Source organism: Papio anubis, chromosome 2, assembly GCF_008728515.1.
Source record: "Papio anubis isolate 15944 chromosome 2, Panubis1.0, whole genome shotgun sequence".
NCBI classification, from domain to species: Eukaryota; Metazoa; Chordata; class Mammalia; order Primates; family Cercopithecidae; genus Papio; species Papio anubis.
The window spans coordinates 182,527,736-182,816,093 of record NC_044977.1 but is presented as its reverse complement, the minus strand read 5'-3'; the positions used below and the strand labels follow the sequence as shown (position 1 = coordinate 182,816,093).

Below are 288,358 nucleotides of genomic sequence, written 5' to 3'. Positions count from 1 at the left end.
CGGTTGCCGTGCATTCTCCAGTGGCCTAAAAAGAAAAGAAAGAGATCATTTATCCTAATCTTTCAGATGGGAAAGTCTACCTAGTACTGTTGCTAAATGTGGCTTTCCTTAAAAAAACAAAACAAAACAGAACTTGTGAAGATTTTATCCAAAAGAGTTTTGAGACATGAGAATAAATGTTTTTTTTAATAACCTAATGATTACATAAGCCACTGATATTCATAAGATGTTGGAGGAAAGACAGTGTAAAAAGGTTTTAAAGGTTGAGTCTTTGTTTTGAGCCTTGGAGGTATTTCTTTTTTCTTTTTCTTTTCTTTTTTTTTTTTTTTTTTTGAGACAGAGTGTCACTCTTGTTACCCAGACTGGAGTGCAATAGTGCGATCTCGGCTCACTGCAACCTCTGCCTCCCAGATTCAAGCGATTCTTCTGCCTCAGCCTCCCAAGTAGCTGAGATTACATGTGCGTGCCACCACGCCCAGCTAATTTTGTATTTTTAGTAGAGACGGGGTTTCACCACGTTGGTCAGGCTGGTCTCGAACCCCTGACCTCAAATGATCCAATAACCTCGGCCTCCCAAAGTGTTAGGATTGCAGGCGTGAACCACTGTGCCTGGCTGAGCCCTGGAGCTATTTCTTTCTAACCAAGATGGGTGCAGAGGTCTAGTACCAGCCTGGTAAACACTCCTGTTATCTACCTCTCAACTTCAGTGAGTTAATACTGTTCATATAAACTTCATTTTAGCTTAATAGAAAGAGCAAGGACCTTGGCATCAAAATGTTTTTCAGTTCCAGCCTTGTCACTTGCTAGCTGTTACCTATGTCATGTCCCGTTGACTCTTGGAGTCTCAGTTTACCCATCTTGTAGGAGATAGGACACATCTATCTCTTAGAGTTGTTGTGAACAGTATGTGTGCAAACACACGCTGTGTTTGCCTACTAGAGGCCCACCACAGAGCAGGCACTTAACAATAGGCAGTTGTTTAATTGTTATTGTTGAACACTGTTTTTGTTTTGTTTTGTCTTGTCATTCTTCAGTCATATCCATTGGATTCTAAGTGACAGATATTATTCCATCAGGACAGAGCACACCTCCCTTTATCCACACAGCTCCTAGAAGCAGGCAGCACAGGGCACAGCAGCTACTTATCCCCACCTTGCAGATGAGACGATTGAGAAGGGAGAACCAGCACTGCAAACTCCTAGACTCCTGACTTGGAGTTCAGTGCTGTTCGGTAACCGCAGATGACTGACAGTCATCTTTTACGTTCTGACATGAAAGAAGGGAATCAATCCATGAAAAACGGGGCTTGCTTCCGAGGCAGATACTGTCTGAAGTCTTCCTTAATTAAAGCAAAACAACCGGCTATGGTGTGCCAGGCCTATATGTTAGGCATTTGGTTAAGATAGGCATTGTTATCAAAGTTATTTGCATAATTCATCTAATTTCATCCTCCGACAACCTGATGAGGTCAGTATTATCTCCCATATACAGCGGAGAGTGCCAGTTCTGAGAGGTCACAGCTCACCCGCTATCACACAGCTAATGGAAGGCAGAGTCAAGATTTGCACTCAAGGTTGTGCAATGGAAGCACCCAGGCCCTCCCCTCGCCAGCCCTTTGGCTTGGCCCAAATGTCCCTCTGTTGTCTCTCTGGAGTCTGAGCCACATGTTCTGACTGGACACTAGAGCTCCCTTCTCATGGAAAGGCTTTCTCCATGTTTAACTGCTGGCTTCTCCATAATTTTTCTGTCTATACAAGAACACAGATACAAAGCATCTGACTTTTCTACACGTTGGAATGTTTGTTTGCATTTCTCATAAACAGGCTCACCAGTAGTCATCATTTCTGCAGGAGTAAAAAAATCTGGCAGAGTCAACGGAGAAAACAGAAGGCCCAAGAATGGCCAATACACTTACCGCTTCTGCAGCATCCTTGTAGTCACAGTCCTGCCAGGTTTTGCCACTTTGAACAGGACAATCCCCCTCCTTGATTTCGTACTTGAAGGAATAAAATGTGTCAGAGCGAACCTGAAAAGCAGCCAAAGATACTTAGGGTTCATCCAACTGACCCGATAGCAAATAATTCTAGTGGGTTCCAGTAAAGTTAGGAATATTGATCTTTGACTTGAGAGCAAAGCATTCACTTAAAATATATTTATATTTGTATCATAAACATTTATGTGAAAGAATGTTTATAACATACTCACAATGTCGTTTTAAAGGTTACAAAGCAGTATGCATAGTATTAGCCCATTTTTGTAAAAACTGGTTTATATATAAATCTATGTTTTTTGAAAGTCTGGAAAGATGCACAGCAAGCTGTTAAAATGTTTGTCTGTCAGTGGTGAGATTATAATTATCTTTCACATTCTTCTTCAAGCAAACATTTCTAAGTGACCTTTTTCCCCTAATGAACATATGTGACTTTTACGAATTAGAAAAAGCAAACAAGAAAACCTTAAACAAATGTTAACAGTTATCTCTGTATGGTGGCATTAATTATGGGTGATTTTAGTACTTTTATTTGGTTTGTTTTGTTTCCTACTTTTTCTTTTTTAAACAGCTTTATTGAGATATAATTTACGTGCCATAAAATTTACCCTCTAAAGGTATACAGTTTAATGTTTTTTGTATATTTACCACCGTACCCACCACAATCTATTGGGTACCACACCACAGATAAACTGTTGCTTGAGATTACCATGAAGCAGAATTTCTCACATGACTGTACTAGATTGTGAAACAAAATGGCTCAATTTTATTTTCAGAAAAAATAACATATCCACTGTGTTTATTTTCCTTTATCCCCATGTTGTCACATGGTTAGTTTTTTTTTTTTTTCTGCTAAAGTAACCAATTGCTTAGCTGTCCCAGAGATGTCGTCTTTTATAGTGAAATTTGTTTAAACATACTCTTGAAAGATTGGTATTTCTTTGAACCATGCATCCTGCAAGGATTTATCTCCTACTGGAGTACATCATTGCAATAATATCAAAAACAAACATTGCTGTTAAACCTGGTACATTCAGCCATACAGACTTCTGTCTAATTCCGTAGAATTGCACTAAACTCATTCCTGACTCCTCTTAGACATGACCCATTAAGTATCCCCTCCCATTTAAGGTTTGGAGGTCTATATTTTTTAGCCTAGGGCCAGAGACCCAGTGAATTCTTTTGCTGCAGTCTAACTAAATTCCTAAATTCTCCCACTCTAGTTGGTCCCGTTCAGATTTCTCCATTTACTTTTGTTTCATTTCACCCTAGATTCTACTTCTCTGATCAGGAAGCCAATCTGCCTGAGGATGAGTCATACTCTGCCCTCCCACCCCAGGCCAGAGACTGGTATCGGTCTTTCCACAAGTTGTAAACTTCTGCCTTTGATGATCACATCTTTGGTGGTGGTGGTGGTGGGTGGTGGTGGTGTGGGGTGGTGGTGGTGGTGGTGGTGTGGGGTGGTGGTGGTGGTGGGTGGTGGGTGGTGGTGGTGGTGTGGTGGTGGTGGTGGTGGGGAGTGGTGGGTGGTGGTGATGTTGGGGGATGGTGGTGATGGGTGGTAGTGGTGGGTGGTGGTGGTGGGGGTGTGGTGGTGATGGTGCGGGTTGGTGATGGTGGTGGTGGGTGGTGGTGGTGGTGGTGGTGGGTGTGTGTGTGTGTGAGGCCTGGGCTCCTAGTGACAGTACAAATCCCAAGTGACTTCAAGGTTAAACACAGTTCACTCACCATCTTAGTGGCTTCAGTTATGCGGTACAGTACGAACTGGTTGTTACTTTGGTTCTGACTGTTATATTTCTTCAGAGCAGCATCCACAGCTTTAAATAAATCCTTATCATTGCAGTCAATTTCCTCGGACTGTGATTCCTGGGTTAAACTTAGTAGCAGCCTGGAGCAGAGGAAAAGGATGATAATTAGTTTCATGATCTAACAGTCTCCCTCTAGGAGCTGAGGGATGGTTTCACCAAGAATCAAGAGCCAACTGGGATACTGAATTTGACAATCTCCAGCCTCTCGTTTTCTGTCCTCCTCTCTGCCTCAGCACTCAGGGCACTGGTTGGATTCCTGCTGCCATACGCTAGTTGCCCTGTTCCCAAAGGTTAAATGGCTCTGCTGGGTTATCCAAACATATTTACGGCTAGAACATTGCAACACTGGGGTTGTTAACCTGCTCATTTGCATTTGAAAATCACGAGGGAGCACAGTGCATATTTCCAGGTGATTATACAACTTTATGGCAAATCAGAGCAGAATCTGATGAAGGAGGGGAATAAAGTACTTACTAACTCGGTTATTCCCCTGTGACTTTCACAAAGCCATTTGTGAAGGTCACTACATGGGTAAACAATGCAAGAATGAGTACAATGTGCAGACATGTTTCCTGCAGAATCTCTTTGCAGGATACCTACCTGCATAGAAGCAGACTGCTATTAATTCTATTACATGCCTAAGAAGCTCATGCACAGGGGCAGCCAGTGAGTTCCGGGAGTCTCATGCAGGATGTTGACACAACTGAAAATAAAACATGGGTGTCCTATCTGGTCTCTGGACAGGCAAGCTTTTTTCTGCTCAATTGCATTAGTTCTGTAAAAGAAAATTGCTCCCAGGGTGGAGGCGATAGAGGAGAAGCATAGGAAGAGACGGGTTGGGTGAAGCCCTGGATTCCCTAATGCTTGCTTCTTTCTGGTTTGGTGGTGTTGGTTTGGCGCAGAAAAAGATAGCCCCAAATATGGCTCTTTGGCATGCCGAGTACTTCGAACTGAAGGACGTTAAAAAGGCTGCAAAAACAAAGCCTCTTTCTTGCTTTCTCCTGCCTGTCTTTCTCCTGCTCCACTTCTTCCCTCAAGGCAGGCCACGGAAGCTAGAATTTCTCTTCCCCAAGGCGGGTCATAGAACCCTTCTCCCTCAAAATCAGCAATAAAACTTTATTATTCTTATTTTCCTCACATCAACACAGAGTGGGGAAACTATATTACAGAATGGCCCCCATCTGTAGGCCAACATTGGAAAACTACAGTTGATCATCTCAACAGACGTGTGAGGCTTGATGGTATCAACATCCTTACTCCTAAAGGATAAAAACTGGCCAGGTGCGGTGGCTCACGCCTGTAATCCCAGCACTTTGGGAGGCCGAGGCGGGTGGATCACCTGAGGTTGGGAGTTCGAGGCCAGCCTGACCAACATGGAGAAAGTCCATCTCCACTAAAAATACAAAATTAGCTGGGCGTAGTGGCACATGCCTGTAATCCCAGCTGCTTGGGAAGCTGAGGCAGGAGAATTGCTGGAACCTGGGAGGTGGAGATTGCAGTGAGCTGAGATGACACCATTGCACTCCAGCCTGGGCAAAAAGAGCAAAACTCCATCCAAAAAAAAAAAAAAAAAAATCGGCCTATTCACTCTGCTCCTTGTTCAGACTTTAATTTTTTAAAAAATCTGTAGAGCCATGTTCATGATGACAAACCTACTTTTTCTTTCTTTTTTCCTTTTTCCTTTTTTTTTTTTTTTTTGACATAGGACGTAGATGTTTGGACTATTTTCAATCTTTTTTTTTCTGATAAAAAAATTCTGTAAAGAAAATCTTTATGCTCACCTATAAAATAGAACAAAGATTTCTTGGAGAGATGTAAAACATGGCTGTGCATCTTATTTTATATACACTTATATAATAAATTTCAGGTTAATTTATTCTTAGATTCTATGCCTAATTTTTTTTTTTTCTTGAGACAGAGTCTTGCTCTGTGGCCCAGGCTGGGGTGCAGTGGTGCAATCTCAGCTCATTGCACCTCCCAGGCTCAAGCAATTCTTCGGCCTCAGCCTCCCAAGTAGCCGGGATTACAGGGACCTGCCACCACACCCAGCTAATTTTTGTATTTTTAGTAGAGACGGGGTTTCACCATGTTGGCAGGCTGGTCTGGAACTCCTGACCTCCAGTGATCTCCCTGCCTTGGCCTCCCAAAGTGCTGGAATTACAGGTGTGAGCCACTGCACCCAGATGCTGTGCCTAATATTAAAAGCTAGCAACGACTAAGCCTCGGCCCTGGAGTCCTAACTACAAGGAGCATCTTTAAATTCATTCAAGGTTGATTGAACTGGATATGACTTTACTTTTCTGCCAAATCGTATTACTCCCTAATTCTTGGAAAAGTTTTCATACTTTTTGTGTGATACTAGCAATTGCACTCTTTTCCCCAGGAGTGTTGTATCTCTTCCCCTGCTCCTTCCTCTCTCACACACACACACACACACACACCCAGAGCCATAAGAATGAAATACACTATGTGTGTGCAAATACCACTTAGTCTGGTACTGCTCATAACAAAGTGTACTAGAAAACCCACCTGAGGGTTGAAGACTTCACAGTTTATGACCTCGTAGGATAAATCTGCTCTGCAGAATCCAAAGACTTTTCAAAGAAGAGAGAAGCCTGTGTGTGTGTGTGTGTGTGTGCACATGGGGAACTGAAGATGCCCAGCCAGAGTTGTGAGCTTCCAGTCATTCAGCAAAGGAAGAGGAGCTGTAGAAAAATCAGAGTAATATGATCAGATAGCCCCACCAGCGGGTCACCAGTCTCCCCTCATGTACACGTTGATGAAAGCCCAGGTGGTGAAGGGTGTCATTTAAGTTGTTGTGGTTTTCTTCCACGGAGGAAAGTGTTGAACAAAAGGGAACCTGTATAGCATAAAGATGGATTTTCATGGACCCTGCCAAGATAAGTGTCTGCTGGCTCTACCCTGTGTACAAGGGCTACAATTGGCTGGCACGCCTGTGCTCCAGAGGCCCCTAAAGCCAGCTGTGAAAGATAAACTGAGACAGGAGGATGGCTGCCTGCTAGACATGAGCAGGCATCAACACTGGGCATCCCCGTGAGTGGTGGTGAGGAAAACCACATCAACCCTTCTGCACTGGAGACCTCAGTTGCCTGTGCTTCAACACTATTCTTCATTCTGCCTTTCACAAAATGTACCACCTAAGTGATAAGGTGAATACTATTTCACTGAAAAGGTTCAAATGATATGAACATAAGCAGAGTGTGAAAAATCACCCATCCCGCACCTCAGCTTCTTCTCAGAGGTACCACTGTCATTCATTTTATATGCTTCTCCTAGCCTTCTATTCACTTCACGGCTTGTATACACTGCAGTCTATTTAACTTTGCATTTTCTTTTCTTTCTTTTTTTTTTTTTTTGAGATGGAGTCTCACTCTGCCGCCCAAGCTGGAGTGCAGTGGCGCGATCTCGACTAACTGCAACTTTCACCCCTGAGGGTCAAGCGATTCTTCTGCCTCAGCCTCCCAAGTAGCTGGGTGTACAGGTGCACACCACTACACTTGGTTAATTTTATTTTGTATTTTTAGTAGAAACGGGGTTTCACCATGTTGCCCTGGGTGGTCTTGAACTCCTGACCTCAGGCAACATTGGCCTCCCAAAGTGCTGGCCTGACTTTGCATTTTCTAAATGCATGACAAACATCAACCAACTGGCAACATCTCTCATGTCTATTCCTCATTCTCATTGCCCTAATTCCCACTGCTCGGGTCTGGCCCTCATTCCTGCATACATAAGATAACTTCCAAGTTCATGTCCCTGTCTCCTGCCTCAGTTTCCTCAGGCACACTGGGGCCTCTCCCGCTCACCCACTCTGTGTGCTAGCTCTCAGAGGTAGCTCTGTGCTGACGCAGGCTGTGCTATAACCTGGAGCAGAGCCTGGGATGGGAGTAAGGGTCACTGAATGGAATCGTAAATTCCAGCACTCCTGTTCTCTGCAACTTGCAGCGCTCCCTCTGTGATACATTAAGAAGGGTACATTGCTTTGCAGTACTCCTGCAGTACTCTGTAGTACTCCTGGTCTGTCCTGATTTCAGTTGTTTCACCAAAGAGGGAGTAGTTTATTTTGGGAGAGAGGACGGAGGCTTCATGTCTTTCCATAGTGTCTATCAGCCACTCAGTCCACTCCAGGTAAGCAAATAATCGAAGTGAAAACAGTAGCCTTGCTTTGCCTTAAGATGAGCCCAGAGGCTCATCTCCCAAATAATGACAGCTCCAGAGCCCACTAAGAACTTCTGAAACCCCCCCTGCTTATATTCACTTGTTCCCCAACACCCTTCTTTCTGATTCTCTACTCACCTAGAAGTAGTGGTGCCAGGAATTCACCAGGAGTGCCTTTACCCAGACCCTCTTCCTATGCAAATCCTACCCATGTATGGCTACCAAGCTGAAGCCTCCCCACATGCAATCCTTTTTTTTTTTTTTGAGAACAGAGTCTCGCTCTCTCGTCCAGCCTGGAGTGCAGTGGCACAATCTTGGCTCACTGCAAGCTGCGCCTCCCAGGTTCACGCCATTCTCCTGCCTCAGCCTCCCAAGTAGCTGGGACTACAGGCGCCCGCCACCGCGCCCAGCTAATTTTTTTTGTATTTTTGGTAGAGACGGGGTTTCACCATGTTTGGCAGGATGGTCTCAAATTCCTGACCTTGTGATCCGCCCGCCTCGGCCTCCCAAAGTGCTGGGATTACAGGCGTGAGGCCCCGCGCCCGGCCGTATCTTCGTTTTACAAACATAAAGGTTGAAGTTTCGTTGTGTTAGGATCTCTAACTTGTCAGTTGATTCTCCCTGGAGTCCCTGGAGAGGGGTCAGTGGGAGCAAATGGGACTATTGTAGGGGTGGGGCAGGAACATCAGCTTGCAGTCAGTCCAACCTGGATTCCAGTCTAGCTCTGCTACTTACCTATGTGACCGCAAGCAAGACAGGGTCACATAACCTTTCTGACCTTAAGTTTCTCACCTGTAAATGGTAGAAAATCATAATATTTTACCAGGGTGTTTTTGAGAAGTGATGAGGTAATATTAATATATGTGCAGGGCGTGGTGATTAGTTCTTATATTAGTTCTCCAATGCTAGGGAAAGGTGTCTAAGAATCCTTGCCTGACTGAAATAGGTTCAAGTGCATTGTCATGGGAGAAGGCAGATTTCAACGGGGACTTGTGTGGAAAATATGAAAAATGGAAGCGATTTTGCGAAGTTCCGAGGCAGAGAGGAAGGAGGAGAAGTAGAGATACAGAAGCTGGAGACTGGGAGGATGGGGAAATGCATGAGGAGCTCTGTCCAGGGGGAAGTGGACAGGAGTGGTCGAGGCTGACCAGCAAGTGTGTTTCCAGTGAAGGCTCACGAACAGGCCGGGCGTGGTGGCTCACACCTGTAATCCCAGCACTTTGGGAGACAGAGGTGGGCGAATCACTTGGGGTCAGGAGTGTGAGACAACATGGCCTGGCCAACATGTCTACTAAAAATACAAAAATTAGCTGGGCTTGGTGGCGAGTGCCTGAAATTGCAGCTACTTGGGAAGCTGAGGCAGGAGAATCTCTTGAACCCAGGAAGGGGGAGGTTGCAGTGAGCCAAGATCACACCACTGCACTCCAGCCTGGGTGACAAGGGGGAAACTCCATCTCAAAACAACAACAACAACAGCAACAAAAGAAACAGGCCTGGGCAGCGTCTGCCGGCAGTGTCAGCAAGAAGACAGCGTGTGGCCGTGGTGGAGGCCAGTCAAGGTTCTAATCCCAGTCCCACTTTTCTGGCTGTAAGCCTAAGCGAGTCATTCAACCTCTTTGGTTCTCCTCTTTCTTCCCTAAGAAATGGTGATCATGCAGCCCATTTTCCCACCTATGTCCCTTTCCTCCTTGAAGTACAGGTAGACTTCATTTCCCCATCTCCCTTGCGTTAGGTGTGGCCATATGACTGAGTTCTATGCAGTGAAATGTGAGCATGAATCATGCATGTGCCTTCCAGGCCTGGCCCACAGAAACCACCTTTCTGATCCTCCAGTCTCTCCCGATGTGGGCTGGATGCAGAGGATCCAAGAGACAATTCTGAGGCCAAGGGGAAGGCAGAGCCACAGACAAAAGGGGCCTGGCACCCCAAATCACCATGTAGATGACCGCCTGCTGATAACCCATATTGACCTGTAACATGAGAGAGAAATCAAATTCTCCATCCTTAGGCCACTGAGTTTGTTTGTTCCAGCAACTGACCTATTTTGATACAATGATATTTTCTGTATAAGGGACTTGTTGGTAAAGATGAAATTACAAAACAAAAAAATATTCAGAATCATAATAAATTTTTACTGTACCAGGTCATTAAATAAACATTTCTTGAACCCTTAGTGTTTGGGAGGTGCTTTAGTGAACAAACCAGACAATGTCTGTGCTGTTATAGCGATGAAGAAGAAGAGAGAATCAAGAAGTATTTCTCTGCTATAGGACGTAAAGAATAGTTGTGCCACTGACAGCAAGAGTGATGGTAGGAAGTGGGAGAAATTTTCTAGAGAAGAGTGAGGCGATTGGGCTTTAGACATTTGAGGAGGCAGTTATATTCCCTCTATGAACATCACCTGTGAAAGTTTACAGAATATTTGCAAAGATTCATAGCCTTGTTAGCCATGATGACATATAAAGTCTAGAAAGGCAAGGATACATGGTGTATTGTCTAAAGCCTCTAGTAGAACGTATGCTCTCAGGGTGGGAATGGTTTCTTATCCCGTTATTCCCCTGCAGTATTGGGTGTGCATGTGAAGAATGCATTTAATTGAAATGAATTGAGAACTTCAACTCCTCTGTATTCAAGGTAATATTGTCATTAATTCAAGCAATGTTTATGAAAGTACTTTGTAAATTATTGAACCCTACTAGTGCTTCTGCAGGAGGATACATTCTGAGTTATTAACTTCTGTATCTTTTGTCCTCCCTGGTTCTCACCTTTCTCTTCTCCCCATTCAAGCAGCTGACCTGGTGTCCATGCCTCTAGGAGGAATGTGATTTTACAGGGCCACATTCAGCTGCATCTGTCAGAGTGGCCACACTGGTTGTTTATGGATGGCAGCTATTCTGATTCGTTGTTTTGTCTGGTCTGATTGGTCAGTGCTTGTTTCATATTGGTTATGCAATACTTTGAGTATCACCGTTGTACTTGGAAGGCATAGAGAATCTGAATTCTTTTAGTTTGTTTCAAATGATTGAGCCCTGATTTGAGAAGAAAATGAATATTTCATCATGGAAAAAGAGTCTTCTGGCCCTAAAAATAAATAAAGTGAAGTTACCTGAGACTAGAAAGAGAGCTCTTAGCCGAGGAAGAAGATATAAGAAGAGCAGCGAGGTCTGGGGTCTTTGAAGCAGAGAACACCTCTGCCCTGCTTTCTGGGCCTGTAGCCAGGAAGGCAGCAAGAAGCCAGGAGAGAATAGTAACATGCCTTACCTTAGCAGTCACGTCCATTGCTAGTTACAGATGCTCCTGTATCCACACTTTGCTACAAAAGTAGCAGATAAACAAGACTCAGATAGTCACCACTCAGGGTGGTGGAGTGGTGACTATCCCTCAACAGGGGCAACTGTTGGGCTCATGATCAAGGATCAGACCTCCTTCTGGTGGTCACTACCCAGACAGCTTGGCACTGTGTGAGATTCTAGAACTGTGGCCCAACTTTGTGCGGAAAATAGCAGGGCAGGGCAAGGAGAATCCAAGAAGGCCTGGGGTTAAATTTCCCACTAGGCTAGTAGGATGGCAACCTGAAATTGAAATAAATTTGTTCTGAACATAAAGTGATATTTCTTGTGAACATGAATTTATGATCATGATTTATGCCAGCAAACTTCTTTGGAATTTATAGCCAGAGGTTTGTTTGCTTCATGATTGAGTTCAGAACTTATTTTTCCAAGAGGAAATTTATATAACTAGAAATAATCACTAGGAGAGAATTTGCATCACTTTTATAATAATAATAATCATCATCATCACTATCATCTTCCATCCTTTAAGTACCATCCTTTCTTGGTATGCCCACATGTAGCCCAAGCAGTAATAGAGACTGTAGAATTAGAGTTAAGTCCAAAAGAGAAAGAAATTTGAAAGGTCATAGATTTGCCTCAAGTGATGTAGTGGAGAGTGACAGAATTAACTACTAATTGGCAGCACTGAGCTCTTTCCTTTTCATTTGATATCTCACTCATGTGATCTCCTTTCCCATCCATATTTTGCTGCATCTTGAGTAAGCATGTAAGGTGAGAGGAACTGAGATTTTCATTATTACTGGTCATTTCATTTGTGGTTCTAGTTCAAAATATTTTAATATTTTTCCCATCTAAGGAATCACATTTTATTTTGGAAATCTACATGCAAAAACTTGGAAACTTGTGGAAACTCACTCTTGAACTTCCCTGGACATGATTCAGAGGCAGATTGAGGGAGGGCTGAAAGTTTGGCTTTAGAGGGTTTTTGTTGTGCAGCTATGGGAAGCTGGGAAAATTGACTTCAGGAAGACTCAGCACCTCTCCTTCCTTTAGAAGGGAGTGGGAACGCAGATACGACAGTTTGTCTGCAATGGAAGGGAAAGTGTCCTTTACCTGGATCTCATCCTTCTGAGTGCCCAGGTGGTGGGCCATGGCTATGGCGATGGTGACCTTGGGAACCTTGGCTATGGGGTGGTGGGTCATAGGGTCCATCCTCATGGAAGTGATGGCCATGGTGATGATGTGCATAGGGATGGTGTCCATGCAGATGGTGTCCTTGGGGATGACGGTCATGAAGATGGACCTCTCTGTAATTATGATTATGAGGGTGATTTTGGGTCCTGTTTGTGCCAGAAGGGGTGTGATGACCTGTTGACCAAGAAGAGGGCAATTGTGAAGGAGTCCTTTTGTTAAAGTAGAGGTCTGTCCAAGTGATCTTTTTCATCTAGGAGAGGTGGGAATCCAAGTTCTTGTAGCTTGTGGGGATGATGATGATCTCTGGACCCATGGGGCTTAAATGGAAGTTTAGCAGTAGGAGAATGCTCATGCCCACCAGAGTGAAAGGGATAGCCCAAATGGGGGTTACATCATTGATGATTCTATATTCCTGGTATGGAACACAGAAAAGTGAATATCATCATGTAACATGCAATGAGAAGTTAGACGTTTAACTACATTTAGACCAATGGTGCCCAGATCTTGGGTTCCACAAATGAATTTGAAAAGTAGAATTTAAAAAGGTGTTCTGAAATTGTCATTTAACCCAGTTGATATTTAAAATATAAACCACAACTGTTATCTTCCATCATCATTTCACAAAAGAGTCAGAAATACAACTTTGGAGTAAAAGATAGTCCTACAGATGGATAATTGTTAGATACGAAAAACATTGTTATCAGCCAGATATGGTGGCTCATGCCTGTAATCCCGGCACTTTGGGAGGTCCAGGTGGGCAGATCACTTGAGCTCAGGAGTTCAAGACCAGCCTGGGCAACACAGCAAGACCTCACTCTATGAAAACAAAAACAAAAACAAAAAACATTATTATCCTCATTTTTCTCGTTTTAACAGACAGTGGTGAAACTATATTATGGCCTGGAAACCATGTGTGGACCAACACTGGGGAGCTAGTGCCTTATAATTGATATTCTTGATAGAGGTCTGAGGCTTAATGGTATCGATATCCCTTACTCCCCAAGGCTGAACACTTAACCTGTTCCCCCTCTTTCTTGTTTAGAGTTTAATTTTTAAAAATATCTACAGAGTTATGTTCATGGTGACAACCCTGCCCTTTGTTTCTCTTTCTTTCTTTTTTTAATTTGGGATATGGATGTTTGGAATATTTTCAGTTTTGTTTCTGATATAAAAATTTCCATGAAGCAAATCTTTGTACTCATGTAAAAAATAGAACTAAGATTTCTGGGACAGAAGTAAAATATAGTTTTGCATCTTATTTTATGTACATTTATATAATAAATTTGAGGCTAATTTATTCCCCTTGGATTCTGTGCCTAATAATAAAAGCTAGGAATGACTAAGTCTCAGTACTGGAGTCCTGACTGCAAGGAGCATTTTCAAATTCATTCAAGGTTGAGTGAATTGGACATGATTTTACTTTTCTTCCAAATCTTGTTCCTCCCCAATTCTTGGAAAAGTATTTGTACTTTTTGTGTGATAATAGCCATTGCACTCCTTTCCCCAGTATGGGGCACTCTCTGTAACTCTTTTCTTGTATTTCTCTCTCTCTCACACACACGTGCACGCACAATCTCTGTTACAGAGCCATAAGAACCAATTACACTATGTATGTGCAAATGTCACTTAGTCTGGCACTGCTCATGACAAAGTCTGCTTAGACAACTCACCTGAGGGTTGAATACTTTGCACATTATGACAAGGTCTTTCGCGCTTTTCAAGTCCAAGGCTCCTGCATTATAGGACAAATATACTCTGCAGACTCCATAGACTTTCAAAGGAGAGATAAACCCGTTAGTGTGTGTGTGTATGCGTTGTGTATATGTGCGCACATGGGGAAGTGAAGATGCCCAGCCAGAGGTGTGAACTTCCAGATATTCAGGAAAGGAAGAAGAGCTTTAGAGAAAATACGAGTAATGGGATCAGATAGCCCCACCAGTTGTTCAGCAGTCTTTCCTTGTTAACACTTTGAGGAAAGTGCAGGTGGCAAAGGGTATCGCTTAAGTTGCTGTGGTTTTTTTCATGAGCAGGCACCAGCACTGGGCTTCCCCATGGGTGGTGGTGAGGAAAACCACATCATTGCTGCCTTGCCTTTAGGCCAACCCTTCTGCCCTGGAGACCTGAGTTGCCCGTGCCTAGAAACAATGAAGAATGGTATTGAAGAGGGATTTTTGCAACTGCAGCTAGTCCCTTGGAGGAAAGTGTTGGACAGGAGGGAAGCTGCGTAGCATAAAGATGGGTTTTCATGGACACTGTCAAGGCAAGTGTCTGCTGGTTCCACAATAGGTACAAGGGCTACAACTGGGTGGCACTCCTGGGCTCCAGAGGTCCCTAACCCCAGCTGTGAAAGATTGCCTAGGACAAGAGGATGGCTGTCTGCTAGAAGAAACTGTTAAGCATTGAGGTTCCGAGTACAGTTTGGGAATCAGAGAGACCTACATTAATCCTGGCTTCTCCATTTCCTAGTTGTGAGTTTGGGAAAGTTACACAAAATTTCTGAAAGCCAGCCATTGTAAAATGGGTATAATAACATATACTCACAGGTGTAGGAAGGCTCTATTATTATTATTATTATTATTGAGACAGAATCTCACTCTGTCACCCAGGCTGGAGTGCAGTGGTGAGATCTCAGTTTACTGCAAACTCCGCCTCCTGGGTTCAAGCGATTATCTCACGTCAGCCTCCCAAGTACTTGGGACTACAGGAGCCTGTCACCACACCCTGCTAATTTTTGTATTTTTTGGTAGAGACAGGGTTTCACCATGTTGGCCAGGCTGGTCTCGAACTCCTGACCTCAAGTGATCTGCCTGCCTCTGCCTCCCAAAGTGCTGGGATTACAGGCGTCACGCCCAGCACAGGAGGGCTCAGTTAAATGAGAGTATGCTATAAAACACTTAGCCCCGAGCCTCTTCTCCGGCTTGTATGGTTCGCCACTGGGCTTACGTTACCCACACCAAACTCATGAAGAGTTAGTTGGGGATGGGGATGGGAGAAGGAGGTGTCTTTTCTGGTGGCCACTAAGCAGAATGCTACAATTGGTTCAGGTTGAAAATTTCCACAGACTGAAAAGGAACTAATATATGATTCCTTCCTTCCAGCTATGAATGATATGTTGTCAAACCTTAGAAAAATCCTCAATGTGAAATCAGAATTAAAATTCTGTGTCCTAAAACTTTCTAGATAATTGCCTGTTGGTAGGTGTTTAAAACTCTAGGCCACCTTTTCCCAAGAAAGAGGAGGCAGACACTTGCTTTTCCTTGTCAGTGGCATTATCGTGAGGTTCTGAAATGGCAGTAATATATGTGACAGTGTTTTGTAAACTGCAGGTCACCATGCAAATGCCAGTTATTATTAGCAACATTTTCCCACAGGTACATGGGTATCAATTTGTAAATAATCAGGGGAAAAATCCCACAGGACTATGCATGAAAAGAAATGGATTTTAACCTCAGTTTAGTTGTGAATATTGGCAAGACCCTTCATTAGTTGAGCATCAGTTACCTCCTCATTTATCAAATGGGATCTTTGTGGGTGTCAATCAGTTGGAATTAATAAAAATACTTGCTGTGTAGGGTCTTATAAAAGTTGGTTATAAACATAGGGAAAAAGCTCAATATCACGAATCATTAGAGAAATGCAAATCAAAACCACAATGAGATACCGTCTCATGCCAGTCAGAATGCCAATTATTAAAAAGTCAAGAAGTAACAGATGCTGGCAAAGTTGTGAAGAAATAGGAACACTTTTACACTGTTGGTGGGAATGTAAATTAGTTCAACCGTTGTGGAAGACAGTGTGGTGGTTCCTCAAAGACCTGGAACCAGAAATACCATTTGACCCAGCCATCCCATTACTGGGTATATATTCAAAGGAATATAAATCTTCTTTTATAAAGATACATGCATGCATATATTCATTGGAGCACTATTCACAATAGCAAATACATGGAATCGACCCAAATGCCCATCAGTGATAGACTGGATAAAGAAAATACGGTACATATACACCATGGAATACTATGCAGCCATAGAAAGGAACAAGATTATGTCCTTGCAGGGACATGGATGGAGCTGGAAGCCATTATCCTCAGCAAACTAACACAGGAACAGAAAACCAAACACCACGTGTTCTCACTTATAAGTGGGAGCTGAACAATAAGAACACATGGACACAGGGAGGGGGACAACACACACTGGGGCCTCTGGGGAGTGTGGGGGAAGGGAGAGCGTCAGGAAAAATAGCTAATGCATGCCGGACTTAATACTTAGGTGATGGGTTGATAGGTAAAACAAATCACCATGGCACACATGTACCTGTGTAACCTGCACATTCTGCACATGTACCCAGAACTTAAAATTTAAAAAAATTTTAAAAAAGTTGGTTGTTAGTTTTAGCTAAGCCTTTAATCTGATTTATGTGATATATGACATTATATGAAAATTATATGATTTAAAAATATATATAATATATACCTAAACTTAAAACTTAGTTTTTTTTTTTTTTTTTTCTTTCCTTAGAAGGGAGGAAGGATGATTCACAACTTCTCTGGCCCCAGGTTTCCCATCTGCAAACGGGATAAAAATAGTACCTATCTCAGTATCTTGGCTGATCACGGTGGCTCACGCCTGTAATACCAGCACTTTGGGAGGCTGAGGTGGGTGGATCAAAAGGTTAGGAGTTCAAGACCATCCTGGCCAACATGGTGAAACCTCATGTCTACTAAAAATACAAAAAAAAAAAAAAAAAGCCGGGCTCAGTGGCTCATGCCTGTAATCCCAGCACTTTGGGAGGCTGAGGTGGGCGGATCACCTGAGGTCAGGAGTTCAAGACCAGCCTGACCAACATGGAGAAACCCCGTCTCTACTAAAAGTACAAAATTAGGCGGGTGTGGTGGTGGGGATCTGTAATCCCAGCTACTAGGGAGGCCGAGGCAGGAGAATCGCTTGTACCTCAGAGGCGGAGGTTGCGGTGAGCCGAGATCGCGCCATTGCACTCCAGCCTGGGCAACAAGAGCGAAACTCCATCTCAAAAAAAAAAAAAAAAAAAAAATTAGCTGGGCATGGTGGCACACGCCTGTAATCCCAGCTACTCAGGAGGCGGAGGCAGGAGAATTGCTTGAACCCGAGTGGCGGAGGTTGCAGTGAGCTGAGATCACACCATTGCATCCAGCCTGGGTGACAGAGAGAGACTCTATCTCAAAAAAAAAAAAAAAAAGTATCTATCTCATAGGGTGGTGGGAGGGCTAATAATTTACCATACGTGTAAAGCACTCATAAGAATGCCTGGCAGATAATAAGTGCTCTCACGATAATTTTTTGGCCGAGACATTTTTACACTCACATTGGGGTGTCTGGGAAAATGGTGCCTGGAGCAGTTCCTCACAGAGAAGTCCACATAGTAATTGGCTCGTTTCCCTCCTCTCTAGAACAGGTGGGAACAAAACAGTTTCAGGAACAAAACAGTTTTCAGTGAGAAGGAAAAAATAAAGCAGCAGATACCTACCATCCAACATATTGTAAAGCACTAGGAGGATTCAAAACCACCAATAAATGTGCCATTTTTCTTATGGATTCTGCCTTCTAAAAATATATCACCTAAGTGACAAGGTGAACACCTGAACACCATTTCAGTGAAAAGGTTCAAATAATATGAACACAGTGAAGCAGGATGTGAAAAAAAAAAACCCTTCCTGCACCCCAACTTCTGCTTTTCAGAGATTTCACTCATTCGGTTCATGTGTTTTTCCTTCTAGACTTTTCCTAGATATGTAGCACACATACAGGTAAACCGAAGTAATTACTATAAATGGGTTAATTTTCTTTTTTTTTTTTTTTTTTTTGAGACGGAGTCTCGCTCTGTCACGCAGGCTGGAGTGCAGTGGCCGGATCTCAGCTCACTGCAAGCTCCTCCTCTCGGGTTCACGCCATTCTCCTGCCTCAGCCTCCCGAGTAGCTGGGACTACAGGCATCTGCCACTTCGCCCGGCTAGTTTTTTTTTTGTATTTTTTAGTAGAGACGGGGTTTCACTGTGTTAGCCAGGATGGTCTCGATCTCCTGACCTCGTGATCCGCCCGTCTCGGCCTCCCAAAGTGCTGGGATTACAGGCTTGAGCCACCGCGCCCGGCCAAATGGGTTAATTTTCTAAATATTGTTCTGTAACCCTTTCCCATAACAATATGTCTTGAAACTCTTTCAAATGCACATGAGTTCAAACATTCTTGGAGCAACTTCACTTGAGCATGTTATTTAATTCTAACAAGAATTCAAAAAGCTAATGTTGTTGCTGTCCTGATTTTACAAGTGAGAAAAGGTTAAAAAGTTTAAGTCACTTCTGCCTTGTGTGATTTTATGTAACTCCTAAGTGATGAGGTTCAGATTCAAACTAAAGCAAGTCTGGCTCCGGAGCCTATGTCTCTGTGGCACTATCCTACCTCTCATACATCTCTATTTTTATGTCTTGAATGTCTTTAGAGGACGATGTACCAGTACCAGGGGAATCTGTCTCCCTTCTATTCTCTGGAGGGTGAGTAATGAAGTCCACAAGGGCAGGGACCCTTTCTTTCATGTACCTCATGGCATTATGAGATGATACCACTGTATGATTGAATTTATATTAATCAAGAATTAATTAGCAATTTAACAGATTACCATACCACAACTTGTGGTGCAGTCAAAGTCAATCACTCTGAGATCCTGAGATTGATGGGAATGTCTTGTAGCTATTACCTTACATTGTCTGATCACCTGTAAGAAAGAGACTCTTGAGTCTGGGCATGGTGGCTCACGCCTGTAATTCCAGCACTTTGGGAGGCCAAGGCAGGCAGATCACCTGAGGTCAGGAGTTTGAGACCAGCTGGGCCAACACGGTGAAACCCCATCTCTACTAAAAATACAAAAATTTGCCAGGCATGGTGGCATGGCCTGTAATCCCAGTTACTCTGGGGGCTGAGGCAGGAGAATTGATTGAGCCTGGAAGGTGGAGGTTGCAGTGAGCTGACATCAGGTCACTGCACTCCAGCCGGGGTGACATAGCAAGACTCCATCTCCAAAAAATCTAAAATTAAAACAAGAAAGAAAAAATAAAGAGGCTCTTGCGGCTTTGCTGAGTCACTGTGTCCTGCCTTCCTCAGGTCAAATATGAGAGAGCAAAAAGAAGCAACATCCTCCTACTGTCCATTGAAAATGCATTTGGGGTTTTCTTCATCAAAGCTTGTCTCAAAACCTGCATTTTCTTAGTCAGTTTCTGTGTGCTGCATCTTGTTGGCACCAAAAATGCTCAGGAGAACCAGTGAGAAACTATTTAAAGCATCATGACCATATCCCAAACATTTTCAAGGGAAAAAGTGATGAAACTCCCAGCAGTGCGAACCTCTCATTTTCTGGAAATGAAGTCTTGAATCTGAGCTTATTCGTCTTCATGTTCTCCACCTGTGTCAGAGAGCCTGGCATTTGAGTACCCACCTCCCACTTGCACAATGAAACCCTCTTCCTCAGTGTATGTGCAAGGCACAGAAGCAGACCCGAGAACTCATGTGTCCCCTCGTAATTCGCAACTTACTCATTTGGCCATTCCTCAAAACAGGACCAGTGTTCAAAGGACACAATTACAAGTTCATAGACTTTTTGTTTTTTTTTGATTTAAAAGATATCATCAATCATTTATTTAACTAACCACTGGCCTTCATTTTGAATGATAAATTCAAGTTGGAACTTCCTACTCAAGAATTAAATTCCAAACCCAACACTGCAGGGATCTTTTGCTGAAGATTGGGTTTTACTACCACAAAATGCTCTTGATTTTTAACTCAATCGGCTCCTTGATTAGAGAGATCACAGTCCTTTAGCCTCCAGTTGTGATCAGTGCCTAAGAAAACCAAGGCCCAGATGGACAAACAGTATTAAGACACCGCAGCCATGCTCCTCTCAATTTCCATTCGGTAATGAACAGGAGTTAGGAGCCTGTGGCAAGAGACAACATGTCACATGGGACACTCTGCCTCCAGATGGGAGGTGCTAGAAGTGGACATGATGAACAATGCTGTGTTCTTGCTGAAAACACTTAGCTGAGTTTTATCAGGAGGCAATCATCACACATGTGAGGAATTGAGAACATTGAACAGGACAACTGATCTGTCTCCTTCAAATGGTCAATGTCACCAGGCATAAGAAAACGAAAAGGAGAAGAGACATTTTGGATTCAAAGAGAGTAAAAAGATTATGTAACTATACTCCTTTAGTCATTTTTGAACCCGAAATATCTCCTTCTCTTTTTGTTGTTGTCATTGATTTTGGTGACATTGACTTGTTTGTGAAGGAAAGTTCAGGTGTCTGGCTCAATGGTCTACATTCTGAAGTTGTTTGATAATTTCCTCATAATTAAATTCAGCCTGAACATCTTGCCAAGAACATTACATAGTTAATGTTGTGAGCTTCCTACCTCAGCCCATCTTCAGGCAAGGAATGCCCTGTTTGCCCATCACCATTATCGTGATACTAGGGCTGGTTACTTGGTTAAGGAGGTGTCTAGGAGAGCTGTCCATTGTAAAGATATCTTATTCATAATTGTGAAGTAGCTTGGGAAGTGCTACTTTGAAAATGTATAAATATCTTGTATTCTAACACTCTTCCTCTAAAAATTTTATCATCCATTAATCATCCCTGCCTGTGACAAGTATTATATTAGCACTTGTACATTGGTAATTTTATTTCCAATCCTTTGTATGTACTTGTTTTTGCTGGCATTCTGCTACCATAAATTTCCTCCCCAAATTTTAATTTTAATGCAAATTTTATTTTAATCTGTACAATTATATTGCATATCACTCTGCACTAGTGAAATAAAATTCAATGTTGTAATCTTTTATTATGATGATTTTTTGGTAAATAGCAATAAGATTAACATAACATTCTATTTTTTATGTTCTAAACTCTTCTATAGTTTTAGGCTATGTTTACCATATGCAATAAATTGTACATACTGTGTTTCCTTGTCTATGTTATTTGTTTTTTGTGTGTGCATGCGTGTGTGTGTTTTTGTGTGTCTGTCTTTTGAATGGTATTCAGGAAGGGTCGTATGGCTCATGTAAAGTTTAACATTGCACTAAAACCCTTTCTGAGATCACTAGTCCCCTTTTACTTGCCACATTTCTAATATTTGGTTTCTACATTTTAAATTATATTTTTCAACTTTAAATTTGCCACCGTGACAATCAATCACATGATTTTCCTGTTTTCTACTTTCTTCACCTGCCACTTCTTATAGTGTTATTTCAACCCAGACATATACCAGTGACACACTGTTTTCCCATCTTGCTTCTAATTGTTTTAGATTTACAATGAAATGTTCTTTGATGATCTTGACAGGAACAACTTTATGGGAGACTTGGAGTGAGTTGAAAAAGCAAGAATGACTCTTGCGAATGTTTGCTACACAGAAGTTTTACCTCTCTGTCTGCTAATTACTTCTCCATCTTGGCATTTGATTCCCTTGGACTTACCACAACAGAACCCAGGATGCTTGTCTTTGGCTGTGAGGGCTAAAAATGGGGACAACGTATGCAAGCTTCTCAGTTCAAAAAGTCAACCTCTTGGCTTTATTTTTAATAACAGAAATGGCTGGTGGTGAGACGCCTTGGACTGTCCTGGCAGGGTGTGAGTTATAACGTTATAGTTATGAATAGATAAGTGCATTATGGGTGTGTTTGACCTTAAGAGGAAAGCTACACAGGTGAAACACGAGAAGATTGTACATCCCACAATGAAGTCATTTCCCCCACACTTTTAGCTGTTGTTTAGCATAGTGTCTCTCAATCTTTTATTCATATTTGTCCCATTAAAGGACTGTTTAGATGTATTTTCTTCACTACCACTCTAATCATGACATTTCAAATCACAGATATACTGTATATCTGTTTGTGTATTATATGTGTATCTTTGCTTTATAAATGAAATGATTAATTTTTTAAATTCCCCTAAAAATCCTTTTTTTTTTTTTTTTGTGATATCACCTCTTTTGAGAATGCGTGGTCTAGCATAATAACGTTTTACCATTTGTAATAGGGGTTCGCAAAGCTTTTCTGTAAAGGACTAGATTGTATTTTATGCTTTGCAGGTCCACGCAGTCTCTGGTCTCTGTGACATATTCTTTCATTTTTTAAGTAACTCTTTTAAAATACAAATCTATTTCTAGCTTGCTGGGTACAAAAACAGATTGTGGGCTGGATTTGACCCATATACCATATTTGTCAACTCCCTGATTTGTAACTATAAATAGACCAAATTTAAGAGTTAAAAATTTTTTTTTGTAGGCATATTGCTTGGCTCTTTGAAATGCAGATACTCTTCTGCTTATGCTGGTGATACATCCCAATAAACACATCATAAGCAAAAATATTATAAGTTGAAAATGCATTTACTATACCTAACCTACCAAACATCATAACTTAGCCCAGACCACCTTACACAGGCTCAGAACACTACATTAGCCTATAGTTGAGTAAAATCACCTAACACAAAGTCTATTTTATAATATAGTGTTGAATATCTCTTGCAGTTTATTGAGTGCGGTCCATTATGTCAAAATTGTGATGATTTCTCACCATCGTAAAATGCAAAATTGTAAGTCAAACCATCGTAAGTGAGGGAATGTTTGTATATGATTTAGTTATAGATTCAAAAGGTACACTTAATTCATTTATTTAATTGCCAAATAACGATTGAGAACTTCTTGTGTGCACGATGTATGTGTAATGTCTATATTATGGCAAAACAAAGAACTAAGAAACTAAGTGTGAGAATGAGTAAAAACAGGCAGGGATGAGCAGAGCAGAATGACGATGGGGGAAAGCTAGAGTGGTGTAGAAGGACTGACTTGGGGACCGGGCTCAGATTGACTTGGGTTTGTATCTACACCCACCTCAGTCCAGCCTCATGACCTTGAATAAGGCATTTAGCCTATCAGAGCCTTAGTCTCTTTAGCTTGACAATGCAGGTGGCAATAAAATCACCACTACAGGGTTTCTAGGAGGATTAACTGCAGCTAAGTATGTAAGATGCTGGGTCATTTACAGCCGTTCCATCTTGTTAACTTCCTTTTTCTTTGCTTTGCTCTTAACATGACTGAGCTAAGTTTTTATGCGTATTGTTATAAATTATGTCAGAAAATCAATTATATAGCCATTCAGAGATGGAGACAACTGGAGACATGATGTCTGTAAGACGAGGAAGCTCGTGGATTCAGGAACCACCTGGAAAGTCTGGTTTGGGAGGTCTCAGAGGCATCTGGGAATTTTCAGTTTTAAAGCAGCCCAGGTGATTTTGATGCAGGTAGTACAAAGGCTGCCCTTTGGGAAACATTCCGCTATTTTTAATCAGAAAGGATTGGTTGAGGTTCCCAAATCCCAGAAATATGTAGTTTTTCCACCAGGTTTCCAGAGACCTCATCAGCTGCACAAGGGTGAAAGTGCCAGGACTGGGTCCAGGGGTGTAACCTGGATATCTAAGTGGACTCTCCACTGGGGTGGCCAGTCTTAACAGCCTACAAAAGGAAATAAAGTCTAGCTTGATCCAGGCCCAGGTTGACATCCTAGGGTGCTTAGTCAGGTGATTAGGCCTAGTAGGCAACAGAAACACCAGCCTGACTATCTAGATAGTATGACTGGTTTGGAGAAGGACTTTCGACAGTTGAGGTTTCAGGAGATAGGATTGAAGTCAGGAAGAGGAAGATGACAAGAATAAGACGGGATTCTTAGGTCTCGGCTATAGTCCGACTTTGTACATGGGGGATGAGACAACCAGCTTTATTATTTATTAATTGTGTAATAACTTCTCAGGTCCTCATTTTTCATATCTATAAAATGGGATAATAATTCTTACTTTACAGTGATACTGTGAGGATGATATAAGGTATTTAAAGCACCCAGTATGGTATCTGGTACACTGTAGGTTCTTAACATACAGGGGTGGTTGTTATAATCATTATAGGGTAGAGTTCTGGTTCTAGCTCAACTCGAGAGAGCTAATCAGAAAATCAGACTCAGGCCAGCTTAGTAAGAATGGGAGAATGTATGAAGATAAATATATGGAAGATTAATATAGGAAGATAAATGAGAATAGTGGTATTCTCACCTTTTAGCGTTTTTAGTACCCTTTTGAATGTTTGGAAACACACTGTAAAGGATCACAGGAATCAACCTGGCACTGGCAAGCAAGCAACCACTCCAGTGTAATCCCCACCACCATGCAACAATGTCTCATGCTGCTTTTAAAAGCCTCCCATCACTCCACCAGTCTCTGGTTTGCCTCTCAGAATCATGCTTATATTTGAGCTAAACTGTCACTACTCTGACCACACTCTTGACTATACACAGGGAGTAAACTTCTTGCATTCTTCCTTTGAGTCCTGTTTGAGTTTCTGCTGTGCTGCCTACCTCTCATTCCCAGCACGTTGTGCTTCTCTCTATATTGAGCCACGTGTCATATGCAACTCAAAGTGTCAACTGCTGGACTGGATCTTAACAGCGTGTATCCCCTGTTGTAGCAAGTGCAATGTTCAACAGTTAATTATAGTGGTCAACAGTTGGGGGCACATTTGTGTGGCAGTTTTCTGGAGCATGAGGCTTACAGCCATTGGCATAGACAGATGGGAGAGGGAGGGATATGCAGAGCACCAAAGTGGGAGTTGAACTGGACAGAGACAGAGGGGACATCATTTGGTAGTGGTGAAAGAGCAAAAATATTTCCATGAAAATTGTAAACCAAAAATAAAGTTCTAAGCTCCTCAACTGACTGAATGGACTCCCCTCTTGGCTAAGGGGAGGATTCTAAAGAAACCTGAAAAACTAGTTCAGACCATGACGGAAGAGGGGAGTCAAGACATGCCTCATTACTCCCTCTCCCTCTTGGAGTTTAGACACAACAGACCAGCATTTACATAAAAATGCAGATCCTAAGACTGATAGCACAGCCCCTTTGTAGAAATAAGATACTAACTCCAACCTGCCTCTGGTGTAATATCACCTGACAGATAACAGGCCCTAAAGGAAATCAAAGAATTTTTCCCCAAAATATATTTATTTAACATACTTTGGAATGGCCCTTGACATAGTTTGGATATGTGTTCCCCTTGACATTTCACGTTGAAATGTAATCCCCAGAATTGGAGGTGGGGTCTGGTGGAAGGTGACTGGGTCATGGAGGCCGATGTCCCATGGCTTGGTGCTGTCGTCATGATAGTGAGTTCTCCAAAATCTGGTTGTTTAAGTGTGTGGCACCTCCCCCTCCCCACTCTCTGTCTCTTGCTCCTGCTTTTGCCATGTGATGCGCCCACTCCTGTTTCTCCTTCTGCAGTGAGTAAAAGCTCCCTGAGATCGCCCCAGAAACCAAGCTGATGCCAGCACCATGCTTCCTGTGCAGCCTGCAGAACCACGAGCCAATTAAACCTCTTTTCTTTATAAATTACACAGTCTCAGATATTTCTTTATAGCAATGCAAGAATGACCTAATAGAACTCTGCAAAGCCGTCTATTGGGGAAATAATTTACATTCTGTAGAGAATCCACTTCCCTTTCCAGGCCTTTTTCCAAACCTGGAGAAATTTACCTGAATCTGATACCTTTTAAGGTATGATAAGAAGCAGTCACCCATTCACCATATATTCTCTCTGAAGTTAGCTACCTGGAGGCTTCATCTATATAACAGGAACTTTGACTTCCACAACCCCCTTATGTTAACCCCAAGCATTTCTTTCTGCTGACTTCAACTCTTTAGGATGTCCTACCTTTCAAGGCCAAACCAATGTATACCTTATATGCGTTGATTTACGTCTTTGCCTGTAACTTGAGTCTCCCTAAAATGTATAAAGTCAAGATGTAACCCGATCACCTTGGGCACATGTTCTCAGGACTTCTGAGGATGTGTCATGGGTTATTGTCCTCACATTTGTCTCAGAATAAACCACTGTATCTGTATTTTACAGAGTTTGGCTTTTTTTTTTTTTTTTTTTTTGGTCCACAAAATCTTCTTTTTTTTACAGAAGTAAGAGGTTGGGAACAATTCCCAAGTCAAGGTGAGAACCCAGTCTCTCACTTCACTGACATCATGGAGGTAATAACATGTGCCCTATGTATGGACTCTATACATCCCTTTATTAGCTGGCTTGTCCACAGTGCTGGAGATTCTTAGCCAGTGAGCATGGATTCAGTAATTAGAGTATGAATTGAAATAACTTTTTAGAATTCACTGCCATTTCTCCTCTGGGGGACCCTAGGGTTTATTCTTGAAGTTCTCTCTCTTTTGTTTGCTGGTGAAAGTCAATATGTTCATGTTAATTGGATTTGTCTGATTGAAACTGTTTTCTGCTATCATAATGAATGTAAAATGACAACCATTATTTACAAGAACTTCAAACAGAAACGCGCTTTTTATAAGTGAATGTAATGTTAATGTGTGGAAACAGCATAATTTTAAAACTAAAGACACAAATGTCTGTCAGCACTTTTGCCATCTGCATGAGTTTGGAGGCATAAGCGATCTAATGCATTGCCCCAAATATGCTAACTTTTCACAGATCTCTGAGCGACTCTCTGGTAAAAAGGCTGTGTCTCTTTACCTTGAGTTTTGCAGAATGAAAGTACTGACAGACCAATTTTTCAGGTCCTATGGGTCAGTGCTATTCAAAGTGTGGTGTAAAGACTGTGCCAGGCTGTCAGCTGTTTGTGAGTGGCCCAGGAGGATATGAGTACAGAAATGGAGAGGACTTTGCTAGCAATTTGCCATTCCTGCTGCGTCTAAGCAACGATCGGTGACTTTGTCTTTGAATGGAATAGAGGATCAGTTCTGGCGGTGAACTTGCATGGTGAGTCACATGTGGCATGAGCTGCAAACTAGTAATGGCCAGTAGGGCCACGTTACTAATAAAAGTTAATAATGAATATCTCGGATTTGTTGAAATTGCTTTAAACTCTGTTCCTCCATTTCTGTCAACATATCTCTGTGGGACTGATTTATCTACTATTAGTGCTATTAAAACAAAAATATAGAAATAATTTAGATATATAGTATTCCCTGTGAATAGTATCAATCTAATTTAAGTTAGCAAATTGTTTGTTACATCAAAACTGTTCGATGTTGACATACTGGTGTTTACTTAATATGTGCACAAAAGTGCTTAATGTGGAAAATTGCTAACTTGTAATTTTTAGTTTAGTTCTAAGTGTAAAATGACAAAAAGTTATGACTATACTAAAGATTTTCTATGTTTACGTTTGCTATGCACACTTTCAAGGTATACGATGCATGAATTTTATTCTTTTTCTGTGTCATGCTTGCTCTGATTATGTTTGATTATTTGATATATGTATTGATATGTAATCTTGTTTAATTTTAAATTTTTGTGGGTATATAGTAGGTGTATATAATTATGGGGAACATGAGATGTTTTGATACAGGCATGCAATGTGAAATAATCACATCATGAGGAAGGAGGTATCCGTCCCCTCACGCATTTATCATTCCTGTTAGAAACAATCCAATTATACCCTTTCAGTTATTTAAAAATGTACAATCAAGTTATTGGTGACTATAGTCACCCTGTTGTGCTATCAAATAGTAGGTCTTATTCATTCTTTCTATTTGTTTATACCCTTTAAGCGTCTTCACCTCCACCCATACCACCCACACTACCTTTCCCAGCATCTGATAACCATGCTTCTACTCTCTAGGTCCATGAATTCAATTGTTTTGATTTTTAGATCAATGAGAAATGTGATGTTTGTCTTTCTGTGCCTGGTTTATTTCACTTAATGTACTCCAGTTCTATCCATGTTGTTGCAAATAACTGAATCTCATTCTTTTTTATGACTGAATATTACTCCATTGTGTATATGTATCACATTTCTTTTATTTTAAATTATTATTATTTTTATCATACTTTAAGTTCTAGGGTACATATGCACAACATGCAGATTTGTTATATCGGTATACACGTGCCATGTTGGTTTGCTGCATCCATCAACTCGTCATTTGCGTGAGGTATTTCTCCTAATGCTATGCCTCCCCCAGCCCCCCAGCCCCCGACAGGCCCGAGGGTGTGATGTTCCCTGCCCTGTGTTCAAGTGATCGCACTGTTCAATTCCCACCTATAAGTGAGAACATGTGGTGTTTGATTTTCTGTCCTTGTGATTGTTTGCTCAGAATGATGGTTTCCAGCTGCATCCATGTCCCTGCAAAGAACATGAAGTCATTCTTTTTTATGGCTGCATAGTATTCCATGGTGTATATGTGCCACATTTTCTTAATGTAGTCTATCGTTGATGGACATTTGGGTTGATTCCAAGTCTTTGCTATTGTGAATAGTGCCACAATAAACATAAGTGTGCATGTGTGTTTATAGTAGCATGATTTATAATCCTTTGGGTATATGCCCAGTAATGGGATCACTGGGTCAAATGGTATTTCTAGTTCTAGATCCTTGAGGAATCGCCACACTATCTTCCACAATTGTTGAACTAGTTTACACTCCTACCAACAGTGTAAATGCGTTTCTATTCACCACATCCTTTCCAGCATCTATTGTTTCCTGACTTTTTAATGATCGTCATTCTAACTGGTGTGAGATACTATCTCATTGTGGTTTTGATTTGCATTTCTCTGATGAAAAGTGATGATGAGTATTTTTTCATGTGTCTGTTGGCTGCATAAATGTCTTCTTTTAAGAACTGTCTGTTGGTATCCTTCCCCCACTTTTTGTTGGGGTTGTTTGATTTTTTCTTGTAAATTTGTTTAAGTTCTTTGTAGATTCTGGATATTAGCCCTTTGTCAGATGGGGAGATTGCAAAAATTTTCTCCCATTCTGTAGGTTGCCTGTTCACTCTGATGGTAGTTTCCTTTGCTGTGCAGAAGCTCTTTAGTTTAATTAGATCCCATTTGTCTATTTTGGCTTTTGTTGCCATTGCTTTTGGTGTTTTAATCATGAAGTCCTTGCGCATGCCTGTGTCCTGAATGGTATTGCCTAGTTTTCTTCTAGGGTTTTTAGGTTTCAGTTCTAACATTTAAGTCTTTAATCCATCTTGAGCTAATTTTTGTATAAGGTGTAAGGGAGGGATCCAGTTTCAGCTTTCTACATATGGCTAGTCAGTTTTCCCAGCACCATTTACTAAATAGGGAATCCTTTCCCCATTTCTTGTTTTTGTCAGGTTTGTCAAAGATCAGATGGTTGTAGATGTGTGGTGTTGTTTCAGAGGCCTCTGTTCTGTTCCATTGGCCTATATCTCTGTTTTAGTACCAGTACCATGCTGTTTTGGTTACTGTAGCCTTGTAGTATACTTTGAAGTCAGGTAGCATGATGCCTCCACCTTTTTCTTTTTGCTTAGGCTTACCTTGGCAATGTGGGCTCTTTTTTGGTTCCATATGAACTTTAAAGTAGTTTTTTCCAATTCTGTGAAGAAAGTCATTGGGAGCTTGATGGGGATGGCATTGAATCTATAAATTACCTTTGGCAGTATGGCCATTTTTGAATATTTTGATATAGATTGCATTCGATCTATATATTGCTTTAGGTAGCATGAACATTTTAACAAAATTGATTAAATCCATGAACATGAAATGTTTTCCCATTTTTTGGTGTCCTTTTTGATTTGTTTCATCAGTATTTTATAGTTTTCATTATAGAGATCCTTCACTTTTTTGGTTAATTCCTAGACATTTAATTTTTTGTTACTCTTGTAGATGGGATTCCTTTTTTATTTCTTTTTCAGATTGTTCACTGTTGGCATGCAGAGATGCTACTGATTGTTGTATGTTGATTTTGTATCCTGCAACTTGACTGAATTTGTTTATTAGTTCTACATAGTTTTGTTGTGGAAACTATAGGTTTTTCTCAAGTATGAGATCATATCATCTGCAAACAAGGATAATGGGACTTCTTTCTTTACAACTGGGATTCCCTTTATTTCTTTATCTTGTCTGATTGCTCTAGCAAGGACTTCAAGTACTATGTGGAATAGCAGTGGTGAAAATGGCCATCCTTGTTGTGTTCCAGATCTTAGAGGAAAGGGTTTCAGTTTTTACATTCAATATGGTACTAACTGTGGGTTGGTTGTATATGGCTTTTTTCTGTTGAGGTATGTTCCTTCTACACCCAGTTTTTTGGAGGGTTTTCATCATGAAGGGATGTCAAATTTTATCAAATACCTTTTCAGCATCATATTAGTTCATTCTATTCTCACACTGCTATAAAGAACTAGCTGATACTGGGTTCTTTATGAAGAAAAGAGGTTTAATTCACTCACAGTTCCACAGGTTGCATAGGAAGCATGGTTGTGGAGCCCTCTGGAAACTTGTAATCATGGCAGAAGGGCGAAGGAGAAGCAAACACTTTCTTCACATAGCAGAGCAGGAGAGAGGGTGAAGGGGGAAGTGCTACACACTTTTAAAGAACCAGATCTCGTGAAAACTCACTCATTATCACAAGAAGAGCAAGGAGAATATCCACCCCGATGATAAAATCATCTCCCACTAGGTCCCTCCCCCAACATTGGGAATCATGATTTGACATGAGATTTGGGTGGGAACATAGAGCCAAACCATATCAAGCATCAGTTGAAATGATCAGATGGTTTTTGTCCTTCCTTCTGTTGATATGATGTATCACGTTGATTGATTTGCTTATGTTGAAACATCCTTGCATCCCAGGGATAAATCCCTCTTGTTCATGATGAATGATCTTTCTAATGTATTGCTGAATTCGGTTTGCAAGGATTTTGTTAATGATTTTTGCATCAATATTCATCAGAGATATTGGCCTACAGTTTTCTTTTTTTTGTGTGTGTGTATCTTTGTCTGATTTTGGTATCAGGGTAATATTGGCCTTGTAAAATTAGTTTGGAAATATTCCCTCCTTCACTAGTTTTCAGAGTAGTTTTAGTAGGATTGTTATTAGTTCTTCTTTAAATGTTTGGTAGAATTCAGCAGTAAAGCCAGTGGGTCCCAGGCTTTTGTCCTGGGAGGCTATTTGTTATGGCTTTGATCTTGTTATTGTTATTGGTCTGTTCTGGATTTCTTCCTGGCTCAGTAATGGCAGGTTGTAATGTGTCTAGGTATTTGTCCATTTCTTCTGTATTTTCCAATTTATTGGCAGATTGTTGCTCATCGTATCCACTAATTATCCTTTGAATTTCTGCAGTATCACTTGTAATGTCTCTTCCTCATCTCTGATTATATTTATTTGTATCTTCTTTTTTCTTAATTAGTTTGGCTTAAGGTTTGCCAATTTTGTTTAACTTTTCAAAAAACCAACTTTTAGTTTCATTGATCTTTTATATTGTTTTCTTCATTTCAATTTCATTTATTTCAGCTCTGATCTTTATTACTTCTTCTACCAATTTTGTGTTTGGGTTGCTCTTGCTTTTCTAGTTCTTTAAGATGCATCATTAGATTGTTTATTTGAAGTTTATCCTCCTTTTTGACATAGGACTTATAGCTGTAAAGTTTTCTCATTGTACTACTTTTGCTATACTTCATAGGTTTTGGTATGTTGTAGTTTCATTGCCATTTGTTTCAAGAACTTTTTGAATTTTTTCTCAATTTCTTCATTGACCCACTGGTCATTCAGGAGCATATTGCTTGATTTCCATGTATTTGTATATTTTCTAAACTTTCTTTTGTTATGATTTCTAGTTTTATTCCACTGTGGTCAGAGAAGATGCTTGGTATTATTTCAAATTTTTTTGAATGTCTTAAGATTTGTTTTGTGACCTAACATATGGTCTAGCCTTAAGAATGATTCATATGCTGAGAAAAAGAATGTGTATTCCACAGATTTTGGATGAAATGTTCTATAAATATCTACTAGATCCATTTGGTCTATAGTGCAGATTAAGTCTGACCTTTCCTTCTTGATTTACTGTCTGGAAGATCTGTCCAATGCTGAAAGGGGGGTGTTGAAATCTCTGACTATTATGGTATTGTGACCTCTCTCTCTCTTTAGCTCTAATAATATTTGTTTTATATATCTGGGTGCTCCAATGTTGGCTGCATATATATTAAAAAGTTTTATATTCTCTTGCTGAATTGACCCTTTTTTCATTATATAATGACCTTCTTTGTTTCTTCTTATAGGTTTTGTCTTGAAATTTATTTTTGTCTGATGTAAGTATAGCTAATCTTGCTCTTTTTTTTTTTGTTCTAATTTGCATGGAGTATCTTTTTCCATTCCTTTGTTTTCAGTTTTTGTGTGTCTTTATAGGTGAAGTGTGTTTATTGTAGGCAGCAGATAAATGGTTCTTGTTCTTTCATTCATTCAGCTGCTCTGTATCTTTTGGTTGGAGAGTTTAGTTCATTGACATTCAATGTTATCATTGATTAGTAAGGACTTAGTCTTACCATTTTGATATTTGTTTTCTGGCTGTTTCGTGGTCTTCTTTCTTTCTTTTCTTCTTGTCTTCTTTTAGTGAAGGTGATTTTCTCTAGTGATATGAGTTCGTTTCTTGGTTTTTATTTTTTGTGTATCCACTGTATGTGTTTTGGCTTGATGTTATCATGCAGCATGCAAATACTATCTTATGACACATTATTTTAACCTGATAACAACTTAACACTGTTTCCATAAATGAACAAAGAAGCAAAAACCAAAACCAAAAACAAATTAATAAAAACTCTATGCCTTAGCTTCATTACCCTGCTTTGTAACTTTTTGTTGTTTCTATTTATATCTTATTACACTATCTCTTGAAAAATTACTGTAGTTGTTATTTTTGATTGGTTCATCATTTACTTTTTCTACTTAGTATAAGAGAGTTTACACACTACAGTCACAGTGTTATAATAGTCTGTATTTTTCTGTAAACTTACTATTACCAGTGAGTTTTGTGCCTTCACATTACTTCTTACTGCTCATTAATGTCTTTTTTTTCTGATTGAAATACTCCCTTTAGCATTTCATATAGGACAGTTCTGATGTTGATGAAATATCTTAGCTTTTGTTTGTCTGGGAAAGTCTTTACTTCTCCTTCATGTTGGAAGGATACCTTCCCTGAATATACTATTCTAGGGTAAAAGTTTTTTTTTTTTCTTCAACACTTTAAACATGTCATGCCGCTCTCTCTCCTGTTCTGTAGTGTTTCCACTGAGAAGTCTGCTGCCAGATGTATTGCAGCTCCATTGTATGTTATTTGTTTCTTTTCTCTTATTGCTTTTAGGGTGCTTTTTTAAATCCTTGGGCCTTTGGGAGTTTGATTATTAAATGCCTTGAGGTAGCCTTCTTTGGGTTAAATCTGCTTGGTGTTGTTCTTATACTTGGATACTGATATCTTTATCTAGGTCTGGGAAGTTCTATGTTATTATATCTTTGAATAAACTTTGTATCCCTATGTCTAACACAAAGGATAAATGCTTGAAGGTATGAAAATAAACGTCGTTGCATGCCTGTATCAAAACATCTTATATACCCCATAAATATATACAATTACTATGTACCCAAAATAATTAAAAATAACAAATTTAAAATTAAAATTTATTTTAGATTCAGGGTGTACATGTGTAGTCTTTTTTTTTTTTTTTTTTTTTTTTTAAAACAAAGGTTTATTGCATGATGCTAAGTTTTGGCTTCTATTGATCTCATCACCCATGTAGTGAACTGTGAATACAGTACCCAACAGGAAGTTCTTTAGCCCTTGCCCCCTCTCTCTGCCTCTCCACTTTGGGAAACCCCAGTGTCTATTGTTATTATTTTTATGTCCATGTGTACCCAATAGCCCCCATTTATAAGTAAGAACATATAATATTTGGTTGTCTGTTTTTTGTGTTAATTCATTTTTGTGTTAATTCATTTAGGATAGTAGCCTCTAGCTGCATCCATGTTGCTGCAAAGGACATGATTTCATTCTTTTTTTATGGCTGTTTAGTACTCCATGATATATAGTACCCCAATTTCTTTATCCAGTCCATTGTTGATGGGCACCTAGGTTGTTCCATGTGTTTGCTATTGTGAATAGTGCTGTGATAAGTGCAGGTGTCTTTTTGGTAGAAGATTTTATTGTTCTTTGGGTATGTACCCAGTAAAGGAATTGCTGGGTGGAATAGTGTTCTATTTTTAGTTCTTTGAGAAATCTCCAAACTGCTTTCCACAGGGGCTAAACTAATTTACATCCCCACTGACAATGTGAAAGCATTCCCTTTTCTCTGCAATCTTACCACCATCTCTTATTTTTTGACTATCTAACAATAATTATCTGACTGATATGAGATGGTTTCTCATTGTGGATTTGATTTGCATTTTTCTGATGATTAGTGATGTGGAGCATCTTTTCATGTTTTTTGGCCACTTGTACATCTTTTTTTGAGAAGTGTCTGTTCATGTCATTTGCCCACTTTCTAATGGGGTCATTTGTTTTCTTCTTGTTGGTTTCTTTAAGTTCCTTATAGATTCTGGATATTAGACTTTTGTTGTATGCATAGTTTGCACGTATTTTCTCTCATTCTGTAGGTTGTCAGTTTTCTCTGTTGAATGTTTCTTTTGCTGCGCAGAAGCTCTTTAGTTTAATTAGGTCCCAATTGTTGATGTTTGTTTTCAATGAATTGCTTTTGCAGACTAGGTCATAAACTCTTTGCCTAAGCTGATGTTCAGAAGAGGGTTTTCTTTTAGGATTGTTATAGCTTGACGTCTTACATTTAACTTGTTAATCCATCTCCAGTTAATTTTTGTATATTATAAAGCTCTGGGGTCCAGTTTCATTCTTCTGCATAAGGTTAGCCAATTATAACAGCACCATTTATTGAATAGGAAGTCCTTTCCCCATTGCTGATTTTTGTCAGCTTTTCCAAAGATCAGTTGGTTGTAGGTATGTAGCTTTATTTCTGGGTACTCTATTCTGTTCCATTGGTCTATGTATGTATTTTTGTACCAGTACCATGCTGTTTTGGTTGCTGTAGGCTTGTAGTATAGTTTGAAGTTGAGTAATGTGATGCCTCTAGATTTGTTCTTTTTGCTTAGGACTTTTTTTTTGCAGCGGGGTGGGGGGAGTTTCATATAAATTTTTGAATAGTATTTTCTAATTATGTGAAAACTGATGTTGGCAGTTTGATAGGAGTAGTGTTGAATCTGTAAATATCTTTGGAAAATATGGACATTTTAACAATATTGATTCTTCCAATCCATGAGAATGGAATGTTTTCCCATTTGTTTGTGTTGTCTTTAATTTCTTTCAGCAGTGTCTTGTAGTTCTTCCATAGTTTTTCAGTCAACTTTTTGGTTTGGTGTATTCCCAGGTATTTTAGTTTTTTGTGACTATTGTAAATATAATTGTGTTCTTGATTTGGCTCTCAGCTTGAATGTTATAAGGATATAATGTGGCGTATAAAGATGCCACTGATTTTGTACATTGATTTTGTATCCTGAAACTTTACTAGAGTTGTTTAAAGTTTACTAAAGTTGTTTATCAGATCTAAGAGCCTTTTGGCAGAGTCTTAAGGTTTTCTAGGTCTAGAGTCATATTATCAGTGAAGAGAGATAATTTGACTTCCTCTTTTCCTATTTGGATGCCTTTTTTTTTTTTCTCTTGCCTGATTACTCTGGCTAGGACTCCTAATACTGTGTTAAACAGGAATGATAAAAGTGTGCATCTCTGTCTTGCTCTGTCTTGTTCTAGTTCTTAGGGGAAATGCTTGCAACTTTTACCCATTCAGTATGATGTTGGCTATGGGTGTGTCATAGATGGCTCTTATTATTTTGAGGTATGTTCTTTTGATGCCTAGTTTGTTGTGAGTTATTATCATGAAGGGATGTTGGATTTTATCAAATGCTTTTTCTGTGTCAATTGAGATGATCATATGATTTTTGTTTTTAATTCTGTTTATGTGGTGAATTATTGATTTGTCTATGTTGAACCAAACTTGCATCCCAGGAATAAAGCCTACTTTACTTGATCAAGGTGAATTAACTTTTTGATGTGCAGTGGATTTTGTGTGCTTGTATATCTTTTTTCTATATAAAAATTAAAATAAGTACGTATACTTCTAAAACTACCTACAGATATTGTTATAAAAATTCTGTTAAATTTACAAATTAATTCAGAGAGATTTGACATCATTATGATGTTGAATCTTCCTATACTGTAAAATGGTATACCTTTCCATTTTTTCAAATTTTCTTTTGAGTTAGTTACTAGAATTTGAAGATTTTCTTATTGTAGTTATTGAATATTGCTTGCTAAGACTATGAGTAGTTATTTTATATTATTTCTCATGTAAATGGGCTAATTTCTTTCATTATATCTTCTTACTGTTGAGTATTTATATACCTGAAAGCCATTGATTTCTATATTTTATATTTGTTCCTTGCTAAGTTAGTAAAATTCATTGTCATAATTTTTCAGTCAGTTTATGGGGGAAGACACTCCAGGTATTAAATAAAATGATTTGTACACAGTGAAAGTGTTACATCTTTCTTTCCAATTTTAATCCTGCAGTATCTTTTGTTGTTTGATCACACTGGGCAGGACCTAGAGTATGATGTAATGCATTAGTGGTTATAGTAAATGTCCTCATCTCATTCTGACTTGATGTTTCTCTATAAGCTTAAGACTGGCATGTGGGTTGAAAAGCACATCTTTAATCACGTTACAGTAGTATACATTTAGACATTTGTATGGAATATTTTTGTTATTTATTCATTTATGCACATCAAGAATGGTTGCCAAATTTTGTCAAATGCCATTTCATTGTCTACAGAGAGAATCATATGTTTTTTCTCTTTACTTATACAAGTATGGTAGAATATACTAATAGATCCTAATACTGAACCATCCTTGAACAAACCTACATGGTCAGTATGTATTGTTCCTTGTGCTGCTAGATTGTCTTTCCTAATATTTTAATAACAATTTTACACTGATACACATAAGTGAAAGTCACTTAAGGTTTTCTGTTTTGGGCCATCTTTATGATCTGTATCAAATTTTGCTATTAATATTATAATCATATAATTTTTTAAAAAATGTGAATATTTTATTTATTTTCCTTTTGTTTTTTATCTTTTTCATATTTTGAAACAATCCCTGTAAATGGCCTGTACTTAGGACTCTTTTCAGAGTTGGTAAATTAATTGTTTTTTTTTTTTCTAAATTTTCTTTCAAAATCAGTCTATATAGAATTTCTTCATTTCCTGGCATCAGTTTTTATAAATTATACTCTCTTAGGAAAATATATATTTCATTCATGTTTTCATAGAGTTAAGCAATGAAGTCTAGTGTTATCCTTTAAATTTTTTCACTTTCTTTATTTACTCTTTTCTATTTCATATTTTTTTGGTAAAACTATTTTCATAATAAAAATTTTTACAAATTTTTTATAATTTTTATAAAATGTATTCTCTATCTTCAGAATATAGAGTTAGATCTATCACAGTCATGCCTATCTTGTTAACTCTGTCAGTCAGTCCTCTTTGGCTCCATTCGTCTTTGGCCCAGAAGAATTTGGTGGGTGGTTCAGTAGGAGGGCCAGACCAGGGCCTTCCAAAGCCTATGGCCTAGAGTAGGTTATTGTTTTGCCTGGGTCTAGGATAATACTGTTATCCACACATCAGAAGAGTTAAAATTAAAGACTGACAATATGAAGTATGGGTGATAAGGCAGGGCTTCTGGAACCCCAAACACTGCTGATAGTAAATTGGTGTGTAAATTGATATAAACACTTTGGAAAACTCTTTGGCAGCATCCAATAAAGTCTGTGACAGAAATTCTACTCTAGGTATCTACCCAACAGAACTGTATACATATATGTGCTAAAAGTCAGTACAATAACATTTGTAGTGTTTTTGTTCATAGTAGTTCCAAACTGCAAATACACCAAAAGTCCATCAGCATTAGAATGAATAAATAAATTATGCAATATTCATTCATTCATTCATTCATTAAATGGAATACTATACAGAAATAAAAATGGATGAGATACATGTGACAATATGGAAAAGTCTCACAATGTTGAGCTAGAGAAATGTGACCCAAAATCATATGTTCTGTGTAATTTCATTTATATAAAACTCAAACGTAGACAAACTACTGTCTGGGGACAGAAGTAGGTTTCCTTCGAGGAGGAGGGAGAGGCTGCTAATCGGGGGCACTTGAGGGGGATTTCTGGCATGCTGGTAATGTTGTATTTCTGAATCTGAGTGGTTGATAGATGGGTGTGCTTTTCTGTGATGAGCCATCAACCTATACGTGTTAATTTTGAACTCTTCTGTACATACGCTATAGTTCAACAAAAAGATCATTTGAAAAAATCCTGGGCTCCCATATCTGCTGGATTTTCCGTGTCCTGGGAAGATCAGCCTTCTTTTGCAACTCTTTTGACTCTTACTCTCTTGTGTTTTCTTGCTTAAGGAACTGAGAAAGTGGAGGGCTCTGTGTCCACACTCTGAGATGGCTGAGTATGGATGCTGCAGCCCCATACAGATGATCTGTCACATCTTCCCTCCTGGTAGTTCTGGGAGGGCCATGTAGTTTAGGATAAGAGGACCAGACCTTGACTGGGTGGATTCATTGAAAATTAGGCAGATCTATAGAGCAGGTACAAGTTTTTGTGCAGACACAGCAACAAACTCCAAATTGGAGCGGCTGAATCAGGTATAAATAGTGAGTACTGATCTGAACACGGGAAATGAAGCCAGCAAGGCAGGAGCCAGAACAGATGGAGCTGGGGTTGAGTACCAGGGTAAAGCATGAGGGTGAGGATTGACTGAGGCACTCACTGCTGCCTCCCTGTAGGGGCACAGACTATTTAGGGAGCAGGCTGGGAGAGGATATAGGGGATGAGCACCTGACCCATGACACCTTCCATATTTTAACCTGCAAATGGTCTTGAAACAATATATGTTCTAAGCTCAGATTTCAACATTTATAAAAACAAGTGTATGCTCATGACAGCATGCACAGTATCCATTGAATGGAACACCTGGAGGTTAGCGGTCTTCTCCAGGGAATTAAAATAAACGTTTTCTGGCAAGGTGCTTATATCAATTGCTGCCCATGGTACAGTCAGAGCTTAAAATAGCAGAAGAGCCAGGAGTGGGAGTTGTATTGAACTTTGTTTGTCTTTGAATTTTGTGAGGGTTGGAGTAAAACACAAGAGAAAATGTTTTGCAAAAACCAGGAAGTCAGAAAGTATTTTTATTCCAGAACAGTTCAGTTGATGTTAAAATACCAATTAAATCAGCAGATGGTTAGCTATCCTTCTTTCTAAGGTCAATTATGTAATTTCAGAATTAAAAGGCTGACAAATCGAGCACAGGTCCATTCCATTTCTTCATCTAAATATATGAGACATGTCTTTAAGTTGATTCAATAAATATTTGCCGCTTATCTCCCCCCCTCCTCCCCCAAACCCTCCAATATACTTGGTAATGAAATAGTCATGGAGCTAGGGCATGGGAATTACTTCATTTAGTTTGTCTTGGCCTGACTGTATTATTATCTCAGCTTTTCTACCTGATGGATGATGTTTCTTTTTTAAATGGTGTTGCAAAATGGAAGAAATGAAAACAAGAAACTTGTCCAAAGTCACTCAGATAGTTATTGGCAGAACTAGAACTAGAATTCAGGCATTCTTGTTGTAGCCACTGAGGATTTATTCAATGGATGGGTTTGACATGGGGTCTTGCCCAGATATACCTGTTCACTACTTAAATTGTCAAGTCACAGAAAAGCATTTAACAGTCGCATGGAAAGTCCAATCTGGACAGGACACACTAACAGAAGCCAGCGTATCTTATTTATTGGTGTTTAGACCTAATCTGGAGATAGCAAGGAAGCAATAGAGGCTCTTATCTCTGACAGAAGCTGGGCAGGGCAGGTCAACAAATTGTGAGAGAGATAGAAAACAACAAGGGCTACTGGCCTCATCTGGTTCTCTTTTTATTTATTCTTGACAAATGTGATTTATGAATCCCAGATCTCTTGTCCCATTATAGGATGGAGCTATCTGCTTTGTGCCCTGACACTATAATTTTGTTCTAAGCCATTCTGTCTACTCTTGTGCATTTCCTGGCCACATTTGTACACCCACTTGTCAGTTCCATAAATCATTACAGATAAGCAAATCCTTCTCTTAACCTTTGGAAAGATAACATGACCAATATTTTCTGAACACATTCTTGCCAGACTTGCTTTGGGGAGATAAATGTGGCCTGTCTTGATGGTGCATCACTACACAATGCAGTGATTTATGAAGGGGGAGTGGGGCTTATTCATTGTGGCTTACCCGGAGACTTTTCAAATGTCTTTTTTTTTTTTGAAGAACGCTGGTGAGTTGTACGAAGACATAGTAAGGATATTCGACAAAGACCTTGTGATTGGGGTTTTTGCAGTTCTTTTTATGTATCAAAGTGGTGGTCGAATGTGAAAGTTTTATTACAGTCACTTGAATTATCCAGATGTTCTTTTTGAGGAATATGAATGTTAGTTGTATATTTTTTCTGTGTGTTTACACAGACACCACCAAAAGTAGCCTCTTTCCAGCTTCAAAAGCCACATATTTGCCGTCTGCCTCTAGAATGAAGAAAACTCAACTAAGATTCAGAGGAAAAAATGAAATGTATGTGGCCCATGGGAAGAGCGCTTTACTACAACATAACCGTAATATTGCACATCAATAGAAAACCACATCCAGCATAAACTTCAGAAAAGAAAATTGTGTTATGGTGGAGACACAGGCTGTGGAACCAATAGGGGTGGGGTTTCATCCCTATTTGTCAGTGGAGTGAACTTACACAAGTACCTATCTTGAGTTCACCTTTTTCGCTCCCTAATAAAATGAGGATAATGTATATCTCGGTCTTGTGAGGATTAAAAGAGATAATATCCTGGCTTTCAATGAAGAATATTTTTTCCACCTAGGTATGGAGTATTGGAATGATCATCCCCATTCCTCAGTTTGTAGTACATTATTATCCTTATTTCCTGCACAGTCTTTTATTATTTTATCTATTGTCCCTTCATCTCCAATCTTGTTTCCTGTTCCCAATGGACACTCACTCTTGTGTGTCATTCCAGAGGCTCACCCAGCTTCTGATGTAAGCTCTTATAAGCAAGGGTAAATCAGAGGCACCTGCATCATGGTCTTCAAATCATCCCACCTACTGCCCTGTGCTCAAGAGCTGGGAAGCTGAGCTTCAGCTCCAGGGCTGTCTTTAATTCAGTTCAATCCAGAGAATCTATGGAATGCCAGGTGATACACTTCAGTGTTGGCAGAATGAGGTGAGGGCTTTATTAGCTTCAAGATATAAATACACACACACATACGCACTCACACACAGAGGATAGACATATGTATGTACACACATAAACATATATTATAAATGTATATTCTGAAACAAATAAAGTATACATATATAAACACATACAAGTATACACACATGCATATACATATATATGCTTTTTTTCTTTTCCTTTTAAAAGGATATCATGTTTTTTTTTTTTTCATAGCATTCATTTAGTCTTCTCATGTAGATCTGCAGGTTTTCTTTTTGTAGTGCCCCTCCCCCCCTTTTTTCCTTTTTGCTGCTGGAATAAGGAAAGCCCTTTCTGGATATGGTCTTTACCACTTGTTGGGGTGGGAACTGATTCCCTTGGTCCTGTTCTAACTCCATGCAGGTTCTGCCGGAATTTTCTTTGGAGGTGGATGAATGCGATTAAATCCCAGCCTGGTTCATTCTGGGTCCCTTGGTAGGGGAAACATGGAATCAGGGAATATTTTTTTTTAACTTCCACTGTCTTTTTTTTCCTTAAACAAATGGGGTTCATAACAATCTTTAGTCTGTATTATCTACTGCTATTAGAGCATACAGGGCCTCCTTTTTTGGGGACCTTTTCTCTGCAGACTGTCAGCTTCCCCTTCTCTTCCTCTAGGGTTGTTTTCTTGGAGTTGCAGGTGCAATTAGGTGTAGGAATAAAGATTCGGAGGGAGGTGGGAGTTGTGAGTGGGTGGGTACAGCACCCTGATGGCCACAAAACCAGCTACAGCAATAACAGAAGTTTTGTTTTGTAAACTTTGAGGCTATTAACAGATAAAGTTTCCCAATTTGGTTTAACTTTAATTATAATTATAGAGCCTGCTTTATAAAATGACCCTTTCATGCCTTTAATCCTGTTTAATTAGATGTTTAAATTACCAACAGTTTTCTTTATTATTATTGTTTTGTCAATAGTTTAACTTTTAATCTCTTTGTGCCATTTTATTTCAGGTGTCCTTCCTTATATGTAGGATATAGTTGGGTTTACTTTTTAAAACAATCCGAGAATTTTCCCCCTTTGATAGGGGAATTTAATACTTGCAATTTATTTTTCAAAATTATTATTTATTTTTGTAGGTACTTAGTAGGTGTATATATTTATGCGGAACATAAAATATTTTGATACAGGCATACAATGACAATAATCCCATCAGGGTAAATGGGTTGTCATCACCTCAAGTATTTATTCTTTGTGTTACAAACATTCCACTTACACTCTCTTAGTTACTTTAAAATGAACAATAAATTATTGTCGACTACAGTCACCCTGTTGTACTATCAAATTCTAGATCTTACTCATTCTGTCTAACTGTATTTTTGTACCCATTAACCATTTCTACTCCCCCCACCTCAACTACCCTTCCCAGTCTCTGGTTACCATACTTCTACTCTCTATTTCCATGAGTTCAATTGTTTTAATTTCTAGCTCCCACAAGTAAGTGAGAACATGAGAAATTTATATTTCTGTGCCTGGATTATTTCTCCAGTTCCATCTATGTTGTTGCAAATGTCAGGATCTCAGTCTTTTTTATGGCTGAATAGTATTCCATTGTGTATATGTACCAAATTTTCTTTATCCGTTCGTCTATTGACAGACACTTAGGTTGCTTCCAAATCTTAGCTATTGTAAACAGTGCGGCAATAAACATGAGAGTAAAGATAGCTCTTTGAATTACTGATTTCCTTTCTTTTGGGTGTATACTCAGTAGTGAGATTGCTGGGTCATATGGTAGTTCCATTTTTAGTATTTTGAGCAACCTCCAAACTGTTCTTCATAGTGGGTGTACTAATTTACACTCCCACCAATGGTGTATGAAGAATCTCTTTTCTCTACATCCTTGACAGCACTTGTTATTGCTGGATGAAAGTCATTTTGGATAAAAGTCATTTTAATTGGGATAAGATAATATCTCATTGTAGTTTTAGTCTGCACTTCACTGATGATCAATGATGTTGCATACCTTTATATGCTTGTTTGCAATTTGTATGTGTTCTTTTGAGAAATGTCTATTCAAATTTTGTACTCATTTTAAAATCAGATGATTCTTCTTTTCCCATTGAGTTGTTTGAGCTCCTTATATATTCTGATTATTAATCACTTATCAGATGGGTAGTTTGCAAATATTTTCTCCCATTCTGTGGGTTGTCTCTTCCGTTTGTTGATTTTGCTGAACAGACACTGTTTAACTTGATATGATCCCACATATACATTTTGCTTTGGTTGCCTATGCTTGTGGGGTATTACTCAAGAAATCTTTGCCTAGACCAATGTCCTGAAGAGTTTTGCCAATGTTTTCTTTTTGTAGATTCATAGTTTGAGGTCTTAGATTTAAGTCTTTAATCAAATTTTCTTTCATTTTTGTATATGGCAAGAGATAGGGGTCTAGTTTCATTCTTCTGCATATGGATATACAGCTTTCCCAGCACCACTGATTGAAGAGACTGTCCATGCCCCAGTGCATGTTCTTGGAACTTTTGTTGAAGAAGATAGCTCAGGCCATTTTTGTTCTAATTGAAGTATTTAGTCTTTTAACAGCTTTCTTATCTGCTTGTTCGTCTACATACTTTCTTTACTTTTAATTTCCCCCATCACTTGTTATGTCAGCTTTCAGTTTTGCTTTTGTAGTTCAACTTTTCTAAGACACATTAATCTCCATTTGTTCTTTAAAATTTAAGATCAATTAAATGATCATGTCTTTCCTAAGTTATTCTTAGAATTAAAATTGCGTATATTTATCTCATTTATCATACCAGTTCCTGATTTTTGACACTCTAATTTGGGATTATAAATCAGACTATTAGTATTGTTTAATCACATTTTAATATTACACTGTCTATAGATTTGATCCTGTTCTTTATGAACATCAAAACAGAAATCAACTCTGACTTTGTGTTTTTGGTTCCTTGGCCTATTTTCTCACATGAAACAATGGCTTCTTCATTTTTCCAGTAAGCTTTTAATTCCAGCCCATATTTTAGCCTATTAATTTTCAAGTTGATTTTGCACTTTTAAAACAAAGTTGATACATTCTTATATTTTAAAGAAAGCACAAATCAGACTTATACAAATAGTTTTTTTTTTTTAATGTTTTTTATCAGCTTCTTCCAAATGTTTGCTATGCTTCTGAATCATGCAGGTAATAGAGGAAAAGATGAATGAAAGATAGCTCCTAGGTATTTGGTGGGGGGAATCTGGTGGACTCTTTTGCCATTAGAACATTCCATTTTGGACATGTTAAATTCCTGGTATCTCCTAGATAATCCTCTGGTGCCATCTAACGTTTAAAGCTCATAAGAGAGTTCAAAGCTGGAGATGTAAATGTAGTTGTCACCTATATGTAGGTCCTATTAGAAACAACAATACTTGAGTTTATTGGGGAGGGTATACAGAGAGAAGTAAGGATCTGGTCCTGAGGAAGGCCAATATTTAGATTTAGGGTAGAAGGGGAAGGGTGTGCAAAGAAGCAGAGAAGGAGCCAATAATGTACGAAGAAAATGAGGAGATGATATATTACAGAATCCAAGAAAGGATTCACCAAAGATTCAAGGAATCTGAAAAAAGATTCTATAATAGGTTTCTGTTAAAGGTTACTTTTATTCATTTAGGTGTACCATTAAATTAGCCATTTAGACAATATAGATTTGCCAGAGTAAGTCAAATTCACTGAGCCACATATAAAATTGAACATAAGCTTGCTGGAATAAAGTGAATAGCCGTCTAGTTAATGTTGGAATATCAGGAAAAAAATTAACCTGTCTTATCTCCAGAATTCGTTGTTCATTCTGTGAGAATAGGCAGCATCATGTTTTTGGACTAAAGGGTACAGCAGTTGCAATAAGGATTTAAAAGATTTTATATTGTGTCTAAACATCTTCTACTTCTTGAACAATGTATGGCTCACCCTTTTAAGCTAGTTTAGAGAAAAGAAAGTTATTGAACACGCAGAGAATCAGGCTTGGGGGATTAATAGGAAGAAAAACCAAAATGGTATTTTCTAGGACTTCTTCAGGCACATTTCTGTGATGATGGGCACATGCCCCACAGTTTTCACAGAGGACAGTGACCTACATGGCTTCGAAATCCCCCAACATTCCAGATGCTGAAAGCTTATTTTTTCTCTTCCAAGCTCCCTCTCCCTTTCCAATAAGATGGATTCAGTGCTGCATCTTTTCTTGTCTTGTTTTCTTCCTTGAAATCTGTGTCTGTTTTGCCTCCTTGTGCCCTGATTGTAAGGGAGGTGGGGGAAGCAAGTTCTCTGGTTTCTATCTTGCACAGGTGGGTCTCACAGTCTGAAGAATTACCAAAATACAGGATGGGTATTCAAAAGATTCTGGAAATCCACAAATATGACAAATACAGGAAGTAGAGTGAACCCTAATAAGGTCATCTAAAGTTTCAGCTGTGGGAAAACTGAAGATTGCTTAAGAAAATAGGTCCTGATGCAGTTTTGTAATCGTTTTGTGGTGTTTCCCATCATGAGATTTTGAAACTAGCTTCTATCTTGCTAAAAAGAAGGAAAAACATTAATTTCTAAAGTTTGATTTTTCTAGAACATGAGAATAATAAATAAGCACGAGTCTTGTTTTTTCTAACTTGCTTTATGTGTATTTGCTTCTTTTTATGTAGTTTTTAAAAATGTCACTGTCTGGAATGGACTCTGAGATGATAATTTGAATGCCAGAGGTTTTCTGGTGGTTCTCTTGGAAAGAAGAACTTTGCCACAACTTCGGGAATGGTCATTCCCTGTGGCTGAGGGCAATTCCTCTCAAGGGACGTAAATGAGCTGTCAACAGCCAACACTGCTAACAGTTGGGTTGGGAGTGGAGAATGTACCTCGGTTCTACAGGGAAGATCTTGACATGTACCACAGAATCCTCTACAGTCTATCAAAATAAATCTGCTTATACAGATTATAGAAGCAATTTATAGTGCATAGTTGAAAGTATTCCATCAAGACGGGAAGGAACGTCAAAGTTCTTGTTTAATCAGAACTAAAACAATGGAGGACTTATCTGCAGTGGTGTCATCAGCAAGTTTCTCTTCTTTTTTTCTTGCTTGCTGTCACAGCAATGACAATTGAGTAGGTCAATGTGGTAGGTAAATTTTAGCACCACCCAACAATTTAATATGTCTTACTGCTCTGTATTCAGGTGTTCGATTCATATTCTAGACTGACCAGTGGGTGGCATGAAGCTTAGAGAAACTTTTTGGGACTCTTCTTTCTTTTTATAGAATTGAGGTCATGTGATCTCCACTCACATGTCACTTTCCTACTCCATTAATAACATCATCATTAGCTCAAAAACATTCCTGATTGTTGTTGTAATGTTTGGGAAGTTTTGAAATTTTAAACTTTAGGCTGAGAAGTTAGCTTTTACTTGGACCAGAATGGCTTATGTTTTCGGAAGTCCCTGTTGTTAGTTGCAGCCAAAAGGTACTTTCAAAAACTTATTATGCTTAAAAATTTTAAATTTTTTTTAGCAGCTCAACTAGAAAACAAACTCTGAAATTAGCGTTCTTCTAACAGCAGCAGTCAGAGGTATTTGTCTCATTTCCTGTGTCCAATTAGCAGCTAGTCTTCTAGGATAGTACAATTTTAGAGAAAGAAAATAACAAAATTTATTGAGCACCAATTATATGGTAAACACAATTAACTTGATTCTCATAAGGAGCCTGTTTTGTGTTCACCTTGCAGAATCAGAATAAATTCTCACCTGGAATTTAGTTTGAATATTGAGGCTGATGACACTGAATACCGAGAAAACTTGAGAGAAAGCTTATTGTTCAAACAGAGGACTCCTAGAGGAAACTTCAAAGGCACAAGCAGGTCTGGGCAGGCTTAGGAAAAGTAGGAGTGGATTGGACCATTATAGTGGCTAGCAGGTGGGACTGGGGAAAATGTTCTGCCAATGCTATAGGACGAGTTGCATGCAGGTGCTTTCTTACCCGCTTGACCATATGTGGGGCCAAAGGAGGAGTAAGTGAAACTTAACAGGAAGTCAGTAGTCAAACACCAAAAATGGACTCAGACTCTATTACAGAGCTTGAAATACAATTAGTGGGAGCTCCCTTTTAAAAAGGAGGTTGCTTAAGGGTCACACAGTCAGTGAATACTGGAGCAAGAAAGATTCAAAATCTGTGATATTTCCAAATCCCATCATATACACACACACACACACACACACACACACACACACATGCTCTATAAGGATTATATATATATTTATATAAAAAAGACCTATGATTATATATATTAATTATATAATATATAATTTATAGATTTATAATTATATACCTGTAATTATATAGAGCATTATATATAATGTTCTATGAGAGTTTATATATATATAATACATTGCTCTGTAAGAGTTGTATGCTTGATAGAGGAATGAGTGATGAATCGAACTATCATTTCCAAAATGTGTTAGCATTTCTTGAACTGTAAATAAGTATTCATTTATTCTTTGTAAGTATAAATAAAGGAGCTTCATTTAAATAAGATTGGAAAATGCTGGGTTAAACCCATTAAACTGTTTTTTCTTTTTAAACAGAATTCATGCATTGCGAATCTTCAAGAGGAGCCTGCAGAATGTCCCAATTTATTTGACTATCAAATGCGCTTTTTCCTAGCAATACACTTTTGGGAAATGCTGGGTTACACTAATTCCACTTGCTTTTATGTACATGGAATTAAGAGCCCTCCAGAAGCAGGATCTCAATGTGTAGATAATCCTCCATCTACTTTATTATTTACAAAATAATATAGCTTTTCTTTCATGGAAAAGCAATTCATTTTTATTTTCCAATTTGCATAAATGAAAGGGTAGTCAAAAGAACCTATAACCTTACATTTGTAGACCACCATTAACACTTTGATGCATATTCTTTCAGAAATTTAAAAAACATATATATTTATAATTACCAAAATATGAGATTATACTTTATTTTGTGCCCTGGTTTTTCACTGAATAATATATGATAGACAGATTTTTATTTCAAAATCATACACCCAGTAGATTATTTTTAATTGTTGTTTAGATGTAATTTATTTAATTCATTTCATATTGTTGAATATTTATCTGCATTCTGACTATTAAAATCTTACCAGTGTTAAAAATGGTGCTGTAATAAACGTTCCTGTTGCTAGATCTTTACATACATACTTAACAACATCTTTAGGATAAATCTTCGGGAAATTAGTTAAACTTTCTCATTCTTCAGTTTTCTCAACTGTAAAACGGGACTTTTAATAGCATCTGTCTCGGAGAGCTGATATGAAGATTAAAATAAGTATTCTGTGTGTGTGTTTAGATCCCTGCCTAGCACGTATTTATCACTCAGAAGGTGTTGGTGATTATTATTTTATTGCCACACTTAGTAATTTGTAATCCTACCTGGCTGTGCTCATTATTCTCTTGATTTACCTGGTTCTTCAGCAGCAGGTCAGCTGCAGCGGCCCTCTCTCCCACAAGGCCATCTTCTGTGCCATATTTAGCCTTGTCCTGTGTAAGTCCAAGTAAGTCCAACATCTTCAGAGGCCTGAAGAGGGAGATCTGGGGAAGTTGTGACTGTTATGGGACATACCTCAGCCTCACAAGAGTCAACAGGGACTGAGCCAACAGAACTCCCCAGTCAGTTCCCTGTCATGATTTTTCCAGTTCCCAACCCAACAACCCACAGGTTTCTGAACTGATACCCTGGGAGGATAAGTATCAGGTGGGTGCCTTGCTTGCATTAGCCTCTCTTTCTTTGTAAAAGGAGAAGTACGGTGTGTTTGTGAATACTTTTTGTCACTGCTGCAGAGTTCTCTTTTTCACCACAACTGAAAAAACATAATTGGGGTGTGGAGTGAAAGGCCATTTTACCTTTAAAGCCCAGAACACTCCTGTGTTTGTTCTGGAATCTCTTCTTGTGAAACCCCAATATCAGAGTTGGGGGGTCTGGGGTTGGGGCTCAGCAATTCTAATTGTGATCAGGCTTGCTACACTGGAAACAAATGGAGGGCTGACCCCGGGCTGGCTTTAACAAGGTGCTGTTTGGGTTGAAAAGGTCTCTTACTCACCCTCCTGGGATGACTTGTCAGAACACTGATGACGTAATCCCTCCTGTAGCAGCTCAGGTCCGCCCGGTGATCTTCTTCCCAGTGCCATCGTTTGATCAGCTTTGCTACAGCCCTTTATTTATTCTTCCTTTAGATAAAACGTCACACATGGAGGAATTTGGATAGTGCCTCAAGTTTTTGATCCAGACCATGTCTGAACTTACTTTAAACCACTTTAACACTGACCTGTTCGGCCTGGATTTGTCCCTTCAAGCTGCTGCCCCCCAGCCACAATATGACTTGTGGGAAGACCCTCCTGTCTGAACAGGGGACCTCTTGCCTTTCTGTCCACTTGTGGTCATCCTGGCCCTTCCCCTCTTAGCTGGGAACTCTGACCTAGGCATAAACGTTCAGCTATAGAAATAGAACAATCTTAACCAGGGGCTCCAGTTCCCTTGGGTCCTCCCTTTCATGCCTGCTACTTTGTGTATGATCACTTCATTCTTTTTTTCCCATGGCAGACTGGGTTAGATATCCACCTATGAGCAAATAGTTGGTGGTCAGGGAAGCTGACAGTTTCAAATATGGCAATACCTGTTGGAATCACATACGCGAGAGACGGAGGAGAAGGGGAAGTTCTGTGAAGAAGGGGGATGGTCCTTGGCAGATCATCCCTTATTGATCATTATAGTGATAAACTTTTAGATGGGCAGGAAAACAGGTGCTAGGTATTAGTTATCTTTTGCTGCAGTAACAAACAACTTAATTCTCAACAGAATAAAACCAAACACTTATTTCTTTCTGACATTACATGAAATCCACAAATTGGCTGTGATTGTGGAGAGCTTTCCTGGCTTCCAGGCATCTTCTCATCCCAGCACTCAGGCTAAAGGAGTAGCCTCTATTTTTTGTACTGCTCTTGTAGAAAAAGGCAAAAATGCAATAGGCTAATCTGACTGAAAAAGCACATTTAAAGTTTCTGCTCACATGTGGCAAATCTCATGTTTGTCCACATTCCACTGTCCCACTGCAGTCATGTGGCTAACATGAGCGGAGGGGTAAGTAGTAAGTAGTACTCTACTACTGCAAGTAAAGAAGGGTATCCTGCCAACTTGGGAGCACTCAACATCACGTGGCAAAGGTTGTTGATGAGTGATCCTCATTATTCATTATAGGAGAGGGAGCAGGAGGTGTGAGTTAATGGGAGTAAGGGCAGGATAACACATGAAGACTTTAAAATAACTTGGCACTTAAGGAAATGGAGTTGTGGTAAATTGTAAGGGTGGTAGATCAAAGTGGCATATCTTTCCCCCAGTGGAGAATTTTCTGCACAGAAATGCAAGAGAAGCTACGAGAGAGAATATAATAACTTAATACTTTTAGCCTACATTCATTGAGAGATTACTCTGTGTGGCTACTTTAGATTTGTCAACAGTCTTCAAGAACTTCATGAGGCATGTCCTGTCATTATTTCTATGTTAGCAATGAGGATAATGAGGCTGATAATATATAACTTGCTTAGTCTTAGAGTGAGTGAGTGACAAAATTGGTATTTAAGTCTAGTTGATGGACTGTAAAGTCTTGATTTGTTTGTTATTTACTAGATAAAGGTGATAGAAACATCCCTTTCCCCCACTCCCATTACCCTCTGTACCTCCGATAAATCCAATAGGCATGTAGGTGGTATCTTGCATGCACTGGAGCAGAGAGTAAATGTTTGATGTCATTGATCAGTCAGCTCACAGAAACATTTGCCTCCAACCTGTGCTTTGGGTGTGCTACAAATGTTGCAATGAATACCCTGGACCTTTGGTAGGATTTTCTGCATCTTGGCTAGATGTGGCCAAAACAGCCAGAACTCCTGGCGATTGCATCCAGACGTTGCTTTTAGCTAGAAAACAAACAAAATTTACCTCGGTCTCTCTCTGGATCCAATAGAAGAAGTTTTGGGTTTCCTGTACTCCTTGGTAGATTTGCTGACACATTTCTTTTTATTTAGGGCCAAATGTTCTGAAAGCAGAGCTTGCATTGTATTTGCCAAACATGCATAAGAACACAAACAAAACTCATGTTTGCAAGCCCCAAATAAGTGACTCTTGTGCCTTAAATGCCTTTTGAAAACCATCCAGCGCCACAGTGTGTAAGCTTTTTGAACAATTCTCCATAATTGTATATGCAGAGGATGTATATTCACAATTGCATGAATGTCTTTGATTGCCCTTGATTACATGGCGCATTCTGTCCTGCCCTCTTAAAATAAGTGTTCTTTACACACCAGTGGCTTCCTAAATTTGAACTAGATTCCCGTGGAGTGGAATTTTGTTACAACAAAATTTCTAATTGGAGCTGGGGTGAAAGGAGAAGGAGAAAGGGAAGGGGACACCACATTCTAAACAAACAAAGAAAAATTCAAGTATAAATTGTTACATCCCACTGCTCGTCTCCTAAACAACTCTGTGGGTAGAGTAGAGTGGGCACATTGGCTAAGTTCCCTCTGGGTGGTGGACTTGTGCAGTCCTAAACAGCATCTAGTGTTTCTTGGAGTCTTGTTGTGTAAATGTAGTATTCAAATGGGCTGATCATAGGCAAGACAGAAGAACATGTGTGGGGAGTACATTTCATACCTTCCACTCATGTCGCCATGGTCCCCAATATTCATCCCTATCATCCATGATGGAGACAGGGGTGAAAAAGACTTATAAGGAACCCAGGCTATCAGATTGTGGTAGTCCACATAGAATTGTTCGGATGGGGGCTGGAGAGAATTTCCAAGATCTGACAAGTATTACTCCACACAGATGATGAAGAGTAGTGGATTGGCTGTCGGTAATTCGTGGTCCTTATCAGAAGACAATGGGAAGGATAACAACTTAGCACCATCTTGGTTTACTCAAAGCTCTTCTTTGCTGGTCATGCAAGCAATAGCTTGCTGTGGTTTGCAAATTCTCCATTTTATCCTCTCTATTCCAAAAGTTTTCTTCCTCTTCCTTTCCCCAATGCTGTGTGTCTTTTAAAACTGTCTTTTAGGCAGAGAATGTTGCCCTCTATAAGAATGCAACCCCACTTTTCTGATGTGTGCTCTGATTCATGCATTTTTTGGCTAACATGTGAGTATTTATAGTTTTTTTGGGGGGGTTCTGTAGTGCATAGGCCCAATGCAGTCGTTTGGACTTGGGGGATGAAGTTCAGTGGCTGCAAGTAGGGAGCATAGATTAATTCTTAGAAATATATGCCACTGCAATAGCATGCTATTTTTTGAGCTGTGCACATAATGAGCCAAACACTGCATTAAGGGACTCTTCAAACATTTTCTCCTCCAAAAAATACTCAAGATGCATATTATTACTCCATTTTAACCAATGAGAAGATCGTGGATCTGAATGTACCAGTAAATTCCCAGGCCTGGGAATGCGATTGGATACGTCTGACTCTGGAACATGTGATCTTTCTGATAACATCAGAAGGCTAGCCTGCCTCATTATGAAATTTCCAAGGTTTTTTTTTTTTCATGTCCTATTTTTCTTTTAGTTCATTTTCCCTTGTCCCCATTCAGTGATAGGCCCTATGTGATTCTCCATTATGTCAAACCCAGATCTGACCACATTTGTTTATAATGTGACATTGCTGCTGCTGTTTCTTTTTTAGATTGCATTTCTGAAATTGGGTTTTGGAGGTTAGTTCCATGTAGAGGAGCTATTCCCAAAGAGCCTCTCAAGGGTCTGGGGGTGCTGGAATAAGATTTTTCTAGCATTGGCTCTTACACAATTTTGCTAGACAAAAATGAGGCCAAGTAAGACAATACTCTGTGAAGAGACTGTGTAGTAGACACTGCAGAATCTCCCACAGTTCCCCTGTGTTGTGCACCCATCTTCTCAGCTTCTGTGAGTGTCAGCTGCTCATGTTTCACAGACACCCATCTTTTCTGGAAAATTATCCTGGAATGAGGGAAACTATCTGACTTGCAAAGTTATGGCGTATCAGCTTATTTTCCTTCAGAAGGATGCCTCTGAGGTGTGGATTTCTCTCCAGACCCCTCTATTTATCAGGGCTAGACCAGCCTAAGCTTGAGACCACATTCTTGCTCAGCATCTTCCTCTTGCTCTTCCTACCATCCTTCCTTCACAGGTTTCTCATGAGAGTGCTTTCCCAGAAAACCACATGTACTTTCTCATCTCAGGCTCTGCTTCTAGAGATGTTGACCTAAAATAGGCTGCTGATATCAGTCTGGTCTACTCTCAGCACAGAATCTTGAATTTGATAGCTGAGCAAGATCTGTTTTATTTCCAACAGCTATCCCTAACTATATTCAAAGGAGTTATTTGAGAACAACCGAACTCACTTATAAAATAAAAACTATATAGACTTTTCAAGAAAGTTGTCTCAAACATAAGTAATCCAACAACTATGGATACTATGTAATGGATCCATGTACTAATTTCTGATATTTTCCCCCTTGACCAGATAGATTTTCCCCAAGGACTTATTCTCTCTTGTCATCCAGTTTGCACTTTCTTTTCTTCCGTTTGTCTGTGTTCTGCTGTGAATAAATTGCTACTCTTGTTTCACACTATTTTTATTTTTTGCTGGCATGCAAGGAAAGCAGGGTTTTCATTTCAGAATGCTGGGTCTCAGTCTCTCCTTACATACTTGTTTGAGGCTTATTTTAAATATTGTTAAGTACTAAGTGCTAAATTTTTAATGTTGTGGAAATGCTTCTTTGTTTTGAGGTCTTTTGCAGTCTGCCTAGGGCCTGCATCCGTGTGCTGCAGCTCTGTTATTTTGCTCTTCATTGTACCCTGCCTTTTTCCTGAAATGATTCTGATCAGTGTCTGAGCTGAAAACAAATCCCTTTTGGGGATGAATCAGAGCGAAAACAAATCCCTTTTGGGGATGAATCAGAGCACCACGACAATTCCTCTGTAACCTCACCAAACATCCACTCTTGTTGCCGATTAGAGGCTCTAACTGTTGAGTTACTTCATGTCCAATATACTGTGAGTGAATGATTTAGTCTGACATATATTCTTTGAAGTTTATAGGTTTCGATAATGTTGCCTATAAAAGTTTTTAAGTCAGTTTTCCTTCTGAATGTATTGTTCTGAGTTTTACAAAGTGGGCCTTAAAATGCTTCAAGGAGGGGAAAAAGAGTAGATTCAGAAACTACTATTTGTTGTATCTTTTGTTTTGATATAGGAAAGCAATTACTGAGTTAGGCAATAGGTTGGGAAACTTCTTATTTGCAAGGTCTCTTCACCATGCCAAACCCACTGAACCAGTACTCACTGACATGTCTTTGCTCACACCATTCCCTCTGCTTGAATGCTTTCAGCTCTCCTTTCTACTAAGCTACATTTCATTTGTGTTTCAAGATCATGTCCCACTGTCCTTAAAAAGTCTTTTTTAACTGTACTGTCCCATTCTTACATGACCTTACTGTCTTTTGAACTCCTACAGCGTTACTTGTCATGAATGGCAAATAGATGTCATTGCATATGCATAATCTGACTCCTGGTGGCTACCAACTATATTGTGTTGAGAAGATATTAAACTCAGGCTCTATCCATGCTCACTGGGAAAGGGAAGTGCTATAAACTAAATGCTTGTGACTACCTCAAATTCGTATGTTGAAGCCTAATCCCCAGTGTGATGATGTTAGGAAGCGGGCTTTTGGGGGAGGTAATTAGACCATAAGGGATTAGAGCCCTTATAAAAAAAGAGAGGGGAGAGATGATCTCTTTCTCTCTCTTTCTTGGCCTTGTGAGGATACAGTGAGAAGGTGGATGTTTACAAGCCAGGAAGTGACCCTTCCGAGACACTGGATGTGCTGGCACTTTGATCTTGGACTTCCCAGACTCCAGAACTACAAGAAATAAATGTCTGTTGTTTAAGCTGCCCAGTCTATGGTATTTCTGATACAGCAGTCTGAACTAAGACAGAAAATATGATTCACTGGGAATGTCTCCCATAGATATCAATGGTTGGAATGGCCCTATGTTTGACATACTTGCTTTATACCATTCATATAACAATTTTTAAAGTTATTGTTTAGAAACGTAATCTATCTCTCTAGCTGGATTGCATACTCACTGATCAAGTGGACCATCTACTTCTCTACAGCCGCAGAGCTTAGCTTCTGACACAGAAGGTATTTATCATAATGAACCGTTAATGACTTGTACCACACAAATAATATCTATAGGCTCCTACAACTTCCTTGTTCTTTAGATAGATAAGAACTCCTCTCGGAGCTTCTCTTGAGTGCTTAACTTACAACCAGGCAGAAATGTACAATTCAAAGAATCACAGGCATGAAACATGGTTTCATAATTAAAATGGAAAGAAAGAAGGTGAAACTCCATTTGACTTAGAAACACTAAAAGCAAACATTCATTTGCCTGTGGGAATTTCTGTTTTTTAAAAATTTCCATTGCAAACAATGATTTTCAAAAGAAAACCGCTAATTAAAGTGGACTTAAAACTTAAGTTGGATCCTTTCATGGAAAACTGATTATGAATTATATTTTTATTAAATATATATACACAAACACGCAAAACTTTCCAGATTGGGAACATATTTCCCCACTAAAACTAAATCCTAGAAGAATTTGCATCATTAAGGAAAGAAAGCGAGCATATATTCAAAGTTCAAACTCATTGAACAACTTACAACAAGGGTCAGTATATGAACAATCTATTTGTTTAACTTTCAAAACATTTCTGAAGTTTCTGATGTGCCATATGGATGTCAGTTTCTTTGGAGGTGAATAAATGGAATAGTTATTACCAAGTTCTGGACCTCAACACTTGGTTTATTTATAATAAAAAAGTCAGAAAATTGTGTGACAGCAATAAGCATGTGATCACTAGTAGAAAGTACAGAAATTACCTGAGGGTAATTTTCAGACTCATTCAGCAGATTGAGAAGCCCAAGAAACCATAAAGACAAGTTTTTAGAATGACACCTTCCGGTGAAGGAGTTAACAATACAATTTTTATTGTAATCAAAAGCCAAAAGGTACACATATTAAGTGTCCAATAGGTGTCAGGCATTGTGTCACACATTGCATACTTACGAAAATGGATAGTTCCAAAGTAATTAGAAAGAGTATGGGTCTGACACTTCATAATTACGGATTCACATCTGGCAGTATAACTAATTGTTGAAGCCTGGGGAGGTTACTGACCTTTTCTGAGCCTCAGCTTCATTATCTATAATCTAATGATGTTGACTTCAAATGCTGTTATATGAAATAGGTGAGATGAAATAGATCTAAAGACAATTAGGAGAGAAACAGAAGCTGCTTGTGTAAGACTTAGGTGGGAATCTGCCCATTGTTGGGAGATAAAAGACTACACGATGTGGGATAGAAGCCTTTCTTGATAGAGGGAGAATATATTAGTCAGAGGTTCTCCAGAGAAACCAAACCAACAGGATCTCTCTCTCTCCCTCTCTCTCTGTCTAACCAAATATATGATAGTGGTCTCATAAGATTATAATGAAGCTGAAAAATTTTCACTGCATAGCCACATCGTAGCCCTTGTAACATCATAGAGCAACACATTACTTACATATTTGTGGTGATGCTGGTGTAAACATACCTACCATGCTAGCAGTCATATAAAGGTATGGCACACACAATTATATACAGTACATAATAACCGATAATTATAATAAATGACTATGTTACTGGTTTCTATATTTACTATACTATATATTTTATTATTATTATTGAGTGCTTTTTCTACTTACCAAAAAAAAAAAAAAAAAACAAAAAAACAAAACAAAACTATAAAACAGCCTCAGGTAGGTCCTTCAGAAGTATTCCAGAAGAAGGCATTGTTATCCAAGGGAATGATGGCTCCATGCACGTTATTGCCGCAGAAGACCATATTTCAGGGTGAAATAAGAATGGGGGTAGAAGACAATGATATTGATAATCCTGACGCTGTGTAGGCCTAGGCTAATGTATGTGTTTATGTGTAACTTTAAAAAATATATTGTTATTTTTAAATTTTTATTTTTATGGTTACACAGTAAGTGTATGTATTTATGGGGTGCATGAGATGTTTTGATACAGGCATGTAATGTATAATAATCACATCGTGGAAAATAGGATATCCATCCCTTTAAGCATTTATCCTTATGTCACAAACAATCCAATTGTATTCTCAGTTATTTTAAAATGTACAATTAAGTTATAATGACTATTGTTATGCTGCTGTTCTATCAGATACTGGACCTTACTCATCAATTCTCTTTCTTGTACCCTTTAACCATCCCCATCTGTCCACCAACACCCCCACTACCCTTCCCAGTATCTGATAATTCCCCTTCTACTCTCTAGCTCCATGAGTTCAATTGTTTTGATTTTTAGATCCCACAAATAAATAAGACCATGTGATGTTTGTCTTTCTGTGTCTGACCTATTTCACGTAACATAATGACCCCCAGTTCCACCCATGTTGTTGCAAATGACTGAATCTCATTCTTTTTAATGGCTGAATAGTAGTCCATTGTGTATATGTACCACATTTTCTTTATCCATTCATCTATTGATGGACACTCAGGTTGCTTCCAAAACTTAGTTATTGTGGACAGAGCTGCAACAAACATGGGAGTACAGATATAGCTTCGATACACTGATTTCCTTTCTTTTGGGTATATACCTAGCAGGGGAATTTCTGGGTCATCATATGGTAGCTCTATTTTTAGTTTTTTGAGACACCTCCAAACTGTTCTCCCTAGTGGTTATAATTAAATTTACATTTCCAGCAGTGTACTAGGGTTCTCTTTCCTTCACGTGCTCGTCAGCATTTGTAATCGCCTGTCTTTTGGATATAAGCCATTTTAACTGGGGCGAAATGATATCTCATTGTAGTTTTGATTTGCATTTCTGTGATGATCAATGATGTTGAGCACCTTTTCATATGTCTCTTTGCCATTGGTATGTATTCTTTTGAGAAATATCTGTTCAAATCTTTTGTCCATTGTTTAAATTGGATTGTCAGATATTTTCATATAGAGTTGTTTGAGCTCATTACAGTAGTCTCGTTATTAATCCCTTGTCAGATATGCAGTTTGTGAATATTTTCTCCCTGAATGGGAGAAATGTTTTGTCTCCTTATTCTATTTTGTTTCCTTTGCTGTGCAGGAACTTTTTAACTTGGTGTGATCACATGTGTCCATTTTTCTTTGATTGCTTGTGCTTATGGGGTATTACTCAAGAAATCTTTGCCCAGACCAATGTCCTGGTGATTTTCCCCAATGTTTTCCTGAAGTAACTTCATAGTTTGAGGTTTTATATTTAAGTCCTTAATCCATAAGGTTTGATTTTTTGTATATGGTGAGACATAGGGGTCTAGTTTCTTTCTTCTGCATATGGATATCCAGTTTTCCAAGCAACATTTATTAAAGAGACTGTCTTTTTCCCAGTGTATGTTCTTGGCACCTTTGTCAAAAATGAGTTCATTTTAGTTGTGTGGATTTGTTTCTGGGTTCTCTATTCTGTTGCATTGGTCCATGTGTCTGTTTTTATGCCAGTATCATGCTGTTTTGTTTACCATATCTTTGTAGTATAATTTGAAGTCAGGTAAAGTGATTCATCCAGTTTTATTCTTTTTGCTTGGGATAGTTTTGTCTATCCTGAGCCTTTATGGTTCTATATAAATTTCAGAATTGTATTTTTCTATTTCTGTGAAGAATGTCATTAGTATTTTGATAGGGATTTCATTGAATTTGTAGATCGCTTTGGGTAGTATGGAGATTTTAACAATATTGATTTTTCTATTCCATGATCATGGAATATTTTTCCATTTTTGGTGTCCTCTTCATTTTTTTGTCAGTGTTTTATAGTTTTCATTATAGAGATCTTTCACTCTTTTGGTTAATTCCTAGTTTGTGGCTATTGCTTATGGTATTACTTCTTGGATTTGTTTTTCAGATTGTTCACTATCAGCATATAGAAATGCTGCTGATTTTGGTATGTTGATTTTGTATCCTGCAACTTGACTGAATTTATCAGTTCTAACAGTTTTTTGTGTGGAGTCTTTAGGTTTTCCCAAATATAGGATTATATCATCTGCAAACAAGGATAATTTGACTTCTTCTTTCCCAGTTTGGATGCTCTATCTTTATCTTTTCTGATTGCTCTAGCTAGGACTTCAAGTACTATATTGAATAACAATGGTGAAAATGGGCATCCTTGTCGTGCTCCAGATCTTAGAGGAAAGGCTTTCAGCTTTTCTCCCATTTAGTATGATACTAGCTGTGAGTAGGTCATATATAGCTTTTATTGTGTTGAGGTATATTCCTTCTATACTCAGGTTTTGAGGGTTTTATCATGAAGGGATGTCGAATATTATCAAATGTTTTCTCAGCATCAATTGAGATAATCATTTCTTTTGGTCTTTCATTCTGTTGATATAATGTATCACATTAATTGATTTGTGTATGTTGAACCATCCTTGCACCCCAGGGATAAATTTTCACTTGGTCGTGATGAATGATTTTTTAAATGTATTGTTGAATTTGGTTTGTGAGTATTTTGTTGAGGATTTTTGCACCAACATTCATCAGGGGTATTGGAATGTGGTTTTCTTTTTTCAGTGGGTCTTTGTCTGGTTCTGGTAGCAGGGTAATACTGGTCTTGAAGGATAAATTTGGAAGTATTCCCTCCTCATGCTATTTTTCTGAATAGTTTGAGTAGGATTGGTTTTAGTACTTCTTTAAATGTTTTGTAGACTTCAGCAGTGAAGCCATCAGGTCCCAGGCTTTTGTTTACTGAAGGACTTTTTATTGCAGCTTTAATCTCATTATTTGTTATTGATCTGTTCGGATTTTTTATTTCTTCCTGGTTCAATCTTGTTAGGTTGTATGTTTCTAGGAGTTTGTCCATTTCCTCTAGATTTTCCAATTTATTGGCATATAGTTGCTCATTGTAGCCACTAATGATCCTTTGAATTTTTGCAGTATCAGTTGTAATGTCTCCTTTGTCATCTCTAATTTTCTTTATTTGTATCTTCTCCCTTTTTTTCTTAGTCTGGCTAAAAGTTTGTCAATTTTGTTTAACTTTTCAAAATACCAACTTTTTGTTTCATTGATCTTTTGTATTGTTTTCTTCATTTCAATTTCATTTATTTCTGCTCTGATCTTTATTATTTGTTTTCTTCAATTTTGTGTTTGGCTTGCTCTTGCTTTTCTAATTTTTTAAGATGTATTGTTAGGTTGTTTATTTGAAGTTTTCCTTCTTTTCTGATGTGGATATTTATGGCTATAAATTTGCCTCTTAGTACTGGCAAAGGAGTGTCTATCCTTGGAATAAATTTATCCCTGGGATGCAAGGATGGTTCAACATACACAAACACAGCATACCATAGGTGTTGATATGTTGTGTTTCCATTATCATTTGTTTCAAGAAATTTTTCCATTTTCTCCTTAATTTCTTTATTGACCTACTGGTCATTCAGGAGCATATTGTTAAATTTTGATTACTTGTATAGTTTCCAAAATGCATATTGTTATTTGTTTCTAGGTTTATTTCTTTGTGGTTGGAGAAGATGTTTGGTATTTTTTTTTTTTAATACTTTAAAACTTGTTTTGCGACCTAATATATAGTCTGTCCTTGAGAATGATCCACGTGCTGAGAAAAAGAATGTGTATTCTGAAGCAGCTGAATAAGATGTTCTGTAGATAGCTATTAGATCCATTTGGTCTATAGTGCAGATTAAGTTTGAGGTTTCTTTTTTGATTTACTGTCTGGAAGATCTGTTTAATGCTGAAAGTGGGGTGTTGAAGTCTCCAGTTATTACTGTATTGGGATATCTCTCTCTCTTTAGCTCTGATAATATTGCTTTACATATCTGAGTGCCATAGTATTAAGGGCATATATATTTAAAATTGTTATATCCTCTTGCTGGATTGACTCCTTTATCATTATATAGCAACCTTCTTTGTCTCTTCTTATAGTTCTTATCTTGAAATGTATGTTGTCTGATATAAATATAGCTATTCCTGCTTTTTTTTTTTTGGTTTCAATTCCATCCCTTTATTTTCAGTCTGTGTGTATCTTTATAAATGAAGTGTGTTTTTAATAATCATTGGGTTTTGTTTATTATTTTATCCATTCAGCCACTCTATATCTTTTGATTGGTTGGAGAGTTTAGTCCATTTGACATTTAATGATACTACTGATACGAAAGGATGTCTACCATTTTGTTATTTGTTTTCTGGTTGGTTTGTGGTCTTCTCTTCCTTATTTCTTCCCTTCCTATCTTTTTTTTTGTGCCCAGGCTGGAGTTCAGTGGCGCGATCTTGGCTTACTGCAACCTCCATCTCCCAGGTTCAAGTGATTCTCCTGCCTCAGTCTCCCCAATAGCTGAGATTACAGATGCCCACCACCATGCCCAGCTAATTTTTGTATTTTTAGTAAAGACGGGGTTTCACCATATTGACCAGGCTGGTCTTGAACTCCTGACCTCAGGTAATCTCACCCGCCTCGGCCTCCCAAAGTGCTGAGATTACAGGCATGAGCCACTGTTCCTGGCCCCTGTCTTCTTTTTAGTGAAAGTGACTTTCTCTGGTGTTATGATTTAATTTTTTGTTACCATTTTTATGTATCCATTGTATGTTTTAAAATTTGAGGTTACCATGAGGCTTGCAAATACTATCATATAACCCATTTTTTTAAATTAATGAAGACTTAATACTCACTGTATAAATAAACAAGCAAAAAGATAACTGATAAAAATTCTACACTTTATCCCCCTTATTTTTAAATTTTATTTTTAAATTTATATCTCATTGTACTCTTTGTTTACTGATTTTTAAAGTTTTACTTTAAAATGTTAATCTATTTATATATTTATTTATTTGGAGATTGTGTTATGAGACTGGCTGATTTTTGTATTTTTGGTAGACAGGGAATTTAAAAAATTTTACTTTAAAATTTTAATGTATTTATTTTTATTTATTTGGAGATCACGTTATGAGACTAGCTAATTTTTGTATTTTTGGTATAGACAGGGTTTCTCCATGTTGCCCAGGTTAGTCTTGAACTTCTGGGCTCACATGATCCACCTGACTCAGCCTACCAAAGTGCCGGGATTACAGGTGTGAGCCACCATGCCTAGCCACTCATTGTACTCTCTTTGTCTTAAAAAGTTGTTATAGTCATTATTTTTCATTGGTTCATCATTTAGTCTTTCTACTTAAAATAAGAGTGGCTTATACACCACAGTCACAGTGTTATAATATTCTGTGTTTTCTGTGTACTTGCTATTACCAGTGAGTTTTGTGCCTTCACGTTATTTCTTACTACTTATTAACGTCTTTTTCTTTCCGGTTGAAGAACTCCTTCAACACTTCTTGTGTAGGATAGTTCTGGTGTTAATGAGATCCCTCAGCTTTTATTTGTCTGGGAAAGTTTTTATTTCTTCTTCATGCTTGAAGAATATTTTTGCTGGATATAGTATTCCAGTGTAAAATTTTTTTCCTTCAGCACTTTAAATATGTCATGCCACTCTCTTGGCCTGTAATGTTTCCACTGAAAGTCTGCTTCCAGATGTATTAGAGTTCCATTTTACGTTATTTGTTTTATTTCTCTTGGTGCTTTTAAGATCCCTTCTTTATCTTTAACCTTTGGGAGTTTGATCATTAAAAACCTTGAGGTAGTCTTCGTTGGGTTAAATCTGCTTGGTATTCTGTAACCTTCTTGAACTCAAATACTGATATCTGTCTCTAGGTTTAGGAAGTTCTCTTTTATTATCCCTTCGAATAAGCTTTCTACCCCTATCTCTTTCTCTGCCTCCACTTTAAGGCCAATAACTCTTAGATTTGCCCTTTTGAGGCTATTTCCCTTCAGGGGAGAACTTCCTAAACCTAGAGAAAGGCCCTATTTTTAAAGAGAAGAATTGGCATTCACACGTCCATAGGTTATGGGTTTTCCTTCTAGTTGTTGAAGTAGCAGAATAGTTGTGGGCTCTAGCGACTGAATGAGATTGTTAGTCATCAGTGGTCCTACAGTAATAGCAGAACTTACTTAATTAGAAAATCATGGACACTTATGTAGTTTGTATTTTCTTATTGAAGAAGTTTCTTCAACAGAAATAACTTACTAAAAATCGTCCAGAACAAAGCGAGGTTTCTGGTATCCCCAATTCAATCTCACTTCCTTCAATGAAGGACAACTTGGGAGCTAAAGTGGAACAGAAATATGACACAGATTTTTAATATGGTATCACAGGAAACCCTACCATTCCTTTAATTCTAGAAAACTACCAAACTTCAATAATGACTTGATTGTTTTACAACGTGAGATGAACTCACATATGAAACACAAAGTAAACATTCAGGACAATGCTTTTGGTGTTATGGTACATCATGAATAGGAATGAAATAGAATTTACCCACAATAAAAGGCTCTTGGTGTAGAAGGACTAAATGACAGGCATTATGCCTTTCAGACTGGGGTTCCCAGTATTGTAAACTCTCAAATGAAAGTAGAAATTTCTAGAAAACTGACTTACACTAAAAATGCAGTTTATGGGAAAATCACAACTTTTTTTCTTTTGTGGTCTTGATTGTTCTAAAGCATGCTGTGGCAAGGGTCTCAGTTTTGTATGAACCTCCTCAAGAAATAATTTAGAATCATAGACCATTAGAATGAGTTAAAAGCAACCCTAGTAAACCTTATTTATGTACAGATGCTCCTTGACTCACGATGGGATTATGTCCTTATAAACCCAATAAGTTTATAAGTTGAAAATATCATAAGCCAAAAATGTATTTAGTATACCTAACATACTGAATAGCATAGCTCAGTGCAGCCTACCTTAAATGTGCTCAGAACATTACATCCTTAGCATGGTTAACTAGGGTCAGTGGTGCTGCCTCACATTACCAGAGAATATTATACTACAGCCTGGGAAAATAGCAAACTTCCAAATTCAATGTTCAGGTTCTGCTGAATGTGTATCACTTTCATGTCATTGTAAAGTTGCATAGTTGAGTCATCATAAGTTGGGGACAGTCTGTATGGGTAAATGAGAGTCCATTTGTTAATGGTGGAACTGGAAAGAGAATTCCACCTTTTTGCCTTTTCTCCTCAGTTACCTCCTTCTTTTTCACAGCCCAGAGTGTTTTCTCTTCTAGCATGGATGTTTTATCACTTTAGTTCAAAGTTGAAGCAAAGTTAAACATGATACTAAATTTCTGTTTATAGAAATATAGAAATAGAAGTAACTTCTATTTCAAGAAGTCAGTTTGAAGGCAAATAGATATAAATGGGAACATAAGAGTGATTTCACATCTATAGAAACAGCCTTTTTGAAAGGCAAGAAGACAGAAATCATCATTTATGACATATGAAATGTTCTTAAATTGTGTATTACAACTTTTAGGAAAGAAAACAGAAATGTGATCTGTTTACTGGGTCTCAATTTCCATATAGCTTGAAACTGTTCTGGAAAAATAAACTTCTAAAAACCAATGTTAAGTTGAAAATGTCATAAATCAAAAATATGTTGAGAAGGCAGACCTTTCTCTGCATTTGCTACTCAGGTTATCATATAATTATGCATTTTGGAACAAATATATTGTACTATAAGTGTGGGTGAACTCTATCTGAATTGCTGAAAATTGTCATAAAGTTTTATTTGAAAAATATCCTGTAAAGATAAAGACTTAAAAGTTTACTTATTCTGAATATTTGCAATTTTGTGTATTAATTCCTGTTAAAATGCTTATAGAAGACTCATTTTTAAAGAGTAATAATTGTAATAGTTTATAATTATTGAGCTTGTGCTATATCTTTCATGTTTTAGAGGCTTTCTTGGGAGATTCCAAATAGTTAGGTTTTATTGTAAATGTTCTTTCTCATTTTACAAATTCACTTTTCTTTCACTAGCTACATTAGTTATGAAATAAAGGAAATCATCCTGGTTTTCTAAGCGTCTAGTTTATATTATTACTCATCAAAGGAGTAGGTAATCAGTTGTTTCCAAGAATAGTTAAGAATATTTCAGAAATGTAGAGAGGAAAGAAAAGAATAATTCCAAGCCTCTTGAATTTTCATCTTCATTACTGAGCAAGCAAACCTTCATACTTCCATTATGCTATAAAATCATTCATGGTACAAATGTAAACTGATGTATTCCTTTAGACCAGAGGATGAGTTATAAAACCCCTGTTTTTATTATACATTAATTTTTCAGGAAGATGATTAATTTTTAATGAAATTGTGGGTTGATCAGACAGAGAAGTGAGGACCCGACTATGGACAAAAATAACCCCTAAACTGTGGTGACTCAGTATTGGGAGATCAGTGAGGAGTCTTCACGACCCTTGAATACTAGGATGCTCTGATGGATTAGAGTAAATCTAAAGGGCATGAATGAAATGAACTCTCTATAAAAATCAGCTTAAACATTGGCCTGTCTTCTAGTATTAACACATCTAAAGAGGCAATCAGAAATCTAGAAAGCATCTGCAAGGTCTGAAAAGGGGGTTCTGAGAGGAAGCTTTGTCTAAGCACAAGTGTTCTAGTCTGCTTGGCTGCCCTGCTGCTCTTAGAGATGTGAGCATCAGGCATTGGGATTGGTTCCAAATTTCTATTTTCCCTGCTTTTTTTTTGTATTATACAATCTTATTGGTTTAAATTTATATTGCCATGCAAATTTGCCTGTGTGGTAAGATGTATCTACCTGTGAATATAAATAATATTAATTTTAGCAGTCACCATTTATAGGAAGCCTGCCATTGTACTAGTATTATGTCAAGCACTTAATATATGTTATACTAGTTGTTCTAGTACATTTGTGCTGCTATGATAAAATACCATAGATTGGAGACTGAGTAATTTATAAAGAACAGAAATTTATTTTCTTACAGTTTAGGAGCTGGGAAGTCCAAGATTATGGCACCAGAAGATTCAGTGTTCGGTAAGGGCCTGATCTCTTTGCCTCCAAGGTGGTGCCTTGTTGTTACATCCTTTGGAGGGAACAAATGCTGTGTCCTTACATGGCAGAAGGCAGAAGGCAAGAGGACCAATACTAATTCCCTTCAGCCATTTTATAAGGTCATTAATCCCATTAATGGGGGCTCTATCCTCATGGCTTATTCAGCTCTCAAAGGCCTATTCGTTAATATTATCACATTGACACTTAAGTTTCAACATATAAATCTTGGGGGACACATTCATATCATAGCCCTAATTTATCCCATATCAACCTTATAAGAAAGGTATTTTTGATGTCCCCATTTCACCTTGGAGTCATTAAATGTGTGAATGAGAACAAAGAGCTTCTTCCCGTTGCATCAATATTCCCTTCTTGGTTCTGATCTGATTTTTTATATTTAAGAACGCAGCATCCAAAAGGCTTATTTCTGGGGTTTTCATTGCCAGGATCAGAAATGGTGCTGGCAGAGCCCTAGCCTCCTGGCAGTCCTCCCTTCTGGAAAAAGCTGTATGAGGCTAATGGTGTTGGGTGGTGGGTAAGGACTTCTGCCAACACTTGTAAGCGTTGCCTAGTCCTCCTGAGCAACATCCAGCGGGCCTGCCCTGGAGCTTTTTCTCTCATTAGCCATAGCCCCTTCACAGTCACTCCTTCATGCTGACACCATTCTTCAGAGGATGTCTAACACGGCATAAAAGAGATGAGTTCCTCAGCCCGACCTTCAGCCTTGTAATTACCGAGCTATCTGTGCCTATGAATAGATTGGAAACTCAAGGCTACGGTCTGAATGTTTGTATCTTCTCCGAATTCATATGTTGATACCTAATCCACAATGCACTAGTATTAACAGGTGAGGCCTTTAGGAGGCAATTAGGTCATGAGGGATCTTCCTTATGAATGGAATTAGTGCCCTTATAAAAGAGACTTGAGGGAGACTGTTTACCCTTTCCACCATATAAGGACACAGCAAAAAGGTGCTATCTGTGAGGAATGGGCCCATTACCAGACACTGAGTCTAGTGGTGCTTTGGTTTTAGGCTGCACAGCCTCTAGAACTATGAGCAACAAATTCCATTGTTTATAAATTATCCAGTCTAAGGCATTTTGTTATAGCAGCCTGAACACTCTAATACAGAAATTGATGCTGAGGAGTTACGTGCTCCTGTAACAAATACCTAAAAATGTGGAAGCAGATTTGGAAATAGTTAATGGACAGATGCTGGAAGAGTTCTGATATGCATGCTAGAAAAAGCCTGTATTCCTGTGAATGGATCATGAAGAACCATTCTGGTGAGGGCTCAGAAGAGAGGAGAGCTGCGGAGAAAGCCTTAAGCTTCTTAGAGGTTACCTAAGATGTTGTGAACAGAGTGTTCATAGAAATATGGACACAGAGTCCATTTCAATGAAGTCTCAGATAAAAATGGGGAATGTGTTACTGGATAATGAAGGAAAGGTGAGCTTTGTCATAAAGTGGCAAAAAACTTGGCTGAACTGTACTCATGTCCTAGTGTTTTGTGGAAGGTAGTACTTTAGAGCAATAAAATAAGATATTTGGTGGAAGAAATGGCTAAACTAAGTGTGGAGGGTGTGGCATGGATTTTCTTGACTGCTTAGAGTAAAATGCAAGAAGAGAGAAACAAGTTAAAGACAGAACTTAAAATTAAGGGAAGTAGAACTTAAAGATTTAGAAATTTTTTAGCTTGGCCATGTTTTAAAGAATAAAAAACATGCTTGGGAGAGAACACCAAGGATGTGGCCAAGCCACCGTTTGCTAAAATTAGTATGAATAGAAGGAAGTCAGATATTATTCATCTATTCAATGGAATTATGGTCATGAAGACATTTCAAAGATCATCAGGCCTGTTACTCCCATCACAGGCCCAGATTACCAAAACCTGGGGGATAGAATGATGCTAAAAGAGGTATCTCAGGTGTCCAAGGCACCTCATAGCTTGTTGCCCTATGCAGCCTCAAGTCTCTGTTCCCCACATTTTGGTACAGCACTCTGACCACCCCAGATGTGGCTCAAGCAGGTCCAGATATGGCTCAGATTACCCCTCTGGAGGGCATAGGTGGCAAACCTAAGTCTACCATAGATATCTAAGCAGTGCCATCTCCATAAGTGTGCAGAGTGCATGAGCTCTGGGGTCATGGCTTCCTCCACCTAGATTTCGAAGAGTGCTCTGGACCAGGCAGAGAACTGCGGCTGGGATGGGGCCACCACACCGTTGCACCCCTGGAGCAATACCTATTGGAACATGAGGGTGGGGCAACTGAAGAAAACTCCCACTAGGGCAATGCCTTGTGGAGCTCCCAGGGTAGGGCAGCTTTCAATATCTCAGACTGTTAGAACAAGTGAAGTGTGATTCCAGCCTGGGAGAATCATGGGTACTTGATACGGTTTGGCTGTGTCCCTACCCAAATCTCACCTTGAATTCTAGTAATCCCCACATGTCAAGGGTGCGGCCAGGTGGAGATAAATAATGGAGGCAGGTTATCCCATACTGTTCTTGTGGTAGAGAATAAGTCTCGTGAAATCTGATGGTTTTATAAATGGGAGTTCCCCTGCACAAGCTCTCTTGCCTGCCACCATGTAAAATGTGACTTTGCTCCTCATTCACCTTCTGTCATGTTTGTGAGGCCTCCCCAGCCATGTGAAACTGTGAGTCAATTAAACTTCATTCCTTTATAAATTACCCAGTCTTTATTAGCAGCATGAGAACAGATAAATACAGTACTTGACTTCAACCTGTGATAGGTGTAGTGTGGATGTCACCTGGCAAAACCATGGTAGTGGGATCATGTATAGTTCACAGGAGCCCACTCCTTTCTTTATTGTGTCCTGAAGGAAGAATATGGAATTAAAGAAGATTATTGTCAAATGTTAAGATTAAATGTTTTCCCTAGTGGGTTTTAGATTTGGTCAGGTAGTGGGTAGAGTCCAAGTTCTGGCACAAGTTAACTGACACAGTTGTTGGAGCGGTAGGCCTCATTACAGGTTGAAGGGAACGCAAGTCCTACCTCCATACTTGGTATTCCACTCTTCTTTCCTGTTTCTCCATTTTGGAATGAGAATGTCTAACCTATGCCTGCCCCACTATTGTATTTTGGAAGGACATAACTTGTTTGATTTCACAGGCTCATAGCTGGAGTGGAATTTGCTTCAGGGTGAATCACACCCTTGAGTCTCACTCATATCAGATTTAGATAATATTTAAATGAGACTCGACTTTAAACTTTTGAGTTGGTGCTGGAGTGAGTTAAGACTTTTGGAACTATTAGGATGGAATAGATGTATTTTGCATGTGAAAAATACATAAATTTATGGTCTGAATGTTTGTGCCCCCCTAACAAATTTATACTTTGATACCTGATTCACAGTTCAATAGTATTAAGAGGTAGAACTGTTAAAAGGAGGAAATTAGGTCATGAGGGTGGAGTCCTCATAAATGGGATTACTGATTTCATAAAAGAGACTTGAGAGAGCCTATTTGCTTTCTCCACCATGTGAAGACACAACAAGAAACAGGCCTTCACTAGATACTGAACCTACTTGTGCGTCAATCTTGGATTTCTCAGCCTTCAGAACTGTGAGCAACAAATCCTGTTGCTTTTAAATTACGTAGTCTAAAGTATTTTGTTATGGCAGCCCAAATGGACTAAGACACTAAAAAAAATTCAAAAAAAGATTGAAATGAAGTAGGGGATCAGATACTCTCAAAGTGAAAAATGTTTTTATTGGTCTTTAAAAAAAATTGATATTATGGTAATAATACCATGAAAATCCCTCGATTTATGCTTCTAGGAAGATGAAGTAGACATACTTCTCTCTATTCCTCTCATCAAGTACAAATAAAACACTGCACATTTATATAAAATAAACATAAGGAGGTACTGGAAAATGGACAGGAGAAGGTAGAATAGCTAGAGACCTCATCACCTGAGAAACAACATTGTAGTAAGTTCTTTGGGTCTCATTTTCGCCTCACCTATCTATAACTTGGAGATGAAGAAGCTGGCAACCTGGAAGCACCAATGGGTTCATATTTACCCAGATGAATGTCTTCTCTCTATATCCAAAAGATAAGAGGCATCCCAGCAAGACAGAGCACTTTTTAGATAATAACTGTTATACTCCAGACAAATTTCACAGAAAAAACTGTGGCTCAACCTCCATTTTCACCAGCAAAGGCGGAGTGGGTAGCCTATACTTTTCCACACATGAGGCTGTAATAAAGCACTCCAGTACCCCTGTCTGGGTAGTGTCAGAGAAGACCAAGTATGGAGGTGGAACTTTCATTCCTTCCAGCCTGTAATGAGGCCCACTCCTTCAATCACAATATCAGTTAAGATTAATTGAGGATCCTGGACTTCCACCCTAACCTGACCATGATGATTTGTCTTTTCCTTTCCCTGCTGGGATGGTGTTAGAGGAAGCCTAGTGAAGAGTCAGGACTTTAACTGTCACCCATAAATAGAGACAACAAGCACTGTGGTGTCAGTGGATCAAGTGGGGAGTTGGAAATCTTAGCCTTGCCAGGAAATAACAAGGAGCCAATGGAAGCTGAGTAGGGAACCTAGCTTTCTACTTTTACTTGTCAGCAATGAGGTGATACTCTATTTTCCCCTGTCAGTGTCAGAAAAAACCGGCTAAAACAGAGGTTTAAATAAAATCTAGAGTCTCATAACACAATACGAAAATGTCCAGGTTTCAACTGAAAATCATTTGTCATACCAAGAATCAGGAATATCTCAAACTGAATAAAAAAGACAATGAATAGATGCCAACACAAAGAAAACAGATGTTAGAATTATCTGAGAAATATTTTAAAACAGCCATGATAAAATTCTTCAATGAGCAATTATGATTGGAACAAGTCAACAAATTAGACTCAGCAAAGAAGTGAAAAAACCTCAAAAATAGAAGATATCACCCAACTATATGTAGTCTACAAGAAACTCACTTCAAATATAATGATACAGGGAAGTTGAAAGTAAAAGAATGGAAAAAGATATATCATGCAAACATTATTCAAAGGAAAGTTGGGTTATATTAGTACAGGACAAAGTAGGCTGTAGAACAAAGAAAATTACCAGAAATAGAGAAGGACATTATACAATGATAAAATGATCAATCCATCAAGAAGATACAGCAATCCCAAATGCATATTAACTAAATGTATAAATTATATACATATCTCTCTTTCTACCTCTATCCATCTATCTCTATCAAATATATATAATTATAGTTGTGGACTTCAAATTTCTCTCTCAACAATTGATAGGACAAACATACAGAAACTCACCAAGAATAGAGAATAACTCAACATCATTATCAACCAAGAGAATCAAATGGGTATTTATAGAGTACTCCATCCAACGATACCAGAGTAAACATTCTTTTCAAGTGCCCATACAACATATACCAAGATAGGCTATACCTAGACTATAAAACAAACCTCAACAAATTAAAAATAATTAAAATCATGTGTTCTCTAGCTATAATGGAATCAAACTAGAAATTAATCACTGTAAGATTACAGGAAAATTTTCTATTACTTGAAAACTAAACAGCACATTTCTAAATCATCCATGGGCCAAAGAAGTCTCAAGAAAACCAAAAAAAATACATTGAACTTAATGAAAATGAAAATACAATGCAGCAACAAATGTGGGACACAGCTAAAGCAATGTCAGATGGAAATTTATGGCACTAAATACATAATTTATTTTTTAAAAAAGTGAGGGGCCAGGTGCAGTGGTTCATACCTATAATCTCAGCACTTTGAGAGGCTGAGGTGGGGGTGGATCACGAGGTCAAGAGATTGAGACCATCCTGGCCAACATGGTGAAACCCTGTCTCTACTAAAAATACAAAAATTAGTTGGGCGTGGTGGTGCTCACCTGTGGTCCCACCTACTTGCGAGGCTGAGGCAGGAGAATTGCTTGAACCTGGGAGGCAGAGGTTGCAGTGAGCAGAGATCGTGCCACTTTACTTCAGCCTGGTGACGGAGTGAGACTCCGTCCCAAAGAAAAAAAAAAAAAAGGAAATCTCAAGTCAATAATCCAATTCTCATCTCAAGAATCTAAAGAATGAAGAGAAAAATAAACCCAAATAAAAGGAAAGAAATAATAAAGATAACAGCAGAAACTCATGAAACTGAAAATAGAAACACATTAAGGAAAATCATTTCCATTCTTTTGTATTTGCTGAGGAGTGTTTTACCTCCAATTATGTGATTAATTTTTGAATAGGTGTGATGTGGTACTGAGAAGAGTGTATATTCTGTTGACTTGGGGTGGAGAGTTCTGCAGATGTCTAATAGGTCTGCTTGGTCCAGAGCTGAGTTCAAGTCGTGAATATCCTTGTTAAATTTCTGTCTTGTTGATCTGTCTAATATTGACAGATTGACAGTGGGGTGTTAAAGTCTCCCAGTATTATTGTGTGAGAGTCTAAGTCTCTTTGTAGGTCTCTAAGAACTTGCTTTATCAATCTGGGTGCTCCTGTATTGGGTGCATATATATTTAGGATAGTTAGCCCTTCTCATTGCATTGATCTGTTTACCATTATGTAATGCCATTCTTTGTCTCTTTTGATCATTGTTGGTGTAAAGTCTGTTTTATCGGAGACTAGGGTTGCAGCCCCTGCTTTTTTTTTTTTTTTTGCTTTCCATTTGCTTGGAAATAAAGATCTTCCTCCACAAAAATAAAGATCTTCCTCCATCCCTTTATTTTGAGCCTATGTGTGTCTTTGCATGTGAGATGGGTCTTCTGAATACAGCACGCTGATGGGTCTTGACTCTTTATCCAACTTTCCAGTCTGTGTCTTTTAATTAGGGCATTTAGCCCATTTACGTTTAAGGTTAATATTGTTATGTGTGAATTTGATCCTGTCATTATGATGCTAGCTGGTTATTTTGCCCGTTAGTTGATGCAGTTTCTTCATAGCATCGATGTTCTTTACAATTTGGTGCGTTTTTGCAGTGACTGGTACTGGTTGTTCCTTTCCATGTTTAGTGCTTCTTTCAGGAGCTCTTGTAAGGCAGGCCTGGTGGTGACAAAATCTCTCAGCATTTGCTTGTCTGTAAAGGATTTTATTTCTCCTTCACTTATGAAGCTTAGTTTGGCTGGATATGAAATTCTGGGTTGAAAATTCTTTTCTTTAAGAATGTTGAATATTGGCCCCCATTCTCTTCTGGCTTGTAGGGTTTCTGCAGAGAGAACTGCTATTAGTCTGATGGGCTTCCCTTCGTGGTTAACCCAACCTTTCTCTCTGGATACTCTCAATATTTTTTCCTTCATTTCAACCTTGGTGAATCTGATGATTATGTGTCTTGGGGTTGCTCTTCTCGAAGAGTATCTTTGTGGTGTTCTCTGCATTTCCTGAATTTTAATATTGGCCTGCCTTGCTAGGTTGGGGAAGTTGTCCTTGATAATATCCTGAAGAGTGTTTTCCAACTTGGTTCCATTCTCCTCATCACTTTCAGGATCGCTTCCTTACACCTTATACAAAAATTAACTCAAGATGGATTAAAAACTTATACATAAGACCTAAAACTGTAAAAACTCTAGAAGAAAACCTAGGCAATACCATTCAGGACATAGGTATGGGCAAAGACTTCAGGACTAAAACACCAAAAGCAATGGTAATGAAAACCAAAATTAACAAATGGAATCTAATTAAACTAAAGAGCTTCTGCACAGCAAAAGAAACTATCATCAGAGTGAACAGGCAACCTACAGAATGGGAGAAAATTTTTGCAATCTCCCCATCTGACAAAGGGCTAATATCCAGAATCTACAAAGAACTTAAACAAATTTACAAGAAAAAAACCAAACAAGCTCATCAAAAAGTGGGCGAACAGACAGTTCTCAAAAGAAGACATTTATGCAGCTAACAGACATATGAAAAAATGCTCATCATCACTGGTCATCAGAGAAATGCAAATCAAAACTGCAATGAGATACCATCTCATGCCAGTCAGAATGGCAATCATTAAAAAGTCAGGAAACAACAGATGCTGGAGAGGATGTGGAGAAATAGGAATGCTTTTATACTGTTGGTGGGAGTGTAAATTAGTTCAATCACTGTGGAAGACAGTGTGGCAATTCCTCAAGGATCTAGAACTAGAAATACCATTTGACCCAGCGATCCCATTACTGGGTATATACCCAAAGGATTATAAATCATGCTACTATAAACACACATGCACACTTATGTTTATTGTGGCATTGTTCACAATATCAAAGACTTGGAAGTAACCCAAATGCCCATCAATGATAGACTGGATAAAGAAAATGTGGCACATATACACCATGGAACACTATGCAGCCATAAAAAAGGATGAGTTCATGTCCTTTTCAGGGACATGGATGAAGCTGGAAACCATCATTCTGAGCAAACTAACACAAGAACAGAAAACCAAACATTGCATGTTCTTACTCATAAGTGGGAGTTGAACAATGAGAACACATGCATACAGGGAGGGGAACATCACACACTGGGGCCTGTCAGGGGCTGGCGGGCTGGGGGAGGGATAGCATTACGAGAAATACCTAATGTAGATGGTGGGTTGATGGGTGTAGCAAACCACCATGGCAGATGTATACCTATGTAACAAACCTGCACGTTCTGCACATGTACCCCAGAACTTAAAGTATAATAATAATAAAGAAAATAAATAAAATAAAGAGTTGATTTTTTGAAAAGATCAATAAAATTGACGAACTTCTGGAAAGACTGATAGAGAAAAGTTGAGTGGCAGAGTGAGATCCCATGTCTAAAATAAAGAAAATAAAATAACAAATGCAGTTTTATGAAGCCAGTCTTATCCTAATACCAAAACTAAACGAGATAGTACAAAGAAAGAAGACTATGGACCAATACACCTTGTGAATATGGATGCAAAAATCTTTACAAAAATCTTTAGATAAATCAATAGGATTCAGCAATATGTGAAATAATTATACACTATGTCCAAGTAGTGTTATCCAAAGGATACAAGGATGGTTCAATATTTAAAATACATTAAAACCAATCAATATAATCCACCATATTTACATGCTAATATCAATTGATGCAGAAAAAGCACTTGAAAAAATTCAACATCCATTCATGACAAAAACTCTCAGAATAGTAGAAATAGAGGGGAACTTGCTACATGATAAAGAAATATTCACAAAAAACACCTAACTTTATACTTAATGGTGAAAAACTGAATGCTTTCTATCTAGGCAATGATATCTACTCTCAGTACTCTTATTCAATGCAGAGCTGGAAGTTCTTGCCAGTAAAATATGGTAACAAATGAAAACCAAGGCATATAGATCATAAAGGAAAAAATAAAACTGTCCATATTTGTAAATGACATGATTTTCTACATAGAAAACCCCATGGATTCTAATATTAAACAAGTTCAACAAGGTCACAGGATTTGAGATAAACATATAAAAACCATTTGTATTTCTACATACTAGCAATAAACACAAAGACACCAAAATTAAAAAATATAATACTATTTAAAACCTCTTCAAATAAAATATTTAGTGGAAATCTCACAAAACATGTAAATTTTTTGGATCAGATACAACATTGATTAAAGAAATCAAATAAGATCTAATAAATGGAAAGCCAGACTGTGTTTATGGTTTGGAAAACTCAACATGGTAAAGGTGTCAATTCTCCCCAAATTGATATAAAGGCTGAATGCTACTCTTATCAGAACACCAGAAAGATTTTTACAAATATATATAGACAAGATTATTCTAAAATTTATATGAGATAAAGCTAAAGTATCCAAAATGATTTTGAAAAAGCAGAATAAAATGAGAGAGCTTGGTCTGCTCAATTGTAAGACTTATTATATAGTTGTAGTAATCAAGGCACTGCAGTATTGGTAGAAGTGTAGACACATAGATCAATTAACAAAATAAAGAACCCACAAAAATAATCTAAAATTATGCCCAAGTGTTTTTTTCACAAAGATATAAAAGGCACAAAATTTAATGGAAGAAAGAGAGTCTTTTCAACAAATGGTGCTGGAGCATTTAGACATCCATAAGTTAAAAAAAAGAACCTTAAAATGTAAATCTCACATCTTATACAAAAATTGACTGAAAAAGGAGCATGAACTTAAATGTAAAATGTTAAACTATAAGATGTTTAGAAAAACACAAGAGAAAATCTTTGAGATCTGAGGCTGGGCAAAGAGTTCTTGATTTGATATGATCCGGAAAAGGAAAAGTTGACAAATTGGACATTACTACAATTTAAAATCTTCTGCTCTGAGAAAGACCCTGTTAAGCGGATAAAAAGACTAGCAAATCACAGAATATTTGCAAATCACAAATCCAACAAAGGACTAGTATCTAAAATATTTAAAGAACTCTCAAAACCAAACAAACAATGAAAAAACAAACAATCCAATGAGAACATGTGCAAAAGACATGAAGAGACATTTCATCAGAGTATACACAGATGGCAAACATGGGAAACATATTCAGTATCATTAGCTATTGGGGAAACGCCAATAAAAGCCACAATGAAATGTCACATTGAGTATATAACATTTTACATTCTGTGCATGCAATGAAATTTCACATGTACTCCAAAAATATGTACAAATATAATATATCAAAAAAGGCAGATATAAAAGAAAATCACTAGACATTTATAAAAATGGGTAAAATGGAAAGCAATGCTCACACCAAACACTGACAAAAATGCAGAGAAATCCCATCACTTATTCATTACTAGTGGGAATGTAGCATGGTACCATCAGTGTGAAAAACAATTTATCAGTTGCTTAAAAAACTAAAAATACAACTACCATATGATTCCGTAATCATGCTCTTAGGCATCTATCCAAGAGAAATAAAACCTTATGGTTGCATGAAAGCTTTTACATGAATGTTTATAGAGGTGTTATTCGCAATAATAAAAAACTGGAAACAAACCAAACGTCTTTCAATGGATGAATGGTGAAACAAACTGTGGTACATCCAGACCATAAAATATCACTCAGTAATAAAAAGGAACCAACTGTTGATCCATGCCACAACCCGTATGAATCTCCAAAGGATCATGCTGAGTGAAAGAACACCAACCCTAAAAGGCTACATACTATATTACTTCTTTTATACAACATTTCCTAGATGACAAATTCTAGAAATGGATTAGTGATTGCTAGGAGTTAAGGTGGGGATTTGGGCTGAAGGGAATTGGGTGTGGCTACAAAGGGGAACAAGAGAGATGCTTGTTGTGATGGAAATGCTTTTTATTTTGACTCCATATCAACATTCTGTTGTGATATTGTGCTGCGGTTTTGCAAGACGTTACCACTGGGGGAAACTGGGTAAAGAGTATGTGTGATTTCTTTCTACGATTCCTTACAGCTGCATGTAAATCTATAATTTTCTCAAAATAAATATAGTTTTAAAAATCCCTTAAGAAAAAGCAATAATGTAATTTTCACTAGGTTAACCTAAAGTGAAAGGATACAGACCTAAATGTAATGTCTTAAAGACATCAAGGTTAATTTCTTGTTAATGTAACTATCCCAGGTAAGCGTTCAAGGGAAGCAGTGGGTTCTTCCCCATGTGATAATTCAGAGACAAAGGTGTGATTCCAACATCCACTAGCATCTTAATGATTGAGGCTCCAATGTCATATCCACGGTCCCACTGGTAGAAGGAGAAAGTACAAGAGTGAATTGGCCCTCTGTGTGTGCAAAACCTTGACCTGCACATTCTGTTGCAAATGTGGCCACATCTAGCTCCAAGGAAAACTGGGGAATGTAGTCCCTGTCAAAAAAGCAGCTTCTGAGATACAACCATGAACAGGGAGAACAGATTTTAATGGACAGGTTTCTGCTTGAAATCCAAAAAAAATTCAAGCAATTTGAAAGAATAAAAAAGAAGAAAACAAATGCCCTGGCTTTCCTGTTCCATTCTCCCTACTCCCAGAGGTCGCCACTGCTAGGGTTTGCAGTATTTCTTTTCAGACTTTTCCTAGGCATCTACACATGTAATCACAGATAAAGAACCCCCACAGGGAGACTCACGAAAATGAGTGCATGCTCTACATAACATTGAACAACTTTCTCTTTTCACTTATCAATATTTCTATTGTTCTCTGTCACTGCCTCTCTGTCTCTACACACACAGACACACACGCTTCATTTTAAAGAAATGCTTCTATTATATCCATAGTAGACATGTATTGCACAGATTATTTATGTTACTATAGAACCATTCCCTTTTGCCCCATATATAGACTGTTTCTAATTTTATGCTATTATAAGTAGCACTTAGTTAAACTTTAGGTAAAAAGCTGTTTCTCAGTTTAGCATTTTTCTAATTATGAGATTCAGAAATATAATTAATTCCTGGGCCCAAGACCACCGGGTAAAAGGCCTTCAAGTCTCATTTTTAAAACTCTTGTCTCTTTTTTTGGATTCCTTCATGTGTTTGTCAGCTAAGTTTTCCTCTGCAAAGGTTTACCAAATTTACTGAGTTCAAAATGCCAAATTTTATTTCTGGATCTGGTTTGAGTTTTATTTTACTTCTTGGTGTTCATGATTCTCATGTTAGTATGTATGTGGAAAAATAGGGACAACACACTGTCTCATTCTTGGAAAATGGTAGTTTCTCATTCTCAGGAGATTCTCTAATAAAAGGCAGATCCTTGGGTCAGTCATCCTGGACTGTGCTCTGCGAGGGGAGAAGTCAGGAGTGTAAGGTCATTCATACACACAATTCTTGCTTCTTAATTTAGAAACATTTCAAAAAACATAACAGTTCCTTCTTGGCTGGCCAATTCTCTTGAGTTTGCAGATCCTGACACTAGGTCTATCTCTTGGGCTTCTGGCTGCCCTCAGCCTCAGATCCTGGTTTCAGGAAGTATAAGGACTTCTCTCTTGGTCCTATGTCTGCTGATTAGCTTTGCATTGGAACAGTTTCTTCTGCTCAGTTGACTCCACAAATAATTCAGCTCTGGTCCTCTGGTTCCTCTTCTCTAGAAAATCCATATTTTTTTCCTCTCTTATCTCTCTATTTTATGACCAGGCCCTTTCTCTTCTCTCTGTATAAAAGTCACAAAAGCATTTTTCCCCCTGTGGGAGTTTATTTCTGCCTTATAAGCTTTCACTGGGTTCTGCCTTGCTCCTCAGTTAACCGTACTTTGGCTTGTTTCCTCAGCTTCCCTCCCTTGTCCTATTTCTTTCCCATCTGGCCTGTGTTCTTCTGTGTGCTTTACACTTGATCAGTTTGATCACTTTTATTGTACTATTAAAGGGTAGCAGGCATAGAGCCCTGGCAGCCCCCAGTGGGAGATGGCAGAGATCTGGGTTAGCAAAGGAGACTGATGATGAATCACTGTCGGGCAGACAGTGTGGTCTAAAGAATAAGCATGCAATTTGGAGCTAGAATGGCATGGTCAAACCTGTGTGTGCATGTGTGTATGTATGTGTGTACATGTATGCATGTATGTGTGCATGTGTGCATGGCAGACAATGGAAAGCAGAAAAGCTGGGAAATAAAACAGAAAAGAAACTTCAGCACAGCTAAAGGAAAGGAATAAGGAAACATATCAGGGGCTTTAGGGAGGTCTAGAAGAAGAATGGAAGAAAGTTTTCTGAGAATAATTTTTTAAAGTATTAAGAGCATTCTTTTCTTAACAAAACTGGTGAGAACAGAAGCTAGACTTCATGGAATTAAGGAAGAAATCAGCAAAAAGCCAAAACTCAGGCTCTGGAATCTGACTGCCTGGGTGTAAATCCCAGTATCACCACATACCAGCTAATTGATATAGAATAATCTTCTTGTTTCTCAAGTTCTTCACCTGTAAAACGAGGATAATGATAGTGCCTGCCTTCTAGGACTGTTGTGAGGATTAAATAAGACAGTACATGTGTATCACTTGGAGTTCCATCAGAAAAGTAAGACTACTCTAAGTAATAAAGAAAACAAAATTTATTATAAGGATGTGATTTTGTAGCGACCTGGGGGAGGAGCCTATGCCAGACTGTGTATCTCTTCATCTAGTGTTGGGCCTAAAGTAGCATGAGGGTACCCAGGCCGGCAGCTAGATAAGAAAGGTGGATGTGAGCAAAAGCAAAGACAAGCTGGACCCCATGAGGAGGAATTGGAACTCAAGTCTGTCTCTTCCCACCAGCAAACTCGATGCCATGACTAACATGCAGGAGCAGCTGCACCCCTCAGTAAGATGCTGTGTACGTGTGTGAAGAAGCTGAAGGAGAAGATAAAGCAGGAATTGGAAGAACAGCCAGTGACAATGTGAGTGAACTGCCAAAGTGCCTCGTGCCTCCTATTGACCTTCAGAGCATCAAAAACATGGCTGTGGCTTCATTTCTGCTTTTTAAATCTCATGCAGTATTTATCTTGTGACCTTCACTGACATGGAATCATTCGGGGATGGGAATTCTGGGAAAAGTGTTTTGAGCTTCGCTGTGTTGTCAAGGTGTAAAGGAGGGTGATGGTCCCCAAGACCCACTGTGTTTGTGGTGGAGGTGGTTGCCATGAGTTGGAAGTCTTTCTGCTTCTTCCTGTCACGGTTACTGCCAGTGTTTCAAGCTGGCAGGTTGGAGCTCTGTCCTCTCACAGCTGCTGATCAGAGCACTCCAGTCCTCTCCATGCACAAAGGCCCTTCTCCTTAGGCCCTGCTGGAGCTGTTCTTTCCTCCTGAGAAGAGGTTTACTGTAGCCATGGAAACTTGGTCCAAAACGGGAACTTTTTGTTTCCTATGAGAGGTATCACACTGCACGCCTTTGGAGTTCCAGCTTACCTGCTTTTCCTAACCTCACTGACTCAGACTGTTTACCCAGTTCAGACAGACCCTGCCTCAGCACCCCTTGACCCCAGTACCGTAATCCTCTCAACCACATTAGAATGGTGGGCTGCCATCTCCAAGAAACCACAGCCATGATCTCTGGGGATTCCTGCTGGCTTTCTGTGCACCCCCGTGAAACACTGGTCTTCATAGATAAACTACAAGTGTACACATAAGGAATGAAGAATCCATAACAAGTCCTCTGATTTATCTTCTCCATGCCTCAGTTTGTTTGTATGGAAGATAAGGTTGTCAGCCACCTTCCTCAAAAGGACATTCTGAGGCTTCACACTGAAGACTTGACATTTATTAACCAGGTCGTATGAAAGCCCCAGTTTAACCTCTGGAAAAATGCTTTGAGTGTTTCAGACATAGGGACCATATAAGCATAAAGAATTTTGCCCATAGCTCTTGAAGGACATGGCAGTCAGTCAGCAGAGGCATGGCTCAATCATTGGTTGACCCTGCTTTGCACTGTGCTCAGGCAAGTTAAGTGGGGGAATCGGAGTGACCAGCATGTACTATGCTGGTTTATTAACTATCAACTATTCACATACTGAACAAAAGATACTCTGAAAATATTTACCACATGAGACTAAGTCACTATTTAAAAACTACTTATTTGTGCAGTAAGAATTTTTATATTCAAAAAATTACTACAGTGCAACTGCCTCTTACTAGGATAGTACCACTCTTGGGGGACAAAAATAGTAAAACAAGAAAAAACAAGAAAAGTGACCCTTCTCTGTGCCACTGCAATATACCCTTTCACATAAATATTTCCTTTAATTCACTCAACATCTTTTCGGGTGGATATGATTATCTCTGAGGATCAGAAAAGTTAAATAATTTGTCCAAGGCCACCAGCCAGTAAGGAACTAAATTAGGTTGCTTGTATTAAAAACAAAAAACAAAAAACTATGCTCATCTCACAATCTTATCAAACGCTAATAGTTGCGTTCTAGCTTAACAGCTCTATTATTTAAGGTTTACTATTTATGTCCTTTCTTGTGATGCAGTGGTAATATAAATAAAATAAATATAAAATAATCTTGTAAAGACTATAGCCATTATATTTTAGAGCACATAATTACATTTATAATATATCTAAACTTATACAAGAGCAAATAATGTTGTTACTGTTCTTGTGCACTTAGGAAACAGATTAGGCTCCTTCAAAGAACGGTTGTGTAAGTGGGAAACAAATAACAACTCTATTCATGTGACGGGAAGGCCAAATGCATTCAGTGCTGGGAAGCTCTAGGTAACTGAAGAAGGCGAATATTTAAGAGAAAGCAGAAGTATTATTAGAAAACTACTGCAGTAAAGTCATGGCATTTTGGGTCATTCTGTTTCTGCTGTTTGGTGTGGGCTATGATTTCTATTTTTCCAAGAGTGAACCATCACTAAGAATCCCTCATTGTTTCTTGTATGTGGTATGTTGGAAAAGTGACTTTCCAAAAGAAATATGTTTGCTTTAATTATCCAAATCTCAAACCATAAGCCCAATAAAAATCATTTTGTGTTCAGCATGAAGGAAAGGCATAAATAAATAAGCACACGTTGTATTCACATGAGCAGAGAGTCAGCTCAGTTGAAATAGTGAAACTTTCAGAAGTAGGTGTCAGAAACATGACATGAATACAGAGAAAGACAATCCCAGTTGCCTTGCCATGTTGCACAGATTGATAGTGTATGAAGAAGTATAGTGAGATGCTTGGTGTGGAGATGTGTCCTCTCGGGCAGGAACCAGGGAAAGGGTCTGGAGGCGAGAAACCCTTGGAGCTCCTCTAGGTCACTGTTTTAAGTGGAGGCTTTCCTTGGTAATTAAACATGGTATTTGTATAATTTTAACTGTAATCTAAGTTCTTCTGCAGATAGTAAGTCTTGTTAAAAGGGAGATTTCTAGTCCTGTTGAGCACTTTAGTGTGTTTGGTTGTGCAAAGGGAAGGAAGGAGCTGGAGAGAAACACACTGTTTAAAAGAGTGAGAGGAATTTGGAGCTCCTGGGAGCAAGGTGGGAGGAATCAAAAGAGATCAGGAAAGAAGGGCAGGGAGATAGTGAAATACCAAGTGCCAGGACTCCTTCTGAGACTCTTTGTTGATATCATCAGGTTGAGTCTACTAAACTCAACACATGATTTACGGGAGTGGATTTCTCGTAAACAATGGTGAGGAGACTGAATTTTGCTTCCAGCTTGAGCTAGTGCAGCTCAGAAATAGCTTGCAGTTCTTCCTTCTGGGTGCTCACAAGTCCTACAGTTAATCTAAGAGACAGTTTTACTCAGTGCTCTTTACTTTTAAGATTACTTATAATTTGAGACTTAAAAATCATAACATGCAAATAATTCCTATCCTTTTCCCCCAATCCCTACCTGAGCTGAGCTGTCTCTAAGAGCACTAGAGATTGGAGGGGTGGATGCACAAGGGGACCTTGTGGAGCAGCCTGTCAGCGAGTGTTCTTTAAGTTGCTTTTGTGGAGGTGGCAATGGATCTGCAACATCACACCCACACCTTGTGACTGGGGCTGAAGCTGGAGTTTCTTGCCAAGGAATAGAATATAATCAAATCTCTAGTTCAGATCTTGGATTTAATCTCTATCTTAGTGGGCTTTGTTGACTGATCTAACCTCCTATAGACAAAAGTCATGGTCATCTAGTACCGTGACCTGGATACGTAAGAGGCGAGAGAGTGTGCTGGTAACAGTGATTTTTCTGATGATGTCAATACTCCATGGCATTCTGAAATGATCACAGAGATAGTTTCCCTTGACTACCATCTGCAAGGCAATCAAGCCTAGCATTCTGCCTTCAAAAAGTCCATTCACTGAAATCAATTTTTAAAATTATCACTAGTCAAACAGGAAGTGATAGACGCCACTTGAGAAATTCAGGGCAGGGCTATGCAGTTTCAGAAGAGCTGAGTTTGGTCTGAGGCCTCTGGAGAAACCTCCACTGCAGAGGCTGAACTTGCTTCTGTATCCCTGGGGAAGCCCTTTGAGGGTTTTTAACAGGATCAAAATGATACTTTAGGAGGATGATTCTGGCTTTAAGGTTGGCTCTGGGGAAGAACCACCACCAAAAAAGGCATTGCAATGGTGGAGGAGCTGTGAGCACACGGTGCCAGCAGGTTGCTGCCAAACAGGCTGCCTGACCTTGCTGTCCTGCCATGGGTCTCTTGTTGTTGCCCTATATGGCTGCAGACTGCCACTCAGTCACGGCCTCCCTCGTTGCTAGCCTGCTCTTCTCTTGCTCTTAACGTGTCTTCCCTTCTGTTTCAGCTCTCCCAATACCAAGTCTGTCTTCACCCCAACACCAGTTAGAACCCTTACTGAATGTCATTTTCACCTCTACTTCATGATGCCCCATAAACCTCTTCTTGGGTTCCTTCACCTGCCTGTATCACCCCAAGCATGTTATATTCTTGTTTCCCAGAATCTTCTCTTGCTTACATACCTCTTTCTCTCATGCTTTATCAGTTACTCATTGCTGGTAATGATTGATCTGTGTTGAGACATACATATAGAATGTATTTGAGAAATAAATTGCAGGCTAAGGTGGAAATGCTCATATCTCATTGTCTCCTTATCATCAGACCAGAGCTTATCTCTGATTCTGTTTTGTTTCCCAGGTCACACAAAGCCAGAGGTCACTGCGACCAAAATGTACCCTTCCCTGCTGAGAAAAATAAAAACTGGAAGGAGGAAAACAGATTTTTAACATTCTTCTCTGGAGGCTACGAAATTTACAAGATATAAGAAAGGTATCATTTCCTCAAGGAGATGGAATATTTCTGAGTGTGGTAGTCTCTGGATGGTGGTGGTAGTGGGGACAGTGGAGGAGGAAAGGGTTAAAGAGAGATGCAAGAAAAGAGAGGCCTAAGCACTGAGACTGCTTCTTGTGTAAAAAACAGGGAGAGACTGGCTTGGAAATCAATCAACTGACTCAAAGAAGAAATAACTGCTTAAATCTTTACCGGAGTGCAGTATAAATTCCATCTGAGTGTGTGTGTGTGTGTGTGTGTGTGTGTGTGTGTGTGCATGTATGCATGTGTGCATGTATGTGTGTATACACACATTCTGGAATTCCTTGCCTTCTAATTAGAACATGCACTGCAGTAGCATCCTCAATGTAGGCCCCAAGGTGGCAGGGACAGTGTGCCCTTGGATATAATCCTAGTGGCCAAACTGAGGAATCTTTCCCCACTTTTCTCATCCTCAGAGGCTAGCTTGGCAAAGGATATAATAACTTTCCTATACTGGTTACACATTAGCACCATGCTATTGGATTTTTCCCATTCTCCTTAGTTGGCTTTTTCTGAGTTTTGGGAACTCAGTATTCTTTAGGCATACCAATGGGGTTCAGTTAAATTTCTCTTGTTATCTCTCCACCTTTCCAAGTGGCAGTGCAATGCTGCATGTTTCCTATTGGTGCTGTAACAAATGACTACAAACTTAGTGGCTTAAACAATCCAAGTGTATTATCTTAGAACTATGGAGATCAGAGGTCCTTAATGAGTCTCATTGGACTAGGGGTATGGGGGCTTTCTTCAAGGGTTCAAGAAAGTTCAGCTGTGGTCCAGCTTGCAGGCTCCTCAGCAAAACCAAAGCCCTGCAGGTAACAGCAACTACCCTTTCTAGAAGTCACGTTAGCATCAATCTTCTGTTATTTCAGCTGGTGTGTTGAGGGTCTCACACTTCAAACCAAGGGCTCTTTAAGTATTTCTTCCTTCAGTAGACACAGAGCTGAGTACAACCTGCTCAGTCTTGCTACACTGTTGGTGATTCTTCATTGCCTGGTGCTGCCCCATCCCCATCCGACAGCTTGCTGTATCTGGAACCTCATCTGAGTCCTGCTACTGCCCTCTTGGCTGAGTCCATAGACCCTCATTGTCCCATTCTTTTTATTTTACTTTGGAGGCAAAGTCTCATTATGTTGTCTAGGCTGGAATGCAGTGGACCAATCGTAACTCATTGCAGCCTCAAACTCCTGGGCTCAAGTGACCCTCCTGCCTCAGCCTCCAAAGTGGCTAGGACTATAGGTGCATGCCATCATGCCCGGCCTAACCTCCTTGTTCCACTCTTTTTCTGCAGAGTATGTGATACTTCTCAGATGGCTGATTCTCTTGTGAGTGCAGTAGATGTTTCTTGGTCCTGAAAGCTCACAGATTTATTCCCAGCACTAGATCAATATGATTTGCCCTGCACTGCTTCATTGCATTGAATTTTATGTTTTTAATATCACATCTGCAAAAGATGTAAACTAATTTCTTAGTATTTAATGTTTCGACTCTCCCCCCACCCCCCAGCTGCCTGTGATTGAAAGGGAGAAAAGCAACTTTGGCAGCATTAGGGGTGAGCAGTTTCATGTTTGGGATCTCTCTATACTACGAAGGCTCTTGTGAGATCCATCATGAATGACAGGAATTTGGCCCAAATCACAAGATGCTTGTGATTTAAAAAAAAATCTGGTTCCTTTAGTTGTGAAGAAGCCTATATATTTGTTTCCATTTTGATGATGCTTTAACCCTTATTATTCTGTAAATAATTTTCTTCTGGGGTCCTAAACATCGGGACAGATGTGGGAAGGATGGGGACTTACCTGGATGGATTATTCTTTTTAGGACATTTCTCTAGAGATGAGATATGAACCTAAACCCTCTTTGGAATGATATGTTGCGTAAGTCAGCAGCCTGTTTCTCCTATGGCCACCATCATGCCTCCACCTAACCCCATCCCCTCTTCCTCACCAGCCTCTCTATCCCTCACCCAATCTTCTACTAATACTGCTAATATTGCTCAAATAGTCAACACTCCAACATGAAGGGCCCACACAATTGGAAACATTTGTGCTAAAAAGTTAAAAAAAAAAAAACCCACAAAAAAACCTTTAGTCCACAAAATCTAACTCTGCCCAATCTCCACAAAATACCCTCCCTCATCATCCGTAAGTTCTAGTGAAACTAAAGTGCTTCAGGTATTGGGAAATTATATGAGAAAGAGCGGAAAGAAGGCTGCCTTACCATACTTCCAATATAAAATTGCCTTTTTGGAAAGTGAGAACATTTTTAGCATGAGAGCTTTGAGCTTTGTAGGTCCTACGCCTAATGAAACCAGTAAAGTCCCAGCATGCTCTTATGGTTCACTGTACTTTCTCTATTGTAGCACTAATCACACATTTTTAGTATTACTTGTTTGATTACCATCTTTCCCAGTAAACTATAACAAATACCTGTTGATATACCGCAAAAAGAACAACCATTGTGTCTTAGTTCATTTTGTGTTGCTATAACAGAATATCACAGACTGGATAATTTATAATAAACAGAAATTTATTGGCTCACAATCCTGGAGGCTGGAAAGTCCAAATATTGAGGTGTTAGCATCTTGTGAAGACCTTGCTGCATCATCCCATGGTGAAAGGCAGAAGGGCAAAGAGAGGGCACAAGAGAGAATGAATCCACTTCCAAGATAAAGACATTAACCCATTCATGAAGGCAGTGACCCCATGACCCAAACACTTCCTATTAGGCCCCGCCTCCCAACACTACTGCATTGGGGATCAAGTTTCCAACATTTGAACTTTGGAAGACACATTCAAACCATAATACATTGTCATGACCAAAGAAAACTCCGTGTCTTGAAACCAGCAGCTTGTGATTCACCATACCCAAATTTAGATACTCTTAGGTATGAATATATTTAATCAGTTCATTATGTGATTGTCACCCTTATCAGTCTTGTAGGTGGCATGCCTTGGAGCTGTGATACGAACCCCATCCAAAGACTCAGTCTTTGAGAACTTGGAAATAAGGGCATACTTGCTTTTTGAAAGTTGAAATTTCAGAAAGTTAAGCACACTCTAGATAAAATTGGAGAGATTAAAACTCTTTTTGAAAACAGGCACTCCCTGGTTAGGGCAAGACTTACCTGAAAGTAAGAAATGTGCCTCTGAGAAGGGGACATATTTCTATACTATGAAAACATAGACAAAGTGAGATCACTAATGCAAAAGTGAGCACTGGCCATTTGAAGCACTGGATGAAGAGAGGAAATCTTATCCAACAACTATCCAATATGGTGGGTACCACTGTCAAGATCAATCTTATTGTGCATGTGGCTCTTTCAGGTTATGTGAGTTGGATGCTACCAAACACATCTCTAACCTCCATAGTCATTTGGTGCCCTTCCAAGTACGGGAGAGATTTAATGCAGTTGCCCTCAGGGAGACCAAGTAGGATAGATATGCCAGTAAAGTTTGTCCCTCAACATAATGACTATATTATTTTCAATGTGAGCTCATAAATTATTATTTTTGGGCTTATGTGACTTTTTGAGGTTGGTAAATGTAAGTCCTACTCTGAGAAGTGAAGTTCTCCTCCATGCACCAACACGTCAGATTCCTCAGTCTGCAAGGCTGAGGGTGTGTCTCATGGATCCTTGGAAAGTCATAAGTTCTTCTGGCACCACCTCTATATCATTGTATGCTTTTTGCTATAATCACCTATAAATCCTTAACTTGAAACTATTATTATCATCAAGGAAATAATTACAATAAACTATATAGTAAGGCATGACACCAATAATAATTATTGCCTGTGTGTTATTCTGCAAATCCAACATTTAATTTTGCAACCAAATGCTCTCACTAGCCAGCCACTTAGGAGCACTAGGTATGCTGTTTTAGGTGCAAAACCTCATTCCAACTTTTACCAGTTGTGTTACCTTGGGCAAGTGATCTAACATTTATGAGTCTCAGTTTCTCCATCTGAAAAATGGAGACAATAAGACTCAGTTGTCAGGATTATTGTCAGGAATAAATGAATTCTTACCATGCAGCAAGTATTTATATCAGGATAAGATTGATTATCCCAAACCCATGTTATGCACTCTTTATGTGCTTCTAGGAATACCACTCCAGTAGAAGATATATTTCAGTATTTCATTTCTTATACGCCTAACATGAAGGAAAGAAAAGGACTCCACTGCCTTAAAATTAGGAACTTGTAAGTTTCTTTGAGTTTATCAGAAAAACCCTTAACAGTTTTTCAACAGTGACTGTGGGTTTCATTGTAATTTACCTTTCTGTCAAGATTCCATGACCCAAATACTCTGCATTTGAAATTGAAGTTTTCTAAGAATATCTTTGGAACATCTTCATTTAAAAGTGGTTCCTTTACAGTTTGCTCCGGGGACCTAAAGAGAATGTTTACTTAGGAAATGACCTGAGTGATTCATCCTACATTTATTATAGAAAGGGAGACTGCGGCAGAAAGAACCGGCTGCTATTTCCTCCCTCCACGGCTGGCTCTAAGGCAGTGATTGGAGGTCCTTGTAGAATATCTTTTATTTCAACCACACTGTTGCTTGTCCTTGTCTTTGATGGAGCACATGAGTAAAAATAAATAAGAATATAGATATTTAGGCAGGGTGCAGTGGCTCACACCTGTAATCCCAGCACTTTGGGAGGCTGAGGCGGGTGGATCACTTGAGGTCAGGTGTTCAAGACCAGCCTGACTAACAGGGTGAGACCCTGTCTCTACTAAAAAAAGTTAGCCAGGTGTGGTGGCAGGCGTCTGTAATGCCAATTACTCAGGAGGCTGAGGCGGAGAATTGCTTGAACCCGGGAGGCAGAGGTTGCAGTGAGATGAGATCATACCATTGCACTCCAGCCTAGGTGACAGAGTGAAACTCTGTTTCAAAAGAGAAAAAAAAAAAAAAAAAAAGATGTGGATGCTTAAAGGATTTATTTAATAGATACATGTTGAACTCTGTATACTAAAGACATGACTTTTCCCCCAGCATCCACTGAACATTTATAAAGATGAATAATAGAGCACAAAACAACATGCCAATTAAGTCTTCAAAGCAGAAATCATATGTACCATATTTTCTGACTATAGTGTACAATGGTTTAATTAACACACACTAAAAATCAAATAAAAAATAAAAACTGTAACTAAAGATAATTTATAAGTGAATGAAAATAGAATCAGCTACTAATGTGGTCAAAGCTGAACTCAGAGGAAAATTTATAACCTTGGATGATTTTTATTACCCAAATAAAGAGTAAAAGTAAATAAACTAAGCACATAATTTTCAAACAGCTGATAAAAACAAAGATAGACAAAGAAAAATTTTACCATGTATAGAAAAAGATGGATTCAGGCAGTAACTTGAAAACCTGAGTAAATAATGCCAGGGGAGGAATTCGAAAGATGATCCACGATCTTGGAAACAGGTCTTGTATTTTTCCTGGTGTGTTTCCAGGACTTTAGTATGTCCTGACTTCCATGAAGACACGGAGGATGTTCAATATTTGTGTAAACTTGACAATGAGCTGATAAAAAACCCTGCCATCTTTTCATTTGCAAAAGGGGACTGTTAAAATAAATGGCTATTATCTTGTTAAAATTTCAAAGTATTGATACATTTGTATTATCCACAGGAAGATTAAAGACTATTTAAAACTTCTCATTGGAATCTAACAAAAAACATGTTCTAAGGGTCAAAATACCAGGTGTGGTATGAAACACACAACAGAGTGGCAACTTAGTAAAACCTAGGAGATGGTTACAGGATGTCATTAAACTAGTTTTAATTTTCTGTCCGAGTTTTTAATTTTTTTTGAGACGTAGTCTCGGCTCAGTCGCCCAGGCTGGAGTGCGGTGGCGCGATCTCGGCTCACTGCAAGCTCCGCCTCCCGGGTTCACGCCATTCTCCCGCTTCAGCCTCCCAAGTAGCTGGGACTACAGGCGCCCGCCGCCTGGCCCAGCTAATTTTTTGCATTTTTAGTAGAGACGGAGTTTCACCGTGTTAGCCAGGATGGTCCCAATCTCCTGACCTCGTGATCCGCCCATCTCGGCCTCCCAAAGTGCTGGAATTACAAGCCTGAGCCACCGTGCCTGGCTCTGTCCGAGTTATTTTTAAGAGTTTCTGTTTTGTGATAAATCTGTGGAGCACACCTGCTCACTCAGTTTCCTGGGGATGCTATTTTGGGCAATGATGAATTTTCTTTTATTCCCAGATTTATACAGCCTACTCCCTGCTGATATTTGCTACAGCTATCAGTGTGATAAAGCTACTTTCTCTGGAGTTTTTCACTCTTGGAGTATACAGGTTCCCACTTTAGTTTATTCTCCTACCAACTCAGATCCCAGAGTAGATCGTCTTCATTCTTATCATTATGATTGTGTGCTTTTGCTCTTTGTAAGTATTTCAGTGAGATGTAGGAAGACAGGGGATAGTAGAAGCATAGGGGCTTTTGGGTGATCTGATATGAGAATTCTTTACTGCAGAATTTCCCAAACTATGTTCCTTGGAATGTTATTTTAGGAGAGGCTAATAGGTGATCCACAGTTTTAAATTTCCTTTTTGGAGATTTACCGTGAGAATTAGCAAATTAAAAGTTCTGAGAAGTCCTGAGTAAAGAAGTCAGGTTCACTTTATTTAAATCTCAGCTTTTTTCTCCCACACACCACTTTTTCACAGCTGCACCTCTGACTGGACCTGGCTGTAGGCTGAGGCTGGCCAGTAGATTTCCTTCTTGGCTCTCTCCTCCTTGGAGTAGCCAGTTTCCTGGACAACTGGCTCTTTTGCCTTTTAACAGTACTTGACACCAAGGTGTTGTGATCTTCCCACTGGTTTTATTTTTCTCTCTTTAGCAGCAAAGAAGACTAACTCTAATAGATCCTACCATGTTCTACTCCACTACCTACTCTAAATATGCAACCCAAATGCTGGACTCTTCCTCTTAATGGGAGTGAATGAGAATGTGTGTATGGGTGGTCATGGTGGTGGTGGTGTGTGTTGTGTAGTTAGGAAGGAAAAGTGGTCTGTGAAATCAACCATCTGTGAAATCTAGCCATCTGGACTTCTAACTGTCTGTGAAATCTAGCCATCTGGATATCTACACATGGACTCTCTTTGTAGCCCTGCTGCCCACGTGAAAGGTGCTGTAGATGTCTCCTAGTGATGGGAGGTAAAGGGAGTTCTATTCTCCACTTTCTGGAGCCCTGAGGAAGGCTCACTCAGTTCTTCATTTCAAATTTACTATAATAGAAGTAAAATCTTACAGCACTGGTGATGAAGTATAGGGCATATCTTCCCTGGTGCAGCTAGGTATGTACCATCCCTTGGCTGTAGGCAAGCGCAGGAGGTAAGGGGGTACAAGGCTGTTTTCGTACACTACAAAGCATATCCCTCAGTTTCCCTTTTTATTCTTCATATGGACACTTCCCCTCCTTCCCTGTCTCCTCACCAGAGTATCTCCTGAGGTCTTCATCTCTTCTTCACTCAAAAACTGTGGTTCTTCTTTTAGCCATTTTCTGAGTCTTGCAAACCTTTAAGACTTTGGCAGGCCATAGCTATCCTTGTGCTTGTAATTTCTGCAGACAGGCAGGAGAAGAAAAGTTGTGGCTCCTAAAATCTGTGTTTATGTAAGCATTCATGAAAATCTATATTATGAGAAACATCTTGCTTTTTCCCTTATGTCTGGATGACTCCAGATCTTTAGGGAATACTAGATATCTTGTATTTGGAGGGGTAATTGCCTGCTAGCACTTGATGTTTGCAACACTTCTGGGCCTCATTGTGCAGAGAGAGCATTTTTCTCTTCTAACAAACTCAAATTTTGTAATTTGACTCAAATTACAAAACCCCTGCTTCTGTTATCTGTTTCTGTATAACAAATCACTCCAAAACTTAGTGACTTAAAAAGTCCCCACGTAGTTATCTTGCTTATAAATCTGTAACTTGGGCAGGGCTCAGCAGGGATGACTCATCTCTGCTCTGTGATGTCTGCCACCTCCGGTGATAAAATATGTAGTCTTTCCACTGGGTCTTTCCTGCATGGTGGCCTCAGGGTAGTTGAAATTCTTATGGTATCTGAAGGTTCCAACAGAGAATGTTCCAAGAGATCAAGGCTAAAGTTGCTTTTAAAAGTTAACCTCAGATGCAATCATAGTAATGGGGTCATTACTATGTTTTGAATATGGTTTGTCCCCTCCGAAACTCATGTTGAAATTTGATTGCCATTGTGGCTATATTGGGAGGTGGGGCTGAATGGGAGGTGTTTGGGTCATGGGGAGAATCCGTCATGAATAGATAATGCTATCCCACGGGTGTGAGTGAGTTCTTGCTCTCTTGGGACTGGGTTTGTTATTTCAAGAGTGAGTTGTTAAAAATCAAAGCTGCTCCTTGTGTTTGGTCTCTCTCTATATGCCTGCTTTCTATTCTGCTTCTCTGCCATACTATGATACAGCATATGGCCATCGTCAGAAGCCAAGTAAATGCCAGCACTATGCTTCTTGGACTTCCTAGCCTCTAGAATTGTCAGCTAAATAAATCTCTTTTCTTGATAAATTAACCAATCTTAGATATTCTGTTACAGAAACAGAAAATAGAGTAAGGCAGCTTTGTAGTACTACTTCTGCTGTATTCTATTGGCCACATAAGATCAGACCTGATTCAGTGTGGGAAGGGACTACACAAAGGAAAGAATATGAGGAGGTAGGATCTTTGGGAGACTACCTTGGAGGCTAGATACCACATCTTCTTTCTTTCTTTCTTTTTTTTTTTTTTTTGAGATGGAGTCTCGCTCTGTTGCCCAGGCTGGAGTGCAGTGGCCGGATCTCAGCTCACTGCAAGCTCCGCCTCCCAGGTTTACGCCATTCTCCTGCCTCACCCTCCCGAGTAGCTGGGACTACAGGTGCCCGCCACCTCGCCCGGCTAATTTTTTGTATTTTTTAGTAGAGACGGGGTTTCACCATGTCAGCCAGCATGGTCTCTATCTCCTGACCTCGTGATCCGCCCATCTCGGCCTCCCAAAGTGCTGGGATTACAGGCCTGAGCCACCGCGCCCGGCCCACATCTTCTTTCTATTCAACTGTAAAAGGCAAACAGATTTTTAAGATTCATCTTAATTAAACATGGATATGATATGACATCATTGTGCCAAAAAGTCAGTGGGTATCACAACAGAAAGAAGAGATCAAGACACATGTTTCTGATGCTCCTTTCCACTGTATTGTTTTTATTAAATGGAATACTGAATTAGAGGCAAAGAGCATTTGTACTAGGCATCCAATTTTACAGAAAGGCAGTCATATGATCTACCCTGGCTCTCAAAGAATCCATCTTGCCATTGTATACCTGGTTTTGCATGTGGCATCAGAGAGGGAGGAAATTCTGGATGCTGGCTTTAAGATAAGAGTAAGGCATCCAAACTTCTGTGAAACCAGCAGCCATCCCCTCTCAGTTCCCAACTTCACACTGAGTAGGAACAAAATAAATAAATGGAGACTAATGACGCTTTGGTTTGGGAAATAATGCTTACATGCATAGGATGCATCCACTTAAGTCTTTTAAAAACCATTGTTCTAATGATTTTATTGCTCTGTAACAAAATAAATCAAACTGACATTGATTCCAAGGTGATTGTGAATTGAAGTTTAACCATATTAATGACTAACAGGATGCAAGTTTGAGTGCTAGCAGGCTTGAGTAGGAAGGCATCACAGTATATTGCATTCTTGTAAACATTAGTACAAGTACAGAGTAATAGAGATTCCCCTAGATGATGCTAATTGGGCCCCTAGTTCCTCTACTTTCAGAAGGATGAAGCATTAGGATTATTTTCCATTTTACATCTGCTAGGGTATAACATACTGCCCTAAAGAAGAATGGATTCCAATTTGGCTACATTTTTTCTAAGATGCTGTTGTTGATTCCCCTTCATGTTCCTAGTTCCCGCAAAGTAGGTTCAACCTCCAAAGTGGAGTCCTATAGGACAGCATAAAGGAAAAATGCTGCCTCCAATAGAGAGGATGTAAAATGAAAGTGTAGACTTTTTGTTATAGTCTCTTCCCTAGGTCCATCGCCCTCAAGCTGGGATTTCATAACTCAAAGGGCTGTATAATCTTCAATAAGTAAGAACTCTCTGCCCCACCTTTCCCCACTTCTCCTCCCCACTGTATCTATGTCTTGTGTCCTGCTCTGTTATCCAGGCCAGTACCTAGAACAACAGGAAGGATGGCTTGTCATCAGTCTTTAGGCAGGTCAGGTCTTTGGAGGTGATGCCATGTCAACATAGCCCTCACATCTAATGCATACCACTAGATGTACTCAGAGGACTGAAGAGAAAGAAAGAACAAGCTGGACACTCTGGATAGCACAATCACAAAGAGAGGGAGCCTGGGGAGCACTGGAATGCTGGGGGCTGGGAAGCAGGCCTTTCTGATGCTTTGCACAGAGATTGCTTGGGGCCTGAAATGTGATGACACTGACTGACCAGTACTGGTGACATAGGTCTGAACCAGAATAATACTTGGCTACATGGATCTGAATCTTGCACTGGGCTACCCTGCAAACTGGAGCACACCCCAGTGTGTTAACTTACACCACACAGACAGGAAAGGAGTGGGATCCTGGGGGACAGCTATGGTTTATAGTCCTACTGCTGCTGCCAAGCATGGCATCTGGCTCTGCCTGCTGACTCTCTCAGCCTCGTCCCCATCTGGGGAGGCCTGGATATGCTGTGCAGTGGGCCCTCTGTTTTGTGGCTGTTACTCCACAGTCTCAGATACTTGATTCTTGTCTCACTGTTTCCTGGGGGGCTGGGTCAGTGCGGCAGCTCCTCTGGGTTGACGCAGTGTGAGATGAGGCAGAGGCATCACAGCAGAGCTTGCCTACTGCAAACGGAAGAGGAGCCAGCAATCAGATGTTTTCTAGGACATCAAGGGGGATGAGGCCTTTCTTTTTTCCACTGAGGACTCTGATAAAGCCATCTTGCTCTTCTTCAGAACTCACGCAGATCTGAATGCCAAGGAAGAAAAAAAAAAGACTTTACTGTCAGCAAGAAAGAAGTTAGAACCTGCAGCTTGAATCCCTGCTGACTGAGGTTGCAGGAGCAACAAACTGGAAAAGGGAGAGTAGTTTCAGGGTGGGAAATGAGCACAGTGAGAATTTGATAAAAAATTAGGCAAAAACCTAGCTTTGGAATGAGGCCCAGGCATTCAATGTTTTCTGAAATTTAGCTTTATGAATGAGGATCAATAAAATGAGGATTAATAGTACTGTGACCCTCTGAAGAGTCACTGTGAGGACAGAATGAGATAAGAATGTTTGTCACGGAGCCTAGCATATGGCATGCAATGAGTTCTCAAGACATTATTTAAAGGACCAAAATAATAGCTATCATGCAGCAGACTCCCGTCATGTGCTCAGAATTTTATATGCGTCTCATATAACATCAGGAAGTCAAAGGGAACTGTTTCAGTCCTGGCCTCAAGCAAATAGATGCTAACAATTCCCATATTCCAAAGTAAGGCCACCTATGCTAGACTTTTAAAAAGGAGTTGATAAACATTCATTTGGATACTCTTGCCGCTCACCACTTATTGGCCACTGAAGGGCATAGAAGGGTGGATGTGCCAGATGAAAATTAGAAGAGGTTTATGAACAGAACTATTGTTGTGTTGTGCGTTTCTCCTGCCTCACCTTGTCTTAGGTTGGATTCCCTAGAAACAGAGCCTGACACAGGGATCCTTGTGCAAGTGGCTTATTGAGAGGGTGCTCTCGGCGGGTGGGAAGTGAGGGATGCAGGATGGGGGCAGGGGAAGGAGCCCAGCAACGAGAGGTTTTCAGCTGGAAAGCAGTCTAGCTTGGTTCCCCTGGGAGCTCTGGAGCATGAATTCCATCACAGAATTGTGTCACTTTGAAGCTAGGGTTTCAGACTTTTGGACCCTATGTCAGTCAGTCATTGGCCATTGGCTGGCCTGTAGCCTGAGGGGCATAACCTTCCAGGAGAGAGGGTCCTGCTGTCTCAAAAGGCCCTCCCTGAGAAGGCAGCTGTGAGTTGTTGGTGGCCAACATAGCAACTGGGAGATGAGTGCACCCACCTGGTGAAAGGGATGTGAGCAAGGCTCCAACAGAAGCCACCACAGTGGGCTCTTCCATCATGTAGAAGAAGGGACTTGAATAGGACACTCAAAGAGCTTGATTTGTGACTCCTGGAGCTTGGGACATACAATGGACAGGTATCTGACTCATACTTCAGAAATCTACTGTGTGAGAAACTTGACTAGAAAGAGGCTCAGACAGTGAAGTGAAGAGGAGATAATCTGTAAGAGTAGAGGATGTGTTGACTGTTTCATGAAGACCAGATGTGGGCCACTGTGAGAGAAGTAGCTGATGGGTCATGTTAGGTCCCTTGACATGACTTCAAAAGGGATGGACTACTTGATTTTCAAAAGCTGAGATGTGCAGGGTTTTTTGTCATATGTTTGGTAACAAATCTGCACTTTCTGCACATGTATCCCAGAACTTAGAGTATAAAATAAATAAATAAATACATGCTCAACATAGTACCAGGTGCCCTAGGTGATACAAAAGGAGCACAAAACATAGTTTTTGCCCTCAGAATAATAGGGTCTAATCAGAATGGAAAATTGTACCTCCATAAAAAATAAATAAATAAATAAATAAATAAATAAATAAATAAATAAATAAATGCTGACACCTGGCTGGGCACAGTGGCTCATGTCTCTAATCCCAGCACTTTGGGAGGCTGAGATGGGCGGATCACTTGAAGTCAGGAGTTCATGACCAGCCTGGCCAATGTCATGAAACCCTGTCTCTACTGAAAATACAAAAATTAGCTGGGCGTGGTGGTGCATGCCTGTAATCCCAGCTACTCAGGAGGCCAAGGCAGGAGAATCGCTTGAACCTTGGAGGCAGAGTTGCAGTGAGCCGAGATCACGCCACTGTACTCCAGCCTGGGTGGCAAAGCTGAGACCTGCCATTGCCCATGCCAGTAATACTGAAGGGGGGAGGCTCCAGTGATGAGCAGGCAGTATGTCTTGAAAGAACACACAAAAATGCCTTGAGAGGAGGATTTACCTTTACAATTTGCCAAAGAGTGTGTTTTCTCACCTATTTCTATGTGTCAAAACTCAACAACCCTTAATATAAGTCCTACCAGTCAGCATCGATAAAAATATAAACACCTGCCCTTTGAGTAGGCTGGTTCTAGGTGAAACATGAACCATGAAAACATGTTGAATTTAAATACTGAAATTAAAAAATCAAACTTGAAAACAATTTATTGACATATACACACAAGGATGCTGTATTGTGGTGATGTGGAAGAGTGAGAACACTGGGCAAGGAGTCAGAACATTGAAATTCTGGCCAGAGCTAAGAGCCTTACACCATTACTCCATGCCTTGGAACAAACAAAAACCGACTGACCCAAAAAATGTCTTTTGGGTCATTTTCAGAGAATTTCATCATCTCTGTGAAGAGTAAATTTCAGTTCTTGGAGCAAAAAAACCACTGAGATTCAAATGTGTGCCTGTATATAAGATAGACTTTTGCTTTTTTCTCTTCTCTTTCAAGGTTTTTATGTAGAAGGGAAACATTGCTTGATAGAGGCTGTGGAAGAGTTGTTCGGAAGTGTCTCTGAAATAGGAAGCCAAGAAGCACAACGGTTCATGCTTTGTTGAATGCACTGGCTTATTTTCAACCTTTCAGTTTGGCATCCCTAAAGTGCTTTGATTTTGGGAGACCTTTGTAAGGATGAGAAATTTTGAAGATGATGAGTAGAAACGACCGAACACAGGCTTCAGTAGCTTTGACTCTATCCAGAAATGAGGGATCCAGAGTTTAAAATTCTGATGGTAAAATACATAACCTCTCAGCCTTGAGGATCTACCATTTTAGGAAACAATGGCAGAGCCTGAAACGTTTCCATTCATTTAGAGGCAGAATGGAAATATCTTCCCAGAAGATTAGTTATGGGTGGAAGAGTGGAAAGTGAGGACAGAGGAACTCTTTTAGTTTGCAGGGCCATAAATAGAGGGTGACCAACTAGTCTTGGTTTCCTCTGGACTTTCTTAATTTTAGCACTGAAAGTCCCAAGTCCTCCAAAACCCTTCAATTCCAAACTGTAATTGAACAGTTGATCTCCCCAGCAGAAATGTTTTACTCACCAGGTCCAGTTAGAGATATTTTTGTTGCCTAAGGATCCTTAGTTCCCTACTTTTCTTATTTATTCACTCATTCAACAACTCTTTATTGAGTACCTACTACGTGTTAGATACCATTATAAATGCTGGGAACTAGTGCAATACAAGACAGACAGATCCCTGACAGAGCTTTCTGGGTACAGCTGTCCCAGCTGAAATTTATTGAGACATCAAAAACGTGGTAAGTGCAAGGGCTGTGGCTGTTTTGATGGCTGATTGTCCTGTGGGCAACATTTCGTAATCTGACTGACAACATAAAACATAATTTTTTTTTTTGCACAACCTAATGAATGAAGAAAAAAGTACTAATGGAAATACTTATGGAAACCTGATCTAGCCAATGGGGTAAGAAATACCTTCTTGAAAAAGTGACATTTAAAGAAAAAAGAAAAAGGTGTGGGAAAGAGGAAAACAAGACTAGAATAAGAACAAATTCCAGCATCAAGAGATTGTGACACTTTGAAGTAATGGAAAAAATTCAGTGGACCAGAACAGAGAGATGGAGGGAATAACGGTTGTAAGATGAAGCCACAAAATCTGTCAGAGCCTAAAGTGTGCAGGAAATGGAAGCCATGCTAAACTCTGCTAAGGCCTTTGGCTGACCTTCTGACCTATCTCATGGACTAGAATTGGGCCACAAGTAAACCAGAAGTCATCACCAACAAGGAGAATGGGATCAATTCAGTCAGCATTGCCTGAGTCATTTAAGATATAGGTGGTCAACAGAACAAAACGCAGGGCTCTGCAGCATGGGAAAAGGGCAAACATGACTGTTGGTATTAACCACAAGGGTGTTAAAAAGTTTTAATTGGAGGAATGAGGTGGTCAGATTTATTTAAAACAATTATTTCTGTTTTCCTTTCCCCTCCTCTCTCTTCCCTTCCCTTTCCCTCTTCTCCTCTCCCCTCCCCTTGACTTTCCTCCTTTCCCTTCCTATCTTCATCTGTCCTCTTTCTTTTTTTTTTCTCTTGCCACCCATTCTCTCTCCATCCTTCCTCCCTCTCTCTAACCTAAAGAGACTTCCTGAAAGCTGGACAAATTTTCTTCCCATAGTGATAAATCCTGACCTGACCAGTCAGCTTGCTGACATGAGCATCATGTATGCAGCAGTGGTAAGCTTGATGTCCCAACACCAAGGCAGGCACAGCATATACAGAGCAGAGGCACCCCACATACACAGCAATCCATCTCCAGCCAGCCTAGCACTAATACCTAACCATGTAGGCCAGGCTATGGCCAGCTCCTCAGCATCTCTCAGAAACGTTGCTTTCCTAGTATGGGACACAGGCAATTTATGGTCTTCTGGATTTGAATGACTTACTCAATTTCTTCCCAATCTCATTCTCCAGAGCCTAGACGCTTTAATGGCTTGCAGGTCCTTAATTTGGAGTTAAATGTTAACATTCAGTGTTCAATATTTGACATGTTAGACTTCTGATCACGTATCCATGTTCTCTACTTTGGTTTTTGCATGGTGGAAACTGAGCTGGACTCAGACTAATTCACTCATCGTTTCAGCTGGGCAGCCTTAGTTCTGCATCAATCACTCACTGTTCTAGGATAACTAAAACCTTGAGGCAAGCACTGATGATTGGTACTTATGGTCATTTCTGTCGTTTTTCTACGAGGCAGAGTCCTGCCTTTCATTCTATTGCCCATCCCTATCCTATGTAACTTAGGTAAATTTAATTGATCCAAGTCCTGTTGTTATCCTCCTTGTTAGTGATTCTTAGTGGTTTGCGTAGAACTTAGTTGTAGCCAATGAAGCAAGACGAAATATCTTCTAGGGAAGTTCTGGGAAAGGTCCCCCCACTCCCACCTATTAAAAGAGACGCCTTAGGAAGAAAATTTTTGTCTGGAAGGATTCCTGGAGTGGCTGCAGCCATCTGTGACCACTGGGGGACGTAGTCACCATTTCAAGGATGGCTTAGCAGAAATGTGGAAGAATTTGGTTCTCTGATCAGGGGATCAAGCCACTGAATTATCAACCCAAGAACTGACCTCTATCAGACTCTTTATTATAGGAGTAAAATAGACCCTTCGAGGTTGAGTTTGAGTTTTGTAACTTGAGATGTTTATTCATTTGCTATTACTGTTGTAACAAATCACCACAAACTTAGAGAAGCCTAAACAACATCATTTATTGTATCACAGTTCTGTAGGTCTAGTGGACTTGGCTAGTTTTCTCTGGTTTCGGTTTTATAAGGCCAAAATCAAGGAGTCAAAAGGGCTCTATTCCATTCTTTCTTTGCTTTTTCTCTAGGGGAGTATTTAATTTTAGGCTTATTTAGGTTGATGCTGAGTTCAGCTCCCTGTGGCTGGAGGACTGAGATGCCTGTTTCCAGCTTCTAGAGGCCACCCTTATCCTCTGGCTTGTGGTCCCCTTTCTCCATCTTCATATCCGATAATAGTAGGCTGAGTCTTTCTCATACTTTATCTCTCTTTGACTTACACTTTTACTTCATTTCTCATCTGTCCTCTTCTGTTGCATCTCCCTGACGCTAGCCAGATACATTTCTCTGTTCTTAAGGGCTCAAGTGATTAGATTAGGCCAACCTAGACAATCTAGGATATCTCCCCATCTCAGGGCCCATAACCTTCATCACATCTGCAAAGCCCCTTTGTGTAAAAGCTAGATTTGTTTCCTATTGCTGCTACAATAAATTACTCCAAATTTTGTGGCTTATAACAACGCATATTTATTATCTTACAATTCTAGAGTTCAGAACTCCTAAGAACAAGGTGCTGGCAGGGCTGCATTCTTTCTAGAAGCTCCAAGAGAGAATCTGTTTCCTTGTCTTTTCCAGCTCTAGAAGTCATCACCTATATTCCTTGGCTCATGGCTCCTTCCTTCACCTTCAAGGCCAGGAACATAGCATCTTCAAATCTCTCTCTCTCTGACCTCAGCTTCCATCATCACATCTCCTTCTCTGACTCTGGCCCTCTTGTCTCCCTCTTCTAAGGATCTCTGTGATTATAGCGGGCTCACCCTGTTAATCCAGATAATCTACTGGTCACAAAATCTTTGACTTAATCACATCTACAAAGTTCCTTTTGTCATGTAAAGTAACATATTCAAAGTTTTGGAGATTAGGACCTGGGCATCTTTGGGTTATCCTGCCTACCACAGGATAAAAGGACCAAGACTATTACAATAAAACATTTTAAAAATTGCAGAAAATATGCACATATGTCTCAAAGTTATCCTTTCAGACATACTGAATGCAGTATGTTGAAGGAAGACTTGGCCTCAGTGTTATAAGGAGAAAATATCTTGAGGTAAAGAGATGATGCAATGAGATGCAAAGAAAACATGCTGTATAGCAAAGACATAGATTCATCCTAAATGCCCATCAATGGTAGACTGGATAAACAAAATATATGTACCCCAAATTTGGGGTACATATACACCATGGAATACTAAGCAGCTATAAAACAACAAGATCATATTCTTTGCAGGGACGTGGATGGAGCTGGAGGCCATTATCCTTAGCAAACTAACACAGGAACAGAAAACCAAATACCGCATGTTCTCACTTGTAAGTTGGAGCTAAATGATGAGGACACATGGACACACATAGGGGAATAACACACACTGGGACCTTTTGGGGGCTGAAGGGTGGGAGGATGGAGGGGATCAGAAAAAATAACTGATGGGTGCTAGGCTTAATATCTAGGTGAGGAAATAATCTGTACAACAAATCCCCAGGACACAAGTTTACCTGTATTACAAACCTGCACTGTACCCCTGAACTTAAAAGTTAAAGAAAAGAAAAGAAAATATGCTGTAGAAGAAAGGGGCTGACTGAGAAGAAAAGTCTACGAAGAAATAAATACTAAATTAACATGTATTAGAAACAATGAAAGACTGAATTGAAACTTCAGAAAATCAAAGTGAAGTGAGAACTATCTTGAAACAGTCTCAGGAGGAATTAGAGACAGATAAAGAAGTGTAAAATAATAAAGACATTCAAACTATAAAGGAAGTATGGTAAACTAGAAATGATCCAACCAAGGAATGATTAAGCTCCTGGAGAAAGAGGCATTGAGAGCAAAGGACAGATGATAAACTAGAGAAAATATTGGTCACATGTGGTACACCAGATATAAATATTCTTCAAAGGTAGAAAACTTTTTAAATAATGTAAGAAAATGGGCAAAGTACATAAACAGATTATTAGAAAAAATAAATGCCCTATATATATGAGATAAAATGTAAGCCTCTTTAACCATCCAGAAAATGCAGATTAGCATGAAATATTGTTAATCTATCAAACCGACATAACAAAAAATAGTAATGTTCAATTCTTGCAAGCATGTGATGATCTGGATATGCTCATGAACAGCTGGCATGAGCGTAAGTTGGCAAGACCTTTCTGAATGCAATTTGGCAGTATGCATCAAGAATTGTACAAGTCTTGATCTGTTTTCCTCTAAATTCTAAAGTATACCCTAAGAAAACAATCAGAGTTAGAGACAAATATTTAGCTTCAAAGATGTTCATTGCAGTTATCAATAACAGTTTAAAAAATAAAAACTCTGAATATCCAATAATAGGAGAAACTTAAACACATTCCTGTACATCTAGACTAAGGATTGGCAAACTTTTTCTAGAAAGGGCCAAATACTAAATATTGTAGGCTTTGCAGGCCATCTGGTCTCTATTGCAATGACTCAACTCAGTTGTTCAGTTGTAGCATGAAAGCAGCTGCAGACCATATATACAGGAATAAATTTAGCTATGTTCCAATAAAACTTTCTTAAAACCTGTGTTTTGGTAAACATTTAATGACTACATTTTTTAAACGTTAGGAAACTAAAGAGGATATGATATCAAAATGTGAATTAAAAGTTTGTCAAGAAATATGCCGAAGTGTTTATGTTGGTAATAATTTATTTGTTGAATTGCTTATGGTCTCTATTTTATCTTTTATATCTCTTAAAAATATTTTCCCTCAAAATTTCTCCAAAATAAATGCCTTTTGGTTTTGTAATATAAAATTTTTTTTTCTGTTTTTTTTAAAGCTTTGATAGAACACAATACATGAAAACGGTTCTATAGGTGCAATAAAACTATGCATGAATTTAAAGATTTTTTTCAGGAGGATATTTAATGTTCAATCAACTAAAGTAAAATAGACTAAATTCCACATAAATGTTCAATTTGTGGACTTAATTAATTTTCCTAAGTATTTTAAAGTCCACTTTTTAGATCAGTATTTTTTGCTTTCTTTTTTAAAAATGTTATTTTATTTTATGTTCCAGGATATATGTGCAGGATGTGCAGGTTTGTTAGATAGGTAAACGTGTGCCATGGTGCTTTGCTGCACCTATCAACCCATCACCTAGGTATTAAGCCCATGTGCATTATTATTTTATCCTGATACTCTCCCTCTCACTACTCCATCACACCCCTGCCCCGATAGGCCCTAGTGTGTGTTGTTCCCTCCCTTTTTTCCATGTGTTCTCATTGTTCAGCTCCCATTTAGGACTGAGAATATGCAGTGTTTGGTTTTCTGTTCCTGCATTAGTTTGCTGAGGATAATGGCTTCCAGCTCCATCCGTGTCCCTGCAAAGGACATGATCTTGTTCCTTTTATGGCTGCATAGTATTCTGTGGTATATGTGTACCATATTTTCTTTATTCAGTCTTTCATTGATAGGCATTTGGGTTGATTCCATGTCTTTGTTATTGCGAATAGTGCTGCAATGAACATATGCATGCATTTATCCTTATAATAAAGTAATTCATATTCCTTTGTGTATATATCCACTAATAGGATTGCTGGGTCAAATGGTATTTCTGGTTCTAGGTTTCTGAGAAACTGCCACACTATCTTCCACAATGGTTGAACTAATTTACATTCCCACCAACAGTGTAAAAGCATTTCTATTTCTCCACAGCCTCACCAGCATCTGTTGTCTTGACTTTTTAATAATCACCATTCTGACTGGAGTGAGATGGTATCTCTTTGTGGTTTTGATTTGCATTTCTCTAATCATCAGTGATGTTGAGCTTTTCTTCATATATTTGCTGGCCACATAAATATCTTCTTTTGAGAAGTGTCTGTTCATGTCCTTTGCCCACTTTTTACTGGGGTTGTTTGGGTTTTTTTTTTTTTTTTTTTTTTTTGTAAATTTGTTTAAGTTCCTTGTAGATTTTGGATATTAGACCTTTGTCAGATGGGCAGATTGCAATAATTTTCTCCCATTCTGTAGGCTGTCTGTTCACTCTGATAGTTTCTTTTGCTTTGCAGAAGCTCTTCAGTTTAATTAGATTCCATTTGTCAATTTTTGCTTTTGTTGCAATTGCTTTTGATGTTTTAATCAGGAAATCTTTGCTTGTGCCTATGTCCTGAATGGTTGAGTTAATTTTTGTATAAGGTATAAGAAAGGGGTCCAGCTTCAATCTTCTGCATATGTCTAGCCCATTTCCACAGTACCACTTATTAAATAGGGACTCCTTTCCCCATTGCTTGTTTTTGTCAGGTTTGTCAAAGATTAGATGGTTGTAGATGTGTGATCTTATTTCTGAGATCTCTATACTGTTCCATTGGCCTATGTGTCTGTTTTTGTACCAGTACCATGCTGTTTTGGTTATTTTAGCCTTGTAGTATAGTTTGAAGCCAGGTAGCAGGATGCCTCCAACTTTGTTCTTTTTGCTTAGGGTTGCCTTGTCTATACAGTCTCCTTTTTGGTTTCATACGAATTTTAAAGTAGTTTTTTTTCTCATCCTGTGAAGAATGTCAATGGCCATACACCCTCCCAAGACTGAACTGGGAAGAAGTTGAATCCCTGAATAGACCAATCACAGGTTCTGAAATTGAGGCAGTAACAAATAGCCTACCAACCAAAAAAAGCCCAGGACCAGATGGATTTACAGCTGAATTCTACCAGAGGTACAAAGAGGAGCTGGTACCATTTCTTCTGAAACTATTCCAAACAATTGAAAAGGAGGGACCCCACCCTAATTCATTTTATGAGGCCAGCATCATCCTGATACTAAAACCTGGCAGAGAGACAACCAAAAAAGAAAATTTCAGGCCAATATCCCCGATGAACATTGATGCAAAAATCCTTGATAAACTACCGGCAAACTGAATCCAGCAGCACATCAAAAAGCTTATTCACCATGATCAAGTTGGCTTCATTCTCGGGATGCAAGGCTGGTTCAATACATGTAATTCACCCATAAACAGAACTAAAGACAAAATCACATGATTATCTCAATAGATGCAGAAAAGGCCTCCAATAAAATTCAATGTCCATTCATTTTAGAAACTCTCAATAAACTAGGTATTGAAGGAACATACCTCAGAAGAATAAGAGCCATTTATGGCAAACCCACAGCCAATATTATACTGAATGGGCAAAAGCTGGAAGCATTCTCCTTGAAAACTGGCACAACAAGTATGCCCCCTCTCACCACTCCTATTCAACATAGTATTGGAAATTCTGGCCAGGGCAATCAGGCAAGAGAAAGAAATAACAGGCGTTCAGATAGGAAGACAGGAAGTCAAACTGTCTTGTTTGCAGATATCATCATCCTATATTGAGTAGACTCCATCATCTCAGCCCAAGCTTCTTAAGCTGATTCACAGCTTTGGCAAAATCTCAGGATACAAAATCAATGTGCAATAATCACAAGCATTACTATACACCAACAACAGACAAGCAAAGAGGCAAATCATGAGTGAACTCCCATTCGCAATTAGTACAAAGAGACTAAAATACCTAGAATACAGCTAACAAGGGGAGTGAAGGACCTTTTCAAGGAGAACTATGGAACACTGCTCAAGGAAGTAAGAGAGGACACAAACAAATGGAAAAGCATTCTATGCTCATGGATAGAAAAAAAGTATCATGAAAATGGCCATCCTGCCCAAAGCAATTTATAGATTCAATGTCATTCCCATTAAAGAAATGTTTTTATGGTATTTTAAAGTTGATTTAATAAGGATACATTTTAAAATTTAAAAATGAAGAGGCCAGGTGCAGTGGCTTATGCCTGTAATCCTAGTACTTTGGGAGGCTGGGGATCACTTGAGTCTAGGACTTCGAGATCAGCCTTAGCAACATGTCAAAATCCCATCACTACATTAAATACAAAAATTATCTGGGCATGGTAGTGCACACCTGTGGTCCCAGCTGACTGGGAGGCTGAGATGAGAGGATTACCTGAGCCTAGGGAGTGAGACACTGCCTCACAAAAAGACGAAGAAGGAGGAGGATGTGGAAGAGGAGGAGGAGGAGGAGGAGGAGGAAACAGAAAATATACTTGTGTCAATGCAAACTCTCACTGTGTTCATAACAAATGAGTAACTTAACTGTATTTGGAAACAAGAGCTCTGCAAAAAAAAAAAAAAAAATGCAATAATTATGAGACAGATTAACCACAGAGGTAGAAAATGTGATTTAATCAAAGATGTGCATTGCATTTATCTTTAGAATCAAATTTCTTTTATTTTTTTGTTAATGATCATGTGTCTCTTTATATTTGTAGGGTTATAAATACCATGTTGGCTATTTTCTGGTGCTTACTGGGTAAGTGTACGTGGCATTACCCACTGCAGATGAATTCCTCATTTAGGCTTTACTCGTTAGGGATCATGGTAGCCAGGAAAATGACTTCTGCTATGCATCTGTGGTGGCCAGGCACTGTGCTAAGGCTTTACCTAGGTGAGCACATTTAACCCTCACATCAAGTTCAAGAGGGAGATGCTACTATGCTGATGAGAAGGTTGACATTCAAAGGCTACTTTGTCAAAATCACACAGGATATAGATCCATTTCTGTATGACACTAGTATCTGTGCTCTTTCTATTACATACTCCCTGCAATTAACAAGCATATTTTGAAATCTTCTACCTAAAATAACTTAGGACACTAAAGTGAAGACAAATTTTGAAGTTTGTTTCTAAACTGGATTTTTAAAAGGCATTTTTTCTTTGAAATGGCTGATGTATTTAAAAAATTGGTACTATGTTTATTACCTGAGTGGTGAAATAATCTGTATACCAAACCCCTGTGACATGCAATTTACCTATATAAGAAACCTGCACATGTTGTACCCCTGAACCTAAAATAAAAGAAGACAATAATTATGAGCAGATCCATTTGGTTCCAGGTTCAGGCTGAAATGCTCTGTTGCGTCTTGAACATGTCTAGCTGAAGAGGCTGAATTGTTTGCCTTACCTCCTCCACACCCCAACCCCTAACAGATTCAGTTTAACCATGAGGGCAGAGAACGCAGGTATGAGGCCCATTTCCAGAAAAAAAATTGTGAGGAATATGCCAAGGAATTGGTGGGAGTCACTGAACAGATGTTCTGCTTGTAGCAATTGATCAACCTGAGCAAATTTTAATTTGCCTTCTGGTTTCACTGATTGTATTTTAATAGCATAAAAACAATGTTTGACCTCAAATGGGAAAGCATAAGATTATTCTGAAAAAAAAAAATGCTAGCAAGATTATTGAACAACACTTTGCCAATAAAGATGAACATTCTTCCCAAATTTATTTTATTCAAAAGACTTCCCAAATTTTTGAATCAGGAAGGATACAGTTGGGTAAACTTGGGGAAGGTTGAAGTGTTGGCATGGAATCAAGCTGGGAAAAGTGCCCATTTGCTTTGTGAGTTGTGTATCGCATCAGAGATGGGGTGTCAGTCGGATGAGGATGCCTTTGCCTGGAATGAAGAATGACTCAATAGGGAGCCCACATGAGCAAGAACTTGTTTTCAAGGAGTCCTTTGGTCCCAAGACAGCTGCCTTTATGGCACTCTCCATCCTTAGGAACGAAGCTGCTCTTTACTGTTCAGAGTTCTTTCCACGTTGTTCAGGGCACATGGCTAGTGGAAAGCCTTGACTTGGAGTTTGCAGACCTGTGTTTATGTTCCAGCCTGGACACTCACTGGGTTTTTGCCCCTTAAGCAAGGCACATAACCTGAGTGCTTGTTTTCTCATTTATAAAATAGAAATAATGAATCCATAAAATTCACATGTATGTGTATAAACTTTATTTATACAATGTGTCTGTATGACATTAAATAATGACTAATAATTACGATTCTTATAAGAATTATTATTGTGACAATGTTTAAGACAGTATTAATTTGTTCTTTCCTTTTCTGTGAGCCAGGGACTAGAGATAAAAGGTTCTCTTTCAAAAAGCAGACCCCAAAACAGGTCATCACATCCAAAAAGGAATAGTCATGTGGGGTTTGCATATACTTTTATGGGAGACAGAGTGGTCAGTGCAGTCTTCCAGGGGTAGGGGTAGTGGGTTTCCAGGGGTATTGTCATTATGGGGAATCGTCGGATGCCACTGCTCTTCATAGGCAGATGCTGGCTTCTGCTGTTACCTCTTTGGGGAGTGTGCAGGCAAGTGATAGGTTGGCAAATAACAGCCCCAGGGGGAACAGACAACTTTCGGCAGAAAATGAAGGATCAAGTGCTCTTAAGTGAGGTATATTTCATGTCAGCACATTGATGACTTTTGATCTATTTAAACACATATTCTGTCTACAAGCAACCGGGTAAAAGAGAGCTTATGCAATTTACAAAATGCAATGTGTCCTAAAGTGTCATATAAGCAATTTTTATAAAAGGGAAGGATGTCAATTTCAAGTAAAACTGTAAAACCAGGGTGAAACCATAGAGTCCAGTGACCCAATTTCCTAATGATATTAGAGATTTTAACAACCAAAAATCGTTAGATGGCATTACACCTCTTGGGGTTATTGCATCTATACAAGCAGCAGCAGATAATGCAATTCGATATAGCAATTGTTGGATATGGTGATATGTGTGTTGTGTGTGTGCATTTGTGTACACATGTGCAAAGTTGAGGCCCAGGAAAATCACAGCAACACTGTGCACCTTTATGTTATTAGATTCAAAAGACAAGATTGAGTATTTTAAATTGTGCTACTGTTTAAATTTTATTTTTGTAAATATATACCATGAAAGTAATTTAAATGGAAGAGAAAAAAGCCGTAAAATTTTATAGTACCATTGTATCATTAATATTTATTTGTTCATGGTTTAGGAAGCCATCATTTAAGATGGTGACACAATATCTGAAGATATTTGCCCTCTCTCCTAGGTCCCTCCTCACTTCTCCAAAGACAGAAGATCTGATTGTATCACAGGTGCTGGGGGTTTCTCACTGTCTCTTAAAGCTTCCTTCTCTCTTGGTCCTTCTGGGAAGGAATTGGGCCATCTGACGCCAGTTTTGCCACAGTCCTTTCTGCTCCTTTTCTCCCATGGGGCATCTGGTACCATTAGATCCTCAGATTCAGACCAGCCCATGGCGGTGGTGGTAAGGTGGGTGGGCTGTGGTGAGGCCTCTTAGGTCTCTAGATCACATCTGGTACTCTGTCTGGTTTACTATGGTTCCATGAATGAAAACAGGGCTTCAGGCCCCATCTGCATCTCTCCCTTTGTGTTTACCTTGGGAGAACAGTGACTGGGATCTGGGTTCGGATTCCACTATTCCAATTCCATCATATTATCATAACACCATCACAATTGCTTAGGTTCCTAACATTGTCCATTAATGAAAATATTGTCATTGAATTAATCATGTCCGTCGTCTGTGCAATTGTTCCTAATTCTCACCATCATGAACATCACTCTGATGACTGTCTTTTTGCATAAAGTCTCTCCCTGTTTAGGTTATTTTCTTGGATACATTATAGAAAATGGAATTACTGTATTCATGAAGTTGAGCAATTTCATGGCTCTAAGCACATGGTACCAAATCAGTATCCAAATGAGTGGACTAATGTCTCCTAGCATTTATGAAAGTGCCAGTTTCAATGACTCCATCTCCACCTTTGTTAAAATATATAGGGAAAGTAATACTCAGAATTATCGGTCTCTTATTTTCAATGATTTTCATTTACTTGAGTATAAAGGGAGGGTGAGTTACAATTTTTAAAAAAGCTGTCCTCCATATTATCATTTTTCTTTAGATTTTTCTTTTAAAGATCCTTTTGAAAATCAGTATCCAAATGAGTGGACTAATGTCTCCTAGCATTTATGAAAGTGCCAGTTTCAATGACTCCATCCCCACCTTTGTTAAAATATATAGGGAAAGTAATACTCAGAATTATCGGTCTCTTGTTTTCAATGATTTTCACTTACTTGAATATAAAGGGAGGGTGAGTTACATTTTTTTAAAAAAGCTGTACTCCATAGTATCATTTTTCTTTAGATTTTTCTTTTAAAGGTTCTTTTGAATAGCCATAAAGAAAAGGTAAATCGGCTGGGCGTGAGTGGCTCACACCTGTAATTCCAGCACTTTGGGAGGCCAAGTAGGGTGGATCACCTAAGGTCTGGAATTCAAGACCAGCCTGACCAACATGGAGAAACCCCCATCTCTATTAAAAATAGAAAAAACATTAGCAGGGTGTGGTAGCTCATGCCTGTAATCCCAGCTACTCTGGAGGCTGAGGCAGGAGAATGCCTTGAACCCGGGAGGTGGAGGTCGCTGTGAGCCGAGATGGCACCATTGCACTCCAGCCTGGGCAACAAGCGTGAAACTCCATCTCAAAAAAAAAAAAAAAAAAAAAAAAAAGAAAAGGTAAATTATTATTCTTTGAGGATATATTTGTTAGTTTGAAAATGGTAAAGTCAGTTAAAGCTCCATGTGGAATATACAATGGCTGATTAAGTGGCGCAAAACAATTTTTAAAACGACAAATCAGCTATAATTTCAAGGTAATGACTGATTTTCTTGTGTGACTGAGAAACTGTCTTCGAGGCAATCCTAAAAAAGACATTCAAGATGTGTTTTCTGCAACTCTATTGAACAGAGATGTATGAAAATTATCAATGCCTGTTTCATTTTGAACTACCTTGGAGGGCGAGCCTTATCAATTTCAACTTCAGGCATTTATTACCTTGGGAAATAACAAAATTCTTGTACCAAGAATGCAGAAAGAAACAGAGGAAAGATTTTGACTTCCGAAGTTGAAAAGTAAAGTCCCCTGTGAGACTTTATTGGGAGAGAAAATAAATTTTTGATTCTCCAAATCCTCCACTAATATATCAAGAACAAACCAGGCTGGAGTGCAGTGGTGTGATCTCAGATCACTGCAGCCTCCGCCTCCCTGGTTCAAGCGATTCTCCTGCCTGAGCCTCCTAAGTAGCTGGGATGACAGACGTGTGCTACCACGCCCAGTTAACTTTTGTATTTTTAGTAGAGACAGGTTTTCACCATGTTGGCCAGGATGGTCTCCATCTCTTGACCTCATGATGCACCTTCCTCGGCCTCGCAAAGTGCTGGGATTACAGGTGTGAGCCACCGAGCCCGGCCATAAGTCCGAGCATTTTATTTCACTCTGTAGTGAGGACACAGGATATGACCTGAGGGAGCTGCAGTCAGAGAAGAAGGGAGGGCAGGGAGGCCTCTCTCTGCTGGAAGACAAAGAGAGGAAGAGTAGGCCAGAGAGTTAAGGTGTGAGAAGGCTGTTTGTCTCTATCAACATTCCAGCCGTGAGATGGTGGAGCTTAAAGACATAAAAATGTAGGGGTTCACATTTTACTTCTCAGGAAAATTGACAGCATCAAAGAGAACTCTACATTCAACTTGGCTCTGGAGCAAGACGGTGACAGGCACCCCTAGATTATACGTACAGAGACGTTCATTTATGAGCCTGAGATAGTATCTGGTTATGTAAGTTTAGTCTATTGTCTTTTGCAGTGATATGAAGCTGTTATGGGCTTCAGTGAACAGGTAGAGGCTTGGAGTCCAGATAAGAAAACCCAAGAGGTTCCTAACAGCAACAACTAATAGCAAAGTATTCATTAGAGAGCATTGAAGAATTAACCACACCATTGGTGGACACTAACTCAGCCTGAATGAGAGAAGCTGCCCACATCAGAAACCAGTGGTCCTCAGAGAAGAGCATGGGGGACAAGATGCCCTCACCTGCTGCTATGACGTTTCCTTTATGAACAGGTATCACCAAGTGAGATTCCTAAAATTTTAGTTTGCATGTTTTGCTCCTACAACACTGACATCATTGGAGTAAGTATATCTTTTCTCAAAGTGCATACTTTGAATGTGACCCCACTCATTCAGATTTATACATATTATTATGTTTATTAAAATGACACCCTATTTGGCTCATATCTGGAATGTGTTTGTGTGATTTACTCACCTGATTCTCTTTCAGTGTTATCTGCCCCTGTTCCTTACACCCAATGAAGGTTCTAACACATCTAAAAATCTTCTCATTTTGTTGTAGTCTCTGAACAAAGTTGGCAGGAAAGAAGCCAATTCTGTCTTGAATTTTCCCCTGAAAGGAAAAAGGAGGCATGCATCCACAATTGTAGCATGTATTGTAATTATAATTATCAAATGATTTTCTCTCTTTTTTTTTTTTTTAAAGAAAGAGGAACACTTACTTTCCACCAGTCTTCATTGGAATCCTCTAAAAGAGTAATTATGTCTCCTGGCCTAAAATGAAGAATGAATGAGTTGGGTAAAGGTAAAAAAAGAAAAATAAGATACTTTAAAGTCAGGAGTAATCATTTCTCATTTACACAAATAGTCTTAAAGAAATAGAAATAAAGTAAATATAACTTTTATCAGTTCTTCCTACCCAAGAAAATAGCTTTATTACACATTGAAGGCAAACATGATTTTATGCTGTATTTTAAAAATAACTTTTTTTTTTTGATAGAGTCTTGCTCTGTTGCCAGGCTGGAGTGCAGTGGTGCGATCTCGGCTCACAGCAACCTCTGACTCGCTGGTTCAAGCCATTCTCCTGCTTCAGCCTCCCGAGTAGCTGGGATTACAGGCACCCGCTACCATGCCCAGCTAGTTTTTGTATAGATGTGGTTTCACTATGTTGGCCAGGATGGTCTCAATCTCCTGACCTTGTAATCCGTCTGCCTCGGCTTCCCAAAGGATTGGGATTACAGGCATGAGTCATCGTGCCTGGCCAAAAATAACTGTTACCTGTTGTTTGATACATAAATGATCATGAAGCTCCAAAATTTAGAAGTTGATACATTTCAAGATACAAATCTCCCTTCTTCTCAGCCCCATGATCTACCTCCCATTCCCTGTGTGTCTTTCTAGACTCCTTCCCACGCACTTACATTTATACATAGATATGTACATGTAGAATTGGTCATTATCTTTATCATTATCTACACCTTCCCAATACCTTCTCAAAACCTAGCACACTTTTGCTTAGCTCCATTTTTCCCGCCTGCCACCTTTTATGCTGGTGTAATTGGAGTTTTGTACTAGACTTGTGTATGTGTGCATGTGGGTGTGTGTGTCTACATCATTCATCAATAATTACTTGGGTTTGGCTGAAGACTAACGTGTTTTTGTTGTTGTTTCTATTCAACACAGCTGTAACAATCGGAAGACTGTTATTTTTCACACTGGGAAAATTTTCTCTACTATTTCTTTCATGTTTTTCTCCCGTCTATGATGTTCTCTCTTCTTTCCTTCTGGAACTTCTAGTCAACACATGCTGGACCTTCTGAATCCATCCCCACATTTTTTGTCTTTCTTACACACCTACAGTCTTATTTTCCTCTATGTTCTTAAATTTTTTTCTCAATTATATTTTCCTGATCATTTATTTTGTATTTGGGCTTTTCTATTATTTATCATAATACTGAGAATTGTTTCAGAAAAAGCTTTCGGAAAACATTTTTAGAAAAAAATAGTTTCTAAGGGTTCTTTATTATTTCTGAAAGTTTTCTTTCTTTCTAATTTCTCATTATTTCCTTATTCTTCTCTGAAAGAGTTCTGAAAGTGGCTTTCTATCATGGATGCAATGTTATAATGGATTGTACAGAGATTATTATATTTTCAAAACAATATTTCTTTTTTTTTTGAGATGCAGTCTCGCTCTGTTGCCCAGGCTGGAGTGCAGTGGCGCAATTTCGGCTCACTGCAAACTCTGCCTGCTGGGTTCACGCCATTCTCCTGCCTCAGCCTCCCGAGTAGCTGGGACTACAGGCGCCTGCCATCACGCCTGGCTAATTTTTGTATTTTTAGTAGAGACAGGGTTTCACCTTGCTAGCCAGAATGGTCTTGATCTCCTGACCTTGTGATCCACCCACCTCGGCCTCCCAAAGTGCTGGGATTACAGGCATGAGCCACCATGCCCGGCTTCTTTCTTTTACTGAACATTTGTTTCCTCTGAATTTAGTTGGCCTATCCTTTATCTTATTACTTCTTTTTCATATCAAGTATTTTTTCTAAAATCTAATGTTTCTTGGTCGTCTCTTTTTATGAAAGACTGAAAATTGAGGTAGGTGGATGTGGACAGGCTTCTCCACTATTCGATATCTGTGGTCTGCCATGGGTCTCTCTCTCAAGTGCAAGGGCTATTTACAGGCTCTGTTTAAAGGAGCAGCGTGTGCCAATTGGTGCATCTCCCTTTTGCATACTTGAATGTATAGCAGGTAAGCAGTATGGTGCCGCCTCCTCCTCCTATCCTAATAGCTGTAGCAAGGAGGATTTTCTTACCCTTGGGGAGAGAATGGGTCAGTTTATTTTTCTCCTAAGTAGAGCTGCCTTTTCCTTTTTCCCATGCCCTCTAGAAGGTCTGAAGGTCCAGAGTTATCTCAACACAGTTCTTCTTTCCCAGGCTTCTGTGCTCACATTAGAGCCCCCTTAGGCATGGGTTCTTTTTCTTTAGAGTACAGGTGTTGGCTTAATTCTGGAGTCCAACATCATTGCTGCCAATTGTTCATTATAAGTAGTAATGTGGTGCTATGAATACAGTTGAGACTGTATCAATTATGTATTGTCACAGTAATGCTGTGTGATAAACAGCCACAAAACCCCCATGGCTCCCTCACAGGCTTGGGTGTTGGCTTTTGCTGAGGCGACTGGGGTGATTTTGCCCTAGTCCACATTTCCCATTCCTTGGAAGGTCAGTTTCATAGCAATGGTCAAGGTTCAGGAGCAGCGCATGGAGACATGCAAAGCACATGAAGTCTCTAGGGCTTAGATCCAGAACTGACACATTGTCACTTTGCTTCATTTCATTGGCCAAAGCAAGTCTCAAGGCCAGTTCAGACTCAAGGGACAGGGTAACAGGCTCCACCTCTGTTTTGAGACGAACTGCAAAGTCCCATGACACGGGCATGAATATAGGGAGGGATGAATAATTAGGGCCATTAATGCAATCAATCCACTGCAGACTCTTCACACTCTTCAGTGAAGTCCGGAGCATTCTGTGTCTCTTTAAATGTGCTCCCCCTTCTATAGCTGTTTTGTCCCGAGTATTCTTTGGTCTCTGGTCATCTTCATTGTTCACAACTCAACTGCATTTGCTGTAGTCTGCGAGGAAATTCCCAAGATTTCTGGTTCTCTCTTAGCATGCATTCTTGTTTTCTAGTACTGTTACAGATGTGTTAAAAAAAAAAAAAGTATTTTCTGACACGTTTAGGAATTGGAGCAAAAGTAGATTTGCGTATTCATTTTGCTATTCTGATTCAATCTCCTTCGCTGTCATTTTCAATTCTCAGTTAATATCTATCTTCATCAGGGATTCCAAATATAACAGGCTTGTCACCCCTGGAGCATTAAGCACAACTGGCATTTTGGTATTTCAACAGTCACAGTTTCATGCTGATGCCACAGAAAGCGAGGTGGCTGAAAATCACTCTTTCTCAGGTCAGAGATTTAATTAAGTGGCAAGGATGAAAGTCAATGTAGAAAAATCTTCTAAGCCCCAGCAGATTTTATTTAAACTAGTAACCTAAGAAACCATGAGTTAGTATCAAATACAATGACTTTGCTGCTGCTCTGGCAGAAGCTGTAAATAGGGAATAAAGTTGGGGGAGATACCTTTCCCTAAGAGTGAAAGAGGGAGACTGGGAGGTACCTTTCCCTAAGGGTGAAAGAGGATGCTGCCTGAATCCGACCTCTATTTTATAGTCCACTCAGAGACTCACTCTTGACTGTGCTTACAGGTGGACAGTCCCCAGCACTTGACCCTCGTTAACTAAATTACATATTAGAATAAGGCACTCACTGGGATAACAGGCTATAATCTTATGAGAAATACCAGACATACTTCTTGAAGTGTGATGAGGGTTCTGTCTTTTCCTAAAAAAGAGCTCCACCAGGATCAGAAAATTGCTTGGTGAGTGATTTATTTATCCATTTATTATTTCCTTTGTTTTTGTTTACCCACTCATTCAACAAATATTTATAGAATGTGGGCTCTGAAAGAGTGTCATCTTACTAGGCACTGGGTTTACTTTGCTGAATAAAATCCTCACTAGAACTAATAGCCTAGTGAGAAAGATAGATAATAAACAAGTAAATAGATAATAAAACATTTAATAAATAGATAAATAATAAATATATCATATATGTATAATTAATAAGTATATAGTTGTAAATTGGCTTAAGGACTATGAGGGAAATTAGAAGGTGTAGCCAAAAAGGACCAGTAGACTCCTCTTGAGATTAGTCAAATACTCTAAGCACCTGGCAGAGATAGCTAATGCCTCTTTTTCAATATAGAGAAGATCTTGCTCTAGGGGAGCCCTTGAACCCAAGATAGTAACTCTGTAATATCTAGGCCAGCAAATCTGTGGCTTGTGGGATTTTTTACTGCCTCCTTACCCTTCCAGGCATTACCCGACAATCTCAGCACTCTTTCCCACACAGCCTGCACTCTGATTTAGAATCCTTTTCAACACTGGGCTCTAGGTGGTGGATCTAGTGGGATGCAAGATACCACTCTGTGTTACATAGCTTCTTCTTATTATTATTATTTTATTTTATTTTTTTTGAGACAGAGCTTTACTCTGTCACCCACGCTGGAGTACAGTGGCGCTATCTGGACTCACTGCAACATCTGCCTCCCAGGTTCAAGCAATTCTCTTGCCTCAGCCTCCTGAGTAGCTGGGATTACAGGTGCCCGCCATCAGGCCTGGCTGATTTTTTGTATTTTTGGTAGAGACAGGGTTTCACCATATTGGCCAGACTGGTCTCGAACTCCTGACCTCATGATCCGCCTGCCTCAGCCTCCCAAAGTGCTGGGATTTCAGGCATGAGCCACTGCACCTGGCCCATTTATTATTACTTTTTAAAAATGAGTGTTGATGCAGTTTTGAGGCTCTAGTTAGAGGCTGGTCAGTTCCCCTTCTTAAGCAGCTGATTAAGTCCCCACCACAACAACTCCCTGATGAGGGCTCTTATACTCTGGGCCACTCTGTACCACCCCTAATGTCCCACTCTAGAGCCAGGTACTAGATAATGAGGGGCATCCTCTATGCCCCAGAAAATTAATCAATATACAGGGAGCCCCTGGAAACCTAGACTACCCCGCTGCCTGCCATACATACATAATCCGCCTACTGTAGCTCCAGCTTGCTGTTACCCTGACTTCCAGGGCAACCTTCTGTGTTGCCCTTAGTGGCAGCCCTTCACTCTCAACTGTGAGTTTTCTTCTGAACCCTTTCTTAGTTCAGTTCTCTTCTCTTGCCATGGTGTTGGCGTGTTGTGCGATGCCATCAAAGAAACAAATGAAAACATTCCTCCAACTGGCTCAATTTAGGGAGAGCCTTGCCATTGGTCCCAGAGGAATGGTGGCCTAATGCTTAAATTTCTCCTTTCCCCAGGTTAGACATTGGCTAATCCATGACTCTGCCCTCAGTTGTTTCATGTTTCTGTGGCTGTCAGGTCCTTTTCATGGAATAATTTCTTTCTTCATTCGGGTTATCACACTACAGGCACATTTGAGAAAAGTCCTTCTCTGGCCTAATAGTTATTCTCTTGCTTTTAGGAGACTTTATGTTCTTGATCCATTACATCTAGATTTTACAATTTAACTCTTTATTTCCAAATTCTTGGGACCAATTTGATGGGCCCCCAATTACTTAAAAGGTTCCTTTGCTTAATTCAGTCAGAGCATTGTACATTCAGGTACAGGTTTTGCTTACATTGTAATCCACAATTGTATACCACGATGTAAAGTATAATGCAATTCATAAACAATTGAAGCATCAGTTTCCTTTAGTGAAAAGAGGTCAGAGCACCACAGCTGGCCTTTTGCTTTTGTTTGCTCAGTAAAATTTGCCATAGGCCCAGAGGAAGATTTTCAAGTTGGTTATATAATGATTTATAGTAACTCTTGAAATGGTGAAAGGGCTGCAGGCTTGCAAGAATTAGAATAAAATAACAAAAGTAACTACAGAATTGCAGTGAGCAGGACAGGGTTTAATTTCAAGTGTGTGTGTACTTGCATGCATGTGTGTGAGAACTAATGGTTGCTTTCTGGGTTCATTCTCAGCAGTCCTTCTGTCTCTCTTATTTCTCGATTTTTCATGTGGGCATTGGAACCATCTTTTCCACCACCAGGTAAACTGTCTGCAGGGACTCAGTGTACACAGAGGGTATGAATGATAAAAACTGAGCTTGGCCAGCTACGTGGAACTATTCTGCAAGATCTTCCAGGGTGGGCTCTTGGAGGGAGGAGTGTGAGGTGTCCTGAGGTACCCCCTGCCCAGCCCAGCCTCTCTCCAATCCCCAAGTAGAGCACAAATTCCTACGAGAGGAGACATAACACCCTCCAGATGAGGATGCTGCTTCCGAGAGCAACACTTTCTCCACTATCTGAGACAACCTGAGAGCTCAGATTGGTCTTACTGTGGGAAGCACATGGTCAAAGCAGAACGGCCTAGGGCCTTTGTTTTCTGAATGTTTTAAAATTCAAAGAAAATGAGTCTTGTCTCACTCCTCCATTTCTGCGCATTTATCCTAGGAAAACTATATGACTTTCAAGTATTTTCTAAATGTTTATAAAATTTCAGTTATTGGGTGTGCATAGGGGGATACAAAAATGAAAAAAAATTATCTAAGCCGGGGTTTTCTTATCTGTAAGGTTAGGATAATAGCACTTACTCCATCAATATTTTTTGAGGACTAAATGACATAATGCTTGTAATGCATATTTAGATAAGCCCCCATTAGATGGTGGCTATCATTGTAAAATAGTTACTGCCCTCAAGATGTCGGTAATTTCAAAGGATAAAGACAGTAAACTGTTTAAGGTAAGGGTCGTTCCTGAGGGAGAAGCAGATGCTAGGGTGGTGGGGAGATGACAAATAAGCATAGAATTGATCCCAAACAAAAATCCCAAACACATGTCTCCTTGAGGATTGGCTATCTCAATTATATTTATTTACTTATATATTATGCATGATAAATTATTGTGAGCTATATTTACTTTGCAAAGTTAAATCTTTTTTTTCTTTTTTTGAGACAGTCTCACTCTGTTGTCCAGGTTGGAGTGCAATGGTGCAATCATGGGTCACTGCAGCTCTACCTCCTGGGCTTGAGCAATCCTCCTGCCTCAGCCTCCCAAGTCTCTGGGACTACAGGTACATGACACCACTCCCAGCTAACTTTTAAAATTTTTTATAGGGTCTTACGATGTTGCCCAGGCTGGTGTCTAACTCTCGGCCTCAAATGATCCTCCTGCCTCAGCATCCCAAAATGTTGGGCTTACAGACATGAGCCACCATGCCTGGCCTCAAAGTTAAGTCTTTATCACTGTGGTTGATATACAGTAAGGCTTAAAATTGCTAATTTTCATGTAAACCTGTATTTTTTCACTTGTAAATTAGAAGATTTATTCTAATCATTGCGTTTTACGTTTATATCTCATTAGGTTTTTGGCAGAGGTGGTTGGTTAATGAAATAGCCTTTGACTTCAGTAGCTTCAGACACTTAACATTTGGTGTGATTCGGAGCTATGGAAAACCTTCTCCCTCTTTTCATACTGTCCCTCTTCCCCTTCCTTGTCTACTCCACGAAGTGACCACAAAGGTGTATCAGGGCCCAGGGGCTGGATCTAGTATTCTATTACCCAGGTGGCTGATTGTAATGGAGATGTTGGCAGGGTTGAGCCTAGAGGGCGATGGCAATGTTCACTAACTGTTGTCATGAACAGTTGCATTTTCATACAAGTAGGCAGGCTAAGAGAGATTTCACCATTTACAGGCAGGGTTTGAATCTATGACTAACTCCACTAAATCAAGCAGTCTCTTGCACCACCCATGCCATGTCAAAACTCATCAGAACTGCTCACTTTACTATATAGTTATTTTGAGCCTCTTTAATATTTCCTACCCTTTCTCATTCATTAGGGAAAAAGAATCTTAAATCAAGTTTATAGCAACCAGTCACTCAGCAAAACTAGATACCCTTGAAAAACCAAGCTGAAGGGGGCAGAAAAAGGAGCCAGCCAAATGGCTCCATTAATCTGAGATCTATGACTTAATTTTTCACCAGACTTATTTCCCAATTTACATTATCTTGGTGCAGAATCTTTTACAGTCTTGGCACATGGGTATGTAATAAGTAACTCCTGAATTTGCATTTTGATTTTGTCTTAAGCCTGATATTCACAAGACTGCCTGTACTTTCCCAAGTCCATAGACCAGCTCAGAGAAAAGCATTCAACTAAAGGGCAATTTGGAAGGAATTTGGTAAATGTTCTTGAACTGTCATGGATCACACTCTCCAGAACCTAATTGAGAGAGGCATTTGAGTGAGAGGGAGGCTGCTAAACACATTAGTGACATTTGGGAATATCTGGGTTTCTTGACATAGTGCAGCATCAGAGCATAATATGCATCAGAGACTTTCCTCAAATAGCTTTAATTGCATTTTGATGTCCTGGTGACTGTGAAGATTATTTTTAAATCAAATTGGTGCATTAGAATTACATTTAGTTTTAATTAAGTTGATGCATTTGCCAAGCAGTAATGTACTTAGAGAATAGAAACGAGACACCAAGGGAGTCTTATTCTGTCTTACTCGGTCTTGAAACCTTGCAGGGTGAAGGACATTAGAACGTACACAAGTCACAGGTCAGAAAGCCAATGCAGATCTGTGTACGGAGCATTGACAGAATCGGGAAACCTCTGTTCTGGTTTTTGAGTCTGCTACTGGCCCACTGCATATCTTTGGATAAGTCACAGTTGTTCTCAGATACTGCAGATAATCAGAATCCAGGAGGACATTTACCCATACAGATTTCCAAGTAGGATTTGACTCTCTAGGCTAAGGTGAAGCCCAGGAATCTCTATTTTAATACTACTTTTTAGGAGATTCTTATGGCTTATAATAAATAACTTAACCATTCTAACTCAAGTTTTCTCCTTTTGTGAAATACTACTTGCTTGGGTAACCTCTGAGATTTATTAAAAGAACTCAAGAGGATGCTAGGAAAAATTATGAAAGACTTTGAAATGGGCAAAAAACATGACTGATCTGGGAGTCCTGTCTGGCACATCCTTTCAGATTACCTCCCCTTTGTCGATGCCTTTGAGCTATTTTACATCTCAAGCAAGTTGTAGAAAACTGACATTCATACAAGTTATTTTTGTCCACAGAAATGCAAGTGAATTTTGCCTGGTGGAATATAGTCAGTTATTACCCTTTATCCTGTGAATACTGAATGGTTTTGCACCTATTTATAAATTCCCGTCAGCATTCCTCATTGCCTATGTACATGTGATGTATTGAGTTCTCCTTTCAATCAGGTGGAACATCTTACTGGTTCTCTCATTAATTAATGAGCCATGTAAAAATTCTGACATGTGTTCAATTTATATTGCATGAGAGTCATGTTTTTATCTCAAATGAAAAAAAAATCTTTTAACAGAAGTGACTTCTCAGTAACATGCTCTATGGATCACAAACTTCCTGGTCTTAGCAACCATACTTAACAAACCTAATGCACTAGAAAGAATTGATGTGAGTGGCCAAAAAGGGATAAAGTAAAATGTTGTCTACCCTTGCTGATTAAAATAGAATTGTCAGCTTTATCAGAGAGAAAACTTAGAACAATGAACCTAGGATGGAAAGTGTGGTGGAGGAGAAAGATCAGTGGACTGGGTGTCAACCTCCAAGGGTTCTAATCCTAAGCTCCCATTTTCTACTTGTGAATTATTGTGCCTGGTTCTCCTACCTCACCTCCAGAAAGAGAAAAAAGAACCATACATTGTCTCACTGGAGTATGAACTAAACAGCCAAGTGTCCATTCACTAAGCATTACCAAGTTTTAAGGCAGTCTTTCAGAATCAAGACTGGAATTAATGTAGTTATCTAAATATGCTCCTGCCTCTGCCATGAATTTCCACCACCTCTTTTTGCAATGGGGCTTGCCTGTGCCCCTGATTTGGCACCTCTTAAAATAATTACCTGGTTCTGAAGTTTAACCCCATTATTCCCTTATGCTTTCCTCACTGGAGAGAGAGTGACTGCTCACTAACCAGGCTTCCCAGCCACCCATGACCCCTCTTCCTTCTGGAAGCCCAGCTTCTTTCATATCCTTTTGAGGCTGCTGTAAGTCACCTGGACTACCTCACACCCACAGCCCTGCACACTGGATTGTAACTTATGGTCTACTCTTCTGTTGGCCCCCTGGCCCATGACTGTCTGAGCTCTTTGAGAACGGGGCCTGTGAATAGTTCTCCCAGAAAAGAGCAGATGCTTGCTTACCGTGTGATGAGACATGAATAGATGAAGTAAATCCTGGAAATAGCATGCAAGAGTTAAAATCACTTTTAACTCTTTTTAAAGTAGTGCTTTGAAAATACTCCAAAGAGATGAATTCAGGCCATCCCATCTCCAGAGATCCTGGCAAATACTAACTAATGAGAGAAATGGTTGCTTGCTTTCATTTAGACTTGCCCATGGAGAATCTGAGACTTGCTGCTTCCAGGAGTGGCCATTCATGAATCTAAATTTGCACTTGGAGTTACAAAAGGAGATAGGTTTTTCTTTGAAGCCCCTCAAATTTAGGTGTTCTAACATACATTGAAGTAGTAATTAATTTGCATTTCTTTTAGGATTTAACAATATTGAAAGAGCAGTTCCCTCTTTTCCTCTCTTGGCTTGTAGTCTTTTTTTTTTTTCCTTCTTTTTCCCACTCTTATGAAAAATGGCCATTATCATATAAATCTGTTTGAGGAGAACTAATAAAAATGAAAATGACATAGATGTGGGAAGTCAAAACGAATTCTTTGGAACAGGCATTGTATGATTGCCAAAATATGCATTTAAACCTTTAAATCTTTTATTTACTCTCAATCCTTTGTTTATGTGTCCCTACGATGTTTTAGGAGTTTATGTTTACTTGAAGTCATTTATATCTGCTGATTATTTACATAAAATATCAACTCAGCAAAGTCATGAAAGTCATTGTTGACTGAAAAGTTTTTATGAGCTTAAAAAAGGTGCCTTGGTGTGAATACTAAGTGATGACTCCAAGACTCTTGCAGATTGCTGAGCCCAATAGCAGTGAGGATGATGGGACTGGTTACATTGTAAGTGTTGATGGTAGGATTTAATTTCATCAAAACTAAGTGTGGGTTATCAAGCTTTGGCTAACAATGTGTGCATGCTTGCGTGTGTGTGAATGAATGTGTACTTGAATGTGTATAAGTGTGTGTGTATGTGCATGTGTGTGTGTGTGTGACTGTGAGTGTGTGTGGGAGGTTATTTGCATGTATAAGTGTATCACACACACATACATAGCCACTTGGCCAGAAGGACGATGTGACACATGGTCTATGTTAATTCACAGAGCAGTATACGATAATTATGACAACAGTGCTGATTATAATAGGGTTCTCCAGTTTACATTCTATTTTCATTAATTAATTTAGATAGATAGAAAGGGTCTAGCTCTGTCATTCAGGCTGGAGCGCAGTGGTGTGTTTATAGCTCACTACAGCTTCAACCTCTCGGGCTCAAGTGATTCTTCTGTTTCAGCTTCCTGAAGAGCTAGGGCTACAGGTGTGCACCACCATGCTTGGTTAATTTTTTATTTCTATTTTTGTAGAGATGGTGTCTTGCTTTGTTGCCCAGGCTGGTTTTGAACTCCTGGACTCAAGCAATCGTCCTGCCTTGGCCTCCCAAAATGCCGAGATTACAGGCATAAGCCACTGCACTTGGTCATGTATTTTTAGCAGCGTTTAAGAGCTTTGTTCATGAATTAAACTGGCAGTCCATAAAGTGTAATTTTCAGGACTCTTCAAAAAACTTGATAATAAGGGTAATTGGTGGAATCTGTCCAAGACTCTTAATTTCAGGAGATTATCTACTGTACCACCCTGCTATACCCTGATAGAAGAACCTGGGTAGCTCTTTAATGTTATCAGGCCTCAAATTGTCAGCAATGTTTGAGACCCCATGCATGATGGCATCACATCTTGGGTATCAGTGATAAAATTTCATATTATAGCTCATCATGTCAGCAACTGAAAAACCTGCTCCCAAGATAAGTATTGGATATCACAGCTCCTTTTTGCTGGACCAGTTGGACAAGGTCTTACTGGGTCCGCTCAAAGGGAGAGCCTTTAACTGTGTTTTCTCTACTGTATATCCTTAGGGTGGTGTTAATGAGGTTGTTCTGAAGACTAGGAGAGAAAATACACTGTGAAAAGATGTAATTACGAAGAGAAGGTATCTAAAATCTACTGTGACCTCACTTTGTACTGGGCATGAAATTCCACATTTTATTTATATTACTTTGTTTAATATTCAGTCTTCCTAGGAAGGAGAAAACTGAGTCTCTAAAAAATTAAACTGTTTGCTAAAATTGACACAGATAGTGTCAGAGTTGGAAACCAGACCTAGGCCTCTCTGACTGCCAGAAATTTCTCTTTTGTGCCTTGCCAGCTTGCTGTCCTGCTCTCTGCCCTTGATGGTGGAAAGGTAGAGAATTATCATGGTCTACATTACCTCCAGAGGTTTAGGTGGGAAACAGCAAATTAATTTATAAAGGAAGTTTATTTCTACTTTTTCATGGCAGTGTGAAAAAAATAAATAAAGGAAGTTTATTTTGCACTGGAACTGTAGCAAAGCAGACTGTATAAAGTCTCTGCCTTTATATGGGATTTGGAGACTAATGATGGGACCATTGCACTTCTAAGAAAAGTGTTCACTTACCTAAGAACAAGAGGGCAGCAACCAGCTCTTCCTCTTGTGAAAGGAAAATAAAATCTCAGGACTCTAAACTCACTATGTCAAAGGGAAAAAATGTTAAGCTTGGGATCTGAGTCACACAACAACTGCCTTCCTTTTTGTTCCTAAACAGATAGTTGCAAAGATGGAAGGCCACAGATCTCCCCAGGTGGGCTCCCTGAAACTGCTCACAAGGAAATTCCTTGTGGACCCCAAACTCTTTACCCTAAAACAGAGTTCTGTTGAATCTCACCCAGTCAGTATAAATTACCAGCTTTTCTTCACAGGAACAGGGCAAAGACAAGACTAGAAAGCATCCCTCCACCTACCTGAGACAAATGTGACCGCTTCCTCTACTCTGTGTTTATTGATATCTTATGTAAAATGCAGATTTACTGAACATCAGACAAATGCATAACTGACTGTTCCTCTACATCCCTTTCACTTGTAACATGCGGATTCAGTGAGCATTAATCAAAGCCTCACAAGAATGATCACGTATCTCACTACCTACCCTCCCTGCTTTTTTTCTTTCCTCCTTACCTTCCTGATGCCCTTTCCCCTTCAAATATTGAAGTCCTCAAAAACCCTTTTTGGAAAAAGCACAAACCACTTATCCTACTATAGCTTGCATCTCTTTTTCCCAGGCACATTCTCAACCTTGGCAAAATAAACCTTTAAATTGACTGAGAACTGTCTCAAACAGTTTATGGTTTATAGTCTCTGAGGTCCCCACCTCCTCTCAGCTGTGAGTGCTTCAGTAAAGGCTTAGCAGGGCTTCTTCCAAGTTGTCTTAAGCCTGTCGTTATTTGTGAATGGAACCACAGGCTACTTTTGGTCTCCCCCTTTACAATTTCTTCTTGATGAATAACATTTATCCTGGGCTCAGGCTCATCTGTTCCAGGAAACAGGTCCCTGACTAACCACTCTCAGCTTGGTTTGCTTCCTTATTTATAGTTTCCATTGGATTATTATTATTATTATTATTATTGAGACAGAGTCTTGCTCTGTTGCCCAGGCTGGAGGGCAGTGGTGTGATCTTGGCTCACTGCAGTCTCCACTTCCCTGGTTCAAGCAATTCCCCTGCCTCAGCCTCCCGAGTAGCTGGAATTACAGGCACACACCACCATGCCCGGCTAATTTTTTTGTGTTCTTAATAGAGACGAGGTGTCACCATGTGGGCCAGACTGGTCTTGAACTCCCGACTTCAGGCAATACGCCCGCCTCAGCCTCCCAAAGTGCTGGGATTACAGGCGTGAGCCACCATGCCTGGCCTGTAGTTTCCATTGTATTATCGTAGACTTGATTTGCCCACTAAGTGTATATGCCAGGCATAGCATTAGTTCAGTTAATTTCCATAATACTCATTCATTCGTCAAATAATTATTATCTACTATACATCTACTATGTTTCAAGAATGAACTCATGCTCTAGGGATATGAGGGTTAGTAATTACAGACTTGTTCTCATGGAGTTTACAGGAGAGATAGAGATTAACCAAATAATTCCAGAAATATATAAATACAAGTAGAGATAAGTATTTGAGAGAACTATGGCGTCATGAAAGAATATAATAGAAGAATGTAATCCAAAGTGGGGTAACAGGAAAGGCTGCAACAAGGAAATGAAATTTGACCTGAGATCTAGTGGATGAATCATAGTCAAATGGAAGAGTTTGCCTGTGTGTGTGTGAATGTGTGTGTTCGATGGTGGTGGGTAGGAGGATGGAGGGAGAAGCAGACTCTGCAGGGAGAAAAATCCTTTGGCAAGTGGGTGGTGTGGTCCTTTTGTGAAAAAAAGGAAGGCCAGTGTAGATGGATCAGAGAGGTCACCATGGATGAGACTGTGGGTCCTGGAGTCCCTGTAAATATTCTAGATTTTACCCCAGGGCAATGGGAGGACATTGGACAGTTTTGAGCAAATATGTGTGCTTCGAGCAGACTTGGGAAGGCAGGCAAAGTGATTATCTCCTTCTACAAGTCAGGAAGCAGAGGCTGAGATGGTTAGGGTAACTTTTTCAGGATCCATGGGGGTTACACAGCTAGATAGTGGCTTGGCTAGGACTTAAACCCAGGTCAACTGATGCCCACACTTTTTATTCTTAAACATTCAGTGAATGCTCATATATTCTTTCTCTCTCTTCTCCCCTCCCCCCTTTTTGCTCCCTCTCTCCCTCCTTAATTCTGGAAAGGAAGCACCTACTTTTGAAATATAAAAAAGAACTGACTGGAATTAATATTATTAAGGTCCTACCATATACCAGATATTGCTATCTTATTTAATCACATCGATCCTAGATCTAAGGGCAGTAAGGGCAGGCCTTATTATTCCTGTTTTCAAGATGAGAAAACAGGTTCAGAAAGTTAGTTAGTAAGCCCTATTGTTAGAAAGTAGAGAATGGATGTGAATCATTCTGTATTACTTCAAAGATGAGATGAAGCCCAGAACACTGTACTGTTACCTTAGTGCACTATCACCCATAATGGATAGGAAGGGAGAGGAAGACTGAAAACACAGAGAGCAGGAAGCTCTTTTACAACAGTCCAGGTGAGAGATGAAGGTGGGGGAGAGATACAGTTGATTTTAGGCAAAGAGAAGAGTAGGAATTGAGCGTCAAATACATTTTGGGCAAAAGTAGAGCGAGGCCTCTCCCTGGCTGACTTGAGGCCTGGGCAGAGGTTGACATCTTTCACCCTAAGAGGCAGGTTTGTGGAAGAGAGGGCAGAGCTGCCATGCTCTGTACATTGCTGGGGTAGGCAGGTGGGTAAGTGAATCTGGAGGTTCGGGGGGAGGTCTGGAGCATTGGCCTTTGGCAGAAGCTTTTCTTACTATTGAGTAGATATATAATGAATATTTCCTGATGTGATAATTCATCTGCTCTGATTGACAACTGCTGGCTTTGCCAGTTGGGTCATCTTTGTCCTCAAGCTCACACTCCTAACATTTCCTGTACCCTCACTCCCTTGTTCTCTTTCCCGAGGTCAGTACCCAGCATACTGCCCTGGATCAGAAGGTGGGTGGATAAGAATGCTATTTTGTTAAAAGGAATTTTTTTCTACCTTATGATCTGAGGAGAAAAAGATAATTCACAAAGCTCCAGTTCATTCAAGGTGTTATGCTGAATCCCCAAAGCATTCCTAAAGCATTGCCTTAAACATTCTGAATCAAGTGCCTGGCTTTTAAAATGGGAACCTATAATCTCTTGGCAAAAAAAAAAAAAAAAAAAAAAGTAAGTGTGATTTATCACTCCAATCTTGCAGTCTCTGTAATGCAGACATTTCACTCCTGGGAATGGATAGTCCTGATTGCCTCGAAGCAGACTGTAAACGTGTCATTCGTGACCAGACAACTTGACTTCTAATGGCCTGCAACCAAGTAAAATAAGCACGCAGGGTGACGACCACCACCAGGCAGCTGGACATCATTCCTCATTATCCCAGTGACATTCTGTATTCTTCTGAAATGACTTTTTTTAAAAAAAGTTATGACTTCAGAATAATCTTCTAATATAAAACTATAGGATCTCCATAATAGAAAGCTGTTAAATCTTAAATGTTACACACCCAAATGACAATCTCAAAAGGACCCAATATGGTGTACTTATTGTAAAGTAAATATATGCCACCTTTGTCTTCGTCAGCAGATAGTTAACTGTGGATCGTCTGCTGAAGGCGTGGCTTCATCCCAGCAATGAATTCTAGGCGGGCTCTGCTCTGGCTCGCAGGGCTTGTCATATCTCTAACGGAACAGGGCTTCACTTGATAAAGGCCATCTCCTCCTCTCCCACCCATTATGCCGGACTGTTCAGGTAATATTTACAATTTCAGCCAGTGAGTTCGGCATGACGATTTTACTCAGCAATAGAGAAAACTCAGATGGACAAAAGCTTAATTGTCTCTACAAATCTAAGGAGCCGGGACTCAGGCCCCAAACTTTGCTCTGGAGAGACCGGAGAGCCACCTGGCAGCAGATCTCAAACTGATTCTGAAACAAAGCTGACCTCAGGGTGTGAGCCAGGGAGAGCTGTGAGACTCCAGCAGGGTAAATAAATCTGCTGTGATGTCTTGCTGGATATTATATCCACCATGAAATTTGGCGGAGCTGCTGGAACCGATCCTGATAGCACATGAAACCTGGGAAACAGGGTCTAACTGAAGCACTTCAGTGGCTCTCACCGTTTATAGGAGTTTGGGTAGGTGAAACCGAAGGGTAATTTCACTGAGGTGGTGGACCATGGGTGGGAAATGACCCAAACCTGAAGATTTGGGAAAGCCCAGGTAGCTCCAGCGTGGAGAGGCAGGCTCTCTAGAAGCCATGTGAAGAGAGTAACTGGTGATTGGTAATTTGGCTGGCACGGCATTCAGACAAGCGGCGTCTACCTTCAGATGGTAGCTATTTTCCCAATGCTCTGGCAATTAAATAGTTTTGAGTGCTAACTTATCTCCGCAATTTTTTAGAAGAAAGAACGAATCTCCAAGGGACCATTTGACTGGAAAAGTAGCCTTTTCTATTCTGCTCTAGGATGGGAAAACACAGAGAGCCCTATCATGAGATTACTCATGTTTTGGGGTCATGAATGCATGGAAGCAGAAGTCTTTTCCTTGAGATAGGCCAGTGAACACCACATTATAAAAACTGTGATAAGCACTCGTTACTGAGTGTTTATGATTATAGGCACCGATATGTTTAATTTCCTTTCCATCATTTTAGTCTCACCAAATACCTTAAGGGGGAAGAGATCATTATTATTCTTTATACATAAGGAAATCAGAGTAATGAGATGTTTATAAATTGCTTAAGGTCACACAACAAGTAGGATGTAAACCCAGAATTGACTCTAGCTTAACAACCCCTGAAACATGAGGAACCTCAAGTAAGAGAATGGTTCAGATTTTGAGAAGGCCACAAGACTTACCTATTCTATCTAGTATTTCAGTCACCATGAAGTGGATAGCTCCTAGTTGACTCTGATAGTTTTAGTTTGATTTTTCTATCAATATTAATTTGGAGATTAAATATATATACATATATATAGTGTGTATATATACACACACATATATATAGTGTGTGTATTATATATACTATATATATTAATTATACTTTAAGTTCTGGGATACATGTGCAGAATGTGCAGGTTTGTTACATAGGTATACACGTGCCATGGTGGTTTGCTGCATCCATCAACCCATCATCTACATTAGGTATTTCTCCTAATGCTACACCTTCCTTAGCCCCGCACTCTCCAACAGGCCCCATTGTATGATGTTCCCCTCCCTGTGTCCATGTGTTCTCATTGTTCAACTCCCATTTATGAGTGAGAGCATGCGGTGTTTGATTTTCTGTTCCTGTATTGGTTTGCTGAGAATGATGGTTTCTAGCTTCATCCATGTCCCTGCAAAGGGCATGAACTCATCATTTTTTATAGCTGCATAGTATTCCATGGTGTATATGTGCCACATTTTCTTTATCCAATCTATCATTGATGGGCATTTGGGTTGGTTCCAAGTCTTTGCTATTGTGAAGAGTGCCACAATAAACATATGTGCACATGTGTCTTTATAGTAGAATGATTTATAATCCTTTGGGTATATACCCAGTAATGGGATTGCTGGGTCAAAAGGTAGTAGTTCTGATTCTAGATCCTTGAGGAATCACCACACTATTTCCCACAATGGTTGAACTAATTTACACCCCCATAAACAGTGTAAAAGTATTCCTATTTCTCCACATCCTCTCCAGCATCTGTTGTTTCCTGACTTTTTAATAATCACCATTCTAACTGGCATGCGATCGTATCTCATTGTGGTTTTGATTTGCTTTTCTTTAATGACCAGTGATGAAGATCTGTTTTTCATATGCTTGTTGGTTGCATAAATGTCTTCTTTTGAGAAGTGTCTGTTCATATCATTTGCCCACTTTTTGATGGGGTTGTTTTTTTCTTGTAAATTTGTTTAAGTTCCTTGAAGATTCTGTATATTAGCCCTTTGACAGATGGATAGATTGCAAAAATTTTCTTCCATTCTGTAGGTTGCCTGTTCACTCTGATGATAGTTTATTTTGCTGTACAGAAGCTCTTTAGTTTAATTAGATCCCACTGGTCAATTTTGACTTTTGTCACCATTACTATTGGTGTTTTAGTCATGAAGACTTTGCCCATGCCTATGTCCTGAATGGTATTGCCTAGGTTTTCTTCTAGGATTTTTACAGTTTTGAGTCTTATGTTTAAGTCTTTAATCCGTCTTGAGTTAATTTTTGTATAAGGTGTAAGGCAGGGATACAGTTTCAGTTTTCTGCATATGGCTAGCAAGTTTTCCCAATGCAATTTATTAAATAGGAAATCCTTTCCCCATTGCTTGTTTTTGTCAGTCAAGCAGAAGAAAGAATATCAGAGATTGAAGATCAACTTAATGAAATAAAGCATGAAGACAAGATTAGAGAAAAAAGAATGAAAAGGAATAAACAAAGCGTCCAAGAAATATGGGACTATGTGAAAAGACCAAACCTACATTTGATTGGTGTGCCTGAAAGTGATGGGGAGAATGGAACCAAGTTGGAAAACACTCTTCAGGATATTATCCAGGAGAACTTCCCCAAACTAGCAAGACAAGCCAAAATTCAAATTCAGGAAATGCAGAGAACACCACAAAGATACTCCTCGAGAAGAGCAACCCCAAGACACATAATTGTCAGATTCACCAAGGTTGAAATGAAGGAAAAAATGTTAAGGGCAGCTAGAGAGAAAGGTTGGATTACCTACAGAGGGAAGCACATCAGACTAACAGCAGATGTCTCTGCAGAAACCCTACAAGCCAGAAGAGAGTGGGGGACAATATTCAACATTCTTAAAGAAAAGATTTTTCAACCCAGAATTTTATATCCAGCCAAACTAAGCTTCATAAGTGAAGGAGAAATAAAATCCTTTACAGACAAGCAAATACTGAGAGATTTTGTCACCACCAGGCCTGCCTTATAAGAGCTCCTGAAGGAAGCACTAAATATGGAAAGGAACAACTGGTACTAGCCACTGCAGAAACATACCAAATTGTAAAGACCATTGACACTATGAAGAAACTCATTAACTAACAGACAAAATAGCCAGCTAGCATCGTAATGACAGGATCAAATTCACACATAAGAATATTAACCTTAAATGTAAATGGGCTAAATGCCCCAGTTAAAAGACACAGAATGGCAAATTGGATAAAGAGTCAAGACCCATCAGTATGCTTTATTCAGGAGACCCATCTCATGTGCAAAGACACACAGAGGCTCAAAATAAAAGGATGGAGGAACATTTACCAAGAAAATGGAAAGTAAAAAAAAGCAGGGTTGCAATCCTAGTTTCTGATAAAACAGACCTTAAATCAACAAAGATCAAAAAAGACAAGGAAGACCATCACATAACAGTAAAGGGGTTAATGCCACCAGAAGAGCTATCCTAAATATATACGCACCCAATACATAAAGCACCCAGATTCATAAAGCAAGTTCTTAGAGACCTAAGGAGAGACTTAGACTCCCATACAATAATAGTGGGAGACTTTAACACCCCACTGTCAATATTAGACAGATCAATGAGACAGAAAATTAACAAGGATATTCAGGACTTGAACTCAGCTCTGGACCAAGCAGACCGAATAAACATCTACAGAACTCTCCACCCCCAATCAACAGAATACACATTCTTCTCAGCATCACATCACACTTATTCTAAAATTGACCACGCAATTGGAAGTAAAACACTCCCTAGCAAATGCAAAAGAATAGAAATCATAACAATCTCAGACCACAGTGCAATCAAATTAGAACTTAGGATTACGAAACTCACTCAAAACCACACAACTACATGGAAACTGAACAACCTGCTCCTGAATGACTACTGGGTAAATAATGACATTAAGGCAGGAATAAATAAGTTCTTTGAAAGCAATGAGAACAAAGACACAATGTACCAGAATCTCTGGCACAGAGTTAAAGCAGTGTTTAGAGGGAAAATTATAGCACTAAATGCCCACAGGAGAAAGTGGGAAAGATCCAAAATCAACACCCTAACACCACAATTAAAATAACTAGAGAAGCAAGAGCAAACAAACTCAAAAGCTAGCAGAAGACCAGAAATAACTAAGATCAGAGCAGAACTGAAGGAGATAGAGACATGGAAAACCCTTCAAAAAACCAATGAATCCAGGAGCTGTTTTTTGGAAAAGATTAACAAAATAGATAGACCACTAGCCAGACTAACAAAGAAGAAAAGAGAGAAGAATCAAATAGACACAATAAAAAATGATAAAGGGGATATCACCACTGATCCCACAGAAATATAAACTACCATCAGAGAATACTATACATACCTCTATGCAAATAAACTAGAAAATCTAGAAGAAATGGATAAATTCTTCTAGAAAATCTAGAAGAAATGGACACATACACTCTCCTAAGACTAAACCAGAAAGAAGTCGAATCCCTGAAGAGACCAATAACAAGTTCTGAAATTGAGGCAGTAATTAATAGCCTATGAATCAAAAAAAGCCCAGGACCAGATGGAATCACAGCTGAATTCTACCAGAGGTAAAAAGAGTAGCTGGTACTATTCCTTTTGAAACTATTCCAAACAGGGACTCCTCCCTAACTCATTTTATGAGGCCAGCATCATCCTGATACCAAAACCTGGCAGAGATGCAACAAAAACGAAAATTTCAGGCCAATATCCCTGATGAACATTGAGGTGAAAATCCCTAATAAAATACTGGCAAACCGAATCCAGCAGCAGAACAAAAAGCCTAACCAACACGATCAAGTGGGCTTCATCTGGGGATGCAAGGCTGTTTCAATATATGCAAATCAATAAACATAATCCATCACATAAACAGAACCAATGACAACAACCATATGATTATCTCAATAGATGCAGAAAAAGCCTTCGGTAAAATTCAACACTCCTTCATGCTAAAAACTCTCAATAAACTAAGTATCGATGGAAGGTATCTCAAAATAATAAGAGCTATTTATGACAAACCCACAGCCAATATCATACCGAATGGGCAAAAACTGGAAGCATTCCCTTTGAAAACCAGCACAAGACAAGGATGCCCTCTCTCACCACTCCTATTCAACATAGTATTGGAAGTTCTGGCCAGGGTCAGGCAAGAGAAAGAAATAAAGGGTATTCAATTAGGAAGAGAGGAAGTCAAGTTGTCTCTGTTTGCAGATGACATGATTGTATATTCAGAAAACCCCATCATCTCAGCCCCAAATCTCCTTAAGCCAATATTCTACTTCAGCAAAGTCTCAAGATACAAAATCAATGTGCAAAAATCACAAGCATTCCTATATACCAATAGACAAACAGAGAGCCAAATCATGAATAAACTCCCATTCACAATTGCTACAAAGAGAATAAAATATCTAGGAATATAACTTACAAGAGATGTGAAGGACTTCTTCAAGGAGAACTACAAACCACTGCTCAAGGAAACAAGAGAGGACACAAACAAATGGAAGAACATTCCATGCTCATGGATAGGAAGAATCAGTATCGTGAAAATGGCCATACTGCCCAAAGTAATTTGTAGATTCAGTGCTATCCCCATCAAGCTATCACTGACTTTCTTTACAGAATTAGAAAAAACTACTTTAAAGTTCATATGGAACCAAAAAGAGCCTGCATAGCCAAGACAATCCTAAGCCAAAAGAACAAAGCTGGAGGCATCACACTACCTGACTTCAAACTATACTACAAGGCTACAGTAACCAAAACAGCATGGTACTGGTATCAAAACATATAGACCAATGGTACAGAACAGAAGCCTCAGAAATAATACCACACATCAGCAACCATCTGATCTTTGATTAAATATATTTTTGATTCCCTATTAGACCCCACCTGAAGCCAAGTGCATTTAATGTTCAACCTTCATGAAAACTCCAATTAGCAGTTCTGTTGAGCATGTACTAAAGTGGTGGTTCCCAAAGTGTAGACCTTGGCCAGCATCATCAGTGTCACCTGGGGACTCCTTAGGAATGCAGCTTCTTGGGCCCTGCCTCAGATCTGATGAATCCAAAACTCTGGGGACAGGGCCTGTGTGTTAACCAGCTTTGCTAGTCATTAGATACATGCTAAAGTTTGAGAATCACTGCTATAAAGCATTAGGAGGGGCATAGATGGAATTACTTTTTCACATGGAGAAACAATGACTTTAAAATTTACTCTTTTTTTTTCTTTACAGAAGGTTTTTACCTCATTTCCAAATCTTCATTCTCCTGTGGTACAAATTTGTACAAGGCAACATAGGTGTTCATCTGTAATGGGTCTTTGGAAAGAGATCCCTGAAAGAGAAAATAAAAGAAAAATGAGATAAGAAAGGTGAAAGAAATTGAGAGAGGAAAGAAACAAGAAATGGAGAAATTATTGCAATGTAATATCAGTGTATGGATCATAAGTGTTAAAATATCTAACCATTATTAAAGATTTTCTTTCAACTTTGCATTAATTTTTAATTTCTTAACCGAGGTTGGTTTCACTATAAACAATTTGAAAACAATTATTTGGAACTCTTTGTCAGAAATATTGCAATTTTCTTCAAATACATTTTCTTTGATAATATAGTTGTTCATGAAAAATGATACAAGTTAGACTTCAGAAATGGGAATATTCTCTCTAAAGAAAGAGGGACACATGAATAGTAGTGCATAACTCTCACTTCCTAAAATTAACTGTTTATCAGTTAGCTGTAAAGTTGGTATCTAGTGCATCAAAGGGAACCAGGTATATTCATCTGGCAATTAGTTCATTTATGTTGAGAAAAAAGCATAGGTTTTGGCATCAGACTGATTCAGTTTACTACCATCTATTCGCAACGAAACCTTGCAATAATGACAATATAAGCTGCTGTTTTCATAGTTTGTTGTGTGCCAGGCATTATGTTACATGCATTAGCATACTTCAACTTACCAACAACTCTGTTAGGGAGATTCTATTGTTGTCCCCAATTTACAGATGATAAAAGACTCTTGTAAGTGTCATATAAATATTAGCTATTATTACTAACCAAATAAATGTTAATGCTATAAAAACATTTATGCTTTATAATAAACAAGTTAAAATTATATATTATGTCATATATAGTTGCATCATATATCTAACTATATACTAATATAATAAATACATGCTATAAATTTATAGAAAACATACACAAAAGCTGTACACAACTATATATCTTTTTATCTATAATTCACTCTGCTCTTCAAAGCTCAGGTACGTTATATAATATTATTGTAGTCTGTCTTAATTTTACATATGTAAATGAACATATAAAATATGACATATGTGCTAGAAAATAAAGTGATAATATACTATATAATTCTATAATCTACATATTATATAACAGAAACGAAAGGTGCACAGTGCAATGCTTACTCTTTTTACCTTTTATGCAATGAGATAGTTCTGTTTATTCCATGCTATGGTACATTGTGTTATATTATTCTATTCTCGAAAGATGCTGGTCTGGACCCACTAAATTGATTTCATGAGCCACTTGAATGGCAACCTGCAGGTCTATCTAAGCACTCCTGTCTGACTTGTCTTCTGTGACATCCATAAATACCTGGTGGCTTATGTTCTTCGCCGGATCTCTGAAATCATCAGTGCCATTTTCTGGATATGTAAACACTGAAGGAGACAAGAGAAAGCAGGTGCTTTATGAATCTAGTAACCATTTAAAAAAATATGCCTGAAAGATGGCTTTATTTATTCTAAGTACCATAGCTTCTACTTTACTACTTATTGCATTTTTCTCACTCTCTGTGACCCAGTGTTCAGGTCGTCTTCCACGTGACTCTTCTCCTGCCTCCCCATGCAGTATTCTGTACCACCTTCTCTGTGCTCCCACAACTTTTGTACATGCCTGACTAGTACTTGCCTCATATAATGATTGGCAATAGTGTGTTCATATTTGATCTCATTGGATAGTGTACCTCTCAGGAGCATTTGTCCTCGTTGAATGCATCAAACTGCTTGTTAATGGGGTGGTGGGTGAGGTATATCCACTTTAGTTGTATTTGAGCTGCCTCTTCTAAGTATGATTCTTTAATCTATATTCAATATCTCGATTCTAGTTTCTTGAAGATATCTACATTGTATTTTGAAGATTAAAGCTTTAGTTTTAAACTTCAAAATATTTCCTTGATTTCTTATTGTCAACACATTGGGGCTACTATTTATTTTTTCTTTTAGTTTATTATTGGGAAGTATAATTTTCTTCCTTTTGTATTTAAGTATCCATTCTGTAGCCTTTGATAGTGGACAACCTTAACAAAATGGGCAGGAAGCCTGGGCATGGTGGCTCACACTTGTAATCCCAGCACTTTGGGAGGCCGAGGCGGGTGGATCACTTCAGGTCAGGAGTTCAAGACCAGCTTGGCCAACTTGGTGAAACCCCATCCCTACTAAAATACAAAAATTAGCTGAGCATGGTGGCACATGCCTGTACTCCCAGCTACTTGGGAGGCTGAGGCAGGAGAATCACTTAAGCCTGGTGGGAGGTGGAGATTGCAGTAAGCCCAGAGCGCACCACTGCACTCCAGCCTGGGTGACAGAGTGAGACTCCATCAAAAAAACAAAAACAAAAACAAAAAACAAAAAACAAAAAACAAAATGAGCAGGAGTTTTCATTGTTCACATACCCAGCTGTGGGATGTCCCTGATGGATAATGGGACTTCTGCCTTATCTAGTTTGGTCAGCCTCACCTACATCCATGACTAATGTCATAACTTTATCCTTCTCATCATAGGTATTTTCCTTAAACAAAAATGTGGTAAATATTTCCAAGTTTATATAATAAAGCTCTGTTGTTTAAATTACTCTACCATTTTGATGACTTGAAATTTTAAGATTATACATTGCTGCTTTATTCTTCTCTTTGATTTCCCTTCAGATTATCAAGGAAATGTCCGTAGAGGGAGGGGAACACCACAGAAAGCTCTATAACCTATTACATTAGTGCACTGACATTCTTCACTGTTCTTAAAATAGCCTCAACAACAGTGATACAGAAAAAGTGCTTCAGAACAAGAGCCTCTGTAAATGTACTGATGCTTATCAAATATCTATTCTTCTTGGCTTATAGTTCCAGAGTTTATGGAGGCAATTCCATTATCCCTAGGAAGCCAATATGCAGTCACTGGTGGGGCTTTGGTTTGTAAGTAACTAGAAAACGAAGGTCCGATTCTATGAATCTTGTCTGCCTCGATATTTGGCCACTTAACTTGATGTTTACCAGTCTAAAAAGAGTAGAGATTAGCAAAACCTTTTTCTGGTATTGTGTGACTGTCTGAAATCCTGCTGTAAACACTTGATTCCCTAAGTATAAAACCAGACACCTCTAAAAGAATATTAAATATTTGAATGGAAATGTAAAGAGAATCTTCCTAGAAAATTCTTGATTTGAACCAAAAGGGCGTCTACAATGTTCAGTGTTGATTGATTTTACAATTTTATAATTTCACATTGTTTTAATTTTTGCATTGAATCTCCCTCTGACCCTCTGGCTCAAAATGTATATCATCTTTGTAAACTTTGCTGAAAAATATTTGAAGTGACCTTATATATGTTTTCATGTATGGCTGCAAACAGAAATCGAAGGTGGCAAAAATAATTTTTAAAACCTATTCCAACCATTTCTAAGACTTTGATTTAATGGAAGGGGAGAAAAGAAAGGTAACTACCAAAAACATATCATATGCCTTTTATTTTTGGTGCTTTAAATTATTTCATGAAAAATAATTTGGTTGTTTATTTCACCCATAACAAGTATTCAAAGAATATGTCTATTATGTAGGCATAGTTTCTAATGTTACAGAAGCAAAATGAACCTTTAGTTCTTTAGTTCTTATCACATCCCCAAAGAACTTTCTTCTTCTCCTATCCTATATACTGTCTTTTGCTTTTTACCTTGCAGACCTGTGAGGCCCAAGACCACCGTGTTTTTTAGTTAGATTATTAACTTTTTAACCTGGTAAAGCTGCAAGTTACATTACTGGATTATCTGACGTGAACCAAAATTTGCATCCCTGGAATAAGTTCAGCTGGGTAATTATACAATGTCTTTTAAAAATACTTTATGGGTTCAGTTTACGGAGATTTTGCTTGAGATTTCTGCATCTGTATTCAAGAGAAAGACTGGCCAGTGATTTTCCTTTTTCGTGTCATCCTTGTTTGGGTTTAAAGTCAGTATAATCGTAGCCTCACCAACTGAGTTGGAGAATGCTGCTGTCCTTCCTCGTTGCTACTTCTTGTTTCTCTGAAAGAGCTTATGTAATCTGAAAATTTTCTCTTTGTCAGAAATATTGCAATTTTCTTCAAATACATTTTCTCTTCCTTAAATGTTTCATACATTTTCTTTGATAATATAGTTGTTCATGAAAAATGATACAAGTTAGACTTCAGAAATGGGAATATTCTCTCTAAAGAAAGAGGGACACATGAATAGTAGTGCATAACTCTCACTTCCTAAAATTAACTGTTTATCAGTTAGCTGTAAAGTTGGTATCTAGTGCATCAAAGGGAACCAGGTATATTCATCTGGCAATTAGTTCATTTATGTTGAGAAAAAAGCATAGGTTTTGGCATCAGACTGATTCAGTTTACTACCATCTATTCGCAACGAAACCTTGCAATAATGACAATATAAGCTGCTGTTTTCATAGTTTGTTGTGTGCCAGGCATTATGTTACATGCATTAGCATACTTCAACTTACCAACAACTCTGTTCATTTGTGGGAAGTTTTTGAGGTCTAGTTTAAAATTTTCTTCCTCTAGAGAGGGTTTACATTTGTTTCTGCCAAATGCCTGGTGATCTTACTGTACCTGGGCCACTTAAAACTAAATTAAACGAAAATATCATATTATTATATTATTTGCCCAGACAGGTAGTATGAATTCAGGCCCTAAAATCCAAGTAAGCAGACTGGTTCTTTCGTTCCTCCTTTCTTTCCTTTCTTCCCTCCCTCCCTTCTTTTTCTCTGCCTGTCTTTCTTTCTTTCTCTCTCCTCCCCACTTTTTTGTTTCCTTTCTTTTCCACTTGAGTTAAGGCTGATATAGCATATTCCTCTGCAGGGAATTCTCTTTGTCCAGTGATCCTAAGGGTACCTTTTGGGGTATTAATATTTTTCTAAAGGGCCTCTCATCCAACCTAATACTCTGGCCACTCCCCATTTTATTGTCTATTGTTCATAAATGGGGCCTATTATTTCCCAAGCTAAGGCTCTAGGATGTGCACAGTAAACATTGGCCTTTACCTGCTTATATCTCTGAATTCATGTTTTACTGTCATTCCTAGATGCTAAGGAATTGCCTTATTTTGCTGCCAGCTCAGCCATGCATTAACTAGATTTTTTTTAAAACAATTCTTTCTCTTAACAGTTTTAGGAGTGCTAAACTGGGAAAAATTCCTCTGAATGGCCAGTTCTCCACATTGCTGGAAAGGGAATCTTCTGTTCAAGTTTAAAAATATCTTTACCTGAACTTGAAACAAAGCATGTGTTGCAGAAACATACCACAGATATTTGCATCTGTAATTTAGAAATTATACACTGGAGTGGTACCAAACCCAGGGGCATCTGCCAATTTAACCTTGAAAATATCTGCTCTTTTTTTTTTTGACACCTTAAAATTTGAGATATTGAATTAGTACATGCTGAAGGCTAGGATTCATTTTCCAGATCTGAGCTTGCCTTTTTTTTTCAGGATAAAATTTCTTTGCTTTAGTGTAAAGTGAGGTAGTATTCGATTTTGTAATATCCTTAAGTGGCTGTGATTAACCCAGCCCTTTTTGAAGAAAATTCTAGGAATTTGTATTGCTTATGTCCTCTACTGTCTGTTTCTCTTCCAGGAAAATTATGATCACATGCAGTCATTCTGAAATGCAATTACTGAGGGCAGCCAATAACGTTATTATTTGGCATTTGGAGCTGAAATAGGCAGGCCAGATTTTACTTCAGGCGAGATTTTACTTCTCTCTTTGCTCGTTACTTTGTTGTGAGTGAAGTTTCTAGCAGTTAAGCCAAAGGTGAAGACCAACAATTTCCTCCATGTATATTTATGATGCATCCAGGAATAGCGTTCAAAACAACAACCAGAAACACTCAGACGTGCCAAGGATTGTTTATAAGAGAGAAAGCAGAGACTGTACTCTTAGCAGTAAAGAAATTAGTACGAATTGCACTTCCTTCCCAGGTGGCTTTGGAGATACTCCTCAAGGAATTTGACATAATAGCTGGTTGGAAGAAATGACACCTGAATGCACTGCATATTTTTTAAGACATAAATGAAACGTGTAATGCAGAACTGGTTGTGACTGTAATCCCAGACACTGCTTCTGAGCAGCAACACCCTCCTTGCATGACTGAGAAGATCTGTGGGAACTTGGACCACATATGTAGGGTGTTTTCTCCATGTTTGAGAACAAACTGCATGGACAGGACATTAAAGTCAATCAAAGGAAAGTGTTTTGAAGCAAACTGCTGCATAATTAATCCTCCTAGCTTCTCAGGGTGCATTGTAGAGAAAGCTATTGCTGATCAAAAGAATTGTTAATACATCTCCAACACTTTTTTGGAGTTTATTGCTTGCTAAGCTCTTTCACCAGATCTCTTTGAAAAAGGCTGTGAAAATGCCCCTTAACATAGAAGAGATGGAAAATTGTCAACTTGGTGTCTTTGTGTGTACTACTCTGTGACTTAGTTTCCTTATCTATACCAGGGTACTGTGGTGTGCATGTGTGCATATTGGAGGGGAGGGAATTGGACTAAGTGACCTCTAGTCCTACCTCTTAAACTTGAATGAGACTACGAACCACAGATTCATATGCAGATCCTGATTCAGCAGGTGTGGAATGGCCTGAAACTTGGTATTTCTAACAGGCTTTCAACTGATGCTCACGTGAGTTGTCCATGGGCCACATTTAGAGTAGTGAGGCTCTACCTGCATCTCTGACACTTTATGACTGTATGATGGCTTTGTTAATAGCAGCGATGCTACAAATCAATGATTGCTAAATATAGCTCTTCCTATTGTAAAATCCTATTAAGACCACCTTTTAAGAGAAGAAACCCTCAGTGTAAATTGTGTTCTAACTCCTCGAGGAATTGGTGAGCAACAGCATAGACAGAGCCAGACCAGGATGGCTGAGGCAGAGAGTTAAGCAGTGAGCACATGCTGGGCATAATTTTGAGAAGCAGCAAATAGAGTTTGCTGATGGATTACATCTGAGGTGTGAGAGGAAGAGGTAGTCAGAGCTGATTTCAAAGACTTTGGCCTAATCAACTGGTTGAATAGAGTTCCTATTTACTGAGCAGAGAAAATTGTGGGAAGAGCCAGTCTGAATGTGTGGCTGGGTGAGGGGATCAAGAGTAAAGTTTGGGTACGTTAACTTTAAGATGACAATTCTGCATTCAGATGGCAATGTCCAATAGGTGATAGGCATCTGGAGGCAGCAAAGAATCCTAATACTGAAGATGAAGTTTGAGTCAACAATGAATGGATAGTATTTACATTCATTATCTCATCCGAAGATCATAAGAACCCTATGGATTTGGTGTTATTATCTTCATTTTAGAGATGAGGTGATGGAAGCAGAGAGAGGCTAGGTCACTGCTTCAGGATCACATGATCATTAAGTGACGTCTAGCATTCTGCCTCCAGAGCAAAGATGGGCCAAGGACCAAATGTTTCCAGTGCCGTTAGTGAGGAGGAGGCCAGCAGTGACGTTGGTGAGAAGAGCGTCAGGGGAAGGGGGAAGGCAGTAGTCAGACTCAGGACTGAGCAGCTGATCACACTTAAAGCATTAACATGCAAGTCTCTGGTGAGTCAGATCCTTAGATACTGAGAAACTCTAGGGTTGCTGTTTAAGTTCAATTGCTGGTCCTGCAATGCCAGACAGTTGGGCTGGGATGGCCCTGCTGTGATGCTGACCCACTATGAGGTTCCCCTTGAAGCCAACACCCTCTAATTTGTCTCTCTAATGGCACTGCTAAGTGCTCAGTGATTGTTTGCATTATCTAAAAGTACAGTTTTCCCGATGCGATGCCAAAGAGTCCTTACCCCAGCGGTGAGCTTTAGCAGATGTGTGTGGGCCTGGCAAGGGGGGGCATGGTGAACACTGGCACTTATTTAGGAAGGAAAATCATAGGGCAGCTGAGCACGTGGTGCCTTGTGGGAATTACAGGCACAGTCCTAACTAGAGAAGAGACATACATGAATTCCCAGAGTGAAGGAAGAAAAAGTGATACCTCATCAGACAGCTGTTGACAAAACAGCTCTGTGGTATTGAATGAGGAATTTCTGCATACAGGCTGGAAAAGGCAGGGCTGGGATTGGAGTTTGGAAGGATAACTTCTGCCATGAGAATACATTCAGCTCAAGTTAACAATGCAACTCAGGTCCTGCAGGACTTTGACTGACACACTTTTGCTAATCACAGTAAATGCTTCATAAATATTTTTTGATAAATGAGTGGAGGTTAAGTAGTTATTGATGTCAAAAAGGCCCAGCAAGAATGCATCCATAAGGGTCTGGTCACATGTCTTTAAGCTCTGGATTACGAGGCAGCTCTTTCTTAATGTCAGCAAGTGGAAGTATGAAGTTAGCATTTAATAAAGATTTTAGAAATTATTATAACAAAGGCTTAAATTATTAGATTAAATAATTTTAATATAGAATGTTTGGTTGGATTGTACATATCAATTTTTTGAGCTTCTTAGTTGTCTCTGCTGGGGAAGGAGCCAAATGTGAGGCCCACACTTCCCTCCTGGGCCCCACCACCACTTGATTTCAGGTACCTAAGGTGTAGCACAAATTAACTTCTCTGTGTATGGTTTGCTAATGGGATCTAGCTCAGTGGAGGAAATGACATATTCACAAAAAGTTCTGGAAGCGACTCTTCAACCCCAATACAGCTCATTATATACATATATATCATATATATGATATACTATATCTGCTATATAGTATATCATATATATCATATATATGCTATATAATATATGATATACATATATGATATATATGATATATAATATATATGATATACATATATGATATATAATATATGTGATATACATATATGATATATATGAGTATATATACTCTCATAAAGCATGAGAACTCAGGATATAGAACTCAGGAAGATATTAGAGCAAATCACTGAAATCCACCAGAAACAATGCTCACATTCTCTCCAGAACATTGAACACTTGCCCTGATTAAATTCCAAAGCGAGAAGAGAAAGCAAGGGGACTGGAAATCAACTTGACCTGCCCACTGACCGTGACTCATGTGATCACATTTGTGCTGTGCCAGCTCCCTCACTCACCGCTGTTGCTGCGTTTCCTTAGGTCATACCCGCCTCCTGGCCCATTGGCTTCCTCAGGAACCTCCACGAGATCTGAAGTCTTGCAGGAAAGAGGAAAGAGCATGGGATGAGCAATGTTATATCTGTGGGTCAATTGAGCAGAGATTTTGGTGTAAGAGAACTTAGGTAGAACTTGTATGTGTACACATAAGGACCCAATGATTGCTGTCTTGGCTGTTTGGCTAACTTCGGAGAAGCTCTGTCCACTAGGGGGCACTGTACCTCCCTTCAGGTGTCTATGGCAGGCTCAGGCTTGGTGATGGTAGGTACCCAGTGAGTGTTGAATGAATGTCTAGAAGCACAGGCCACAGCCAGGCTTCTTCCCAGGAATAGGCAACAGAGAGAAATCAGAATTCCTGTCCATATCCTGTCACTTAAAATTTTCAATAAAACGCTAGCTCTTTCTACAAGTGTTTTAAATATTAGTTTTAGAGAATGGGATGCACTATGGAGAGATGCACTACTTAGATACAAGTTAAATACTGTTTCCACTGCTGCAAAATTAATTGTTGTTATAATATGTATCCTGACTCTCTTTTTAAAGTAAGTCACAATCGTTCTTCCATTTAGGTTACAGAAATAACAAGAACAAAAACAACAATAATAACAATAACAGCTCTCTAAATAGCTAATGGTTCCTGATCATTTACCACGTACTGTTTTTAAGGACTTTATAGATACCATCTCATTTATTCCCCAAGTTAATCCTATGGTGGACCAATTTTTCAGAGAGGACTCTGAAGCCCAGAGAGAATCGGTAGCTCTATTTGAGGCCCCACAGTTAATACATGGTGGAGCTGGGGCTGTGGCTCACAGGTGTTGCCTCCAGAGCTCGTGCTCTTAAGCATTGTGCTTTATCCATTGGTGTGCTAAAGCATCTCCGTGGGCTGGTGAGAGTCTCATGGTTATCACACTGGCGGCATGAAATGGATCACCACAGGAGTTTTACTCCATGGAATTGGCAAATGCTACAAATCAGGGTCCAGCTCTGACCTGGTGGTTAAACGTTTATTAGCACACCACTGAGTGCCTCTTTCAAAGGGCCACGTGACCCAGTTTCTGTCTAACTGGCTCTATCCTCTTCAAAACAGGAATTTAGGGGGCCTCTGTGGACAGTCATATATATGTTTTTTTTTTTTTTTTGAGATGGAGTCTTGCTCTGTCACCCAGGCTGGCGTGCAGTGGTGTGATCTCGGCTCCATTTCCTGGGTTCAGGAGATTCTTGTGCCTCAGCCTCTCAAGTAGCTGGGATTACAGGTATGCACCCCCATGCCTGGCTAATTTTTGTATTTTTGGTAGAGATGCGATTTCACCATGTTGGCCAGGCTCATCTCGAACTCCTGACCTCAGGTGATCTGCCTGCCTCAGCCTCCCAAAGTGCTGGGATTATAGGCATGAGCCACCGTGCCTGGCCTGATTGACAGTCATATTTTTAAAAATTATTTATTTATATCTTATCGGAGAGGAAAAAGTTATCTTCTTAGCTCTCCTAGCCAGCTCTAGAGCCCTTTAGCACCACCCTCCAGAGACTGATTTTTGTTACAATTTAGCTTTAAGATTTTTTTTTCAAACACTGTTACTTTCATGACACAGCAGAAAGAAGAAAAAAAAAGTCACAGAGTCTCTAAGTCACTCATGCCCTGCTCCCTTTGAAGCTCACAATTTCTATACAGAAGTTGGTTTGTAGAGAATTTCACTTATGTTAATTTAATCTTATGAAACTGAAGATTATTCATAAACTAGCCAACTAACTCCCAGAATGTTGTTTGAATTTGGTTTCTTCTAGCCTTCCCAAAGCCATCAAGCCTTTTATATTTTAGAACATTTGAAAGTACATTGAGAAAAACATAACAATTTGGAAACAGCCAAGCAGTGACTTCTCAACAATGTAAGACAAATGCCTCTGCAACCCTGGAAGAAAATAAACCTGTGGAACAAAGCTTTGCTGTGCAGGAATATGTTAACTTTAGGACATAAAAATACTAAAAAAAATAAATAAATAAAAATAAATGCAGGATGCTGAAGTTCATTACCACTGACCTGCAGGCAGGAAACAAAATCACTTTAAAGTACCAACCAATCTATGTCTCTGTTTTCTTCCTTTGAGGATAGTTGGACTTTGGGGAAAGAGTGAAGTGACAGATCTTTAAGTACAATTTGGTTTGTCTTTGTCTCCCTGCAGCTGTCAGAACAACGCCTTCACAGAGCTAAACTCCAACAAATATCTACTGGTGGAACCAGTGCCAGTATAAGTGGACGGAAATAAATGGACATCCCTTTGACATTCAGAAAACTATGCTTTTTGCTCCTAAAACCAGTCTGTAGGGTTCAGATGTTGCTAAAGACAAAGCTATATTAGAGATGAAAGCAAACTGGACATCCCCAATTGTCCTTCTGGTGGTCTTACTACTTCTCAGCATCAGCCCCAAATGAGGAGGCTGACATGTTCATTGCCTACTATGGAATGTTTCCAAGGAGGTCTGTTTGTCATAGTCCAGCAAAGCTCAGAACCGCAGAAGCAGCCATCTACTGCTCATGCAGATAGATCAGAGCCATCTCTGGGGAGCCGTCTCTCCGCGATTGCCTCTATGTGCTGACTTTTCAGTTGCCCTTCCATCAATGCCAGCCTCACACAACCATGGAGAGGCTTGCACTGAAGTGAGATGACCTCCCGGCTCTCACCAAAGATTTGAGAAAGGCTTGTTCAGAATGCTGGTCAAAGGGGACAGAGATCTCTCTACTCTGACCAGTTGTGTTTGTGCTTTTCCTTTGACTGCTGGATGGCATCTACAAACAGTCTTGCCTTGTAGGGGGAGATGGTTACAGGCTGAGAGTGAGCTCTGTGTGGTTTTGGGGAAGCAACTCATTGACAGCAATGGCCCTCCTCACTCCCCTGAGAAAGGAGATGCGATGTGGTAGGTGGGATTAGGGAGATGAGTAGCGTTCTTGGATCTCTGTTTCAAACTTCAGATCCAGGCTTGTGGCCACTGTAAGTGTGTCACTCAAATGCTGTTCACACAGAGATGGAGTAAGAGCAAGGGTGAAGAGGAGAGAGACAGAGGGCTGGTTTATTTGGAAGCAAACTTTAGTTTTTAATTTAACTCAGCAATTCTCCAACTTCAACGTGCATCAGAATCACCTGGAGGGTTTTTAAAAATGGAAATTGTTGGGCTCCCCAAATCAGATTTTCCGATTTTGCAGCTCCTAGAGAGAAACCCAAATTTGCATTTCTAACAAGTTTCAGGTGATGCTGATGCTGTAGATCCAGAGACCACACACTGAGAACCACTGATTTAGCTCATTGCCAGCCTTCTATTATAGAAGTTTAGGCAGTTTTGACTGAGGAGGGTGCTCATTCATTCATTGATTCGTGCACTCATCACATATGTATTGACTCTATGAAGGGCCAGCAGAACCTGGGCCTTTGTATTGTTACAAAGTTCTCCAGTGGATTCTGATATGCCCCAGCATTTGAGAATCACTGGTATAAAGTAATGAAAACACAAAGCTGTGAATAAAAGAGTCCTTGCATTTAAGCAGGTTAGTCTAATTGAGGAGAGGACTGGGAAATTGAGAGAAAAATCAAACCGGAAAATGAAAATTACCAAGCAATCGATAACCAATGGATTAATGAACTGGATGCTCCGGGGGACCAGGGAAGAGGCAGGTGCCCAACCAGACCCAGAAGCTTGGAGAGATGTTGTCTGAGAGAGGTGGAGATAGTTTGAATGTCTGAACAGAGCATGACTATGCAGGAAATGGAAAACTGTGCCCGGAGCTTAGGGTGTGAGAAATGAAGTGTTGTGTGGATCCCGGAGGATTCTGAGATCAGTCTTCAAAAGTTCCTTGTTAATTCTTCCTCATTCTTCACACATTTCTTGAGTATTCACTATGTGCCAGGCACTCTGTCAGTCCCTGGTGTAATGAGATGAATAAGGAACGGGACCTAGATACTCACCAGATACTCAGCATTTATTTAGGGAATCGATACAATAGCAGATGAGTACAATGCAATCATGTATATTCCTTAAGAAAGGAATTCTTGAAGGCTTGTGGGAGGAGCAACTCACCATGCTTGGGGCAGTCTGGGAACTGTTCATTGTTGGTGTAAAAATAGAGTGGGTCTTAAAAAATTTCAGCTCAGTGGAGCAACATGTTCTGAGTCATAGATATGTTATAGGGCTTGGGGCGTGCAGGGGAAAGTGGGTTTTTAGGGTAATGACAGGACTCATATGCCATGCCTAAGAGTTTGGGCATTATTGTTCTGACATAAGCATAGAGGATTTTAATTAGGGAAGTTGTGCAAAGCCTTTCTTTAAGGGTTGATAAATCAGGGGCACTGTTAAGGGTAGGCTCAAAAGGGTAGCACAGTTATTTCTTTATAATAATCTGAGTGAGAGATTATGAGGTTCAAACCTCTAGTACTGGTGATAAATACTAAGGGTATCTTTGATATTATTTCTGAGGTGTGAATTATAGGACCTAATCCCTAATGGAATATGAGTTTAATCTGAATCTGCTGATTTTGCAATATCTGTAGGACTGGTTCGGTGCTTGGGCAAGAGGAAATATCTAAGGGAGTCATCAGTGTAGAGGTGGTGCTTGAACTAAAGGAATGTGACAGAGGTCAACCAAAAAGAAAGTAGAATAAGAAGACCAAGAAAAGCAGACCCCTGGGAACACTCCAACTTACGGAGTTACAGGAGGACACGTCGGAGAAGGAGATGGGCTGAGCAGAACAGGGAAGGTACCCTTGAGTAAGTCAGGGGTTTTTAACACTGCCCAAGCATAAGTGGCTCTGGGAAATGCCCTTCTCAGGTAACATACTTGCCTTGTTAATATACTACATCCTGTTTAGCCTCACAATAACTCAGGTTGAAAGAAAACACTGTTAAGGCCTGGATGCGTAATGAAAATGAAACAGCTGGGTTCAGTGGCATGCACCTGTAATCCCAGCTACTCAGTACACTCAGGCAGGAGGATCGTTTGACTCCAGGAGTTTGAGGCCAACCTGGGCAACACAGCAAGACTTCATCTCTAAAAAAATTTTTTGAGTGAATTAAAATAAAGAACAGTAACAATTTCCATTCATTGAGCATCAATTATGTCAGGCCCTGTGCTAAACACTTTATGTATATTATTGTTACCCAACCTAAGCAGCCTTTATTTACATATAAATCCTACCCACGGATGCTTTGTATACTTTCATCACATTAGCACTATTTTTATTCTTCTTTCAGTAAAAGAATTTGCGTTATCTTTTGGATGCCAAATGACAATGATCTCCTCCCTAAGGAGGTAATCAGGTATCTTAAAATGACACACATTATCCCCTCACTGCTTTGAGGCAATGTCTACTGAAGCAAAAACATTTTTCATCTTTGCTATGAAATGCTTCAATACTCATATGACACAGTCACTATAATATCCTTAACACATGTATGTTACGTTCTCAATCTTAATAAAATGAGATAAGACATATAAAAGTGTATTTTTTAAAAAATGGTAAACAAGGCCACCATTGTCAAATTTCTTGGCTGTTGAAATTTCTTCTTCAGAAATAAGTTGTGAATTCTAAGGGTACAAAGCTATGTCTTCCTCTTCTTTTGTGTCCCCTACAGTGCTAGTAAACTGTAGGCCATTCATGTCTGCTAGCTGAGTAGAAGAAAGAACTATCTGACGTCAATTTTACGTACAGTAAGGAAAAAGAGTAAAAATGATTTTCAGTTCTTTCCTCTCAGAAATCAGTGAATGCATGAAGAACAGGGCTTTAAACATGAGTTTAAAGATGGCTTCAAGGATAGCCACATGGCATTAGGCAGAGGACCTATAAACCTACCTACTTGCCTACCGACCTACATTCCTATTCACCTATCTACAATCTTGTGGCTTCACCTGCACCCAGTGAGGAAGCTGCTTCAACTCGGTCTCTGAGAACCCCTCCCAGGAGTGTGCCCTGCCCCTCTTCCCATAATCCACCTAATCAGTTGATGTTGAGAGGACTCAATGGGGCAGACCATTTTGAAGTCTCATCTGTGTCTTGCCTGGAAGCTTCCAGTCCAGCAGAGGCTGCAACAATGGAACTGGCAACTAGGTGCTGGCTATCCTAAGTGGCCATGTGAACTGGAAGGTCCTTGCCTCTTTGCTGGAGGAATGGTGGCTTCCAGCATGGGCTGAAGAGTTATATGGCATCTTGGAGTATTTGTAGAAATTCTGGTTGAAACAACCAGAGACAAGATGATGATAACAGGTCACAGAGATGCATGCGACAGTCAGTGTAAGTCAGATGAAACTTAGGAGAGGTGCGTGGAAGGGTGAGCGTCCCACAGAGTCATAGTTCAGGTACCGTTGAGAGGGCAGTTTTTGTGTGCAATCAAGAGGCGTGCCCTCTCTTACAGAGAAAAGACAAAAGATGTGAGAAATAGCTGTGTCTTTGAACTGGAATGTAGCTAAAAGGAAAACTGGAAATAGCCAGGACTTCCAAGTTCCTGACCATTGTTTGAGCCAAACATTTATGTGTGTTGACTCATATGTTATCTAATATTGGTGGGAAGGTAAAGGAGAGGGGGTCCATGGGAAGGGTCAAGAAGCATGAGGCCAAGGGGATGGTCTTTGGGCAGGAAAGTAAAATAATCCCTGGGTGTTGACAACAGAAAGTTAATCCTTAGTGGCTCAAAACACTTTGGGTTTCTCTTTGGCAGGTGCCTGACTCCCTGCAGACCTGCCCTCATGAGGCAGTTAGGTGGAGTCCCCCATACTGGAGTGCCTGAGGCCCGCTCTGCCCAGGACCGCCATAGACAAACTGAGGAAGGAAGAGGATAATTACAGAGGTTCTGTGAGGTGAGTCAGAGCCACTGCCGGAGCTGCCCTTCTTTGTCCTCTGGGCCAGGGAGGTGCCGAAGCGGAGGGTCTCGTAGACAGGGTCCACCTTATTGCCACAGGCTGCAACAGAAGAGAAAGTTCATCTGAGGAAGCTCATCTGAGAGGACCCAGCCAACTGCTTACCACATCTCCTGGGTGAACAGCACCTGAGAAGCAGGCTCTGTGCAGAGGACCTCAGCCTCTGGGTAGACAGGGCTTTCATGGCCAAGTGTTCCTCACAGATGCGCCCCCATGCAGCATGCTCCCGTTTGCAGGTCCTGCCATGTACCAACTAGTACTCTGCTCCCAAATTCTTCCTGATTGGATTTCCTGTTTCATTACTCCTCTCTAATTTCCAGATTCTTACAGGGACCAGCTTTATTGCCTCTACTGGGAGGCTGTGCTCACCAAGGTGCAAAGCCTTGACACACAAAGTTTGCAGTAGGAGGCAACTGTTTTAGAAATAACTTGTCACTACTGAGCCTCATTAATTTCTAATTGAAAGCTTTCTAATTTACAAATTTCTAGTTTAAAACTTGCCCCCCTAAAAAAGCAAAAATAGATGTCGAGATTTTCAGAGAGAGAAAAAAAATAATAGAAGTAAACTGAAAAATATTGTTAGAGAAGAAATCCAAGCCAAAGCTATCAATAAATATAGGGTATCTCTTGATCTTCATTAGAGAATAATATATTCACTCAGCTCCTACTAAGCATTGGTGTATAACCTATATTTATTTTTTATAGCAATTATGAAACGCAGCAATTGCTGTTCTCATTTTGTAGGAGTTGACAGGTCAAGTAACTTGTTCAAAGACACGCAGTTGTCAATAGGGAGCTGAGCTTTGAGTCTGGTCTGGGGGATGCCATGCTCTGTGTTCTTTCCACTTCACCATGCTGCTGACGGTGGGATTACTAAGCCTTTGGGACTTAGGTGTTTTCTGAGCTTCATCAGGGAAAGGATGAAAATTCCTGGACAATTTGGTCCACTTTATGTTTCCCTTCCAGCAAAACACACAGTCATACCCCAAACAGCCACCAAACAAGTACACAGAGATACCCCATGGGTTTTGCAGCCCTGGGAGGACAGTAGCCATTACTAACTTTGCTGCTTCAAACTCAACTCAACCCATCAATGTCCCGACTCACCAATGGGCATAACTTCTTTAATGCAGCCAAACTGTTCATGAATGAGCAAGGGGGAGCTGTAGTAACGCCGAAACCCCTTTGGCTGGAGAGAGAATGAGGAAGGCAAGGGGTTAATGTCAAGGGAGATGGAGAAAATCATACAAGAGCTCCCTAAATAAAACCAATTGGTTTCTCCAGGAGCACCCTCCTGTCTCCCATTAACATGCTGATTTATCCTATAATTCCACAATTTAACCCCAGCAGGGACACAGAGGCAGGGAGGAATAGTGGCAACAAGCAAGTTACACTCTATCCAGAAAACAAGGTCCTGGCCCTGACCTCCCCAGTCCTGCCTGTCCTCCTTCTGCAGGGCACTGCAGCCTCCTTTGTATCCCAGATCTTCATTGCCTCCTGGATTACAAGTGGACTGCCACATATTATTTCACCACAGTTTGTTATTGTGGTTTGTTAAAATAATATAAATAAAAGAAAGGCCTGGGCATGGGTAAGTAGACCTCAGAGGGAGGCCTAAAAGCTCTTGTATATCTGAAGAGCTTTACCCAGAATCATTTGCTCTGTGTTCTGGATTCTGTTCTCTCTTTTTCCGACCTCTCCTTCATGGTCTGTCTTGGCTTATGGGAATCACCACTGGAGAAGGAGAAGGGGAAGCAGGGGAGGCAGAAGTTTGAGAAAAGAGACATTGCAAATCAGAGTAAATAGATAAACTAAGAACCTGGACTCACTATACGCCACCACTGGATGGGAACTTGGTGGCCCAGTCCCTACGAGAATTCCAGAATCCTCCGTAATGTTCCTGGAAAGTGGTGTCCCTTGTCGGTACACTGTCAGTGATGGTAGGGGGTGAAGGAGCATTCACTAACCCTAGAGGCAAGACATTATCTTTTATCGCTAAGACTTAGTATCCACTGATGTTAGGCCTTTCCCCAGGAGCCTCAAAGGACAATAGAGTTACTCTTCTAAACTTTAGGCCTAAAATTTTTTGAAGACAGCTGTTGATGTCCTGTCTAATTATTCTCTAGGGTAGACATTCTTGGTACTTTTTACAATCCTTTGGCCATCCTAGTTTCAAATACCCTCAAATTTGTGCTCTGGATTGCTTTTTGAAAAAAAATTTTTGAGATAGGTTCTAGCTCTGTCACTCAGGCTAGAGTGCAGTTGTGCAATCTGGCTTACTGAAACCTCTGCCTTCCGGGCTCAAGCGATCCTCTAATCTCAGCCTCCTGAGTAGCTGAAACTACAGGCACACACCAACACACCCAGCTAATTTTTAAATTTTTTTTTTTTTTTTGAGACAGAGTTTCACTCTGTCGCCCAAGCTAGAGTGCAGTGGCGCGATCTTGGCTCACTGCAACCTCCACCTCCCGGGTTCATGCCATTCTCCTGCCTCAGCCTCCTGAGTAGCTGGGACTACAGGTGCCTGCCACCATGCCCGCTAATTTTTTTTTCTTTTTTTGTATTTTTAGTAGCAACAGGGTTTCACCATGTTAGCCAGGATGGTCTCCATCTCCTGACCTTGTGATCCACCCGCCTCGGCCTCCCAAAGCGCTGAGATTACAGGCATGAGCCACCGCACCCGGCCTAATTTTTAAATTTTTGTAGAGATGGGGTCTCACCATGTTGCCCAGGCTGGTCTCGAACTCCTGGGTTTAAGCGATCGACCCACCTTAGTGTCCCAAGTGCTGGGATTATAGGCGTGAGCCATTGTGCCAGGCTTGAATTGCTTCTTAATCAATATGTGGCACCAGGACTGAAGCCCATCCTCCTGAGATGGTATGATCAGCCATCTCAAGGGCCATTCAATCTCCCTTGGTTTGGCCAACATTATTCTGTTAAATTGGTGCTGATATTTATTACTCTCTCCTCTTTTGTGTGAGCTTAGCTCTTATCCTCTCTTGTTACCCACTGAGCTGACAACCAGGGAAGCACTAGGGTGACCAACCATTAGTTAGCCTGGGGCTTAGGGGGTTCCTGAGATGCATGACTTTCACTTTTAAAACCTGAACAGTCCCAGGATGTGGGACTTTCAGTATTAAAACTGAGAAAGTGCCAACCTGGGAGAAGTTGGTCACTCTATTAATGACCGTGACTCCCTTTCAAGGTAGGGCATTGTTGATTAGGTTGACAAAGCTCCTTGTCCTTGTTTTCTGATGATGCCAATTAGGAAACCAAGCTGGCAGCCAGTTCTGGGGTGCTTTGCTCAGGGTTTCAGGGAAGGACTGCAGCAGGCAAGTGCCCTAGCAGGGAGGTGTGGGCCTCACTCCTGGCACAAGCCCTTACCAGCTTGCCCATGCACCGCTGGGATGCCAGGCCATCTGTGCACTTGTGGTGGATGCTCATCTTACAGGCTTTGCAGCGCAGTCCATGCTTAGCATTTGTTCCTGTCAGGCACATGGCAAACTTTGGTTAGGATACAACCTGCCCTTTCCTGCTGATTAGTCTAAAATCACAGAAAACAAGGTTCCCTCTATAACCAGGTAATTCTTTCCTACAACTTTTTCATGAAGCTTTCAAAATGGAAAAAAATATATATATGGTAGACTCTTCTGCTTTCTCCTACATCTGGTTTCTCCCCATCTTTCCTATTCACTACTCCAGCAACTCTAAGCCTCCTCCATGTCCTTTGTTCCCTCAATTCAAGCTAGTAAATTCCATTTTCTTTGCTTTTCATGTAGATTACTCAGTTCTACTTTTCTGTGTCTTACTGAGTAGTGCAAGTCCTGAACTTTCATGTATTTTCTTCTTTCTGTCACCGGATCTGAGCTGTTGGACAAACTCTCAGGGAAATGATTGATTCGGGGGAAGGGCAGGTCTGTGTGAGAGTGGGGCTGAGAGTCTTCTAAAAAGGGGAGAGAGGACTCAATCAGATGCCAACCCCAGCCTGGGGAAAGAGGAAGAGGATGTGAATGATAATGAAATTGTGGCTGAGGTGAGTCACTTAGCTTCTTGGGACAGGGTGTTATCATGGAGTGAGAAGAAAGAAGGCGGAGAAGAAAAGGCAGAGAGCCATCCTGGTAGCTGCATGCACAAAGGCCCAAGGCAGGAGCACTGGAGAGGAACTGGGAGGCCCAGGAAGAGGGCAGGGTGTGGGAGCTTCAGGAAGATGGCAGGTGCTGCACACCGGTGTTCATTATTTCAGAAAGTGGCTGGATAAAGGTTAAGACAGGATGTTAAAATGGGTGTGTTCTCCCTTCATCTAGTCCAAGACAAGAGAATGCAAGACAAGAGGTGCCATCTGCTCTGATATCCCAAAGTAAGAGGGTAGGTTCCCAGGCAGGTCTCAAAGAGGTGCCCAAATGAATTGTTGCCACTCTTAGATGACCAAGCACCTCATGTATTAGAAAAGAGGAAGAAAGGTGAGGTAGTGGAGAGAGGATTTCTTTGCAGAGTTGTTGAGACACTATCAGTCTTATCCCTCCTCCTTTACCATGATGAGAAGGATCGGGGGTGCTCTATTTTCTCCTCAGTCCTAAGAGGGTCTCAAGCGACTATTTTAACAGCTTGACCTGTGTGAGTCTGTGAGACATACGGCTGTGGCCACACCCATTCTTGGAAAAACCTAAAAATAAGAGACATAGGTGGCCAGGGGTCCTGTCAGTCTACTGAGGAGACAGTTGTATGAACAGGGCCTGCACTCCAAAAGCTTGTTAGAAGGGTTGGTGAGTCCAACAAATATGTCATTCTCATGGATCAGATATGGATTATGTCGAATGCTATCCAAGATGACAACCTGGAGAGACAACAGGATTTCAACAAAGTAAATCTCTTTAGAGGGGAGATACAGGAATGAATACATCCATGTAGTGCGAGACATGAAGTCAAGATACCCTTCTGTACAACACAGCTGACCACAGACCCAAAGTGAGATCTGTGTGAGGGTCCCAAAGTGAAGATGTCCTAAGATTACAAAATCCACCCTCTTCTCCACAATTGCCTCACCATCTAGCCACTCTCACTGCTTCATCTGTTTTTGTCCTCCTCCAACCCAATGTGTGTGCAGTGCTGGGGTAATGTTTTAAAATGTAATCAAATCATCTCTATTTCTTGCTTAAACATCTTTCAGCAGGTTCTGTCTGCCTTTCTGATGTATTATAAGGTGCTCATCCTACTGGCAAGGCTCTGCATGCTTTGGGAGCCCACCTTTAACTTGATCTCAGGCCAATCCCTCTTGCTCACCATGCTTTAGCCATGTGGTCTTCTTATAGTTCCTTGAATACTTGAGTTGTTTAATTCCTCAGCTCTCTACACATGCTGCTTCATATGCTTGGCATGCGGTTTCCATCACTCTTCAGTTGGCTAGCAACCCCTCAGTCTGTGGATCTCTTGGCATTTCAATGAAGCTTTCTTGAAAACATTTCCCACCCCTGTCTAAATTATCCTTTTCCTCTTACTTTTTCTCCCAACACTCTGTGGTTATCTTTCACATCGTTTATCATGATTATTATTTATTTGAAAGTTTGTTTTAGTCTGCCTTTCCCTCTGGACCATGAACTCAATGAGGCTAAGGACTGTGTCTGTTAATTTGCCTCGATATTCCCAGCTCTTGAGCATGACGCCTGACAAATATACATTAAATAAATTAATGAACACATTTTTTTCATGGTCACTCATGAACTGAAGCAATGGTGGCTGGTTTGAGATAATTCGTGGAAGTTGATTAATCAACGATGCATACATAGTGTTCAAGAGCTGAGAGGGGGAACTTGAAGATCTATTTGTATTATTTCATTTCAAAGATGAGATGCCTAAGGGTCCAAGTAGTATAAGATTTGCCCCAAGTTGGAGAAGGTCCTGCCTGGTTTCACTCTTTCATTGCTTGTCCTAAATATTTCCTCCTATTATTTGGGTTGTTTAACCTACATGAAGATGAGGTTGGGGCTAACTGGATGATAATGTAAGCGTGGGTAAGAACCTGGCATGTAACCTGGAAAAGCAACAGGCAAACCCCTGAATGAGAAAAGAGTTAGAAACCCTTCAGGAGGTATATTACCTGAAAACTTTCTTCAGGGTGGCATCATTTCACGTGATGTGTGTCTGCTGTCATAGTCACTTCACAGAAAGCTGAAGTGACACATGAACACACTCTAAATTATTGGGCATGTATGCTTGTTTATAAACACTCACTGAAAAGTCCCTTTTCCTTTTGGAGAATAACTACTTAGCTGAAAGACTGCTGTGCTTTCAAAAGACTGGACTTTGAAAGCAATTACTTACTTTTCGTTTTCAAATTAGAGAATGCTATTTGTGCTCTATGTGGGAATTTAAGTAAAAGCTTCAAAGAGGAAGTTATTTCATTGTGTGCTGGACTCTGCAATAGTATCATTATATGTTAAAATATATGTATTTTATTCAGGCCCAAACACCATGATTTCAGTTTTCCATGTCTGTTCTTATACAGTACACTGTTTTGTATGAACCAGACCACCAGCAATTATTTGGTTTCTGATGTTCCAATGTCCATTCTGGGATAACAGGAATGATTGAAGAGGAAAGCTTTCATTCTTCAGCTCAGAGAATAGTTCAAAGGAATAATTCACATCACAGCAGTGGCATTAGTTTACTGTAGCAAGATATGGAGAAGCCATGGTCTGCCCTGTTTTATCACTAGTGACCACCATCACAAAGTCATTGCTGCAAGGGACCCTTATGCGTGAATAGAGTAGGAAAAACATAGTTTTAAATTTGAATCTGTCTCAGTCTGGCTCTTTAAATTTAAGAAAACTACTAGTATTTCTGGAACCTCAGCTACATCATTAAATGGGACTAGTACTATCTACTCTCAGAGTTTTTAATAGAATAGTATCACAATGTATGCAAAAGGATTGCATGGGTTTAAATATCTGGAAGCAAAGATGCCACTGAACTTTGGATAAACAATGGTGGACCAATCATATAAATTTCCCACTTAGTCCTACCAACACCCTACAAAAATTACAGTCCAGGAATTTAAAAACAAAGCATATACTACACAGAACAAGGTTATTGGAAGAAATAGCAAGAATAGATGAGAGTTTAACATATTTGGAAGATAAAAGGCAAGTGGAGATATGGTAAGCAACTTAGTAGATGATAGGGAGACTGAATGTCTCAGTAACAACTTGGAAACTAGAAGAAGATGAAATTTCAAAAGCTGTTAAAATTTTCTGAGAAAAAAAAGATTTGCAACCCAGAATTTTATGCCCAGCCAAATTATTAACATGTATGAAGGTAGAATAAAGATATTTTCCTATCTTCAGGGATTCAGAATATTTACTTTACACATACGTTTTCTTAGAAAACTGCTAGAGAATATGACTCAGAAAAATGAGGGACTAAATCAAGAAAGAGGAAAATATCAGATCCAGTACATAACAGAAGAACTGACAACCGACACCGAGGAGAGGTAAGCGGTAGCCCACTATGATAACTGCAGTACCCGGACACTGGAGGGTCAAGAAGAAGTAAGCCAGCAGACTTGGAAAAAAATAGCACTTTAAAGTTTATTGATAGCCAGATGCAGTGGTGCATGCATATAATCCCAATACTTTGGGAGGCCAAGGTGGGTGGAGGCCAGGAGTTTGAGGCCAAGAGTTTGAGACCAGCCTGGGCAACATGGTGAAACTCCATCTCTAAAACAAATTCAAAAACTAGCCGGGTGTGATGGTTCATGCCTGTAATCCCAGCACTTTGGGAAGCTGAGGTGGGCAGATCATTTGAGGTCAGAAGTTTGAAACCAGCCTGGCCAACATGGTAAAAACCCATCTCTACTAAAAATTCAAAAATTAGCCAGGCATGTTTACGCCTGCCTGTAGTCCCAGTCATTCAGGAGACTGAGGCATGAGAATTGCTTGAACCCAGGAGACAGAGGCTGGAGTGAGCCGAGACTGCACCACTGCTCTCCTGCCTAGGTGACAGAGTGAGATTCCGTCTCAATAAAAAAATAAAATAAAATAAAAAGTTTATTGATACCTTTGAGGTTTTGATACTGTAATAGATATGGCATTTGATAAATCTGTGAAGGCATTTGAAAAAAAATAATTATAGATACACGAAACGTTCAGGAAGTAAAAAAGGCAATTTTTAATTTGAGGAAAAATAAAATCTGTGTAAGATTGTAAGAAATGTACAGTACTTGAATCAGAAGTGAACAATAGCCACAATAGGGCATAAATTGGCCATATATCACAAAATTGTGATAAAACTACTTGGGAAGATGGAAGTAAGGGAGCAAAGACTGTGATATGACTCTTTGTAGAAGGTGACAGCAAGGAAGAAAGAAACAAGGGGTGTTGCTGGAGATGTGAGAGCTGAACCCTCATCTTCTGCAGCAGGAAGTCAACAAAGTCAATAAACAGCAGCAGAAGCACAGCATTTAGAAGTGCTGAAATAAATGACAGAAGAAACAATGAAAGAGGACAAAAGTGATTGCCTTTCAGACGCGAATCTGGGATGAGACAGTTTCTGTTGTAGAACTTTCAGTACCATCTGCCTTTAAACTATTCTCATGAACTACTGTAACAAAAAGCAGGTAAAAAAATGAAGTCTCTGGAAACAGGGTCAAGTCATCCCTCAGAATGATGTGGCTCTTGGGATATGGAGATGTTGGGAAAATATGGGGCTAGCTCATGACCTAAGTCATCAGTTCTTCCCTGGGCATGTGAAGTTCTGGGCTAAAGTAAGACGGTTTTATAAGTTACAGCTGAAAATTATTAAAAATGTTAGTTATGATGTTCAAATGGAGTTTGGAATGGATCACTGCAAGCCAATACAACACTGATTAGGAGATAGGCAGTGCGCTGTTTTATGAGCGTGGTATCATTTACCACTATGCTTAAGTGAGCTGTCCACAGAGAGCCAAATATTGGAGTGCAAAGACATCTGAACATAAATGTTGGAAGAAAATATTGAAAAGCTTTTCTCAATGCTGGTGGCTGAACCTACTACACTAAATGGCATGCATCTACTTTTTTAAAAAAATGAAATTAGTTACATATATCTGTAAAATAATTGACTGGACTCATTTTGGTAAGATTTTGCCATTGAGGCATTGCTTAATCCTCAATCCAATTTCATATAATGTCAGAGTTAAAGATAAAACAGGATAAAATGGTGATTTACAACTGAGATTACTTAACTACAAAAATAATTTGGAGAATGAGTACACATAAACTTGCATAAGAAAAGAAATGTAATCAGTACAGTACTTAAATCAACAATGAACAACAGTTATAATTCTTGTTAATAATTAGTCTGCTTCCAGATTGTACAAGTATAGAATTACTCCTGTAATTTATTTGATGAAATTAGTATAAATTAGACAAAAAAGACTCTTTACCATGATTTAAGAAAAATAATTTAAAAAATCTGTAACTACACATATAGAAATGTCCATAAATATTGCTTAGATTATATAAAATATCCGTAAGTGATTCTAAGGTAAATACAGGTAAGATAGTCCAAAGACTTTCTAGGCCTCTGCTTTTCCAGGTTTAGCTATTGGACTCCTCTCAACGTCCACCAGTACAGGGGCATGGCTGGGAGAGGAGCCTGTGAGGGATACCTGCATCAAGAGTTGTGCAGAGCCCAGAGAAGGTCAAATGATCATGTCACAGAAGGGTCTTAAAGCTGGAGAGAGGAGAGCAAAAGCAATGGGTAATTTTCAGTGCCAAGGCAGACAAGAGGAATTTAAGGGCTAAGGATGATGCAAACAGTAATAATGACGACAGAGTCAGTACTTTTAAACTAAAGGCTATAACAAAACTGGTGCTAGACAGTAAAAACAGGCCTAATAATGCAGCTAGCTCTATTCATCAGCAGTTTGCCCTTGAATATACACTAACACAAGGAAGAAACAGAATCACATGGAGATCACTAAAGCAGCTCTCCACCATGCAACCCCTCCCTACTTTCCTTGCTTCATTTTCAACATGACACTTTGGGTTCCTCCTTTGATTTATCAGATCATTTATGGTTCCTGGTAAGGGTGGCTGTGTCATGACTCTTGAAGGCTGCTCATGCTGCCTTCCCTGCCTTTCTTGTTTGACTGGTAAACAGTCTTACTTTCTATGAACCACCTCTAAGTACTTTCCAAAGCCTCCTGCACACACATCCTCCCTCCCTCCACAACTGCAGAACCCGCCACTCTCCTCTGTCCCCTCATGGGTCTCAGAGCACCTGTTACAACAGGGCATCTCCTCTTCTGTTATGTGGGACGTGACATGAAATGGTGGATTCTTTACCTCTGGGTCCCTGTGGTCAGTGAAGTGCTTGGTACAAAGTACATCACTGTCCATCAGGAAAGATTAGTCTACCCAGGCCTGGACAGGACAAATGTCCAGGCTAAGAGGATACTGGGGCTTCACCCCTTTAATTCTATTGAAAGAGCTGGACTTTTTTATGTGGCCCCTGACTCCTGGAGGTCTGCATGATCACCAGGTTCGAGTCTGCCTACAGATCTTTATGTATGGGCTCCCAGCTGGCTAGCCTTGCTTTTTATTCCAATGTTCTAATATGACTGCCTCCAGAACTCTCCAACCTCCCAGGTCACCTTGCAATGCAGGCCAGATACTGTTCCATCAGACTCCTACCTGACCTAGGAGGCTGGCTGAAAGCTGATTCTGGGAATCACTCTTTCTGTCTCTGCTATTGGCTCTTCCTATCCTCCTACTCTCCTCAAAGTAGATGTTGAAAACCATCTGGACAAGAACTAAGTTAGCTGTGCCTCTTGACCTTTCTAATTTTGCTTGTGGACTTCTCCCTGTTAATAGCTTGCATTGGCCTCTGCCTCCTCCTTATAGAATGAGTTTTCGCCTCCCTGGGTGACCCACGACAGCCTCTGTGAACACTTAGTTATCCTGACAGATGCTTCAGACTTCTATTACTGCTTTTACCTCACATGTGTGACCCAGAAGTGCCTGCCATCATATACCTAGACACATGTAATAATAGGAGTGTGGAAGCATAACAATTTAGCCATAGTTTTATGTAGTGATTCAATGCAAAGGCAACTGACTAAACACATAAATAATGGCCTGAATGATCACATGTTTGGAATATTGAGTTCCACAATCAAAGGAATGCATAAATTGTACATCCTTAGTACCATTATTGAAACCTGTGGCTTCAAAATCTAAGAAATCACGATGATTTGAAGAAATCAATGCTCCATAGCCGAATTAAAAAAAAAATAACGTGACGTATTTTCATTACTTTCACATGCTACTTCTCTTTGATGTGAAGTAATGATGTGGGGACAATTTCTAAGATTCTGAAGTCACATAAAGCTAGCTAAACCAAATGGAGCCACTGAGCATGATTTTTCCCCTTCTCATATAGACAAAGGGTAATTTGAAAGAAAAAAATGAATTGAGGAAAAAATCAAACTAAGTTTCAAAGAGTTTGTCAGTGAATATACAAACACACATACATACACACACACAGATACACACGAGAAAAGATATTGTATGAGAAGTCAGAAACTTGAGTTTTTATCCTGATTCTACTTTTTTACTTCTGTATTCTTACATTTGAATAGGAAGGAGAAAAGGTAGGAAGGAATTAAAAATGATTGAACTCTTATGCACCATTAGGCAATTTCCTGGATGCTTCCTCACTTTATTAATAAAAGAACATTACTTTTTATATAAAAATATTATAACAGGGGAAGTAGGGATAATAGGTAACTTCATTGGAAAGAATGAATAAATGTTGAGTTGGGATGGGTATATAATTCACTGACTGTGCAGCTCAATATTGAAACTTTTCTCTCCTCTTATGATCTCAGCAGTCTGTGTGGCATTTCCATTGCTTTAGTTTTGCAGGTTGTGTATGAAGGCCAAACAATATGCAGCTAGTGAGGACAGGAATAGGACTAGGGTCTGGGTCTACACAACTCTGAAGCCCGGCTCACTTCCCTTCTCCTCGCTGCCTCTGCCAGCCATCTGCACGCTGACAGATCTCTACTCTGATCTGGTCTAGATTTCTTCCACTGAAAGTGAAAGGGCATCTGTGGCTCTCTCAACACTGTCTGTGATAATGATAAAATTAAAATATGTATATGTAACCATGGTCAATGAGGATGAGGTTGAAAGAGAAGTAGCAAGAGTTTGCAGGTGCCAAAAGTTTTCCTTGGAAGATTCTGGGGCTGCAACTATCCTGGCCCAAAACCCTCTTTGGAAGAGACATTTGCCTCTTTGGAAGAGAAATGTTATTCTCATCACATTTGTGGTGGGTTATATATGGGCTCTCATAGTTGACAAATGTGAACAGGAATTTTCAGAGTGGCCAGCTGCTGTAGGTGTGGGTACCCATAATAGATTCCTATAAGGGTCTACAGCTCAGTATATATGCTACAGCCCAGTATAGGCCTTTGAAAATATGTAGCATGAAAGTGTGGAAATAGAGCTCCTCCCACTGCACACACTATTGCCAAGCCCTCCAAGCTGGTGATTACATACTCTATCACTAACACATTAGAAGTTAAGGGTGCAGATGCAGTAGCTCATGTAAGTGTATGCTGCTGTTTCTAGTTTTGTCACACACCTACCTATTCAGGGGCTTATTTTTGTTTTTTAAAATGATATTGATGAATAGTCCTTATTTTATAAAAGCAATGTTCTCAGCTTGTTTGATTCTTTTAAAAGCTTCAAAGAGTGAAACCAGGGTGGCGAAGTTCAAATGTAGGAATACAGAAGTAAAAAAAGTAGGATAGCAGTTTTACAAATTTTTAAAACCTCTATGTATAAATTACATTATATTTGGGTGTTCATATATGAATCTGTATGTGTATGTACATACATATATAGCTTATAAAGACACCATGGCAGAGTGGGAGAAGTCATGCCTAAGGCATCAAAAAACTTAGGTAATAGTATTCAGCTCTGAGACTTTGAAGCAGGCACTTGATCTCTGAGTCTCAGTCTGCAGATCTGAAAAAGGCTGTCATGAGCACAAAATGGGAAAATGAAGGGGCCCTCTCTTTGGAAAACATACATCTCCCTGCAAAAGTAAGTGGTGTGATGGCTAGAGGGTGTATCATCTGCAATTCCCCATAGTGATTTTCCTGAGGTCATGATTTCCAGATTCTTTAGGCTGAACTGCACATAGCTAATGCAGGTATGTCACCTGTGATCAGGTGTGACCTCAGATAAAGCACAGGTTATATGGTTTGGCTGTGCCCCCACTCAAATCTCAACTTGAATTGTATCTCCCAGAATTCCCATGTGTCGTGGGAGGGACCCAGGGGGAGGTAACTGAATCACGCGGCCGGTCTTTTCTGTGATATTCTTGTGATAGTGAAGAAGTCTCACGAGAACTGATGGGTTTATCAGGGGTTTCTGCTTTTGTTTCCTCCTCATGCTGTCTTGTTGCTGCCATGTAAGAAGTGCCTTTTGCCTCCTGCCATGATTCGGAGGCCTCCCCAGCCGTGTGGAACTGTAAGTCCAATTAAACCTCTTTTTGTTCCCAGTTCCTGGTATGTCTTTACCAGCAGCATGAAAATGGACTAATACAGCAGGTCTATATACAGCACTCTACTCTCCATTATAAACAGCTTCCAAATTCCTTCCTTATATCTTAATTTATAAGCAATTAAGTTGATCCTTGCTTTATAAAAGTTCACTTTGAACATAAAAGTAGGTAACGTGAAAATTTTTGCACCAAATCAAGAATTCTGGCCATACTTCATGAACTTCAAAATCTGGCAAGATCAGGCTCTTGGGAGAAATCATTTGTAGTCATTTTTGATAGCATTTTAAATAGGAGATTTTGAAGATGGCAGACAAGAGGCAGGACTAGCTTGCAGATCCCACTTGGGGAGACAGCAGCTTGTGGAGACTCATATCATGAACTTTTGCTCCAAGAACTACCACAGGCACATACCAGGAAGGCCGAGAGAATCCATAGACCTTTTGAAGAAACTGGATCACCGGTACAGACTCCCTGAGACATGAAAAACTGATGACAGCTGATGTGCTCTCGAAAGTGCCACCTCCTGGCTGGAGGCCAACCAACACAAAACCAGGGCAGTAAACAGAAACATAACCAAGGAATCACAGAGTCCGCTTCACTCCCCAGCTACCTCCACTGGAGCAGGTGCTGGAATTCATAGCTGAAAGACCTGAAGATGTATCACATCACAGGACTCTTTGCAGATATTCTCCAGTACCAGCTTGGAGCCCGGTAGGTCTGCTGGGAGACTAGACCCAGAAAAGCAAAAATGATTACTACTGTTTGGCTTTCAGGAAGCCCCATTCTTAGGGGAAACAGGAGAACACCACGTCAAGGGAGCACCCCATGGGGCAAAAGAATCTCACAGCAGCCCTTGAATCCCAAATCTCTCCTTTGACATAGCCTACTCAAATGAGAAAGAACCAGAAAAACTATTCTGGTAATATGACAAAACAAGGTTCTTTAACACCTCCAAAACATCATACCAGCTCACCAGTAATAAATCCAAACCAAGATAAAATCTCTGAATTGCCAGAAAAAAATATTCAGGTTAATTATTAAGCTAATCAAGGATGCACCAGAGAAAGGTAAACTCCGACTTAAAGAAATAAAAAACATGATAGAAGATATGAATGGAAAATTGTTCAGTGAAATAGATAGCATAAATGAAAAACAATCACAACTGAAAAATCAAGGACACACTTAGAGAAATGCAAAATCCACTGGAAAGTCTCAGTAATAGAATCAAACAAGCACAAGAAAGAATTTCAGAGCTTGAGGACAAGGCTTTTGAATCAACCCAATCCATCAAAGGAAAAGAAAAAAATAATTAAAAAAATGAACAAAGCTTCCAAGAAGTTTGGAACTATGTTAAACATCCAAACCTGAAAGTAATTGCGGTTCCTGGGGAAGAAGAGAAATCTAAAAGTTTGGAAAACATATTTGAGGGAATAATCGAGGAAAACTTCCCTAGCCTTGCTAGATATCTAGACATCCATTTACAAGAAGCTCAAAGAACACCTGGGAAATTCATCACAAAAAGATCATTGCCTAGGCACATAGTCGTTAGGTTATCTAGAGTCAAGACAAAGCAAAGAATCCTAAGAGCTGTGAGGCAAAAGCATCAAATAACCTATAAATGGAAACCTATCAGATTAACAGCAGATTTCTCAGCCAAACCCTTTTTTTTAAAAAAAAAAAAAACACTGATTTACTTTTTATTCAGAGCTTATGAGATGTTAGATGACGAGTCAGTTATCTCCTGAATGAGTTCAACCTTCACAAAGGACAATTATTTTGGTATAAATTATTGTTTCTTAAAATCTTCCAATAGAACATTTTCAAAATAAACTTCACTAATTTACATTAAGTAAAGCAAAAGTAACATAGACAGTCAATTATCTACCTGTGTATACACCACTACTCACACATATTAATATTAATACAAACATTTGCATTGTGCCTCTTCAGAATCACACATAAAGAAAAACAAAAGCAAAGACAAAGAGTTTAAAATATAAGGGCAGATAAGCAGATAATTACATTACAAAGACAATATTATTAGCAAATTCGTAATATCAGGTTTGAAAAGGATCTATGTTTCTTTTTCTATAGTAGCGTATTAGTTTGTTCTCACACTGCTGTGAGGAAATACCCGACTGGATAATTTTTAAAGGAAAGTGATTTAGTTGACTCATGGTTCTGCAGGGCTGAGGAGACCTCAGGAAACTTACAATCATGGCAGAAAGCAAAGGAGAAGCAGGCACCTTCTTTACAGGGTGGCAGGACAAAGTGAGTACAAGCAGGGGAAATACACATGCTTATAAAACCATCAGATCTCATGAGACTCACTCACTATCATGAGAACAGCATGGGTGAAACTATTCCCATGATCAAATTACATCCACCTGGTACCGCCCTTGACACATGGGGATTATGGAGGCTACAATTTGAGGCGGGATTTGGGTGGGGAAACAAAGCCAAACCATACCAAGTAGTGTTTTAATTTGTGTTGTCAGACTTAAACAGCTGCCAGTAATGTGTCCTGCTTTAATCAATCACTCATGACCTTATAAAAATGACCTACACTTTTGTCAAGTCACTAAGCCTGTACCAAACCTACGTATTCACAGACTCTACCAATACTTTTACCAATTGACACCTATAATCAAAGTAAAGTTTTGAAACTGCTATCTAGGATAGTTTTGTCTTTTCTATGTTTTTGAAATTAAATTATTAATCTCAGCCAAACTCTTATAAGCTAGAAGGGATTAAGGTCCAATTTGTAGCCTCCTTAAACAAAGCAATTATCAGTCAAAAATTTTGTATCCAGCAAAACTAAGCTTCATAAATGAAGGAAAGATACAGTCTTCCCCAGGCAAACGAATGCTGAGAATTTGCCACTACCAAGCCAGCACTACAAGAACTGCTAAAAGGAGCTCTAAATCCTGAAACAAACCCTTGAAATACACCAAAAATAGAACCTACTTACATTATAAACCTCACAGGACCTATATAACAATAACACAATGAATAAAGTATTCAGGCAACAAATAGCACAATGAATAGAATAGCACCTCACATCTCAATACCAACATTGAATGTAAATGACCTAAATGCTCCACTTAAAATATACAGGGAGAAAGGATTAGAATTTACCAAGCAAGTTTCTGCTGTCTTCAGGAAACTCAACTAACACATAAGGACTCACATAAACTTAAGGTAAAGGGGTGGAAAAAGAGTTTACATCCAACTGGACACTAAAAGTGAGCAGGAGTAGCTATTCTTATATCAGACAAAACAAACTTTAAAGCAAATGCAGTTAAAAAAGAAGAAGAGGAACATTATCTAATGATAAAAGAACTAGTCCAACAGGAAAATATCAATTCTAACTATATATATAATCTATAACATATGTATTCTAACTATATATATTATATATAACATATATATTCTAACTATATATATATAAAATACATATGTATATACAATGATAAAAGGACTCTAGTCCAACAGGAAAGTATCACAATCCTAAATATATATGCACCTAACACTGGAGCCCCCAAATTTATAAAACACCTAACACTGGAGCTCCCAAATTTCTAAAACAATTGCTACTAGACCTAATAAATGAGATAGACAGCAACACAATAATAATGGGAGACTTTAATACTCCACTGACAACACTAGATAGGTCATTAAGACAGAAAAAAACAAAGAAACAATGGAGTTAAACTCTATCCTATGACAAATGGACCTAACAGATATTTACAGAACATTCTACCCAACAACTACAGAATATACATTTTGTTCATCAGTACATGGAACATCCTCTAAGACAGATCATATTATAGGCCACAAAACAAGTCTCAGTAAATTTAAGAAAACTGAAAATTATATCAAGTACTCGCTCAGATCACCATGCATCACAGTTGAATTTGGAAATCAACTCCAAAAGGAACCCTTGAAACCATACAAATACAGGGAAAGTAAATAACCTGCTCCCGAATGACTGTTGGGTCAACAATGAAATCAAGATGGAAATTTAAAAATTCTTTGACTGAATGACAATAGTGACACAACCTAGCAAAACCTCTGGGATACAGCAAAAGTGGTGCTAAGAGGAAAGTTCATAGCATTTAAATGCTTACATCAAAAAGTCTGATAGATCTCAAATAGGCAATCTAAGGTAACAACTCAAGGAACTGGAGAAATGAGAATAATCTGAACCCAAACCCAGCAGAAGAAAAGAAATAACAAAGATCAGAGCAGAACTAAATGAAATTGAAACAACAACAATAATAAAACAATACAAAAACTAAATGAAACAAAAAGCTGGTTATTTGACAAAATAAATAAAATGGATAGATCATTAGCGAGATTAGCCAAGAAAAGAGAAAAGATCCAAATAAACTCAATTGCAAATGAAACAGGAGACATTACAATGGATACCACAGAAATACAAAAGATTATTCAAGGTTACTATGGACACTTTTACGTGGATAATCTAGAAAACCTAGAGGAGATGGATAAATTTCTGGAAATATACAACCCTCTTAGATTAAACCAGGAAAATATAAAACCTCTGAACAGACAAAGAACAAGCAGTGAGACTGAAATGGTTAAAAAAAAATTGCCAACAAAAAAGTCCAGAACCACATGGATTCATAGCTGAATTCTATCAGACATTCAAAGAAGAGTTAGTACCAACCCTATTGACACTATTCCAAAAGATGGAGACACAGTAAATTCTCCCTAAATCATTCTATGAATTCAGTATCACCCCACCCAACACCAAAACCAGGGAAGAACGTAGCAAATAAATAAAACTACAGACCAATATCCCTGACGACATAGATGCAAAAATCCTCAACAAAATACTAGTGAACCAGATCCAACAGCATATCAAAAAGATAATTTACCATGATGAAGTAGGCTTCATACCAGGGATGCAGGGATTGTTTAACATATGTAAGTCAATAAATGTGATAAACCACATAAACAGAATTAAAAATGAAAATTACATGATCATCTCAATAGACACAGAAAAAGCATTTGATAAAATCCAGCATCACTTTATGATTAAAACCCTCAGAAAAATCAGCATAGAAGGGACGTACCTGAGGTAATAAAAACCATCTATGACACATAGCCAACATTATACTGAACAAGGAAAAGTTGAAAGCATTCTCCCTGAGAACTGGAACAAGACAAGGATGCCCACTTTCACCACTTCTATTCAACATAGTAGTGGAAGACCTAGCCAGAGCAATCAGACAAGAGAAAGAAATAAAGTGCATCCCAATTGGTAAAAAGGAAGTCAAACTGTGCCTATTTGCTGATGATACAATCCTATACCTAGAAAACCCTACAGACTCATCCAAAAAGCTCCTAGAATTGATAAATAAATCCAGCAAGGTTTTAGGATACAAACCTAATGTACACAAATCAGTAGCTCTGCTATATACCAACAGTGACCAAGCTGAGAATGAAATAAAGAACTCAACCCATTTCAGAATAGCTGCAAAGAAAACTACAAAGCACTGTTGAAAGAAATCATGGATGATACAAACAAATGGAAACACATCTCATGTTCATAAATGGGTATAATCAAATTGGAAAAATGACTATATTGCCAAATGCATTCTACAAATTCAATGCAATTCCTATTAAAATACCAATACCATTCTTCACAGAACTAGAGAAAACAATCCTAGAATTCATATGAAACCAAAAAAGAGCCTATGTAGCCAAAGCAAGACTAAGCAAAAAGAACAAATCTGGAGGCATCACATTACCCAACTTCAAACTATACTATAAAGCCATGGTCACCAAAATAGCATGGTGCTGGTATAAAAATAGGCACATAGACCAATGAAACAGAATATAGAACCCAGAAATAAAGCCAAATACTTACAGCCAGTTGATCTCTGTGACAAAGCAAAACAAACAAACAAACAGAAAAAAAAAACAAAAACAAAAAACCATACAGTGGAGAAAGGACATCCTATTCAACAAATGGTACTGGGATAATCGGTAAGCCACATGTAGAAGAATGAAATTGGATCCTCATCTCTCACCTTATAGAAAAATCAACTTAACGTGGATCAAATATTTAAATCTAAGACCTGAAACCATAAATATTTGTGATGGTTAATACTGAGGGTGAGTGTCAACTTGATTGGCTGGAGGGATACAAAGTATTAATCCTGGGTGTGTCTGTGTGGGTGTTGCCAAAAGAGATTAACATTTGAATCACTGGGTTGGGGAAGGCAGATCCACCCTTAATCTGGTGGGTACAATCTAGTCAGCTTCCAGTGAATATAAATCAGGCAGAAAAATGTGAAAAGGAGAGATGGGCCTAGCCTCCCAGCCTACATCTTTCTCCCATGCTGGATGCTTCCTGCCCTCAAACATAGGACTCCAAGTTCTTCAGTTTTGGGACTCAAACTGGCTCTCCTTGCTCCTCAGCTTACAGACAAGGACCTTGTGATCATGTAAGTTAATACTTAATAAACTCTCCTTTAGTACTATTAGTTCTGTCCCTCTAAAAGAACCCAGACTAATACAATAACCTAGAAGATAACATTGGAAAAACCCTTCTAGATTTTGGCTTAAGCAAAGACTTCTTGACCAAGAAGTCAAAAGTAAATGCAGCAAAAACAAGGATAAATAGATAGGACCTAACTAAACTAAAAAGCTTCTTCACAGCAAAAAAAATAATCAGCAGAATGGAAGAAAATCTTCACAACGTATACCTCTGACAAAGAACTAATATCCAGAATCTATAAGGAATTAAAACAAATCAGCAAGAAAAAAAAAATCTCATCAAAAAGTGGGTTAAGGACATGAATAGACAACTCTCTAAAGAAGATAGAGAAATGGCCGACAAGCATATGAAAAAATGCTCAATGTCACTAATTATCAGGGAAATGCAAATCAAAACCACAATGAGATATCAACTCACTCCTGCAAGAATGGCCATAATAAAAAAATAATAAAAATAAATAGATGTTGGTATGGATGTGGTGAAAAGGGAACACTTTTACACTGTTGGTGGGAATGTAAATGAGTACAACCACTATGGAAAACAGTGTGGAGACTCTATAAAGAACTAAAAGTAGATGTACTGTTTGATTCAGCATCCTACTACTGGCTATTTACCCAGAGGAAAAGTCATGATATGAAAAAGATACGTGCACATGAATATTTACAGCAGCACAATTCACAACTGCAAAAATATAGAACCAGCCCAAATGCCCATCAATCAAGAAGTGGATAAAGAAAATGTGTGTGTGTGTATATATATACACACACATATATATACACACCATGGAATACTGCTCAACTATTAAAAGGAACAAATAACGCCATTCGTAGCAACCTGGATGGAATTGGAGACTGTTGTTCTAAGTGAAATAACTCAGGATTGGAAAACCAAACATCATGTGTTCTCACTAACATGTGAGAGCTAAGCTTTGAAAAGGCAAAGAAATAAGAAAGATACATTGAACTTTGGGGACTTGGGGGAAAAGGGTTGCGGGGGTGAGGGATAAAGGATGGTACACTGGTACAGTGTACACTGCTTGAGTGATAGGTACACCAAAATCTCAGTAGAGAATTTATTATGTAACCAAAGTCACCTGTTCCCCAAAAATCTATTGAAATAAAAAATAAATTAAAAAATAAAATAAAATGAGATATTTTGATACAGACACAGATGTATGCTTCTTGTGTTTCAAGATTTTGGATTGATTTTAGAGCCACACATTCCTGGATTCAAAGCCTGGCTCCAATATATTCCATCAAAAGTGTAAGGAAGACAGAGAGAAGACTTTAATAGCCTAATGACCGAGGATGAAATTGAAAGAAAAATTATTTCAGGAACCCCTGCCAAAAGATGCCTTGTCTACACAATTGTAGGAATAGCTTTTTATCAAATCATTGAGAGAATTCCCTTCTATTAAGTTGTACAATATAACAAAAAAGCTTCTCAATTAAATTTATAAGTTGCACTAAAAACGAAACCAAAATTTCTCAAAGCAAAGAAGGGAAACTACAGATCAATCTTACTTATAAGTATAAAAATTTTAAATCAAACGTTAGCAAAACAAAGTCCACCTTGTACAGAAAGAAGAGTCACAAGATCTTGTCAGGTTTTTTTTTTTTCCCAGGAATGCAAAGATCGCTTATTATGAGAAATAGTTGTCAATCTAACAATCATATAAATAGACTTCTCATTCTGACTTAAGCTATGACTAAATATGGGACAGAAGGGCACTTCCCTAATATAATAAAGAATACACATGTGAAATAAATTTCTATGATATGTAATGCAGAAACGTTAGAAGCTCTTCCTCACCATCCACAAAAATTGCTCTCATCAAGGTTACCAGACACCATGATCCATTTGGCTAAGTGTCACAGTCAAAGTCCTTCCCATAATTGAGCCATCAAAAGCATTTGACAAGGCTGATGATTATTCTCTCCTCAACCTATTTTCCTTTTTGGCTTCGAAGACAACACACTTTCTTGGCTTACACCTACTACACTGGTCACTCCTTCCCAGTCCCTTTGCTAGTTCCTCCTCTTCTATCCAACGTTTTCACATGAGAGGGCTCCAGGGCTCAGTCACTGGTCCTCTTCTCTGTCTATACTTACTCTGTGGCTCATATCAAAAGGTCTCATGCCTTTAAATACTATGTATATGATGATGATTTCAAAATTAAAACTCTAATCTAGACAAGACTCTCAAACTCCAGACCTACTGATACGCCTGACTCCTTGACATTTTTTTCTTTTGGCTTGGGTGTCAAATAAACATTTCCATTTTAACCTGACTAACACTGAATTTTCCCCCAATGCATACTCCAGAATCTATACAACCTCACATACTCCAAAACTTATAGTAGACAGTTTCCCTAAGTTGATGGCAACTTCATTTTTCAAGTTGCTTAGGCCAGAAACCTTGGAAGCATCCCCATCTCCTATTTTTCCCATACAGCCGACATGTAGAAAATCAATCCAGTTAGGGTCATTCAGAATATATGAACAATCTGACACCATCTCTATTCTTCCTGCTGTACCTTGATCTCTTATCTGAATTACTGTAATAGCCTCCTAACCCTTCTGCTTGTGTCAATCCTCGCCCCCATGCCATCAAAGTCTATTTTTCTCATAGCAGAAACACCAATCCTTTGCAAGTATAATTGGATCCATGTCCTGTAATTACTCTACAGAATAAAAGCCAACGTCCTTGCAATGGCTTACAGAGTTGCACAAGATCTCTCTGCTCCTTTACTCTGTGCTCCTTATTCGCTCTGTTTTAGCCCCACACTGGCCTCTGGCTGTTACTTAAAGACACCAAGTACGCTCTGCTTTGAGGTTTGCTCTAGCTGTTTCATTCACTTGGAATGCTTCTTCCCAGGAGTTCCTTCATTTTCTGCAAAATTTACTCATATTATCTTCTTGATGACTCTCATTCTGACCACCTCATGTGATACTGCAACCTGCCCCTGCCTCTGCACTTTTGATCTTTCTCTTCCTGTTTGTTTTACATTTTCCTTCTTTCCATATCCTTTATCACCTTAGAAAATTATCTATCTGGTATAACTCCCAATGCAATCCCTCCCCCCTCCCCCCTCCCCATGATAGGCCCCGGTGTGTGATGTTCCCCTTCCTGAGTCCAAGTGATCTCATTGTTCAGTTCCCACCTATGAGTGAGAACATGCGGTGTTTGGTTTTCTGTTCTTGTGATAGTTTGCTAAGAATGATGGTTTCCAGCTGCATCCATGTCCCTACAAAGGACACAAACTCATCCTTTCTTATGGCTGCATGTAAACGACGAGTTGATGGGTGCAGCACACCAACATGGGACAAGTATACATATGTAACAAACCTGCACGTTATGCACATGTACCCTACAACTTAAAGTATAATAATAATAAATAAATTTAAAAATTAAAAAAAAAAAAGAAAATTATCTATCTACCTATTGTCAATCACCTTCTTACCTATCTTTTCATCTTTATCCATCCATTCATCCATCATCCATCCATCATCTCCCCAATTAAAATGTCAACAATTTGAGAGCAAAGATCTTTGCCTGATTTGTTCATTGATGCATCCCAAGTGCTTAGAACAGGGCTTAGCACAAGAGGAGATACTCCATAAGTATTTGCTGAATGAATTCTTAATTAAGTTTGAAAAAATGCAAAGATGTCAGATATTAATAATACTCAGCATGCTTATTAAATAAGAAAAACATTTCTTGAAGGGATGCCAATTTTCTTCAAGTGGTTCTGCAGATTTACCAGAATTCCAGTTGAAATATCAATGGGATTTGGGTGGGGGATTTTGTAAAATGATTCTAAAATTTATATTGAAAAGTACATGCATGAAAATATCAAAACATTTTTGAAAAAGAATTTGTTGTAAACCACAATAGTACTTAAACTAGAGAGCTACTGGAACTAATAAAATAACCAATAAAGCGAATTGAGAGCCTAAGTATCTTTAAGAATTTAGTTTTTGATAAAAGTGACTTTTCAAATCAGCAGTGGAAGGAGGAATTATTCAGCAAAGATTGGTGAGTTAACCTGGCTAATTTTTTTGGGAAAACACCAGATACTTAATTCTAAAATAAAATTTGGATGGGTTGAAAAATTTGAACAAAAGTTTAAACTACTAAATTAGTTGGAGAAAACATAAGTCCTAGGTTATTCATTTTTGGGTAGAGAAATCCTTTCTAAGCATCATTTTATGAGAGAAAGCAATATACCAAAAGATTGGTACATTTTGCCACATAAAAATGAAATCATTAGTACAAAACTGAAAGGCGGATAAATTAGGAAAGTTACTGCTTTACATAATTAAGGATATTATACAGCATTCTATAGGATTTATAAGCAGTTCTTACAAATTAACAGAAAAGGATAAATAAGCCAAAAATATATTGTTCGAGGACATAAACTGACAACTTAAAAAAGAAATAAAATGGAAAGTTAAGCATCTAATAAATCACATACTTAATTAGTAATCAAATAACTAGAAATGAGAATAGCAAGCTATCTGTTTTTTTCCCCATCAAATTTGCAAGATTGAAAAAAACCCTAAAAGTTAGCATCATTGATGGGATGCAGGCTAATGGTCACTCTCACACACTGTGCTGGAAGAGGAAAATGGTACCACAGTTGTCAGATTAATCTGGGGACATGCATCAAAAGCTTTAAACATGGGCATTATTTTTTGATGCAGCAATTTTAATATTAGAACCGGGTCTTACACATTAATTAAGCATATCTGCAAATATCTTCCTACAAAGATGCTTACTTCAGCTTGGCATATACTAAAAAATGAAAAACAACAAAATATCACAAAATAGGTTATTAGTTAATGAAAATGTGGTACATCCATAAACAAAATATTTTGGCCACTGAGATAATTTTTAACTAATGTTTTAATTAACGTTCACAATATAATGTTAAAGTGTCAAAATTAGGGTAAAAACAAAAATATTTAGAAAACTCATTCAAAATATGCATATACATACATGTGAAAAAGTGTAGCAGGGCACACACCAAGATGTTAATAATATGGCTATCTGAATTGTGGAATTATAATTCCTTTTGTTTTTGTTTTTGCTTACTTGTATTTCCTCATTTTCCATAATGAGCATATTTTCTTATATTAAGAAATAAAACACTATACATTTTCAAAAGGAAATATTATTTTTGAAGAATGGGCTATTCAGGTTTTTTTGTGGTTTCACACAAATTTTAGAATTGTGTTTTATACATCTATGAGAAAGACATTTGAAAATTTTGATAGGATTGCATTGAATCTGTAAATCGCTTTGGGTAGTATGGACTTTTAACCATATTAGTTGGCTTTCATTATAGACTTCAAAGCATGTTTTTTAATCCACATTTTCTGGCCAAGGTTTTCCAGCCTCTGCACTACTGACATTGAGGCCTGACAATTCTTTGTTCTGTGTATATGTGCAGGCCTGCCCTGTGCATATTTAGCAGCATCCCTGGCCTCTACCCACTAATGCCAGCAGCATCCCTTCTCCCACAGTTGTAACAACCATCTCCAGACATTGCCAAATGTCCCTTGGGGGTAGGGTTGCCAGATAAAAAACAGAAAGCTAGATTAGATTTTAATTTCATATAATAAATTTTTTTTGTGTTAGTGTTTTCCAAATATTGCATGGGACAAGTGTATCCCAAATATTGCCAGTGACCTATTAAAAAAATTTGTTGTTTATCTGAATTTCAAATTTAACTGGGTGTTGTATCTTTTTATTTGCTAAAGTGTGAGGCAAATTGCTCCAGTTGAAAACCACCAATGTAGAGCAATAGTTATTTTCAGCTATTTTTTTTTTTTTTTTTTTTTTAAATAGCTGAGGAACCTGGCTTGGGGAGGCAAGCGCTCGGTCTAAGGCTATAGGGCAAGAATGGTGCAGAGATGAGATCTGAACCCAGGTATCCTGATTACACATTCCCTCTTCCTTCCTTTGCCTAGAAGAACTATTCATCTTTATTCCTGAAGGGTTGAAACTGAGAGATAATCAAGACCATGGCCACTTGACATGGGACTGTGCCCAGGGTTGCCAAGAAGTGGAGATGGCATACATTTTCTCTAACATGGTTCTTTGAAGGTAACTATTATTCCTCACTTAACAGATGGAAAATTGAGGATCAGAGAGTTTAAACAATGTTACTAGATTAACTAGTTAGTAAATGATAGAGCTAGAATCCTAAAGCAGGTCTGACTTAATGCATACCTGACATTGCATTTCTGGCTGGTGTCCTTTACTTATTTATTCTCCCCCTCTTTCATCAACTAGGATTACCTGAAACCTTCTAGCTAGATTTTCTGGTTGTATCAAGATACCAGTTCTTTGATCTATTTTAATTTGGAAATCAGGAATAAAAGAATAAACTGGTCCAGAACTCTTTTAAAATACCATTTCTGACTGAAACCACATCATGAAACCATTTGATTTTCCTTTTGGATATGGTGCCTCCTAAATGAGGAGTTCATCAAAAGAGAGACAATGGTTAAGCTACAGCAATCTGTAGACTATGTATTAGCTTCTGGAAAATTAAAAATTGATTCTGTTATGCTTTTATTTTAAAGAAAATATAAGACGTTTTGGTTCTTTGTACACAACAGGATATTGCTGCTAAGAACTGTAGATAGTTTAGTAGAGAGTCATTAACTCCTATTCATCCTTCAATACCCAACTCAAATACTACGTTCTTTATGGAACTTTCATTGACCTCTTCCTCCTGAGGTAGAACTATTGTTTCTACATGTGGCTTTCCCTAGTACTTTGTATATGCTTTGGTTCAGGTTTTTTTATGTGTATCCCCAATTATTTACCAGGATAATCTGTATATATTAAGCATCTGTGGGGAAAGAAAGAAAGAATAAGATGAATATATATGCAAGAAACAAAGTAAAGATATTATTAAAAAATAAAATTAGCTCTTTTCTCAACTATTTTTGTACTTCCTTTTTCTCTCCCCAGTACCTAACGCCTTTCACGTAACTCTTCAGTTACTTCCTGAGTTTTAGTTTCAGAGAATTTTGCCAGGAAGATATGTTAAAGCCTTGCAACTAAAAGTGTAGTTCCTGGACTAGCATCACCAGCATTACCTGAGACCCTGTTAGGAATGCAGATGCTCAAGGCCCAACCGGGTCCACTAGATCAGAATGTGTATTCTAATAAGACTTCTGGGTGACTTAGATACTCACTAAATTTCGGAGATGTCTTGCCTTATAGATCAGCAGCCTAGGAAAAGCGAATACACATGTACTGAAGTCCTTCATTTGGGGTACGTGGCAAACATCACTAATCCATCACCATTTTTTTCTCTAAATTGAGGTGCAGCTTTAGAAGCTTCTTTGGTGAGGCACTTTCAATCAATTAGTCTGGAAGTCGGTTTGCCCTCCCAGATCTAGCCAACCCTCTCATTTTACCGATAAAGAAACTAAGGCTCAGAAAAGCAAAGTGATTTGGTAGATATCATACTGTTCCTTCACGCAGAGCTGGAATTAAAATACTAATCTCCAGCCTCATGGTCTTATGGTCTTCTTGTCACACCACGCTGGGAAGTTAAGCAGACATGGCTCGAACCAGGGCTTACAAATGACCTCTTTCTCATCATCCCAATGGGAGACCTAGATTACTTGTCACTGTCTTCTCAGTGTGTGTTTTAGAAAGAGCTTGATATTTGGAGTTAGAGCATTACAACTTAAACTGCCCCTAAACTTTAGATATCTCTCAATAGTTACAAAATTTTCTATTTAAGGGGAAGAAAGGGAGCACATTCTCTAGTACAGCTGAACTCTAGTATGGGGCCTCCGTGAAAAATAACCCATTCCATCTCTCCCCTACTCCAAGTTCAGTTGAACAAAATAGTTTCCAAGTTTTCCAGGAAATTCAATAATATAGTAATTCACCAGTGACTTCTGAAATGCCATCAAGCAAGCAGAAAGGATCCTTTAAAAATGTGAAGACCCCAAGGCCATCTTTCCCTGCCTATGTTCCCCACTCCTTGCTCTAATACATCTTTTCCAACCCTGTCTTAGCTTTAAAAAACTAATGGCATTCATTGTTTATAAATGCCTCTGTTGATCTTTCCTATTTTGGTTCCTGACTACTAGTGGAAAAACTCTCTCTACTTCCCCCTCCCCTCACCCGCACTTGGCTTTAAAAATAGCAATTAGAGTTAGGTTGGCTGAGGGCCTTGTGGTTGGAGTCCACAGCCTTTGCCCTCTGGGTCACTGGTTCACATCCTAATACCATGGCTGGTAGACTTTTCTTCTCTTTCGTGTGTTTTGCTTAAAGTTTTGGGAGGAGGTATCCTCCTGGATGATCATTTTCTCACGACCATCTGGGAAACATCTGAACTTGATATCCCTGACCCCAGTATTAATAATATCTGCTACGCTGTCTTCTTCTCCTCTTTTCTGAAGTCTGCAGTGTTCACAATTTCATGTGCTTTCTTCAGAACTGCTCTTCTAGCTCAAGGCTGAATAATTTGTATTGATCTTCAGGTCTCCAAAGAATGGACTGGCCAATTCATGCTCAACCCCCTTTCCCTATTTCCAGACTGCTTTCCTAGGAATTTGACATATGGTTAATATCAACCTGCTTTTCACACATAAAGATAGCTTTAATAATAGTGAACAGGTTTTAAGTCTTCTAGTCCACAAAGTGCTTTCACATGTATCAATTTAGTTGTCAGTAAATTCTATGATGTAGGTATTGTTATTTCTAACTCATTTTAAAGACACTTACATTGAGAGAAGGTAAATCAGTTGTCCAAGATCACTCGATCCACCAACCCTCTGACTCCTTGGCACGATCCTGCCTCTCTCCTGTCTCTTGCTGGTCTATAATTTGAGTTTGTTTGTTTGTGATGATCCACTTGCTGATGATCACCTGTGGCACTGTTGATGACCGTTAGGGGTACTGAACAAAGTTTTACTTTCTATGAATCCAGTGAGACAAAGTTCTTACTTCACCTTTGTTAGTTACTGGAGGTTTGAGCAAGTCAAACTAGGCAGCATGACCATGATTCTTCGGGCAATGAGGTAGTGCAAGCATTCTTGAGAAAAGCAGTAATGTGATGCCGGTTTGCTTCCAGAAGAGATATGGCGGCAGTGTGTTAAGTGGATGAGGAGATGGAGAGAGAGGGAAATGACATAATTTAGGAAGTTCTTGAAAGAATTCATATGAAATGTACTAAAGCCTGAACCAGGGTGGGAGCTGTGGGGAAAAGAAGTGGGTGCCGATGAGAGAGAAGCCACAAAAGTAGCACTGACACTGTGGTCATGGAAGGGATTTCTCGATAAAGGGGTCAGGTAGCTGAGGATGAGGTGCCATCTGCCCTCAGAGGAGAGAGAACACCAGCGAAGTGGCAAGTTTTATTGAGGGAGGAGACACTTTGTCTCACTGTAGATGTATTTAAGCATTTTGGCATCAAGAAGGCATGTGGGCAGCAAACTTTTGGCAGTCGATGTAATAGACTAGACCTCCGGAGAGCAGGGAGGCCTGCAGCAGCTTCGCAAGGTCCCTATACAGCAGGAAGCAAGGCAGTAAGACAGGGAAGAAGGAAAGTGCCTTGAAAGTTACTAATAACTGAGCACGACTGCATTTGAGTACTGGCTCATTTAAACTTGACAACACACCTATTAGATAGGTGTCTTTTTTCTGTCTTTTAAAATAAGAAAATAGATACTCAGAAGGTATTCCTTGAAATATCCTTACAAACATAAATATTAGGATAATCTCAGGCACAGTGATATAGTTCTTTCAGGTCAACAGAGTCAGGTTCGTTCATCGTCCTTCATCAGTTTTAATTATATGTGATTCTTGGCACTTCTCTTTATGACACTGGAAATGGGGGGATGGTGTCTGGATCTTAGATTGCAAAGGATCTGGTACAGGCTGAAGTGGATATGAGCCCTTTAAACCACAATCTTGCTGTGACAACAGAAACATACTTCCCTGACTGGAGGCAGGAGTGTTATGCACATGCGTGTACATTGTATGTATGGGCCTTCCTATGTTTATTTATCGTAATGTTGTTGAGGCAGGGACTGCAGGGTTGCCATACGCTTCTGCATTTTCTTCCCAAGGTATGCGTAACATGTGATAGAATGATACCTGCTTTGTTTCTGTGGTTGAACAATCAGACAGTGTTTGATAAGCTACGGAGAAAACACTTTAACAGGATTTAGCCATATATTTCTCTTCACTCTATCCTTAATAATTGGGTCACAGTGTAGACACACACACACACACACACACACACACACACACACACCCCTGCCTGTTTCCCAGACATATACAAAGGACTGCCCTATTTTATACTACCGGCCCAGTTCTGTCATTTTACGATGTGGTATCCACTGTGGCTGCACAACCAAGAGGACCATTCTAAAATAGGTCAGTGGAGCATTCCCTGTTACGGCAGCTGAATGATAGTGCAGGATGCACATTTTCCAACTGGCCTCCCTCTTCTTTGTGTTTATAGCTGCAGATGTCCTATTCCTGTGGATTCCTAGCCTTTACACACAGAAGTAAGAATGAGTCAAAAGGCAGGCAGCCTCTCAACTTTGTCATGGCTTGGTCTGAACTTTAGGCAGGAAGGCAGGAAGGCAGGAATCAGCAATATCACAGGCGGGAAAAGGCTTTGCAGCTTCAAGTAAAGAAAACTCTTAAGTGCATCCAGGATTCATTGCTGTGTCTACTTTCTCTCCACCCCAAGCTTCACTCAAACTCCACCTCAGATAATTTCTCCTCCTTTCCTTCTGACCTGGGCAATACTTTTATTTCTTCCTGGATGGAGCAGAGATAAAATACGTGAAACACAACAGGTCTCAGAAGAACATGAAAATATGTATTCAGAATATATGTGCTGTGAGATTACTGAATAGTATCAATTTGGTGACCTCTAGGGAATGACTAAAAATATAACAAAAGACCACCTTAAATGATCAGACATTCTCCCTTTTCTGGTCTATTATTTAGACACTGAAAATATGTTCCTGTGTACCACTTCTTTCTGCTAAGGTATGATCTGAAAAGGCTCCTAAAACACAAGTCTCTTTTTAGGGGCAGGAAAAACATTACTGTCCTGAAAGATCATCTCTGCACAGTGGTTCGAGAAATCACCAAAGCACTTGCAAACACTATGGGCTGTAATTTGAGAGAGACAGCCTCTTTCCTTTGGCTGACTTAAAAAATATTCCCCCCTCCCTGAATTTGATCATTTAAGACTTCAGTTAGTTACTATTAATAGTAAAATAAACAGTTTACAGGAAGGAAGGTCTGTATTTTTTTTCTTACACTGATAAGATAGAGGCAGTGTCTGACAACTTGGCAAATTTTTATTTTCTGGAAAGTTGTATGCATATGAAGACGTTCTCTTGCCACTTAGTCCCTTTCTCATTCTTAATAGTCATGAGATGTTTAAGGATGGGGTGGAGAGGGGAGATAGTGTCCATGTCTTTCTAAGATTAGCATATATAGAAAAACAGACTTAGAGAAATATGTAGCAGTATTATGACCAAAGTCATTGAAATGAACTAGAATCTAACAGTTCCTTTGGCTTCCCAACTTCCACAAACTGGTACCCAAAACAGAGTTCAGACATCCTCCCATTAGCAATTTGGCTTTAGGACATTCCAGTTTGACCACCTGGATAGAGGTCTGGGTGGGATGGCCTTGGAAGGCCAGGGAGAGCACCAGGAGGCTTGTTGAGCCCACCTTGTCCACCTATAACTGAAGAGTCAGTCATGGAAGGAGGCCCCACAGGCCTTTGGCTTATAGTGGCAGGGGCTCCTCCTTTCTGCCACTTTCTAGGTAATGTCTATCCCCTTTCCTTTGTTACCTCTCAGTCTCTCACTTGAATTTATGATGATGCCACTTTCTAGGTAATGTCTATTCCCCTTTCCTTTGTTACCTCTCAGTCTCTCACTTGAATTTATGAATTGGTGTTCCCAGATATCAGTATAGGGCCCCTCACACAGTTGGTGCTTAGTCCATGTGTGATGGATAAATGATTATTGGAGTTAACTGCAATTCTACCTTCTTAATTCTCAGCATTTTGCTTTATGTATCATAAAAATGATCATAACTGTATTTCTGATGATAATATTTCTTGCTGGTTGAACACTCATTCACTCACTCAACAAATTCATGTTGGCCAACTATTAGGTGCTGGGCTTAGTACTAAGGACACTCCAGAGAACACAGCACATCATGGTGTCTGCCCTCTGGAATTTATGTTGTCACATTTGCCATGTGCCAGTTTATGTGACTGTATTACACAATCTGTCTCCTTTACCCCTTTAGACAATGCCATAAGGAAAGATATGCCTTGAAAAGTTATACTGTGTTAAACAAAAGGCAATTATAAACAGCATCTGCTTTTGGTTGGCAATAAAATACAAGAGAATCGGATAGTATGATAAAGGAATCTAAAGAAGAAATTTTAAAAATATGCTGAAATGATGTGTGGGGTATAGGGAAGCAAAAAAAAATTTCACAATCCAAATCCTTCATAGAGGCAGTGAAGGACAGACCTGATACTGCAGCTGATTTAATTGCTAACATAAAGCAGCAGTGCCCGAGTCTTTAGGTTTTATAGACTAATATAAAAGGCAAGAATGTGCTAGTAACTTCAGTGAGAGCAAAGCAGACAGGGGAACAATGCTAAAGAGCGGATCTACGTAAAGCCACCAGAAAGCCCTGAGTTGACCTCTGCTCACCAATCTGCCCCCACCTGCAAGAGACTCATTAGCTAAACTAGGGGAATCCATGGCAATTTACTCCCTTATGTATTTGCTACTCACATTTTCTTCTTGAAAAAATATTACTGAAAATAAACTTTGAGCAACTGAGAAACAAAACAAAAATAAGAGCTTAAGAGAAGGGAAGTTAAGTATAGCTAGAAGAGAAGATTTGAAATGTTCCCAACACAAAGAAATGATGAATGTTTGAAGTGATGGATAACTTAAATATCCTGATTTGATCATTAAACACTGCATGCATGCATCAAAATAACACACATAACTCCTAAATAGGTATAATTATTATGTACCAATGAAAAGGAAAGAAAAGAAGAAAAAGAACTGGGAAGTTATGTAGTAATAGAATAGAATGGTGGTGAGTATTGAAACCGGTTAAAGCTAGAAATATCTAACAAGATGTATAAATCTTGTTATAAAATTTGTATATATCTTAAGATTTATTCTCAATCAAAAGTATGAATTATAAAACACTGAAATAATAAAAACCTGGATTGATTTTTAAAATCTGGATTAATTTGCAAAAACAGGAAGTAGAAATACTGTTGCTAGGGAGGTGGGAGTTGAGATGAAAAGTTTGGTAAATTTGTCTGGAATCACAGAGGAACAAAATACTATATTTATTTTTACTTTTTAATAATTTGAGAGATGTAGAATAAATAATGTGTTTGAAAATCCCAGAGGTAATTATTAGTAGAACATATTATATATCTGCCAACAGATGAGTAGCTATTAAAAAGAAAGAACATAGAAACCACATGTGAAATACTGTACACATACACAAAATGGAAGGAAACACAAGCTAGAAAGCATGTAAATCATAAGACAGAGGGAAAGCCAAATATTTCACTCATGACGAGAAATGCAAATCTTCTTGTTTGTGAATAAAAATTCAGGTTGGGCAAAAAAGAAATCTAAAAACAAATTATGTTTATTTTCAAAAGAAGCACTTAGAGAACACGACAAAAAAGGTTGAGTGTAAATGTAGATAAAGGCCTATCAAGCAAACATAAAAAAAAAACTAAGGTGGAAATATTATTATTAAAGTGGAATTAATGACAGAAGCTTTAAATGGGATGGGATGCCACTGACCGGGTGCAGTGGTTCACACCTGTAATCCCAGAACTTTGGGAGGCCAAGGTAGGTGGATCACCTGAGTTCAGGAGCTCAAAACCAGCCTGGTCAACATAGTGAAACCCCATCTCTACTAAAAATACAAAAGTTAGCCAGCCATGGTGCAGGCACCTGTAATCCCAGCTGCTCAGGAGGCTGAGGCAGGAAGGAAGGAAACACAAGCCAGAATAGCTTGAACCTGGGAGGCGGAGGTTGCAGTGAGCCAAGATTGCGCCGAGGCACTCTAGCCTGAGCGACAGAGCGAGACTCTGGATAGGATACCATTTTATTTGGGTATGGATATAATTCACAGTGAAGATATCCCTGTTATGACCTTCATGCACCAAGTATCTTTGCATTAAAATATGCAACACAAAGGAGAAATGAAGAGAAAGATGACAGATGAGGGAAGAGGGTCTCTGTGTCAGGCTGCCTTTTGGGCAGGCTGGAGCCTTGATATACTTGGGAGTGACTTTTAGAAAAATCAGAAAATTTTTCCATGTTGTTCTATTTTTGTTTAAATTTGCTTCCATTGCTGTTGTTTTTATTTGAAGGCAAACTGTTTTTTCCCCATTTACTAACAACTGTTTTAAAGACACTCACTGTGTGCCAGGTGTATGCTGTATAGCTGCAATGGGAATAGGCACATAAATTACAGCTGGCTGTATCTTCGAGGCGCTTACCAAAGTCTACACTGTCAATAACATGGAAATTCAGAGAAAGTAAGTGATCACCATGGAATTGGATAAAGCATTTTAATTGGGTCTTGATAGATGTAGGACTGGATTGATGGAGAGAGAGAGTAGGAAGAAAGGACATTCAGGTGTTTCAGTAGGAAGAGCCAAATGCTGGGGAACTAAAAATGGGCCCAGAGAATAGTATTAGGACCTTCCATGGATACGTGAATATTTGTGGGAGAGCAATGGGAAATACGATCACAAGAGCAGACCTCCTCACTTCCTCTTGTCCTGTCTTCTCTTTCGATGGCAGCTCAAGGATTTTTTAAGATGACATGCAATGCTCCAGAGCACAACAGTATCCCCTAACGAGTATCACTTCCATTTCTGTGTGAGACTCTAGGATATGTCCTCCTTGAAGTCTACCAGCATCAATTTTTGCTCAATCTTTGCTGGAAGGATTGTGGTTTAGTGTTTCATTTAAGTAATTTTCAATGAGCGATTTCTTAAAATACACAGTACTTGGCAGCAGGCATAAAATTTCAGAAAAATAATAGCAGACGCTAACTTAAAAGTATGTTGTGCTTTTTTTAGCTGAAAGGTGCTGTGTACAAGCCGTATATCCATGTGTGCCATTTATACTTAATAATCTCTGTGAGAACACTGGATGGACCCTATATTGAAGTCTTAACAACTCTTTAATGAATCTGCCCTTGCGAGAGTTAGAAATTCTCTCTGAATTATGTATATTAAAGAGATACATGCCAAACTGTGTTCAATAGCAGCCAAATGGAATTACAGAAAAGTAGCTGTTGCTAGAGAACTCCTTAGTTACAATCCATTTGCCCCACTGCCTCCGTTCTCCACTGAGAACACCTGGATTGTTTTCAGGATGGCAGGATTTCAAAATGCTAATGTGTGCTGTGAATATCCAAAGGGGGTACACCAGACAGCATTTGCCAAGCACATAGTTTATCCTCTCCTCAAATCCACAGAGCCTACATCAATATTCTTTCTTTATTTTATTTTTTTTAAGAGATGAAGTCTCACTCTGTTACCCAGGCTGGAGTACAGTGATGTGATCATAGCTCATTGTAGCCTCAAACTCCTGGGCTCAAGTGATCCTTCTTCCTTAGCCTCCTGAGTAGCTGAGACTACAGGTGTGTGCTACTATGACTGGCCAACTTTATTCTATTTAATTTTATTCATTTTATTTTATTTTTTTAGAGACTGGGTCAGAAGTGGGGGAGTTCACTGCTTTGCCCAGGCTAGTCTTAAGCTCCTAGCCTCAAGCTATCCTCTTATCTTACCTTTCCCAGTAGCTGAGATTACAGGTGCAAGCCACTGTGCCCATTGGAGGCTACTTTTGAAACTGCTTTAAGAAACTGCTCTTTTTAGTGTCTTGAACTCTGCCTCACAGTATCATCTGTCATTTTGCAAGTGAGGCTCCAAGTGAGTTTAAACGTTCTTCCAGATGAGATCTTTTCAACTATTTTAAGATAATAGCTTTCAAAGTCTTTTCCAGGCCAAACATTGCCACCTCTTGCAAACATTCCTTATCTGCTGGGTCATCATCTCCTTAGCATGATTATGTTCCAGCTTTACTTATTTTCACTTAAAATTCTGTGACCAGGCTGGGTGCAGTGGCTCATGCCTGTAATTCAAGCACTTTGGGAGGCCGAGGTGGACAGATCACTTGAGGTCAGGAGTTCAAGACCAGCCTGGCCAACATGCGAAACCCCATCTCTACTACAAATACAAAAATTAGCTGGGGACAGTGGCACCTGCCTGTAATCCCAGTTACTTGGGAGGCTGAGGCAGGAGAATTGCTTGAACCTAGGAGATGGAGGTTGCGGTGAGCTGAGATCGTGTCATTGCACTCCAGCCTGGGCGACAGAGCAAGACTCCATCTCCAAAAAAAAAAAAAAAAAAATCTGTGACCACAATCAGTAGAATTCTCTCAAGTGGGCCGAACGTGCAAAGAGAGAAATGAACTATTTGCATCTGTTGGACCAGACATTACACCGCATTTTTTGTCCTCTAGTAGTAAAGAAGCAGCTAAGTTCTGGACACCCGAGATTAATAATTGCATTGGACAAACCACTGAGTTCTGGGTGCTGCATTTTAATATGGAAACATACTATGGCTCAAAGGAGAGTATCTATGTGAAACATTAAAAATGAAAGTTTTAGAGAGAATTTGTATTTTATTATTTACAAAGTGTACAGCTCCTAAAACAACTTCAATTAAGTGATGGACAGAACCTTAGAGATGCAATTCCATTCTAAGAATTCACAGAGTTGACATTTATTTTTTAATATTTCCCTTGATCTTTGTTTGGCCTTTCTTGCCAAGAGACAACTTCATTGATGAGCAAACATTGATTTGTCTTTTTAGTTCAATGTCTGTATGTATATGTGTGTGTGTATGTGTGTGTGTGTGTGTGTGGTGTGTATACATATATATTTTTTCCATTCAAGGTTTGGTTAATGGCTTGTGGCTTTGTCGAGCAATGGGATGAGGTCAGAATAGGTCAGAAAACAACTTAGTTGTCAAATAACAGCACAGCAGGAAGGCCTGGGACTCAGTGTAATGTAGTATTTTCTCATGTTATATTATTCATTATAATGGCAATATAATGTTTTAGGTACAGCAATTGCAAGGTTCATCTGCATTTTAAATTTGTTCCTAGTGGATTATGCTTCATCTTGTAGCATCAAAGTATGTTTATAGATATAGTGGAGCCTTGTCCTGATCTTATTTCCCATTCTAGTGCTGTGAGTGTTGGCAGCCAATGACTCACAGATGCCCCCCTTTTTCTTTCCAGGGGGCTGTCCTTGGCCAAGTGGCATGCTCCTTGCCTGGAATGCCGCACTCTCACTACTTCCTGGGGGCAGGCATGGCTAGTGACTGAGGAACAGAAATGTACAAAGCCTAGTCCTTTGTCTGAAGGTGGGACCACTCGGTGGAATTAGTCTGAAGCAGATTCCAGGTGAGACCACACCCTTGCTTAGCTACTCCCCCCGCCTCTCCTGCTTCTTTGACTCTCCTTCTGCTGAGCGCACTCCCCACAACAAATCTCTTTCGTAAGATGCCCCATCTCAGGCCCTGCTTCTAGGGATGCTTTCCTAAGCCATTACCATTATTATTTCCCTCAATGGATGCTAGTTATGAAAGTGAATGATTCTTTGTGCAGCAACTGTATAAAGAAACTTGAAATTTTAGGCAATGAAATACATTTTTCGAAATATCTGTTTAGAAAATATGACTCGGTTTAATATGCTGTGTCTTCTAAGTGAATTTGAATTAAAAACATTTAGTTAATTTAAAAATAGTTTTCAAAACAAATAGTTTATCTGGCAATAAACAGAATGGAGTCCCTCAGAAACATCTCCTTATTTGATGAAGTAGACCCATGCATTGAGTTAGTTATATTAATAGTACATGTTGACTTGTCGAAGTCTTTGAAATTTCAATGAGATGCAGATTATCACACAGATTTAATGCTTTCCTGAAATGAGTCATTGTAGACAGTTAATTCAATGTAAGATAGAATGCCATAAATGGAATACATTTAGGTGATACACAGTGAAGCTGAGTTCTCCCACCCCTAACCATCATTGTCAAGGCCTAAGAGTGGATCTGCTTGGTAGAAGAAGTGTGTTCCTCTAGCCAAGTACAAGAGACAGCTCAGAATTCTCTTAGACTAAGACTCAGTATTGAGTCCCAGTGACTCAAAGGCACGGGCATTCAGCGTTGAGGCTGACAGACACACCTAACTGCCTATTTCATGTCTTCGTGAAAAGCTGGGTTGATCATCTTTGGCTTGCTTATGTGACCAAAGTTTCAGGGAAAGGATAGCTAAAGAGGTGATCATAAAGGGTATCAATGTGTTGAAGGCAAGGTTAGGTTAGCTGGAGGGCATGCCATGGTGCCTGCTAAACACAACAAGTCTGAGAACCTGGTAAATAGCAATTTCAGGTGTCAAGTTCAAGGGCAAAGGCCTAGCTGGCAATAAGAAGCTAAGGAAATTAGAAATGGATGGGCAGTGAATGAGGCTGGGGTCTTGGTCTACTTTTATTGATCAGGGATTTTATGGCAAAGGTGAGGACTTTCCATCTTCAAGGCACAGCTGTCAGGAAGGCACAAATGTGAGTCCTTATAAACTGAACTGTGAGTGTACATGAAGGATGTCAGGTTCATTTTATTTTTAAAGAAGTATCTGTCAGTTGGAAAAAGCGCAGATGAGGTTTGATTCTTCTTGGCTATCATTATACAACCTTTGGTTCCCAGTTGAAAGGAAAAAACAAACAATTTTAATATCTTTTCTGAGATGTCATTCTAAGGTGATAACAGCAGGTGGTCTTTCCCTAAAATCTAGAATATGAGGATAACCTGTGGCTTGAAGGAAACAAATCTTTAGGTAATCCATGTGGAGACAGAAAGCTATATCTGAAGGGTCAAGAAAGAGAGAGAGGCAGATCAATTGTGCTCCATTATCAGATAATTAAAACACTCTATGTATTGTTTTAGGAAGTTACAGCATACACCAGCCCCTACTTATCTTCATTTCTCTTCCTCTTCTCACCTCCTTCCTTCTGCCTTTTCCTTCTCCCCCTTTTCCTTCTGCTCCATATCCCCTTGCTAAGCCCCTTTGTTCTTTCCTGAAGGGAGCCTAATATTGGTTTATTTTGTTTCTGTCCTTGAAAAGAGCAGTGAGACTTGTTGATTCTTTTTTCTTTCTTTATAAAGATAAAATGACAGCTGCAATGTAAATTTATTTCTGACGAGAGAAAAGTGCAGTGCAGTTCTCTTTAGCATAGGACTTTTTTTTAGTGATGTTCAAAATAGGGGCTTTCAAAATTGTTGTTGTACTTGAGGTGTACCTAGAATCCTCTTTAGGGTAACGACTATGACATTCCTCAGAGGTGAACTCATTTCCGTTACTCATTTTTAAAAACACATCCTCTGTCTTTTCACACTCATCACAATGAGATCTAAAATAGAGGCTCATCGTCACCTATTTAAGGGTTATTTATGAATAACACTGCCTTGAAAAGGCCCACTGGAAATTTGTGTGGAAATTGAAAGTGACACAGATTCAGAAGCCAGGCAGGCACAGAAACTAAGTTAGAGGCCGAAGTGTCTAAGTACTGTAAGCGTGAGACATGATGAGACCCTCCCACCACCCCCGGCCCAGCAGCCCCAAGCTGACAGTCAGATGCTAGGCATTAAGTCCATATGGAGATGTGAAGTGGAAGGGTGGGAGCTCCAAGACTTAGCAGACTCTACCAAACAAAACAAGATCAGTAATCCAGAGAGCATCCTAAATGGTAGATGAGATACTGAGCCCATTCTCCACCCCTCCCTGTATCCAAGCCCTTTGCCAGGTGGCTTGCAGTACTTGCTACTAGAGACAGCAGGTGGGGGCTAGGGGGTTGCCTCTGCCTTGACTATGGGTTTGGCCACATAACTTAATTCAGCTAATGAAATGCCAGTAGAAGTCACAGTGTGCCACCTCCGGCCCACGGCCTTAAGAGGCTTTGCATGCTCCCAATTGTCCTCGCCATGAGAAGTGCATGATGTGGCTAGCCCACTAGTTCAAGGAGAGGGCAGGAGATAAAGAGAAGAGAGAAGATGCAATAACAAAGCTGAGTCTGGATCAGCCAAACCTCAGCTGATTTGAAGATGCCTGAGTGAGGGTAAAACATGGCCATTTTTAAAGAACTTCTAAACTTTTCAGCACTTTAAAACTACTTTCTAGGGTGGCTTTTAGGCAACTTTCTGGTGGAAATCTTTGACTGATACAAGCACTGTTCCTAAGTGTCGCCATTTAAAAGGAGAAAATGAGTCAGAGTGACTAGAAAATAAGAACATGAGTACATAAAGGTTTTCTGAAAATGAGAACAAGCCTTGTGTGCGATTGTAAGAAGGATTAATATTACCTACCATTTTGAATATCCTACCCCTTAACTGAGCCTTGGTAAAGGGTGAGGAGAACTGCAGAACCCTGACTTCCAGGCCATATTGGATGTCACTGATATGACCATACACATATGACAGATATTGGCGTTTTCTTGGGAAGCAACAAGGATTCCAAGTCTCACTCGTTGCCTATATGCAGTGACGGGCTGATGCAGGTGTTCAAAGACCCAGACCTCTGGCTTCAATGCAAGAACATGCTAAAGGGCTTTAGGGATCTCCAGGGGATCAGCTGAAGTCCTGATTACAACTGTATCATAACCCAACTTCTCCCACTACCCAGTGCTGCTTCCCTTACCTTCTCACAAACACTGTTCCCCAAAGCACTCCTGAACGATCTTCCCGCATATAAATCTCTGAGGCCTAGCATCTGTCCGTAGGTACCTGGCCCCGTGGCACACCACTCTCACTCAGCTTTCCGGGCTGCTGGGATCTGGAGAAAGGGGTGGGAGAAGGCCTTACCCACTATCATGTGGTTGCAGACATCACAGAAAGTGGGCTTCTTGAAGATGTAATCCTGAAAGGCATGAGCCTTGCCGCCTGGATGCAGGCCAGCCCTGGCGGGTGTGGACGTCAGGCTTCCTGGAGCAGGGAGTGGGCTGGAGCTGGGGCTGATCTCAGCCACCATGTGTGCTTGCAGTTTCGTGTCTTCACTGTTGGTTCGCTGGAAGAAGTTGTCAGCACTTTTGCTCCGTAAACTCTTGGTCTTGAAAGAAAGTGATCGTTTTAGTTTCTGGAGCTGCAATGCAATGACAGAACAGTCTCTCTTACGATCAATGGATCAAGCAGACCGAGGCTCTGGGGGTAAGGTCTGCTGTGTGTGCTGCACAGTCCCCACGGACACCCTCAGCCTTGAGCAGGCTCATAAATGTCCCTGTGTGGGTGGGGTGATGGCAGTGCCTAGTAAAGAGGGAATTTCCCCTGCCCCTGCCACTAAGCCAGATGAGCAGAAAGAGGTCCCATTTTGCCCTTGCTTCTGCCCCTGCTCCTCCCCACCTGTCTCCTTAAAGTCCTACCAGTGTGCTGTCAAAGTGTCCCACCACATTGAGTTTTGACATAATTTGCCTTTTGAATTTGAATCATTGGAAATATTAAGTATACATACTCATGGACTCAAAGGCTACATATGTAAAGCTGGCCTTTCTCTCTTATGATCACTTAGCAGCCACCTGTCTGCACACAGCAAAGCAGAAGAGTCTATTGTCTGACTCAAAATCGATCTCGCTAAACTATCCACAGAGCACAAACCAGGAACTCTCAAGTCTGCTTGGTTCTGAAGCATATGGATAAGTAACCTGTGTGTGTGTGTAGGACATAGGACATATTGTATTATCCCTTTGACTTTCTCTGCTCTTCCTGCTGCCCTCCCTCTTGCTTTGGCCATGACAAACTAGACTATTTCTCCTTTGCCTCTGGGGCTTATGAAAAGGCACCAAAACAGGTTTGGAAAAGCACAAGATTCTGGCAGCTCTGGGTTTGAGTTTAATCTACCCCTCTATTCTGGATCCAGGAACTGGAGGATTCTGCACCCTGATGACAGCTTGTACCATGGTGCACCTTGCTCTGTCCATCCCCACAGTGGCCTTCTAAAAGTCTCTCCTGTTTACTCTGCTTTCTCATCACTAGTCCTTAGTACATAGTTTTTCTTTTCACCCAGCAACAGGTCACTTCACCTTTAAGGTGGTTTCTTTTTGTAATTGAATATCCATGGGAGTTCTTTCTGTTGCCTGGAATAAACATGTATGGCCCAAAGCTTCAGAAAAAAGATGCTCAGATATCAAACTAAAAAGCTTCTACACAGCAAAGGAAACTGGAAGAAGCTGTCAGCACTTTTGCTCCATAAACTCTTGGTCTTGAAAGAAAGTGATTGTTTTAGTTTCTGGAGCTGCAATGCAATGATGGACCAGTCTCTCTTATGATCAATGGATCATGCAGACCCAGGCTGCGGGGGTGAGATGTGCTGTGTGCACGGCACAATCCCCACTGACACAGAGTGAAGAGACAACCTATAGAATGGGAAAAAGCATTTGCACAATATGCATCAGACAGGAGATTAATATCTAGAATATACAAGAAACTTAAGCCTCTCAATGGCAAAAAAAAAAAAAAAACCCTCCAAACAATCCAATTTTAAAATGAGAAAATGATCTGAACAGACGTTTCTCAAAAGAAGACATACAAATGGCTGACAAATATATTTAAAAAGTTCAACATCACTAATCATCAGGGAAATGCAAATCAACACCACAGTGAAGCATCATCTCACCCCAGTTACAATGGCTATTATCAAAAAGACAAAAATGACAAATGCAGAGAAAAGGGAACTCATAGACACTGTTTGTGGGAATGCAAACTAGTGCAACCTCTATGAAGAACAGTATGGGGGTTCCTCAAAAAGCTACAAATGGAACTACCATGTGATTCAGCAATCCCACTGCTGGGAATTTGTCTAAATGAAAGGGAATCATTACACTGAGGAGACATCTGTCCCCCACCATGTTAATTGTAGCACTATTCACAATAGCCAAGATATGGAGTCAATCTATTGGTCCAACAACACAATGAATGGATAAAGGAAATATGGTACATGTACATGATGAAATACTATTCAGCCATAAAAAAGAATGAAACTCTGTCATTTGTGGATGACATAGATGGAACAGGAGGACATTATGTTAAATAAAATAAGCCAGGAAAATAAAGTTAAATGCTACTTGTTCTCACTCACATGTGGAAGCTAAAAAAAGTTGATCTCATAGAAGTTAAAAGTAGAACAGAGGATACTAGAGACTGGGAAGGGCAGGGCGAAAGGAGGATAGGGAAAGATTTTTTATATAAAAAAATGACAGCTAGATAGGAGGAATAAGTTCTAGTGCTCTACAGCACTGTAGGATAACTATAGTTAACAATAATATATTATATAGTTTCAAATAGTTAGAAGGAGGATACTTCTGAATGTTCCCAACATAAAAAAATGATAAATATTTGATGTTATGGATATGCTAATTACCCTGATGTGATCACTATACTTTATATGCATTGCAAAATCACTATGTACTCCATAAATAGGTACAATTATTTTATGTCATTAAAAATAAAATCATAAAAGTAATTTAAAAAGAGAAAAATAAATGGTGCTCAGTACTCTTGTCTAATGAGGGTCTCCATAAGTTGGTCAGACTCCCCCGAGACAATATATCAGACAAGTTTACATGGCCTTGCCAAGCCCAACCACCTCTGTCTTAACCCCCTAAGTTCCACTTCAGAAGTCCAGGAAGATATGGTGGTCATTAGTGTTTGGGGTAGACTACAAAAAGCCTGCAGTTCTCTCCCCTTTCCCTTATCCATGCACTTTGCAATGTGAATTTGCATCTCAGTCTATCAAAAGTGGAGTCTAGTTTCCCACTCCTTGAATCTTGTTGGTTTCTGAAATTTGACCAATAGAAGGTAGCAGAAGCAATTTTAAGGCAGTTCCAAGCCCAGGCCTTAAGAGGCCTTGCATGCTTCTGTCCACCCTCTAGATACCTACCAAACTGCCCAATGAAGCCTGAAGGATTATGAGACACATGGTCCAGTCAATTCCCTGCCACTTTAGGATAGAGTCCAGAAGCAGAGCCACCCTGCTGTCCTGCAGGAATAAGGGAGTCTAGATGAGACCAGAAGCACTATCCAGCTGAGTCCTTGTCAAATTGTCAACGCACACACTCTTCAACTAAAAAGATGACTGGTGTTCTAAGTCATTAAATTGGGTATCTATAGTGTGTACACAACAATAGATAACCGGTACAATGCTGTTCTCTCCACCCTCATGCATGTAGTGGGATTGTATTTCTTTGCCCTCCTGAGGTCAGGTGTGGTTGTGTGAAGCCAGCTCTCCACTTCAGGGAGCCATACAAAAGAGAGGCCCTGCAAAGCCCTCTGAAAAGCCCCACTAGGGCTGCTAATAGGGCATGATCAGCTAGAAAAGGCTAGCCAGAGAAGCTGTAACAACCTGCAGAAAGGTCAGAAACACTGGACCAGCTAAGACTTTTGTCCCTTTCCCTCTGCCCTACAGCTCAGACTAACAGAGGAGTCAGAGCTACCAAAGAAGGAGGAAGAGGGAGGTGTCCCTGAGTTATTGTGGAGTTGCTTATTGTTGAGGCATAAGCTAGTGTATCCTGATGGATACAGGGCAGTGAGTCCTGAGTCCTTGGAAGCATAGCATTGATTTTGAAGAGGACACTCCATCTCTGAAAAAAGCTAAGTGAGGAGGCCTATGAGAGAATCATTCATTGAGATTGAGCCACATTGATGTGAGGACCTGGATGCTGCAAAGGAGCAGTGCAGACCCTCTTCACTTCAAGTCCTTCAGGCTGATGCTGGACTGATGCTGGAGGGAGGGAGGCTTACACAGGAGGTAAGACTGAAGTTTTATTTTAGAAGCGCATTTAATACATTAAACTGAACAGGAAGGTAAGGAATCTGCCAAGGTTTTGTCATGGGATATGCAACCCAGGGAGAGGTTTATCAAAGTAGACAACATCACATAGAAAAATAAAAATCATTTTCTGTTTGCTCCCTACTGAGTTCAGATGATTCAATAAATTGACTACTCATGTCTCAAAATCAGAATAACACCCACCCTGACGTGAGAGTCACAGAGGATAATGTGTGGGAGAGCCCTCTGAGAACTCCACAGGATATAAGTGGATGGTGGATGATGGGGGGCAAAAGGGGGAAGCAAGGAGCTGGGAATACGGAGCTGAGCTAAGTGCTTTGCCAGGCAACCTATCTTAATCCTTCCAACCATTTGGTGATGATGCGATTTTACCCCTGGAGAAATGGAAGCTGAGGGTGGTTAAGCAACTTGCCTAAGGTCACACAGCTTCTGTGAATCAAGACCAGGGTTCAGACTGAATCTGCCTTCCTCTAGTCCCCATCCCCATGCTCTTTCCACTGCTGCTGAATCTTTAGAGGAGGGATGGAGCAGTGGAGGAGAGTCACCCCCCACCTCCAGGGAGACGATACTACTTCTGGCCATCAGTGAGGATGTGGAGCAGGAAAGCAAATCTGCTTTTTGGGGAACTATTTCTTTCATTTTATATATTTCAAATTTCTAAAAAAATGATAAAAGAGCATGCCCTGTTTATCAAAGGAAAGCATCAAATGTCACTGCATGGCCTCTGCTGGCAGGACAAGGAAAGTCACCGGGAGGATGCTTACACATATCCAGTCTTGTCTCCCTCCTGTGCTCACGTGCTTTACTTCTCCTTTCAAACGCTTTGTCATACGCAGTGTGGTGTTCTGTGTTCCCTGGAAGTTGATGTATGATGTTCAAGTATGATGCCAGGAGACCTGCCACATTTTTCTTGCTCTGGGGGATGTGGCGTGGAAATTGTATCAAACCATTGGACCTTGCCTGCCTCTAGAGCTGGAGAATCTGTTTTGGAAGTCAATGTGACTTATTCAAGTGGGAATCTTAAAAGAAAATCTACAAGTTAAATTAAGCCCTAGACATGAGCTTAAAGGAACATGCTTTCTCTAATTATCCCAAAAGAGCAGAGGCCGGAAGAGAACATATGAAATGCAGAAATAGAAGCAAACCCTGATCATCACAGATGTCACAAAGTGATCAGCTTCCATGTACCACTGCCATGGCCTAGCTCCATTTTATTTATAATAATAATGATAAAAGAAACAGATATTCTTCAGAACCTTACCATGTGCTTGAAACTACTCTATATCATTTACTTCATGTAATCATTCTAGCAACCTTATGGGTAGGAGATCATTCATTCAATAATTCATTCAGGCCGGGTGTGGTGGTTCACACCTGCAATCCCAGCACTTTGGGAGGCTGAAGCGGGCGCATCACCTGAGGTCAGGAGTTCGAGACCAGTCTGACCAACATGGAGAAACCCTGTCTCTACTAAAAATACAAAATTAGCCAGGTGTGGTGGTGCATGCCTGTAATCCCAGCTATTCGGGAGGCCGAGGCAGGAGAACTGCTTGAACCCGGGAGGCGGAGGTTGTGGTGAGCCAAGATCGTGCCATTGCACTCCAGCCGAGGCAACAAGAGTGAAACTCCATCTATATAATAGTAATAATAATATTAATAATAATAATTCAATGAATGTCTACCATGGGTACTGCTCTGAGCTAGGCATAGACCTTGATTTGGGGGCTACAGCAGTAACAAACAGGATTAAAACCTTCATTTTAAGGTTTTAAGATCTAGTGGGTGGAGATAGACTATAAGTAGATAACCAAAGTGGTAAATAATATAAATTTGGACAGGGAGAGGAGATACGAAGGAAAATAAGGCCAGAGCTGGGCATTAGAAGGTGACAAGGAAGTCTTCTCTGACCGCTGACAGTGGAACAGAGACATGAAGTGAGTGTTTGAGCGATGCTGGAGAAGAGCATTGTGGGCAGTGGAAAAACCTAGAGCTGAGGCCCCAACAAGAGAGCAAGGGCATGGTATTTGAAAAGCACTGGGAGCTCGGTGCGTCTGGATAAGAACGATGGGGGAGAGAAAGAGCAGATGCCAAGGCTAGTTTCTTGCTGGACCTTGTAGGTCATGGCAAGGGCTTTGGAATTTATCCTAAGGGTGATGGTTTTGAACAGGGGAGTGACAGGCTCTGACTTTTATTTAAAAGGGTCACTCTAGCAGCTGTGTGGAATACCGGCTGTAGGAGGGCAAGATGGAAACAGGGAGACAAGTTGGAAGAGGAGACTCTTGCGATAATCCTGATGAGAAGTAATTTTAGCTTGGCCTTGCATAGTTATGGTAAGATATGGCTGAATTTGGAGTTGAGTTTTGAATAAGTTTGAAATGCTTATTTGGAATTCAAGTGGGGCTGCCAGTTAGGCAGCTGGATATATGATTCTGGGATTCCAGGGAAAGGTCCAAGCTGGAGTAATACCTTGGGAGTAATTAGCATATTGATGGTATTTAAAACCATGAGACTAGATAAGATCACTACATAGGCAGTGAGTGCAGACACGGAGAAGTGATCTGAGGACAGAGCTCTGGGACATTCCAGTATTTAGAGGACAAGAAGATTGGTAAGGACAAACAAAGGAACTTGAGAAGGAGAGGCTGGTAAGGAAGGAGAAGACCCAAAGAGAGGAGTGTGTTAGAAGCTGAGGGAGGAAAATGATTCAAAGAAGAGAGAATAGCCAAAAGCATGAAATGAATCTTAAATAATAATGTCAAGTAAGGAGAGGTTTAGGAATTGGTTATTGTATTTGGTAAAGGGAATGTCTTTGGAAGACCTTAATAGTAGCAGATTCAGTGAAGTGGTGAGTGTGAAAACCTAACTGAGGAGGTTTCAGGAGAGGATGGCTGGAAGAAAAGTGAGCAGAGGGAAAAGTGAGCAGAGGGAAAAGTGAGCAGAGGTAGTGAACATGGACAGTTGGTTTGAGAAGCTTTGCTATAAAGAAGATTAGTGAAACGGGGCAATATCTGAAGGGAAATGTAGCATCCAGGGAGTTTTTCTGTCATAGTTTGTTTAAATACAGGCGCTTACTCCAGCATGTGTTAAATCTGATGATGCATAAGAGAGAAAGGGGCATGCTGGAGCCATGTCCCTGTGTAGTTGAGAAGGATTGCCTTTAGATTGGAGTGAGGCAGGCTTCTGTAAGGAGAAAGATGGAGAAGAGCTCGTGGAATTGGTATTGGCTGGATGTGGCTTTTCTTTTGATTGCTTCTATATTCTCAGTGAATAAAGAAAAAAAGTCTGTCTCCTGAGTCAGAGACAATGGGAGATGGAGGGAGGAGATGTCAGAAGCTGAAAGAGGGAGATGTGGAATAACCATTTCAGAGACAGGGGAGGGTGAATGGACTAGAGCAATGCACAGTGGTAGGATGGGAAGGTAGTTCAGAGGGTCCATTTTAGGTTATTTCCTGATTTTACAGTTGACAAAACAGAAAAATGCAACTTGCCCAAAGTTAAATGGCTAGGAAGTTGCAGAATGAAGACCCTCATACAGACCCGTCTGTCTACAAAGCTTCTAAAGCCAAATGGACTTTCATAAGGTATCCCACCCTTGATGTGCTCTTAGCAAAATTTCTCTGCTTCGTGTGTTTTATTTTCTGGTGCCTGCCGGAATTTCAGCAATAATCCATGTGGTTGCCAGGTTGAGCAATACTACTTCTATGGCAATTAGTCAGGGAATGCAAAAATTGGGAGTCATGAGAGCACTGGAACACAGAGAATTGCAGCCTGAAGGTGAATGCAATAGCAGGTGTATTGATTTACCAGCCTGTTCTGCAGTGGCACATCAAGTTAATTAACCAGTGTGCACTTGATTGTTTCTGCCAGGATCTAAAGTCCACGCTATATGGGAAAGGGGTGGTTCTGATGCAAAGAGTCTGCCCACACAGGCAGTAAATTAGGAGGCACAGTCACCATATCAACTGTTTCCTGCCCACTGACATTTAACCATAAAGTCGGTTGCCACTATACAGTCATTTCCTTGGCTATTTAACACTGTACCATTAATGCACTGACTTTTACTTCTGGGTTGAAATGAAGTCATCAGGGAACCTTTGACAAGCAAATGCTTCCTCCTTGATGCTCACATATGGTCTATATCTTTGATTTTTAAATGGACATTTTTTTTTTAACCTGTTAACTTTTCTAAAATAGTTGTGTCTTGTTCAATGAATAAAGAGCATTGAAATGCTCATTATTTCCATTTTTCTGAGAAAATATTAAACCATTAAATGATGACATCTAAGAATTGAGCACATAACTGTCATATTGTGACCCAATAGCCCTCGCGCATTGACTCGTGAAGCCAGCTCCCTTCACACTCCAGCCGCCATGCAGATTCACCTCATCTATCCCAAGTTTGGCTAATGGTGTAGTTTGTCAAAGCACTTTCCACATTCACCGCTAGCATTTTACATGTGAACTCAATGGACAGACAGTGAGCATTGGGGGTCTTTAGACATGTAGTGTTTAGTATGAGGATTAAATTTCTCACCAACAGTTTTTCCCCACTCACAGCTTGATTTCTTTTACAGCAAGTACAATGCATTCCAGGTACTGATTTGCTTTAGTTTGGATGGTGACTTCAAAGTTGAAATATTCTTCTTACATCCACCTGGCTCTGTCATAGCCAGCTCCAAAAACCAGTTATTAGTGACTGTATTGGTAAAGCAACAGTTACTAGATATGATTGACTGCATGCTCTGCCGCTGATGAAATGTGTGGTCGTGGGCAAGTCTCTCAAGCTCCTTGGCTTAGGTTCTACCAGTAAATATAGAGGATGCGCTCAGTGGCTGCAAAGTTCCCTTCCAGCTCTGAGAATTCAGCATGGTGAGAAAATACAAAAGACTTTAAATGGTCTCCACTTTTAGGAAGTCTAAGATCTAATTCTGGAGAAAAATAGCAACACATAAAACTTTCTGAGGGTGACACAGCCCTATATTTACATTAATAAGTGAAGCTGAGTGTTTTGATCACTGCCTACTCTAATATGTCAGAAACAGGAGCTATCAATGGAGGCTGAAATAGTCAGAGGCATTCTTTCAAACTTTGAAGTATGAATCAACGTTAAAACATATAATTCAACTGTTTAAGTGCTCTGAAGGCCTCCCTCAGTTCTAGGTTATACCAGGTTCCTTACTGTGGGATATGGGACCCTTCCTGCTGGATTGCAGCCATCACCTGTCCAGTATTATTTCCAAGCATTCCCTCCTGCACCCCATGCACCTAGATACACTAAGAGCACGCCCCAGTTTTCCAGTGATACATAAACCTTAAGTGCTTTGGTTTGTTCTTCCTAGGAGGTCTGTGTCTCATTCAGTGTATCTGAAGCATGCCTGGTTCACCTAACTTTCACTTCTCTGTGGAGTCTAGCCTGGCCCTCCTTGCAGGTGGTTCTGGACGCTCCCTCCTACATGACCCCAGTGCGCCGCATGTGCGATGTGTCACCACCCTTCCTACCTCCTGCTCTGGGGCTCTCCTGCAGACCATGAAACCACTTCCAACAGGAAGCACAGTGACTGGTACATAGTAATGATATACATTTACTACCAAGTAGTTATTGTACTCTTATTACACACCAGGCTCTAGCCTAAGGACTTTAGATGGGTTGTCTTTGGATTGTCAAGCTAACCCTATGAGGCAGGTACTATTACTGTCCCTATTTTATGGATAAGGAGAGGGTGGTAGAAAGAAGTTAAATAATGTGCCCAAATCTTATAGATTGAGAAAATGGGACCGAAAGATGCTAAGTGGCACGTCTGAGGTCCATAGAAGATGAGATGCTTTGAGATGCTTAGTAAAGCGACAGTTTTTTTTCTTTGTTTGTTTGTTTGGAAATGGAGTCTCACTCTGTCACCCAGGCTGGAGTGCAGTGACACAATCTTGGCTCACTGCAACCTCTGCCTTCTGGGTTCAAGCAATTATCCCTGCCTCAGCCTCCTGAGTAGCTGAGATTACAGGCACCCACTACCATACCCAGCTAATTTTTGTAGTTTTAGTAGAGGCGTGGTTTCACCATGTTGGCCAGGCTGGTCTTGAACTCCTCACCTCAGGAGATCCACCTGCCTCGGCCTCCCGAAGTGCTGAGATTACAGATGTGAGCCATCACGCTGGACCTAAAGCAAAAGTTTTAAGGCTCCCCTTGTGTGCAGAGATAGAGGAGCCTTTCATACCTGAGGAAGAGACACAGTGAAGGTTTTGGGGTCAGAATGGCTTTGTTGCTCTTCCAGCTTTGCTGGTCTCCAGCAGTGTGAGTGTAGAAAGTTATTTAACTTCTCTGAGTCCCAAATTCCCCATCCATAAAATAAGAGTAATAATAGGTTCTCTGCAGATTTGTTGTGAGGATTAAATAAAATGAAGCATCTAAAGTATCTGGCAAGGTGTCTGGCACTCGAGGGCTACTTCATAACTCTGACTTCTCAAAATCCCCACCGCACCTCTGCCATATCTGGTAAGGCATGTGGATGCCAGTGTAAAAATACAGGGCGATTGTATCACCTTCAGAGCTGATTCAGAGATTCCTCTTAGGAAACAGAACTGTATATATTCAGAAGAAATACTTTGAGAAGCTACCTAGCTGGGGAAGACGGTTCCAAGGACCAATCTCAATTTAAAAACAATAGCCCTTTGTTCTACTGAATACTGAGAAGAAGTGAAGTTTGCAGATTTAAGGTGTGAGTTATGAGATGACAAGCAGTAATAGAAAAGGAGTTGGGGGTGAAGGGAGGCTGCCATGAGGGAGTTGTGCCAGAAAGAGCAGGGAGAAAACAAATTCTGGGTTGGTATGGAGGCAGAGATTTTGAGTAAGAGAACTACTGATGGAAGTGTACTTTATAAACCTCTCTCCCTTTTTTTTTTCTCCTCAAATTCTTCAGTAAATTCAGTACATTGCTCATTGATGTTTTGGGCAAGAGGCTTCCTTTACAGGGAGAATGAAGAGGTGAGTTCAGAGAGATAGGACCTGCGTTATAATGGATTGTATGGCAAGTTTCAGAGCACGCTCCTCAGACCTGGAATCCTGTCAGAGAGAGCCCCTGCCTGCCCAGTGGCATTGAGGTTGCAACTGAGAATATGGGTTCTGAGCCATCCAGCTCCTCAGGTAGGAGTCACACCAAGCTGTCTGATGCCATGGTCATCAAACCCAACACGGGTGGCAGTGGCCACTCCCCACTCTGCATTCCGAGTTGCTGCTCCTGTTGTGATGTGACAGTGGGGAGAAAGTGTACAACCCCAGGGACCATACTGGTGTTTCCCCCCAAGAAAAAGAGAGTGCTGAGCCCTAGGAAGGTCAATGAAAGACAGAGAAGATGGAAATATGATGGCTGGTTGGCTGTCTAAAAGGTAGAAAAACTGTGTTGAGAGCAGTGAGGATTTTACAGTATGGACCTTTCCAGATTCCAATTTACACATCAAGTAGTTCTAGAGATTAAGTGATGGACAGCAGAACAAAAGGATTTACATTCAGTACTATGCTAGGTTTCATTTATCAATGCCTTGCAAATAGTGGGTATCTGCTACCGGCTGAATTGTATCCCTCCTCAAATTCTTATGTTGATGCCTTAATCCCCAGTACCTCAGAATATGACTTTATTTGGAGATAGGGCTTTTGCAGAGATAGTTTAAAATGAGGTCATTAGGGTGTACCCTAGTCCGATCTGATTGGTGTCCTTGTAAGAAGAGGAAATTTAGACACACAGAGGAAAAATCATGTGAGGACACAGTGAGAAGGTGACCATCTACAAAGCAAGGAGAAAGGCCCCAAAAGAAACCAATACCTTGATCTTGGACTTCTAGCCTCCAGAGCTGCAAGAAAATAAATTTCTGCTATTTATGCCACTCAGTCTGTTGTACTCTCTTATGGCAGGTCTAGCAAATTAATATAGTACTCCATAAAAGCTCGCTGAGGCAAATACTGTGCTCCTAAAACATCAATTGCAATAAGAAAGAGCTGCACTGAGGATATTTCTATAGTATTTCTACTGTTGCACAGGCAAATATATCTAGCATGTGCTCCACTGGTTAATAAAGATGGAAACCTGGGTAGATTATCTTGTCCATGCTGTATTGTCTGGGACATCTTCTCTCACATATGTTCCTGGAGACCTGCTGCTCATTATCTAAGTCTCAGCTCCAATATTGCTTCTAATGCTCTGCCTCAGGCTCTCCCTGACTCCTCCACATAGAGCTCAATATTCTATGCATGCAGGTGCCCTATCATTCTACCATAACCTGCAGCAGTATGTCACCACAACTGACATTCTGCATACTCTTATTCTATACACTGAGGTCAAGGACTATTCTTTTCATCTTTGGATCTCCAACATGCAGGTACAGGTTTCAGCATAGGATAGGCATTCTATGTTTAGTGAGTAATTGAATGAATGGATTGCCTGCCTTACATGTTTGAATTTCCCACATTTAGTGGGAAGAAAATGACAGATGAAGCATCTCTTCGACCTTCTGGCCTAGAACAATGCTCTGGCCTAGAAGACTCCTTGAGTCCTCCTTTGTCTCATCTTGAACCCCATTTTCTACCAGTAACCAAGGCTAATCTCCCTTTCCTTAAAAATATCTCCTGTATTCATCTCTCCTCTCCAAGACATACCAACTCCAACCCTTTTCACCTGAATTATGACTTCCAGCTTCCCTTTATAATATATTCTTACAGTCTTATCTTCCAGCAGCCTGGGTCAGGCAGGGGCCAGATTCAAGAAACCAGGTGAGTACATGAGGGTATCAAGCCAGTATAGTGTAAGGAGTTGGAGCAGAGTGAAACAGATAACAATCTTCCTATGGACCCTGTGGCCTGAAACCAAAGGCAGAGTTATACAACTCAATTCCAAGGAGGCAAGGAGAAGTGGGGGCACATACTGAAGATTGAAGAGCTACGATGGTGGCCAGGCAATATCGAAGAGTGTGTTCAACCCAGAAAACAAGTGTATAGCCTTGAGATGGCCCAAGGACATGCAAGGGGAGGATGTATCTTCCATGCCACATATGTCACCCCTTATGGACAGAGAGAGAGAGAACTGTGCAGGCTCTGAGCAGGTTCCAACCAGTTCCCCACCACTCCCAGGCCTCCTCCTGCAATGGACAAGGCCTAGAGGGGTGCAGGAATCTTGGCAGTCATAAGGAATACTCTCTGTGCTCTCGCACCCCTCATGTGTTCTCTGGGGCAGCACAAGGACCAGAGGTTCATAGTGGGACCTGGGAAGGTCAAATGAAACAGCTGGATTATTCTAGAGAAAGGCTCCTGAATTCCTGACTGGTGTGTCCTTGAAGACCTCTAGGAAGCAGTCCTCCAGCTTACTTCCTCATTTCACAGACTCTAAGTTAGTAAAGGGCATAGCATTTTATCTGGTTAATAGACCTCAAACCTTGGAATCATCCTTGACTCCAATTTCTCCCTTCCTCTTCATATTCAGTTGATTGGCCAATACATTAGTCAATGGGACTTTCAAAATATATGCAGAATCCACCCACTTCACGCTACCTCTACTATCATCATCCCAATCTGACAACTGGTCTCACCTGTACAACGCCATCCTCAAGGTCTCCCTGACTGAATATATTAACTATATTCTATTTCTGGCTCCATGCTCCATACTTCCTTCAAAGTGGCCAAGAGTGATTACTTAAGATGGAAGTCAGACCATTTTACTACTCTACTCAAAACCTTAGCATAGTTTCTCTGTAGTTACAATAAAATCTAACGTCCTTTCCGTGATCTGACCTCTGATCATTCTTACCATTCTCCTTCATCACTCACTCTGCACCAGTCCCTCTGGCCTCCTTGCTGATCACAGACACACCAGAAAAACTGCTATGTCAGGGCCTTCACCCCTGTCGTTCTGTCTTCCTGTAATCCTCTTCCCTTCCCAGGGTCTTCTTACTTCTCATTTCCTTCAGGTCTCTACTCGAAGGTCATTCACAAGAGACTACCCCTGATCCCTGTGCTCTATCCCCATTTCCTCTTCAGAGCACTTATTACTATTTGATTTTGTTTCTTAACTTTTTATTTTGAAGACTTGTAAGCTTATAGAAAATCTGCAATAATAGTTCCATGAATGCTGGTATACCCTTCACCCAGATTCAACAACTATGAACATTTTGGACTATTTGATTTTTATTGTTCTTTCTGACATCCAGATATTACTGTGATTTGTTGTTGTCATTGCTATTGTTATCATCACTGATCTGTTTGGGAATAAACTGCAAGCATCAGGATCTTTTATTCCCAAAAACTTCATTCATTCTATCTCTCTCAAGAATAACCACATTTTAATGTAAATACAACATAGTAAATTAACATTAATGTAATACATTAATGCAACTCATACCCAAATTTTGCAAAGAAGAGCTCTAGGGAGCCTCAATCCCAGCCCACTCTGGACAGGCGATGAGCAGAGCAGAACTTGAGCAGAACTAATAACACCTTTCATAGCATTAAAAACTCTGCTTCAGCATCTAATCTAGGATTATGCATTCTTTTAGTTTTCAGGTATTTTTATTCTCATTTGTTTTGAAATAGTGTCAGCTTTTCGTTGTTTTTTGTGACATTTTTAAAGAGTACAGAACAATTGTCTTGTAGAATGTTCCCCAGTGTGGGCTTGCTGATGTTTCTTCACAATTCTGTCAGGTTACACATATGTTTGGTAGAAATATCACAGAAGTGATGCTGTGTCCCTCCGGGTACATCATTATCAGGAGGTATATGATTTCTTGATATGTTCATTTTTTTGTTTCTTTGTTGAATAATTGCTTCACAAGCTAGAAAGTAGTTTCCACAAGGGTAGAGAATTTTCACTGCTCTACTAACCCCTGTCTCTCAGAATCTCCAACTGAGCCTGGCACATGTTAGATGCTCAGTAAATATTAGCTGAAAGACTGAATCTAGAATCTAGTGAATCTAGAAGTGAATCAGGTGAATCTAGAAGTGATTGACTCTAAAGCCCAGGTATCCTTAACTACTAGATGAACTGCTTACCACAGCATCTCCCAGAGAATTCCAGAAAAAAGTCCCTATCCTACATATTGTTGAGCAGTAATAGCATGCCAGGCAGCCTGTAGACACCTTGGGGAGACAGAACAAAGCACATAAATGGCTCATGCCAGGCAGCCTGTAGACACCTTGGGGAGACAGAACAAAGCACATAAATGGCTCAGAGCTCTCTGGTACTCACTTCCGAGGCTGGCCCAGAAGGGACACTGCATTAGGGGCCTGTGGCCATCCTGGTTGAAGGAGAACTGGCAAAGATTTCACATACAAGAATTCATATATGATGCATATCGGGGTGCGAACGAAGGTCAAGGTGTTTCAGAGGCTCACAGTGTTCTTCATGGAATCACATTAGCCCCACATTAGCATGAAGGTTCTGCTCTGCTCATCATTTATCCAGAGTGGGACATGATTGAGACCCCCTAGAGCTCTTGTTTGCAAAATCTCCTGTGGACTTGGAAGTGAGAAAGGTGGAGAGGAAAAGCAAGGTGGAGGCTAACTGAAAGAACAGACCACAGCTCATTTTCCCAGCACAGGTTCTCAACCCAAGGGTTAGGCCTTAGCGGGGGCGATCGTGGATGGGTCAGGAAGGAGGCTGTTGGTGGGATGAGTGGAAGGGCAATGAATTAGCTGTCACACTTACATTTTGCTTTAGATGGATTAGATTTTTAATACCTAAAAATGAGACCCTTATGACCAACAATGAAAGCTGAGACCTTCCCAAAATGTTGTCAGAGGCGATGAACAGAATTCGACCAAGCAACCATGTTAGAAGAGTGTGATGAGAGAAAAATAAAGCTAATAGCTGAGGGTAACCTTCTGAGTTCAGCCCACTTAATAAACTAGTGACCCTATCCTTATTTAAAAACTTGTTTTCGTATACGTTATATAATTTGATCTTAAACTTAGTGGTGGGGTTAGAACTTGAACCCAAGCTTCTAAGTCACATCTGGAGACCTTTCCTCTAGTCTGGTTCTGCTTTTCTATATTGTATTGGCTCAAGAAAAATCTATGGCTTGAAAAAAGTAGCCAACAGATTAAGACAACAATTTATATGCAGAATACTTTGTGTATTTCAAACAATGTGTATAATCCTTGACTTTTTATTTTCAAACCACTGCAGTATGCTGCTAAAGCTACACGTTAGATTTACAGGAACTTAGTAAATGGATTTTTATTAAATAGCTTGAAGCTTTAAAGGCTGCTTGGAGAATTACAGCAGCAAGTACAATCCCAACTCTGTTTAGAGCCTCATCTGATGCTTTCCTTGATTTTTATAATCTATCTAGCAAGAGATAAGATAAGGGCAGTTTCCTTTGCCAAATGAACAAGGGAGACTTTGCTTCCTCCTGATAATTAAGAAAAACCCTAGAGTTAGATTACATCAAGTGAGAAAAAGAAAACTATGGATGTTAAACATTAGCTATTAAGTGTCAGAGAATTATTCTGAATTTTTCAATTCAGGAGGGCTCTGGATTCCTTTTATCTATGAAAGAGCAACCCAGTAATACACTATCTGAAATACTCTTTTTTTGTTTTGTTTTGTTTTTTGTTTTTTTGAGAGAGAGGGTCTTGCTGTCACTCAGGCTGGAGTGCAGTGATACAATCTCAGCTCACTGCAACCTCTGCCCCCCTGGGCTCAAGTGATCCTCCCCCTTCAGTTTCCTGAGTGGCTGGGACCACAGGCACACATCACTATGCCTCACATTTCTTTTTTGTATTTTTGGTAGAGTCAGGGTCTCACCATGTTGCCCAGTCTATCTTCAAACTCCTGAGCTCAAGCTATCCCCCTGCCTTGGCTTCCCAAAGTGCTGGGATTACAGGGATGAGCCACCACTCCCAGCCCAGAGTATTTCTTTTTCTGACATTTTCTTTTAAAATAATATTAGTCATAAAGAAAAGTTGCAGGATAGAGTTCATACACACCTTTCATCCAGCTTCCCCTGCTTAACACCTTATATAACCATAGTAAATTGATTACAACCAGGAAATTAACACTGATATAAAACTATCAACTCATTTACAGATCTTAGTAGAATTTTGCCTTATCAGAATTACTTGTCTCACTATTGTCCTTTCTCTGGTCCAGGATCCAATCCAGGATTCCATATTGCCATGAATTGTTATTTCTTTTTTTTTTTTTTTTTTTTTTGAGACGGAGTTTCGCTCTGTTGCCCAGGCTGGAGTGCAGTGGCCAGATCTCAGCTCACTACAAGCTCCGCCTCCCGGGTTCACGCCATTCTCCTGCCTCAGCCTCCCAAGTAGCTGGGACCACAGGCGCCCGCCACCTTGCCCGGCTAGTTTTTTTGTACTTTTTTTTTTAGTAGAGACGGGGTTTCACCATATTAACCAGGATGGTCTCGATCTCCTGACCTCGTGATCCGCCCGTCTCGGCCTCCCAAAGTGCTGGGATTACAGGCTTGAGCCACCGCGCCCGGCCGTGAATTGTTATTTCTTTAGCTTCCTCCAATCTGTATCAGGTCCTCAGTCAGTCAGTCTTCCTTTGTCTTTCATAACCTTGAGCCTTTTGAAGACTACTGGCCAGTTATTCTGTAGATTGTCTTTCAAGTTGGGTTTGTCTGATGTTTTCTGATTATTATATTAAGGTTATGTATTTTCATAAGACTAGGACAAAAGCAATATGCTCTTCTTAGTTCATCATATTAGGAAACACCTGATGTCAACATCTTCCATTACTGGTGATTAATTTTTGTCGCTGGGTTAAAGTAGTATTTGCCGGGTTGCTCCACTGTAAAGTTACCCCTTTCCCCTTCATAATAAATATCATGTGACTATAAGACTTTTAAAAAAATCATCCCAGACGTCATTTCAATATGTGACTATAAGACTTTGAGATGGCAAATGTCCTGTTCGTACCATACACTTGCCCTCTAATTTCAACATCCATTAATGAATTTTGCCTGCAAACTTATTACCTGCGGTTGGCCTAATAGTGGTGTTCTATTTCTATTAGTCATTCTAGTAGAAATAGAAAAAAAAGAGGAAAAGAGCTCGATAATGTGTTAATAAGCCTGACAACATCTTGTAGCAACAGATAATTGCTGAATGTGTTAAGCAAGGGAAGAATTTGCTCATACTTACATATTTACATCCTATAATATTAATAATGATACATACATGGTAAACAAAATATAGTACAAAAAAAGAAACTTATAAAAAAGTAAGTCTTCTCACATCAGATCTCTAGTTCAACTGAGGATAAAACCTCTATGAACAGTTTCTCCTTCCAGCACTGTTCTGTCTGTATGCCTATGTATAAGTGTATAGATTGCCTCTTTTAAAAAACGCACATCTAATATACAATGTATATTTTTCTGTATCATGATTTTGCATTTCATAATATATACTGGGGATGTTTTTATTATATATATCTAGTAGCATGGGAGATTTAACTCATTTCTTTTTTTTTCTTTTCTTTTCTTTTTATTTATTTGTTTATTGTTATTACATACTTTAAGTTCTAGGGTACATGTGCATAGCATTGGGTTTGTTATATGTACCTGTGCCATGTTGCTGTACTGCACCTATCAACTCGTCCAGCACCATCAACTCATCATTTACATCAGTTATAACTCCCACTGCAATCCCTCCCGGCTCCCCCCTCCCCATGATGATAGGCCCGATTGTGTGATGTTCCCCTTCCGAGTCAAGTGATCTCATTGTTCAGTTCCACCTATGAGTGAGAACATCACCCGGTGTTTAGTTTCTGTTCTTGTGATAGTTTGCTTCTAAGAATGATGGTTTCCAGCTGCATCCATGTCTAAGACACAAACTCATCCTTTTTATGGCTGCATAGTATTCCATGGTGTATATGTACCCACATTTTCTTAATCAGTCTGTCACTTTGATGGACATTTGGGTTGATTCAAGTCTTTGCTATTGTGAATAGTGCTGTAAATACGTGTGCATGTGTCTTTATAGCAGCATGATTTATAATCCTTTGGGTATATACCCAGTAATGGGATGGCTGGGTCATATGGTACATCTAGTTCTAGATCCTTGAGGAATGTCATCCATACTGTTTCCATAATGGTTGAACTAGTTTACAATCCACCAACAATTATTAAAAGCGTTCCTATTTCTCCACATCCTCTCAGCACCTGTTGTTTTCCTGACTTTTAATGATTGCCATTTCTAACTGGTGTGAGATGGTATCTCATTGTGGTTTTGATTGCATTTCTCTGTTATTTAGATATTGAGCATTTTCTTGTGTCTATTTGGCAACTGAATACTGCTTTTGAGAAATATATTCATATCCTTTGCCCACTTTTTAGATGGGGATTAGATTGCAGACTGCTGTGCTTAATGGGGAGACTCCGTGGGCGTACAGGACCCTCCCGGCCAGGTGTGGGATATAATCTCCTGGTGTGCCCGTTTGCTTAAAGCGCCCAGTATTGGGGTGGGAGTTACCCGATTACCAGTGTTGGTGTCTCAGTTCCCTGGCTAGAAAGGGATTCCCTTCCCATGCGCTTCCCAGGTGGTGATGCCTGCCCTGCTTCCTTCTGGCTGGTCAGGCTGCAGCAGCTGACCAGCACAGTGTGGCACTCCCTAGTGAGATGAACCCAGTACCTCAGTTGAAAATGCAGAAATCACCGGTCTTCTGTGTTGCTCGCACTGGGAGTTGGAGACTGGAGCTGTTCCTATTCGGCCATCTTGCTCCGCCCCAACTCATTTCTTATTGAAGCCTAGTATTTCATTGAATGGAGGTACCAGAATAATTAATTATTCCATTTTCTTGAGGCAGAGACCTGTAGTTCTTCACCAAGATCCATTTTAATTTTCTTCCTCGGTATGTGGTTAGATCACATGTTTCTAACCTTCTGGCTGATAAAGGCAGAAACAAGACTGTGTCTTCGCTAATGAAACACAATGAAATGCTGTGTATCACTTCTGAAATTAGGCCTTAAGGCTGTGTGAATGCCTACTTCATTCTCTCTTCCTTTTTCACACTGGCTGCACTATGGATATGGTGGAGACCCCATTTAACCATGGAGATTATGAAGATGTCCCAGGGAACAGATGAATGATATCTTGGAAGGAACTGGGTCTTTAAATAACCAAAAGGAGTACAACTACCTGCTACCTAAACAGTTTGCCTTGAAACCTATGTGAGAGAGGAATAAACATCTATATTTTTTGAGACACTGAATATTCGTTTGGTTGCTTTGTTATAGCAGCCTATCCTTACCCTCACTAGTATATTTTCTATTACAAACAATACTGGAATGAACATTTTGTACCTACATATTTGCATACACAAATACCATTGACTTTTTCGATATACCTTAACTAGTGCTTGTTACAATTAATTTTTAAAATATTTGCTGATTACATAGGTAAAAATGACACAGAAACTTAAAAAAACTTTTAATTTCTTATCAGTGGGGTTAATAGCTTTTTATATGTTTATAAATCAGTTTATGTGGCCTCTATTGGCAGAGACTAGTGCTTAAAACACAATCATTTTTTATAGTAGGTTATAGATCTTTTTATATATGTAAATGTTTTATATATTTATTAAAAATGGTAATTTTGTGGCATATTTTTCTGTTTGTCATTCATCTCTGACATTATTCATTGAATATGTTTAGTGGATGAGTTTATAACAAAATTTTTATGAAGTTATATTTATTAATGGTGCTGCTAATGCTGATAATGGCCAGCATTTATTGAAGGCTTATAATTTGCTTATTCATTTGATCTCTGAGGTTGTTTCATCACCTAACTGGTGATAAGTACTTACACTGACATCTCTTCTGGCTTAAAAAATGATATAACTCCTTTGAAGTTTATTTTTTAATTTTGATTTAAATTTTTTTTACCTAGACATGGAAAGTAAGATCAAGAATAACATGATTCTTAAAACATCCATGTGAATACTGAAGTCATCATAGGAGACTTTTCTCAATGTATTTAGGAACAAATTGTAGATCTTGGGAAACTCTTTTTTCATTCAGAAATAAATTAACATAAAAAGCAATCAATGCTCTAGTGCCGGTGAAAACTTCTAAAACATAAAATGAAGTAAGGATTATAACACACAGGTAGTAAAAGAGGAACATAACTATGAAAATGCTTACTATTGGAATGGAAAGCAAATTTTATATATTCTCTACTTCTTTTCCCTCAATAAATATGAATAAACATAATCTTCAAAATAAGGTATGAAAGCTGAGATGACCAAACTAGATTAGAAAAGTAGGGGTCTTGAAGAGTTCAGGAAAGAATTTGTAGCAACCAGTAATATAATGCCACAGTAAAATTTAAAACAGTAGAAAAGGTGAAAGTGAGACCGTCTGCAGAAAGGTAAGGTGGTTTATGTGTGGGTATATTTGGGAAGCTCTCATGGAATGCAAAATAAAGGTACAATAAGTTGAAAATCGTTAAAGAAATTCAGGAAGATGTAAATAAATAATTGGATCCTGAAGAAGACTTCAGAATGACTCTGGCATAAGCACTGTTCAAAAACAAGGTAAGAGAGAGCTTTTGGGTTAAATGAAGAAGGAAGACCCAAACCTGCCGGTGGGGAGATCACCATGTGTCAGGTCAGTGTGGTGAAAAGAGACATCTCTTTTCCTGCCAGCATGTTAAAGTATCCTGTCAGAAGGTTACGGTACCAACAATTATTGAATTCTCAGAGTATGACTACAACTATTGTAATTCTTCAAAAGAGACTCTCCTAACCTTAAATAATCATAGACGATTCTTTAGGAAATAAGCATATTACATGTCAGTTATTTTAAAAGGTACAATATGTGAGAGTTACAAATATATACAATTAAATAAGTTCATATACTTCACATGAATGTAAACATATGGAAGCATATCTTGTAAACAGCTGAATGTATCTAAGTTTTCTGTATGTGAAAATAGAGTTAATGTGCTCATTGTGGAGGTGATAAGAAAACTACTTTTTAAAAATAAGTGGAACTGAATTATGATATAATTTCCAGAATCAGAGAGGAAAAAAAGGAAGGAAGGATATCAAAGCATATAGACAGGAAAATGGGTAAACCACAAAGAAAGAAATCTTAGATCACTTCAAATTTTCCTTCCACAATATGAAGCAATGTAAGACAAAGTTATAACCTAAATATTTTTAAAGCAGACAAATAACCATTTATGATCAGAGAAAACAAAAACATTGGGAAATACGGGAAATGTGAGGCACAAAAATACTTGTGCTTGGAATAATTTAAACATGGCTGAGTTAAAATGACCAATATAGATATATTTTACAAAGAAAATTAACTCATCACAAATACTTGATGAAACAGATGACACATTGTTTAGAAAGGTTTTAACAATAATACAAGTACCAAAAATTGTAGTAACAAAACACAAGTGGTATAGGGAAGCAGTCCCCAATCTTTTTGGCACCAGGGACTGGTTTCATGGAAGACAATTTTTCCATGGATTGAGGTAGATGGGGGATGGTTTGAGGATGAAAGTGTTCCACCTCAGATCATCAGGTATTAGATTTTCATAAGGAGGGCACAATTTAGCACCCTCGCATGCACAGTTCACAATAGGGTTTGTGCTCCTTTGAGAATCTAATGCCACTGCTGATCTAACAGGAGGCAGAGTTCAGGGGGTAATGCTCAATAGCCCGTCACTCACCTCTTGCATGTAGCCCAGTTCCTAACAGGCCACAGACTAGTACTGGTCCATGGCCCAGGGGTTGGGGACCCCTGGTGAAAATGCTTACTATTGGAAAAGCAAGGGACCGAAAAAGGAAGTCAGGTTATGTGAATTTCCTCATTTTATATGGAGAAAAAGTAACAATGACTACAGCAATGGTATCAGTTACACTAGCATTTGAGTCTTTCTGTGTGCCAGATACAGTTCATAGAACTTTACAGTTCTTTTAATCTTCTGATCCACACTCTCTGGTAGGTCCTATCATTATTCTCACTTAGGATAGAAGAGGAAAAGGATGTGTTATTCTATTCTCAGTGCTAACTAATACTATAGAGGTACACAGTTACAATAGTGTTAAATAGAATTTTATAAGTAGCCATCAGTATATTTTACAAATTAGATTGTCTTCAGTTTATCAAGAAAAAAGTTCATATGGCAAAGAATAATTTAAAAAGAAAACAAAAAAAAATAGCAAGGAGTATGACAATCCCCAGAAATAGAATATAAAATGACAGAGGCAAAATCAAACATATGGCAGTTGCTGGGGCCTAGAAACCTATACCCCAAATATGGTGCTTTGACAGGCTAAGCTGAAGAAGCAGCCTTATGGTGTCTCGGGCCTTCCCCTGCTCCTGTCTCTCAATCCTCTGTGTTTTCCAAAGCACAGGATGAGGTTGTTTTCTGAAGTCCTCTTATCTGCCTAAAATCTGGACCTGCCAAAGAAGAAAACAGTTACCTCTGGTCCCTTCCCTGACCTGAACAGACTTTTGTCATAAACCATTGTCTGCTCTGAGGGTCCAAAAAACGTTCTGTCAGGCCATTGTATGTTCTTCAAGCCCATTGAATTCCCCTAAAAATCATGTGCTGCCTGCTTAAATCACCTGCACTTCCTCATCTCCCTTTCTCCTAAGAAGAAGGGTATATAACCATCTTTACCCCACTGTGTGGTACAATCACTCTGTGACTCTCCTCCACACACACTAACAAATTTGTATGCCATTTTTTTCTACTAATTTGCCTTTTGTGTGTTGATTTTTCAGTGAACCTTTAGGGGGTGAAGGAGAGGTTTTCCCTTTGCCCCTGCATAGTAAATGTTAATGGGTTATGTTCTAATTAAATAAATCTACAATGTAGTTTAAAAGAGCCACACTAAAGCCAAAATAACTCCTAAAGGTCAAATAAGAGAATTAGAAAAGAGAATGACAAATGTTGACAAAGAGGAGGGCTTTGCAGTATTAATATTAGACAGAATTGAATTTAAGTTAAAAGAAGTTAGTGAGACAGAGTAAACTCAGTGGTGAATGGTACAATCCAAAATGAAGTTTAAACAGTTAGGTTATTGCGCACCAAATAACATGACTTTAGACTATTGAAGATAAGTTGTTTTTTTTTTTTTGAGACAGAGTTTCGCTCTCGTTGCCCAGGCTGGAGTGCAATGACGTGATGTGGGCTCACCACAACCTCCGCCTCTCAGGTTCAAGCGATTCTCCTGCCTCAGCCTCCCAGGTAGCTGGGATTATAGGCATGAGCTACCACGCCTGGCTAATTTTGTATTTTTAGTAGAGATGGGGTTTCTCCATGTTGGTCAGGGTGGCCTCGATCTCCTGACCTCAGGTGATCCACCTACACTGGCCTCCCAAAGTGCTGGGATTACAGGTGTGAGCCATCACACCAGGCCAAAGATAAATATTTTAAACTATAAAAAGAAATAGAAAGAAGTGAATCAGTAGTAAAATACTTTGATATCCTTCAATCCATGATAAATCTCACACTGTAAAAGAAAGTATAAAATATATGAACAATTGAACTTATAATGTTGATTTAATTGAGAGTATTAAGTTTTTTACACTTCAGTAAATAAATTCTGTTTTCAAGTGCCTATGAAACACTCACCAAAAATTACCTTGTAAGACACCACAAAGGAATTCTCAAAGAGTTCCTCAGAATAGATGGTTAAACAGTCCACATTATATTAGCACAGAACTGTGGAACAATCATTTAACAACTCAAAGGCAAACATTAAAACACCTAACCAACTGGAAATTAACCCCCACGTCTCATTAGCATGTATGCATACACACACACATCCTCTTCTGTTTCAGGGTATTAAAAAATAGTTATGAAAATAATAAGAGTAAAAACTTTAAGAGATACGATCATAGTTGTATTTAAGAGTAACTTGAAAGCCATTAAAGAGTTTATTGTTACAAAGGAAATAATGCATACTGGTGAACCAAGAAACAACTAAAAAATTAAAAAAAGAAAATCAAAGGAAGGCCGAAGAAATCAGAAGACATACCAAAAAATCATAAAATAGATAAATCAAAGAACTAGTTTATTCAACAAAATGTTAAAATAGAAAAATTTACTTAGTCTAATCAACAGGAAAAGAAAATATCCCACTAAAACAAAATTTAAAATAAGAAAGGTGATATAACCACAAACGCAAGTGATTTGAGAACCTTCACTAATATATTTGAATATTTTGCGTTAAAAAATAACCTCTCTAGGAAAATGTAAATTGCTAAAATTAATTCAAAAATGAAGGAAAAGCTGATTAGCTCAAACATCAGAGAAAATATGTAAAATGATTTCTAAATAATTATCTGCAAAGGAGTGGCTGGACTGTTTTTTTAGGGGCAAGTTTCTCCAAAACGTTAAGGAACACACAAATTCTATACTATATAATCTGTCCCATAGCATAGATTCACATTCATTTTTTTTCAAACCTGTACTATTCCCTTGCTGGAACCTGTGTGAAGAGTATAGAACAGAAATATAGAAACATCCACACTCCTGTGTAATGGACGGTCATCACAATAATTCAGTTCCAGATCCCTGGAGAACGCCACACTGCCTTCCACAACGGTCAACCAGCTTCCGACAACCCAAATCAACAGTGTAAAAGCGTTCTATTTCCACAGCCCGTCCAGCACCTGTTGTTTTCTGACTTTTAATGATCGCTTATTCTAATCCGGGTGGAGATGGTATCTCATTGTGGTTTTGATTTGCATTTCTCTGATGGCCAGTGATGATGAGCATTTTTCAAAGCGTGTCTGCTTCGGCTGCGGGCTGTATGTCTTTGAGAAATGTCTGTTCATATCTCTTGCCTATACTTTTTTGATGGCGTTTATTTTTTCCTTGTAAATTTGTTTGAGTTCTTTGTGGTTCTGGATATTAGCTCCTTTTGTCCGATGAGTAGATTGCAAAGCTTTTCCATTCTGTAGGTTGCCTGTTCACTCTGATGGTAGTTTCTTTTGCTGTAGAAGTTTTTAGTTTAATGAGATCCCATTTGTCAATTTTGCTTTGCTGCCGTTGCTTTTGGTGTTTGATGGTGTCTCTTGCCCATGCCTATGTCCTGAATGGTACCTACCTAGGTTTTCCTCTTGTAATTTTTATGGCATTAGGGTCTAACATTTTAAGTCTCTAATCCATCTTGAACTAATTTTCATATAAGGAGCAAGGAAAGATCCAGTTTCAGCTTTCTACTTATGGCCAGCCAATTTTCTCCCAGCACCATTTATCACAATAGGGAATCCTTTCCCCATTTTTGTTTCTCTTGCCTGTCAAAGATCAGATGGCTGTAGATGTGTGGTATTATTTCTGAGGACTCCTGTTCTGTTCCATTGGTCTATATCTCTGTTTTGGCACTGTGCACCATGCTGCTCTTTGGTTACCGTAGCCTCAGTATAGTTTAGTGTCAGGTACTGTATATACCTAAAGGATTATAAATCATGCTGGGCAAAGACACATGCACACGTATGTTTACGTTGCACTATTCACACAGTAAAGACTTGAATCAACCTAGATGTCCATCAGTGACAGACTGATTAAGAAAATAGGTACATATACACCATGGAATACTAAGGCAGCCATAAAAAGGGATGAGTTTGTGTCTTGTAGGGACATGGATGCAGCTGAAACCATCATTCTTAGCAAACTATCACAAGAACAGAAAACTAAACACCATGTTCTCACTCATAGGTGGAACTGAACAATGAGATCACCTGGACTCTGAAGGGGAACATCACACACCGGGCTCATCATGGGAGGGGAGGGGAAGGGATTGCATTGGGAGTTATACCCGATGTAAATGACGAAATAAGGGTGCTGACTGAAGCCGATGGGTGCAGCACAGCAACATGGCACAAGTATACATATGTAAATAAACCTGCACGCGCGACATGTACCCTAGAACTTAAAGTATAATACACAAAAATAAAACTTCAAAAAAAGAAAGAAACATCCACATTCTACAAACCAATTTCCTTTCTAAATACAAAGAGAAACTTCAAGTAAAATACTAAGAAACCAAATAAATCTGTTTTTCAATTCTATTCTGTGGTCAAATAGGGTTTATTCTAGGGACAAAGACTATTACTTACATTGTTCTGAAAACTCCAGCTGTAAACAGTAAAGCAAACAATAGAAAAATGTATATACATGTGTGTGTGTTTGTGGGAGTGTTTGTGCGTGTATAAGTACACTGGACTGAAAGAAGAATGAACATAAACTATGCTGATTCCCCTGAACCCATTCCTGGGTATGCCACATAGACGGGAAGAAGGTTGAAGGCTCCAAGGACACAGGAAAAGAGAGAAACTACTAGGCCTTTGGGTTCCATTTATATGAGAAAAACATTTTAAACTTCGAAGAGAGCTGAGCACCATGGCATAGACAGGGTATCATTTCTTTGGGGGGCCTTCCCTCTCCTACATGGCTTTAGGAAGTTTATTGCCTCCCACACGCTTGTCCATGCAGAGCATTTATGCAGCAATGCCAGTTTGGGGCACACTGGAGGCTGTGGGGTCACAGAGAATCTTGGATGCCTGGTGCCTTGGGGGGAGATATATCAGGGGTAGGCCAAAGACCTGCCCCAAAGTTTTCCCTGGCCTCCCCTCTGTATGTAGGCTATATGACAGCTCTTGGCCAAAGAAAAAGTGCGCAACGTGAAGGTGCAGGGAAGTTTCCTGAAAAGCAGCATTACTTGGTTGGGTGATGGGGGTTGTAAACAGGGAGTGGTTGAATCCAGATAACACTATCAGAGGAAGCCTGCTCTTTGGTGGATTACTCACTCCTCAAATGAGAGCAAGGGACATGCTCAATGGTTTGCGCTTTTGCTTCCCCGACCACATACAAATTACCAACCAAGGCAGCAAATACTCCCAGGGGAATATAGCCCTCAGGAAAAAATAACATGGCATAGAGAAGATAATGATTGGGCCAGAATAGAATATAAACTTAATATATGCATAATACATATCCTAAAGAATTAAGGGGCAATATCAGAGGCATGATGCAAGAATAAGCAATCTTTCACAGGGAACCAACTGGAGGTGATGGGCACAAAAAATACAAGACTTGATATAAAGAGCCCAAGAGAAGGAATGAATAGCAGCAAGGACAACTTTGTGCAGATAATTACAATGTTTTATTAAAGTATATATAAAGAGACCTGAATAACAGGAAGTTATACCATGTTTATGAGTGATATGCCAGAGTGCAGTGGCATGCTCATGGCTCGTTGGAGCCTCAAACTCATGGGCTCAAGCAATCCTCCCACCTCAGCCTCCATAGCTGGAACTACAGGCATGTGCCACCATGCTTGGCCAATTTTAAGAAAAAATTTGTAGATACCATGTCTCACTATGTTTCCCAGGCTGGTCTTGAACGCCTGGGCTCAAGTGATCCTCCCACACCAGCTTCCAGAGTAGCTAAGATTATAGGCATGAGCCACCATGCTTGGCCTGACTAACATTTTTAGTAAGTCAATTCTTTCCAAGTTACTATAAAAATTAAAAGTAATTCCCAAAGGATACTGAACAAATTAACATCTGCAGTAAAAATTATATTACAAAATAAAGGAACCAGAATAAAGAGCCAAGGTCCTATTTAGAAAGAGGAGCAAAGAAAAAAAATCCCAACTAGATTTTAAGACATACTAAAAAGCCATAAGAATGTTAAAAATACATGATACTTATTTTTTAATAAATATGTATTTATAAAATACCATATACAACCATATGTATATCAGTGGAATTGAATGTAAGCGTAGAACCCTGAAACAGGTGGTTGAGTGCATGTAGAATTTTGTGAATATCAGAATGGTTTAGGACAAATTGGATTCCTTTCTCTCCTTGTGTCACACACAAATTTACAGTTGAATTAAATATCTCAATGTGAAAGAATAAAACTAACAAGTAAAAACGTAGGAGAATATCTTTGGCACCTTGAGTAGGGAGGAATTTCTTTAATAGACTCAGTAATTGCAAGCCATGAGGTAAAACACTAGTGGATTGTACAGCATTAAAATAAGAATTTCTGGCAAATTCCTGACACTGATCAGTGACATGAGCAAGAAATAAACACTTGTGGTGATAAGCCACTGAGATTGGGGGAGGGGTGTGTTTCAGCACTTAAACAACTGATCAATACAACTAGTGTATCAAAAGGGAGAGAGGGTTAGTAGGGCTTATACCTGGTGTTAACTGAAGGGGGTCTGGCAGGAGGTTGGGGATTTCTGTTTGTACAAGAGAACTATAAATGTCTAATAGTGAAATGGTAGATCAATATTTAGGATTTTAATGAAAATGGAGTAGGTTACTCTCCTAGAAATAATAGCAAATAAAGAAAATGCACTTTGCCTCATGGCTTTAATGTCACCATACCGAAAGCCAGGTATAAACCCTGCACTCCAATTAATTAGAAATCCAGAGACAAGTTCACTTATTTTAAAAAATGCAAAGCCCTTGAGATGAGAGTCTTGTCTTTTTTGTTGATAGTCCACACTGTTTCCCAAGTGTGTGGAATATGGAGATATTCTGTATACATTGTGCTGGACAATATGGAGACATCTGCCACATGTGCTGCTGAGCACTAAGAACATGGCTAGTCTGAATGGAAATATGCTGTCAGGTAAAATACACACTTGATTTGGGAGACAATGCCAAAAAAAAAAAAGGAATTAAAATACCTGAATAATATTTTACATTGATTTTATTAAAATTATTTTCCTTAGTTTCTTTTTGCTTTTATTAATATGGTAACTAGAATTTTTAAAATTACACATGTAACTGTTATTATATTTTTATTGGACACCAAGTGTTTGTCTAGAGCAATGATTGGCACATTGTCGATCCTGAAAGATGCTGAATGAAAGAATGAATGGGTAAATTAGTTCAAATGAATCTTTTAATCAGCAAGTGGTTAGTTTTTTACATTTATTGTTCAGTCTGATGTCCTTAAATATAACTGAAAATATTTTATCAACTGAGAAAGGGATGGCCTCAGCCGGCAAACTAATTTAGCAGTTTCCAAAGGAAAAGGAACAGTGAACAGAGCACTATTATTTGAAAATGGATTTCAATTATGGAGTAGTAACCGTATGGCACATACTTCATGTGCACTCTCCCATTAAACCCACTCTACAACTTTACAAAGCATTATATTCCAATTTATAGATAATGACACTGAGGATCCGAGTGATACAGGTCACAGTGCAAGTAAATGGTGAAGCCAGGAGTCAGTCCTGGTCACTCTGACCAAGACAGACATTAGCTGCCAGCCTACTCTGATCATGTTCCTCCATCCTCACATTCAGTATTTCAGCTGCAGTTAATTAGTAGTGGCCACTTTCCTGCCTCTGAGTCTTTGTTCATGCTCTTCTTCTGTCTGGGAACACACTCTCAGAAAGCCACCTATTGTGTTAGATTTTGTCATAATTGGAACTTACTTTACTTGTCTGTTTCTTGTCTATGTCTCTCTTAAAATGTGAACTTCATGAGGGTATGCAGGTTTTCTATTTTGTTCACTATAGAGAGATTAGCACTTAGTGTTGAAATGCTTGGTATACAGGCAATGCCTAACAGATAATTGCTGCCTGGATCAATGAGGATGTCTTCATCATTCCAATCAACAAATTGCTCTTTACGTCTCCCATAATTTGCACTCCAAGTATAGTTCTTATTTCAATTTGTATCATATTATAATTCATTCTCTTTTTGTGTGCCTCACCACCCCGAATTTGTAAATTCCTTGTAGATTGGATTAGGCCTATTTAGAAAGAGGAGCAAGGATAGTGATATCCCAACCAGATTTTAAGACATACTGCAAAACTATAGGAATTTTAAAAATACATAGTACTTTATGTAAAACCATATATATCAGTGGAATTGAATCAGACACAGAGCCCTGAAACAGGTGGGTTTGTGTGCGTAGAATTTTGTGAGTGTAAGAATGGTTTAGGACAAATTGGATTCCTTTGTCTCCTCATGCCACACCAAAATTTACAGTTGAATTAAAAATCTAAATGCCAAAGAATAAAACTAACAAATGACAATGTTGAAGAATATCTTTGGCACTTTGTGTTTTTCTCAAAGCAGTTCTCAGTCTTTTTTTCCCCTGAAAGACTTTCTTTCCTCCCACTGCAGACTCTTTTAGTTGTATACCCAATTTCCAATTCCTAGTTCTCTTTCCTTTTTTAAAAAAAACCCTCTATTTTTCTTGGAACAGCAGTATATCCAACTTTCCTTACAGTTAGAAATGGCCATGTGACAGTTTTGGCCAATGAAATGTACATCCAATGTAGATTTCTCCAGAGTTTTGCTTTGCTAATAAAAGAGAGAAGACATGGTTGTCCCTCCCTTTCTTTCCATCTTGTCCAGAACGTAGGCACAATGTCAAAAGCTACAGCAGCCCCTCTGCCATTTCAATGCAATAAACAAGAGTACATAAACCAACCAGACAAGGTGGCCGAGCAAAGGAAGATCTTCATGACTTTGCTGAGTAGTTGAACTAAGCCAGCCACTTCCCACCTGCACACTTCTTTCCATGTAAGAAAAACAGATCCATATTTGCTTAAATTATTGTAAGTTGGGTTTTTCTGTCTGTTACTTTTAGTCAAAATTATCTTTAACTTGTACAGTTAATATATTTAACTGGTATAGCACATATATGCTATACTCCCATGGGCATATGTAGATTTTTTGATAAATCCAAAATATTATTGTGAGAAGGCAAATCTGCAAAATTTTGAAATATTCAGAAAGGCCAAGTGACTGCCCCCAGTTACATGCTGATAGTAAGTGGTGGAGTCAGGAATTTAGGTCTCCTAAGACCTCAAAAGCCATGCTCATGACCCACCCATATTGCCTCATGACAGGGCATCTGTGCTGCCTTCACAGCCTACAACCGTTGGCCTAATCTCCATTAGGGGACCTACAACCTGGGGGCCTCTCGTCATTGTCTCTTGAAGACCTCATCATGGAAGAACAGTCTCTCCTGGGCGTAGATGTTATGGTCTTACTTCCTATGGTGCAATTTGTTGGCAAAATACTCCCAGCCTTTCCTGGGCACTTCTTTTAAGAGTCACTTTGGAACTTCTCCCACTAGCACTCTTTGATCCTGGTCATTTTCTCAAACTGAGATGCAAATATATTCTGTGTGTTTGAGGAACATCAAGGAGTTGAGCTTCAATAACTGGAGCAGACTAGGAGAGGGAGAGGAGGAGGCAGAAGATACAGATAAAGTTACATATGCAGATTCTTGATAAGGACTCTAAATTTATTCTCAGTGTTATAGAACATCATTACTTGACTCTAAGGGACATGACTATATAAAAGATTGTACTGATTTATGACTTATAGAAAGAACTAGCATTTCTATAGACAGAAGATGGCTTAGGCCAGGGGTATGGCAGTGGACATGGTAAGAAGTGGTATGTTCTGGACATATTTTCAAGTTACACTCTACAGGATTTCTTAGTGGGTTGATGTGGGGTTTGAGGAAAAGAGAGTAGCCAAGGATGAGTTCAGGTTTTTTGGTTTCTATAGTTGCCATTGGAGGGAGTGGCCATTTACTTAGATGATAGACAGTGTGAAGAAGCATGTCTGATGCATGAAGGGGATGGATATTGGGCAGTTGCTTTTTATGGGTTAATTTTGTGATGACTATTAGACATCCATGTGAAGATGTGGTATAAAGAGAGTTCAAATCCCCTAAATATATAGTCCTAAACATCACACAAACTGATTATATGAGCCAGAGGCCAGATGGCAAGGCACCAGATTGAACTAAGTGGATTATGAGACATATAATATTTGAAGATAAAGGCAAAGATCAATCAGGAATTAAAAACACCCTCAGATGTTAGTTTTTCAATTTCAATTTGCTGCTGAATACATCAATGTGTTACCAAGAATATGGGTGTGTGTGTTTGGTTAATTGCCTGAGTAAATGTACTGATTTAATATGGACAATAAAAGGAACTGATATCCTTTAAGCTTTTCTCCAAAACAAACAGAAAATATCTGAACACACATATAAACACAGTCACCATGTAGCACAGCAACCTAATCAATGGCAATGGGCCCTGGGGAGCTGTTTGCCCAAAATGGTCAAGCTCCCGGGATCCAAATTTTGGTTCTGATTCTTAATAGTTCTATTAGCCTCTTTGTTGAATGGAAAACGTAGGCTGTTGAAATGATTTAAGGAAAGAATCCCCATAAAGCTCTTAGCACAGAGTCTGGGACACAGTATCAACCCAATAAATATTAGTTAGCTATAATTACTTATATTCACAGAGCATGGGATATAGACACACATACCCACGAAACATAACACCCAGGCACTGATAAAGCATATGAGCAGGTGAACACACACTAGTAAATCGATATGTATGGTAATATGTACGCAAATACACAGAAAATGCCTTACATTTTCCTATTCCCTCACTTCCTGTCTCACCTGCCTTTGTACTTGATAACGTTCCTTTTTAATGCTTTTCAAGAATGGAAAGATTTTTCTTGTAAGAGCTGGCTGTTACTACTGATGCCTGCCATGGCTCACAGCAGGATGAATGACAAATTCAGCAAACCACTTTCTCTAAAAATAGGCCACTCCAGATAATCTTTGGCTTCGATTCTTATTTCCATACACCTTTAAAAGAAAAGAAAAACTCCATTCTTGTAGAGACCTACTGCTAACCTATTCCAAGCAATGTGACTTGATGAACATGAACAAATCTCCTCTCAAGGTCTGCAAAATGCCCTAGCTTTCCCTCATCTGTTTATTGGATTTACATAAAATGGAAATATAAGGCTGATGGATTTCTCTAGACACTGCCAGAAGAATGTTCATTCTGTTTGGCTTTATGGAGCCACTTAACCTGAAATATTTTACCTTGATAATAGAATGCATGACTTGCCTTCTCTATTTTCCCCAAGATGCACGTGGATGGATGCAGTGGATACAAGATACTTTCAAGTCAGTGTCACAGTGCAGAATCATTTGCATTGCTCTCAGCACTACAGGCCAACTAACTTTTGATGGACATGATTCCTCAAGAGTTCATTTGGCCTTCTGGGTCAAGAACCACTCAGTTCACGTCATCCATAGGGCTGGGATGCATATTTATGGCAAAAATAAAACAACAAGGAAAACAAGCAAATCTCACTGAGAATGCATTTTTATATTGGGAATATCAACTGCTGACCCAATGCTAATGGAGCCTGAGCATGAATCCTATTTACCTCCTTACAACCTCGTTAAGCATAAATCAACAAAATTCTGATTTGGACTCTCTGCTCCACTGATTTGGATTGGAAAGGGGCATTCAATCAAGCTTTTAATATCAACTCATTAACAGCTTCTCTAAAGTCTGTCACTGCCACATTTACTCTGTGTTTTCAAACTGGATAATGCTAAAGCTGGAAGACTATAGAAAATATGTCAAACCCATGTTTATATACTTCTAGATGCTGTTCAGGAAAATCAGGGGCAATTGATTTTGCAAATGTTGGTGACCTTGACATCGATTCTTTGCCAGAGGCAGCTTCTGTCTACTTCGTTGCTGATGTTATCATTATCATCATTAATGTTTCCCACTATAGGATGTGAAGTGAGGGTGCCACAATATTTTGCATAATTTTGCTGTGCTCGGTGGAGGGTGTCACAATTAAAAATTGATACACCATCCATCCATTTAGGTGTCTACAATTGGAGGTATATGAAACCGAGTTTCAACCTGGTCTAAACAATACTGTTTCACACAACAAGAGGTCTTAATGCATGGAGACTCTAGGGACAGTTAGTTCAGCAGCAGAATGACATCACTGAGGACTCAGGTTCTCTCCATTCTTTTACTTTGCCTTCCTCATTCCAGCCTTAAAGCTGGCTTCTCTCATGGTCAGACAATGGCTGCCCATTAACTATTCAGTAGCAGAAGAATGACGGCATTTTCTCTTGTATGTGTTCTAATCAGTCTGGAAAACCTTTTCCAGGAGCCTCACCATTAGATTTCCTTCAGGTCTTATTGGCCAGAATTGTAACAACCATGATTGCTTAAACCAATCAGGATTTGCGTCTTTGGTGTTTGGACTGAGAATATGGTAATACGGAGTAGGGTGGATACCAGAGCAATATTAGCATTTTATTAGAACGGAAAAAAGAGGAATAAGTGGCTTTGGGGTAGGCAAACAATAGGGTCTCCTAAACATACAGAGACCCCTGGTGGAGAATGACAATAACTGGGCTAGTGGTAGGAGTAGGAGGAGATGAGCAGAAAGAAGGGGATAAGGAGAAGAGGAAGAAGACTACAAAAACTTCAGGGAGCAGGAGTACATAGTCCCCTCCCCTAAAGTGTGGGCAGGGCCTATGGAGAGGATGGGATAGTAACTCCCTTGATTAGCTTACATTGCGTGGGAAAAGTGATGGGATAGTTACTATGATAATTGCTACGTTATGTTATTGTTTACAAGAGTCCACCCTAGCAGACTGGAGTGAGACTATCCTGTTGTCCTTGAAGAAGTAAGCTTCTAGGTTGTGAGAGGAGGGGGCCATGTGGCAAGGGCCTACAGTGGCCTCTTGTTACTGAGCATATCCCTGGACCGTGGCTAACATGAAAAGTGGGACCTCAGACATACAGCTGCAAGGAAGTGAATTCTTCCAACAAGTAGTGAACTTGGAAGAGGACCCCAAGTCTCAGATGAGATTGAAATCCTGACACCTCAATTCCCTCCTCATAAGATACTAAGGGAGAATCCAGCTAACCTATACCCAGACTCCTAACCAACAAAAACTGAGATAACAATTTTGTGTTGCTTTAAGCTGCTAAATTGGTGGCGTTTTTGTTATATGGCAATAGAAAATTAATACACCCACTTTGGACTGTTGGATGAATGAGAAACAAACTTCTTCTTTGTGCTGAACCACTGAACTTTGGAGGTTAATAGCATCTAGTGTTACCTTAACTAAATACAATGTCATTAACAAAGTGGCTCATATAAAAGCATTAAAAGCCCCACCAAATGTGCAGTGACTGGTGCCTCTGGAAATCTTGCTTTGGAGACAATCTTCTGGGAATGGCCCAAAGCATGGCTCCACCTGCTAATGAAATGGAATTCAGAATGGCTACGACAGATTAGTCATCATCCTCAAATTTTGGCACTTCTCATTTATGGGATCTGGCTTCCACCATTTAATTAGGATCTGGGCCAGTTATATATAGCATGATACCTCTGAGAACCAGCAGGATTGTCTGTCATATTTATGCAGCAGGGACGGTCTTGTGTTTAGCACCTGGATGGCAGGTGCTAAAGGTTTATCTATTTTTTATTTTTTTTGGTTTGTTTGTTTCTTGTTTTGTTTTGATAAGAAAAGCACTACTAACATCTGGCTTACTCATATAGGGAAGAAGGACATAATTCAGCCTTTTTCAGCCTTAAAGTATAGTATAACTTTTTAATAGACCTAATGGCTCTCACTTAAGTGAACATATAGTATGTGCCAGGTACTGTGCTATTAGTCTACATATACTTTTCCATTTAATGTTTACTACAACCCTAGAAAGGAAGTAATAAGTCTCATTTTGTTGATGAGGAACCTGAATTTAGAGAGGTTAATCAGTGTGCCCAAGATCATACCTTTTGAGTGGCAGAGCCAAGAATCAAATCCAAGTCCATGCGACTCATTCATCCATACATTAATTCATTGGTTATTCCTCTAAAACTTAATTTCCAGTCACTAGTTAGTGAATATTGTATAAGATAATAGAAAAGGAGCTGGTAAACTTTTTCTGTAAAGTGCTAGCTGGTAACTGTTTCAGGCTTTGAGGTCAACATAGTCTATCACTAGTACTCAACTCTGCATTATAATATGAAAATAACCATAAGCAATGTGTGAATGAATGAACATGGTTGTGTTTCAGTGAAAGTTTATTTACAAAACAGGCAGTGGGCTGGATTTCTCCTGCAGGCTGTAGCTTGCTCAGCCCTGGTCTAGAGGCAAGACTGACACATTGTAACACATGCTGGTAAGTGCAGAGAAGGGTCACCCAGCGGGAGCTGTGGTGCACAGCCCAGATCACCAGCCTTATTCCCCTGCTGTTGGAGCATTGTTGGCTGCAGGTTCGCAGTGAAGGGGGCAGCCTCAATCAAGACCATGTCCTTTCCTTGGAGGCATGACTGGTAGATGTGAGAGTATAGGCCCCATGCTCTTTTGCCAATTTGGAACAACTCTGATGGACCACTCCAGCTTCAGAGCCCCTCATGCAATCGATCAAGGCCTTAGCTGTAATTGCACTGCAGCTCAACATCTCCCTTAGCTTTTTCTCACTTTCCCTGGTGTCTTCCAGGGCCTGTTCCCAAAACTGCCTCTCAGAAACTACCTGCATGTGATTCTCCATCTCAGAGTCTGTGTGCAGCGAAGCAGACCTAAGCAGGCCATTTAACCCAGGCTGCTGGGTGGTGGTGGGGGAAGTGGGGGTGAGGGGGCTGAGGGTTGAAGAGAAAGGCTTCCTGATCAAAGTTGTGTCTTAGAGCACTACTGGGACCACACTAAGAGAGGGGGCAAGAGGTAGGGGAAATAGGAAACAGTCTTCTGGTCAGAAGGAAGAGATCTGCTAGTTGTGGTGGGTCATGTGTATAATCCCAGAAGTTTGGGAGGCTGAGGCATGAGAATTGCTTGAATCCAGGCGTTCAAGACCATCCTGGGCAACAAAGTGAGACCCCATCTCTACAAAATAAAAATTAAAAAACAGTTAATCAGGCATGGTGGCCTGCACCTGTAGTCCCAGCTACTTGGGAGGCTGAAGTGGTGATTGCTTGAGCCCAGGAGTTTCTCCAAACTCAGTGAGCTATAATCATGCTACCGCACTCCAACCTGGATGACAGAGCAAACCTCTTGTCTCTAAAGAAAGAAAGAAGAGATCTGGTTAGAAGGGAAAAGAAATGGAGGCAAGAAACACATGATGGATTGAATAGTTCACAGTTGCTGAACTGTCATGTGTGGCTGGGGATTCATCTATATCACGTATGGAGCTGAGGGGGAGGCAAGGGCTAGATCATGCAGGGTCTTGAAATAGCGATCAGTTGTATATCTGGGGATGGAGTAACTGCCTAGAGACAGCCCTAGATGGTGAAGGAGATCCTTCTCCACCTTCCTACCATACAATTGGAGGTACAGTGCTGGGAGAAGCTTTCACTGGAGAGGGCTGCAGGAAGCTGTGTGTCTTGGAGAACTCCTGGCCTCAGTGACTCATCAGCTAGAGACGCTGTGAAGACCCCCAGAATACAAGGGAGCATGGTTATCACACCTCAAGGTTTCAGAGTACATGGTGGAGAGTTGGAACACTTGGGGAGTGTGGCACAGTAAGTCGCGGTAGCAAGCTCAGGTAGGAATGGAGATGAAGCTGAAGAGAGAATTGGTGGCTGAGGGGTTTGTACTTGGGTTTAAGCATGGGTGGCCCCGAGGTGAGGCCGGCAGCTTGGTGCAAGCCTCCTTCTTCATTGAGGGTGACCCTGCTGGCACAGGGATCTCCTGAAGCTCAACTACAATCTAAAAACACTGTCCTTTCCTATTTCATAGATTTTAAAGTAAACAAGAATTGTATGATATTTTAAATTTTTCAGATAATATATTAGGATGGCACAAAAGTAATAGTGAAAACCACTATATAATAGTGAAAAACTGCAATTACTTCTGCACCAACCTAACAGATGTATTTATAATAAAGAATATATAACAGAGGTATATTATATAATTTATAATATCATCAATCTTTGTATTCTATACACAAACAATTGGTAACAGTTTGGTGTATATAATTCCAGAACCATTTCTGTGAATTTACTAATACATATTTACTTTTATTTAAAAACATCTATCATCTATTTACCAATTTTTATATACTTATTACATGAATATGTACACATGCTGCTTTGTGACTGTCTTTGTTCATGTCAGATTATAGACATATTCATAACAAATTTTAATATTTTTCCATGCTGTGGATATACTATATTGTACTTAATCATTATAATTATGATACCTATAGAAATTTGAGGCCTAATTTTTGCCATTATAAATACTGCTGCCATGAACATTGTCATACATATATGAGTATTTATATACATGAGCATAATATGATATGAACTAAGATTTGTGGGTGCTATCATCAGCTGGTAATTGTGCTAAGTGCTTTGCATGTGTTATCTCATTTAATTCTCACAATTGTCCTTTGAAATAGGTTTCATTATGATCCCAATACTACACAGGAAGAGAATGTGCCTTAGAAAGTTTAAGTAACCTGCCATTAATTTTCTCAGAAGAATAGTGGAATGAATTTGCCAATTTGCATTTTAAAAAAAGACTTGTTGGTATACGATTGAAATCAACTTGAGCTTACATATATATTTAGGGGGACTGACATCTTTACAATATTGAGTCTTCTCATCTAAATGTCATGTCTTTCCATTTGTTTAGATCTCCTTATTTGTCTTTCCATAATGCTTGCATGTTTTTTTCACATGGGACCTACATATTTCTTGTTAGAGAGATTCATAGGTGTGTCATAGGTATTGTTGGTGTAAAGGAATTTAATGAAATTTGTGTTTTGTATTTTGAGCTTATAGCATACAGAGTTGTGTTACAAGATAAAAGATAAGATATCTTTCAAGTCAGAGTCACTGTGCAGAGTTGCTTTGTTAATGCTTTATCCAGGATTTAATTTCTATCTATGCTCTTTCAGGAGACAAGTTGATGGCTTGTTTTTTTCAGAGTCATTCAAATGACTCAGTATTGGATTCCAGATTGAATAGACTTTCTGCTCAGAATCTGAAACCATGGCACCCTTGACTTTTACTCTTAGTTTGATGCCCCTTTGAGTTTTATCATGATAAGGTCACCTGTTTCTTAATTTCTGGAAATATTAAGGATTTTTCTCTATTTTTGTAGTTTATAAATGTCACATGATTTTGCTAATTGTGTATGCAAACCTCTTTCCATTTTATTTTTCATTTTTTCCCATATCATTTTTACATTTTTTGCTTTTACTGCTTGGCACTTCTATTTTACTTTCATTGCTCATTCCTTATTGAGGGCTTTCAATTTGAACACATAACTCCTTTTTTCTACTGAATTTTCTTTTATTTTCTTTTTCCTATTAAAAAATTCTCCTTTAAAATGGAGGTGAAGAGATACTTAAATATAAAAATAGAAGAAAATTGAGAATTAAAAAAAAAACCAAACGTTTTTTTCCCAGTGGAAATGATTGACTGGTTGACCTGTGTCAACTTTCAATATTTCAAGACGTTCCTTTTATTAATTATCTGTCATTTGTTCTATGTATTGGGAAATTTCCCAACTTTATCTTTTATTTATCTGATACAGTCTTCAGAATTGTTTATTCTATTTTTCAGGCGTTGCACTGATTATTTTTAAAATACTTATTGTAACTGACAACAAATTAGACAGAAATCTGATTTTCCCAAAAAAGTCATTCCTAGGTATTGATTGTACCTTTTTAAAAGAAATAAAAACCAATTCCTTTGAAATGGTCACAATACTTCTTGAATCCCTCTGAAGATAGCAATTAGAAAGTTTTCAAGACTAGCCATAATCCTTGTGTTACATCTTATTTCTCTGGGTTAGCTATTTGGTTTGTGCACAGTGGTCCTTTTGGTTTATGCTTTAGTTATCTGTTCATATTTAAGGCTGAAGAACTAGCTTGATCATATGGGTAGCTGGAATGAGTTTCTTCTGCAGATAAGGCTCTGAGTAGATAATTCCCCTGAATCCATTGAGGTAGGAAGACTGACAGGCAGACTTTGCTTTAGGATACGTGGGTGGGATCAAACAGGCAGGATGGAGACTCCCACAAATGCCAGTGCATGGAGGCTTTTACTCTGGGATTTGAATGTTTTCATTTATACTCCTTCTTATTATTCCTGCATAGAGCTGTCTTCTGTTAATTATTATTATTTTCTTGCAGTTTACAACTTTTGAAGTCTAGAATTATCTTGGATTCTGTTCCCTTGCCTAGCCCTTAAATCCACTTTGGGTGACTTCCTAGGCTAATGTTAGATGTTGTTTAGACAAAAACCTTGAGCCTTTAGCGTTGAACAAGTTAACTAAGTGCCGTAAGCTTCCAGCTCTGCATCTGTAGAGGGGCACAAAACCAAGGCTTCTTTGAGAGGGTTGTTGTGATAATTAAACAGAATAATGCATATAAGATTGTAGGTAGTAACTGTCCAGCACATGCTCACCTTCCTTCTTCCTCACCACCCTCTTTCTCCCCATCTTCTTCCTCACTCTTCCCTTCCCTTTTCCCTTCCTTCCTTCTTCTTCTCCTCCATGTCTTGTGTTTCTACTTTTATTATTTCCATTATACCAGGATTTGGACCATTTTCTAATTATCTTATTCATTACATTCTTTCTTTGTCTTTGAAGGGAATAGAAGTTAAAAACATATGTAAGAGCTTTTCCTACAAGCCAATACTGCTTCAGGAATATGAATGTGGAAAAGTTTAAAACAAAAACAAACAAACAAACAGAGACTTAGGGTCAGAAATGAATCTCAGTGTAGCCACACATCAGTCATGTGACCATGGGCAAGAGGCTTTACTTTTCTAAGCCTCCACCTCTGTAGTTTGGTGATCTGTGAAATGAGACTAAATAAAATGATGTACCTAAATCATCTTGCACAGCAAGTCCAAGTGAAATATCCATCCCCTTTCCCCTTCCCTTTTTCTTGTTCTGCCAAACTGTGCCATGATGATCATGCTGTAGACCTGCTTCATGGGTGATACCCGTGTGTGGGTGCATGGGGCCCTGCATTTAGATGGACCCCGAATTTGGTTTAGTGCTTTTTGCTATTGCTGTCTTAAAATTATTCAAAATGTTTGAACAAGGAGCTCCGATTTCCCTTTTGTACTGGCCCCCCAAATTGTATATCTGGCTCTGCCTTCTGTGATTCAATTCATTAAACAATCCATATTTCTGTCTTGCTAGTAGACAGGGAGGAAGCAGGTTCCCAGGTGCCCAAGGGCAGCAGCTGGGGAATCCCGTCTATGGCTGCAGCTCTTCCAGTGTCATTTCTACCCAAGTTCCTAAAGCATCCAGTGTAGGCTTCCTTGGGTTCCCTGCAGCTTTCCAACTATAGCTCCAATTTGACACACGGGCTATTTTCTATCCAGGTCCTAAAGGTAGCCTTCTGTAAGGTTTTGGAAATAAAGCAAGTCATTGCCTTTTTGTTAATGACTTTTAAAAGAATGAGCATTTTACTGAGCATAAGAAACCCTCTAAGAATATACTGGAAAAGGCAGGCTCATGCTGCGGATGAACTAGAGTATGTCCTTCAATGTGAAATCCCTGCCAAGGAAATGCATAGCTGGGAGGTTCCCTTTGCCTCTTTCATGACCCGGCTGACCATCTGTTCCTTTATTTCCAGAAGGAATGTAGACTCTTTTCCACAAAAAAGTAACTCCAAAATGTAGGAGTACATTTTTAGAGGCTTGACTCCTGAGTAGTTACAAAATAAACACAAAACATTATAGGGAGGTTTCAGTGAGCTAGTCTCAGTCATATGAAGCCGACCTCCTTTGCATTCTTTAACCAAGTCCACAGCTGGGGAAGAAGGGATGGGGTATGAAAGGTTGGACTAATCCAGTGTGGTCCTGGCACTTTCCTCCTTGCTGCATGAATTAATTCTGGCCATCCAGGGAGTGACAGAGGCTATAATTGAAGCCCTTTCATATGAAGAGAATATCTACAGACCAGTCTGGATCAAGAGAACGCCTGCATGTAATCATGGTCAAAGCAATAAACAAATAGGATGGATATCACAGGCACTCAGAGTTGGTATTTACCTCTATGGCGGTGGTCCTCAAAGTCTCGTCTCTGTATTACCAGCATGAGCATCAGCAGAAATTTGTCAGAACTGCAAAATCTCAGTCCTCTCCCAGTACCTACCAGATCAGAAACTCTGGGGATGAGCTCCAATAAACTGTGTTTTAGTCGGCCATCTAGGTGATTCTGATGCACTAAAGTTTGCAGCCAACTGCTCTATAGCATTCTCGAAGGTCATTATAAGACATCCCAACCCAGAATACAGGTCTAAATGTCAAATGATATGATCTGATGGGTGACTGTTTTCTTCCCTTCCTTCCCTCCCTCCCTCCCTCCCTCTCCTTCCTTCCTTCCTTCCTTCCTTCCTTCCTTCCTTCCTTCCTTCCTTCTTTCCTTCTTCTTTCTTCTTTTTTCCTCTTTCTTTCTCTTTCTTTTTTTTTTTCTTTTTAAAACATACTTTCATAGATAACAGTAAAATAGTCTTAACTACAAAGCTCATAAACTGGCAGGTGACATTTTAGTCTGACCATCGGGGGATGAGGTCAAAGTTGCTGCTCTCCTCATGAGCTTCCTTCTGTTTCACAGCTGCTGCCTAGAGTCTGGGAACCAGATGTATGGGCTCAGAGAGCTAGATTCAGGCTCTTTGTTTAGCTGTCCAACCAGGCTATGGACAAACTTACCAGTGAAGGTCCAACTGAGAGCCAGGAAAGATCTTGCCATGGAGTTAGATGGCTTGGCATTTTGCTCTTGGCTCCTCATACACAAGTTTAAAATATCTCCCATCATCAACACTACAATGTATTACAAATTGAGCTTCGGTTTTTTGTTTTTGTTTTTGTTTTTGTTTTTTTTTTTGCTGCCTGCTGCATGCAAAAGTCATCCTATTGCAATCTATGAAAGAAACTTTGCCAAAATAATCCTAAGCACAAGAACGAACAAAGAAATAACATATGAAACAACGTATATTGCTTTTTCAGACAAGCTCGTAAAATCCACGAAATTTTAAGAGCACTTGGGTGATCTGAAGTGGATTGAAGTTATTCCTCCTGGGAGGTAAATTTTTCACAGTGATTAAATATCTGCATGATTAGGAGGCTTCAGTAGTCTGAGGGGTGGTCTGACATGAAGCCTCCTGCATTTACATCATGTTCTTTCTTGTGTTCATGGGAAGAAGCATAAACTGTATGCTTTGTTTTTGTAAACTGGATTTTTCTTCTTTTGCTATTTTTTATCCTCATGCAACATATTCATGGAACATTTAGTTTGATCATTTTCACTTATAGGATATATACCTGAAGAGAAGAGATATGCCCAATATAGCAGTTAAAAAAGATCCACTCAGATATTGACAATAATGAAATCTTATATTTGAGAATTTATGTCTTCAATGTTAATTAGAAGGTCAGATCCATCAGAACTAATTACCAGTAAACTGATCAACACATTCCTCACTCAGCAAAAATGTATTAATTAAATAAGTGAGTACCAGCAACTTTAGCTTACTTGATTTGCCTTTTAAACAAGAGTTAAGAAATTTCAAATCTATCAGGAACTCAGTATCTGACAAAATGACTTATAGGAAACATAACCAAGAATCAGAAAATATAAACAAAAGGTCTGAACTACCAGATTAATCACTAAATAAAAAACAAAACAAAACACAAAACACTAAAAGACAAAACCGTGTTTACTTTTCTGATAGTCCATTAGGCTCAGTGTCCATTTTGTTTTGAGGAACAAAAAACTCCAACTGGTTTGATGATTTATTTTCCACTACAAATGCAAATTAGCAGAAGCAAATTAGAAGCCTTAGACTAGAGACAGGGATAATCTCTGTGTGGGAGGAGATAGTAAAATGCAAGAATCAGATACAAGAACTAGGAGAGAATAGCAGTATAGAGTCATTAGTGCAAGGAAAAAACTACCCTACATATAATAAATTCAATAACTGGCATTCGGAATAGTGATTCTGAGTAATTAGGAAAAGGAAATTATAAAAACAATAAAATTGCTTTGAAATTTACAAAGCATTTGCAACGCTGTTATTACAGGGAATGAAATTACATTTGGTATATTCTGCTTTTAAAAGCAAGGAAATGTGAACCAGAAAGATTTACAAGCAAAATTATCAACAGGAAAAATGCTTGGAACATTTTCATGCCCCCCATTATCAGTATGGCTTGATTCTCCCGGATGACTCCTTTGCTGAGCATTCTAATGAAGTATCCCTGTACTTCTGTGAGATGGAAAGCACTAATTTCCCCTAAAATATGGAACTCTGGAAAAAAGTAGTGACTAACTTTGTATAGCAGTAATAATGTGCTATTAGAAAATTATCCCTAGCATTTTTCAACCATAAATCTGATGTAAAAGATTTATTGCATTTGTATCCTGTGATTTTTATTATTTTTTTAATGTTATTTTTCCAAGGAACTTCATCTCAAATTTTTAAATGAAACTACTAGAAAAATATTGTTCAATAAACAGAGATCCAATTTACAATTAATTTTTCATATGTATATCTAAGTCATGTATACTCTGCTTGATAAAACTTTTGTTCAATATCTGCTAAAACAAAATATAAAAAAAGAAATCAATCTGAAAATCTCTAAGCTTGTTGAAATTCAGGGTGGGGCTCCCATTGTGTTTTTAGAATAAGATTAACTGGGGGAGGAGGAAATAAATTTATACAATGAAAACTATGACCAGAGAGTTCTCTCTTTCATAGAGGTAAATATTATTTACCAGAAAGACTCTAGGACTGAAGTAAATTATTCTAATCCAGTGTCTTTCTACTTGACTCTCGTCTTTTTTTTTTTTTTTAACTTTGTGGCAAGATGCTTATAGAAGCCAAAAATCAATGTATTTTCTTGTTGGATGATTCTGGCCCTTGCTGCTATCTTCTTGCTACATGAGGAGATTTGAATGTAGATTACTGGGACTAACAGCCAATCCTTATGACTGAGCGTTGACTGATAATCTACATGGACCAAGCAACATAGAAGAGAAGAGCTGCCATAAGCAGTGAGACGAATACGTTTAATTCTTGATGACTTTGTTTGCACCTCATTCCATCCTGCTTCTTATCTTCTAACTGCTAACATTAGCCCCTTTTGCTCTGTTGGTTCTCACCCCACCATTGGAATTTTCCTTGTCTCCACATTTCTGGCTCTGATCTTAGAATCTCTGTTCATGTATTCTGGTCATTCACTCTGACCAAGTAGTCTCCAGCCAGATAAGGGCTCTCCTGATCCCAACTTCCACCTCTTGTGCAGGCTCTGTGAAGATGGCTCCCTGAGGAGGAAACAGACACTTCTACCTGTCATCGAAATTCCTCTCATGTCTGCTCTTTTCTCTTTCTTCTCATTTGCTCTCTGTCATCTTTTAAAGACTGGACTACTCACCTCCCTGGCTTTAGGTGCTTCCCATGCCAGTTCATCTTTCACTTCACTACTACAACATTAGTGACTTCTCTCATCCTCACCTTTCAAATCTAAATCCCTGTGCCCAGCTTCCAAGACCTTCATCTGACCTCTTCAACTTTCTTGTCTGCAATTTCGCAGTATGCAATTTCAGTCAAGCCAATTACATTGTTTCTATCTTTGGAAGGTTATCCATAAGATTAAGTTCACATCCCATCTTTTTGAAGGTTACTGTGACTGCTACCAACTTACCTTTGCACAGGGCTTCTTGGACCATAAAATATTTTGAGATATATATATCTCTCTTTGGATTCTCCTACTAACCTTTTAAAAGTCATTACTAAACATTTACAAGTAAGTTTTCCTATTAAAACATGACTTTTATGCGACCAGCACATTACTGAGATTAAATCCATCTAATTTAAATTGCCACCTTTGTTGTCACTTAGGCTAGGGAGTCACTACCCTATTTGGCATCTTACTAGTTGGGGGGACCTTTTCCGTGTACAGTGATGGGACTTTCGTGACCTTTACTCTCACTATGCAATAGAGGGTTTCATGCAGTTGATTTGACATGTCAAAATTGGGAAAACTGTTACTTTTTTTTTTTTAAAGATATCTCTTTTTTGTGTCCCTCAGTACTTAGCAGATGTTCATTTGGTGGAAATTCTTATTACTTACATGAATGAGTTTGAATTTAGTGGCAAGGAAGAAAAAAACTCAAACTATTGTTTTTAAAGAAGAAAACTTGCAAAGTACATAAGTATTTTTTAAAAATCAATTGAACAGAAAGGAATGCATGCTGTTTTTGAATGACTTAGACATGCTTTTTATTCACTGACTAGTATTCACTTTTTTACAACTTGTATCAAAACAAATGATCTTTGTTTTTGTCACAGGCAAAAACAGGTTGACACTGGTGGGTTGGCTTTATTAATTTTTTTTCTATTAGGTTTTCTTTAATAATGTTACATTTCTAAATTATAGCATATGTTTTAATTAATTCTGAAATCAGTTACTTCATTTGTTAATTTATCCCTTGTATCATGAATATTGTTTTTTAAATGTTCTATACAAATTTGCATCACTTTTTTTCTTACAGCTTTTGCAGTTAATATATTCTAAACTTGAAAATGTGGTATCAATCAGTAATGGAAGTATCACTGGAGGATTTATTTAACTTTGTATTTCTTAATTTTAGTCCTAGCTACTAAAGTATGTAAGCCTTAAAGTTTAAAATGTTTTTCTTAAATTAGCTGTATACACATACATTTTCATTTACTTTGTGAAATGCGAGGAGATAGTCCATTGTGCTTTTGTTTTTTTCTTTAATTTCCATATTCTGAAGCAGTGCAGATATAGGGTATGCTAATCAAGTGAGCAAGGTGGAATATGTACAATATAAGGAGAAGCTGTATAAATCACAGTATAAAATTATGAAGTTTGGTAACTGTAAAATGTACTGTATTTATATGTAACTCTCATTCTAAAAGTTGCCACAAAAGCTGAATTGGAAGCTTCATGTCTGCATGAAATTTCCTATATTTTTAATGTGTATGATGAAATTAATTTTTCTTGAATATTAAAGTCTGCCAATTGCTACGAAACGATAAAAAAAAAAATAAATAAAAGTCATTACTGAGTTATCTCTCTCCTTCACACCTCACAGTATACATTCATAGGAACTCTTGTTGATTTTATTTCTAAAATATAATGCAAATATATTCCTTTTTTTTTTTTTTTTTTTTTTTGACAGAGTTTCACTCTGTTGCCCAGGCCAGAGTGTAGTGGCACGATCTCAGCTCACTGCAACCTCCACCTCTCGGGTTCAAGCAATTCTCCTGCCTCAGCCTTCTGAGTAGCTTGGACTACAGGGGTGCACCACCGCACCTGGCTAATTTTTGTATTTTTAGTAGATACAGAGTTTTGCCGTGTTGGCCAGGCTGGTCTCTAACTCCTGACCTCAGGTGATCCACACACCTCAGCCTCCCAAAGTGCTGGGATTACAGGTGTGAGCCACCGTGCTGGGCCTATATCACTTCTTAAATTGTCCGCTATGTGCTACCAGATTCTCCCTAATCTGGACTACCATAGCATTCTAACTGGCCTCCTTACTTTTACACTTGCTATGCTGCAGTCCCACTGCATACAGCAGCCACAATAATCTTTGTAAAATGTGAGTAATGTACTGTCCAGATCCTCCTCCTCCCTGGATTTCTCCAGTGGTTTTCTTTCAAACTTGGATAAAAATCTAAATTCCTTAGCATGGACAATGAAGTCCATAAGACCAAGCCAGCACTGTCCACTGGAGCCTGTGCAATCATGAAAATGTTCTCTAATCTTTGGTGTTTAATACAGTAGCCACTAGCCACATGTGCTTACCAAGGGCTTGAAATATGGCTAGTGTTACTGAGAAACTGATTTTTAAATTTCAATTAATTTAAATATAAACTTAACTAGCCACATGTGGTTAATGGCTACCATACTGGACAAGGAAGATGCAGCCACTGGACTCACCTCTCTGTAGGTGAGTTTAGGTGTCTGCACTCACCTCCTGTTATGTTTCCTGTTGTTTACTCAACAATAAGCACCCAAGATTTCTCGCTGCTCTTCACAAATGCAAGCTTGTTCCACCTCTGGGGCTTTGCTCAGATCTCCCCACCCCCTGGCTTCTCTTCCTTTAGATCTTCACACAACTCATGCCCTTACTCCATTCTTATTTCCGAAACAAAAGTTACTTGTTCACAGAATCCTTTTCTGGTCACTGTCTTAGAGAGTTTGAGCTATTGTAATAAGGATACCACAGACTGGGTGGTTTAAGCAATAAACATTTATTTCTCCCAGCTCTGGAAGCTGGAAGTCTGAGATCAGGGTGCCAGTATGATCAATTTCCTGCTGAGGGCCTTCCTCCTGGTTCACAGATGGCTGCTTTCTTGCTACATGCTCACATGAGGGAGAGCAGAGAGAAGAAGGAAGCCCTCTCTTGTCTGTTTTTATAAGGCCACTAATTACATCATGAAGCTTTCACCATCATAACCTAATTATCTCCCAAAGGCCGACGTCCAAATACTATCATATTGGAGATTAGGGTTTCAGTATAAATTTGGACTGCACACATATTCAGCCCATAGCAGTCAGTCTATGTAAAATAGCTCCCTATGCTACCCTATTCCACAAGTACTCTTCTATTTAGCTTTATCACTGCCTAAAATAATTTTTTTTTTTACCTTGTTTATCATCTGTCTTCTCTACTTTCTCCAGAAGTACAGGTTCAGAGTAGGTGGAAAATGAGCTTTAGGTAGATTGAATTTTCTAGGTGAGGCTGGGGATACAGGAGCAAGGGAGTTGAGGGTGTTTGCAAAGAAGTAATTACAATGAAGGAAAAGTAGAATCTAAGAACCTAAAATGGGTGAGGAATACTGAAAGGAGGGTAAATTCACTGATTTAATGGATGTGATGCTCTGGTGTGGCTGAAATACTATTGGAACAGAAAGGCTAAAGAGAATTATATGGTGGCCATACAGTGGCAAGCTGGAAAGGGAGATTCTAGAGAGGGCATAACGCTTGTTTGAATGAAGTCTTGGGAATGCTCATGGAAGTGGGTGGCCAATATGGAAGAGGGTAGAAGACAAGATCGTAGGAGGAGAAGAGCTTAAGGACTCAGGAGGTCAGGGTATTTGGAAGAGTCATCTTCAGTGTGTGAAAATCATAAAGGATTATGTACAACAGGAGTAGTGCTGGAGTGAATTAGAGTAGGCCTGGCTCTAGCAGACGAGACCTCCCTGGGGTTGGGAGGTGACTGCTGATGACAGCAGAAAATGGGAGAATCTGACAGCATAGATTTTAAAGCTGTGAGTTTTAAGGGAAAAGAGACAATAAACAGGAAGCAGCAGTAAGGCTGCCTCCCTGGTCACCAGGCGTGATGAAGGAAAAAACAACCATTACCTGAAAGTTCTGCAGGGGCCAGGCATGGGGCTCATGACTGTAATTCCAGCACTTTGGGAGGCTGAGCTGAGAGCATTGCTTGAGCCTAAGAGTTCAAGACTAGGCTGGGCAACATAGGGAGACCTCATCTCTACCAAATAAATAAATAAATACATACATACATACATACATACATAAGTAAATAAATAAGTAAGTAAATAAATAAATGAAAATTAGCTGGGCATGATTGTATGTGCCTGTAGTCCCAACTACTTGGGAGGCTGAAGTGGGAGGACTGCTTGAGCCTGGGAGGCTGAGGCTGCAGTGAGCCATAACTGTACCACTGCACTCCAGCCTAGGTAGCACAACAAGACCCTGTCTCAAAAAGAGAAAGGAAAGGACTAGATATTAGCATAAGAAGTGAAGGACACATTCGAGAGGAAGTTGAGGATAAAGAGGATTTTGCTAAAAGTGAATTCTAGAGTAGAGTGGAGGGTATTGACCTCTAGGGAGGTTGGACGATGGGCTGGATTAGCAGACGTGCAGATCTGTTCAGAGAGGAAACTGTGAGAGGAAGGCGCCTTGCAGCCTTGTGCTTCTAGTGATTGACATCACTGGGAAAGTGGTGTGATGGGAATCTTTTCCAAGGTCTCCAAGTCACCTTGTTCTGATAAAACAGAGTGTTGGAGGGGAGGGGAGGGAATGTGGGATCTTATCAAGGCATAAAGAACTCTGGTGCTGCTTTTCACTCCCCTGGTATCAGTTTGGAGGGCAAGGGAGCAGTGGCATTCCTGGGAGCCCCAGGGTGTTCTGAGTCTTCCTTCTTTATTCCTTTCTTCAAGTCTGACCTCAATCCTTCATTCTGTGGTCACAGTTGCTTCCAGACCTGAGGAAAACATGCTGACTGAAACTTCAGTTATGAGGACCTTAGAAACAGACAACAGGTGCATGTTTCATTTTCAGACAAATGAAGCACGCTCTGGGAGCTGCAAGACATCTTGTCTTCTCTCTACCTGCTGCCAAACAGCCTCCTCCCTGCTCAGGCCACCCCCGTCAGGCTCATCAAGGGCTTGTGGTTTTCTGGCTTGGTGGACTCCGTGGATGATGCTTCTCTATGGAGGAGCTCATCAGAAGAAGAGCACATAAGAAAAAACAAATTAACAACAAAAAGAGCACATAAGAAGAAAAGGGGTGACAGCTGAGTCAAGAATGATAAATTCCATTGAGGGTAGGTTGAATTTAAGATGTGGGCATCAACAGAGACTGTCCAAAGGGCAGCAGGATGTATTGGTCTGGCACTCACTAGAGTGATGTCTGGGTTGGATGCAGATTTGGGAGTTTTCAGCTGGTGGATGAAATAAGAAGAAGTAAGATTTAGCCCAGAGAGATTATGAAGGATGAGAAGGGCTGGGGGTGAAAAACAGAATGCTGGGGAAGAACAGCATTTTAAAGATGGGCAGAGGACAGATTGCCAATGGGATCAAAGAGCAACTTCTATAGCAGTAAGAGGAAAACCAAGAATGAGTGAAAGATTGAAAGAGGGAGCAAGGGATCCTTTCTTTTGGTAAAGTGGAGATGTGAACACTCGTGCTTAACGCTTCTGATTTCAAATCCAGATCTAAGGAATCAGTGTTAGACAGAAATAGAGAAGTATAAAAGATGGTACGAACAAGATGGAATCCATGGGAATCCTGCCAGAGAGAGGGAAGATGGGACAAGACTGAAGGAAGGTACCAGTGCTGTCCTCTATAACCCATCTGGAGATGTTATGAAGATTTAAGTAAAATGGATAATTTTCTCATAAAATACAAGTTAACAAATCTGACTCAAGCCAATTTAGGAAAAAAAGAACGGAATTTAATAATGGAAAATAATATTTCCAAATTTTGTTTTAAGACAGGTAGTAGGTTTAGATATTATTGGCATTTTTAAAAAACATTCAAAGAGAATATTATTTCTGGGTTCTATAAAATGTTACACACATAAAAATACAAAAACAAAACAAAAACATTCATGGACATGTTCCCAATTCATCTTCTGAAACTTGGCATAGCATTAAACATAAAATCTGACCAAGAACACAAAAGTGACAGTTATCGAACAATCTCTCTTATGTATGTGGAGGTAAAAATAATAAAGCATTGGCAATCAAAACTCAGAAATTTATTAAAATAAAATCCCCATGGCCAAGTAGGACTTGTTCCAGGATTGTAATAAGAGTTTAATATTAGGATATCTATTAATATAATCCATCAGATAAAGAGGCCAAAGGACAAAAAAAAAAAAAAAAAAAAAAGGAAAAGAAAAAGAAAAAGAAAAATCACATGATTACCTCCATACTTGCCAAAAAGTCATCTGAAACAATTCCACATCTACTCCTGATGGAAATTCTTAGTAAGCTAGGAACACTACCTATCTTTAAAATGAGAAAGACTGCTTTAGTTTAATTGTGAATATGAGTGGGATGTTTGGAATTTGTGTAGAAGGGGATCTTAAGGAATGACTTAGTTAGAAATGGATTTGTCTTTAAGTTGAATTTGCAGGGCATCACATGATTTTTCTCAGGCTGTATAAGTACTTTTGGTGGCTTCTAGAGTGGCTAGTGTTTATAGGACAACTAAGGCCACCTGTCAGCCCAATACTGTACAATATTACATGTATAGTAAAACATTAGTGGCATTTAAAGTTAAGTCATGTGCCAGCCTGGTATCTCTCTAATATTTACCATAGTTTTGGAAGTTCTCCAGCAATAAACCCCTGTCCCTACACACTGCACTCCCTTTCCCCCCCTAAATGAAAGAGAATTATAGTTACAGAGGCAAAATTGTTATTTCATATATTATGATAATATGAATATAATAGCTATCATTTACTTGCTATATGCCTGGCTCTGTGTTAAGCACTTTACATACACTAATTGACTTGAATGGCAATGCTGCAGAGGACATTATTATGCTCACTTTATGGAAAGTACAGTGAATCTCTGGAAAGCGAGGGACAGGAAAGCTTGTTAAGTGGCATCTCAAAGTGGCACAATGGGATTTGAACATGACTGTGTCTGTGCCCATGCTCTGAACCAGTAAGCAACACTGTATTTCTTTATTAACAGATAAGAAATGGAATATAAATGATTTTAGATTATAAAATTAATATAAGAATGAATTTCTTATGTGCCAGCTATCACCAGTCAAAAAATATAAAAATGGTAATTCATAATAGTAAGTCAAGAGTATAAAATACTGTGCGCTATGTTCTTAATGTTTGTGTCCCACTGAAATTCATTTGTTGAAACTTAATCCACCAGTGTGACGGTGTTAAAGGTGAGGCCTTTAGGAGGTTATTAGGACATGAGGGCAGAGCCTACATGAGTCGGATTAGTGTCCTTATAAAGAGGTCTCATCTCAGAGAACTACCTTGCACCTTCCACCATGGGACAACACAGCTACAGGATTCCATCTATAAACCAGGAAACAGGCCCTCTGCCGATGCCTTGGTCTTGGATTTTCCAGCTTCTAGAACTGTGACAAATACATTTTTGTTGTTTATAAACCCAGTTTATGACATTTTGTTTTAGCAGCCTGAATGGACCGAGATACTTGGAAAATAGCTAACAAAGAATTTGGGCAAGAAATATTTGAAGGCAATTCCAAGCATTTATGAGAGGCATAAAAGACAGGTGTTTCAATAACTAGAGATATACTATGATTTTGGATAAGAAATCTCATTATTGTAAAGATTTCACTGAAATAATATCAGGAGTTTCATGAAATAATATCAGGAGTAATTTGAAATTACTTTCAAAATATTGTTTTCATAATTTGGTAGAAAATGAAAAGTTGAGTGCAGATAAATATAGAACTTCCAAGAGGGTACTTGTATTATTAATTATCAAACTCTATTACTAAGCTACAATAATTAAAACACGTAATAGTCATGCAAGAGTACAGTATAGTAATAAGTGCAAAAATAAAGTTACAAAACACTAGAATATGACAGATAACTCTAAAAGAGAATCTACTACATATTACCACTTATTACATAATAAACATAAAATTTCAAATCCGTGAAAAAAGAATACATTATTCAACAAATGGTTTTAGAAATATCGATTCATCATTTGGAAAAAATAGATTTATTCATACTACATAATGATATAAATTCCAGATGGATGAAAATGATAAAAGCAAAAAGTACATATTGAGGATCTAGAGAAAGATACAGGTTATTTTATTTTTCTGTTCTCAAGGTTGGAAGTACTTTCTAAATATAATTGAAAAGAATAAAACACAGCTAAGTAAATTTGAGACATTTAAAACCATAAAAAAAGAAACTTCTACATTGAAAATGTGATAAAATTGAAAAACAGATTTCAATCCGGGAAAATGTTAGCAATGTATATGAAAGGTTGATTTTAATATTTATAAAAATTTTTTAAAAAACCAATAAGAAATGAATAAACAGTATTAAAATGGACAAGGACATGAACAGATAATTCACATACCAAAAAGACAAGTAAAAAAAAAGCATGAAAAATAACCCTTTCAATGAATAAATGTAAGTAAAACAATAATAAAATTCAATAATTCTGCGTCATTCAAATTTGCTGGTTAAAAACCTTTAATACTACAATCCGACAACAAAAACCAAACAATCTAATTTTAAAATGGATGAAGGCCTTGACTAGATATTTTTCCAAAGAAGATATGCAAATGACCTATAAGCACATAAAAACATGCTCTACATCACTAAACATGAGATACCATCTTGTACCCATCAGGATCAACAAAGCCCAGAGAATAACAAGTGTTGGTGAGGATGTGGAGAAACTGGAATCCTTGTGCATTACTCGTCAGAATCCAAAACTGTGTGACCGCTCTGGAAAATAGGATGGCAATTTCTCAAAAAATTAAACATAGAATCACCAGATGATCCAGCAACTGCACTTCTGGTTATATACCCATAAGAAATGAAAGAGGGGACTCCAACAAGTATTTGCACACCCACTTCACAGTAGCATTATTCAGAGTAGCCAAAAGGCAGAAGCAGCCCAAGTATTCACTGATGTATCAGTGGCTAAACAAAATGTAGTATATACATACAATGGGATATTATTCTGCCTTAAAAAAGAAGGGAATTCTGATACATGCCACAACATAGATGAGCTGTGAAGACATTATGTTAAGTGAAATAATCACAAAAGGACAAATATATGATTTCTCTTATATGGTAAACCCAGAATAGTCAAATTCATATAGACAAAAAGCAAAATGGTGGTTGCCAGAGACTGGTGAAAAAGGGGGATGGAGAATTAGTAATTAGTGTTGAATGGGTACAGAGTTACAGTTGGAGATGATAAGGATGCTCTGGAGATGAATAGTGGTTATGGCTGCACAACAATGTGAAGATACTTAATGCTGTAGAATTGTACACTTAAATATGGTTAAAATGGTAAACTGTATGTTATGCATATTTTACCACAGTCAAGAAAAACCTAGGTTAGTGTTGATGTCTGCATGGAGTGGGATCTAAGAAAGAAGGAAAAAATGAACTAGAAACAAAATTCTTACCAACTCAGGTTGATGAAAAAGAAATCTTAGTTTAGACTTCAGGTGGACAAAAATGAATAAGTACACAAAATATTCATCTTGGAATTCCTAGTCATGGATCTGCCCTCGCATAGATGTGAGGCTTGAATTTAGACAACAAAAGTTGGTTTGGTAAACCCCAAACTGAAAAAGTAACAAAATTTGGTTCCTGCCAATGATGTCCTAGGGGACTTGACAAAAGCAAGTACTTTGGAGTAAGAACATGCCCATTCTCTCCACATGGATTTATAGATTCAATGCAGTTCCATTCAGAATCCCAGCAGGCGTTTTTGTGCAAATTGATCAGGTGATTCCAAAGCACACGTGGAAATGCAAGGAGTCAAAAATAACTCAAATCTGTTTTGCAAAAGAAGAGCAAAGTTCCAGGGCTTATGCTACGAGATATCAAGACCTTTTAAATAAACTCATTACATTTAAGACAGTGCTGTACTGGTAGAAAGATAGACAAAGAGGCCAATGGGCAGAATAGAAACTTCCACATATACAGTCAAATTATTTATGGATACCAAAAGTGGTACAGTCAAAATGAATCTTGACCCCTACCTCACACCATACCAAAAAAAGCAATTCCAAATGAATTGTAAATCCACCTGTGAAAGGTAAATAATAATAACAATTCTAGAAAATAATAATAGGAGAATATCTATATGACTTTGGAATAGGCCAAGATTTTATAAGCACTACACAAAAAAGCACAACCATATGAGAGAAAATGTAAAAATTAGACTACATTAAATTAGGAATTTCTGTGAAGAAGAAAAAAGGTAAGCCTTTTTTTTTCAGTGTAGAAGAGAATATCTGCAATACATTTTTCTCTCAACTTTCTCATATCCAGAATATGAGAAGAACGCCTACAAATTAGTAAGAAACAAATAACCGAATAGAAAAATGGGCAAAAGACTTGAACAACTACACAAGAAAATATCAAATGCCAATAAACATATAAAAACTGCTAAGCTCATCAGTCATTGGGGAAATACAAGTGAAAACCACACTGCAATATCATTAATTGTGTATTAGATGGCCAAAATGAGAAAGACAATATGAAACGATGGTAGCACAAAGAGTGGATTGAAGTCTTATACATTGCTGGCAGGAATATGAATTGGTACAGCCATTTTGAAAAATATGTTAAAGCTGAACATGTGGATACCCTATAACCCAGAAATGCCACTTCTAGGTATACACCCAATAGAAGAGCTTCATATGTGCCACAAAGAATATATAAGGAATGTTCATAGCAGTATGGCTTATGGCAGCCCGAAACAAGAAACAATCCAAATGTCCATCATCAGTACAGTAGGTAAATAAATTGTGTTCCATTCATACAATGGAATGTTATATGGTAATTATTTAAGAGTATGGGAAGACGTATAACACTAGGTGGAAGAAAAAGCAAAATTTGCATTTATGCATACACTATTCTAATTCTGTTTTCAGTGGGATCTGCATAGAAAATACTGATGCTTGAGATCTCTCTCAGAGATTTCAACTTAGTGGTTCTAGCCTATGGACTGGGTTCCTTTGGTGATTCAATGCAAAGCCAAGGTCTTGTTTTCTTTCATCTTCTTCCCTGAGTAGAAGTTAAATTCCTTATTAATAATAGCTTCACAAATATGTATGAGATATGCTGGGCACAAAGCAGGCGCTCAATAAATAATTGCTGATAGATGGACATAGAAACCTTTCTGGGAGATTCAGGCCATGTCTTCATGGTTAGAGATTTCTTTTTCATAGGTTGGATTGTGGTACAGGTTCAGAAAGAACCCTCCAGGAATGAGGGTCACTTTGGTCCATGGCTCCACTAGGGCACTGGGTGGCTTATATCACCATTTCAAAATCTAAGTCACGTGCTGGTGAGTCTATGGCTTATCTTCTTAGGGATGTAAAATAGCTGAAGTGAAGTCTCACTGTAGTCAGTTAGCATAACTAAAAGCCCAAAGAGGTAAACTCAGTTACATTACAGTAATGTCAGCTGTGGTTATTGAAATTATTCCAATGATGACATTTGGGGTGGCTGGTGGTAGCAGTCATCTGATTTGAAATAAATAGAGAAAATAAATAATGGTTTAGGTTTGTGTATGCTTACAATAAACATATTAGGTGTATTACGTATTCTTAGGCCTTACAAAAACCACACCAATTAGGTATTAGTAGCCCCATCAGCATCTAATGAGGGGGATGAGGAAGCTGAGGCTTTGAGGTGATAGGCAGGTTCACAGAGGTGTCAAGCTCAAAGCCTATAATTCCTCACTACCATCAAAATGTTACCTTGTGTCATATAAGTGATGACAAAGAGATTTACACCAAACCTTCACATTAGACACTAGCAAGCTTTCTATGTTGTCAATAAGTCAGTAGGAGAAAAGATGTTCATTGAAATAAGCGATAATGGGACTTGGAAATTTTTGTTTATATTCAATGGTCTGTCAAGCCCTTAGAAAATAATTAGGCTGTGATCTTTCTGAAATAGTTAGTGGGAAGATAGAGGGGTATGATATATCAGTGGCTTTCAAACTTACTCAACTCAACTAATTTCATAAAGAAGAAAACCCACAATTACATTAAACTATATTATGACTTGTGCTTACAGGAATTTGCTCCAAGGAAACTGTACTGGGATACCAATGGGGATGGACTGGGGATCGTACAATGAAATCAGAACCCTAAGATGGGGTTCATAGATAAGGGTATTGCCAGTAACTATCTGTGTGATCTCAAGCAAGTCATTGCCCCTCTTTGGGCCTCAATTTCCTCAAGAAAAAGAGAAAGGACATTAAAATAACCTTTGAAGCTATAGACCCTTCGTGAAGCTATGAATTCTTTCCCTAGATGATGCACATAAGCATGTACACGAACAACTTTGAACGCTGGTTCAGGTTATTCACAGATTTTCCAAAGACTATTTGTGAGCTTCCAAAGAACATAGTGGCCCTGAGTTTAAAACACCTGAAATATGTGCTAATTGGGATTATAGTCATATTTATAAAAATAACCCTCACCTTTGAGAGATGCAACCTGATAGCATATTTACGGGTGACATTATTTCATGTCTGGAATTTGCTTTAAAATGATCCAGTGTGTGTGTGGTGGTGGTGGTGGTAGTGGTGGTAATACATAAAACAATACTGTCCATGAATTGATTGTGAAGCCACATGATTAGGTCCATGACAGTTCTTTATACTGTTTTCTCTACTTTTGTGTATATTAAAATTTTCCATAATAAAATCAATTTTCACAATGAAAATGATCTAACCTTTCTTGGCTTCTACTTCCCTATCCATAAAATAGAAATATTAACAGAATCTTCTATTGTGAAGATTAAGGTTGTACCTGACTTACAGTAAACATTCAGTAGATGCTCACTATTGTTCTCTCAACTATGTAAATATATAAACAGATTTAAAAAGACATAAGATATAGATCAAAATATTATTAGTAGATGCTTCTGTATGGTAAACCAAGAGCTGATTTATTTTTCTTTTCATCATGTATGTCTGGACTGTTCAAATATCTACAAAGAGTATTTGTTACTCTTATAATAAGACAAAAAACCCTAAATCTTTTAAAAAAGTAATTTTCGAAGTCTTCCTTGAGAGAGTTTAATGCCCAAAGGGGCCTGAACCATGCTTGTCCCACAAGATATTTTACAAACAAGACGACTTCATGGAAGAGTAAGACGGAATTTCTTATTACCGTCTTGTTCACATTTTCCTCACCAAGCTCTCACGCTCTGGGTCAAAGATCCTTGTAAACGCCAGTAAGCTTTAAGCTAGGTCTTCCTAGGATAGAATGAATTGAGCCTTCCTCTTCTCCAGTTGCATGCCATCTTACTGCCTTACCTTACCACAACCATACTAGCAGTTTAGCCTTTTTTTTTTTAAGGGGCATGCATCTCTTTGAGAATATTATGAATGCTATGCCAAGAAAAATTCACATTTAGGCATACGATATTGCATTCTATTTCCTAGGGTTCATGGGCCCCCATAGTTCATCTCCACTAATTAAGTTTTCTGAGGCCATGACATCAAATTTAGGAATGTAGAAACACATATCCAGTGTATAGAACACTTTGAGAAAAACTAATTTGTACAAAACTGTAAGCCAGATAAATTGGTGGATAATTATGGGCATTACATACGTGGTTTTTGCTCTGCCAAATAATTTCCATTAGGACATCTATAAATAGCAAATCCATATAATGCATTTGAACCATACCACTGTTTGCCCAAATGCTAAGCCCTTTCCACAACACACCTACTGCAGAGCAACAGGCCAATTCAAAAAGTTCAATACTAGTTTTACTCTTGAGTTTAGCTACATTCATTTACAGAATTCTAGCTTTCCTCTAAAATGGCCACTAACCTATATCACTTTGGGGACTGATGTTCAATGGGAGGCAATGATACCCAGAAACTTTTTGACTAAGGAGAGGTAGTGCATGTGTATGGGTTATCAGATTGCTTTGGAATGGATCATTTGAGATGAGATGGAGTCCATTTCTTTATTTCAGGAAGGAAAAGGATAAACATGATTGAGTCCTTACAGTATACTAGGTGGACATTAGAGCATCTCATGTACTCCTCACAATGACTCTGGAAGGTGGGGGCTTTTTCCCTAGTTTCCAACTGAGTTTTAAAAAAGTTAACACATATACCCCAGGTCTGGCAGCCAGTAATTAACAGAAAAAAAAATAAATAAATAAGAGGCAAAGCTTTCGGGCTTAGATTACTATCATTGCTGGTTAACTTCAGGGAGCTGGGAAATGTACAGTGCCTAGGATCACACCAAATCCAGACAGCCACTCAGGCTGTGATTTTCATCCTCCTGATTGTATCAATGGCTTCCAGGGATGCGTGTGAAGGGAGACAGGATCGCACTTTTCCTTGCCCCATCTGGCCTGTCCCTATCCTACAAACTGGCAACCCCTTTCCTTTGCTGGTATACACGGACTGCCTCGCATTCCCCAAATGCCTGGGGATCGCACAATGAAATCAGAATAAAGAGCCAGGAACTCTACATTTAAAAGAATCCACGTAACTGCAAACTCCATCTTAGGATTTCCACCACCAGCTGAGTTGCCATTTGGCATTGCACTGCCAGCAGCCACATTTTACTCTATCCTCCTCCAAGATTTTCAAACATGTGCCTGGCACCCACGAGAGTTTCAGAGGAAGTGTAACGGTGACAGGAGAAGTGCTGCGGGTTTGGTTTTGTGTATACGTGTTAGCGTAACTTTCATAAAAGCAAGTGTAAGTTCTTAGAGTATTAACTTTCATAAGAGGAACATCAACTTTCAGACAAACGCAGGCAAACCCTTTTTCTTTTTCTTTCTTTTTCTTTTCTAGTGAGTGGTACCTGAAGGTAGGGGTGATCCCTGTTATGCAAAAGGTCTCTGAGACCCTTGGGATACATACATGCTTTTCTAGCCCAGTACTCAAGCTTTTCTGGAAGAGTATCCCTCGGCTGTCTCCATCCCTCAGCCTTCAAAAGCCACCTACTACCCACCTACACGTGCTTTGGACACAAGCAGGTTCAAAGCACAAAGCAACCAAGCCACCACCCCGCAAGAAATCGATCTCCGAACCCGGAGTCACCATGAATTGCGCGTGTGGATGTGTGGGCGAGAAGGCTGGGTCCACAGGGATGTGGTCCAGCATCGTGAGCAGCGGGTCCTACCAGACGTTCAAATCTCAGCGGGTCCTGCCGGACGTTCAAGTCCTCCAGCCCTGGGCGAACTAGCAAGTTTCAGACCCCCACGCCCGTGCTAGATCGGAGGAGAGACAAAGCTGGACCGAGAGGAGAGGAGAGTGAGTTTGTGTTCTCTTGGGGCAAGTGTGCTCGGTACCTTGGATTCCTGGCTGCTGGTGGATGCAGGAGAGGGCGGTTGCTCGGCGCCCGCCGCCTCCTTGGGCAGCCCGTCCACGTCGTCCTCGCGGGGGCAGCTCGGAGGGATCATCGTGGCCGCGCGGGAACGGTGTTGGGCTCCCGGAGGAACAGCGAGGCTGCTGTCCTCCTGCCCGCCGCGCGCCAGGCTGCTCAGCTCCGGGTCCCGGGGACTCCCATCCTCGCCGAGGCGCCGACGTGCCCTCCTCCAGCCTCGCCCCCTCTCCCGCCCGGCCCTGCCCACCTCCCCGGCACTTCCGCCGGCGTGGAGGAGAGTGCGCCCTGCCCCACCCCGCCCCGCCGCGCCCGCGGCCACCTCGCCGGCGACCTCGCAGTCGTGACTGCCACTCGGCAGCGGGCGAGCGGGCTTCAGCTCGCCCACAGGAGGAGGAAGGAGGCGGGGAGGCAGCTCCGGGGCGGGGCTGCGCGGTCAACGCCTGGAGTAGTGAGGGCAGGCAGGGGGCAGCGCCCTGGAGAGGGCTGCGGGAAGGCTGGGCGCGCGCCGGCACAGAGTGCGGGTGATTCTGTAGAGAGGATGCTGAAAATTCAGACCCAAACCCCAAAGAATAGAAAATCTTTGATTTTCTATTTTGATTTCTGGAATGATATAGCCAGAAAGGACCGCTTGCAACAACTCCCTCATTCCTCACCCGAACGAATAGTGACTGAGAGAGACAGTGACTTAGCTAAGCTATTTATAGGGTTCAGTGACAGAGAGCAGGGATCGGAGTGGGGGTCCCCTGACTCACGGGCACAGCGCTTCCTCCATTCAGCTTTGATCTAAAGCAGAGAGATAATGCGGTGTGTCTATGGACACCTGTTCCTCGTTTGTTATGCACTTACTGTGCTAAACCCTTTCTTTTTACCTTATTGAATCCTCCCAGCTACTCTATGCGTCTAGGGATGATCACTTCCATTTTATAGATGAGGAAATTGAGGCTGTAGGGAGGCTGAGTAATTTGCTTTAAGTCACTAAACTATAACTGGCGGAACTGGAATTTGAACACGTTTTGGCTTCAAAATCCATGCATTTCCGACTGTGGAGCCTCAAATCTAGGCCAGGTCTTGGCTGAAGAGCAATTGGATGTTGCAGTTTAGCAAGAGTTGAGGACCGTTCACAGAGGGGCAAACCAGCCTGCCTTGCTTAATCTTTTGGAAACATAGGGATAGCCCCATTGAAAAAAGATACAGAGGGTCCAGTTTCTTTTGAAGACAACCTCAGTGTGCGGGGAAAGGAAATACATCTAGATATTTAAAAGCCTCTTTTTCCCCATTAATACAAAATACCCTCAACTTTTTAAAAGAAAATTGCAAACTTCTGTTCAGATTTTTAAAATTAGCTGTAGACGTTTGCAAGAGCAGCTTCATGGATGTGCAACCTGTGCAGTCACACAGGGCCCCGCACGGATGCTGCCATCTTGAAATTCGTTAAAAATATTTAATGAGACCACATTTTCATTTTGTACTTGACCCTACAAATTATGTGTCTGGTCCTGCATGCATTCCCTAGTTCATGTCTTTTAGAATGAACTGACTCTTACTCTTTCCATCCCAGATGCCAATTGAAAGCTACTGTTCTAAGTGTCAACCTCTTACTCAGCATTGAGCTTTCAAAATGCTCTAAATTTTCTGGTGACCCTCAGTACTGGGCCAGATTGGCCAGCTAAAATGGCTTCAGTTTTTTCCGTCTCACAACGCAATTCCTGATTGTTCGATAGAGACAAAATTCTAGTAGCCAAAGTCACAAACACAATGACAGGAGCAGCCATATCAACACATTTTTATCAAGCATCTATTCTGTATCAGAATTGTGCCATAAAACTAATGATACAGCAGAGAGAAAACATAGATTAAGTCTGTTTTCCTGGAATTTAAGTCTAGCGGGAGAGACAGTGATTAATTAAATCACACACACAGTAAAAAAAAAAAAAAAAAAAAAAAAAACCAAAAAAAAAAAAAACAAATAGAAAACTATGATAAGGGAAAGTACAAGACTTTGATGAGTGTGTACAAATGAAGCCTGAGCTAGCATGGGGACAGACGAGGGTTTTCTTAGGAAACAAAACTCCCAGGGTCTACTGGTAATTCCAGTCTTGGTGAGCAAGCATATCATGGCTTATAACAATAAATTTTTCATCTTCGGGTTTTCTTTTTTTAAGAATCGAAGATGTCACCCTTCCTTTTAGTAAGTACTTAGATCAAGTTAGCAACAGTATTAGCCAATAGTATACGTTTAAATGTTGTCCCCTGAAGGAAATTTAGAGAAGCTAGTACTTCCCTCCTTTCCACCCCACCCTGATTCCTGCAACAGAAATCCTTAGTCTGATAAATAATACCTACCATAGGAATTAGCCAAGGTGTCCCAAACTAAATCAAGCCTTTGTTTATGTGTTTGTTTCAAATTATTTTCCATCCCATCTTTTGTTATCTAGCTAACTTATCTTATTCTTCAAGTCACATATCTAAGTATTTACTAGTCTCGACATCTCCTTTCTTGACCCATTTATCTGATTTAGATTCCCAAATCAATGCCATGTTCCCATGACTTCCTTTCCTAAGCAACCAATGACAAGGTTGCCTGCTCTTCTGTTGGGCTATGATCTCCGTTAGGACAGGGGCAATGCCATGTTCATCTTGTTTCTCCAGCTCCTGGTGTAATGCTTGTTAACAAGGTGGTCAAAAGAGGCTACCCTTGTAGCCCCCGAGCTCTAGAAATGGTTTAGGCATTAGTTACTACACATGTCCTCCACACACTGAATGGAGAAAGACTCTGAATTCTTCTGTAAAACAATGGGATTTGTCAGTGATTTCAGTTGGTAGATGGTAGACCGGCAAAGTGATCCTCAGAGGGCCCCTCATGAAGTATTGATATCCCTGAGCAGAAGTGTACATTTTCCTGGCTATGTGTGAGATACTCCCTCTGTCACCCAGAAATGCTTAGGTGAGACCTCACAGAAGACTGGAAATTCTGCATTAGAAGCTTTATGACATTTTAGCTATGGTTGTCAAGATTTCTCATTTCAACTGCAGTCTGGTAAAGCCTGAGGAAAAAAGGTTGTGAATAATTATTCTAAGTCTCAAGTCTGTAGCAGGACTTTGTGATTTTTTTAGATTCCCTTTATGGTCTATTTCACTTTGGTTTCTGGGTAAATATCAAGCCAGCAGAAGTGTGAGGTGTACAGAAATTCATCTGCACAAACTTGAACTGGAAGCTCCCATTCCTGGTTCATTTACTTGTTCATTAATTTGTAAAGAGGGCAAAGGCCTCCTCCTGATTGCATCCAAGGGCCTTTCACAGTAAACACCGTTAAGCAGAAGACTGTGTAATCCTGCCAACCTTCTGTCATTTCTTTGTTCTGAGTTTGTATAAAGAGACTGGATTTCATCCTATGGACCTTGGCTTCTTCTAGAGCCATTTGGTAAAAAGATCCTAGTAAGACTTCTTAAATAGAACAGGCATATTTATGAAAGGTACAGAAAAGAACGATAAGAAAAAAGAAGAGGAAAGATAAGAGAATCTCAAGGAAGGGATGGCTCTCCATGCCTGATGCATCAGAGTCATGATGGATACACAATATAACACAGTATATGAGAAAGGCATAGGTTGCTGATAACAATAATAGCTAACATGTATTGGGTTTCTAATACATCATAGACATTGTATATTTGTTCTTTAATTTAATCCCTATGAAACCTTAGCAAGATAAAGAACATCAGCCTAGGTTCTACAGTTTAGGAAGGACTCAGTTATATCCTGCTCCTGGGCCAAGTTTTGGCCACTCTGGTTTGCTGCCACTTAGATAACAGCAGAACCCGGATGTCCTGAAAAGGCAACAGGCCTTAAAGTTTAGGAGCAATGCAAATTGAGAGCCACAGGCATAATAGAAGGCACAGGGCAAGTTCCCAAATAATGAAGAGTTGCCCATTCCATTCTTCTGTGTTAAAAGTAAATAATGAGCAGATCTACACTTTGGAGATGACAGCCAAGAAGTCTAGACAAATGTAAGCATGAGGCATCCACTGTTTTTTTGTTTTTGTTTTTGTTTTGAGACGGAGTCTCACTCTGTCGCCCAGGCTGGGGTGCAGCGGCGTGATCTCGGCTCACTGCAACCTCCACTTCCCAGGTTCAAGCGATTCTCCTACCTCAGCCTCCTGAGTAGCTGGGACTACAGGTGTGTGCCACCATGACTAGCTAATTTTGGTATTTTTAGTAGAGACAGAACTTCACCATATTGGCCAGGATGGTCTCCATCTCTTGACCTCATGATCCGCCTGCCTCGGTCTCCCAAAGTGCTGGGATTACATGCATGAGCCACCACGCCTGGCCGGCATCCACTATTAGCATCACTTGTCACCCTCTAGATCCAGCTTGATGATCTGCCTTCAAGCTTAGAGAAACAAAATGCTTTGCCCAAAGTCTTACCACTGACACTACCACCACCACCACCACCTCTTACTTTGAACAGCTGCTAATGCTAGGCTTCATTATGGTCTCATAGCAACTCATGATTGGTTTCTTCTCAGAGTCGAAGCTAATAATTTAATTTGGAGACTCATTTTTGTGAGGGCAAATTAGATACAGCTTAAGCGTCCTTAACTTGTTTCTAAGCACCAATTGGTAATAATAACAACAATAATAGTTGATTGCATTGTAAAGCACTGTTTGTCTGCATTAGAGTTATGTCCACTGGAGGTTCCCAGAAAAAGGTAAGGTAACAAGGCCCAGTCCTCATATAGCTGCTTACCTTCTGGCTTAAGACTATCTCTCTTCTTTAAAATGTATGGCTGCTTCTAACTGGTTATAGTCTCTATGAGAAAGAGGATGGCTTGAATCTTTATTCTGTATTTAGTGGAAAGGCCAGGAACCTAGAATCCAAACATCCCAGCTCTTCCACTTAAAAGCAGTGAGATCTTAGACAGTTGATTTAATCTCTCTCAGCTTCGATTTCCTTAAGTCTCAAATGGGATAATGATCCCTACTTTGTAGGGTTTCTGTAAGAATGAATGCCTAATCAAAATAGGATCTGATATTATTATCATCATCATTATCAATATTATCCATATGATTTTGGGCAAATGTATTTGATTTGAGTTGGATTTACTGTTTATTATAGTCAAATACATATACAATATCAAAATTAGATGTATTCTACATTGCTAAAACTGGTAATAGCTTTTGTTTAGAATTTAGAAGCAGCAAATATCTAAAATTTCTTGGAAATGCATATAAAGTACATTCATCCTGTACATTTTGGTTCTTTGACCAGTAATTAACATTTAGCTTTATGTTTTCTTATTCTATGAGTTTAGGGTAATAGCTTAGGAGGTGTATGACCCAGCTACCCTGGTCTTACTGCTCCTCAAAAATGCCTGGTCTCTCACCAAGTTTTATTGCTTGAGTTCCCTGTATCTGAGGGATCCCTACCATTCCCTATGACCAGCTCTCCTCATGTTGTGGACCTCAGTGCCCACCATCTGAAAGCATCGTTTCTTTCTTTTCTTATTTGATGTCATCTAGAATGTAAGCTTCATGAGGTCAAAGGCCTCATCTTTACTCTTCACCATATATCCCTGCTGCCTAGTTGCTCATATAATAAGTGAATATTTGTTAAATTAATGAATTGACAAATGACAAAATGTCAGTGTTGTAGAGGAGCTTGTAGGTCTAATAAAAAACCATTTTGTAGAGGGTAAAATCAAAACATAAATAGATTAAGTACTTGCCCAAAGTCCATTAATATGTGACACAATGAACTCATGTCAGTTTACTGCTCACCAATCCCATTGGTCATTGTTTTATTCGGCTTTGAAATATTTGACCAAACTACTAGTTGCACAACTTTCTTTTCCAAGTTTTCAAATTAATTTTGATATTTTGCATAACATCTCTAAATATTCTTTTGCAAATAGCTTTATCATTAGTCAAGCAGTATTCAAGAATACTGAAGAAATTTAAAATCTTCTAAAATTCCACCACCGATCGGTAATAACTATTAGCATTTTGGTAAACCTCCTTCTAGACGTGCATGCGTATATGGGTACATTTTACATTTATATTTATTTGTATTTACATAAAATGATCTCAGGACATTAAGCATTTTTGTAACATCCTTTCCCTTTAGTAATATATCATAGAGATAGTTCTGTGTCAATAAATATAAGTATACATCATCCTTTTCTAATGACTGTGTGTTTTCCTCTGAATAGATGCACAGTAATTTATTTATGAGGGATCATTTATGCTTTTTTCTAGGAACTGTTAGAGAGCAATTAGAAACTCATTGTCCCTTTCTAAATAGCAACTTGGCAAGGTAAATACTATTAGACCCATTCTGTAGATGAGGTCATCAGAAGCCAGAGAGGGTTTATGACTTCCCTAATGGGATACGGTAAGTGCAGAGTGGCGAGTCTGGCCCACGTCTTCAGACTGTAAACCTCAGGCTTCTCACAGTACCTAAGCAAACAGTAAAACTCAGTGTGATCACTGTTGTGTAAGAAGTCTGCACAACATGATTTGAGAGCATGTGCAGTGGACGGATAAGGTTCACCAAATGGAAAGGATGCTGGAGAAGGTTCCAGTGTGTTGAAGGGTGACTGTGATTTTTCTGGAAGGATAAGGAGAAGCAAAGAATCTTGAGCAAAATGCACTGTGTCAGTACAAACATGGAGGTATGCATGTGCAGGCTTTGTTCAGTTTTGGTTCCACAGTTTTTTTTTTTTTTTTTTTCCTTTGGGAGTAACATTTACTGATCATATGGGCAATGCCTGAAAAAAGGGAACGATTAGAGCCAGAAAAAATGCTTTGAATAATAGTTTTAAGTACTTTTACAAATGGCCCTTGAGGAAACTTGGATCTCAGTCAGCCTGGGAAGAATGCTACTGTTTTAACTAGTAATAGAGGGAGGGGAAAAAAAGCATCATAGGGATTGCTGGGGGGTTAAATGGGTCACAGAGTAAAAAGGAGCCAAAATTCAGAGCTCTGAGAGACACACATAGAATCTCCATTCCGGGAAACCAGACACAGAGAACTCTGGTTCTTTTTGATACAGAAGCCCGTTCTGTATATGGGGCCCTAAAATTTAAACACACATATAGCTTGCACATTTACAACCTCCAAAGGATTATGAATATCTCATTTAATCATTATGTATCTTAAATGAAGTTCCTAAAAGTGAGCAGTAGAATTGACTTTCAAAACAAAGAACAGAATTCCAGCAAAAATGGATAATAGCTGATGCTGTTTATCCATAATGCTTTGCATTTACTTTGAAATATGTTCCAAAAGTTTGTAGAGCGATGCTGGCAGCAAATGAATCTCAAAAATTCTTTCTACTATATTTTTCAGGATAGGGGTTATATGACTACTTTGTCTTTCTGCCTCCTATAACCCTCTATGTTTCTCCAATTGCTCCCTTGGCAGCCATGAACCATCCATCAGGCACTTGACAATTGGCCTGGAAAAGATGACTCAAGCCTTAAGCCTTAAATGCCAAGTTTCTTTCCTCCATAGCTGAGGCAGACTTACCCATAAAGCCTGGACTTAAGAAACATACCTAAGTTTAATCTACCTTTGTTCTTGCAGAACTGGCCAAAAAAATGGAGATTTTTATTTCTTCAAACAATAATAAGAGTTAACAATAGTGTATAATGATCGCTTACCAGTTAGAAGGTACAGTGGGAGATAGTATGAATGCAGATGTTATCCAGGCAGACCTTCCGAGGAGGTTTTACTGCATCTTGGTCCTGTTTATTCCTAAAATGTAAGCTGCCAAAATGCCAAAGTCTACCAAGCAAATGGCTCAGTATTCTAAGGAAGCCCAACCTGGATATGAACTCCGTATTGCACAGAATTACTGAGTTCCCTAGAATGCAATTATAGTGCTAATGGATGAAATGAGATAAATACCCATATTTTAAACAAAAAATATGCCCTATTTTTTCCATTCACTTTTCCTCAACCCACTTATATAGTGAGTCACCATGTCCTGTTGTTTCTACCTCTTGTGTGGTCATAGGGTCAAGTAGTTAGTATTCAGCTTAAGATATTTGAGATTGTTATTAAATAGGGTGTAGATGTCTAATGAATGAAGTCCTTGTTTTTTTCACCAATTTATTCATCAAAAGTTGCCAAGGGCTGCTGCATACTAGGTGCTTTATTAGTTCTAGGAATATAGACAAATACATGCAGATTCCCCAACCCAAAGGAAAATTCAGCTTCACTAGAAAGGCAGAATTTAGGACAAATAATAACCACAGGTAGGCTGGGCGCAGTGGCTCATGCCTGTAACCCTAGCACTTTGGGAGGCCGAGGCGGGTGGATCATCTGAGGTCAGGAGTTTGAGACCAGCCTGGCCAACATGATGAAACCCTGTCTCTACTAAAAATAAAAAAAAAAAATTAGCTGGGCATGATGGCATGTGCTTGTAATCCCAGCTACCCAGGAGGCTGAGGCAGGAGAATCGCTGGAATCTGGGAGGTAGAGGCTGCAGTGAGCCGAGACCACACCACTGCAATTCAGCGTGGGTGATAGAGGGAGACTCCATCTCAAAATCATCATCATCATCATCACAGGTATGAAGAGACAGCTGTGGGAATCCAGAAAAGAAAGGGCTAATTGAACTGAGGGGTCCAGGGAGGATTTACCAAAGAAAAAAGTTAATAGTGAAAGTTAATGGCAGTTTTTCATAAGGAGAAGAGGTAGGTCATTCCTGGCATCTTCAGACTGGTATATATCCAGCTTATGTTTTCTTGTGGTATGCTGTGTTGGCTATTTATTTGTATTTATTATTATTATGTTGGAGATATTGAAAGGACACAGAATTGAGTTATTCATTGCACTATCAAAATCAGTCCTTGCAATCCCATTTCTCCTTGTAACTTATTTAATTAGCTGTTCCAAATTTACTCTAATCCTTACTCAAAATCCCCTTCCTTCAAATGATACTCACTATAATGTTTTAAAAACGTATATCGTAGACATGCATGCATATTTTAAAAATATGTGGAGTTAAAAGTGTTTTAAATTGCATTCAACATATTGCACTGTGGCATAGTTCCACTTTCTATTTTTTATTTTTTTTGAGCCTGCTCTGTCACCCAGGCTGGAGTGCAATGGTGTGATTTTGGCTCACTGCAACCTCTGCTTCCCAGATTCAAGTGATTCTCCTGCCTCAGTCTCCTGAGTAACTGAGATTATAAGCACCCACCATCATGCCTGGCTAATTTTTGTGTTTTTAGTAGAGACGAGGTTTCACCATGTTGATCAGTCTGATCTTGAACTCCTGACCTTAGGTGATCTGCCCGCCTTGGCCTCCCAAAGTACTGGGATTACAGGTGTAAGCCACTGAGCCTAGCCCATATTTCCTCTTTCAGAAAACATAGTTTGATTTTTAAAACTACATTAAAAGTAAAATGTGCAAGAGTATCTAAAAATCATTGAGTACCCATGATGTTGAATGTTGTCTCTTTCATTGTTGTATAGAATTCTATTGTTTGGATCTGCCATGATTTCTTAACATCCACTGTGTGTTGATGAATGGCTGAATTGTTTCTATTTTCAGCTTATCATGAATAGTGCTGCTATGAACATTCTTGTATATGACTTTTGATGCTAACATGTAAGTGTGAATTAAGGATTCCAGTTGTTTTCTTTGACACTTATACAGTCATTATTTTTAATTTTATCACTGTGACTTTATTTGCATTTTGCTGATGATTAATGAAGTTTAACGCTTTGTCATGTGGTTATCAGTCATTCAGTTACTCTCATAAACATAAAGTTAAAAAAGTCAACAGAGAAGAGCGCATATTGTATTATATAATATATATAATGTTCAAAAATATCCCCACTAATCCCTAGCATTAGATGTGATGACAATGATTATCTTTGGGGAAGAGAGAGAGATAATTTATAACTGGAAAGAAACACTATAGCTTTCTGGGGTGCTAGTAAACTACTATCACTTCACTTTTGGTGCTGGTAATTCATTTGTGAGCTTTTCTGCAGATATATCTCAATAAAACCTAAACATTTACCTAAAAATTTGATAAGATGTAGATAACCCAAATAAAAGTGAGTAGACCCCTGCTTGTTAGTAGAAGGGGTAGACATATTTTTCCCTAGCTCTTTAGTTGTCTAAGGACAATTAAAATCCCTGGATGTTACGTATAAAACTGACCTAACAAGACTCTAAAAGGCAGACTGAAGAAAGCGAAGAGAAGAATGCACTCACATGTGCTTTCAGGACCCAAGGGATGACACATCGGTGAGTTCCCTGGATTTTCTTTTTGCCTTATATATCCCGGACTTGGAGATGAAGAAGCTTGCAACCCAGAAATGCCAGTGGGAACAGACAAAAAAAGCACTAGCAAAAGCCTGCTCTCTTTAGCCAATGGACCAAAAAAGGGAGCAGCAAGCAAGACAGAAACTTACAGACAACAATTGCTCTATTCCAGCCAAACATGCAGAAAGCACCGTGGTTCTACACCGACCCATCCCAGTACAGGCTAAATGGGGAACCCAGATTTTCACACTCATTAGGGTATAAAGAGCTGCCTCAAAAAAGGTAGAGAATCAGGACTTTAATCCCCACCAGCTTATAATAAGGCCCACCCATACTGTCAGTGGAGACCAATGAGGAGTGAGACTTTCATCTTTACCCAACAGTAAGAGAGACCATCCTCCCCTAGTGGATCTGGACTTCAGCCTCCACCTGGCTGTAACAAGGTGGTGCCTGCCCCACTTCTCTGCAAGAGCAGTGTCAGAGAAAGCCAGCTAAAAGTAAAGACTCAGAGTCTTGTGACATAATACAAAATAGTCCATGTTTCAATAAAAGTACTCATTATATAAAGAAACTGGAAGATAGCAAATGGAATGAAAAAAAAAAAAAGCACTCAATGGATACCAACAGAAATGACAGAGTTGTTAGAATTACCCGACAAAGCTTTTTAGCCAGATGTGGTGGCTCATGCCTATAATCCGAGCTACTTGGGAGGCTGAGACAGGAGAATCGCTTGTACCTGGGAGGTGGAGGTTGCAGTGAACTAAGATCGAGCCATTGCACTCCAGCCTGGGCAACAAGAGCAAAACTCCATCTCAAAAAAACAAACCAACAAACCAACAAACAGAAAACGAATTACCTGACAAAGCTTTTAAAGCAGCATGATAAAAATGCTTCAGTCACCAATTACAAACATTCTTAAAACAAATGAATAAGCAGAAAACCTCAGTATAGAAATAGTAAGTCTCAGAAAACAGAAGACATAAAGAAGAACCAAACAGAAATTTTAGAGCTGCGTTCTGTAGTGGGCAAGTCTGTGCGAAACTACCTTCAAAGGCCAAGGAAGCTGAGAGGTCCAAGAAGTCTGACAAATCCAGTTTCTCAGAAAGAAACTTTCATCAGGAACTTCTGAACAGAAGCCATTGTCTCAGGCTGCGGCCAGATGACATGGTGGACCCCTGCACCACTAACCCCCAGACCGAGGCCTTATATACCATAGGAAAGGCATATGTAGGACAATTAAAGTTGACACCCCCAGAGGAAGGCAAGAGTGCTATATCAACCTGCCTAAGGACAACATTTACAGTAACAGTAGATAAAGGAGAAATCTTAGAGGCACTCCTGCAACAGGGGTTAATCAGAAGTCAACGTGGCAGATTGGCATCCAAAATGGAGTTTATGTTCCACACTCCATTTCCCTCATTCGGCTCTTACAATCTCATGCACCCTCCTCCTCTTCCACAATGGTCCCAGAGCCTTTAGGGAGAATGCTTGATATTGTACAGCATTTAATGTGGTGCATTGGCAATGGAAGACAGATTGGGCCCTGTGGGATTCTAAATGAGGAAGATTCATAGGCTTTGTTGAATCATCTTCTAATCTTTGGAATACCATGATTTTGGTTTTCTCAGAAGAAGAAAAACAAGATAAATAACATTAACATGCACACAAGGATTACCAGAAAAAAAAAAAAAAAAAAAAAAGAGCGTGAAGAAAAATAAAACTTGGTTCTTAATTTAGATAATTGTTGGAGCCAGGAAATAATTTAGGATTCAGTTCAAATTGTGGGCAAATAATAACAAGTCAAAAACAATGATTAGGGCTAGAAACAAATGAAGGATTTACTATAGTTTTCTTCTGAATAATTTCTTTCCCCAATTGCTCCATTTCTAGCAAGGAGAAATCATACGTTGACCAAAAAAGTCACAAATTTATTGATTTAGAAAGGAAGACTTTCTTTTTAAAAGAGGCCACCACAATGTGCAGGTGGGAAGTGAAGCCTGCAGCTGAAATTGAAAAGCAAGTGCTTCAAGTGGGGGCAGAGGGAATAAGAATTTATGTTGAGCAGGGTGGCCAAGTATAACGTATTCAACAGGTTACAGGAGGTATGAATATTCACGAAGGAGTGACATGGGCATGCATAATAGGCTAACATGTATGCAACATGCATCCCATGTTCACCTTGGGGTGGAGACTCAACATTTAAGTGTATTACAGTTAGGCCCTTTACATCAAAATGTGAAGCAGAGACCGTGAAGGCCCTTTGTGACAGCCTCTGTAGACTAGCCAGGGCCACTTGGTGGTCCTCCGTCTCTTATTGGGAAAGAATGCTGGTCATTTGTTGCACTGAAACCACAAAAAGGGAAGGGCAGCATAAGGCAATTAGTTGATATCAGCAGTGGACCCAACCTTTTAGGGCTGCTTTCTGTTTACCCCTTAGGGGGAAAAATATTAAGGGAGATTAGTGAGGAAAGGGGTGTATGATAAGGTGTGTGTGACCTCCCTTCCCATCATGGCCGGGAACTTAGTTTTCTTTTCTTTTTTTTTTCTTTTTTTTTGAGACGGAGGGTTTTGCTCTGTTGCCTGGGCTGGAGTGCAGTAGTGCAATCTTGGCTCACTGCAATCTCCACCTCCCAGGTTCAAGTGATTCTCCTGTCTCAGATTCCTGAGTAGCTGGGATTACAGACACACATAAAACCATGCCTGGCTAGTTTTTTTGTATTTTTAGTAGAGATGGGTTTCACAATGTTGGCCAGGCTGGTCTCAAACTCCTGACCTCAAGTAATCCACCCACCTTGGCCTCCCAAAGTGCTGGCATTACAGGTGTGAGCCACTGTGCCCGGCCAGACACTTAGTTTTTTAAGATTTCTTTGTTGTTCCCTTGGCCAAGAAGGGGTTTGTTCAGTTGGTTGGGGGGACTTAACAATTTTGTTTTTATTTCTCACATAGTAGGACCAATTTATTTGAAAAATAAATGTTAGTCTCATTATATTTGGCCTGATCATTTGTATAAAGTGCAGCAAAAATAGTAGCTGGCCATATTGACACTTTTAAAGATGCCTTTGCTAGAAATTTTTTATAAGGAATCTCAGATTAGACTTTTACAAGCCTTGATTCTAACCAAGTCAATGATTCTCCATCAGACTGTGCCTGTAATACCTGTATGAATGGTTGAATTCCTTTCCTCTAAAGGTCCCAAAATAACGTGAGGTTCCTGAGACTATCAGAAAGTCACATTCTTTTCTTACCACAGGTCACAAGGTGCAAGACCAGTCTTTCCAAGGGGCTTTTTATTGGCTCTATAAAGTCAACTTCAGTTCCTCAAAGCAGTCTAGTCATATCAAAAAATATGGCACTCCAGTCAAGGCCTTTGTAAAATAACCAGTGTCTCTAATTGTGTCCTTTTATGAAAGAAAACAGCTTCTTACTGAAATTATGTAAATAAATTATATTACCATGACAGAAGAATACTCATGAATAGTTTCCAAATTTTGCAGAACTCAGGTCGAGAGAAAGGTAAATTTTGCTGACAAGAGTATACTTTACTCAGTCATTGTAAACTCTAAATAGCTCAAAAGAAAACAAGGTTTTCTTGACTCTTATTTAATCAGATAGTAGCCTTCCAAAGAGGATGTTGTCTGTTCATCTTGGTACTACTGCTAAGTACTAGACACAAGCAGGGAGAAAAAGAGGCTCCCTGTTTGTGAGTATCTCTTCTTTGCACTTGCCAGGTAGCATTGATATAGGAGTTAAGAAGAAATCACTTAGGCAGATAGTAAGGGTGTGGGAGCACTCGGTAAGGCTTTTCTTTTTAATGAAAAGCAGCCTCAAATAATTTTCTAACAAAGAGAAGCCTGTAATGTCAAGCTGCAGACATAGACAAGCAAGCTAAGAGCTTGCACAGGTCAGTGCCAGCAGGAACTAGAGACTAGACACGTTCAAGATGGTGGCTCCATCTTCCCTTCTCTTTGCCAGCCATGTGTACTATAAAGAAGAGACAACATGGCATCAATCAACCGGAAAGCCCATTTGCGTAATAAGATTAGGGTAGGGCGACCCACCTTCACTGTGCTATGTAAACATCATACCTGATTGAACCAATCTATAAGCCCTATGTAAATTAGACACCGCCTCCTCAAACTGGGCTATAAAATTCGAGGCATTTGCCACCTGCCGGTCTCTTCCACTTGAAGACCCCTCTCTCTGTGGAGAGAGCTGTTTCTCGTTCTCTTCTCTTCTGCCTATTAAACCTCCACTCCTAAACTCCTCATGTGTGTCTGTGTCCTAAATTTTCCTGGTGCACAACAACGAACCCCAAGTTTATACCCGAGACAACATAGCCTCTTCAGCATGATCCTATATAAATAATTTCCATTTTATTATGAAACTCTTCTGGGTACTGCTATCCCCATTAGAGGTTTCTATGACATCATCTGAGATAACATCGGTATTTCAGGTGTCAAGATCTTTTATATCTTCAGTCACAGGGGTAGCTTTAATTAACATCCCGTAACAAGGCAGTTAATTCCCCTCAAGTGGAAATTCTCCAGTCCAAAGTGCTGGTAGCCATGGTTGAAAAGGGCTTACAAGTTTTTCTCATAACCCCAATAAATACAGAACAAAAGGCTATCAGGTGGAGAATTTGTTCCTACCAGCACTTCAGCTTCTACTCTATGCTTTGTGGGCTTGGGAAATCTTATGGGTTCCCATTTAGCATGTCCAATTAATATTGCTCAAAGGAAGGGTTTACATGCCCTCTGTTCTGCAGTACTAGGTAGGAGAAATATTTCCAAGTTAGACACAATGTTCATTCTCATAAAATATTTAGATAAAAGAGACAAAACTACTATACATAAAGCCTGCTTAAATAGTCCAACTTCCATAAACCTATCGGTTCTTACATTTTTATGTTCTAGTCTTAGGAACTTCACTTCTTCACTACCAGACCATTTACTGGCTCTTGTAAGTCTTTGGGTTCCCAGATGTGGTTCAGCCAGGGAACCTGGGCCCTTTTGTCAATTTTTGCCTTGATTAGCCCACCTCAACATTGTCCCCAAGGAATTGTTGGTCAGCTTTCTCATTGTGTTCTTTGCCTTCTGATTTCTTTCTTTCTTTCTTTCTTTTTTTTAATTCTCCAGTCTGGGGTAAATACAGAAAACTAGTTTGGGACCCCATAATGTTAGGGGATGGGCAGGGGCTTCCTGTGGTCCACCTAACTTTCCATAATGCTCTATTAAGACCTTTGTTTTAACCTCATCAATGTCTATTTTATTTGTTCCATTTTGCAATATCCATCTAAAGATTTTCACCTTGCTGTGATGAGTTATTTGACCTTCCCTTTTGCCTTTCCTCATTCTGTTGTTAATTAACCTAATGTATTTATTAGGATCTGTAACATCCACAAGGGGAAGCCAAGACAAAAAAATTGATAAGGCTTTTCTGATAGTCTTTTGGTTTTGTAGCAACAAGATTATATGAAGTGCCCGTGAAAATAGGGCCCCCTTAACCATAGCATTTACCATCACCTGGGTAACGGGCATATCCAGTAGGCAAATATCCCAGTCATCATGAAGCTAGTCTCACATGAATTGCATAGGAAGTGTTTTAGCTACTTTATCTGGGGTCTTCCGCTTAGCGTTTATAGGTGGAGTCAGGCAGACTGCCTTCTCAGGGTAAACCTTACAGTGGCATTTATCCAGTCCTGCAGGCTGGCTGTTCCCTTGGGAATAGTCTCCTGTGTCTGGACCACATTAAGCCATCTTTGATTGTTCAACAGTAAGCTGCTGGTCCTGCATCAACCCAAACATGCTCTTCCACTCTGAAGGATTTAAAAACAAAGATACTACCCCTAAATTAGTTACTCTCATAATTGATTTTAGTAACGGTTATTCAGGAAGCTGATGATACCAATCTACAAAGTGGAACAATTCATTTGCTCTAGCATTATACCCTCTGGTTTCAATAGTTACTTGGTTTTGTTCTTCCCCTACATTGGCTGCCTTCTTGGTAACCGCAGGTCCCAGAGGTACTTTCTGTTGTTCCTACATAATTTTGCTCTGAGGGATCAGCTTTGAGGCTAGTAAAGGAAGCTCAAACTCACTGAAATCCGAGCTTGGTTTAGCATCAAGGTCGAACCCAGCACTCTCATTTAATTTCATTTTAGCTATTATAGATAACAATAAAAAGCAGATTGAATATTTCAGTTTTTCTTATTAGTTTGCATTCCTTATGGATCCAGGGAAACAACTCCTTCAGAGTTGGATCCATCTCTAAATTCCACTGGTAACTTTTACCTTTAGCAACTGAGCAAAGCACAGTTGCAGCTCCATACCTTGGGTGACTATGTACAGCCACCCAAGAATCAAAGGTCCTCATTCCCACCTTTTTGTAAACTAGACAAAATTACTTTTCCTTTAGCAAAACCACATCCTCATTTTTTTCATAACCTTCTTCACCTCCCCCCGCAAAAAACTTACTTTTTTTGTAGAGTCTGTATGTAGAATGGTGTCTCTTAGATCTAGTAGTTTTAATCACCTATATTAATTGCAATTTTATTTTACCAATACTTTAAAAACTATCTTTAATTACCAAAGATTACTAAAGGCATGTGAACTAAAAGACATTTGAGTTAGGTTCTATTTTTCTGATAAAATATGTGATTTAAGCATTTACTTTTCCTATAAGCTAATTAATTAGAGCTCTTTCACATATTTTGATAATGATATATCACATACATATAACATATATAAACATGTCAGAACACTTAGATGCCCCTCAATCAAGGAACCCATTTTTACACTGAATCTTGGTTCCCCAAAAGGAAAATGCTTCCTTGGCAATGCAGTGCTTCCATGGCATCCTCACTGCAATGGCATTCACCTGAGACTGGTGAGCAGCCTGACACCAGTGAGCTCACTCTGTGATCAGCCCCAGGGACTCCTATCCCTCAGTGGGACATGTTTCCATAGCCTCTAGATGCTCAAACCATACTTTTCTCATCTAAATGTGCAAATAAATGAGCAGCCCCCCCCGTAGTAATAACTATTTACTATAAACAACTGCCATCAGCCGCCTCTAACACTGCAGTTCTCTCCGGTGACTCATGAGTCATTATGCACACACCAAGGTCAAGTCCTCTCACGGTACAAAGTAATCTCTAATACCTCCAAAAGCCAAAGAGATTAGTAATGCAATACAAAAGAAAGCAGAGTTTTAGACCTGAGAGGAATCTCTTTGCTTATAACTCTTGGGATCCCATGAGGGAAAGCAGAGAATCCTTCCAAAAGAGGATTCTGTGGTATCTTTTCCTTAAAGGATCCCAGGCTATTAGAAATTTTTGTAAGTTCTTTTATGTGGATGGAGGGTGTCAAGAGGAAGGAGGGACAGACGAAAGTAAATAGAGAAACATAATTTGGTCAAGTGAATTGTTTTACTTGACATATATGTTTTGTTTTAAGGCCTCTGTCCTCACTCTCTCATATATATATACACACATACGTATACATATATGGCCTAAATATTAGTTTTAATTAAATCAACTTTGGACTACAGAGCTCTTAAAACATATTTTTCCTAATTGTAATTTCTGCTCAAGCTGTTTCACTTTTGCTTCTGCTGCTAGCTCTGGGTTTTTGTCACCAAATGGGCAGCCTTCAGAAGCAGCCAACTCGCTGTAGCAGCCGCTGTCTGCCCTAGGTCACCACAGTGTGATAAGATGTCTGATAGATGATTATCAGTTAATAATCACTCTAAATCTGCCAGCATTTTCTGGGCATCCTGTACTCGTGCACAAGTGTCTAAAAGGTGAGTCACACCACTCCATATAGAAGTGGCTGGCCACCCTGGGATTTCCCACACAGATACTTCATTTCCTTTCCCCATTTCTTGGTCTCTCAGCTCCTAGCGAGCTCGCCACATGTTATGCAGTGGGCAGGTTTATGGAAACCTACCCCTAAATGCCAAGGAAGCTGAGGGGCCCAAGAGAGAGACTGAGAAATTCAGTTTTTCAGAAAGAAACATTTGATAGGGACTTACGAACAGAAGTCATAGCCTTGGGCAACGGTGAGAAAAGGTGGTGAGTCCACATGCCTTTGTCTCACAGAACTAGGGCTTGTATTTTGTATGGAAGGAATGTGTAGGACAGTTAAAGCTGACCTCCAGGGAAAGGCAACAGTGCTATGTGGATCCGCCCAAGGGCAGGATTTATGGCAACTAGATAAAGTAGATCTCAGGGGCATTTCCAGAATAGAGATTGATTGGAAGTCAACATGGCAGATTGCATTTAAGATAGAGTTGCTTTATCTTCCACAATCTGAAAAAATACAAAACCTGAAATAAAAAGCTCCATGGATGGTTTAAATAGCAGAAAGAAAATGCCAGGGAAGAATCAGTGAACTGAAAGTTATAATAATAGAAATTACCCAACCTGAACAGTAAAAGAGAAAGTAGATGGAATAAAATGAACAGAGCCTCGGGGACCTGTGGGTTTATAACAAAAGATTAACATTCATATCATCAGAATCCTGCAAGGAGTGGATAAATAGGATAGGGCCAGCAAAGTACTCAAGAAAACTACGGCTGACAACTTACCAAATTCATCAAGAGACGTAAACCTTCAGATTTGAGAAGCTGAGAGAACCCCGAGAAGAAATTCAACAAAATCCATTTCAAGATATATCATAATTAAACTTATGAAAACTAAAGACAAATAAAGTATTGAAAGAAGCCAGACACAAATGAAACCTTTACCTATAGGAAAAAAAAGGAGAAACAATTCAAATGACAGGATTTCTCATCAGACACCATGGAGGCCAGAAGAAAGTGACATATTTTTCTTTTTTATTATTTGTTTATTCATTTTTCCTTTAACTTTTGTTTTAGGTTTAGGGGTGCATATGCAGGTTTGTTATATAGGTAAATTTGTGTCACAGGGGCTTGGTGTACAGATTATTTCGTCACCCAGGTACTAAGCGTAGTACCAGAGAGGTATTTTTCCTGGTCCTCTTTCTCCTCCCACCTTCTACCGTCAAGTAGGGCCCAGTGTCTGTTTTTCCCCTCTTTGTATCCATGTGTTTTCGTTATTTAGCTCCCACTTACAAGGGAGAACACACGTTATTTGGTTTTCTGTTTTTGCGTTAGTTTGCTAAAGATAATGGTCTCCAGCTCCAACCATGTTGCTGCAAAGGACAATGATTTCTCCTCTCCTCTCCTCTCCTCTCCTCTCCTCTCCTCTCCTCTCCTCTCCTCTCGTTTCCTTTCCTTTCCCTTTTCCTCCCCTCCCCTCCCCTGTCCTTTCCCTTTTTTTGAGACAGAGTCTTGCTCTGTCACCCGGGCTGGAGTACAGTAGAGTGATCTTGGCTCACTGCAACCTCTGTCTCCCAGGTTCAAACGATTCTCCTGCCTCAGCCTCCTGAGTAGCTGGGATTACAGGTGCCTGCTACCACATCGAGATAAGTTTTGTATTTTCAGTAGAGACAGAGTTTCACCATGTTGGCCAGGCTGGTCTTGAACTCCTGACCTCAGGCAATCTGCCCGCCTCGGCCTCCCAAAGTGCTGGGATTACAGCCATGAGCCACTGCACCTGGTTGCGATCTCATTCTTTTCTATGGCTTCAGAGTATTCCATGGTGTATGTGTACCACATTTTCTTTATCCAGTATACCATTGATGGGCATTTATGTTGATTCCATTTCTTTGCTGCTGTGAAGAGTGCTTCAATGAACATACATATGTATTTGTCTTTATGGTAGAATGGTTTATATTCCTTTGGGTATATATCCAGTAATGAGATTGATGGGATTCTGTTTTACATTCTTTGCAGAATTGCCACACTGCTTTCCACAATGACTGAACTAAGTTACACTCCCACCAGCAGTGTATAAACATTCCCTTTTCTCTACAACCTCCAGCATCTGTCACTCTTTGATTTTTTTTTTTTTTTTAAATAGCCATACTTATGGGTGTAAGATGGTATCTCATTGTGGTTTTGCCTAATGGTTAGTGGTGCCAAACATTTTTTAATGTGCTTGTTGGCTAATGTACGTCTTCTTTTTAAAAGAGTCTGTTCATATTATTTGCCCACTTTTTAATGGGGTTGTTTTGTTTTTGACTCTAAATTTGTTTAAGTTCCTTGTAGATTCTGGATGTCAGACCTTTGTCAGAAGCATAGTTTGCAGAAATTTTCTTCCATTCCATAGGTTGTCTGTTTACTCTTTTGATAGTTTCCTTTGCTGTGCAGAAGCTCTTTAGTTTAATTAGATCCATTTGTTAATTTTTGCTTTTATTGCAACTGCTTTTGGCATCTTCGTCATGAAATCTTTGCCTGTGCATATATCCTGAATGATATTGCCTAGATTTTCTTCCAGTGGGTTTTACATTTAAGTCTTTAATCCATCTTGAGTTGATTTTTGTATACAGTGTAAGAAAGGTGTCTAGTTTTGATGTTCTGCATATGGCTAGCCAGTTAACCAAGCACCATTTATTGAATAAGGAGTCCTTTCTTACTGCTTGTTTTTGTCAGTTTTGCCAAAGATCAACTAGTGATAGGTGTGTGACATTATTTCTGGAGTCCCTATTTGTTCCGTTTGACTATGTGTCTGTTTTTGTATCAGTACCATGCTGTTTTGGTTACTATAGCCCTGTAGTATAGTTTGAAGTTGGGTAACATGATGCCTTCAGCTCTTTGATTAGTATTGCCTTGGCTATTTGGGCTCTTTTTTGGTTCCATATGAACTTTAAATAGTTTTTTTCTAGTTCTGTGGGAATGTTTTTGGTAGTGTGACAAATAGCATTGAACCTGTAAATTGCTTTGGGTAGTATGACCATTTTAATGATATTGATTCTTCCTATCCATGAGCATGGATGTGTTCTTCCATTTGTTTGTGTCATCTCTGATTTCTTTGAGCAGTGTTTTGTAATTCTCATTGTAGCGATCTTTAACATCCCTGGTTAGCTGTATTCCTAGGTATTTTATTCTTTTTGTGGCAATTGTAAATGGAATTGTGTTCCTGATTTTTCTCTTAGCATGCATGTTGTTGATATACAGGAATGCTACTGATTTTTGTACATTATTTTGTATCCTGAGACTTTGCTGAATTTGTTTATCAGCTTAAGGAACTTTTGGGCAAAGACTGTGGAGTTTTGTATATATAGAATCACATTGTCTGCAAACAGGGAGAGCCTGACTTCCTCTCTTTCTATTGGAATGCCTTTTATTGCTTTCTCTTGCCTGATTGCTTTGACCAGGACTTCCAATCTATGTTGAATAGGAGTGGTGAGAGAGGGCATCCTCGTCTTGTGTAAAGTTGCATATTTTTTAAGTGATAAAAGAATAGAACTATCAACACAGAATCTGTATTCAGCAAAATCTACATGTCATCCTTCAACAGTTGAGTGTTTAAATAAACTAGAACATCCATACCATAGCATATGATTCAGGAATAAAAAGGAATGAACTGTTGATGATAATTTCGTTGAGTGAAAAAAGGCAATTTCAAAAGTTTACATACTATATAATTCCACTTATATAGCATTCTTAAAATCATAAAATTATAGAAATGAAAGACTGATTAGTGGCTGCTAGGGATAAGAAGGGGGTAGGAGGAGGGAATAAGTGGGTGTGGCTATAAATGGAAAACATGCAGGATCCTTGCGGTGTTGAAAACATTCTATATCTTGACTGTATCAAGGACAATTTCCCATTTGCCATATTGTACTGTGGTTTTGCAAGATGTTACCTTTGGAGAACTACATGGGATCTCTATATTATTTCTTATAACTGTATGTGAATCTGCAAATATCTCAAAATCAGAATTATAGTAAAAAACACAAAAAGTGAGTAAAATACATGAATAAGAGTATCCAATTTATAAATCAGGATACCTAAAAAGTTAAAGAAAACATTTAGTTATGTTCAATGTTCATTTAGGTTATAAAAATGAAAAGTGAAGCAAATTATGTTTCTACTATCGCCCATTAGCTCTATAAAAGTAAAAGAAAAGAATCATAGGCCAGGTGCAGTGGCTCTTGCCTGTACTCCCAACATTTTGGGAGGCTGAGGAAGGAGGATCATTTTTAGCCAGGAGTTCAAGACCAGCCTGGGCAAAACAGCAAGATCCTGTCTCTACAAAAAATAAAAAAAATTATCTGGGTGTGGTCATGTGTTCCTGTAGTCCTAGCTGCTAGGAAGGCTGAGGCAGGAGGATCGCTTGAACTCAAAAGTTCAAGGCTGCAGTGAGCTATGATTCTGCCACCTCAGTCCAGCCTGGAGAACAGAGCAAAATGCTGTCTCAAAAAATGTATATAAATAAAAGAATAATAACATTTCTCCAGAGGGAGAATGTGAGGAAATCCACACTCTCTTGCTAATCGCCCCAACCTCTTAGAAAATTACACGTTACAATAGCTACTCAAATGAGTAATTCAGTTGTATCTGCAGTCTTATTTCTAGAGATTAATCACATAAAAATCAAAGCTCTAGTGTATAAGGAAGTGAGAAGGGCAATGATAAGAGAGACATTTATTTTTTTCTTTATAATCTTTATAGTTACACAACCTGTAATTGACTTGTCTTGATGCTGAACTATGAAAAATAAATATCATGACAGAGGTTTAAAAAACTGATTTCTGGTTTCAACTCTGACATGTAAACAGCTAGGAAGTCATCACCCCTAGTTGGATTGGAATACTTAATATTGTCATGATGTCAGTTCTTCCCAACTTGATCTATAAATTCAATAAAATGTCTTTCAAAATCTCAGCCAATTATTTTGTGGATATTGACAAATTGATTCTAAAATTTATATGGAAAAAGCAAAAGATCCCAAATAGCCAACTCAATACTGAAGGACAACAAAGTTGGAGGACTGACATTACCTGACTTTACAATATACAATAAAGCTACAGTGATCAAAATAGCATGATACTGGCAAAATGATCAAAATAGCATGATACTGGCAAAATGATAGGTGCATACACAATGGAAAAGAATAAAGAGCCCAGAAACAGATCCACACAAATATATTCAACCTAGCTTTGACAATGGAGCAAAGGCAGTTCAATGGAAAACACATTTGTCTTTTCAACAAATAGTACTGAAACAGTTGGACATTCATATGCAAAACATAAATCTAGTCAAGTCCTTACACTTTTTATGAAAATCAACTCAAAATGGGCCATAGACCTAAATGTAAAACACAAAAATAGAAGACTTCCAGAAGAAATTGTAGGAGAAAACCTAGGTGACCTTGAATTTGGTGTTGAGTTTTTAAGATATAACACCAAAAGCATGATTCATAGAAGAAAATGTGGAAAACTTTGTCTTTATTAAAATTAAAAACTTCTGCTCTGCAAAAGACACTGTTAAAAGGATGAAAAGACAAGTCACAGACTAGAAGATATTTGCAGACAGTTGGTAAAAGACATATGTAAAATATTTAAGAAACTGTTAAAACTGAATAATAAGAAAACAGACCAATTAAAAATCAAAAGACAAATGTGAAAAGACATCTCACAAAAATCATATACACATGGAAAGTAAGCATATGAAAAGATGCTCAATGTCCTTTCTCATTATCGGATTGCAAATTAAAACAAAAAAGAAATACAACTATACTTTCATTAGAATAACTGAAATCTAAAATTTTGACAATTACAAATGTTGATGAGGAGGATGTGGAGCACCATGAACTCTTGCTCATTGTTTTGTGAACGCAAAAAGGTACAGCCACTGTGGAAGACAACATGGCAGTTTCTTACAAGCTAACCATAGTTTTACAGATGATTCAGAAGTCACACTCAACTGATTTGAAAATATATGGTCACACACAGAGAAACCCTGCATGTGAATATTTAAAACAACTTTGTTCGTAATCACTAAAATCTGTAATCAAGATACTCTTCAATGCGTGAATGGACAAACTGTGGTACACTCATGCAAAAGCCCATTATTCATTTATAAAATAAAATGAGCTATCTGGCCATGAAAATATGTAGAGAAACATTAAATGCATATTATTAAGTGAAAGAAGACACTAAAAGCCCACATACTGTATGACTCCAATTATGTAACATTCTGGAAAATGCAAGACAATATAGAATAGTAAAAAGGTTAGTATTCACCACGGGCTTTGAGGTTGGGGAGAGGAATGCATAAGTAAAACACAGAGAATTTTTAGGGTGATGAAACTATTCTGTATGATTCTGTAATAATAGGTATGTGAGGTTATGCATTTGTTAAAACCTATTGAACTTTACAGCACAGAAAGTGAACCTGAAGGTATGTAAAAATTTTAAAATTATTTAGGAGTTTGAGGACCTCAGGAAAGGATGCAGACTGTGATAAGAGACACAAGTACCCAGATCTTGGTTTTTAATACCATTCTCATTAAAAGGAACCAGTGTTTGTTGGAAAAATGGCTGTTTCTAGGACTGGGACAGGAAACACATAAGATGAGCATGGAGTATTGTGTAATGTCAGAAGTTAAGGAAGTGCACAAAAAAACAAATCAGCAGACAAAAACAAACACGAAAATATATTGGTAGGTGTGTGTCGAAGAGACACAGGAGCCAACTGAACGAGCTTTCACTTACCAAAGCTGAAATAATTTGAGCAACAAAGTAAATAAAGAAGTGTTGAATTATAACTGAATGTATAAACAAATATTAATACGTTCAAACTCATGATATAAATAAATAATTGAACAAATAACTAAATTGGGAGAAGAGACAATTTTTCCTTGTAGAACTCCAAAGAATTTCTGTAGATAGGCTGACCTTAAGAAAGTGGAACATAAGTCTCTAGTCACACTGTGAGTTGCACAGAGTGACTTCCTTTCAAATAGTTCAGCATGGAAAGGGGGAAGAAAGTGTAAATTTACAGTGAAGAAACCTGACAAATACTATCTTACTCAGATGATCAAAGTCAACATTAATAGTCATAAATCACATTGAGGGCCTGTGTCCTTGATATAATGCTCTGTAAATGGCACTTGACCTCTGTGATCTTCCTGCCTAAAACGTATAAACAAAGTCTAATGGGAAGAATATCAGACAGATTAAAATGGAGGAAAATCAAAATATACCTGATCAGTATTCCTCAAAACCGTCAAGGACATCAAAAACAAAGAAAGACTGAGAAACTGTCACAGCCAAGAGGCGCCTAAGGAGATGTGACAAGTAAATGTAATGTGGTGTCCTAGATGAGATTCTAGGACAGAAGAGGACATGCATTAGTCAGGGTTCTTCAGAAAAACAGAACCAGTAGGATATTATATATATATGTGTGATATGATATATGTATATATACATATGTAGGTATATATGAGAAAGATTTCATATATGGATGTACATATATAAGATTTTATATATAGATATATATGAAATATTTTATTTTGGGAATTGACTCATTTTCAAAATAATTCCAGTGTGGATAATACAGCATATAGTCACTTTAGTGTTGGCACCAGTATCATATTCAAGGCACTGTGTGTTCCGTCTACAAAAGGAACAGGTAGAACTCAGCCCAAAGGAGCTTTCTTAGTCATTCTCAGGGGAAAACATTATCCCCATATTCTTTTGAAGTGTTCTTAGATAGCTTTATTTCTTCCAGCTGATGTTACTGTGTGTTGCATGACTGAGGTTGCGAAGGCTAGCCTATATTTTTAATATCCGTCCAGGTTGTCATCTAGTTAACCTACTTCTATCTGATGTACAGTATTCTATTGTATGAACCCACTTATATTTATTATATTCCCTCTTCCCATAGTGGTTTGACACTATCTTAGGTTAGGCTGGGTTCTGCTACTGTAGTAAATAAACTCCCAATTTAGTAAACCTCCACATTAGTGGATTAGCCCCAAAAGTCTTATACTTCTTTTTCATTTAAATCCAAAGTAGATGGCCGGGTGCGGTGGCTCAAGCCTGTAATCCCAGCACTATGGGAGGCCGAGATGGGCGGATCACGAGGTCAGGAGATCGAGACCATCCTGGCTAACATGGTGAAACCCCGTCTCTACTAAAAAATACAAAAAAATAGCCGGGCGAGGTAGCGGGCGCCTGTAGTCCCAGCTACTCGGGAGGCTGAGGCAGGAGAATGGCGTAAACCCGGGGGGGGGGGGTTGGAGGGAGGTGAAACCCGGCCAAACGACCCCAACCCGGGGGAAAAAGGAGAACCCCCTCAAAAAAAAAAAAAAAAAAAAAAAAAATCCAAAGTAGACTGATAAAGGCTTTCACCAGGCATTGATTTGGAAATCCAGGAGCACTACGTTTTGTAGCTCTGCAGTTTAAATATGTGGTTCTCACAGTAACTGCTGAAGGGAAAGTGACTCTTAGTTGCCTCAATCCAGAAGTGATAAAAATAATTTCCATTCCTAGTTTATTGGCCGGAACTTGTAGACAGAAATTGGGAAATATGGGGGAAGGTCACATAGATGATCTGGTGTACATTAAGGGTCTTTGCCCTGAGAATAATTTTGGCTTCCTGGGACACAAACGTTTCTGGCCTTAAATATTCTCTTGCGTTTAGCAGGAATTGATGATCAAATCATTGTTACATGATTATTAATTTGATTAAGTACAATCAGATTTCTCTCCAAAGTGATTACACCATTTGTTTTCCCATTAGCAGTTCAAGAGATTTTCTGTTAGCCTGCTTTTCTGCTTTTTTTAAAAAAAATTTTAATGAAAAATTTCTTGTCCATATTGGAATTCCAACCTTATTACACATGATAATATTTGCATTTTGTCATTAAAACACTGATATCTGTTTATTTTATGTTTCAGATTTCTATTTGGAAAAGTACTATTGTAAGCGTCTTATATACAAGAACATTTTGTCACCTATTAAAATAATTTATTACATTCAACTGCTTTTATATTTTAATTTTTCCATATTTTATATCATAAATATGACTGTTTACAAATTGTTTATAAATGTTGTCCTATTTTCCTATTGTAAAAAACCCTTTTTCTCATTGATATTTAGAATTATTTACAATGAGTAAGCACTTTTTGGGGGGTCTCCATCTCATTTTATTTTATTTTATTTTATTATTTAGTTTTGCTTCAATAGGTTTTTGGGGAACAGGTGGTGTTTGGTTACATGGATAAGTCCTTTAGTGGTGATTTCTGAGATTTTGGTGCACCCATCACCCAAGCAGTGTACACTCTCTGCAACCTGTAGCCTTTTATTCCTCATCCCCTCCCACTCTTCCCCCGACCCAGCCCCCAAAGTATATTGTATCATTCTTATGTCTTTCCGTCCTCATAGCTTAGCTCCCACTAATGAGTAAGAACATGTGATGCTTGATTTTCCATTTCCATCCAGGCTGCTGCAAATGCCATTATTTCATTCCTTTTTATAGCTGAGAATGGTCATTTTCACGATATTGGTTCTACCCATCGATGAGCATGGGATGTGTTTCCATTTGTTTGTGTCATCTATGATTTCTTTCAGCAATGTTTGTAGTTTTCCTTGTAGAGGTCTTTAACCTCCTTAGTTGGGTATATACTTAAGTATTTTATTTTATTTTATTTTATTTTATTTTATGCAGCTATTGTTGTAGGGGTTTGAGTTCTTGATTTGATTCTCAGCTTGGTCGTTGTTGGTGTATAGCAGTGCTACTGATTTGTCTACATTGATTTTGTTTCCTGAGACTTTTCTGAATTCATTTACTAGTTCTAGGAGCTTTTTGGATGAATCTTTAGTGTTTTCTAAGTAGATGGTCATATTATTAGCAAACAGTGACAGTTTGAGTTCCTCTTTACCAATTTGGATGCCCTTGATTTGTTTCTGTTGTCTGATTGCTCTGGCTAGGACTTCCAGTACTACATTGAATAGAAGTGGTGAAATTGGGCATCCTTGTCTTGTTGCAATTCTCAAGGGGAATACTTTCAACTTTTCCCTTTTCAGTGTGACGTTGGCTGTGGGTTTGTCATAGATGGCATACATGTTATAGATGGCTTTTATTACCTTAAGCTATGTCCCATCTATGCCAATTTTGCTGAGGGTTTTAATCATAAAGAATGCTGGATTTTGTCAAATCCTTTTTCTGCATCTATTGAGATGATCATGTGATTTTTGTTTTTAATCCTGTTTAAAACAAAACGCATACATGTGGTGTATTACAGTTATTAACTTGTGTAAATTAAACCGTCCCTGCATCCCTGGTATGAAACCCACTTGATCATGGTGGATTATGTTTTTGATATGCTGTCAGATTCAGCTAGCTAGTATTTTGGTGAGGATTTTTGCATCTATGTTCATCAGGGATATTGGTCTGTAGTTTTCTTTTCTTGTTATGTCCTTCCCTGGTTTTGGTATTAGGGTGATACTGGCTTCATGGAATGATTTAGAGAAGATCCCTTCTTTCTCTACCTTTTGAAATAGTGTCAATAGGATTGGTACCAATTCTTTTTTGAATGTCTGATAGAATTCAGCTGTGAATTTATCTGGTCCTGGATTTTTTTTGTTGGCAATTTTTAAAATTACCGTTTCAATCTTGCTGCTTTTTATTGGTCTGTTCAGAATTTCAGTTTCTTCCCGGTTTAATCTAGAGGGTTGTATATTTCCAGAAACTTATCCATCTCCTCTAGGCTTTCTAGTTTGTTTGTGTAAAGGTGTCATAATACCCTTGAACAATCTTTTTTATTTCTGTGGTATCAGTTGTAATATCTCCAGTTTTGTTTATAATTGAGCTTATTTGGATCTTCTCTCTCTTTTCTTAGTTAATGTCACTAAGGTCTATCAATTTGATTTATCCTTTCAAAGAAGCGCCTTTTTGTTTCGTTTATCTTCTGTATTTTTTTGTTACAATTTTATTTAGTTCTGCTTGGATCTTTGTTATTTCTTTTCTTCTGCTGGGTTTGGATTTGGTTTGTTCTTGTTTCTCTAGTTCCTTGAGATGTGACCCTAGATTGTTTATCTTTCCTCTTTCAGACTTTTTGATGTAGGTATTTAATGCTATAACTTTCCTCTTAGCACCACTTTTGCTGTATCCCAGAGGTTTTGATAGGTTGTGTTATTGTTATTGTTCAGTTAAAAGAATTTTTACATTTCCATCTTAATTTCATTATTGACCCAACAATCAATCAGGAGGAGGTTATTTAATTTCCATGTATTGGCATGGTTTGAGAGTCCCTTTTGGAGTTGATTTCAATTTTATTCCACTGTGGTCTGAAGGAGTACTTGATATAATTTCAACTTTCCAAAATTTATTGAGACTGGTTTTGTGGCCTATCATTCTATCTTGAAGAATGTTCCATGTGTGATTAATAGAGAGAATATTCTGCAGTTGTTGGGTGGAATGTTCTGTAACTGCCTGTTAAGTTCATTTGTTCTAGGGTATACTTTATGTCCCTTGTTTCTTTGTTGACTTTGTGTCTTGTTGACTTATCTAGTGCTGCCAATGGAGTATTGAATTCCCCCACTAGTATTGTGCTGCCGTCTATCTCATTTCTTCGGTCTAGTAGTAATTGTTTTATAAATTTCAGAGTTCCAGTGTTAGGTGCATATACATTTAGGTCTGTGAGGTTTTCCTGTTGGGCTAGTCATTTTATCATTTTATTATGTCCCTCTTTGTCTTTCCAAAATGCTGTTGCTTTAAAGTCTGTTTTGTCTGCTATAAGAATAGCTACTCCTACTTGCTTATGATGTCCATTTGCATGGGGTATCTTTTTCCACCCCTTTGTTTAAGTTTATGTGAGTTCTTATGTGTTAGGTGAGCCTCTTGAAGACAGTAGATTCTTGGTTAATGAATTCTGTTTATTTCTTTTTTTTTGAGACAGAGTCTCACTCCATCACCCAGGATGGTGGAGTGCAATAGCACAATCTCAGCTCACTGCAACCACCACCTCCTGGATTCAAGCGATTCTCATGCCTCAGCCTCCCGAGTAGCTGGGATTACAGGCATGTGCCACCACATCCAGTTAATTTTTGTATTTTTAGTAGAGTGGGGGTTCACCATGTTGGCTAGGCTGGTCTTGAACCCCTAACCTCAAGTGATCCGCCCACCTCAGCCTCCCAAATGCTTGGATTACAAGTGTGAGCCATCATACCCACCTGGTTGGTGGATTCCTATCCATTCTGCCATTCTGTGTCTTTTAAGTGGAGCATTTAGGCTAGTTACATTCCATGTTAGTATTGAGATGTGCAGTACTGTTCTAGTCATCATGCTAGTTGTTGCCTGAATACCTTTTTTTTTTTCCATTGTTTAATAGTTTTATAGGTCCTGTGAGATTTATACTTTAAGGATGTTTCTATTTTGGTGTGTTTTGAGGATTTGTTTCAAGATTTAGAACTCCTTTTAGTAGTTCTTGAGTGCTGTCTGGGTATTGGCAAATTCTTTCAGCATTTGTTTGTCTGAAGAAGACTGTATCTTTCCTTCATTTATGAAGCTTAGTTTCACTGGATACAAATTTTTTTTTTTTTTTTTTTTTTTTTTTTTTTTTTCTGTGTTTCAATTTTTTTTTTTTTTTTTTTTTTTTTTTTTTTTTGCCTGAGACGGAGTCTTGCTCAGTCACCCAGGCTGGAATAGAGTGGCGCAATCTTGGCTCACTGCAAGCTCTGCCTCCTGGGTTCATGCCATTCTGCTGCCTCAGCCTCCCAAGTAGCTGGGACTACAGGCACCCACCACCATGCCCGGCTAATGTTTTTTTGTATTTTCAGTAGAGACGGGATTTCACCGTGTTAGCCAGGATGGTCTCGATCTCCTGACCTCGTGATCCACCTGCCTCGGCCTCCAATAGTGCTGGGATTACAGGCGTGAGCCACCGCGCCCAGCCAGATACAAAATTCTTGACTGATAATTGTTTTGTCTAATGATGCTAAAAATAGGACCCCAATCCCTTCTAGTTTGTAGGGTTTCTGCTGAGAAATCTGCGGTTAATCTAATAAGTTTTTCTTTATAGGTTGCCTGATGCTTTTACCTTACAGTTCTTAAGATTCTTTCCTTTGTCTTGACTTTAGATGACCTGATGACTATGTAACTTGGTGAAGATCTTTTTGTGATAAATTTCCTGAGTGTTCTTTGAACTGCTTATATTTTGATGTCTAGATCTAGCAAGGCCAGGGAAGTTTTCCTTGATTATTCCCTTAAATATGCTTCCCAAACTTTTATATTTCCCTTCTTCTTTGGGAACACCAATTATTCTTAGGTTTGATTGTTTAACATAATCCCAAACTTCTTGAAGGCTTTGTTCATTTTTGGGATTTTTTTTTCTGAGTCTTTGTCAGATTGGGTTAATTCAAAAGCATTGAAAGGAAGGCTTGAAGCTCTTGAAGGGGCCCTCAAGTTCTTTCTTCTATTTGTTCAATTCTGCTGTTGAGACTTTCCAGTGCAGTTTGCATTTGTTTAAATGTGTCCTTCATTTCCAGAAGTTGTGACTGTTTTTTATTCATGCTATCTGTTTCTCTGGAGATTTTTCCATTCATATCCTGTATCATTGTTTGTATTCTTTAAGTTGGTATTCACCATTCTCAGGTGCCTCTTTGAGTAGCTTAAGAATTGACCTTCTGAATTATTTTTCTGGCAATTCAGAGATTACTTCTTGGTTTGGATCCATTGCTGGTGAGCTAGTGTATCTTTTGGGGGTGTTAAAGAACCTTATTTTGTCATATTATTGGGATTGTTTTTCTGGTTCCTTCTCATTTGGGTAGACAATGTGAGAGGGAATATCTGGGGCTCAAGGGCTGCTGTTTAGATTATTTTGTCACACAGGGTGCTCCCTTGATGTAGTGTTCTCCACCTTCCCCTAGGAATGGGACTTCCTGAGAGCCAAACTGCAGTGATTGTTATTTCTCTTTGGGGTCTAGTCACCCAGCAGAGCTACTGGCCTCTGTACTGGTACTGGGGAGCGTCTGAAAAGAGTCCTGTGATGTGATCTGTGTTCAGGTCTCCCAGCCACAGATACCAGCACCTGCTCCAGTGGCGTTAGCAGGAGAGTGAAGTGGACTCTGTGAAGGTCTTTGGTTGTAGTTTTGTCTATTGTGCTGGTTTTTTGTTGGTTGCCCTCCAGCCAGGAGGTAGCACTTTCAAGAGAACATCAGCTGCAGTAGTATATGGAGGATACACACTTGCCTTAGGGTCACCTGGATAAGCATTCAAGTTTCTCAGGTGACTGGGCCATGGAGCTCCCAAGAGATTATGTCCCTTATCTTTGGAGTTTTTCAGCTGTCTGATGGAGCCTACAGAGGCAAGCTGTTTCCTTCAAAGGGTCTGTGGATTCTCTCCTGTTACCTTACTCTTTATGAACATTTGTTACTTTTTGATTTCCTAATTTATGCTAATCTGATAGGTAGAAAGTAATATCTTTATTGATGATATTCTTTATCCTGATATTTGGTATACAAAATGTGTTCAATTGTTTTTCCTGATGTCTTTTGAATCCTTGCGTCTCTCTTAAATTCCTGGAGTGGAAGAGCTATTCTGTGTATTTTTAGCAGCTGGTGAACAGGTGAA

The 288,358-nt window shown here is 39.3% G+C and overlaps 2 protein-coding genes and 1 long non-coding RNA gene across 6 annotated transcripts in view; 1 reads left to right on the top strand and 2 right to left on the bottom strand.

Moving 5' to 3' along the window:
- The window catches only part of KNG1 (kininogen 1), a 25,859-nt gene extending 21,681 nt beyond the window's left edge, over positions 1-4,178 (bottom strand). For both annotated transcript variants that reach the window (XM_003895244.3, XM_003895245.3), the window contains exons 1-3: positions 3,719-4,178; positions 1,916-2,026; positions 1-25 (exon numbers count right to left, since the gene is read on the bottom strand). The exon at positions 1-25 is cut by the window's left edge and continues 60 nt beyond it. In XM_003895244.3, coding sequence (XP_003895293.1) covers positions 1-25; positions 1,916-2,026; positions 3,719-3,913 — 331 coding nt within the window. In that variant the 5' untranslated portion in view covers positions 3,914-4,178. The remainder of the gene's footprint in view (positions 26-1,915; positions 2,027-3,718) is intronic.
- A 73,538-nt stretch (positions 4,179-77,716) lies between these two features.
- LOC103882456 lies at positions 77,717-87,465 on the top strand. Its single transcript, XR_002520608.2, has 2 exons — positions 77,717-81,024; positions 85,207-87,465. It is a non-coding gene; the product is annotated as an uncharacterized LOC103882456 (long non-coding RNA).
- Positions 87,466-94,577: 7,112 nt separating this feature from the next.
- STAC (SH3 and cysteine rich domain) lies at positions 94,578-255,843 on the bottom strand. Of its 3 annotated transcripts, none has more exons than XM_017956025.2 (11): positions 255,588-255,843; positions 193,991-194,267; positions 156,279-156,379; positions 154,002-154,083; positions 152,821-152,936; positions 145,956-146,034; positions 138,191-138,255; positions 136,822-136,910; positions 114,017-114,068; positions 113,770-113,907; positions 94,578-96,388 (listed from the first exon to the last, which is right to left on the bottom strand). In XM_017956025.2, exons 1-11 carry the CDS (start codon positions 255,696-255,698, stop codon positions 96,290-96,292), a joined length of 1,209 nt encoding a protein of 402 aa, XP_017811514.1. In that variant the 5' UTR covers positions 255,699-255,843; the 3' UTR covers positions 94,578-96,289. The 3 variants fall into 3 exon arrangements, with proteins under 3 accessions (XP_017811514.1, XP_031519720.1, XP_009200166.1); XM_031663860.1 differs by having other exon boundaries at positions 96,290-96,388; positions 193,991-194,234; positions 255,588-255,838; XM_009201902.4 differs by lacking the exon at positions 255,588-255,843 and adding an exon at positions 197,058-197,533 and having other exon boundaries at positions 96,290-96,388.
- Between the last annotated feature and the right edge of the window lie 32,515 nt (positions 255,844-288,358).

Excerpts from the sequence above, each read along its gene's own strand:
- STAC (XM_017956025.2), bottom strand. The coding sequence starts at position 255,698 with ATGATCCCTCCGAGCTGCCCCCGCGAGGACGACGTGGACGGGCTGCCC. Across the intron at positions 146,035-152,820 it reads ACTCACCTCACAGAACCTCT|ACTTCAGATCTCGTGGAGGT; the intron begins GTAATTATCCTC and ends CTTTCCTGCAAG. Across the intron at positions 114,069-136,821 it reads AATGAAGATTTGGAAATGAG|GCCAGGAGACATAATTACTC; the intron begins GTAAAAACCTTC and ends TCTTCATTTTAG.